Source organism: Drosophila ficusphila, unplaced genomic scaffold (assembly GCF_018152265.1).
Source record: "Drosophila ficusphila isolate 14025-0441.05 unplaced genomic scaffold, ASM1815226v1 contig_198, whole genome shotgun sequence".
Classification (NCBI taxonomy): domain Eukaryota; kingdom Metazoa; phylum Arthropoda; class Insecta; order Diptera; family Drosophilidae; genus Drosophila; species Drosophila ficusphila.
Window position 1 is genome coordinate 14,459,396 of NW_025064092.1, and position 284,673 is coordinate 14,744,068.

The following is a 284,673-nucleotide window of genomic DNA, read 5'->3' on the forward strand; positions in this document are numbered from 1 at the left end:
TTCGAGGGGAAAGTCACGAGATCGCAGGGAAAACAGTGAGTACATTTGCACGTCTTAAAAGGAACAAATTTGTCCAAAAGAATATTAGATCCAAAAAGGAGTATACATCGTTAACTTGGTTAGTAAAACATAATTTTCATAATTTCTTAACGGAATTTAACCTTGTAATTAATTTGATATTTTCCACCGATGTCTCACTGTACCTTCTAAGCATATGGGTGATCCATTCTCTGGTTAAAACGGAGGTGGGACTTTTTTTAGTTAGTGTTTCCTATCAGTGTCAGGGAAAAGAAGTTATTTAGAAAAAATGGGACCGGTAATTAACGTTATTTGTGTGTAATATTATTTACGTTTTGAACCCAAATTGGGAAATAGGTATGAGGGCATATAATCTGCTGGCTTAATGAGGCTGTGATAGTTTTTACATCTTCCCAATTCTCGTCTCGAGTCTTGTGAGTATTTATGTATGCAAATGTGCGTGTATTTCGATGTGGAGCACGCTGTTGACGCCGTCACTTCTCCGCGGCACTTCCGTTTGTTTTCCCTGGGAGCTGAAGCTGCATCTGCCGGCCACCAATCAAGATTTTAATGCGTCGGACCGATGGCTAATTTATGCCGGGCTATAATATCACTTAAGCCCCCCGATCCCCCGATCCCTCGATGCCCCGATCCGGCGATATGTTCGGATAGCATAGCAGAGGCCCGAAACGGCAGGAATGTTACCGAAGGCAGCGCTGTTATATCCTTCACAGGGAGCCAAGGCGACTGCCAACGAGCAACGACCTGGTTTAAATCACGAGGCTCGGCACCTCGTGCCCTCTCGTTCGAATTTAGTACAGAATGCGAGCCGTGCGCGGAGAGAGACGGCTGGAGCGGCGCGACAGAGAGGGAGCATCGCTCGGGCGCCTTATTTTTAGCAGCATGCGGCACGCGAACTCCCCACTCGGGAACACTTTTCCGGGGGGCAGGAACAGTTCCCCATTGTTTTTGCATGCGCGTGCCTCAGCGGCGTCGGCAGCGCTGCCTGCGTCGGCGCCAGCAGCGCAGTGGCGATGCAACGACGGCCGAACGAACGGCAGCGTTCCGTTCCTATAACAAGTTTTTAGTACGTGTTCCGCCGTGTCAGCAGACAGTCGTGTGCCTCGGCTGCGTGTCGCCCGCAACAACACAAGCCACAGAGCAACAAAAGCATAACAACAAAAGATTACAAAAAACAGCAACAAACGACTCCAGAACTCGGTTGGGGCAGCTCTGAATTTCACCCTCGTCGCAATAACCCATTAAAAGCGTAATTTTTTGAGAGTGCAATACGTGTTCGTTCGGTTCCAGAATTCCAGAAATCCAGAATTCCAGAATTATCGAAATGTGAGCTAAAGACCCCGCGGAAAAATGTAGGAAAAGCCCGACGACTCTGGATGAAATCAAAAGAAAGCCCAAAATAAAAATATCCCAATAACAGAAAAATACGTTACGTTGTTTGTTATTGTGTGTGCCCCATAGTTAACGAGTGTGCTGGCCAGCTTCCTGTGCAACCGGTCTGCGTCTGCGAAAGAGGGGCTGCCGCTCCGTCCAGCATCCGACGCAAGTTGCACCTGCAACAGAAAAAAATTCGAAACAACTAAAAAATAAAAGCAATTTAAAGAAGTTGAAGTTGGCCACCCAAACCCGTTTCCGTGGGGAGAGAAAAGCCAGCGACTCCAAGGCCAAACACGATATCCACTTGGCCACAACCAACAGCCAAACACCTCACAGGACAACATAGCAAAAAACAGGAAAATACTTTCGTAAACAACTTTCCACATTTTTCTGGGCATTTTTCTTTATGGTAAGTCGCGTTCAAAGCCACTCAGGCACTCAAGAGGTATGCAGCCGCACGAGGTTATATGGCTTGCGAATTAGTTATTACCCAAAACTATCCCCAAAACTCAGTTTTAGTGACTAATAGAATCAACGGGGTATTTGAGTATTCACCTTTGGGGTGGGGTATTTTTAAAGGGCAGACTAATTTAATTTTGAAGTGTATTTGAGTCCGACACGCTTCTATAAACTATTGTATTGCAATTATTTGTCGTGCTGTAGCGTACGAGTAGTACCCAATTTGCCACTCTCTTCGTTTTCAAAGGAGCTCGCGGAAAAGTTTCCTTTATGTCGAAAAGGTAAACTGAAGAAGAAGCCCGGAGGGTTCGGTGGGGTTAAGACGTCTGAGCCTGGCTGGAAGGCTCGCTTAAGACCGAAACTGTTTCTCCTTCATATTTGATGCAGCTAAGTATGCTATGCTTTGCTTTCCCATTTGCCATTTTCCATTCCGGCTTTTCCCTGCCTTGTTTGCCTTGCATTTAAGGGGCTGTTGCTCGAGTGCAAGTGAAATCCAAGCCCGCCAATCAGCCAATCCATCAATCAATCAATGCAAAATGACTTGTATCTTTTTGCTGGGTGCGGGTGTTCATGGTGAAAATGTTTCGAGTCAATTAGGATAGGCGCCCACGTCATAAGTGAGGCAGAAGGCAGGCAGGTGGGCGGTGTCCAGCGGTCAGAGGTCAGAGGTCGTATTCCGCTTCCGGACTTCGCTAATGGAATGAAAGACCGAATGCCCGAACTCCGCAGCTGAGCGAATTCACTTTGGCGTTCTCACTTATGAGGCCTCTATGAAGTGTAGGTTCTCGTGAATTTAATATCAAACACCTAAGCGTCAGAATCAAATAGTTTAGTTTTTAGTGCAGTCGTTTGCCTTTAAGTCTTGGCTTCCTTTGTTTACTATTCGCACATTTTTGACTGATATTTAACTATCTTTGCTTCCAATTGAAACTAATTGGAAAACGACACTCGGCATTCGTTTGCCTTTCAGGTAGATTATGGATTGTAATTTAAATAGTTGCCAAATCAAAGAACTTAAATCGTTCAATTCATACCCATCTAAGAGATTTCCGCAGTACGCAAAGATATTTTTTTACTAAATTCAAATGGGATTCAAAGCCAAGGTGAAAAAGTGGAAGACACAACAATCTTCGCATTTGCGGGGACAAGCACTTTGTGGGTTCACTTCTGGCAGATTGGGATTTGATTTGGTTGGGATTCTCTCGCAATTTAATTGTAGTTTCCGAGCGATTCACTAAAAAGTCTGTGGAAAACGCCCTCTTGCTTCCCACTCCATTAACTTTAAGCCAATTGCCGAAATGACAAAAACCAACAGCAACAAAAATCTTGTTTGTCAATCAAATTTTTCAAGTGGAGACCACAACAAAGCGAACGGGTGATGGCGAGCAGCGAAAGGAGGGAAGGGGGAGGGGGAGGGGAGGGGGTGGTTGGGGAATTTGGATAACGTGAGCGACGAAAACCTCAACCAACCAAGCAGACCAAAAGTATTTCCCTCCTTCTCGCTTTTTCTCCTGGTGTACAACATTTTTCCCTGCATTCTTCGAGTCATAAAATTTCTGATTTTTTCAAGTCAAAACTTTTCTAATCAAATTAAGAATTTCAGAAATGAGTGGGTGGGTGGGTGGTTGTGGCGGTGCGATGCTGTGAAAGTGAAAATTATCCAAGTCAATTTAAAGTCTTATACTGTGCAGTTCATATCGCGATACTTCTTTGAATTTGTATTGTTTGAAATCAGCTAAAAACTAAGCAATATTTTAATCTATTTAATTAAATCCCGAAAATGATGGAGTAAAGTACACAAAGTAACGTAGGAAAGTGTCAAAGCTATTGGAAAATTTGCGTAGATCAGAAGCGTGGAAAGCGGGCTTCAATATTCAAAATTAGAAACGTATGAACAAGCTCAAAAGTAAAACAATAAATCCAGCCAATACTCGGCAAATGAAATCCGCTTAAGCGCACACAACTCCACAGACTTCTCAACTCTGATCCCTTGCCAGTGATTTAACGACGTGAAACGCACTGTGCTGCCCCATAAAAATGTTCATCATCATTTGTTGCTTCGCCCAACTGCAAATGGGCAAAAGTTTACACATCTCAATGACCTTGGGCACCAGAAACACCCACCAGAAAAACCACCGCCCCACGCCAAAAAAAAATATTTTTTTATAAATACGATGCGAAAAGCGGAGCGGAAAAAAATAGAAAAGTTTGCTGCATAAAACTGAATTACCGGAAATTGGCCAACAAAATAAAAGGGAAATAAACGGCAATGCGAAAAAATGCTGGAAGCTCTTGGCCTGGCCAAAGTAGGTGGCCAAATGGAGGAGAGGAACGGAACGGAAAACTTTTTTACCTACTTTGGAAAGCGAGAAGAAGCTGAAGCTGAAGCTCGGGAAAAAGTGAAAAATACCCACGTATATAGGAACTTGTACATAAACAAGCGTAGAACCAGCGCAGAAACTTTACTCGGCGGCGAGATTGGAAAAATAAGGCAGCGGCCACTTGAGAACGAAAATTAAAGCGATGCTAGGAAATAAAACAGAAATCTATTTACTCGTTTATCGCAGAATGAATTAACCTATTGACAAACGAAACATTGCTTGAGAACAGATACAGAACTACATATAGGTAGAGGGAAAAACTGGGCCCCAGAAAGTATGCTAACATTTCTGCACTTTCTTGGGCTCACATTAAAATTTTGCGTGCCTTTTTGCGGCTCCCGCTGTTTTTGTTGTAATTGCAAGTACGCCACTTGCTTTTGACACCTGCTTTTCATTCTGCGGCAGGGGCATGGAAATTCGTGGCGAGGGGTGTCATTTATTATGACCAGCTTCTTGGCCTTTCCGCCCACAAGCCCACCAGCCCACCAGCCCACAATGCCGCTTTCCCGGGTTCCCGCTCCACCGTTTTCCCTTCTGCTCTCACTTTTTCCTTCGCTGTTGTTGGCTGTCGACGTTTGTAATTGACATGAAAATTTAATACCATAATTTTATTTTGCACTTGGCCTACGCTACCACCCACCACCCACCACGCCCACCGCCCGCCGCCCACCAACTTTGTGCTTTTTAGATTAGAAAAGTTTTGTCCTTGTTTGTAATTTTTATTTTTTATTTTATGTATACATTTGGGTTGCTTTGTTCTTGTTTTTCTACGCCTATGCAGCTTGGCCGAGAAAAGGGCAAAGTTTTCGGTGAACTCGAAAGTGTTTGAAGTGGACAGAACTGCAGTTTTTTTGTCGCTTTTCCCCCGCCTTTTTCGATTTTTCGTTATCGATCGGTATTTGTCGGAAAAAAAAACCTTCTTAGGCCCCAATGTTATTGTAATGGGAAATGGCATAACATTCTGTGAAAACTTGCCAATATTAACACTTTATTCTTGTGCGGTTTTCCTTTTCTTAGCACTTAGTTATTTTTAAAGCCCGGAGTAAAGTAAGAGGCTCCAATTTGGCAGCGATTGAGTTGAGTCCGTCTCATTTGGTTACTTTTCATTTGTTTGCCAGAGAGGATTTTTATTTCACTCCGCTGCAGTGAAAATATTTGATGTTTTTCCCGGCAGGGTTTCCCTCCGATACTCCTCGTTTTTTTTTCTTCGTCCGTATTTTTTTTGTTTTGTCTGAAGTTTGGGCCTTCATTTGAGCAGAAAATCGCGTCGCTCGCTGCCGGCGCTTTCTGCATTTGAATGACCTGGCAGCGAAAGAGCATGCTTAATAATTCAATTCATAGGCCCGGTCACGAGAAGGAGTCACGGAATACGAAACAAGGCAAAAAAAAAAAAAAATATATATATATATGTATATATATACGAAACACGGGTGGAAGCCCAGCGCAAAAGGAACGTTATCCCCGAAGAGTCCTGGCATCCTTGAACAGAGTGACATCGTCCAGGAAGAGGGTCCAGCCCTCCACTTCCTCCACCTCCACATTAGGAGCCAACAAAACGGCCAGCAGGATATTTTGTTTTGTTTTTCCTGCCGCTGTCTGTTTGCTCTGTTTGCCTTCATTTGCATACACAATTTTGTACAACCTGCGAGCGTTTATTCGCCGACATCCTGGCCGTGTTTTTGTCCATCTTATTTCGCTTCGCAACGCACTCTGTTTTGTTGGCTGCCACAAAAACTATTAATAAAGAGGCTCTTCGGAGAGCAATTTACAACTGACTCTAAGTTATTGGACACTGTGCATTCCTCATACTCGGGTCTTTCCTTGAAAGCCAGGCAACCAACAAGAGCTGCAAAACACATCCTGCTCAGCAAAAATTCCGCTCATTTTGCTGGGAAATTTAATTTGCTTTAATTTGCCAAATGAAGCCTAACTTTAGGCGCACACGAACAGACACACAGACAACACACATACACATACACACACACACTAGCTTGGTTGAGCTAATGCTTTGTTAATTTAGTCGGGCCCAAATACCAAAAAGAGATTTTTGAGCTCATTGAGTTTTACGCAGAGCGACGAACTTATCTCCCTTCACTTCCTTTTTTTAATTTCGCTTGATTCGGAAAGATTTGCAGGCAAAGTTCTGCACTCGTACAAATAAAAACGAACTACAAATTAGAATGGGCGAATTTCAACTACATATTTAACTTAATAAGGAAGCCATTGAGTTAATGCTTCGTACACTGGGCAAAATCAGCGGGCACTGCCTTGATTTAAGTCCGTCGAAGGGGCGAACAAGAAAACTGCCTCGAGGCAAGTGAAAAGCTGGGAAACAGTTGGCAAAACGGATAGTGCACTGGGAAGGGGGAGGGGGAGTGAGGGGGCGGGGTCATCCCGTTACTATCCAATCACTTACTTCACTCACTCATTCATTCATTCGCACATTCATTCATTTTGGGCTCGCACTCGGACTCTCGGGTCGACTTTGCATTTAAATCAATTTAAGCGTTTTACAGTCAGTTGAACCTTTTGTGCTTCATGTCATGTGCACACAGACACACTCACAGACACTCACACACACACACACACACACGTCCAGTGGAAAACCCACAGGCATAGAAACGGAAAAATGAACGTGGGAGCAAGAAGGGGGGACGGATGAATGGGGGGCGGGGAAGGGGAGGGGCTTTAAACTGCACAGCAAAGCCAGCCGCAAAAATAGAGATGGTCAATGGGTATTGAAATTCCTTTAAACTCATTAGAAAAATTGCACCAAAACTCTAGTTTATTTAGTTTACTTTCTACTGTGTGTTGTAAATTCTTTATATTTTCCGTTTTGACAAGCAAACATTAAAAAAAAAAAAAAAAATTGTGCCTTTTTAACATTACTACATTTTTACTTTGTGAAGTATTCAAAAGAATTTGAAAGGCTTTCGGAGTATTGAAAGCGCAACTAAAAAAAATTACAATAATTAACTAATTTTTTTGTCCATTGAAAAAATCAAAAGAGCTATTTGTATTCGAGCTAAAAAATATTCCACGATTCTCCCGAGCAGAATGGACCACTTCCGATCGGAGCCTTCTGCCATAAAATATTTTTAAAAACGTACCGAGCAGCTTATTGTTATGCAATGTATAGAACCTGAAAGTTTTGGCCAAGCTCCTCGGATATTCATGGAAATTCGGTCGATTCACATGCGATTGGCATTTCGTAATCCCATCACGTGTTCATCTCTAGAAGGAGACGGCTAAGCCAGAGGGAAAGAGACGGAGAGAGGCATTTCGAGAGCAAATTATGCAGACACTTAAATATGCCATAAAATTATTCGAATTCTGCATCGATTCCTGCACCCGTATTCCTTTCCTTCGTTCGACGTTCGACGTCCTTTTTGCCTTTGTTTATAACTTGGATTTTATTTATTTTTGCCCAACTCGCAGGAAATTATGTAAAAGATGTGTGCACATTTGCAAAGGGTTTTCGCCAGGCAAAAATAAAAGTTCATGGGGTCATTGAGTGCGGGTGGCCAAAATCGAGGACTGCAAACATTTGGCGCCCGAATATGGACACTGCCCCCGGACTAAAGAGTGTTTAAATTAAATGGCAATGGCAACAACTTATCCATCCCCTCCCTGTGACTTCTTTAGCAACAAAGAATGAAAGTACGAGTAGTTGGCAAACATTTTCGGTCAGCTGTTGAGACAAATGACTTCACTCGCCATGTGCATATCAGCATACCAATTTAGTTTGTGAACAGCAGGCGTCAATTAAAATTCTTGTAAGTGGTGCTTAACAGATTTAACATGTTTTCCCGTGCTTTGCCTTCGCAGAGGTGATTATTATGGTTTTTTTTTTTGTGGCACCTCCGCTTTTGTTAAACCCAAACAAGCGTGTGAAAATTGCAGCTGTGTTGGGACGCGACACAGGATGCACAACACAATGGTGTGTGCGTTGTCGTTGTCCTGGCAACAACAATTGTCACAATTGTTAAAAATGTATAATGATACTACGAACTTTTTATGGCCGTCCGGGCACTCGTGTAAAATATTAAGGGAGCCCGCACTAACAAATTTGCGAAAACATTTATTTACTCCGAATTATAGTATGTGCAACAAAGAGAGAGAGGGCGAATCTCTTTTTACTCGTTTTTTGCAAAATTAAATACAAAACAAAATTAAATACAATTTCCATGGTCATTCCATGGTCCTCCCCTTAATTCGCTCTGCAGTTTCGTTTTAATGAATTTGTATATTTATATGCTTAACACATTTCAGAGCCACAAAATGGCAATAAAAAGTGGCGATCGCCAGCGACAAAAAAGTGACGGTTTAACGAAAACATAGCTACCTATTTAGGTAGAAATTCCTTTGAAAAGCGAAAGCCGAAATAGCAACATCACTCTCTCCGCGGTCGAAAATTATTGGACCGCGTTGCGATTTGATTTGACCACAATTGAATCGATTAACAATCCCTCAACACCTTTCCCTAATTGCACTCCCCGCAATATTCGGCAGTTTTTCGAGTGCTGAGTGCCGAGAAAAAATTGATTTTAATGGGCGGAAATTAATTGCAGCAATGAAATACCGAATGCCGGAGCGCGTTTGTTGCATGCTGATTATTTCCGTGTGCCCCCCGAAATATTCTAACTCTGGGTTGGCCCTGTTGCCCCGTTTGCAGCCAAAAAACGCGTCGCCACACAATCGACGATGATTAATACGGACAATGGGAAGCGGAGGAATTCGGTGCGGTGGGCTCCAAATTGGAAACCCAATAAAACACTCAATTTATTTAAATTGCATGCGATTGACAATCCGCACAATTGAGCACAGATGCACTGCCACCAGCCACACACACACACACACACACACACTGAAACGAACTTCAAAAGAATAGTTCTTTTTTCCGGATTCAACCCAACAGGGTTCATAATTTTGACTTCTCAGGGGGTAACGAGTGGCTCGTGGCATAAAAAAAGATGTATATTCAACTGTGGTGGCACCGCTCGGAGCTCGGAGCTCGGATCTCCACAAATTTCAATTCACCCTCCTTTTTCTCGGTTAGGAAAACCTTTTCGGGCGCCGTTTTCCCCAGTGCAAAGTAACTGAAATTCATTTCATTTCATTCCATTTCACGGGGCTCTTCCTTCTCTTCCTTCGCCCGACTCCTGTGGGCTCCTCCTGCTCTCGGGTATCCTGATTAGTTAAGCAGGACACGTACCGCTTGCCAAAGCAAAAGTGACAACAACAAGGCGGCTGCAAAGGAACACTCGAATATGAATGACAAGCGCAATTCGAAATCCACAAAAAAACGAAAAGACGAAATACGAATATGCCAAATAAAAACGCAAGCAAATCCAAGTCTAAGTCAATCTGGAGAGATAAAGAACAAATAATACCGATTGATCGGGGGAAGACAGGCACTTTAAGAAATCGAAAATGCTGATTGGCCCCTCACATTGCATAGGTTTGTATTGTATTTAACATGTTTTCCGCTCATTTGCGTACGTTTAAAGTGCCCGAGACTTGAACTCCAAGTCACAACTCCACGACATATGTGTGCCCTTTACTTCTAGTGTAATTTTCCCCTTATTTTCCGTTCGCTCAGCCATCTTCTCGTTCCCGGCACAGAATCTCTGAAGCTGCGGTAATTGGTGGGCGTGCCGGAGGGCCTCCCCCTCCGGACAACGCCCCACCATTCGAAGCACTCCCAGCACTCCCAGCATCCCATTTGTCATAAAACATAACTCAGCAATTGCCCATGCCCCACGTACGCCCATCAATTGTCATTTTTATCAGCGCACCATGTCGCGAAATGCTGATTTTTGTGGCCTCCATTGGATGGGAATGGGAATGGGACACGGGGAACGGGGACGGTTCTGTTTGTTCGCCCTCAAAAGAACACAGGAGACACCTTTTGGGCTACTACATTGAATCTAGTGCGCACACATCTCAAATGTGGCTTGAATGCTGCTTGAGCAACTCCATTGAAGCCTTACGGCTGTCTTTGCCATTTACAAACACTTGCCAATGGGCACTTCTCGTACGAAAGCTTGAATTCCTGCTCCAACTTTCGTTGGGCTCTTCCTAAAAGTAGGCTAGAAAGTGTATCGAATTTTTCTGAGTTCTGTGACGCAACGTGGCCCGAGTCGCAGGAAATAACCTGGAAAATATGCCGACAACTCGTTACAATGCCAATGCAGTGCGGTAGTGACTGGTGTTCTGATGTGTTTTGTTTTTGGATTAACACCATGCGAGAAATCGTTTGAAGTTTTCCACATTGATTTTCACCTCTGCAGCTGCAGCTTCCCAGTTCCAGTCGCCCTCGTTTTAACTTGGCTAATCAAAAGATTACCTCTGCTGTGTGTGGGCGTCTTTGTCTGCGGTTGATTCCACTTCAAAGCTGCCAAGCTGGAAAAGTATCGTCGGCCGATACTTCTGATTTTGATTTTGACATGTGTGGGAGCAGCCATTGCGGCATTTCGTAGATAATTCAGCTTAAAGCCGCTTCAAGGCAACTCAACTTTGAGTTGAGTAGAGTACGAGCAGCAAATTCTTGGCATCTTCAAAATTTCTGGGTGCGAAGAATGAAAGGCTTTCTAGGTGGGTAGGCTACCTTATGCTGTGCACACTCCTCTAATTTCTAATTTGATGTTCACTAGCAACAGCAAATTCGTTGTTTGTTATTGTAATTACGAGTTTTCCAGGCCATTTCCCGTTGATTTTCCTTGTGGGAAACGGACCGAATTCCTATGCCTCGCATATCTGAATGCTCATTAATAATTAGAGTTATGCGAATGCAGAGAGGACCGAAGCTATTAGTGGTGGACTCTGCCTCCTCCCGGAGGTCTCATCAAGCCCACACAATCTTCTTCTTCCCCCCTGCAAATAACCACGCCCCCCTGTTCCCGCCTTCCCAATAATGTTAGCTTTTTTCTGAGACTGGCTCGCCTTTCGCCTCGCTTTTCCAACGGCAGCTGATAAGAGTGTTTAAAGTCGTGGCTGGGGCGTCGTTAGTTTTGCGCCCGCTGCCCCTTCCCAAAGCTCTTTTCCACCCGCATGTGCATCCGGGCCCATTGAACACCACTGCGTATACGCAATATTTCAATGGCACCCCCAAAGTAATGCACAAAACAGCGCAGGGGGATGGGTGGGGTTGGTTAGTGAGGGGAGAGCACTGACAGAAAGCCACTTATTTCGTTTCTTTTGAAGATGAAACCATGTGGCAGTGGCTCGCATGAAAAGAGAACAACTATTTCAAGGCCCGATGCATTCGAGGTAGCCCACATTTTCTCTGCGTGTGGCGATGGCCTGGCCAAATAGCATGACAAATGCATGCAACTAAGCAGGACGAGGACTCAAAGGACGAGGGGCGGTGGCCTGTTGAAGGCAAACCGAAAAACATGGCAGCCAAGGGACAAAAGGGGGTTTCGGGGGGGGCAAATCCGAGGCTTTCGAGGGGTGTTATGATTGTTTCACGAGCTGACAAATAGAGCAACATGGCCGTATTCTCCCGGGAATATTTATGCCCCTCCCCATTGCTCCAATGAGCAATGCGTGTTGGGTGAAGTGGGTCGGACCGAGAGGTGATGGAAGCGATGCCCGGCAGAAAAAAGCCAAGGCAATGGCAAAAATCATTGGAAAAACCGGGATATATTTCACGGCGCCTCTAAATTCATTTACCTGACCAGCAGCATTTACCTGGCAACTGCCGCCGACGACGAGTTCCCATTTAATTTCCTGTGCAATATCCTCTAATCAGCCGAAAAGTGTGCTGCGAATTCCGGCTCCTCCCCTCGAACCCTCCATCGAGCATCGGGGATATATCTATCTATCAAAATTAGTTTTTGATTAGCGCAGAAGAAGGAGAAGAAGAAGAGGAGGAGGAGGAGGAGGAAAGGAACAGCCATTTACTTGGCACATTTATATTTATCAAAATCGCCTTCTCGCCTGCTTCGCCGTTCCTTCTGCGACTCCTCCTTCGAGAAATATTATTTTCTTCTTCGTTCGACGTCCTTCGTCCTTCGAAACGACGTGACATAATTAGCAAGGAGCGGAAGGTGCAGGGCGAGAATGTATGGCGCCGTGTCCTCGGCATAAGGGCGTAAAAATATTAATTTCCACTTAAATGAAAAATTATGCTCAATTTGAGTTCCGACGCAGCAAATAAATTTTGCCCATAAATTTCCAAGCGCTAATAACAATAACAATAATAATCAGCGACATCACCAAGGGGGCGGTGGGCGGTTTTTTTTTTTTTTGGGTGAGTCTCCAAGGGGGCGGCGGTCGGAGAGGGGGGCGTGGCAGCTAATGCCCGGCTATCGCTGGGCGATTAAAATTCTGTTATTAATTAGATGCGCCCGGTGTCGTGTAATAATTCACGGCTCATCTATACTCACACGCACACACATGTGCTGCACGAGTGTGTGTGTGTGTGTGTGTGTGTGTGGAGTTGTTAATGTGTCGGGCATTAATGAAAGCGAGTGTGTGTGTGTGCCCGAATCAAGGGACAATTAAAGCACACAGAAACGAACAGAATGTCCTTTAAATCGGAGCAATCGAAGGGGATTCGTAGTTATGGTAGTGTTGGAAAAGGTTTAAAGAAGCGGAAACGATTGAAGTGCAGTTTACCAAAACTGTCCAGGAAAGGTTTAGTTTGAAACATTTCAAGGGTTTCGAGAGCGAGCATTTTGAAAAGAGCAAATCTGCAAAGGTGGAATTTGAGTTCCAAACGATTTGCCCTGCATTTGGAGCAGAAAGTAAACAGCTCTGCCGCGTTTGGGCCACCACACCCCTCCGCCAGCCAAAGATGAAGTCCCCCCTCAAAACACCAACTACGCCCATGGCCGAGGGCCTCTATCAATTTCAATTGCGACTCTGCCGCTGGCAGGGTAATCAGTTTTTCGCTTATGGCCGCTAACTTTGCCCGCACACAACGAGGTCAAATCAGACACGACACGCCCTCAGCCGCCCCCCTTCGGCGCCCCCTTCGCCGCCCCTGGAAGTGCGCTCGTGGAGCGGGAATGCTGGATAACTGGGCTGTGCAAAAAATGAGCCCCAAACCGATCAACTTAACTCGAAGCCCACACAAATGTTCTGGCACTCTCGTCAACTTATTTGGCCACTACTATATTACTTATAATATTTTCCAATTTTGTCTAGGGTTTTATTTTCATATTGTCGGTGCTCAACACTTCTGTTTTTGGGCTGGGCGCTTTTCTGTTTCTGAAATGGGCGAGAAACGCAACTTAAATCAATTTTGCTGCTGCCACTGGAGCTTGTCGATTGCTTTGATGTTGTTGTTTGCCATTCTGTGTTTTCTTTTTCGACTGTTTTTGTTAAGCAAATAAATGGGCGGTATAAAATAACAGAAGAGCAGCAAAATAAGTACGATAAATAAAGTGCAAACAATGCCTAAGAAAAACATTGCCGGCAATCGGTTCGCTCATTGATTTTCAACTGTTTACCCTCTATTCCCTGCTCTCTATTTTCAGGTGAGTTGACACACACAGATTTCGAGTTCTTTTAATGGCCCGTGTAAACTGGATGAGCGATGTAAGTCGTAGAGTTGTACACACCGCAGAGCTAAGCTCTATTTGACTTCCATTCCCTTTTGTTCCGTCACACAAACGGAGGATATACTGTACGTTATATTCAATTTATTTAGTAATGCTAATGCAGGCAACATTTGCTCTGGCATCTTCCCCCGCACTTACAATACTCCTTGCAAACTACGCCAAAGTCTATTTTCGTTCTCCCCCATTAAATTTATTCATTTTTTCACCAAGCTTCCGTATATTTTCCAATTTATTTCCTCCTCTTGAATTACTTTTGTACCCGTTACCTGTGCAGTTCAGGGGTATGCTGCACTTGCTGAATGATTTGTGACAGGTGAAGGTGCAAGCTGTATACATTTCTCTGATTGGCCGACTCAATCGAGATATCAGACACTGAAACAACCGAAATATTGGGATGGTGATGAGTACACAGAGAAATACGTTTGTAATTTACCATTGCAATTGCTCATCTGAGTAAAGGGGATGTGGCAGTCGAGGCACTCGAGTGTTGCTGGCTTGTTTCGAAGACAGGTGCGGCAAGAGGTGAATTCTTTTTTAATTAAAAACAAGCCACACCCACCGCAGAAAAGGAGCACGCAAAAAATTTGGAAATATAACAGCTAGAAGTAGTGTGGTGTATAAAGTTATAAACCAAAAAAAAATTCCAGCTGCCCGAGCGTTTCTCCTGTTTTTCTATATTTCTATATTTTTCCGGCGACAGCTTTTCATTCGGCCGTGGCAAACCCCTTTCATTTCCATTCCCGGCGTCCCAATGAAGCACTTTCTAGCTTAATGCCTTCCTAATTGAAAGTTGCAAAAATTACAGGTGGGCGAAGGGACAGCCATAAGCTGTAAGCTGGGGGAGAGAGACGGCGGAAAGTTTTTGCCCAGCAAACCGCAAATAATAACAATAAGAAGCAGGAGAGGCGGCTGCGGAGAACAAAGGAGAAGAGGAAAACGGGAAAAGCGGATGGGCAAAGCGGGGAAAGCAGCAGGAGGTACTAGGAAAATTCTACAGCAGCCCAACAGCTGAAAAGCGGAGAAAGGAAACGAAAGAGCAGGAATTATAAAAGAGGAAAATGAAGGAAAAATCTCTCTGTAGAATACTTTATGGAATCATTTTCAGACTGTTTAGATTCCATTCGGAGTCTGGATTCTGGATTCTGGATTCCGGATTCTGGATTCTACGCCACTAGAACTTAAAATCTAATTGGAATCCCTGAAATATTTGTGATCAGTTTCTTGTGTGACGTGTTAAAATTGAACTAGCCAAGTAAGCTGAGGACTCTGGAAGCCAGAAAACGATGCACAGCCATTGCAATTTGACCGAGATTTCAACACAAATTATTTCCCGAGGCAGTCGAGTGGTACTAATGCGATGCCCTTGACTGCGCCGCCGAATGTTGAGGTAGGCTAAGCGGATTATCTTCTGGCAAATGCACTGGAATCGTGTTTGCAATCAGGTCACCGGCCCCAGACTTCCCCGAACCCTCGAACCCTTGAATGCCGAACAATCCGGACCTGTGGCAAGTGCCTATTAGGCGGGGGCCATCTAATTAAGTGGGCGTGGCAAGTGATTATAATCGCCAAATCGGCCCGAAAGCACACAACAAACAACAAGCAAGCCGAAAATCGGAGAATAGGAAATCCAGGTCCGATCGAAATTGATTGCCGAATCGCCGATTAAGGGCCGGAAAAACGGAGAAAGTGGAGAAAGTGGAGAAGGTGCGGGTTGGGTCGCAGCAACCCGGTAAACCGGGTGGTGGCCTTGTCATCCGCTTTGCACAGCAGCTTTTCGGGGCGATAAATTATTTATATTAAATTTCGCTCTAATTAATGACAAATAATCGGAGCCCCGCGGCTGCAAATAATTCCATTAGCCGGAAAATGGAATTCGAATAGGCAAACAAATCGCAGTGCTCGTAATTTATTATGTCAATCTGCGGGAGGGTCGAGCTTATCAAAAATTATAATGCGTTGACGGACTTAAAGCTCGCGGTTCTATTGGCTCCGAAAAATGCTAAGGTTGCCAAAAGTTTTTGTGTTCCTTTTCCGATTTACTCGATGTGATACAATATTCACATTTTGCAATCCGACTGATCCGACCGAATCTTGACTTCGCCGACCTCCTTTTCCGTCGCCTCGGGTTGAATAATTCACTTCAACACTTCTGTTTGGGTTTATTCAATTAATTTAGTGATTAATTGGGGCCTCCCACTTTCTCACTTTCCCACTTTCCCACGTCCGCCAAGTCAACAGGAGACGAAAACTTTTCAAATTGTCATAATTATTCAAAATTATTTTCGGCCAAATTAGAGTGAGCCTGTTGCCAGCCGCATTCCCGCTTTTCCGTTTTCCGTTTTCCCGCTTTCCCGATGGCGGTTCCAGGACATTTGCTCCTTTAATCACGCCTCCTTGATTAATGGCTCGACGGCAATTGGCAGGAATTTCTGTTTCCAGGAGGGCAGGAGGAGGAGGAGGGGCGCCAGGAAGACCAGAGAACCAAAGAACCAGTCCGAAGCGCTGCCAAGAATTTTTGTGGCCCAGCCAGAGAGACAGGCGACAATGAGGCGAAATTGTCGCAGATTTTTCTCCTGCCCCCTCCCCGCTCCCCCCTGTGCCCCCTGGTCTGCGGCATCCAACATCCCAGTATCCAAGTATCCAAGTATGCAACAGCAGATGGAAAGCGGAAAGCTGGGGAAAAGCCGGGACATGCCAAAGGTAGCTGCCAATTTATTTAGCATTTCTTGTGTGATTCCTTCCCTTTTGTCTGTCGTTCAGGCTACTTCGTACCCTTTCGAGGGGACTTTAAGAGATAGAGGAGTATTTGCTATGCATATAGTACAATATTTGGTATAGCCTATACTCCACCAGAATCGCCTTAACCCAGAAAGTACTCTGTAAGTATTACCCGTGCGGATTAAAACGTCAATTTAATAGGGTGTGCATGCATCAAACTCAATTCTCCTCGAGTCACTTTTTCCACCTATTTTTATTCTCGGTTTTTCGGTTCTCGCTCGTTTTTATCGCGACATTTTGCTGCAGCGACTTATGCATGTACGAGAGTTCCGTGGGGAAATGTCGGAGGTTTTAGAATTCCTGCATAAATCGCATCGATACGAAAAAGTGCAGAGCGGTGGGGGGAATTTCCCCCGCTATTCCTCGGCGGTCTTGGCCACGTTTTGCGACAACCCCGCCCCCTGGAAACCCCTGAAAGCCCCGCCCAGTCTGGTTAGCCTGCACGTGATGTGAAAGAATCGGTATCCCAGTTGAGCCCAGGACGTGTCCTTCGGCTCCTGGTGGCAGCTCCCATTCGGATCCCAGCTGGAGTCCTGAGGAGGGTCGGTGGGGAGAGCACTGAGAGCAAATCAGTGGAGCTTGGCGAAAAAGATTCGAGTGTTTCCATACCCCTTTCGATTTCACCTCTAGGTTTCACCTTTACTTCCCTTTTTCTTCACGGAAAATCAAGTGTGTGTGTGTGGGTGTGTTTTAAATGTGCCATAATTCCATTAATCGCACAGCAATTCTCCTCTGTGAACTCGCAGAAACCCAAAAACAGGTCTGGAGCTTTCTGCGGGAGGAAGTTGGCCAGGGCATGTGGTTCCGCACTCCAGGTGAGCCCACGTGACAAATGGACCAGTTGCGAGGACTCAAGAATGCGGAAAGGCGGGAAAGGTGCGGAAAGGAGTGCTCTCCTACGGAGGAGGAACGGAAAGGAGCCAATAAATTCAAGCTAAAGCTTGTACTTGTGGCATTTTTACTCGCATTCGATCAGAGAGCAGGCGTTTCGATTTCTGCACTCACTCCTTCTTGGGCTGCAACCCAGTCAAGTGGTCTTCAAGCCCGGCAAAGAGAAGCTCTACTCGACTTTAAGCCAAGGTTCGGTGGCCTCCCGGACTTCACCAGCGAACGAACTCCACTGATTGACTGCCGAAAGCGAATAACTCAAAGTTTCTGGCGAACTTTCCCTTTTGTTCCTGCCATTTCCTTTTTATGCTCCCTTGTTTATTTTTCGGTCTCGGCTTCTTTCCTTCTCGCTGCTGTGGAATTGGGTCTAGAATTTATTTTTATGACTCACGCACTTCTGCGGCTTCCGCTTAGCTGCTGCTCCATCAAAATGGAGCCATCAACACCTGCTTAGGGCGAGGGAAGCCGGGCAAATCGCGGGGATCAGGGGGGATCAGGGGGGATCAGGGAAATCAGGGAAATCAGAGAACATTCGGGGAAGTGAAAGTGAAAGTAAAAGGGCCAAAGCGGGAAATATTTATTTCGCCGGCAGAGAAACTTGGCTTTGAGTTATGGCCGGCAGTCGGCGAAACTCAATTTGAATAAATTGCTGAAACAAAACTCAAACTCGCACATATGCACTGAAAAAAAGGGGAGTGGGAAGGGGTGGCTGCGTCACACACGCCCACCGATAAATAAATAAGTCTACACTCAACGAAACTCAAACAGGGAGAGCGAGCCGTAAAAATCAAGGGTAAGATGAGGGAAATTCAAGGAGGGGGAAATCGGGAAAAGGCAGGAAAACGAAAAAAGAGGCAATGACTTTTCCCCGAGTCCATCGGGCCTGACAAACTTTTCGCGCAGCGACTTTAAAATAAAATTTACAACATGCAAAAAGTACTTTCCCCCTTCCTGCGTTTCCTTGGCTCTTTGTTTGATTTTTTGCTTGGATCTGCAATTGCCAACAGTTTGAAATGTAAAGTGTTCCGCCGGCGATGAGAGGGTTTTTTCTGCTCGTATGTGCGAAGAATCAAGGCGCAAAAATTTGGCAGACAGGCGGCATACTCGCTGTTGCGACCTCAATCCCCAGTAGCCGCTGCGGAGTCATGGAGTGCGCCATAGCGACTGCTTACTGTAGCCGAAGAGAGCAGAAGCAGAAGCAGTAGTCGCCCACACGGCTTTTAAGCTTATTTACTGCTTATATATTTTAACACCCCCGTCCTGCAGCCCCTGGAAACTGGCACAGCTTCCCGCGGATATCCCTCGCAGTGCCCCAACACCCGAGAAGCCCCCTAAAAAACCCCCTAGCCCCCCCTCCGAAAAAAAGCCCCTGGAAAGCCCCTCGCAGTTCGACAGCAGCGAGAAATGAAACCGAACAACAACAAACGATTTCCTCGGCCCTGTCGACTTCTCCTCCTCGCCTCGTCCCTCAATTTATTTTATTTTTCGGCAGCACTTCCGTGCCAGCCGACCCCTGACCCCCCTTCCTCCCCCTGCCTCCCCCTTTCCTCCGCCTCGATGGAGGCCCTCCACATGACAAATGGCTGCAAATCGTCTTCCTGTCGCGACCGCCGCGTTGACAGCAAATGGTTCTCTCTTTTTTGTGTGTGGGGCCCGGCAAAGTAAAGCTGGGAGTTCGGTATATTTTTATCGTTATTTTCATTATTTATTTATTTAGCATTTCTTGTGCATTTTTGTTACACTTATTCCACTGGAGGGCCTATATGGCTCGCCCATACGAAGCACTCTTATCTGCGGGTTTCCCGGCTCCCCAGCGCGGCAATTTCTCTTGTTTGCGGAAACTTGGAGTCGGAGAAGCGACCCCATGCGATGCGAATAGGGGCACAACATCCAGGGGCAGCCAGAGGAACTGGTCAACGCTGAAGATGTTGGAGCTCTTTAAACTCAGTTCTGTGTTCCCAAAGTAGCACTGCTAACCGGAAACCAACCCATTCACCTTCGGAGCAATGCGAATGGCAGCCAAACAATCGGCAGTGATTCAAACCGCAGGCCCACTGATTTTTCGACCCAAAGTGAACCCTAGGCAACCTTTTGCGACTTGGTGAAATTTCGGCATTGAAGCGTTTTGAGGTTTTGGGACCTTTGGAGCCCCCTCGAAACCCCCGACCCCGTGAAAATGTCCGGGAACCGCAGTCTTGTCAACTTATTTAGTGCCCGGCCGCAGGACCCAATCACCAATCACCGGCCCACGCGTGAGCGAAAGGGACGAAGGAGGCGGGTGGGGCAGTGGCCAGAAGGAGAGGCGGGATGCGAGCGGCGAGATGCGGGAAAACAATGCACTGGCAACACGCAACCAGCCACCAGCAACGCGCCACCCGCAACCCGCAACCCGCAGCGAACTGACTGAACTAAAGTTCAGCGGCGGAAATTCGCGGCGACCACAGCGACCGAAAACAGAACCGAAAACAGAACCAACAGCGAAAACGCGAACTAAAACCAAAACCAAAACCAAAACCCAAACCATAACCAAAACCGAGCCGAGACCGAGACCAGCGCGGGGTTAAGGGGTCGCTGGGGGGTTAAGAGCGGTCGCCGCACCAAATATTACGCATACGCCCCGTTGTCCCCTTGCCTCCAGAAATACGTATACGCTGAAGCTATTTTGAACGCAGCTAAAGCATAACGCTTAGCAGCGGCTGCTCAGCCAAATGGCGCACTTCGGCCACCGTTAATATAAATAGTATTGCCTTGACCGCGAGTGTGTGGACCTCCGACTCCTTTTGACTGTTCGGCGTCGACTGATTGGCGGGCCAGCGGCAGCTGGAAAAGCTTCCACCAGGGCGGCGAACAAAGAGCGGAAGGGAGGCGAAAGAAAAGTGGGCGACGACCTTTTCACGAAAATTCATTGTCAAGTCGTGTGTGTTGTGTGCCGAGGGGAGCGAGAGGAAGGGGAAGGGGGAGGGGGGAGGGTGGACCTGCACCTGACACGAAACTGTTGACGAAGTGGGGCCACTTCAAACAGTTTCCCCCGCACCTCAAGCGCCGCTCACCCGAGGCCGTTTATTAAAACTAATTAAAATGTTTAAAACATTTATAGAACAAACGGAATGGAATGGCACGCTGGAGCGGAGCGGTCAGAGGGAGGGGAGGGGAGAGGGGGGTGGCAGTGGCAGTGGCAGGAGAACAATGCACGGCGAGGACATTCAAGGGGAGCGGGTCCTTAATTGCCGCAATTAACGTTGGCAACAGCGCCCACACCCACTGTGTACTGTACAGTGTACGCCACCCGCTTTTGGAATTCGTGTGATGGCCAGAACACAAAGGAAAAGCTTCACGGAGTCATTTCTTCTTGGGCGAAGGCTCTGGATGCTTTAATTTTAATTTCGAGAGTCAGAAGAAAAGCATTGTATTTGATCCGCCAAGGGAACAGGTAAAAAGCCATCTTAGTGGGAACCTAAACAGTGTGTTTAGATTATTTCAAGGGGGAAATCCTATCAGTCTATCAGTAGTGATGGTGCTTCTGGCTCCCCACTTTCCTTGGGCCTCTTCCCTTTCCCGGGAAAGCGGGATAGCGGGATAACGGGAAAAGCTCCCGCAATTTCCATACACTGCCCTCATATGGCTTTCGTGTGCTGGATTTTCCCCACGGCATCCTTCACAGGACAAAGGTCCTAGTTCGCCAGGGACCTCAACCCAACCGCCCATTCGCCATATCCATTTCTGAGCCGTTCCCATTTCAGCTTCTGCGAGCCATTCAAAACTGCCAAGAAGCGCGAGGAGCTTTTCCTCCCGCTATTTTCGCCTTTATCCCGCAGATTTTCCGTTCATTTTTCTTTTCGCCTTTTTATTTGCATTTCTGCCGCTGACATCGATTTGGCCGCTTTTCAAGTGCACAATTCTCTTTCACTTCTTTTTCCACACGTCTCTTCTCTGTTCTCTGTTCTCGGCTCCTTTTGTTTTCTTCGCGATTTTTGTTGGGGGATATCGCTGCGCGACATTTGCATAAGCCCGCATAGAGCCACGCCCCGCAACCGCCCCGCCCCCGCCACTCATCCTCGCATTCAGTGTGCACTGGGAAATTAAACAGGGCATTCATTTGCGACCGAACGATGCGCTGAGCTTCGATAATCATCGCGGAGCGCAGAGGTTGGGAATTATAAGCCACAAAGGCGCCGTGGAAACGGGCACACTTGGCTTTTAGAAAATGGTGTGCTTCTCGCTTAACCTATACGAACGCCATAAGCACTAAGCACCCGTTTACGACAGTGCACACCCGTGTACGTATTACGCTATGTGTGTGTAACTCTATAGCCCGCCCAGCAGCGACTGTACTTCATTATTTTCTGCAATTCCAATATCGCTGTCACTGCAACTGCACCACCACCAACCACCCCTCGCCTTCCCCCAGCACCCCAGCACTGCCTCAAAATTCCCCTGCCCCGCAGCTCGGCGTCCACTCAAGCGAAGGACAGAATGCATTTCCAAATTGATTGAAGGCGCGCTTCGGCAAGATAACTAATCAATACATTATTAAAATATGTTGTGGCAAGCTGGATTTAGCAGAGCAGAAAGGCGAGTCAGCGAATTGGTGACTCGCCTAAAAAGGGCAGCCGCTTCGAAAATACGAAGCTAATAAGCACTGAAAACGAATTCAGATTATTTTTTGACTGGTCAATGGAAAATGGAAAATGTCGAGCCCAATCAAATTCATTTATTGATAAAGTCCAGTAATTCATTATATCGATGGCCTTTGAGGCATTTTTTATCACTGCTCCACATTTGATCGGAGCTTCTCTGTTTTTCGTTTAATTTTTTTAACCGCAGGGCGCTGAAATGCATGCAACATTTTCCCTTATTCAACTGCACAAAATCATTTCCAAAACGAAGGCAAAAAGAATAAACAAATCGTGCAGAAGGGGTGGGGGTGGGTGGGGCAGAGGGGGTGGTGTTGTGGTGGGAAAGTAGAAAAACCAAATGCATGTCCTAATTGATGACAGGGCAAACATGGGAAAAGGCGAAGAAGAAGCAGAAGCAGTAGTGGAGCCAATAACAACAACGGGGGGAAAATCGAAACTAAGCAAAACAAAGGCTAAAACCGAAACCGAAACAGTAGCAACAACAAAAGCAACAACAAAAGCAACAACAAAAGCAACAACAAAAGCAACAACAAAAGCAACAACAAAAGCAACAACAAAAGCAACAGCAACAGAAAACGCAACGAAGTTTTGCACAATTTAGTGCACATTGTTGCCATTTATTGTTGTTATTGCTGCTGTAAAATTGACTTAACTGTACTGCAACAGCAATAATAGCAGCCCCCGACCCCCAAGTCTGGCCAGGCCTACACGGAAAAAAAAGTGGATAATGTATCCGCTTTCGGACAGAACTAATCTGCAATAAAGTTGAATTGGGCAGCGTTGCATTCAAGGAATCAATCGCGTTCTTTTGTTTTCTCTTTGGGAATTTTTCAACATAAAGTTACATTGTTTTTTTTACTCTGCACGGAGGCATTAGAAAATCCTTCCCTGGTCTAACCCTTTTTTATTTGCTGCCGGGGGGGAACTGTGAGCCCATTATTGATCCATTGCATATAGGAGAGACTATTCCACCTTAACCGAGGGCGTAACCTCGCACAGCCCTCGACGACCCACCCCGCCCTCCGCCCTCCGCCCCCCGCCTTCTAGTCCTTCCTCATGGGCATGCCTAATACGGGTCTTTATTTAATTTAATGCCATTTTGCCGTTGTGCCGCCGCCACACACAAAAGGGACGAAGCCGAGGCAACAACAACCGCAGGAGCTGGGAACAACTTAATATTCATAATAATATCAGGGGCAAGTAGACTGTAGTGGAGTTAAAAACAAAACAAAAAAAACAAAATGCCATTGAGGATTAATATACTCGCCCCGAAAGGGAAAGATATTTATTGATTCAAAGAATAAAACTGGAGCTAGACTTGGCATTAATCCCCTTTTAAATGGAAAATGGAAATGCTCTTTTATCTTGTCCCCTTCCCCACTTTGTTTAATTTAATTGGTCCGTTATGGCACTTGCTATCCTCTGCTTAAAGTTTTCTTCCTGCCTCGAGAAGTCAGCCAGTTATCGTCCTTAAAATGCGCACTCAGCAGAACCTTGGCAATTTCTTTAAAATGTTTTCGTTTTGTTTGCCAGAGGTGCACACATTGACTCTCTCATTTCCACACGCTGGCACTGTGAAAAACCAACCCATTTAGTTTTTAAATACTCCCGTATTGACATGTAATACTTAAATGGCAATAGGTGGTTTAGGAAATTTGGTTTTGCCAGTGTGCCAGTTCTCATTTCTGCGCGAATGATTCATTCGATGGTCGCTGCAAGTGTTGCCATTCCCACATAAAAGTTGCCCATCCCTGCAAGCATTTGGACGTGATTTCTATTGCCTATCACCAGGAAGTCACTTTTTGATCACTTCAGAATGACGAAACTAGGATATTTTGGTCACTGTTCAGCAAGTTAATTTTTTGGAAACTTAGAAAAGGGTTGCATCATAAAAATTGAAAACAAAATCGGCCAAAAAGTGGCTTCTGCAAAGCACTTCTTGGTAAATTCTGGAAGTGCCGCCGAGGTTGCACCGTTTTCCCGAAGGAAAAACGTCTTCCGCGGTGGAAAATGTTTTCAGGGGTACCATGAGTGTTTACCTTCGTGAGTGTGTGTGTGTGTGTGTATGTATATGTGTCTGTGTGTATCTTTGCGTATGTGTTTAAAACAGAAATTGTTTATTATACAGCAAGGCTGCGCTGCATTCGCCTCCTTGCAACAATAAAACAAAAAACACGGAAAGGGGGAAAAAATACAAACAAATGAGAAACACATGTCCGCTTGGGCGCCTTTTCTTGCCGCCCCAACCCCCCTAAATTCCCACGACAGAAGGCGCCTTGTTGCACATGAATAGACACGCACACACATGCAATTACCCCGCTTTCCCGCTTTCCCGCTTCCCCGCCAAGCCGCGCCGTCATTTTTCAGTACTTTGCTTAAACGCTTTAAATTGTTTTCCATTTTGCCTGCTCCTTTTCTTTTGGTCGTTGTTTCGGGGAATGAAAATTTGTACCTAAGCGCATTTGGGGAATTTAAACTAATTTCGTGAGCCTTTCGGTAAATCGCCCAGGACCTCGTCCCGTCCCTTCCTCCTAATTTCCCTCTTGGGGAGTACACTGAAATAATGAGGATAACCCTGCCACTTATGTTTGAGGCAACAAAACAATAGTGATTCATAAGCTTCAAACCCAATGAGAACGGACTGAAATCAAACGTTTTTCCGACCAAGAATGCTTGATCAACGAGATGCATGTAGATACGGAAATTTGGAAAATCAGCCAGGAGCTTAATTGAAAATTCCGTAATTAATGAGCGTGCTTCACGTAACTATTTGAGCCAACAAGCAGCTGACGAGGCAGTAATGAAATACTTCCCCCGGAGTTAATTACACAGTTAACTCGTTTACTCGCAGGAATTTGCTGGATTCCAATTGAATCAATGTCCAATTAGAATTTCACAACGCTCAATCACTTCGCAGCGCCACCTAGTGTAAATATTGTGCAGCGTTTCGCGGGTCAAGAAAGGCCGGCAAATAAACTTTGCTTTCGAGGGGGGTTCAACCATAGACAGCACAGCACAGACAGCCAGAGGCGTAGGGGTCGAGTCTTCCTTCCGAGTTGGGTCCACTGGCGATTGGTGTTCTGAGTGCGACATTGGTGTTTCTGCAACAGAAAACAGAAGTTGCAAAAAACGAAACCCCCTCCCGATAAAACCCGGCCTGCGCCCCTGCTCCATTGTACGTTGGAGGGGGCAAAGGGAGGGTGGGAGGAGGGGCGGCGGCCCTGCGCTTTGCTTTATTGTTATAGCGCAAACAATTTCGTGTCATCCGCAATTAGGCAGGCTTCAGGCTCAGGCTCGCGTAATATCGATTTAATGCGCCCCGGTCGCCGAGGGGGTAGCAGGGGTCATAAGGGGTTCCGGGGACTGGTGGCACCCGGCACCCGGCACCCAGCACTCACACACATGCATGGCGCATTCGGAGCACTCGGACGTGGACAAAGTAGCCGCCGAATTGGAGGAGAAGCGAATGCGACTCGAAAGGATTCAAAAGAAGCTAGCGGATGATTCGCTAATTCGAACAGCAGTCGTTCAGCTGATGGGTGTGGGAACAGCTTCTAGGACATGAATAGGATCGGATATAGCCCTTATACAATGAATGGGTAAATTACTAAAACCATATCCTTCTCTTTTCCATGGAAAGGAAAGTATGTGTGTTCCCCAAGAAATTGGGTTAGTTTTGTCGGGTTTTGTCAGCCATTAAGCTGCAAAGGCGCCAAAAGAAGGACACGTTTTGGCCTGCTCTTAAGCGCTTGCGGATCCACAGAAATAAACCCACCCCCTTCCCAGCACTCCCCCTTCCCCCCTCCCCAGCAGGACATGCATAATTGAATTTAGTGTACCGCTCAGTCTCATTCTCGTTCTCACTCCCGTCGAACTGGATGAGGTTCCAATTTGATTGCATTAACATTTGACATCGTCGGCAGTCCGAGTTTTCGCTCGGGATGAAGGAGACGTGCCCCAACACAAAGGGCACAGCACATACGCCTGCACTGCGCGAAATCGGGCTGGGGTTCCTTGCCCAATAAGGGAGTTTTCTATGAAATAACCTGACAGCCTGAACAGCGCCTCGAAAGTGGGAGTATCCAGATCCAGTTTACCCCCCTCCGAAGGGCACCCCGAAATCAATTGTTTCTCCCAGTGATCCCTCACAGATGTGTGCATACATTAACAAAAGGTTTTCGTCCTTTCTGCGGCTGCCTGTGTTCCTGATGGAGAAGTTGCTTTGTTGCCGGCATCCGTTTAATATGCAGGATTTTGTTATTAATATTCAATTAAAAGGCTTCAGCTGGAGTGGTCTACTAAAAGGGACAGCGTGGGCGGTGAAGAGGTGAGGAGGTGAGGAGGGGAAAGTGGGTGTGTGGCAGGAGGAGGATTTGGGGGCGTGGCAGTTAGCAGTTGGCAATTGCGAAGGCGGCGCGAAAACTTTTGCTTAGCTCCTTTTCCTGATGCTTTTCCTCCCTCCGTTGCCCTATTTTTCTTTCGGGGCCCAAAAAATTGATGAATTTATTGGCCCGGCCACGCCCTCTCCTCACCACCGCCCCTGACTAATTTATGGCTGGCACTGATGAGCGAGAAGAGGAAGAACAAGTAGCAGCAGCTGAGCAACATAAATTTGATTAAGATTTGCGCTTTTTCCTTATATTCAGGGGGCTGGGAACAGCTATGCTGAGAACAGCTGGCTGTTCCCAATTGTTGCGTTGCGGGAAAGTCAGTTGCAAAGAACAGATTGCCTCTTGGTAAGCATTTCCCTTGTTGCTAAATAAATTGTGTAACCCCGAAAATGTTTATTTGCTTGCAAATATGGTATTTCGTTTGCTAGTTGTCCGATACTTCTTGGTTTTTCCACATGCTCCTCCTTTTTATGAGGAGTTGTAAAAAGTAAACTCAGCAAATAGGAACCAAGAAAGGATAATAAACACATGACAATCCAGAAACGCGCGTGTGTGTGTTAATTTTCTCTACAATGTGGGTGTGTGTGTGTAGCGTAGTTTTATAAAGAGAAGGAAAAACTTTTGTTTACCCAATGCTGGCAATGAAAGATATTTCCAGCGAAAATTCCTTCATGAGGGATCTAATTAACATAATGTTGGGAACAGCCCCCCTCCCCTCCCCCTCCTCTGCCCTTTTCTTTCAGCGTCGCCAGGCCACTGCACTTGTGTGGGTGTAGGTACCTACACACACACGCGTGTGTTTGCTTGTGAGTGTCATTAGCGTTTTCGTGGCATGTGTTTTTCCGCTTTTCCCGTCTCCGGTTTAAGTAGCTTGTACACAAAGCAAATCCCAATGCGAGTCTTGCCTTACTTGGAAGGAAGAAAATCTACGTTCCTGAAAAAATACAGTTTGTTAAAAAAAAACAAGTTACTTTTATTTTTTTGGCAGATAGCAGTAATAATAATTCGATTGTTTCCCCAAGGTTATACGAATTTTCTCTCTGCGTATCCTTTAATCTGTCCCTTTCGCGGCTTCCCTTTTCTTTTGCGCTGGCATTTCAGCACGTGCGTTTCCAACAATAACAACAATAACAACAATAGCAACACCAACAACAACAACTGCAACGGCAGTAGCAAAAACTAAACCCAACTTAAGCAACTACAGTTACAATAAGCACAAGGGTTCGCAACAAATGCTGGAAAGTGGGAGAGGAAGAGGAAGAGGAAGAGGGTGGGAGAAGAGACAGGGTTACTCAAAGTGAAAGGAGGACTTCCCAAAAATGTACCGTTTTCCAGCTACGGTCACACTTGAAAAAGTTTAGTCGGCAGTAATAAGTGTGCCGAAAATAAATCGATACCTCGATCGAACATAACCTTTTTCATAGCACACTTTTCAGCCTCTCCAACTTTCTTGCTTTTTTAATTCCGTTCAGTGCAAGCGTTAATTCAGGCGGGACTTGCCAACCCAAATATTTATCAGCAGACGCTGAAAGACCCCAATATTTTGCCTGCTCCAACTCACATAACTCTGGGCAATCGCAGTGATTATAGTAATTCACGATCTTGGGGACAATAAAACCAGGAGACAGAGCCAGGACAGGCCGAAAGTAATTCTAATGTCTCGCCTGGAAGTACATAAAAGTCGGACAAGGGAAGAAGAAAAGTCGAAACCTCCAGGTCCCAAGCACGAAAAAAATAAAGTGGGGAAGGTGGGGAGAGGGGGGAGCATCGAGGAAGTGGTTTTTACTATCCACCGAGAATCTACCGCAACTAAAAACAAAAGTTATGTGTGCACGAAAAATCATGTCCAGTCATTTCCTGTACAACTTTCGGCCGAAGGACCCATGGGGTCCTTCTCCGAGAGGGGTCCACTTTGCCCCCTCCAAGCCGAGCAACTTTCGCTCGCCGGCCTTTTATGGTCATAAAAATTTTATTATAATTTTTAATAATTTAGGCAAGCATATTGCTGCCGGCGCAGCTATCCGAGCCCGTAGCAATCCGAAGTTTTTCCACAGTTTTCCTTGTCCCTTTTCCTTCTCCCTTTTGCCAACCCCCTTTTGCTCCCCTTCCCCTCCACTGCGCCTGCTCCTCTTTATCACCTGGCATATACGCACGCCGGGCACTTCCGGCTCTATATATGCCCGGACTTTTCTGCGGACGGACAAAGCGAGCGGACACGGACACGGACACGGACAGTGGAGCCCAGTAGTCGCAGTCAAAGTGCAAATGCCGTAAATCATGGCGCTGGTAAACAAGCAACAGAAGCAGGACAGCAAACGTGGAGCGTGGAGTGTTGAGTGTGGAGTGTGGAGCGTGGGGAACGGCACCTGCAGTACCCTGCAGAAAGGGGATTCTCTTCTTGGTAACAATCGCCATCGTTTTAGTGATTCACCCCTAGGCTCACAAGTTATTTTTACCAGCACTCTGGAGTGTAGACTCTAGAGTATCCTTTGGGCCAATTACTTCGGTGCTCTGAAGAAACCCCCTAAAAAAAGTTATTAATCCGTAGGAAACCCCCTCGGAAACACTCGCACTTCCAGAGGGTATCAAAGGGAAACGAGGCCCCCAAAAAAGTGAAGGGTATAGCCGAAGCTAAAGCGATAGCGATACGGATTGGGTGGATATATGTATGTATATGCTGTCTTTCGGCGCGTTTCTGAGCTCCTTTTTTCCTTTTTTCGTGTTTCCGCGCTTTTTTGTTTTCCGTTCAGCCCGGCGAAGGTGGCGCCAATTTGATGAAATCGTTAGCATTACCTTTGGCTGGCTGACTGGCTGGCTGACTGGCTGCCTGGCGGGAAAGGGGATTGGAGGGTAGGGAAGTGCGGGGCTTTTGTGTGAGAGTCGAGGATAAGCCGAAGCCAAAACAAGCGCAAAAACTTCTAACGTGTGCTCTCGATAAGGACTTAAAAAACAAAAAACAAAGAGTGGGCCGTTCGAATACCCAAACCGCGACAAGTCCTCACAAGTCGCAGGAGCACTTTGCTCCACTGGAGGGCAGAACAATGTTTGGGATAGGGCTTCGGGCCAAGAAGTACCCATTCCGGGAGCACTTTATTAGACAGGGAGCGTTTCAAATACGGCATACGGCTCGAAATATTTGAGATACTTTCAGAATTGCGCCAAAGTTGTGTGACTGATTTCTCTCTGCTTCAAGGGCTCCTGGGTCAGCGACTCGACTGGCTTTCCTCCGAAAGAGGAAAAGCAGAATAAATGCGATAAACAAACAAAGGCCGCAAATGCCAAGGCCAAACACACCGACTGACAAGGGAATGAATGGGGAATTCGGGGGCTGGGTGATGAGTGGTGGTTGGTGGGTGGTTGTGGTCCTATCCCATGTGTCATACATATGTTTGGCGGCCTGTTTGTTTATGGGGTCTGCATTCAGACGGGGCAAAATGGGAAAGCGCACACAAACAGAACAGGAAATATAAAAAACGGCGGCAAAAAGTGCTGAAAGAGCGTTAAAAAATCGCTCGAAATGGTTGCAGAGATGCGGAGATGCGGAGTTTTCCCTCATTGCAACTTGTACACGGAATCGATCGCGAAAGTATGCGCCTTCTTTCAAATGTGTTGCTTTAAACCGCTCGAAATAGCTGCAAAAAAAAGTCGCCAGGCCAAAATCGTAGCTTTAAGTACGAGTTGAACTATCGCTAGTTCGTTGTAGATCTGATGGATAACCATCATTATTTTGTTATCTGTGCATGCCTTGCATACATTTGTGCGCATTTTGCCCGGTGCAGAGATTCAGTTGCAGTTGCATTTTCAGCAGTTGCTGTAGTTGCAAATCCAGACGACTGACAGTGCCCCCTCCTGCGACCTCTCAGCCCCACATCCCCACAGCCCCACAACCCCACAGCTCCGCAGCCCCGGAGTTTTCCTTTCCATCCACGCGCTGCCCTTTCATTTGGTTTAAACTTGACCCACAAAACGAGTTTCATCGCATTCGTTTGCCATGCGAGAAGCGAGAAGCGAAAGGTGAAAGGGGAAAGGCGGCGGGGGCGGGGGGCGGACGGCTTAAAGGTCGAATCTTCTTTGCGCGCCTGGCGTGTAATTATTTTTTATGGCATCTGTTTTCATCCCAATTTCATTCATTGCGTAAGGTGTAATTCAATTAAGGGAGAGTATGAATGGCGAAATACTTGTAGCTGCTGTGTGAAGTTAAGTTTTGAAAACAAAAACTAGACTGAACAAAGAACCTAGAAGGTTTGCATGTACATGCTTACTCAACTGCGCGCCACCTAGCGGTGGATGTTAGGTAGCAGCAGCGCCACCTTTGAGTGAACCTTCGCTGATCGCTCTTTCAACTGTCGAGATTTACTGAAGAAAGGATGTAAAAAGATTTATACGGATGAATTGAATTATTATGCATTTGATTATACATATTTAATACTATATGTACTATATATATTCCTTCTCTTTCTTGCAGCCGAGTTAACAACCGCGCGGCCAAAATGAAGGAAATGCGCAGCAGCCGAATCCTGGCGCTGCCTCTGGTCCTCCTACTGGTCCTGCTGGTGCTCCTCCAGCCGACCGCCGTCCACGCCAAGTCGAAGAAGAACAAGTCCGGCCAGAGCCCGCACCACGGCGACTCCGCCTCCTCCTCATCGAGCTCCTCCTCCTCTTCGTCCCCCTCTTCCTCTTCGGCGGGATCCGCGCAAGGTTCCCTTGAGGAGGCGAAGCCCAAGAGCGGCGACGGCGGGGGCCAGCACTTCGCCATGGAGCCGCAGGACCAGACCGCCGTGGTGGGCTCCCGGGTGACGTTGCCCTGCCGCGTGATGGAGAAGGTGGGCGCGCTCCAGTGGACGAAGGACGACTTCGGGCTGGGCCAGCACCGCAACCTGAGCGGCTTCGAGCGCTACTCGATGGTGGGCAGCGACGAGGAGGGCGACTTCTCGCTGGACATCTACCCGCTGATGCTGGACGACGACGCCAAGTACCAGTGCCAGGTGGGGCCGGGGCCGCAGGGCGAGCAGGGGATCAGGTCGCGGTTCGCCAAGCTGACGGTGCTGGTGCCGCCGGAGGCGCCGCGGATCACCCAGGGCGACTACCTGGTCACCACCGAGGACCGCGAGATCGAGCTGGAGTGCGTCTCCACGGGCGGTAAGCCCGCCGCGGAGATCACCTGGATCGACGGCCTCGGCAACGTCCTCTCCAAGGGCATCGAGTACGTGAAGGAGCCGCTGGCCGACTCGCGCCGGGTCACCGCCCGCTCGATCCTCAAGCTGGCGCCCAAGAAGGAGCACCACAACACGACGTTCACCTGCCAGGCGCAGAACACGGCCGACCGCACCTACCGCTCCGCCAAGCTGCTGCTCGAGGTCAAGTACGCGCCCAAGGTCGCCGTGTCCGTGGTGGGCGGGGCCCTGGCGGGCGGTAAGATCCCCGAGGGCGCCGAGGTGATCCTCAGCTGCCAGGCGGACGCCAACCCGCACGAGCTGAGCTACCGCTGGTTCGTCAACGACGAGCTGATGGCCGGCGACTTCACCACCAAAATGGTAAGCACAGCACAGCAGTCTCTCTCTTGACTTGGGATATCCGATTGTAACCTATGACCCCTTTTCCAATTCCGCGGTAGATCATCCACAACGTGACGAGGCAGTACCACGACGCCCTGGTCAAGTGCGAGGTGGCCAACGCGGTGGGCAAGAGCGAGGAGAGCGCCACCCTGGACATAAGCTGTGAGTACTTGCGAGATATCATCCACTCCCAGGCACTTAAGTCGCCTCTTCCTTTGCAGTCGGACCCGTCTTTCGCCAGCGACCCGTCAGCGTGGAGGCCGACCTGGGCGCCACAGTGAGCCTGCGCTGCGAAGTGGCCGGCAACCCAACGCCCGAGATCGAGTGGATCAGCGAGAACTCCGACATGGTGAGTATCAAACGGACAAGCGCACAAGCGGACGAACAGACGGATGGCAAATCAGCGGAGATTTTTGATTGGAAACCCGTCGCAAGCACAATCCTATTACAAACGAACAGACAGATAGTCTCACACCCCGACGAACGGACAGTCGGATTCACGGATAAATGGACTGACGGACAAGTGGACATACGGACGGACAAAACATTGTCGAAACGATTCAAGCGATCCCAATCTCATCTCGTTGCAGGTCGTCGGCAGGGAGCCCGAGCTGAAGCGCAAGGTGAGCAGCGAGACCGCCGGCCGCTACTTCTGCAAGGCGGTGGTCAACGGCTTCCCCGAGATCGGGGCCGAGGCGACGGTGTACGTGAAGCGGGCGCCGATCATCACCTCGCACAAGGTGCAGTTCGGCGGGGTGGGCGGGCGCGTGAAGATCGACTGCCTGGCGTTCAGCATCCCGAAGGCGGAGCACATCCTCTGGTCCTTCGAGGGCAAGATCATCAACATGAGCAGCGCCGACCCGGACATCTACATCTTCGAGGAGCACCACCTGCCGGAGGGCGTGCGCGCCGCCCTGATCATCCGCGACAGCCGGGCGACCCACTTCGGCCGCTACAACTGCACGGTGCTCAACTCGTACGGCGGCGACTCTTTGGTGATCACCCTGCTGCGCGAGCCGACCAGCATCCCCCTCTTCCTGGTCGTCATGGGCGCCGTCTTCTGCGTGGCCCTCGTCCTCATGGTCGTCATGGTGGTCGTCGTCTACCGCAAGCGGCGCAGCCGCAAGAAGCCCATGCCGGCGGACGTCATCCCGGAGGCGTCGCGCGGCGGCGACAAGCTCACCGAGCTCAAGGGCGAGCTGCGGGCCAAGGCCTTCGACGCGGACTACTCGGAGGCGGGCGACGGGCTGGCCATCAGCCTGGCCCCCGCCCCCCTGCCCGACGTCCAGATGAAGGGCGCCACGCTGGGCGTCCCGCTCGCCGGGCCCGTCAAGTTCGACGAGCGCTTCGCGGGCGACTTCGCCGGCGAGCGGTACAGCCGGCAGTGCCACCTGAAGAACCTGCGCAACCAGCAGGAGCCCGCCTTCAAGGGCGCCCCGCCCACCGCCAACGGCTACGCCCACTACTTCGAATACGCCCTGGACTACAGTCCGCCCGGCGGCGAGGGAGCATCTGCGGCATCCGTGGCGTCTGCCGCCTCTGCGGGGGCGTCGGCGGGGGGCGGGGCCAAGGCGAAGGGCGGCGCCATGAACTCGGCCACGCTGCCCCACTCCGCCGCCGCCGCCGCCGTGGGTGGCGGATCAAATGGAGGAGGAGGCGTGGCCAGCCTGCCGCGCAACCAGCGGCACGACCTGCAGCAGTCGCAGCAGGCCAACGGATTCCTCGGTAAGCACCTGCACTTGAAGAACCGAAAGGAAGTCTCCTTTCCCTGCTCAACTAGTACAACAACAACGCTTCTCCCGACTTTTGCAGGCCAACCGCTGCTCCAGAACGGCATCGACAGCCGGTTCAGCGCCATCTACGGCAACCCCTACCTACGGACGAGCTCCTCGCTGCTGCCACCCCTTCCGCCGCCCAGCACCGCCAACCCGGCGGCCACGCCCGCCCCGCCCCCCTACCACGCCACCCGGCACGCCCACAACCACGCCCATGGCCACAACCACGCCCACCTCGCCAACGGGGGCCTCAAGCACTTCGCCGGCGGAGCGGTGATCACGACGAGTCCGGTTGGGAATCCCAACGGAGCAGGAAGCGGAGGAGGAGGCGGCGGAGGGGTTGGGGGCTCGACGCCCAGCGGCCCAGGGGGCGTGGCAGCGGGAGGAAGCGTGAGCGGGAGCAGCTCGAACCTCACCGCTAGCAGCAACACCCTGGCGGCCACGCCCCTCACGGCATCTGGTGGGGGCGGAGTAGGAGGAGCAGGAGGAGGAGGAGGGGGTCAGGGAGGACAGTGTGCCCAGAGTCCGTCCGGGCAGTTCATCCTGTCGAACAACGGAAAAGGCCACACGCAAAAGGGACCTCTGGCCACACACGTCTAAAAGGGGAACCACACGCAGATGCACCCTGAATAAATGGATATCGAAATGGATATCGAATGGATATCGAAATGGATATCGAATGGATATGAAGCACTGGAGGAGCCACTAGCATAGCCCGTGAATGTGTTGGTAGAAAGCAGCTGCAGTTCTAGTGTGCAATCTGTTTTTTTTTTTTTTTCGAATAGCAGTAATTGTGACTCAGAGGTGGAGACTATTTTCGAGTTGATCTTCAGCGTGATTGGATTTTCCACATTTACCGAACTTTGGTGGGATCGGTTTTTATACAGCAAAGAGACCCCGAGGAATCAGTCGAAAACCCGCGAGCAAAAATACCCACAAAAAACAAGTAAAGCAAAAGCTTGCAAAAAAAAAAAGGAAACACGAAACAAAAACCGTATTGTGATTTATAGCGTTAATTATTTTATGGCAAGGCTCGATCATTTTGGAACCGCAAATTATATCAACTAGTGCAAATCTTAAGCTACTTATCGAGTAAAAAAATCGTATATCAATTAAACACGAAACGTATAAAAATCGAGAAGGTAAAACAACTACGAAACTTCAAAAGTTTATTTTAAACAGCGAGTTGCATACAATTTTAAAAAACTCAACATCAATTCAATTAAATAAATATAAAAAAATATATAAAAAACGCCTGTAGTTAGTTTCAAGTAACAAAAAGCGAAAAGGGAAAGGTAAGCTGCGCAAGCAGCGAACAAAAACAATTTTCTAAGCCAAAATGTATGACACTTTTAGAATAAATATATATGTAAAAATATATATAATATGTGAAAAGTATGCGAGAGTATGCAGCAAACTTATAGAGTAAGTGCTGAGTTTAACCTTTGACCCGGTCAAGAGAAGCCAAAAGCAAACGGATGGTAAATGACGGAGAACACCATTGCATTTTGTCTTTTTTGTATAGAACATGTACCATAATCTAGCAGAAAACTAATTTTTGAGTTTAAATGTTCAAATTGTAAAGGGATGACGCAGTATTACCACAGTTTTCAACAATCCAAAGTAACTTTAAAATAAATATTACACGTGTCCAAGTATTGATGATAGAAGATATAGTTCCCATATCCAGACTTGATCGGGTTTCGAGGAACTCAGCATCCAGCATCCAGCATCCATGTGAAAACTCAACATTTTTTTGTCTAGCCCCTAAGCGACTAAATTAAACTAACTTAAATTAAATCAATTATGTAAAAGAGCAAGTGGAATACTGTATATCGTATAGAGCCTAAATGTGTATGTCAACGCTTAAAATAAATGACTAGCTAAGATTAGAGAATATGTTTGTTTTTTTTCTGCATAGTGTTGTAAGCTTACTCATAAACATTTAAAGTACATGTAAACAATTTTTAACGGTAAACAACTTAAAAAGCTTAGCAACAATTTGTAAAACATTCAAGCGATCTACCAAAAAATAACAGTAGGTGTAAAGAGAAAATTTTTAACACGAAATGCTGCCTTATGATTCCATGTTGGGTTCTTAATTCATTAAGCCAATACTGTAATTAATTTTTTTAACATATACATACACAAATATACATGTTTACCTAGAGTAATACAACAATGCTTTAAATGTTCTTCATTTACCCTGATTTTGTCACTCGAATCTATTGCTATTTCCATGGGCTTTGCGCAAAGTATTTTAATCGGGATAAAGTTCTGATAATCGGAGATAAAGATGTCGTTACATTTTTTGGATAATTGTCAAACGATTCAATTAAGAGTTCAATTATATAGACGTTTATAACACAAAACGATACAGAAAAATCGAATTAAATTCCTATTAAGCCAAGTAAATCATAAACGAATTGCAGAATGCAGAAGGTATTGCGCGAAAAAGAAGTCGAAAACGAAAAATTAACTTTAAGTCAAGAACAAGTCAAATAAGTTGAAATAAACATACAAGAAAAAATAAAATAAAATATTAAATAATGCAAAGAAACTGACTAGTCCCTTGGCCTTTGGTAAGGGGAAAACAAATTATTAAAAAAAAATATTGTATATATATATTGTATAAAAATAAAAAAGGAAGCTACCTTCGGCTTGCCGAAGCTTATATACCCTTGCAGTCATCAAATATGTCGAACAAAATACATAAAAGCTTAACAACTTCGAAGCTATTACGATTTTTCTATAAATTTTCCATATTTTTGACTATTGCTCATATGACAGCTATATTTTTATACCCTTGCAGAGCAAAGGGTATTATAATTTTAGCCAGAAGTTTGCAACGCAGTGAAGGAGACACCTCAGACCCCATAAAGTAATTATATTCTTGATCAGCATCACGAGTAGAATCAGAATACGTCTGTACGTCTGTCCATCTGACCTCCTGTATGTTTCTACGCAAACTAGTCTCTCAATTTTGAAGCTATCTTGCTGAGACTTTTCCAAAAGTTATAGTTATATCGGATAGCTCCCATACGAGAGAATGAAAAAAAAAAAAAAAAATTCTCACACCGTTGTTTTTTATCAGATCGACTTAATTTCTTTCAGATGGCGTTTTCTAACGACTCTTGAACTTCGAATTAAATTTTATTAAAATCGGATAACTCTACTTTATACATAGCTGCCATAGGAAAGATCAAAAAATATATGTATAAATAATGGAAAAACAATTATAACTTCATTGATTTAATCCAACGAGCATGATTTTCAAAATATGAAGTTTTTTAATAACCCTTGAAACGAGAAAAAAATGTTGTTAAAATTTGACAACATTATCATATAGCTGCCATAGAAAGGACAGAACATGAAAGGAAAGGAAAATTTTTTTTAAAAATAAAGATGTAACGGCCCGCCGCCACGATAAGTAAAAAATAAAACAAAAACACACACTAAGTATTTCTTATTAGCGCTGACAATCGATAACTATTTACGCAACCCTGGTCAAGCGATAGCGATCGATAACTTATTACGCTGCCCTGGTCTAGCGATAACGATCTTATATCGTATAGTCGTGGATTAATCCCACCAGCTGATCTGGGTACACTAATTACCATCTGGGGCTATATAAGCAGTGCCACATCCCCATTCTCGGCTCTTCAGCCGCATCGGATCATCCCAGCTCCTCTGTAATGCATTTATATAATAAGTAATGCATGCGCGTTAAAATTTTAGAAAGAGAATAACTTAAACAAATAAAGGAATAGGAAAAAGAGCTCCCAGAAATAGAAAAAATTACCTTGCCAGCAGTATGCGTTCAAATAGTTTGGATAAGCCGAAGAGTAGACTTTTTGGTTTTTTTTTTTTAACTTTTGTCTCACAGTCTTAGAAGGGAACTAACCTTCCCTTACTAAGCCGTGGGGTTTTTATTGCCCTTTGTTTACATATTCAGCAAAATATAGGTACAATTAAGTAATTGGTCGGTATGATTTAACTGTACTTGGAGATTTTCCAGGTTGGAGTATCATGGAAATTATAGCATGTTTCCATTGTGTTGGAAAATGCTCTGTCCGTAGAATATTGTTGTAAATAAGTGTGAGGTACACCTAGAAGATTTTACTCAGTTCCTTTTTTTCGTCAAGCAGGGCGCTTGTCCTATCGTCAAGTTTAATGAGGTGAGAGTTTAAATGTCGGCGGACTCTGTTTCGGTTTCCCTGCGGGTTGGTGTCAGGAGTTGCTTCTTTGGCCGAGGTGTTTATATTTTTTAGAAAAATGTCTATGCAATCTTCAATGACTTTTCCCGATCTCATTTCCGTGTTTGGAAGAATTTTGTCATCAAGTAATTTTTTGAACTTGGTCAGGTTCGTTCTTCGAGTCAGGATGGTGTTTTTCTTGCTCTGATCTAGCCACGTGTTTTTCTTGTCACAGTTTAGCGATATTTGGATTGGCAAATTATCAGAGTTGAGGTCAGCAGAGGAAAAGGTGCGTAGGTGGTGTCTGCGTAGTCTCCTGTATATTGCGAAGTCAAGGGCTGAGGGGCGCTTTCTAAACTGAGCGACCCTAGAGAGTTGATGTTCAGCTCCATGTTCCCTCCTGAATCCAATTTGGTGGTTAGGGATAGCTTTACAAAACGCCTCACCTTCAAATAATCTAACCAGTAGAAGTCGTTCAAAAAGTTTTGAGAGTCCAGAAAGTAGGCTGATTGGTCGGTAGGATTTTATAGCAGATGGGGATTTGCCTGGCTTAAGGACCATGGTAATAGTAGCATGCTTCCATTGAGAAGGGAAATGTTCAGTACGGAGGATGTTATTATATATCAGCATTAGGTAGAGTCTGGCTTTTGTGGGAAGTGATTTTATAAGTTTGTTGTCAACGTTGTCATAGCCAGGTGCTTTGTGTGGCTCTAGGGAGTCAATAAGCTGGTTTAGCTCAGTCAGAGTAACAGGTCTGAGGGCTTTTGAATCTCTCGTAGAGGACATTAGGGTTTGGTATTGGTCAATTTTGTCGAGTATCTGCTTTCTGTCAGTAATATTGTTCTTCGAATTTGGGGTAAAGCGTGACTCGAGGTGTGTCGCGAAGGCTTCAGCCTTCTCTTCTAAAGTTCTCGTCCAGGGGTTCTCAGCATCAGGTGTCGTTGCATCAATTTTTAATGGGTAGCCGGATTGGGGTTGTCTTCTGATTTCCTTTGTCATTTTCCATAGTTTGTCCATTCTGTCCCTGTCGCTCGGGTCAATGTTTTTAATTTTGTTGTTCAGGTTTTCTTCTTTGAGTCTTTTTATTGCCTTCGTCAGTCTATTTTGGATTGTTTTTAATCGTGACTTTGCTTCAGTTGATCTGGTGATCTTAAAAAATTTGTAGAGTTCCCTTTTTTCGTCAAGTAGTGCATTTGTTTTTTCGTCAAGTTTGACTAGGTATGGATTTGTAAAATGTCGAGTTGCATTGTGGATCCAAGGGGTTGCTTCTATGGCCGAGGTGTTAATGTTTTTTAGGAGAGTGTCCACGCAGTCTTCAATGTCTTTCCCTATTTTAATCTCTGAGTTCAACAGTACTTTGTCCTCCAGCAGTTTTTTGAATTTTGTCAGGTTTGTCCTTCGAGTCAAAATAGCTTTGTTTTGTCGTTCCTCCAGCCATGGATTTGCACTATCGCAGTTTAGGGTGATCTGCATGGGCAAGTGGTCAGAATTTAGGTCATTTGTGGAGCGGGTTTGTAGGCAGTGTCTACGCAACCCCCTGCATATTGCGAAGTCTATAGCAGAAGGACGCTTTCTTCAAATGGGAAGTGCGTGGCTTGTCCTGTGGATAGAATTTCTAGGTCCTTTCTGTAATTTATGGCCTCCTCCAGGTTCCTTCCTCTCATGCAAGAACTGTAGTTGCCCCAGTTCCTGTGCTTTGCATTCCAATCTCCGCATAATATATAATTAGTACTTCCCCCCAGAACAGTATCAAATTTTTTGAATAAGGTTTCAAAGTGGTGGGTGTCCCATTTATACGTGGGAGGGCAGTAAACGGGAGCCACTACGATCATCTCTGCTCTGATACCATTCGCGGGGATCAGGACGATAGGGGAGCTTTGAATACATTCCGCTTCAATCGGTTCCAGAGCAGAATGCCTGATGTTTTGCTTGACTAAAATCGCGGTACCTCCCTTGCTTTTTTGTGTTGGGTTAAAAGCATAATAGGTATGGAAACCGGGGAATTGGAAAGCTTTTGATTGGCTCTTCAGTTTGGTTTCCATTATCATCATAATTTGTATTTTTTTGCTCCCTTGAATTTGCAAAAAAAAAAATTATTACACGATTATTCGATATACGTTCGTTATCGCTAGACCAGGGCAGCGTAATTATTTATGCGTGATCGATAACTATTATCGATTGTCCGCGCTAATAAGAATTACTTGTTGTGTGTTTTTGTTTTATTTTTTACTTATCGTGGCGGCGGGCCGTTACACCGATATTATTAAAAAGATTTTTCGGTCCTTTCTATGGCAGCTATATAATAATGTTGTCAAATTTTATGTAGTTTTGGACAAAACAAACATTTTTTAATGGTAATTTGTCTGTTTTTTGGGCAAAAAACAAATTACAGCAAAACAAAGTATAGTTTTGAAAATCAGAAAAGCCCAACAATATATTTTATTCAATGCAATTTAATTGTCATTTAACTGATCCTTTGTTAGTTGCTGAAAACCTATTTGGTAATGATTAGTTGACAATTTTGGTAAAAACACTGTATTTTCAGTGGTTTTTCGCTTGTAATAGGGCCAAATAGTGACCTACAGCGGTACCAAACTCTGTCTTGAGCACCTTATGACCACAGTTAACCAGCCCAATCACTTTTTGAACGATTAGAAAAAAAAATGATTTTAGGCCAATTTTTGGTAAGGGGTAACATTATCAATTTTTTTTCGAAAAATGGCCAAATTTCAACATTTTTAGGTGGGGATACCATCGGATTCAGAATTTTATTACGAATGCAACGCTGTATGCCATTCCATATTTGGAAGGGAACTTCCTGAGATAATGCAAAAAAACTGCGTTTTTTTTAAGGGAATCAGCCTACTATAATATATATGTATCTCCAGTAACCGCATTCTTACAACTTTTCTTACTATATATAATATTTGGTCCTTCCACTTGAGCTGCTTTTCTAACATCCTTTTCAACTATTAATTTAGAAAGTGGCGTTCCAGCTTATACTCATCAGGCAAAAGCGGCTCTTATGCAGGAGCTGTTTTTGGCATTCCAGTCACCACTTAAAATGTACTTCGAGTTTCCCCCTAGTATAGTGTCGAAATTCCAGAATAATTAATTGGAATGGTGGGTATCCCATTTAAATGCAGGTGGGCAGTAAATAGGAGCCACAACGCCCATATCTGCTCTGACCCCGTTTGCAGGGGTCATTTCACCCTTGGGTGAAAAAATGTTAAAGGTTTTTTGGCTATAACACACATTTTTAAGGTTTGTTATTTTGGTATAACCACAATTTTGTGCAAAAAAAGGTCAAAAAAAAAAAAAATAAGGTGAGTACATGAATCGACAGGAATTTACGAGTTCAACGATGTTTGCCACTCCGAAATCTGACATTTATTTTTGTTGCTAGAGTTAAAATACTGATATTTTTGGGTGAAAAAATGGTAAAGATTTTTGGCTAAAACACACATTTTCAAGATTTGTTTTTTTGGTATAACTTGGCCACAAAATGACGTACAGCTAAAAGGACCACCGTTTTACATAACTGGGAACCTCGTCTATCGATCTACACCACGTCACCATGTCACCATTTAACCTGGTGAAAAAAACCTAAAGGTTTTTTGGCTAAAACACACATTTTCAAGGTTTGTTATTTTGGTATAATCACAATTTTTTGCAAAAATAAAAAGAAAAATATTGAAATTAGGCCATTTCGCAAAAAATGGCGATTTATACACTTTACAAAAAATGCGAAAATTGGCAAAAAATGTTTTTTTACATAAAATTGCTTGAAAAAACCCAGTTTTTTTGCAATATCTCAGGAAATAATCTTTCAAATTTGGAGTGGCATATATCGTTGAATTCGAAATAAAATTCTGAATCGAATGATATTCTCACCTAAAAATATTGAAATTTGGCCATTTTTCGCAAAAAATAACGATTTATACACCTTACAAAAAATACGAAAATTGGCGAAAAATCAGTTTTTTTTTAATCGTTCAAAAAGTGATAAAAGTTAACTGTGGCCATAAGGTTCTCAAAAAAGTGTTTGGTTCCGCAGTAAGTCACTATTTGGCCCTATTACAACCAAAAAACCACTGAAAATACAGTGTTTTTTACCAAAATTGTCAACTAATCATTACCAAATAGGTTTTCATTCAAAGGATCAGTTAAATGACAATTAAATTGCATTGAATAAAACAGATTGTTGGGCTTCTCTGATTGTTTCTTGCCCAAATAACAGACATATTACCATTAACAAATGTTTGTTTTGTCCAAAACTACATAAAATGGCCAAAAAAAACCCAGTTTTTTGCATTATCTCAGGAAATACCCTTCCAAATGTGGAATGGCATACAGCGTTGAATTCGTAATTAAATTCTGAATCCAATGGTATCCCCATCTAAAAATGTTGAAATTTTGCCGTTTTTCGCAAAAAATGATGATGTTACCCCTTGCCAAAAATGCGAAAATTGGCCAAAAATCATTTTTTTTTAATCGTTCAAAAAGCGATAAAAGTTAACTGTGGCCATAAGGTGCTCAAAACAGAGTTTGGTTCCGCTGTAAGTCACTACATATTTGGTCTATTACAAGGGCCTTGCAAGAGCAAGGATTAATGGCGAGATCTTCTATTGAACTTCACTCCAGGATGCAGTGCATCAACTCATTGTGGTATGTATTTTTTGAAGTAATTGATTTGTATTAAATAATTTACCTAATATTTCGAAGTCCTTCCTTTCATTACAGGTGATGACTATATCTTTCCACTCGGAGTGAACTCCAAGATGCAGTGAATCAATAACCAAAAGAGGTAAATACCTTTTTACTTACAAATAAATGCTAACTATTACTATTTGTAACAAAATATTTATTTAATATTTTTGTTTTTTATTTAATTTTAGGATAAAATGGTTGCAGTGATTATCTTACTTCAAGAAGGCGAAAGGATTTTTTTCGCAGTGGGTAAATGAATTACACAGTAAATTAAGTTATTTATATTAAGATGAAAAATACGACTTAAGGTTGGCTAGCTTAAAAAAAAAAAAACCAAATCGCAGTGTCTTTGCAATATCTCAATATCCCATAACTTGGCCAATTTTAATGCGAATCCAAAGTGGCGTACTTCTAAATGTTTGTTAGGGAATTCTTGAGGGAACTGCATTCAAAATTTTCCATTCTGGGATGGTCGGGGTTCAAGCCCAACGCAAAAAACCGAACCTAACTCGGCCAATTTACCTTTTTGCATTTGCAGAGCGGTAAAATTGAATTGAAACTGTTCGTTTATAATTGAATAATTTTACAATAATTAGAAATATATATGAACTCATATAAAGTTAATTCCCGAGATTAACATATAAATTCCACAAACTAGATTAACACTGAAAATTTTTTTTTCAAAAGCTTTGGCTTGCCAAGCAGTTTGAAAAAATTTCCAGGATTTATTTTTTTATGCCAGGGCTGACAACACCGACTGTTACGATTAACATTGCAGCTTTAAGAGAGCTTCATCACATTAGCCGAGACTGCAACCCCACATTTCACGGCTCAAAAACCGGGTGGACGGGAAATTTAGAGAAAACTCACTGCGGTATTTCGGACAATCCGTGGGCAAGAACGACCGCATTTATTTAGAGCTGCTTAAAATTCAATTCAATTCAACAAATAAACAATACATTTGTTAAAAAAAAACGGTGCCCAGATCCAGTGCTGGAAAAACATAATAAGCGAGGGCACCCACCCTGGACTGTGAAAAAATATCGGCGGCCAAACATCGATATCGATCGGTACATCGATCGCATGGTTTCAAAACATCGCCACTTTCGACAGACCGATATTTTGGCAGATCTACGGTCACATTCGAAGAAGACGGTTTGAAATTGACGAACGAGGACGAGCGTCGAGCGGAAGAATTTGAAAAACAGCATTATTTTTTTTAAAAGTGGGTGCAACCGAAAAAAAGGACGGGAATTTGCAAAATGCAACGAAAAAGGCCGCTGCAAAGGGCGATATTGTGGAAAGGATAAAAACAAGGATATTCGGAAAGAGCGCCCTGCAAATCGAGTCGCGTGTGCGTGAGTGAGAGGGAGAGAGCGAAAAGAAAAAAGTGCGGCGTCGGTTTGAATTTGAATATTGGCTCAATCCTCTGAAATACGGGAAGTAGTTTTTTTTGGCTTTTTTTTATGTTTCAAAAATGAAAATGTCGCCGTCGTCGGGAAAGCGTCCTTTCCTAGTTTACCAAACAAAGCTCTAAAACTATAAAACATACCTGGAAGTGATTGAAACACTCAATTAAACAACGCAAGAAACATCCTCAAAAGAAACTTAACTAGAAGCGCAAAAGAGAAGTGAGGTGAAAAACTGGAAAAGTGGTTAACTGGAAAACTGGATTACGATGCAATCGCAGCGCAGCCGACGTCACAGTCGCGCACAAACCACTTGGATTTGTTGTTGGTTTAGCAAAATGCTCGCCGCGTCGCTGCCTATGCTGCTGCTGGCGCTGGCGTTTGCGAATTTACCGAGCACAGTCCACGGAACTGGTGAGTAAAGAGGAGAGACCGACTAGAACGAGTGGCAGGGCAGAGTTGGATGAAAAGGGGGCGGGCGCAAACAGGAATTCCAAGGCTTTATAACTCTGCTTGCGGGTTCTGTGCACCCAAAACATCAGCAACTCAGAAAACTGGATGGTACCGCCCTAACATGGGGCTCAGGATCTAATTCATTTAAAATAAAATAAACTACCTTCCTATCATCCCATATCATACTTCTGAGTTTAACATTGAGCAGGCATTTCAAGACAAACCTTTAACGCGCTCTAAAACTTATTCAAAATTCTCCGTTTTCCTTTTACTCTACTCCTACTTCTCCATCTTCCTTTTTGTGCCTTTGGTTTTTCGCGTCCCCTTTTTTTGCTGTCTTTCTTCGCTTCGCTTTGCTGTCAGTTTTCGGACAGGTGGTCGTTTTTTTTTTTTTGGTCACTCGTTTCTCTCTCTCTCTCTCTCTCTCTCTCTCTCTCTCTCTCTCTCTCTCTCTCGTTTTCCTCCTTTTATCTCTTGTTCGCTCTCCGCTGCGCATGCACTCTCGGATTTGAAAACCCACCTATTCGAAAAAAAACGATCGAATAAAAAAGATTGTTTTACCGTCGACAAAACGCAACCTTTTTTTGCCAGTGCTTTTTCCTTTGTGTTTTGCTGCGCTATTTGCTTTTTTGAGGGGACAACTTCCTTTTCAAGTTTGGAAATGTACTCCTCTTTATGCTTTATACACACATATACAAGGTTTATTTGACAACTGACAAAGCGAAGAGAAACACGGGATTTGGTGTTTAGTATTTGCATATGGAACGACCGTTGTCTAATCATTGAGTAAATATCGGCAGAGATCGGTTGTAGGTGTACCTAGGGTCGATTGCCATGGTAAATGTCAGCTTTCCCCGACACTCGAAATGTTTTAAGCGGAATTCTGTGCTCAAGAAAGAGATAAGGAGAAATGAAGCCTTGTTAAATGTTGAACCTATTAAACCATGCATAATAATATAGGTACATTAATATTCATTTTATAAAAAAGATTCCAGTTATCTTCATTTCATGAACCAATCTTTTGGTTTAAATCTGAGGATCCATCAAGCAATTCGGATCAATGTTGCCAGCATTTAAATAATCGTTACCAAAACTGCGGTTCCAAACATTAGAAAACCTAATGTTGCTATGTTTTTTGCAGCTGCAACTGAAGATCATTGAACTACTACTTTAAGAGCCTATACCTGGGCATTTCCTGAGCTCGGGTTTCCGCCTCCTAACCTCTTTCCTATGTTTATTAGCCGTGGGCCATCGAGCGATCTTTGCAAACGACAAAGCATTTGCATTTTTTAGCTGCAGAAGGAAGTTGAACCAAATGGGAAAGAACCATATGAACAAGCATGGATATTAGGTTATACACGTTTTTTAAATAGACAAAATGGTTCAATCTCATTTTTGCTTGTACCGAAGATACTGCTTTTAGATTGCATTTACAAGACAACCCGAGATTTTTTCAGCCTTTCTATGCGGATTAAGTTCTCACACGTTTACGCCCAATTTGATCCAATCCAAGTTTATTCAACTTTCTGCGATCCATCGCCTGCATTTAGCCACCAATTTTAGGTTATTTTTTGCAGGTTTAATGTGGCACGTAACGGTTCTGGGACCAACAACCAACCACCGCATTCGATTTCATTATATCGGGGCAGAAGGGCCTATGTGGCATATAGAATAAACGACAGCTGGGCTCCTGGAGCCAAAAGCGAAACAGCAGGAGCGACCAACCCCTGAATCCTGCGTCCTTTTTGCTGTTTGCTGTGTGCTCAAAGATCAAATTACGATATAGTGAGCGAGCGGGACGGAGAATCCGTCTGACAGAGTGCGAAAGAGAGAGCATCGTAGAGTATCGCTCAAAAACTTTTGTATCTTTCTGCCTGCTCCTGTGTCTGCTCCCTCAGCTATTTCCTGTATATCCTGTGTGCACCCCGAACCCGAAAACCAAAAATACATTTCTTGACTTTCGTAAGTCACGCACACGACGTTTCCTTAATTGGCCCTCGCCTAGACTGCGGTATATTCTATATAGACACTTTATAGACATCCGCTCAGGTCGGGATAAGGCGATGCATGACCAACATGCCTTCGGTTATGGATCGTAACATGAGCATTTTATGATCGCAATGGATTCGCCTCTAAAAGTCGCAACTAAATTATAGGAAATAAGATTGAAAGATCGGTCAGATGATCAGGGTACTCCTAAGAATTATATCATCATTTTTGAAGGAAGTGTGAAGGCGAGAATTACTGCAAATATAACTTTAAAAATATACAATTTCTCACGGCTGCCGGCGAAACCTTTTTCCAAAAATGTCGCACTTAAAAGCTGATATTATTGTGAAAGTCTTTTTCGGCGTCTCAATTTATTAAAGTCAAGCACTTATCGCACACATTTATTAATTAATCGACGCCGCCGTCGAAAAAAGTATCAATTAAAAGTATAACTTTCCCATCAGTAACTTAAGAAGACTTAATTAAAAAACGGTATATGAAATCTGCTAATTTCTCAAGTGTTAAATCTGCTGTTACGCCTTGCCTTTCGCCATGCTAAAGCCGACACAACACAACAAAAACCTGTAAATGATAAAAAAAAAACAAAATGTGGAGGGGAGGATCTTGTTGCCCGGTCACTTTATATGGCATTGGATATACGGCAGAGCAGTTCCGTTCCAGACGATCCCGATGCGATCCTGTTTTTGGGACACACCTTGAAACCAGAATTGGCAAGGTATTCAGGTAGAATTTCGTTTGGCAATGTCACTCCACTCTTCGCTTTTTCCGGAAATCTACAATGTTTTCGCCTTGGCTGGCTGTCAGCTTTTCTTCGTTTCTGATATTTGTTATTTGTTCCCATAGACATTGCATAAACATGAAATTCATTTTCCCAGCCCATCTCTCCTGAGTCGCGATGTTGACAACTACTTTCCAAGTTTTGTCTTGGGAAAATGCCTCAAATGGCCAGCGGATGAATTGAGGTTTTGCTCGCTCCGAGCATATATATGTTTTGTGCTGGCCAAACTAATTATGAAAACAGTCCTCACATGTGTCGGCTGCAATTAAATCCGCTAGAACAATCCATGGATTGTGTGGATTCTAAATCTCGACTCGACTTGACTCGACTCGGCTCGGCTCTTCTTGGCCTTTATTGACTTTTAATGATGGCCAGCCGAATTAGTGCGCCCTGACTTACTCTTTCTGCCATGGCCTGTTTAATGAGTTTTCTTTATGGCCAACACACACACACATACACTCAAACACTTGGAGCCAGCAGATACAGGTACCCATACAGACACATTTTAAGCCAAGACGGGATACAAGATACACACCAACAGACGGACGCACTGACCGAACAAGTTTTTAGTTTTTTCTTTCTTGGGTTTTCTTAGCTGGTCTTTTCGGTCTTCTCTCCTTTGTGTGTCTTGTTCTTGAACGCGAACGCGATCGCTGAGTAGAAGTATCTGAGAAATAAAAAAAAAGGCTGACAACCTCAGAAGAACCCCTCCTTTCGACCCAGCCCCGCCCCTTCCTTTCCCTTCACTTCACTTCAGTTCACTTTACTTCACTTCACTTCACTTCCCTTCCCTGTCTTCACCCAGCTAACAGCAATTTTTATAGATATTACCCAAAGTGTCTTGTTGGTTTGGTTCGGTTTGGTTTGGCTTGGTTTCTTTCCTTCACATTCGGCCCGGTCTCTTCTTGTCTTCCAGGCTTTTGGGCTGGGCCCCTGCCACGCCCCCTTCAGTGCCCGCTGTTGTGCCTTGGCATCTCTTCCGATTCTCTTATACAAACAGCTCTCTCTGTCTTCGAAAATGGGAAATCGGTGGAAAAACTACGACATTAATCGAACAAATTTGATGTATCGAAAGGAAATCTCATTTTGGTGGAGCAAAATAATGTTTTGTTTAAATAATTTTCACAAGGGACTTTTCCGAATTTGAGAGAGCAGAAAATATTGGTCAGATATCAATTTATCTTTAATAATTTCACATATGTTTTCTCGATGCACCGTTGTACAAAAATTAATTTGTTTTTTCGTTCATCTGCTTTTGCCATTAAAGAAATTTACGATTTCCTGAGCAAACGCAATCTGTTGGCATAGAAACTTCTTGGCCAAGCTGGCTCTACCAATTTACCCGTCTCCGTCTTTTCCGCCTTCTATCCTGTTTTGGAGGAGGCAATGAAAAATGACAATCATCATTATATACACTCGAGCGGATCGAAGACAGTCGTCATCTTCTCGAGTTGAAACTTTGTTTTCTTCGCTCCTCCTTGCCTCCTCTTTGGCTGTCTTTCTCTCCTCCTTCCCCTTCTTCGTGCGTGTTCGAGAATCATCTGAAGAGGGCGAAATGGAGATCGGCCCAAGCTCGAGTGGATGACTTCAAGAGATGCATAGATACCTTGGCTTGCATAATAATAATGGTCGGAATACTCGCTGCCAAAAGATACGGTGGATGTGACCAAAACAGAACTTCATGGTGGTCCCAGGATCCATGAACCTTAGAAAACTTAGAAAATAAGGCATTGCAAGCCCCCAGAAGCAATTTTGACTAGGTTAATAGATTGCAACCTGATGTTTTACCTCTGATGAGGCCCCATAAAAGTACGAAATAAATCGCAAAGTAACCAGATACCTCGGCAACTACTTCACAAGTAAACTGCAGGATACACAAACACTGGGATAAGCACATGCTTGAAAACGAGTCTCAAATTTCAAACATCTGACAGTTGTTGGCTCTTAGGTACTCAAGATGTTTGGGGAATCTCAGGGAAGTACCAGAGGATGTACCCTGTTATGGCTACGAATAAAGTTATGCAGTGATAACCAGACTATCGGAAAGTGACTCGAAAATTCGACCTTTTAGTTGGATTCTGAAGAGTATCTGCAACTCATTAGGGCGTCTGCAGTTGCATCTTTTATGCAGCGACTCTTTCTCTTTGACTTTCTGCTTAGCACTTGCAACCGGCAACCTGCGCGACATTTGCATAAGCCCATTCTCTGCGCAGCCAGAAAAACTAGCGTTTCTCTGGTAACAAATTAGCTGATGCAGAGGGCAATAATGAAATATGAATCTTAAAGTCCGCCTTCCCCCCGCTGCTCCAAGCTTTGAGCAAACATTCACACGCTGGTTTACTGTCTGCCGGAAGTGTTAAATGCTTCGGTTTATTTAAAGTACACAAGAGGAGTGGAGTGGATGAAGGGACGAACTCCACAATACAATATCACTCATATGCCATTATTTTTATGGATTTTCGGGCAACAACCCTTTTGAGTGAGCGCCTGCGCGGCCTTTTTTTCAGTTTGGCGCGCATTTCCCTTCCTCGAACTCTTCAACTTTGGCTACCTTTCTCGCTCGCTCTCTGTCTCTCTCCCTTTCTCTCTCTGTCGGTACATAAATATGTGTTGTTTTTTTCCTGCGAGGGCGGATTTTGTCAAAGTGTCGCATATGTTTTCAAGTGCACTTCAAATTCGAAAATGTATATATGGGTATGGGACATATAAATACGAGGGTATATAGATTACTTACAACTGCAGCTGTGTGTCCTTTCCTGAGCGCTGTGTAGCCCTCTTCCACCCCCTTATCATGCACTCAATTACATCGTCGGGTAGGTCAATTATTCTCATAATATTATCTTTCATTTGGCTAAGCATTATGCTAATCATCCGAGCTTCTCATGTGGGAAAATAAATGCGCGTCAGTGGAAAACAGGGGGAGAACGAGTATGATCATCAAGTGGAAACAGCGCTCAACTGTGAAAGGTTTGGCTTCCCACTTAAGAAGGCGGCTTACATACTTTGTTTGCCAAGTTGCATTTTGACAATATGTTGGTCAGAACACTTTCAGAATACATCCTCTCTCAATGCTTCCCTTAGTATTTGTATAGGCTTTGCTTGACTCTGTATTCTCTGTATTAAAAATTTGTTAAATTCAAAATCTATACCAACACATGTGTTGCAATAACAATTTTGTAGACCGCAAAACCACAAACTTCCTCCCCCATTGCTTAAAGTTGTATGATAGGGAAGAGCATTGTAGTCTTGACTTACATTTCGATATATTTTTCTCCATATTTCCCTTTTCTTTTTGCTATCGCCGACGACAGTTGACTGTGGCCTATTAATCTATCAAAAGCTGCAGACGCTTAGGACCAACAAAAGAGGTTAGCAGCAGATAGAGATGGCGATGGCGATGGCTAGAGGGAGGGGGAAGGGGGAGGCGGCTTGAGTGATGGTGTTAGAAAGAGAGAGGCGAGCGCTGCGGCAAACTGCCATGCCACATAACCCAAAAAGACCAAAAGAAAGAGCGAGAGCGTGTTTCGTGGACGACGGTTCCCACACTCGTTTATTCGTTTTACGACTTGCCCCCGCACCACGCCCCCCGCCCCTGTGCCACTCCCCCTCCCCGTCCGTCAGCCCCTTTTCGTTTTCGCTGCTTCGGCGATCTCGGCTACTTTTTCATTAACACTTTACAATCTTTCCGCATTTTGTTGTCTGCTGCTGTTGTTACAACGCCTCTGCATGCCGCTCATTTTCCAATATTTTCTAAGCATTTACAGCCATGGGCAAAATAATATGTTTTATTCGGAGTTGTGAGAAGGGCGGGAAAGTTCAGCGAACTCAATAGGTTACATACAACAAAATGGAGCTAGTAAAACGATAGCCGATAATTCTTTTAACCGTCCAGCCTTTTTTTTTTTTTTTTTTGCTAAAAATGTTCTCGAATTCATTTTGAATACATGACAAAAATCTAATATTTGTAATGAACTGGCGATAATATTTTCTCCGCAGCTGTGTACCCCTTTCTAGCCTTTATATTTGTCTCCACACATATTTCAAAATTCAAGGCATTTTTACATTACTGGCTCTCACCAATTGTGAATCACTGGATATACAATTCCCACAGAAATAATGATGGTTCGATCATCGCTTGGTTTTCCCAGTCACCTTATCACTGGTGCAGTTTTTTGCGACGCAAATTGCTTATGAGAACTTCTTTTATCATCGCTTGAGACATTAATCTGCACAATTGTGTGAGTGGGAAGAGATCAATGGAAATGGAAAACAAAAGATACATTTGCGGGGGCTAAGCGATAAGCGATCGTAAACGATCAATAAACAATTAAAAGAAATTTTTTCGGCTTTTATTGAACTGTTATATGCTTAGCCAAAGAGCGCGATATGTTAATCGGAACAGCACAAATGTTTAGGCCATTAAAAAAAATTTCAAGCATTCTGCGATCGTTTATATTTAGCAAATTTGAAAGGAAGAATAGAAGATATACAACATTTATATGTAATTGGTAAAACAATTAGACTTTCCGATATTTAAGTCCTTCAAACCGAAGAATGGTTATTAAGCCCAACTTAATTTTGATGATTTATGTAAAGGTATATCTTTCAATGTGTTCGGCTCTTCACTTAGTTGGTCGTTTTATCCATTCAACGAATCGTGTCAAAATAGTCGTCAACTAAAAATCATGAATAAACATGAAGAACGCCTGAGAACAAACCGAGTTTAGATAAGAACGTAGCTTGGCAGAATTTTTTACGGCGATAAGTTCTAAAGAGCTTCTGGTCCAGTTTCCGATATCGTATCCATTCTATATGTTTCCTATTCAGTAAAGCACGTGGTTGTTCCTGTTCAGCACTATATTTTTCCCTGAACTATCTTCTCCCGGCTTTAATTGGAATTCATAAAACCTCTTTCCATTTTGTTTTATATCTCCACTCGCTGACATTCTTGTTGATATGTTTTTTCATATTATTATTTATTTTTTTCGCTTAGAGAAAAGCGTGAGAAATTTTTGGCCCTGGTTTGGTTTTGTTGCTTTTGTTGGTGTTTTTCTTTTTTGAGTTTGGTGTGGTTGCTTTTTGTTTTACTTGTCGCAACTGTTGTTGTTGCTAATTATGCTGATAGCGTTTGCCACTTTTTCATTGTTGTTTTTTGAATGTGGTAATGCAAAAAAAACTTAATTCGATAAGCCCCATTTATAAGGAAAAAAAACCAACAGAGATATTTTATTATTGTCTTGGCTTCCTTTTTTGCCATGCTGTTAGTTTTTTTTTTTTACAATTACAAGTGGTTCAATGCACGCTTTATTAGGCGGTTATTAGCTCAAGAAATATGTTGAATGGTAGAGAGATCCTTAAATTATTTACGATTAGGACAGAGTTAGACAAATGTGAGTAACCATTGACTTTGCTCTTTAAAAAAGAGGGATAACTTGGATATTACTTGCAACATTTCCTTTCGTTTCCATGCCATTTTCATGGATCAATATCACGGATATTTGCAAGTCACAGTCACGCCTGCATTCATCGTTGATTGTGAAATGTCGTGACTCGAAGAGCTCCCCCGGATTTGCCTGTAAAGACGTACCGCCAATCTCTATTACACATATCGTTGAGCAAGTTTAATTAGGTCTTAACTCGGCTGGGCCAAGTCAAGCAATTAACAGCTCATTTGTCGGTGGAAAAGCGGAAAAGCAGAAAAGCATGTGCGCAGGCATCTGCTTAAACGGCGCATAAATGCCGGCCCGAACAATTCCACTCAGGTTTGCTTTGCCCCACTATACATATTCGGTAAATCACACGCAATAAAAAATGCCCAGAAAGGTAAAAAAAAACGAAATAAAAAAACTACCTGAAAATCTTTTTACGCTCTGTCGATGAAGCGTTGAGTGCTCTTCTGTCCCTTACTTCACCGCCTTTCGCCGCCAAATTAATTAAACGGAGTCATAAGCCCGGCCACACCTCTTGAAACCTTATTTAAGCTATGTCGCGATTTTCAACCGTAACTTGTTTAATTTAATTTGCTAATTTAATTAATTTACTAAGTAAATCATACAGCTGATTTGGCTAGCCAATGCAAGAACTTAGAACCACCTTGCGAGCCTTTTTGATCACTTTATGCCGGCTGCACCCACAACTGACACTGCGCTTCAGTTATACATATGTGTCTGCTTCTCCCTTGGATTTGCGGCATTTTTTCTGCATCTGCTTTCTGTATTAATTGAGGTCAATTAGTTTACAAACAAACCCAACGCACACACTCGCGGCCAAGCGAAGACAATCGAATGCAGAGCAACATCTGGGTATGCTGCAATCATTTTTTCCTTTTGCATAAATTTTGCAATATTGCGCACACATTGGATGTGACTCAATTTGAAGCTACATATCTCTTTTTCGCCATTCTCAGCTTTATTTATGTATCGCCATTAGTCAGATAATCGGGCATACGTACATACATACATGTATCTGGTGTATCTTTTGGATTTATGTTACGTCTTGTCTGTCCACCAGCCGTCGAACGTAAATGTTTAAAGGAGACAAAAGCCAGCGAGCTAAAAAGAGCACCGCAAAAACTCTTTCTACAGAAAAACCCGTATATTCAAATACGTTGGTCAGAAGTACGGCGAAAAATATTCATTTAGCCTTCCTTGATATTTCCCGGAATTGTCGATTTGTGCACTCAATTGGCGCTAAGCGCAAGCCTTTTGCATTCGAGCAGTGCGGTACAGTGGAGGCCATTGTGCAAGTGTGTGTGTGTGTGTGTGTGTGGGCACCCTCCAAGTACACCCACCCCTGCCACGCCCCGCCGCCCAGAGCGCCTTTCGGCATACAAAGCAATTTATTTAACTCCCCTGGCGGGGGGCAATCAAAACTTATTGTCGTCGCCTCGAACCGAAGTGAACCGCATGGAGCTGAGTTCAGTTGATTTAGAACCCCCTCCCTCCCTCCCTCGGCCGCCCTCCCCTCGATATTCAGCGCAGGAAACCGCCACACGCCCAATTAGTAAACAACATTCACTGCGCACAGCTGGGATCAAGAAACTAGTGAAGAAGGTGCGAAAGTTCCATTTGAAAATGAAGTAAATGTGAATAAGATCCACTCCATTTCCGAAAAATAACACTTCAAATGTTTGAAAGTAGGTGTTTGCGAATGTTTAGCCGAATCTGCTATTGTTCTGATCCCCACTGTACAAACCTATTGATATGATGGCAGAGCCTTGAGAGGTGGGGCGAAATGGGGGACTGCTTGTTTGCGGCTTCGTTTGTTTAATTTCGTGTGCCATACATATACTTTTGAGTGGAGCAAGCGTAATTTCGGCGTGCCCGCTTCTTTTTACTTTCTTCTGCGCTTTTGCATATTGCAATTCACAAATTCGATTTGATTGCGTCGGCTTTCCTGGCCTGGCCGGCCAACCACTTTTTGCAGTGCTAGGCAGTTCGAGTGCAGTGAACTCTTCACTCCTCATCTGTGATCGGCAAGAACGAGGAGGGCGACTTTGACATGCCGCCCGTTTGCCCTTAAAAGGAGGCTACATAATTGATTTCCAGACCGTCTGCGAACGGAGCCCCCGCCGCTCTTTCCCCTCCAATGTCCACTTCTTGTGGCACGTTGAGTAGACGTAAATGGGCGACAAGTTGGCATGATCGCACAGATACGGAAGGCAGCAGGCGGGGAGTTGGCAATGGTTAGGGAATAACCCCTTAGATCATAATTAATTAGATACTACCCTGTCTACACTTATCTCCAGTCACTTATCCTTTCTTTCAATTATCGTTGCAGATACCGCGTTGGCCCCCGTTTCCTGCACAAGTTCGGGCTGCCAGAACGGCGGCACCTGCGTCACACAAAACAATGGCAAATCCCACTGCGTGTAAGTACAGTGGCAGACATGCAAATAAATCAACTATTCTCGAAAGCGATCAGCCGAAGGGGGAGTGATCTGGGGAGCATCTGCACGTGTCAATCAAAAGCTCGACTCCAAGGACAAGGGATTTGTTCGGTGTGTGTGTGTGTGTGTGTGTGTACTTGTGTTAGTTTAACTCGAAGCTCGTCTAGACAAAGGGGGGAAATGGCTGCTCGCCTCGGCGAGACAAAAGCGCCCGCACAATCTTTGGTCCCAGTGAGCGGTGGTCGCCGGTCCACAGTCTGCGGTGCCCGCGGTCCGGGGTCCGCGGTCCTCCGTCGCCTGTCTTCTGTCTTCTGCTCTGCGGATCGAATCGAATCGGGCTCGTTGTCGAGCGACATTCCTGGCAAATCGGTTTGAACCTAAACGAGACTCTGGGAGTCTTTGGTTCGTGCCTTCAGCGCGGTTCGCATGATTTTCACTCGCCTCGGGTTCGAGGCGAATTTTGAATTTTGTAATTTGTATTCCGTATTTCGAACTTCGCGTATTTCGTGTTTCGGCTTTCGTATTTTGTTTCTTGGCTTTTATTTGTTTCTCATCTTGTTTTCGCCGTGCCTATTTCTCTGTTGTCTCCGCAATAAATCAAACGCGGCCCAAAACAAACGGCACGTACGCAACGCATAACTCCGTCTGAGTTATTATAAATAGAGAGTCCGGAGAAACGATCGCCACATCCATATATTTTGACAGACTGTCGTCAACGATTTTTACGAGTCTGTGCCGTCCGGCCAGCAAGCCATTCAGCCATTGAGCCATTCAGCCTACATGGCATAATTAAAAAAGCCATTGCAAGAACACACCAAAAGTTAGGATCGGGTTGCATTGCGGCTGGGCGGAGACGGAGACTCATGCTTCGAAAGCAAAGTTCTCAAAACATCATGTTAGATTCGGAGAGTGCCAACCGTTGACAAGTCAATAAAGAAGTTTATATCAGTGCGTTTAAAAAACTCCATTACTTTTTTTTGCGCTAAATATTCGTTGTTGGAGTCCCTGACTCATCAGAGCCAAAAGCAAGACATCAAAAGAAGAGTCCGCCAAAACGAGGGGCTGGGGGCGTGGCCCGTGCGAGGGATGCTGCTCATTAACATGTCATAAACCGCAAGCAAGAAACGCTTTCTGGCTTTGCGGCTCTTAACCGTTTGCCCACATCTTGCCAAATGAATCAAAGTCATTGTTCTGACGACGATGAGAGCCAAAATTGAGCAGACTACGTGACAATTGACAAGACTGAAGGCAAAAAAAAATCGAGTCAATTAAACAAACAAGCTGGCAGGCGGAAAAGCGATTGCAAGAGCCGAATAAAAGCCAAGCTTTTTGGTCAGATAGGAAAGCAAGAAACCAGAGCAATTCCAAATCAAGACAACGTGGTAAATGGTAAATGGATCAGCGTGGATCAACCGCAAACCATCCGAGGATCAGTTAGCCACAAGACCGAAAAATCAACTCTAATAGCTTAAGCTCAAGACAAAAGTTCAAAGCGATCTTATCGCCGAAGCCAAAAAAGTCGGTTGGGGGAAAGAGAGGCCAGCTGAAAGCACATATACACATGGCCATTGGCTCGATCGTGCCTCTGATGATCATCGCGCGGAGAGAGCCAGAGCCGAGAGCTTGGGCCAAAAGCAAAACAAACTAGTCCACGGGTCCCAAGATCCAAGAGTCTGCTGCAGAAGCACATAGGAGCCGAGCTGGCATCGCTGGCATCGCGGTTTAAGGCTCGGAGCCAGGCGCTTTTATGTAATTGCCCAAAGATAGCTAAAGACAGACCCAGGATCGGTTGACATGTGTAGTCTGCGGAGGAAAATCGGGGGAAACTGGGAGTTGTTTACTTGCAGATCGAAACGGCAGCTGATCAGTTGCGCTGCCTTAGAACACGAACAGGATCGGCGGGATTGATCGATTGACCGATTGATCGAATCGATCGAACTTAAGTTGAAGTTATAGCTTAAGGGCACCTAATGTACTTGCTGGGCAAACCCCATTTAAATCTGCAACCAATCGAATTATCTTAACATTCGTTTCTTCGAATCCAAACGTGTTTCATCTCCAGAAAGTGAATTAGCCGTCGAGCCAGAAAAGTTCGTTGTCTAAGTCTTTTGTTTTCGAGCTGCCCTGTGTGTGTGTGTGTGTGTGCGTGTTTCTAAATGCTCACACACACATGCCCGCCGCAGGGAAACGGTCTTCGTTTTTGTTTGAACTTTTGGCTCACACGCTTTGCATTTGAAAATGTTCTCCGCTTTCTACCTTTCCTCCTTTTCGTTCTTTCTCTCGATTTCTTCTTCTTCTTGCCCTTCCCCTTCCGAAAAGTGAAAAAGGGGAAAAGCATTTTCAGCCTACAATTACTTTAATTAACTGATCATTAAGCACATTGGCCATGGGGCTCGGTGCCCAGGGCCTTATGGCCTGCAATTGACAATAGAAAAGCCAGCTTTTCATCTGCTCTGGGATGACGCATTTAACTCGCAGCCGCCATATTTATTATCTGTCTCTCTCTCTCTCTCTCTCTCTCCCTACATCTCTCACTCTCTCTCTTTGGCTCTTTCTCTCTCTCTTTCACTGTCTTTATGTGCCTGTGTATGGATGTGGGCATCCTTCGGATGTTCGGGCTGAAAAAGCAAACTTGTTTGCAACCTGCTCTGATTGCTTTTCTGTGTTACACAAGCTCCAAGGAAACAAGGGTCCCGCGGGGCGCAATGCGGTAAAAGGGGCGGGGGAGCGAGGGGGGCAGGGGGGGATGGGGCATGGTGCCCATCCCATGAGATCTTGGCTGGCTACCCGAAAAGCGTAGCGAATATTTATTGTGCATTCCGCTTGCATTTTACATTCTTCTTCGAGAGAAGACCCTCTTCCGAACTCTTCTGAGCCCCACGGTGCGGAGCTTGTGTGTGTGTGAGTGTGAGTGCTCTGTTTTTGTCGAACTCTTCACTTTTTTTTGCTTTTGCAGCCGAGGCGTTGGCGTACAAAATTCCTTTGGCCAGGTCCCCGCGCCTCTCCCCCTTGGTCAAATTAAAACGTTTTATTGAAACTCAATTAAGTTGGGCATTCTCACGAAACGCTGAAGACGGTAGACCCAGTAGACCCGGTCGGAGACGCTGTTGATAATGATGATGGTTGGATGGATGGTTGGATGGTTTGATGCTTTGATGGCTTGATGGCTGACGGCAAGGAAAGGAAGAAGCGCAGAGAGCAAAACGTTAATTTATCGATTGTGGAATGATGCATTACATAAATCTGAGCTTTGTCTTCTCATAACTCAAACGAGAGATTTTCCCAGGCTTACATCTCTTAATTATGCACATATGGAAATGCCTTGGGTTTTTTCAACTGTCTGTGACAAGTCGTTTCAACACGCCAATCGAAGCTTCGTCGGCTCTTTAACTAGTGGGAGTAACAGTTGGAAGCTCAAAATTATATATAGTTAACAGCGATCGGTGAGAACCCCTTCTAAAAAACCCTTAAGACCCGAACGCCATTCTTTGTGAACAAAAGCCTTGGTCATATTTGTAATCCATAAGCCCAGATGGTAAAGCACGGCTCCAACAAAGCTCCTATAACTCCAGAACGAACATTACGATAGTTTTTACTGGGAAAGTTTTGATCACCATTTGCATAAGGCAAACACGCTGGAAAGTCCGTCATGAAATCGTCTTTATGACCCATGTTTATCGGAATGTTTTTCATTTTTATTAAACGAATAAAGGCGGCGAATGGAGGGTTTTGTATAACAGATTTCGGACAAGAAGTCTCCCCGTTGCGCAATGGTCAGGTATTTTCGTTACCTGGAAACTGGAACCTGTGAAAATCGTTTGACGGACCAGTGTCAGAAAATGCATTTCTTACCTGATCAGCGGACAATGGGAAATCAAACAAAACCGAACCGAACCGAACTGAACGAAGCGAAGAAGACCCTAAATCTCTTCGCAAACAACAGCTGGAATCGGATGGATGGATGGATGGATGGATAGATGTGTGGTGTTGGATGGAAACAGAACGGAAAGAAAATTTGTTGGGTGTAAAATTTCTGGGCGAGTCGACGAGCGGGGTCACGCATTTCACTTCACTTCGCATTGTTTTCCTTTCTTCGCTCCGTCCTCCCTTCTCGCATTGTTCTTGAACAGCTAAGCAAATACCTCCAAACGTCTGGGTGAAAGGAAGCGATAGATAAAGGCCCAGGCACAGGGAGGATCGGATCGGGCGAGGAGCATATGCATGGGTGTTTGGGCGTGTTGCACCTGCGCGGAGAGCCAGCACATTTCCCCGTAAAAACGCGCTCAGCAAAAGCCGAAAACCGAAAGCAGAAAACCGAAAACTGATAAACTGAAAGCCGAGTGCATGTAATGCGATAAGTGTGCTCGGCATCACGCTGTTCTCCCTTTACCTTCGAAACTCCTGGCTCTCAAAGAGAAGGTATCGCAAGCTGGAATGTAGCATTGGGTTCTCAATTTAAATATTTTAAGTAGGTTTATTAGCAAGGAGAGTGGGGCTTTTATGCGCTTTAATACAATTTCCGATAGGTTCGAAGATCACTCCAATCTGTTGCAATTCCCACTTTCTGTCGCAGATCAGAAACCATTAAAAAATTCCCAAACAGAGCGAGACCTTTCATCTCCGAGGGAGATTGCAAGCCAGATTTTAAAGGCTCAAAGGTTAACTGTGTAGTAAAACACTGATGTGATAAGAGGATACCAGGATCTGTATTAAGAAGTCTAGCTTTTCGGTGTCTTATCAGCTCCCAATAAACTGGGATCACGTCAAACGACTTGGGGATTTCCGCGGAGTGTCATTAGCTCGCTGGACTTTTGCGGCGATAAGCAGTTTGTTTGTTGTCAGGCGATCCCCGCACTCTCCCGATCGATCCGTCCAGCGATAAAGTGCAGGAGTCAGCGAAAAACTGCACATGTACTCGTACATATGTGGATATTTTTGCGTCTGCCTTTTGTTTATTTGCTAGAATGTTTTTTGCACAGTGCAGAAGGCGTGTGAATTGCTTTGGGGAAATCAAACACGCGAAAGACATGCTGCGGAAGCCATATATACTATATACTTATGCTTATAGTATATAGTATAGTAGAGCGAGTGGTCGAGAAGTATGAATGATTGCGGAGCGATGACATTTAATCATTCGCCTGCCCAAGCCTGTGACCGCCCCCCATCTGGCCCAGAAATCCGTAATTCATTCGATCCGAGCTGCTGTGGTCGCCTTGCCTATTTGAGTCGAACGATCGTGAGAAGCGAGCTCATATACTCTGCTCCAGTGCATATTTCACACTCACTCTATGCAGTCGGTTATGATTGTGAACAATTTCTGTTCCAATCGCCGACCGCAAATTGAGTTTCGAGCGGAGACGCGGATGCAGATACAGATACAGATGCAGATACAGATGCAGTTGCAGATGCAGATGCAGATGGAGAAACAGTGATCTGATCCGATCTGCGACGGCTTTTCTCACGAGCAGCTTTAATTTGGCGTTGCATATCTTATCACCACTAGGAATAGTAATTAATAGAAATAGTTGTAGTTATTATAAGTGAACCAGCGATTAGGTTGCAGCAGCGACTTCCTACTCATTTGCACCCGCTCAAACTTACTCCGACTCCGTGGAGCGAGAAGAGGTGACTCATTCTCCTGTCGGCCAGCTTTTGTTAAGGAGGCCCAAAGAGCCAGGAGGGAGGCAGGGGGAGTGGCACCGGGGGATAAAGCCAGTCTCTCTCACACACACACACACACACTCACTGACGGTGGCTACCTTGGTTTATTTGCCAATGCGAGTCACGTTTTCTGCCAGCCCTCTCTTTCTGGCCGACAACTGTCTCTGTCTCTCCCTCTTGCGCCGCGAAACAAGTTGGCCAACTCGAAACGAAAACTCGGCTTGGCCCGGCTATAATTTATATTACATTAATTTCCATCCAGCCAGCGTCCTCCCCTCTCCTTGAGCAGCGGCGCAGGCTGACACCCAGTTCGAACGCTCCTCCCTCCTCCTGGCCAGGCCTTATCAGAGCAGAGGGCCTGCAGCCTACACCGTGGAGGCACTGGGAGCAAATTAGTGCCGAATCGGTTTAATTGCCAGCCCAATCCTTCGTTGTTTTTGCTGGCCACTCTCCGGATTCGGACTCTCTGCTGAAATTTGCAAGCCAAGCCATCCCCGATTAGGATCGACAGACTTTGGGGCTAGGCAGGGCCGCCAGTGGGGATCGCTACAAATTAATGCTGAATCTGAGGCATTTTCACACACTTGTAACGGGAAGCAGCGGCAAAAAGGAGTGCTGTGAAAGAGAAAAGCGGTTTTCCTCGCCTGCTGTATCAGCCAACAACCAACAACCAAACAACCAACGTCATCTATCGGCTCCATCGCTTTTCTTTCTTTCTGGCTGGTCAGCAGCCGCCTTAATGATTATTCATTGCTTGTTGCTGCTTGTTCGGTATGTTGCTGCCGTGCTGCTGCTGCTGCTGCTGCTGCAGTTGCAGTTGCAGTTGCTGTTGCTGTTGCCACTACTGCATTGCATCGGCTATGCGTGTAATTTTCTCATTGCAGCAGCCGATGAAGAAGCGACGGCGGCAGTGGCAAAAAATTTAATATGCAATCAAGATCGCGCACAAATTACCGTACATAAAAATTGTTTTCTCAAGGGAAGAGCACAATGTCGTCGTTGTAGAACAGCAACAACATTCGATAATGGCTCATCGTTGTCATTACTCAGCTAATTTGTAGCTCTGCAGAATGTGGGATACTCATTGGATCGATTTGCTGTCGATCGGTCCAAGCCACTCACTTCACCTAAAGCCAAATAACTATTTGGGAGCTTCGAGAGATCGCGGGAGGTGCAATTAGTTTGTTGGCGGGTTAGCTGACTATAACTGATAACCGATCCAGCCAAGCGAAACTGGATTGTGGAGCAGAGCCGGAGAGGAAATGGGGCCACTTTGTCAGAATTAACACCTCGAAGGCTCGATTTCTCTGGAGCTGGACTTATCGGAGATCTGGCTCCTGGCTCCTGGCTGCAGTCAACTAAGCCGACAAGTTGATAAACTGGCCGGAGAAGATGTGTGCGAAAGCAGGAAAGCGGGAACGTGTGTGTGGCAGTGGGCAGTGGGCAGTGGGAAACTGGTGCGAACCCAGTTGATAGGGGGGAGGGGGAGGGGGTGGTGTTACCCATTTAGATGGCATGGCAAACCGCTTAACCGAGTCTCCGTTTCCCATCCTTGCATTGCAGCTGCGACCCGAACTTCGTTGGCTTCCACTGCGAGCACCGCAACCCGTGCAACTCGAGGCGCTGCCAGAACGGGGGCACCTGCCAGGTGACCTTCCGCAACGGCCGCCTGGGCATCTCCTGCCAGTGTCCGCTGGGCTTCGACGAGTCGCTCTGCGAGATCGCGGTGCCGAACGCCTGCGACCACGTGACCTGCCTCAACGGGGGCACCTGCCAGCTGAAGACCCTGCAGGAGTACACGTGCGCCTGCGCCACCGGCTACACAGGTGAGCTTTGCTCTACGCCTACCCCTACCCCACTGGCCCGACTGACCACCCAACCCTTCCCTGCTTTCCGTTTCCACCCACAGGAGAGCGCTGCGAGACGAAGAACCTGTGCGCCGGATCGCCGTGCCGCAATGGAGCCACCTGCACCGCGCTGGCCGGCAGCGGCGGCTTCACCTGCTCCTGTCCGCCGGGATTCACCGGGCCCACCTGCTCCGAGGACGTCGAGGAGTGCCAGTCGAGCCCCTGCAAGTACGGCGGCACCTGCGTCAACACCCATGGATCCTACCAGTGAGTGTGACTCAGATACAGAAAATGCACAGGGAGATTGAGATTCGAATACGCAGTTCCAATCAATAAATCGAGGGGCCGCCGATGTGATAACTCAACTTCCAGCTGACAAGTGCAAATTGTTTTCTCTGTTCGACAAAAGATCAGACACGTCTGATTCTGCAGCGTCTGCTTTTTTTGGCCCCCCAATCGATTAGCATATTCGACTGGAGCTGCTTCCTTTAATTAATGACAGTTTAGGAGCAATAACTTATAAAATCGCATTTCATTTCGGCGCGATTTGCATAGCTTATTGATTTTCGTTTAGGCCAACAACAAATTGCCGGCCAATTGGCCCGACAACGTTTCCACTCTAATTAAAACGCACAAAACGCGATCGACCTATAGAAAATGAGTCGGACAAAAGGTCTCAAATTTCCGGCGGTCTTTTGTCTAGACAACAAACACAGCGATTTACTCTTTTGGGAACTGGTTCAGTAACGTAAATTAAATTATTTTGTTGGGTATTCATTCGTTTTTCGAGCATTTGCATTTTTGATTTGAAACTGAAACACACAACTTATCCAAAGGAGGCAGCGGGTGTGTGGGTATCTATGTATCTATATGTCTTCACTAAAAACCACTCGAGCCGAAAAGTGCGATTCGAACATGTGTTTGCTGTTTGTTTTAGTTTAGTTTGACTGTGAATGCCTACAGAGCAATTAGTATACACTCGAAACAATTCCCGGCATAAGATTAAATTGATAGGGACCCGTGTTAGATGTAGAATGAGAGGAGTTTTCTAGAATTGCCACATATTCTATACTGCGCATCAGTAAAATGGATTTATTGCAATTAGTTGTTAACAATGGTAAGAGCCCCGCGATAAATTGTTGCGGTCGCGAAGTGAATGGGGCCTAAATGATCTTCTGCCACCGTTGAATCGCGGGCAGGGCGATTTGCATAAATTTCATATTCGATTTGTGGACTTTATGATGTTTCTATGCTAAAACCTGCGGCTAAGCTTACTCATGGCTTAGTTTATGGGGTTTCGGTGTTTCTGTTTCGTTTTAATTTGGCAATGACAGCGGTTTTATTTGTCAACTGTCAGTTGGTGGGAATTTATTAATGGAAACAAACGGTCGAGCTCAAACGAATAATTAAGTGAATAGGTGTTCGTTAAGTGAATCTGTAGTCATTCCAATCGGAATGAATATATCTGATCTGCACTCCTGCAATCGAGTGCAGCTTTTGAATGTTAAATATTCAAATAATAAACTTGAAATCAAGAAAAGGAATGAAATACTTTGCGAATCGTGTTGTAAACAATTAAAATCTTGCCAGATTTCACTTGCTCATTAAGGGCCCCACGCCCATAAAAAGAGCCCATAATTCAACGAACCCCAAATCCGAAATCCGAAATCCAATCTTCGTTTTAGAGATCCCAAAATAAGAGAGAGAGGCCCTCGGACCTGCTATATTTCACATGTCAATCAAAAATCAATTTTTTCGGAATGTTTCTCTGTTTTGTTTCGTCGGTGGACGTGGACACCGGCAATTTCCAATTCGACGTAATTTACTCGAACCTTCAGGGCGATGGGGAATACACACATACACATACACACACATATATACACACGGCAAAAGTGGGGAGAAAAAGCGCGGTGTCGGGGTCTCTCCGAAGAATTGGGATCCCCGAAGAGTTCTGTTTTGGCCATGCTGACTTTTTAAAGAGCTAGCTGCTGGCTCGCGGCCGGGGCCTTTTAATTGTTTAATTTAATTAAATGCTCTTTAATGGTCTTAATTAGCGAGGGGAGGGGCGTGGTCCGGTCCGTTGGCCTTTTAAGGTGCTCCCAAGGCGGCCAAACACAAAACCAAACCCGTTTTAATGGCTGGAAAACATTTCTCAAGAATCTCGGTGCAGTTTCAGTGGAGTTTCGGTTCGCTCGGCTTACAAGGCACAAGCAAATTAAGTTTAAATCACATTAAACAAAAAGTATAAGAATCAACAAAGAAGAAGAAGCAGCAGAAGCAGAAGAACAAAATCACAGTGAACAAAAAAGAGAGTCCCGGAGAGAGATACTCCACTGGAATGTTTCGTTTTTTATTATATATCTTTTGTATTTTGTTTTGTTTTTGTTTTTGTTTTCTTTTTTTTCTTTTTTGTGGCAACCGAAAAACCGGTCGAAACTCCTCTAAGCAATACACACACAACAAACACACTCGTTCGAATTAAGCCGCCGTGGATTGAGATCCACATCCACATCCACATCCAGATTCCAATCCAACTCCGAATTCGAACTGCAGAACGGAAGTTTGGGCCAGGGACAGATTTTATGGCTTCTCTGGTAGCCAGCCACCCGCCAGATCGACAGATCGCCAGCCCGCATTTAACCTCAATTTCTGTTGACCGCGCTTAATTGCTGTTCTCGCTTTTGTTCCAGGTGCATGTGTCCCACGGGCTACACGGGAAAGGATTGCGACACCAAGTACAAGCCCTGCTCGCCTTCGCCCTGCCAGAACGGCGGAGTTTGCCGGTCCAACGGACTCTCCTACGACTGCAAGTGCCCCAAAGGTAAGTCACACGAAACCAATTGCATTAGAAGCCCTGTTTCTGGAGTATTCAGTGATATATCGACCCAATTAGTGCTTCCCATACAATATCCTGGTGAACCACACCCAAGTACCGATCTTTACATCCCCACGGTGGCCCACAACCAAGTTACCACAGTCAGTTTTTTATGTCGCCCATTTCAGTGAACTTCAATTGCGTACTCCCTCTTCGGGAACGGTTATTGGAGGTCGGTTTCCGATCGAGGCCAAACCCAACCCGAGGCTCCTGGTTCTCAGCAGTCCGCAGTCGGGGAAAATCCTGCAGCGCTTTCGGATGAGAACGCTTCTCGGTTTTCGGTTTTCTCAGTCTATCGATAACCAGTTATCGGAAATGGGAGTCATGACTCATGACTGGCCACGAGCCAAATGGGGGAAGAGAGAGGTAGTCGCCCACGCCGGAGTATCTGAAGTAGCTGCCACAAGCGGCAAACTCGTTTGTAAGCTGCGACCCCTTGCCTCCCCTTTTGACCAGCCCAGCATCATTCATCAGTGTTGACTGCGGCTTTTGCATTACAGCCCATTCCATTCCACCATTCCGGGCGCATTACAAATTTAAAGATCGTGGCCCCTTCACCGCGTCTTTCTTCCTTTCTTCCTTCCCTGCTTCCCTGCTTCCTTCGCAGCCACTTCTTCTGGCGTTTTCCTCGGCTTTCTTGGCCTGGTCGCTTGCGTTACGTGACCTCCTTAGGGCGCAACTGTGCTTAAGCATCCAGTCCACCCCCACCCCGCAGATCATAAGAGTTTTCGATTCAGATGGAGTTGACGGGAAGATGGAGCCGGCCATTCGATCGATCTCACAAGCACTAGCGGTTTGATCGACTATATTGAATGTGATGTTTAAGGGTTAGCTGGTTGGGGTTACCAAACCAAAGAGAAGCGTCAATACAATCGGAGTTACGTTAGGAGGTGGCTTCCTCTTATTTGAATCCCTCATTACTCTACAATATTATTGTCATAACTATTATTGTGAGACCATTGTCTTCAGCTGGGTGGGTTCCCCAGTCAGTACCTCGGTTTTCTTGCTCTTTCTTTATTTGCATAATGAGTGCAACTCCGACCTGAGCCTCCCCCTCCCACTCCCCACCCCTCCCATTATCCACTCTTAGTGCAACGTGATGTCCACAGGGCGATTCGTGTCGTGTCGGTTTCGTTGTTGGTTGTTTGGTTTGGTTTTTCGCTGGCTGTTGTAATTCGGCTGGAATTGCTCAACATTAGCCAACAACTAGGTTTAAGAGACAGCAACAACAACCTAGTGCGAAATAGGCGTTATACCAATTCCCAGTGCAGTAAATATTGCAAATTCCCGCTTGGGACACACTTTCACACGACCTTTACAAGCGTTTGTGATATTGGTGCAACAGGCGATAAAAATCGCACAAAAAATTTATTCTGCACAATTCAACTTCAAATGGATTTGGGAGAAGGATGTGGCCATCTCGCCCAAGCCCCCCTCGCTTTTACTATCGTTTTCAAAGTACTCATTTTCCGATACTGGCGTTTGTTTTGTTGGTTCCTGTTTCACACGATCTTTCGCTGATCCGGTCTAGTTCGCAATTCCCATTTGCTACTGTGCACCTCATTAGAATTTTTGATTGGGCGCAATTAAAAGGCCAGACACACAGTGCATGGCTTATCAAATTGTTTTAGCTCCCCTCGCTGCAGCTTGTAAATTGTCGTGAGCAATTCGCATCAATTGAAATGAATTAATTGAAAATTGCACACAAAACACACTCACACTTGTGTGTGTGAATGCAGCGCGAGCAATTTACATGATGAATACGAAATTACAACAAGAAACCCACTGAATGGGCGACAATTGACGACAGAAGGTTAAAGAGCTGATGCAGAAAAGGGGGAGAAAAAGCAAACAACGAAATAGGATCAAACTTAGGAGCTTGTCAAAATAAAATGTAAGATTAGATTTTAAACGAAAAAAGTTGTGAGTGCTATGGGATACACTGCAAATGTCACTTTCGTCACTACTTTTTCCCCCAGTTTTTGTCTCCCTTTTTCTTTCTCTTTCCCCTGTTTTGTTGTACCTCTCCAGCAACAAGTTGCAGTTGCAAATTATAAAAATAATAATAAATGCCGCATACGCATGCAGTTTCTGGTGTGAGTACTTGTGGCCCTTCTTTTGTGGCACGAAAAAAACCGACCAAGCAAGAAAATCCATTAAAAAACAAATCTCGTGTGCGAGAGTGAGAGAGCGCGTTTTATAAAAAAAAAAATACCATTGCACATAAAATGCGATTTAATTCCTCCAACACACATACTACAAAAAATAAAGCGCAATGAACGAAGTCCGAAGAAAGAGAGCGAAAAAATGAAGCATAAACGGCATTTTTTCCATTGTTGTGCTATAGAGGGGGCAAAAAGTGGCTTGGCTGTGCGAGCGAGATAGTTGACCGCGGCAGCGACGTCGACAGCGACTGAGGATTGGGGCAAAGATATGAGACCGTGGGAAAGAACAACGAAAGACATGTTGTGGCTGTGTGTGTAAGTGTGAGTGCCACATGTATGCTACACCAGCGGATACAGAAATAGTAGTCAACATCCAACATATATACATACATAAACATATCACTTATATATTTGTATAATATTTAAATATTATTACTGGCTTTTACCAAGAAGTGCTGATACCACAAACTGGAAAGCATGAATATACAATAATCTCTGTTTCAAAACTTATTTTAAAGAATATTTTTCGTTTACGATTTCCTTTTTGTGTGGCCTCTGCTGTGCGTCTGTGTTTATTTCTTGCTTTCAGCTGTGTGTGTGTGCGTGTGCGCGCTTTTTACCTTGCCTTGCCTTGCTGTTACACGTTTGTTTTACCATAGGCTTCGCATGCGCAGTAGTGATGGTTGAAAATAGTTAAAAACTAGCTATCTTAGACTAAACTGACATAATGTTGTTTTCAACGTGGCTAGCTAGACTAGCGGAATAATAGCTAGAGGGGCACGCATGCGCAGACGCCTATAAACGAAGCGCAGCCCAAAAGGGAGAGACCAAGAAGAGAGCCGCAGAGCAAAGCCAGCCACGAAGCAAGCATGTGCAGCACAGCTGCAGAACAACAACTATTTTAAGCGGCAGTTTCACTTTGTTCGGCTCCTTCGCATACCCGCTCCTCCTTTTGTTGTTATTGTAAACGTTTATTAGTAAAGCATTTTTATGATGTTGCCATAAATCTGTTTATGCACTCCATGTCGCAGTGGGTGCGAAAGAGGCAGGAGAGTTTGAGTGTATGGGATTGGAGGGAAAATAGAACAGATGCACTTTGGCTTGTCAATTTATTAAGGGTCTCAGCAAAAAAAACTGTTTATACAAAATTTGTTTTGTATTAAGTTTGTTGTTATTAAATTACTATTGTGTATCACATGCTTATTTATGTGATTTACACGACAAGCAAAAGAGTAATTTGGTTCCTATAAATATGCAATCAAATTATTGAATCCAGTTATTCAAAAATAATATTACAAACTCAATAAAAATACACAAATAAAATATAGGGTTTTATTTCATAATATGGTTATTATGTTTTATAAGGGTCTGATGGTTAACGATTTCTTTATTCATATTTTAAAGTTTTCTGATATACAAAATGTATCAACCGTTTTTAATGAGGGTCCACTGAGGTAATTTTCACGTCGTCCCGCTACGGTCACACTGATTCAAAAGTTTTGCGGCAGAGCTATCGATAGCTAGAAATCGATGTCTCCTGTGATGCAATTGAGTTGTTGACCAACACTGCCAGCGATTGCTCTGCAACCAAAACAAACTTTCTGATACCAACCAACAAAAATGGGTCCCGGCGCTGTTAAACTAATTGCCCCCTCAGTAATACCTTTTAGTTGTTAAGTAAATTGGTAATCCATGTCCTTACAACGACGATTTCTTGACCATTGCAGGCTTCGAGGGCAAGAACTGCGAACAGAACCTGGACGACTGCCTGGGACACAAGTGCCAGAATGGCGGCACCTGCGTGGACGGGATCTCGGAATACAGCTGCCGCTGCCCACCGAACTTCACCGGCAAGTTCTGCCAGGAGGACGTGGACGAGTGCGCGCAGCGGGAGCACCCGGTGTGCCAGAACGGGGCGACCTGCACGAACACCCACGGCTCGTACAGCTGCATCTGCGTGAACGGTTGGGCGGGCCTGGACTGCAGCAACAACACGGACGACTGCAAGCAGGCGGCCTGCTTCTACGGAGCGACGTGCATCGACGGCGTCGGCAGCTTCTACTGCCAGTGCACCAAGGGCAAGACGGGGCTGCTGTGCCACCTGGACGACGCGTGCACCTCGAACCCGTGCCACGCGGACGCGATATGCGACACGAGCCCCATCAACGGCTCGTACGCCTGCTCGTGCGCGACCGGCTACAAGGGCGTCGACTGCTCCGAGGACATCGACGAGTGCGACCAGGGATCGCCGTGCGAGCACAACGGCGTCTGCGTGAACACGCCGGGCAGCTACCGCTGCAACTGCTCGCAGGGATTCACGGGGCCGCGCTGCGAGACGAACATCAACGAGTGCGAGTCGCACCCGTGCCAGAACGAGGGCAGCTGCCTGGACGACCCGGGCACCTTCCGGTGCGTCTGCATGCCGGGCTTCACCGGCACCCAGTGCGAGATCGACATCGACGAGTGCCAGTCGAACCCGTGCTTGAACGACGGCACCTGCCACGACAAGATCAACGGCTTTAAGTGCAGCTGTGCGCTGGGCTTCACCGGCGCCCGCTGCCAGATCAACATCGACGACTGCCAGTCGCAGCCGTGCCGCAACCGGGGCATCTGCCACGACTCGATCGCCGGCTACAGCTGCGAGTGCCCGCCGGGCTACACGGGCACCAGCTGCGAGATCAACATCAACGACTGCGACTCGAACCCGTGCCACCGGGGCAAGTGCATCGACGACGTGAACAGCTTCAAGTGCCTGTGCGACCCCGGCTACACGGGCTACATCTGCCAGAAGCAGATCAACGAGTGCGAGTCGAACCCGTGCCAGTTCGACGGCCACTGCCAGGACCGGGTGGGCAGCTACTACTGCCAGTGCCAGGCGGGGACCAGCGGCAAGAACTGCGAGGTGAACGTGAACGAGTGCCACAGCAACCCGTGCAACAACGGGGCCACCTGCATCGACGGCATCAACTCGTACAAGTGCCAGTGCGTGCCGGGCTTCACCGGCCAGCACTGCGAGAAGAACGTGGACGAGTGCGTGAGCAGCCCGTGCGCGAACAACGGCGTCTGCATCGACCAGGTGAACGGGTACAAGTGCGAGTGCCCGCGCGGCTTCTACGACGCCCACTGCCTCAGCGACGTGGACGAGTGCGCCTCGAACCCGTGCGTGAACGCCGGCCGCTGCGAGGACGGCATCAACGAGTTCATCTGCCACTGCCCGCCGGGCTACGCGGGCAAGCGCTGCGAGCTGGACATCGACGAGTGCAGCAGCAATCCCTGCCAGCACGGCGGCACCTGCTACGACAAGCTGAACGCCTTCAGCTGCCAGTGCATGCCCGGCTACACCGGCCACAAGTGCGAGACGAACATCGACGACTGCGTGGCCAATCCGTGCGGCAACGGGGGGCACCTGCATCGACAAGGTCAACGGCTACAAGTGCGTCTGCAAGGTGCCCTTCACCGGCCGCGACTGCGAGAGCAAGATGGACCCCTGCGCCAGCAGCCGCTGCAAGAACGAGGCCAAGTGCACGCCGAGCGCCAACTTCCTCGACTTCTCCTGCACCTGCAAGCTGGGCTACACGGGCCGCTACTGCGACGAGGACATCGACGAGTGCTCCCTGAGCGCTCCGTGCCGCAACGGGGCCAGCTGCCTGAACGTGCCCGGCTCGTACCGCTGCCTCTGCACCAAGGGCTACGAGGGGCGCGACTGCGCAGTGAACACGGACGACTGCGCCTCGTTCCCCTGCCAGAACGGGGGCACCTGCCTGGACGGGATCGGCGACTACAGCTGCCTCTGCGTGGACGGCTTCGACGGCAAGCACTGCGAGACGGACATCAACGAGTGCCTGAGCCAGCCCTGCCAGAACGGGGCCACGTGCAGCCAGTACGTGAACAGCTACACCTGCACCTGCCCGCTCGGCTTCTCGGGCATCAACTGCCAGACGAACGACGAGGACTGCACGGAGAGCTCCTGCCTGAACGGCGGCTCCTGCGTGGACGGGATCAACGGGTACAACTGCAGCTGCCCGGCGGGCTTCTCCGGCGCCAACTGCCAGTACAAGCTGAACAAGTGCGACTCGAGTCCCTGCCTCAACGGGGCGACGTGCCACGAGCAGCGCGACGAGTACACCTGCCACTGCCCCAGCGGGTTCACCGGCAAGCAGTGCGGCGAGTACGTCGACTGGTGCGGCCAGTCCCCCTGCGAGAACGGGGCGACCTGCAGCCAGGCGAAGCACCAGTTCAGCTGCAAGTGCTCCGCCGGGTGGACGGGCAAGCTGTGCGACGTGCAGACCATCTCCTGCCAGGACGCGGCCGACCGCAAGGGGCTCAGCCTGCGGCAGCTGTGCAACAACGGGACGTGCAAGGACTACGGCAACAGCCACGTCTGCTACTGCGCCCAGGGCTACGCGGGCAGCTACTGCCAGCAGGAGATCGACGAGTGCCAGTCGCAGCCGTGCCAGAACGGCGGCACCTGCCGTGACCTGGTCGGCGCCTACGAGTGCAGCTGCCCGCGCGGCTTCCAGGGCCAGAACTGCGAGCTGAACATCGACGACTGCGCCCCTAATCCGTGCCAGAACGGCGGCACCTGCCACGACCGCGTGATGAACTTCAGCTGCAGCTGCCCGCCCGGCACCGTCGGCATCATCTGCGAGATCAACAAGGACGACTGCAAGCCGGGCGCCTGCCACAACAACGGCAGCTGCATCGACCGCGTCGGCGGCTTCGAGTGCGTCTGCCAGCCCGGATTCGTGGGCGCCCGCTGCGAGGGCGACATCAACGAGTGCCTGAGCAACCCGTGCTCCAACGCGGGCACCCTGGACTGCGTCCAGCTGGTGAACAACTACCACTGCAACTGCCGGCCGGGCCACATGGGCCGCCACTGCGAGCACAAGGTGGACTTCTGCGCGCAGAGCCCCTGCCAGAACGGCGGCCACTGCAGCCTGCGCCAGAGCGGCCACCACTGCATCTGCAGCAGCGGCTTCTACGGCAAGAACTGCGAGCTGAGCGGCGAGGACTGCGACTCGAGCCCCTGCCGCGTCGGCAGCTGCCTCGTGGCCGACGAGGGCTTCGGCTACCGCTGCGAGTGTCCGCGCGGCACCGCCGGCGAGCACTGCGAGCTGGACACCCTGGACGAGTGCTCCCCGAATCCGTGCGGCCAGGGCGCCGCCTGCGACGACCTGCTCGGCGACTTCGAGTGCCTCTGCCCGAGCAAGTGGCGCGGCAAGCGCTGCGACATCTACGACGCCGCCTACCCGGGCTGGAACGGCGGAGGAGCCTCGTCCTCGTCGTCCTCCTCCTCGCTGGCCAACGGAAACGGAGGCGGCGCGGGAATCATCGGCGGGATGGGATCGAGCGGCAGCGAGCGGTACGCGGCCGACCTGGAGCAGCAGCGGGCGATGTGCGAGAAGAGGGGCTGCGGCGAGAAGCGGGGCAACGGAGTGTGCGACGCGGAGTGCAACACGTACGCGTGCAACTTCGACGGCAACGACTGCTCGCTGGGCATCAACCCGTGGGCGAACTGCTCGGCGAACGAGTGCTGGAACAAGTTCAAGAACGGCAAGTGCAACGAGGAGTGCAACAACGCCGCCTGCCACTTCGACGGGCACGACTGCGAGCGGAAGCTGAAGAGCTGCGACAGCCTCTTCGACGCCTACTGCCAGAAGCACTACGGCGACGGCTTCTGCGACTACGGATGCAACAACGCCGAGTGCAGCTGGGACGGGCTGGACTGCGAGAACAAGACCCAGTCGCCGGTGCTGGCGGAGGGCGCCATGTCCGTGGTGATGCTGATGAACGTGGAGGCCTTCCGGGAGATCCAGGCGCAGTTCCTGCGCAACATGAGCCACATGCTGCGCACCACGGTGCGGCTCAAGAAGGACGCCCTCGGCCATGACATCATCATCAACTGGAAGGACAACGTGCGCGTCCCGGTGCCCGAGATCGAGGACACGGACTTCGCGCGCAAGAACCGCATCCTGTACACCTCGCGGCCGCAGCTCCACCAGACGGGCATCCAGGTGTACCTGGAGATCGACAACCGCAAGTGCACCGAGTGCTTCTCGCACGCCGCCGAGGCGGCCGAGTTCCTCGCGGCGACCGCCGCCAAGCACCAGCTGCGCAACGACTTCCAGATCCACAGCGTCCGCGGCATCCAGAGCCCCGACTACGAGGACGGCGAGCCGGCGGCGAACTTCAAGTACGTGATCGCGGGCATCATCATGGTCATCCTGGCGATCGCCTGCCTGGGCATGGTGGTCAGCACGCAGCGCAAGCGGGCCCACGGCGTCACCTGGTTCCCCGAGGGCTTCCGCGCTCCCGCCGCGGTCATGTCCCGCCGCCGGCGCGACCCCCACGGCCAGGAGATGCGCAACCTGAACAAGCAGGCGGCCCTCCAGGCGCAGGGCGTCGGCCTCGGCCAGCCGGGCTCCCACTCCCACTCGCACTGGTCGGACGACGAGTCGGACATGCCGCTCCCGAAGCGGCAGCGCGGCGACCCCGCCTCCGGACTCGGAATGGGACTCGGACTGGGACTGGGCAGCAACGGCGGCTACGCCAGCGACCACACGATGGTCAGCGAGTACGAGGAGGCGGACCCGCGCGTCTGGTCGCAGGCCCACCTCGACGTGGCCGACGTGCGGGCCATCATGACGCCGCCGGCGCACCAGGACGGCGGCAAGCACGACGTGGACGCGCGCGGCCCCTGCGGACTCACCCCCTCATGATCGCCGCCGTGCGCGGCGGAGGACTGGACACCGGCGAGGACGTGGAGAGCAGCGAGGACAGCACCGCCCAGGTGATCTCGGACCTGCTGGCGCAGGGCGCCGAGCTGAACGCCACCATGGACAAGACGGGCGAGACGTCGCTCCACCTGGCGGCGAGGTTCGCGCGCGCCGACGCCGCCAAGCGCCTGCTGGACGCCGGGGCGGACGCCAACTGCCAGGACAACACGGGCAGGACGCCGCTGCACGCGGCCGTGGCCGCCGACGCGATGGGCGTGTTCCAGATCCTGCTGCGCAATCGGGCGACCAATCTGAACGCGCGCATGCACGACGGCACCACCCCGCTCATCCTGGCCGCCCGGCTGGCCATCGAGGGCATGGTGGAGGACCTGATCACCGCCGACGCGGACATCAATGCGGCGGACAACTCCGGCAAGACGGCGCTCCACTGGGCGGCGGCGGTGAACAACACGGAGGCGGTGAACATCCTGCTGATGCACCACGCCAACCGCGACGCCCAGGACGACAAGGACGAGACGCCGCTCTTCCTCGCCGCCCGCGAGGGCAGCTACGAGGCCTGCAAGGCGCTGCTCGACAACTTCGCCAACCGCGAGATCACCGACCACATGGACCGCCTGCCGCGCGACGTCGCCAGCGAGCGCCTCCACCACGACATCGTCCGGCTGCTGGACGAGCACGTGCCGCGCTCCCCGCAGATGCTCAGCCTGGCGCCGCAGGCCATGGTCGGTTCGCCGCCGGGCCAGCAGCCCCCGCAGCTGATCACCCAGCCGACGGTCATCTCCGCCGGCGGCGGCAACGGGAACGGCAGCAGCGGCAACGGAGGCGCTGCCGGGGGAAGCAGAGCAGCCAGGCGGCCAAGCAGAAGGCGGCCAAGAAGGCCAAGCTCATCGAGGGCTCTCCGGACAACGGCCTGGACGCGGCGGGCAGCCTGCGGCGCAAGGCGAGCTCCAAGAAGGCGAGCGCGGCCTCAAAAAAGGCCGCTGGCCTCAACGGACTGAACGGCGGCCCGGGGATGACTCCGGGGGGAGCGGTGGGCCCGCCGCCGCCCCCCAACTCGGCGGTGGCGGCCGTGGTGGCCATGGCCCACGAGCTGGACAGCTCCCCGGTGGGCGTGGGCGTGGGAGTGGGCCTGAACCCCTACGACACCAGCTCGATGTACTCGAACGCGATGGCCGCTCCGCTGGCGAACGGCAATCCGGGCGCGGGCACGGGCGCCAAGCAGCCGCCGAGCTATGAGGACTGCATCAAGGTAGGTGCTCCAGCCCAGTCATGGTGATATATACTGATGACCTCTTCCTCTTTCAGAACGCACAGTCGCTGCAGTCGCTGCAGAGCAACGGGCTGGACATGATCAAGCTGGACAACTACGGCTACTCGATGGGCTCGCCGTTTCAGCAGGAGCTGCTCGGCGGCCAGGGACAAGGACAGGGACAGGGACAGAACCAGGGTCAGGGACAGGGACTCGGCATGAACAGCAGCGGCGGCGGCGGACCGCGGAACGTGCTGCCCGGCGGACTGTGCGGCATGGGCGGACTGAACGGAGGCGGGAACGGGAGCGGCCACGAGCAGGGCCTCAGTCCGCCGTACTCGAACCAGTCGCCGCCGCACTCGGTGCAGAGCAGCCTGGCGCTCTCGCCGCACGCCTACTTGGGTAAGTCTCCTCCTTGCAGCTCTTGTGGTAACCAACTAACCCACCTCCATCTCAATCTCCCTTCCAGGCTCTCCGTCGCCGGCCAAGTCGCGACCCAGCCTGCCCACCTCCCCCACGCACATCCAGGCGATGCGGCACGCCACCCAGCAGAAGCAGTTCGGCGGCAGCAGCCTCAACAGCCTGAACAGCCTGCTGGGCGGCGCCGGCGGAGGCGGGGGCGTGGTCGGCGGAGGGGGCGCCCAGAACTCGCCGGTCAGCTTGGGCATCATCTCGCCGACGGGCAGCGACATGGGCATCATGCTCGCCCCGCCGCAGTCCACGAAAAGCAGTGCAATAATGCAGGCGATATCCCCCCAGCAGCAGCAGCAGCAACAACAGCAACAGCAGCAGCAACACCAGCAGCAGCAGCAGCAACATCAGCAGCAGCAGCAGCAACACCAGCAGCAACAGCAGCAGCAGCAACTCGGAGGCCTCGAGTTCGGTTCAGCGGGCTTGGACCTGAATGGATTTTGTGGATCTCCGGGTGAGTTGAGGAGCACTTCCAAGGGAAGACTAGGACTAACCCGCCTTCTCCCTCCTGCAGACTCATTTCACTCGGGTCAAATGAATCCGCCCTCGATACAAAGTTCGATGTCCGGCTCCTCGCCGTCGACCAACATGCTGTCGCCGTCGTCGCAGCACAACCAGCAGGCCTTCTACCAGTACCTAACGCCCCCCAGCCAGCACTCCGGCGGCCACACGCCGCAGCACCTGGTCCAGACGCTCGACAGCTACCCGACGCCGTCGCCGGAGTCGCCCGGCCACTGGTCCTCCTCCTCGCCGCGCAGCAACTCGGACTGGAGCGAGGGCGTCCAGTCGCCGGCGGCCAACAACCTCTACATCTCGGGGGGCCACCAGGCCAACAAGGGCTCCGAGGCCATCTACATTTGACCGCCCTCCGGCCGCCTTTATCTTGATCTGCACTTGCATCTGGATCCGTGGTCCGGGCTGCGGATTGCGGATCGCGTCGCTGGATTGCTTGCACCGCAAGACAGGGAGGAGGGACTCTTTAAGAGTCCGCGGATGGGCTCCGCCTGAGCGCTTTCCAGTGTAGTTCTTAATCTCCGAATTCGCGACTTCTTTTTTTTTTTTTGAGTGTCTGTAAGCCTAGGTTTTAGATCGAACACGCATCCTCCTCTGGCGGGGAGGCGTCGTAAATTGTAGTAACTTAAATTATTCTAACGCTTGTTGTACAGTGCGCCGATCGCATAATATACATAGATATACCCGTTAAGAGCTCGTTTGTGGCGCATTTTATTCTATTGTCGTAACGTCGTCGTAGCTTCCAAGTAAACAAAAACGCAAACAACTAAACTAAACGTAAAGCTAAAAGGATCACCGTAACCGTAACTGTAAACCGTAACTGTAAACGTAAACGTAATCGTAAACTTAGCGCAAATTCTGATGGACTGCTGGATCCACGTCGGCGCGTGCGACCATCGACCATTATTTCACTAGACCCTAAGTCTAGGCTAAGATTTTACCGAATTCTACATTTACCCCGGCCTGCGCTCTATTTAGATGTACGTTACGTAGTTGCGTAGGCCCGAAACTGAAGTGCTTATATAAACGAAATTGTTAGCCGTACTCTGCATCCAACATTTTTTTTACACCAAGTTTTTTTTTAACTATTATTATTATGACTATTTTGTATTATTACGTATTGACTAAGCTAATCTGTAAAAAGATTCTCATAACTGTTCGATTTAAGTTGTCGAAACAAAAGGAACGAACGCACGAACCCACGAAAATCACCGGCGAGAACCACGTAGCATTAAATGGCTAATGAAAAAGAAACCGAAACAAAAACAAAAACAAAAACAACAAGAAATTAAGACAGTAACACGCCAAGTTTTTAGATACATAAGACCCCTTCGATCTAAGTTGATGGATGGATAGATATTTTCAAAAAATATAAAGTAGAAAAAGACACTAAAAGTCAGCTAGTACGACTTTCTTGTTCGATTCGCTCTAATTTTAATTTCTTTCGTCTGTATTTCGCATAAGTTTTTAATGTGTAAATTGTAAAATTCTTGTTTTCCTAACCTAAACAGCGAAACAGTAAATGCGATTTTTCTGACATAAATAATAAATATTAATAGTTATTTTAAAAGCGTCGTGTTTTGCTTCCGCGTTTTGTGGGAATTCGAATTTGAGTTTTTAATTCGAAGGAACTGTTCTTGCTACTGTGTAGATCAGTATTTCTCTAAGTGTGGGTCGCGGGTAGATTTTGGGTGGGTTCTAATCGTCTTATAGATCTTGCAATTTCTCGTGTAGATGGGTTGCGGTCCGGACGAGTTTGGGAAACACTGGTGGGGATATTTTGAGGCAAAGGTTCCCTAAGATATTTTTTAAATGAGTTTGGGAAAAAACTGGACCGTTTATTTTCACAGCCAGTTTGCGAAGTTAACCTTTAACCCCCGCACCAGAACACAAAAAACAGAGGTGATTCGTATGGTCGGGGTGTACGTTTAATTTATGCTAAGTTGTCGAGTGTTCTAGGTGCTCCTCGGGGCCACGCCCCCATCCAACAACCGCCCACGCAGCACGACGACGTCGACCTGGTGGTGTCGTTGTGTGCGCTTTTCTCGCCGGCAAGCGGAGATGCGGATTCCGTGGGCAGGTTGGGCATAGTTCGTGGAGGGCTCCGACTAAATGTCCTTCTTGGCCTTCTGCGCTTCGTCCACTGGCGCCGTTGAGCCGGCTGCAGGTGCCAAGTGCGGGGTGTCCGGGTCCTTGGGTCCTCCTTCTGCAGTGCCTTCCCTCTTGGCGGCACCCGGCACAAAGGGACACACGCCGCCCTTGCACTCGAAGGGGAACTCGGGCCCCTTCTTGATCACGTTGCCCTCGGCGTCCTTCTTCTCCCAGGGGTTCCAGTAGCGCAGCAGGATCGGCTGGACGAACTTGTGCCAGATGTAAAGGAGCAGTGGAATGATGAAGCAGGGCACGCACACCATGGTTCCTCGAAAGCCTACAAGGGTCTCGCTGTGCTGTGTGTTTTTTCTGAAAAACATATATATATATATACATATATATATATAGGTAAACATCGATGATTTTCCAGCTCTACTACCTCAGGGAAGTTGACAGTCAAGGGTCGCTTTGTTTGTTTCCTGAACGATTTTTTCCCATTTAATGGGGCTGCCCATCGTGACCAAAGCGGTCACCGAGTTGTATCTAAATAAGCCTTGTTAGCAGAGACAGAAACCTGGAGCGAAGTGAGTCGATTTATCGTTAAGCTTTTTATGTCCCAGGCGGCAACCAACACTGGTCACACGGGCACAGGCCTGAACGAATTTCCCAATATAAACAAACAATAAATTGGTCTAATTTCTTTATTGAACCCCCGCAGGCAGATTCAGCCCAACAAGGGGCACCGGTACGGAACGCCCCCGCGACAGCAGTACTCCCTGCCGGCCTGCAGATTGGTGTTGACCCACTGGTTGTGGCAGTTCTTGATGAACAGGTAGGCGCGCTCCTTGTGGCAGTCGTGGCCCAGAGCGGCGCAGACGATGTTCGCGGAGTTGGGCAGGTGCTGGACGATCTGGAAGCGATGTGCGAGCGGTGAGTTTGTTTGTCGTGGTCATACTGTACAGTGTACTCACCGCCTCCAGGCATTTCGTCTGGCACTGCTTGCGACCGATGGCGTTGCAGGGGAACATCCGGTCCAGTTCCTGGTGAATCAGCGGCTTCGTGGGCAGGCCGTTCGGGATCTGCGAGGAGAGAAAGACGCCGCAGGTGCAGGGAACCGGCTGGTTGTCCGGCTGGGGCGCTGCCGAGGAGGACTCCGGCGTCGGCGGCGAGGGAAGTGTGCTGGCCAGGCTGCTCGCAGTTGTCGATGTCTCGGAAAACGAAGTTGAAACCGAAACCGGAACTGTGCTCAGCTCCCCGGACTTGGAGGAGCCTGCCGCCAAGATCGCAGCGGCATCCTCGACGGCTGGCTCCGCGGTGCTGGTGCCGTTGTTGGCCGCCTCTGAGCTGATCTCAACATCACCCCTGGGAGTCGTCACAATCACAAACTCCACGGCGGAGGGGCAATCCTCCCCGGCGGCGGTGGTGGTGGGCAGGCTTTCCGGCTTGGCGCTCTTCGTTCTCGTCCGCTTCTCCTTGAGCGAGTTGCTGTTCCCGTAGAGCGGCTTCTTGTACACTATCTTCGAGGCCTCCAAGTGGAGGGCAAGCAAGAGCGTCACCAGCAGTAGGGAGTTCCTAAAGGCAGCTGAAAAATAGCGATGGTTTCACATCGGGCCGCATTCCATGGAGTGTACACCTTTTTGCAATCGAGATCTTACCCATATTGGTTCTTCCGGCGGAATGAATGATTCTGCTTGGGCAGCATCTACTTTATAGGCCATTTTTCACTTGCGTTGCATTTTTGGAGAACCTTTGCATTTCTTCCACTTAAGCGACCTTCCCTGAAGTTCAAGTTGTGAGAACCGACAAACTGTGTCAGGGCAATCCCTGATTAAGCAGAATTTTTCCCAACAGTGGCAGTTGTACCAGAAATTTAAAATTAAAAATAACTTCCGACAGCGACCAATTGTGCGTTTGGGGCTATTTTGGAGTTTAAGAAAGAAATGCTACAATAATGAAGCATCTTTAATCAAGGCATATATTCAAATCTCACAGCTGACTTGAAAAATCGGACAGAGGTATGTATGTAACTTAAACTTAAATATGATTTGGAAGTGACCATCTTGAATTGTTTGTTAAGATTCCAAAGTATCTGCGGACTCGCATTCCTTTTTTCAAATGTCAGAATTGGTTGGGTCTTCCACATCAACTGAAATACCAATAAAATTTATAATAATAATGTTTGACGGGTAGATCGTTGGCTCTCTTAGCTTGTTTTGTTTTCCAAAAAGCCCCGACACCTAAAGTCAGGTTTCTTAAAGGATAAACCCAACAATCCATTGTTTTTTTGGCACAAAACGAGCCGAAATTTTCGTTGGAGACAAAATGTCCCAAGTTTGGTTGCCGAAAAATTAGAGTTTCGATAGACGGTCGGTGGTGGTAATTTCCAGGGCTCCAAAACGGCGCAAAAGAGGAAGAGTGAGAGTGAGAGGAAGAAAGAGAGAGAGAGATTGGGGAGACCGGAGCTTGAATTGCTCCGATTGCCGATAAGCCCAGAAATCCAAAGCGATAAGGTCGTGATAAAAGTCGCCGCGATCACGAATCTTCCGGAATCAACCTGGACTTGCGATCCGCAGCCGCAACAACCACGAGAACCCCAAGAACCACGATAACCGCAAGACCGCAAGAAAGATGCCCGAATACGTCCCGGCGCGCGGCTTCAAGGAGATGGAGAACCTGCTGAAGCTGCACGAGAACCATCGCAGCCCGATCTACATCTACTTCTATGGCGAGAAGGACAAACAGGGCCGCAGCTGGTGCCCCGACTGCGTCGCTGGTAGGTCCCCCATCCCTGCAGGCCCCGTGACGCACAGGCAGTAATGCACTAACCCGCTTCCTCCGCAGCCGAGGACACGATCATGAGCGCCTTCCGCCTGCACGCCCCCGCCGACTGCATCATCCTGGTGGTGGACGTGGGCAGCCGGGAGTACTGGGTGGGCAAGGACAACGAGTTCCGGAAGCCACCCTACTCGGTGGACGGCATCCCGGCCCTCCTCCGCTGGCGGGGGTGGAGCGCCTGGACCAGGACCAGCTGCTCAAAAAGAACCTGCTGGAGCTCTTCTTCGAGGAGACCGATCCGCACAAGAGCGCTGTTGCCCAATAAAGTGCCTCTGTGTCGCATCACAAGACGGAGCCGCTCTTTCTTTTTAGGGGAGGTGGGTCAGACGGAGAGATGGAGATGTTTCTCCCCGCCCTCCCGTTCGAAGTTGTGGAACACCAGAGGCGGATGCAGAAAAAAATTTTGGGGGGGTCCGGTCGAAAAATTTTTTCGTTTGGGGGGGGTCTGATCAAAAAATTTTTAGTTTATATGGTTGAAAGGCCGTGTGCTGTAAGGGAATTTGAAAAAGTCTGAGATTTTGGGGGGGGTCCGGACCCCCCGGACACCCCCCCTGCGTCCGCCCCTGTGGAACACTCATCGCTGCAACCGCAAAGATTGACATTTCTGGGGGGAAAACAAGGTAATTATTGGCATACTTTCTGATGGGTTAGGAGGATGTACCCGCTAAGTAAGGAGGGTGTATCGGATAGAAGTTTTGCTAAGAATCGATGGATCGATAAGTCAAACAATTTCAAACATCGATACCATCATTTGTGGAGGCAATGCTTTTGTGGCTGGTTGGTGAAAAAGCGTGGCGTCCAACAGTGTGGTGAAAACAGGCCGACCGGAGGCTTCAACCGTGTTTTTCTTGGTCGCGAGGTGGAAAGCAAGCTCGGTCGTGGTTTTCCATCGATGTTTTCCATCGAGTTTCCCTTCATTTCCTCTTAGTTTGCAGTGGACGCGTCGCTTGGCGGTCGGAAAACGCGCGACAACGGGAACCGGCACTCGGCCTAACGGTAAACACGCGCGGTGACTCGCCATCTCGCTCGCTCGCAAGTGCCGCGATTTGCCATTTAAGTTTTTTGCAAGTGCTCTGGCAAAGTCGAAACAGAACGAAGAAAACGAAAAAAACATTTAAAAGGAGGTAACGGTTATACAAGGACGATGGTTTGAAACACGTAGTTTGGAGTTTGTCGGGAAACACACGCTCGCACAGTTAAACTAAGTGTACTGATAAGTGTTGCTAAACTCATGGGCGAAGAAATTGCAGGTCTTAGCAAAGGACCCTGTTGCTTCGGTTCGTTTGGCTCTGATGGCATATTAACCGAAGAACAAAACAGAAAAACAACGCAGTTAAAGCCATCCAATTCGAGATTGGCTGGAAAACAAATATGTCTGAAAGTAATACAAACCAATTGTAAAAATGGTAGCTATAGCCATTAAGCCCTGGAAGTAAGGAAAACTTTTCTGTGTGGCAACACTGTTGCTCACGCTTTTTGTTTGGTTCTCAAATGTGGAAGAATTATTAAATAAAATTAGGATGAAATGGCAGGGGCGCTAGCGGTAGCATAAAGCGCAGTATTTTGCGATCCACTTGGCAGATTGGTGCTAATAAAAACGCGAAGACGACGAAATAATTTGAGCAAGTATCAGAGAATGGGTAAACAAAAACAAAAAATAATAATTCATGAATTTACCTCGGATCAAACGGGACGAAAGTGAAATATTATAGGCAAGACTGCAAATATAACATGTGATATTAGCTTTCCTAAAGCGATCGTATAAGAAATTTCTGGTTGAAGTTTGACTTTGAAACGGTCATTTATTATTGATTATTTGTATTTTTTTTTGGTTAATTTTTTGTATTAATTTTGTATACCGATTTATTCATGTTTTCTAAAGACGCAGCTCTTCAGAAAATGTATCTATACAAAACAGAAATATATACTTTTCCATTGCTAGACCCTGGCATATTTATTGTGGCGAAAAATTTAATTTAATAAGCAGTCAAAAACATTGGAAATTTTTAATAAACAGAAACTAATTCTGCGTGTCTCAGTCCTGTGCGGATTTTGTTTTTCTGTCAATTAAAAACCGAACATTCTTAATGAGGCACGTAACAAGCTAGACAGCCGATTCCCCGGCACCTTCTTTATAAAAAGCCCCTTTGCCCACCCGATTTCAGCAAAATGTCATTAAAAAATGTCATAAAAATCCGAAAAGCGAATTGCAAATAATTTAAACATTTGCAGAATAGGCAAGTAAATGCATATCGTATTTATGTATTTGTATAGACCTTGGAAAAATAGTTTTTAAAATACTACGGTTTTTTGGCCTCTAAATCTTTCAACGCAAAAATTTAAATATGTATTTTTTTGCCTTTTGTATGCACCTGCAACTCGTTCAATTCATAATGCCATTTTATTTATAATTCCAATGTGGAGGTGATAATCTTTCAATCTGTATCTTTCTCACACTTTTCCTTATTTTTTTTTTTAATAATACTTTTTATATTTAATTGACGCATTTAGTCGGTAGGAACAGCAACAACCAACGAGTAGCGCATATATCAATATGTGCAAATTATATCTATGATGATGATAGGTATAGCCGATACATGTGGCTGTGTGCACATATTTTATACGTGTTGCGCAGAGCATTGCATATAAATATATATATATACATATATATATCTGTCTATATATACTAAATTCTTATTAGCAAATCGAACCAAAAATAAGAAACAGATTTTTAAAATGAATTATATCCAAAAATCCAATCAAATGTCACACTCGGGTTGAAGTGTGTTTTGTGGGGGAACAGTGGAAGGCAGAGATAATTTATTGTGAAATTAAATTAGAAACAAGATATAAAACCCTTATGGATGGAGATGCCATAATCCATAATGTCAAATATTTTTGTACTCGCATTGTTTTTGTTTCAGTTAAACATAAACGACCTTCCTATTATATGTTCTAAATTTTGAACGTACAATTACTGGTGCCTTCGCCGCGGTGCTTGCTTCAATTTGGTAATGAGCCATGTGGTAAGCACCCAGCCGTTTACTGACCGATTTCCGATTCCGGTAAATCAACGTGCACTATCTGGAAAAAGGGTGGTGTGGGGTAGAGTACTTCTTATCAGAATTTGCAGAACTTCCAACTGATAGAGCGTTTGGGGGCAAACAAAAACCTAAACGAAACCCGTACAAAGCGAGGGTCAAACAAACAGAAATAACAATATTCTTTTGCTGGCAACGTTGCTACTGACGACATTAAGTAAGAAGCCTCAGAAGGCGGTATCAGCTGCCGCGCGGTATTTGAAAATCGTTAACAACGTCAATGGCTACAAAAGTGCACCGTATTTTCCCGACTGCGCTTTGGGAAAGTGGTCATAATTATTATTTTCGTATTTATTTTTATAAAATTATTAACAAAAACTTAAAACAATTTTTGGTATCAGTCTACTAAGTTTTTGAACATAAGAACAAAACAAACAAGAGCAAAATATTTACTTGAATTTGTTTATTTATCACTTTATAGCATTTCGGTTAATACCCCTTAATGACAGTCTGATAGCATGTTGATAATATGTTAAATCAATTGATTAGATAGAGGAAAAACTTTTTCTACAACCAAACAAAAGTAAATATATTGTTTTTTTATTTATTTATTTTTTTACGGTTTTTTAATGTAAACAGAAATAAATAATTAATAGGCGTTTTTTTGAATGGTATTTATTGTGGTGGTCTATTTTTTATCCTACGAGTATTTCCCTTTTTTTATTTCTCCTCCCACTTTTAGCCGAGCACCTTTCCCTCGGTTATTTCGATTTATAACAATAACAATAAGTAATGTCAATAGTAATGACAATAACCATTAATATAATAATAGTAATAACAATAATGACGGCGAGCCAAGTGGCAGCCATAAACAAATATTTTTTTATTCCGCAATAAAATCAAATAAGAAAAAGATCGTGATCGTGATCGTGATTGTCATCTTCATTAAACAACCAGAACAAAAACAACAACATTACGCACTATATTTGCGTCTGAATTGAATTTAGGAAAAAAAATCGAACCCGTATTGCAATTAAAAGATTCCTAGAGATCGTACTCGATCTGGGAGATATCTTATCATTTAGGCAGCTGTGATAAAGTTATCTAAACAAGTTTTATAATGTTCTATAATGATCATTAGATGAGCAGTTATCTGGTTGATTTTATCTGCTAATGGACCTGATAAGAATCTATTTGTGGCTTTGCAGACATTGGCAATGTTATAGTACATCATGGCTGATTTTAAAATTATTGCTTAAATATTTTACATTTAAAAAGATTTGCCCTCGTAAATCTGCAAAAACGAAAAGACATCTCTCTAACGCAGTATATTTTAGTAAATAATTATCTGATGAAGTGTGTTTGCGAACTAGTTAGAGCTTTTTGGTTGGCGGCCGATCAATAAACTTGGACTATCCCAATATCTATGTGTTATTTATTGACTTTTAAAATTTATTCACAAATTTATTGTCAGATTTCGTACAGCCAGCCCTTGATGCCAATGTTTTGCTTAAGTAATTAAATGTGTTTTTTTTTTGCTTATAAAATTTTCCAGTTAATAGAAAAAAATGCTTTAAAGGAAAAACATAAACTTATTGGGATCCAAAGTGCTATTAAAAAAATATGTGATCATTTTTGTTTAACCCAAATTCTGATTTGTTTTGTTTCGTGATTTCTTATTTCCTCCGCTTAATTTTCTCTCGCGTTTGATGATGTTTTTGCTTCCCATTTTCAGTTTCAATTTTATTATGACTTTTTTGCGTGTGCGATTAAAATCGACCGTCCCTCTCCGACGTTCAGTTTTCAGTTCTGTTTTCTATTTTTCCATTTTTTCTATTTTAAATTCAGAGGCTGCGGGCTTGATTCAATTTCAGTGAGATTTCAGTTCATTCCGGCGCGTTGTGCTTGAGCGATCATCTCCAGGGCTTCTATAACCGAAAACAACAAAAACGGAAACAGATTACAAACAAATAATATAAAAAAAAGAATATAGTTGTAGTAAAATTGCGGTCTAAGCAACCGATAAGATCACTTATCTGAGCGGGCGTGTATGTTTCAGCACATACGAATACACAATATATATTATATAAAAGTAATTAATTTCAATTGTTTACAGTCTGTGGTTGACAAAGTGCTTGATTGATGATTAACGCGTGCTGAAAAATATTATTTTGGTTAATTAAAATAACACCCAAAAGTCTTTGACTTCTTATTTTTTTTTTTTTTTTTCGGTTACTGTGCTTAAATACCAAAAGCCGTAATTTAAGCGATAAGCCAAAGGAAGCTGATTAACGGCAAAGAGTACTCGGCATCTGGAAAATAACAAAACTTTGGTTTGAGGTGAGTTTTTGAGTGTAAAAATCGAGTGAAAGAGAGGCGACTGCGCACTTTTTATAGCGGCCTTTTCGCAGAAAGAGGGTTTTTTCGTGCAAAACTGTCAAAAGAGCAAAAAGGCGGAAAAGGGACGAAACAACAACAATCGCAGTAGAACATAAAAAAAACGACAACAACAAAGAAGGACAAACAACAACAAATGTAACGCGGAAAAGGCAGTTTTCTTTGGCCGCAGCAGAAGTAGCAGCATGCGGGAATGTCATTCGCAAAACCACAAAATAAATATTATTCATTAAATAACTACCGCGAACTTATTGCTGCAATATCTATGGAATTTATATAAATATGCAATGAAACTTGTGTTGAAACAATTTTTTTTAGTGCTTATGTGTGTGCGAACGAAAAAAACCATATTTAAGATTTGAGTTAAAAGTTAAATGCATAAAGTGCCAAAACTTATATAAAATAAAGGCAAACAACCAAGCAAATAAAAAAAGTGTCTTTAAACTTAGTATAAAAACGAATAAAGCCAATAAATAAATAAAATATCGCGAATAAATGTAAATATAAATCAAGTTAAAATCATAAAGGCTAAAAAACATGCAAACAAAATAAACATCTAAAAATCATAGGCGGCATTTTGCAGAGAGGGAAAACCAGAGCAGAATTCGTGGAGACAAAGGTAAGTGACCTTCTCTGGCACCACCAACAAACCCCCACCCTCCACAACCCCCTGGCAAAACAACGAGTTTCAGAATCCCAAGCAATTAAAATATCGCACTTCGTTTCCGTTTGAATATTGAGTTAAAACAAAAAAAACAATATCGTCAAAAATATGTATTGCCGTTCTCTCGAAAACCGGAATAGGTTTGGGGCTGAAGTCTTCTTTTGAGGACTAGTTTGCGTTAAGTTTTCCTACTGTTAAATAAAGGCCAGAAGCTGACCGCTGACGGAAAACGTTTTCCTGCCTTATTTTTATTGAATTTTATCGTTCTGCCGCTTGAGAATGGCGCGTGCGTTGAAAATAGTAGTCCGGGCTGAAGAGATGTTTCCCTCTTTGTTCCTCAACATTGAGCAGGTTTTGTGATTTAAGAGAACATTTTTGGTAGCAAGTTTGCAATTGTATGAAAACCAGAGAAAAATTTACCAAAAAAAAGTACAGCATGACTCTCATAGTAAATTAATTTACAAAAAAAAAATTGTTACTCAAACTTCTAATGTAATTTTAGTCATATTTGTTGTGTTCTTATTTCAGTACTGTTCAGTTAACAACTTTTGATTTTTGATTCACACTCACCGAATTTTCTCTCATTTCGGTTAAGTTTCTCAAATACTCAGTGAGATAATTTTTAGAGACTACTGGGCCTTAACAGGATTGCAAGTTTGAGTCGCTTTTGTGCAGACTTTTGGTTCGTGGCCTACCACATTAACTAAGAGGCAGGACACATGGGTCTTTTTGGCCCATTTAAGCTGAAATGCTTTCGTATCACATTTTTGTGTTGTATCAGCCAGGTTCAGAAAAATAAGCACTTTTCAACCGCGTCGGCTCTCCTGGTTATCTAACCGCGACTCTAGCATCGTTTCCTTAGCAGTTTTCCCTTTACCCAGTATCATTTTCCGCTCACTTTCTTAAAGTTTTTAGGAACTGGCGTCTTTGGTTTTTGCTACATTATAGTTTTATTCTTCCTTGTCTTCCTTTCATGTCCTTTTACGTCCTTTAATGACTGCTTTCGCTTGGAAGTTCTTTGGCGCTTCTACGGTGGCAACAAATTTGGCCCATTAGCAAAATTGTTATCAAAGCATCGGCATTTAAAGAACGCAGTGAAATGTTGTATAGCCATATAGCCTTTATTAATAGCTTATATATAATTATAAATTATGATTAATTATAAATTATAATTATCTAAAAATGTATTAGAAACTTATCGTTAATCTGATAAATACAAATATTGTATTTAGTCTTCTTAGAAAAGCCAGAAAAAATTTAAGCAAAAAATATTAATCCGTTTAATCTCATCATACTTTTTTGTTGTCCTGCTGATATTGGGAAGTAAAAAATAGAGTGTTGCGAAAAGCGATCGCATTATCTTTGCAAAAGACGGAACATTTTATAAAAAAAAATGGAACCGAAACGGCTAAAAGTGCTTTTGGGGCTTTCGTGGATACAGAAATTTCGCTTTCGAAAAGACCTTCCCCATATATATCTCAAAAAACCGAACAGTTGAACGTTCAGTTCACATCAACTGCACACTAAATTAAAGTAATAATAACTTTCTGGAAAACTTTTCAATATCTTTTACTCAGCTTGGTTATTCGTCTTCAAGTATTTTCTGGCTGTTCGTGTGTGCAAAAGTTGATGGGAAATGATTTAGCGCCACTGGAATTCAATTTGATAGAGTAAGGCACTTAAAGAGTTTGCAACAATGTTTTTTATTACAAGAACTAGCTAGTTGTAAAACAAATGCAGCACTTTTAGTGTGCAAAACACTGTTTATGTTCTAATTATTTCATAATACTCAACGAAAACTTTTGATTTTGATTTGACCCCAACATATCACTAAATCTATTTTGTTATTCAAAAACCAAAAATGTTTCATGATTTACAAGGGAATCGCTACAACGACAGGACAAACACCTATTTATATATACGAGTATAACAAATAAAACAAAAGAGCGAGTGTACAAAATAACCACTTGGCAGTGTAAAAAAGATGGAAATAGTAGAGGAAAGGAGATGGAAATAACGAAAGGAGGGTTTGTGTGTGAAAAATTCCTGGAGATCTTAGCGCCAAGAAAACCCGCAAGACCTTGGGCAGCCACTTACTCTTTCCCTCCACTTTCGCCGACTTCTTTAAGCTTTCTCCCCCTTTTTCTCGGTGTATGTTTGCCCAGGGCTTAAGCTTTTTTTGCAGCAGATGAAGTTGAGGTAATGTAGGGGGCAACCGGAAATTTAACCACCCAGAGAAAGCCAGAGAAATTATGGATAATTTAAGGAAAAGAGGGTGGTAAAAGCGCTGTCGCTGTCCAAATTTTTCCAAGCTAATTTTACGCATACTCAGCATAAATCTGTCCGTATATAAACATAATTTTGCCAAGTCCTAAGTCGGCAATAATGAAATGGAAAGTAGTAGGGGGCTTTTACATATATGCCACAGGTGCAGACATTCTTATCTAGATTTATACTCTGCCACTCATCCAGTTTTGGAATTTACATTTTTCTGATTATATTATTTGATCTGATTACATTATATTAGCTAAATGTAACAGTTTCTATCTTCTTTGCAAAATGTTTTGAAGACCCGCTTCGTTTACTTCAATAGTTCAATTTCGCAGCAAAAAAATTTCTTACAAATCACAATAAAAAACTGTGATTCAGAAAGGATATTTTCTGGAAAGTTCTAATGAAATATGTGTTTTTTTTTTTTGGGTAACGTTTTTCTGCCCACCTATGTGAATTGTATTAACTCCCAGGAATCCCGACGAATTTTTCGTAGCGAATTTTGCCTATCTCCAGGCTTGTTTTCCTCCTTATTTGTGCTGGCATCCTATAATTTCTTATAGTCCTGGGAGCCTTTGAGTGGCAGGCTAATTTCTGCACCCCCAGAAGCAAGCAAGCTCCATGCGTTCTCTAAAGACAAAGGTGGCGACCTGAAACCAAAAATCAACAAGTCAAAATGCAAATTCTATTATTTTTAAGTGGAGTATCCAAACTTTGCTTTTATTCGCTTTTTCTCTACCGTTGTGAATAATTTTGGCTTCAAAATGTAAATTCAAAGAAATGTGAGGCAAATCTTTGCTTTTATTATACCCTTGCAGAGCAAAAGGGTATTATAATTTCAGTCAGAAGTTTGCAACGCAGTGAAGGAAGCACCTCAGACCCGATAAAGTATATATATTCTTGATCAGCATCACCATCTGAATCGAAATACGTCTGTCCGTCTGTCCTCCTGTCCGTTTCCGCGCAAACTAGTCTCTCAGTTTTAAAGCTATCTTGCTAAAACTTTCCCAAAAGGTGTGTAGTTATTGCACGCAGTATATATGTCGGAACTGTCCGGATCGGGCGACTATATAGGATAGCTCGCATACGAGAGAATGAAATAAAAAATTCTCACGCCGTTGTTATTGATCAGATCGATTTGATTTCTTCTAGAATTTCGGCTAAAATTTTATCAAAATCGGATAACTCTATCATATAGCTGCCATACAAAAGATCGAAAAATATATGTGTATATAAATAATGGGCATGATTTTCAAAACATGGAGTTTTTTAATAACCCTTAAATCGATTTTCATTAAAATCCGACAACGTTATCATATAGCTGCCATAGGAAAGATTAAAAAATCTATATAGAAATACGGGAAATAAAATTATAACATCGTTGTTTTTCATCAGACAAGCATAATTTTTGGAATATAGAGTTTTCTAAGTACTCTTGAATTACATATTAAATTTAATCAAAATCGGACCACTATATCATATAGCTGCCATACGAATATTCGAAAATATGGAAAATTAATAGAAAAATCGTCATAGCTTCGATGTTGTTTAGCCCTTATGCATTTTGATCGACATATTTGATGACTTCAAGGGTATATAAGCTTCGGCTTGCCGCTTCCTTTCTTTTTTTTATTTTAAGCTTGGGCTTATTTTTGTTGGGGGTGTAGATCGAACTCAGAGTTTTTTCACTTATATATGTGTATATAGGATTTAGAGTTGCTTTAAATGACATCAGACTTGAGGAAAATAGTGAACACTTTAATTTTTGACGCACAATAAACACATGCTTTATCGACTCTAATTAAATTAAAACTGTAAAGTGCGTAAAATAGAAGCGGCGATGGTTTTTCCCAAGGGGGATATCCTTAATGAGGCTTTTCATGCCGTTGCCTGTCCCGCAGCAGTTGCTGGGCTTCTGTTCTTCAGCAGACTAATTAACTGAAAATAATTTATTTCTCTGTTCCAAACACTGGAACACTTAAAACATTGCTCAAATATTGAATTGACGGAGCAGGAGGATTTGCATATTAACAATTTAAGAAATTATTGGCCTTTTGTTTATGTAACTTAATTTTCTAAAATTGTAAACTTCCAATTTTTTTTTGACTACATTTGTTCTAAATTAAAAATATATGTATTATTAAATAAAATTATTGTAATGCCAGGCACAAAATAAGCTTCGTTATGCGGTTGGCATAACGTCGTGGGCGTGGCTGAAGATGATTTTCGGTAAATTATTGTTCGTCCTGGCATTGGGTAAAAATGGGCGACAGCTGTAAGATGCCTTAAGGGCGTTCTTCATTTACACAGACTTAAGCTCAAGTTTCCAAAGTGAGGAGGAAAATCTGAAATAATGGGCAAATCCTTCAGAAAGGTGGCCCTTTCAAAAGAGCAAAAGCATGTCAAACAAAAAAAACGTCAAGGTGTTCGGAAAAGGCATTAACGAGTGGAGAATGTTGGCAGAAAAATGGAAAAACGGAAGCCTTCTTACTTGCAAAAGAATCTTTATTTTTTTTTTTTCAGTAATGCGAATTGGCTGTTTCTTTAGTTTAAATAAAATGAATCGCAAAATGAAGATGGATCGCATAACAACCTCGAACTCTAAGCGGGAGACTAAAGTATTAATAATCCGCAACAAATGGGTCGAACAGGAATTCCTTTTGGAATATATTTGTACTTGGCTGTAAATTAAATATTTCAATTGAAGTTTTGGATACCTACAACTTTTAAAAAACCTCAATCGCGAAACGAAACGAAATACCAAATTGGCATTGTTTTAATTACTAGTAAGCCAGGATCTAAGTGGCTTAGTGGTACAAATGAAAGAAAATCTTCATAGTAAAATTATAGCAAAGATTTAATTTGCATAGCCTTTAATATGGACTTAAGTCTCCCCAGAAGTGGCGTTTCCTCCGATTAGTCAATGACGATAGGTGGTTTGACATTCAGCTTTAACCTTGTTTATTTGGGTTTATTAAAGGAATAGAGAAACTGGTAAATGCCAGGCTTTAAACAATTTAAGCCGTTCCTAAGCCCTTCTCATTTGCTTTTTAGTAGAACCTTTAACGCGCTCAACATCTTTTGAGCACCTTGAGCTCCTGTTCCTTAGGCACACGATTGTGTGCGTTTGCTTGTGGTCTATGGGATCTCGACAAGTAAGGTACCCTTAGATGCAAGGAAATACAACAAAGAAAATGCACTCCATGCCACTTAATTCTTCGTAAGAACACTACACAAACTAGTTAACCCGAACATAAGAAATTTAATTGCAGGGAATGTTCTTGCATATTAGTAACTGTGTTTAAAGAGACTCATAACCTCTTGCAAATTTGGTGGGGGGAGTTGGTAATGATGCGCAGACGTGAGTTTCGGCATTCAATAAAGGCATGAAAAAAGAGTTTCGTGAATCCAATCTTAATAAAGACATCGAAGGGGGCATGGCTAGCCCATCAAAAAGCGCCCTCAAAACCGGCAAAAAGGAAGCGTCCTTAAGCCTTTGCCATGACAACGTGTTCCGTAGCACATTTTAAGCAACAAGTCTGCGTGGTGCAAATATAAAAACCTTGTTAAAATTCTTTAATCAAAAATAATTAATGTAACATTAATCTCCTATTACAAATAATAATTTCCTAAGTTGATATTAGATGACCCCCAATGAAGTAGGACTTATCTAAAATTTTTGTGCAAATAATTTTCGGGTTATTAACGTCAAATTATGAGAAACACCACAAATTTTTATTTCTCGAGTTGCTCTGCTAACTTTATGCACATGTTTTTCCATATATAAATATTTTTATATATTTTTATTTATAACTGAAGGTTGAAGTGAATCCAACAATGCAATGCCTTGAATATTTCCAATACATTTGGCTTTCAATGACAATAATAAATTATATTATTGTATATATAAAATAAAATCATTTTTAAATATTTAATAAAAGCATTTATGATTTCGAAGTTTTTATGTACTTTTATGATTTTTTTTATATATTGTTGGTGAGGCTATAATCACTTTAACAGTATAAAAGTTGATTTACAAATTTAGCAAAATTAATAAGATAAATATTATAAGATTATAAAGATTATTACAATTTAAATCATATTTTTGGAAAATTCTTAAATATATATGTTCAAAAAAACTTATAACACTTGTATTTGTATGTGTTTGCTGTTTATACATACAAATTGATCGTAAATATTGCCTGGTTCGCATTAATTTTGATTTTCCATTTCTTCTTCTTTGATCACTTTATTTCAACACGAATTAGCTTTTGGCAACTTAATTAAAATGTTTTTTTCATCTTTTGGGGACACATTCGCGCAACAAGTTGACGGCTGCTGGTGACGCACAACAGATATTTATGATTGCCCTAAAAACTGAAAAACCAAATTTCTGAATTTATGAATTTTATTTATGCTTTTTTTTCAAAAGATGTGTTAGCAAAGTGTATGCATACCAAGTCCTTAAAAAAATCAATTGGTTTATATACTGTCGATAGGGATTTTTTTATTTGTTGAAGCCTTATTTTAAGTTGTTGAAGCGTAAATCGACGAAAAATGTTGATTTACAGTCGTTTTTTCATTCCTAATGCAAACCCAACATATGCAAAATAGTTTTTCATACATTCTATTTTGCGGCAGACTGGCAAAATGGAAGCCAAGTTAAAAAGCAATTGAAAAGCCATTTAAGGCACTCACTCAAAGGGAAAAGTGCGCCTTTGGGTGAGTTTAAGGGCACATAACATAAAGACCAGATAAAAAGAAGCTATTAGGATTAGGGCAAGGAAATGGCTGACGTACTGGGATGAAGGGTTTTTAATTCCACTTTAAGGATTTTAACAGATCTGCAACCGCTTTACTTTCTTTAATTTGAGTGGATACGATTCTTAAAATACATAAGTGAAAAATCCGCAGATCACCCAGACCTTTTTCGCAAAATGTTTCTTTATTTGTAATGGTTGTATTGACGTTTTAATTAAGTGTTAAGCACTACATAATAATTGCCTTAACGTTGATACAAACGGTTTCCTTTAATTTAGTTAACCTTAATGTACATTATTTTTTTTTTTTTTATTGTAACCATTGTCAATTTTGGCCGATATTCCCATCGATACCCTGCAGACTTTTTTTAATTCGCATCCAATTTCGATTTCCGACAGTAAGCTCTTCGGCTTGGAAAGTGCCCATCTAGATTATCCTTTCAGCTGTTTAATTTACCAATTGCAACTGAATAATGACATATTCTGTCCATATGTTGAGCCTTTCCACTCCATCATCGTGACTGCGTCCTTGTGACTTGTGAAATTCCACTGGGAGTCGGCTTTAATGCATTTAAGTATCATGCAATGGGGCCCCCAATGCAATTAGACAAATGCCAGGTTACAATTGCAGCAACAACAGCTAGGTAAACCACTAAAACTATTGAATAAGAATAACAAGTTGCAACGTATATACATGTTAACCTATACAGATATGCAACACGCGAGCACTTGAATTGGCTTTCATAAACTAAGTAGCCTGGTCATGTGACATCATGACTGTGGAAAGTCGTTCAACTGACTGCTGTGTGCAAATAACTAGTGGCGTCTTAAAGAATGATAAATAATAGATTGCTTCATGTTCTTCACAGCATTCATCTCTGACGTGGGTTTGGGTTTTAAAACTTCTTCTAATACAGGAATAATTTTTATGCAGTCCCTTTTAAGTCTGGTAATCGGTTTGAAAACAACAATTAAGTGAAGGATACAAAGCAGTGTATTGGTTGTGGTAAAAAAAACACAATTTTCCTCTTACTGAAAACCATTTTGTGGCAATTACAAAATTTACTTCGCAAGGGCGGGGATACGCGTATGATTAGATCGCATTGCGGATTTTATAAAGGTAAAAACTAAAAATCGAAAAAGCATGAGGACTGGGACCTCTGACATGAGAGGGTGTGACAATTTATGCTTAAATTAATAAATATTTCTACAAAATAATCCAGGTAAGCCACTTTTTATTTGTGTTGTGCAAACGAAATTTCGGTTGGTTTTCTGTATCTCACATCCAAATTTAGAGTAGGGCCTCTTGCGCAGTAGGGCTTTGTTTGCCTTCCTGTAATTTCGAAGGCGGAACTCGGACTCAATGCAGGACATGGGACCCAAAAAGCTAAAAATGTTGGGCTGCTGAGCAACCCAGCAACCCAGCATATGCGACTGTGTCCTAGACTGATACGAGTGCCGACCAATGTCAGTAGCTCCAGGTGCCCTAAACCACGGTAATATTTTGAGTAAAACAGAAGATGATCTATTAAAAACTTGTTGCATATAATTTACAAATTAAGAAAAAAGCGAAATGAAAAAGCAGACATAACAAATGTCAGACAAAATGAATGAATTCTCAAAATAATATAGGTTTCCAAATTTTCATGAAATTAAATTTGAAATTAATGAGTCCTAAAAAAACACAATCTGAAGAAGATATATACCTCATGGGGTCAGAGATGTCTCCTTCACTGCGTTTCCAACTTCTGTTTGCAAGTATAATACCCTCTGCAAGGGTATAAAAAAGGTTTTTGTCTTCTAAGCCATGTGTTTATTAAGAATGTTTGCTGCCCAACATTGACTTTTTTAAAGTTCTTTTATTGAAATCAGTGTGCCTCTGCTATAATCCTGCCGCTTGGATTGTCCCGTCATTGTCCTTCCTCTCTCTGCCGGTGCCGATGCCAACTGCGCAGGCGTTTTCCTTTCTTTCCCGGGTTGTTTGCCTCTGTATTTGAGTTTCACTCAAACGAACCCACTCACACTTTTGCAGCCCTCTTACTGTGGCTTGCGAGGTCCTGGCCCTTTACTGTTATTTACACCGTGCGATACTCTTTTCACAGCAGTTTCCTCTGCTCCAGTTGCTCTACACTGATAAACATTCTTCTAAAAGTGAAAATCCTTTCGCTCACAAAATATCCAACAAAATTCGTTGACATGCAACTGTTAATCAAAATATTATACATTTTATTCATTGTCCATTTTCTGTTGCCCCTATATATTTACACGTAGAAGTTAGTCACTCTCTATTAAAAAAAAAAAACAGTTTGACCCTTTTTGACTTGACGGTCGTCTAGTTTGAGTGTTTTGTTTTTGTTTCACCGGCAAACTTAAAGCATTTTTTTAACTACAGGTATCTTCTCTTTTCTCCCTTGGATAATTTAATTAAAAAGGCATAACAAAAACGCATATTTTATTAAAGTTAATTAAGGAGATTATTTCGTTTGTTTCCAATAGCTGTTAGATGACTTTGTAAGCCAAACAAAAGATTCAACAAAACATTGCGTAACCTTCGTGGATCCATAAATGAGTCAGTACGAAAGAAATTTGGTATGAACCCTCTCTCTTGTCCGTCTATTTCTCCATTTCCCCGTTGATGTTCCTTAGGGAAAAAGATATTGGAGAAGGTGTCGAGGGGGTTGAAAAATGCGGGATGTGGGTGGAACTGAGGAGCACATTATAGAGCGCTACGGCGAAAGTGGATGTCGTTTTTATTATTTCTTTTCATTCCGTTTGCCTCTTGGTGGGGAATCAACAGTTTGATTGCTACACTCGCATTCGGTCGGTCCCACAGATACTAGCAATCGCGGATAAAACTTCCTTTATGAGAAAATAGATATGAGATAATTTTAATGTACCATTTTATTTTGGTATTTGTGATTAAGTAAAAGTGGTAGCCAAAAGTATATCAAAATATCCAGGGGAAACTGTCTGCGGATAAGCAAAAAGCTCTGCAGAGCTCTTTAAAAATTGAACATGAAAACCTAGCGAGACCTTTTTTATATTGTATATTAGAATACATTTTCTTCGTTTCTTGTTCTACCTATAAAAACGCGAAGAACCAGACTGACAAACAGACGGCGAGGGACTGGCGTATTTATATTCGTTTGTCATGCAAGGCGGTGGGCGGGGCGGACAAAGGCCTTAGAGGGAAAGAAAAGAAAACTTGGAAAAATAAAAGATAAAAGTGGAGCAAAGGTAGAATGCCAAAAGGTAAAGTGCAATCGAACATGTTCTTAATATACTTTATGAGTTTTTCCCTCGATGAAGACGTGTTGCTGGATCGAGCAAAGGAAATCTGGGAAGAGGGAGGGCATCCACATTTTCTTAGAGCCCGGGGAGAATATAATTAAACAGTAGAGCAAGAATTTTGATTAGTATTATGGCAAAATTTCATCATCTTTAGGTGTGAATGCCACCGGATTCTGATTTTTAATGCGAATTCAACGATGTATGCCATTCCACATTTGGAATAGTACTTCTTCAGATATCGCAAAAAAACTAGGTTTTTTTATACCCTTGCAAAGCAAAGGATATTATAATTTCAGTCAGAAGTTGGCCACGCACTGAAGGAGACACCTCAGACCCCATAAAGTATATATACTGGTTTCTGGTTCTAAGGTGTCTCCTTCACTGCGTTGCAAACTTCTGGCTGAAATGAATATTCCCTCTGAATGGGTATAAAAATTAATGAGAAGCCGAAAACTCGTTTGCGTTTTTAAACAGTGGGATTATGACTTTTTAAGAAGAGCAAGTTCCACGCAGGTTTTTTGTGCCAATTGGTCATGCAATATGTTCCTTGTGGGAAAAATCCAATCTTGGTTAATGAAGCGAACCATAAATTCGTATAGAATAAGCTTAGTTTGATGTAATGCCTGATGTAGAGTCTTCGGGCTTCAAGCTTGCATTTTGTCAATGCATTTTCATCTTGTTAGCCCAATTTCATGCTGCGCAAACAAACGGATATTGTGCAGTGACAATTTCCGCCCTTTTTCTCTGAGCGGACTGTGAAAATTTCAAAACACGCCAGTCAAACTTTACATACAAAGTAAAAACACTTCCGATTTCGTCTCTTAATTTTTTGTGGCTAAAACGTAAAACTTAAAAAGACTTGTGTGTGTAATTATAGTTAATTTTTAATGAATGCGAAACTTGCTACTTTTCTTTGCTAAATTGTTTTTTTTTTTAAATAAATATTTTGTTTATAATATATGCTGTGTGGTTGGTTGGCAGGAACTATCCTCTCAGTGCATGCATACAGTCAAGAACACTCACAGAAGCCATTGGAAAAGAAGGCCGTGAATGTCAAGCGTGAGTTGTGGGCGTGGCTTCGACATGAGCATGTGTCTTTCCGGGTTGCAAGCTAAGTGGGCCGAAACAACTTGTAAAGAAGGAGCGAGGCTGGGAGTGAAGACTGGTGAGCTTCGCTAATTGCAATAAAAATACTGGTGTGCACCGGACAATTCTACAGTCGTATGTCTCAACACTTCCTTAATCATAAAGGCAAGTTCGTGTTTTATGAATCCTAACACCATTGTTAAGTCCATTGGCAATTTAATTGTAGTGCATTGTGAGCGTTTTTGAGCTTTCCAATATGAAATAACCACCCCGTCGACTGGGTCGCAAAACGTTTTTCTAGTTCAGGCCGACGGCGAAAATCCTAAGAGTATTATTAGCATCGTGGAGAGAACAAGATTCTTTATGGGACTGAATGGGAAAATTCCCTCTTCAGTTTGACTACCTAACAGCTCCCCGGTTGGTAATAAACGAAATTTTAATGCCGCCAAAGTAGGAAAAGTATCTAAGTGGCCAGCATTCTACGCTTCAAATTATACTTTCAGAAACAATATGATAAACCTTTCTTTGCGCTTTTTATACCCTTGCAGAGCAAAGGGCATTATAATTTAGGCCAGAAGTTTGCAACGCAGTGAAGGAGACACCTCAGACCCCATAAAGTATATACATATGTTCTTGATCAGCATCACGGTCTGAATCGAAATACGTCTGTCCTCCGTTGTTTTTTATCCCACGACCATGATTTTTAGAACATAGATTTTTTTAAATACCGTTGAATGGAGGAAAAAATTTCATATAAATCGGACAACTATATCATATAGCTCCAACGGAAAATCGAAAAATCTATGTAGAATTAACGGAAATAAACAGAAAAAATATTATAAAATTGTTATTTTTTATCAGAAAAGCATAATTTTTGAAATATAGAGTTTTCTAATGACTCTTGAATTTCGAATTATATTTCATAAAAATCGGACGACTATATCATATAGCTTTCATATGAACAATCGGCGAGAACACAGAAACTTTGCCTTTATGCATGTATTTGGTTTGACATATTCGATTACTGCAAGGGTATATTAGCTTCGGCTTGCTGAAGCTAGCTTCCTTTCTTGGTTTTTTTTGCTGTCGGTTGCCTTTGCAATCGATTCGCTTACAATAGCCTTTAAGCAAAGCATTCAAATGACACAAAAGCCATCAACAAGCTCAGGACTTTTGGCTGGGAGCAAAGAAAACTGGCCGACAAAAAGGGAGCGGGCTGGCCAAAGGAATTAGTTTAAGTCTTGTCTGCAAATATGTGGAGAATACTTGTTGTGTTTGTCCGGGCTAAAAAATTGGTAACAATCTATAATACGCACAATGTCTGCAACCATCTGCTGCCAAAACACATTATATTATATGTATATAAAGATAAACACCTTTTGAGAAATTTTCCATCAATTCCCGCTTTTACGTCTTTCAGATGTTTATAAATTTTTCTATATCTTTTTTAGACTCATAATAAACTAAATTTAGTTTTCTCTATGAAGTTTCTGAAAATTGATTGTAAAGCTTTTGAAATGGCTAGATAGATGCAACGAATGTGGCCAAGGTCAATGAGTACTCTCACTTTTTTCATTTGTTTATTATTCTCTTATTATTTTCTGTGAAATTTTTCAAGTTTCTTGGACTAGACCATCGCAAGGCATTTACATTTTTATATGTAATTGAGTTGCTTAAAAGGCATTAAAGCCTTTTGTATTCCAGAAAATAAATAAAATAAAATCAGCAAGAAAGCTTATTAGGATTATTCATTTATTTTACACCTTCAGCGTTAACTTCGTACGCACACCACTACCGATATTTCCAATGAATTTAAATTCATTCCGTTAATTCGCTTGTAAATATTTACCCTTACTTTTGGCCAGACTCTTGTGTACTTACCGATTTTCCATGCTTAACCATCTCACTTTTACGAAATGGGGCATTTTCTGGGTGAAAAATGTGCGGAGTGTGCGAAACATACCACTGTTTAAGTTAGGCGAACGCTCAATTTAGTTTATTTCGTTGTCACTCACTGCACAGTGGGATACCTTTACGAGGAAATCTGCATGAACATGAAGATTTCCATGGAGAAAACTATATAATTGCCTCAGCGGGAAAACAAAAGCATCACCCACTTTCCTCAATCAAAGAACGTGAGTAATTCTGCAGAAGACTTTGGAGATATGGTCCCTTACGAATGAAAAAATAAAAGATAATTTGAGGAAATAGAATTCGAACAAATAGATAGAATTGTAAAATAACAAAAATTAAATTTCTAAAATATAATAAATTGATTTCGCGATTAAATCAAACCATTTTTGGTATTCCTTTTTTTCCATTACGTTGCCAAGAGAAACGTAACATTGTTATAAGTTTACCGGAAGGAAATCGTTTCTTTTTTAATTAAATCAGTAAAACCCAAGAAAGGGCGGAAACTTATTAACAGGTTGATAAAATAATGTTTTGAAGGCTTAATAACATTAGATTACGCAACGTGGGACGAAGAAGAAAGTATTAATAAATTAATTGTTGGCAACTGAGCGAAAAATGGGAGCAGAGCACACACAAGAACATGGGAATGCTTCGGTATCCTGCTCCACAGGTCTTGTCGCCTTTGTTTCCAGCCAACCACAAACCTGCCCATCACACTAAAAATAACAATTTCCGCTCTAATAAACATTTCCGCTTCGTAAAATTTAACATTTTACAATAAATTAAGTGAAAAGGAATAAACATAATTATATATATACACAAGCCCCTTTAACATCATATATATCTGTGTGTTGTTTTGGGTAGCTTTCTTATCGTAAAATCACGCTTCCTTGCATTTTGCGGCACTTAAGGCTGACTTCGATTTCCGAAGGCTTTTAAAGTAAAGTCCAGCTCGTTGTTCTCCTTCATCAGAATTGAAGAAGGGGACAACTCTTCCCTATGAAAATTGAGCAATTTATTATAAAATACACCATAAACAAGTCGTGGAAGCCCGGACGCCATGCGTTTGGCTCAAAAAATCAATTTCAAACAATACACATTACCCTTTAAAAACACCGAATAAATAAGCGTTTAAGTTGGTTTCCCCTTTATTTCTTCAAAATTTCGGTAATGTGGCTTTTATGATTGAAAAGTATAATATGCAAAAACTTCAAATTATCACGTACTGCTTAATTAAAAGCGATAACTTGCTTTACAAAAGAAATAAAAAAATAACTTTGGCCCATCCGCGCCTAATTTAAGTCGTTATTTTTCCTCTTTAAAGTCGTTCCTTGCGCCGTCCGCCGCGGGCCTTTACAGCGATTTCAATTAAAAGGATATGCGCCCAGGATTTCTGTCGCAACCATAATAACGTGGGGGATCAACTTTCGTGCCACTGACAGAAAATTTAAAATAATACACAAAACGAAGTTCGAAAAAAACGAGAAAAATCTTTTCTTACGAGGCCGAAATAAAAAATGGATGTTTAAAAGTTAACAAGAAAAACAAAGTGATTTCGAGCGTAGTTGGGCAGAAAAGATAACTAAGCCATTTCAAACCTTAGAAAGGAAGTCAAAGTGAAGGGAAACAGTCGCGATTAAATAAACTGTTTTGTTCCCAAATTTCTATGTAGAGTTTTTTTGAGGCAATTTAAGCCAAGACTACAGACAATGCAGCCATAAATTGATGTAATCATAAATACCAAAAACTAGACGGTGTTTACAAACAAGCGATGAAAACTTTCGTTTTCATTTATCATGTTATTATTTGGTTCGGGGCTTTTTTCATTCATGTTTGTTTGTATTCTGATTTAGGGATTGAAAGGTTCTTTCGCTGTGACGTCACTGCACAGTTGATGAAAAGTTATTTTTGCGTGTTTAGTATAACGGTATTCGGCTTTCCCTGAAATAGAAATGGTGGTTTGTCATGCGATTTTGATCTTCGTATCAAATATGTCGACAAGGGTTCCAAGGCTTTTGAGAAACCACGCAAAAATACGCTGAATCCGTTCCCTCCTTTTCTTTCCCTAGTAATAGATCCCTAAATAACCAACTGAAAAGCTAATTACAATCCGAATCAAGACAAGTCATTAAGTCAGTATATTCTGTAACATTAACAACTGTAGTAATTTCGCCTACTTGGTTAACGAAAAGAAAAATGTTAATTTTTATGTGTTAAAGGAAAAGATTACTTTTCTTTTTTTTAAATATATTTTTTTTGCCATTTAATTAAAGATTAGGAAATATTGTCTAGGCAAGAGTTAAAATTTAATTGACGCTCTGCGTCAATAGTAAACTGTTAAAATGATATCACTCGAATCGGCACATAGTGTATGACTTTTATTTATTTATTTATCGGCGTTCATTGAGCGACAAAAGCTTGTGCCGCTCGAATGATTCCAATGACAATTTTGCGGTCAGAATTAATTTTCAATTTTCACTTGTTACGCGGTGACAATTAATGTTGACATTCAAGCGCATCGTTTGTCAAGGCTCGTTCTTCATGCTCCAGTCTCTTAGTCATAGGTTAAATGGTCGCCAACACGTTGGAATGTCATTTTGTCAATTCCATTCGATCCGAAGAACTTGTTTTATCCTACTTTAAAACGGAAAACATAAAACGTCAAGTTAATGGGAAACTAGCTAAGCTTGTAAAAATTACTTTAAATCTAAATAACTGGTCAAAATCGAAATCAAATAGGGTTTAAATTCGAAAATCAAATAGGATTTCTAGTATGTAGTTTGTCAAATTGTTGGTCTCTTTGTTAGTCTTTACATCTTTAACACTTTGTTGACTTCCGCCGAGAAAAATGGAAAATGATTAACAATTCATAGATTGAGTTTATAAGTTGAGTTGAGTAAACCCTCACATTGGATCGCCTTTTATTCTTGGACTAAAAGGCTTATATAACCATATTACGTATACGCAGCGGTTGCCTAAATAATTAATGCACACAAAGCAACAGGCATATGCCCAATTTGGCAAACTGAAGGCCAGATCGCAGGATATTACCCCTTCAGCCCCGCTCATGACCTCACCCCCTCCGATATTTTCCACCCCATTTTCCCCCTATCTTCCCATGTTGCCCAACAATTTTCCCTTGCCTGCTTGTGGCTTAGTTTTGACCGCAACCTTCGTTCAACCACCTTTCCATGCATGCTACTGACAGTTAATAGCCATCCCCCTCTTATATAAGCGCATCGAAAACAAGAGAGGAGCTAGCATCGGCAAGCCGAAGTTTGTATACCCTTGCAGCCTAAACTAAAACTTATAAAACGTACAGATTCTGTGACGTGTTCTATAGTGTTTTGTATAGACTGGCTAAATAAGCATGTATACCTTATCGAGTCGGAGAAGTTTTCTGCACCACGGTGCCAACTTTCGACTAAAATTATAACCCTCTCCCCTGCAAGGGTGTACAACGGCTGTATTTGACATACGAAAATGATCATAAAAAACCCAAAAATGATCTTAAGGGTGGTTCACGCATTATTAAAAATTGCTTAAGTGCCCATCATCACAGGCCTAATTATAAGATTGTTTCAAATTTCTTATTTTGCTATTTACAAATCTTTCCTCTTATCTTTTTAGGTAAATTTGAAGTGCAAAAGATGAAAATGCCCACAAGTTGTCTAAAGTAAGGTTACATTTAAAGAAGTTTTAAACTCCAATACAACCAACTTGTGACTAATAGATTTTCACATAGAATAAGCAACCATAAAAACGAGGAAACCAATGGAAATTTCCAAAAAGTTAAAGAAGTATTATAAAGTACACGTTGACTTCAAGGGTATATAAGCTTCGGCTCGGCGGAACTAGCTTTTTTTTTTTTTTGGTCTTCGGCGAGAGATGTATTAAAATTAACTGCATACAAATAGGCGTTAGTAGTTGGGTTCTAGGTTAATAAATTAGTTTAGGGTTTGTGGAGGTGTATTGAGGGGCGTTTCTGAGTATTTAAATTGTGGGTCGAAACCAAAGGCAAACAACAAGTCGCAACATTAGCGAAAGCGTCCTTAAAGGGGTTTTAAATCAAAGAGAAAATGATGGAAAAGGTAAAAGGGTGTTGAACGTAAATATAAACGTACATTAAAACATACTTTAAAAATTATATTGGGCGTCCTGGACAACACTAGACAAAGTAATCACAGAAAAGTTAAGACCTAAACATAAAAAGCCGGAATGCTTGCGTCTGTTTGTCCGTATTTGTCCCAGTTTCCTAATTCATTTTGTTCCAATCCGATTACGCGCTGATTTCATGCATATGATTTTAATTTTAGCTATGTGTGCAGAGAGATCTGCAGTTTTCCTTGGCTCTGACCATATTATTTGACCCAGTCCTTGCTTTACACACATTTTGCTTGGCTTGTAATTGAATTCGTACTCGTCCAGCAGTGGAAATAGAAATGTCAGCCCGGCAAATAATTTTATCTGCGTTTATCCATCAGTAGTAGGTATACTTCAATATTATTAAATAAATGCATAAGTCATAATAGATCCACAAGGCATCAAAAGGATACAAATCGTTGTAAGTCCGTGTTCTTAAAGGCTTATCCCCTTACTTACCAACTTTGTTGGTCAAACCTCCATATTTCTTGCTGTGTACTCGTATTTCCATTAAGCCGCTTCGTTGAACGCGGACGTATGGACTCCCAGTGACAGCTGTCAAGCGGCGGACCCGTAACTCAACTCAGGCCAAGTAACAAAGTTGGGAGCATCAAATCATAAATACTATAACAAGGAGAAACACAGACTGCGGGAAACTAGCGACCAAGGGAGCAGAAATAACAAAACGCTGCTGTAACAAACTGTTGCACCAAATTTCGTTGCATACTTTGGCGGGAAATTCCGGTGGGATGTGTCGGCACTCGGGAAATTTGCTAGCCTGAAACGGGATTGCCGTAATATGATGGGTACAAATGCAAATCGTGAAGGTAAAACGCGTCACAAATTTTAAGTGATTCAGAAAAAGTTTCTGCTTAAAAATGAACTGGAAAAAATATTTCTTTAAGAATAAGGTTTTTTGTAAAATATTAGCTTACAATTGTTTTTGCAAGTGCCTTTTTGCAAAGAGGTGAGGACACATCCTGAGAAGCAGTTCCGTTAGTTGAGCAGCCAGCAGATAATCAAGCTTAGTCGGAAGCGGGAAAAATTTACGACTGTTGACAATGTGTACAAAAGTTGCGTCACTTTTTAGTGCTGCCCAGAATGGAAACGACGTGTGAAAGTTTCACTAATATATATATCTATATATGATATTTATTCTATATATATATATATATATTATATATATTATACATATATTTTTATTTATACATATATATGGTACCTAGGTGGTGGAAACTGCAGATCCGTACCAAATTTATGCAGACTGCTTTGAAATTTACAACTATTTTTATGACGCCAAGCAGGCGTCCATTAGACAAGAACAACTTTACGACGCAAGACGACCAAATATCCTGTTAGGAAGCTAGGGAAGAAATATATATATATATATATATAAAGTATATAAGTATATAAAGTATTAAGGGAATGAAGGGTGGGCCAAGGAAATTGATAAAGCCATTGATCCTGCTTTCAAATGATAAGGAAATTGCTTTCGAAATCAATCAATGTGGATAAGAAGGAAATATTCGGTTGTTGTTTTTTGTTGGTTTTCGTAGGCAATTGGTCATAAACGCCAGGAATTACTCATACAAATTACAGAATTTGGCGATTGAAAATAAGTCAAAGCCTCCGTGGCTTTCTGGTATGAAATGTGATTTAGGTAACTCGAGCCACTTCCTAGGTAAATTCCCCCAACCCATTTGTTCACATTTGAATATGCATGGAAGTATTCGAAGTATTCAACTGGCGAATTCGCCAGTTCCCACAATTTGCAATTATTTCTGAGAATAATTTATCTTTCATAAATCTGAAGAATAAGGCCGTTATGTGTATATTCGCTATCTGTATTAGGTCCGCGATGTTTCTTTCACTTCCTTCGAAAACCTTCGAATCCCTTCATAAGACCCCTTTATTGTGGTTATTCCCAAGGGGTTGGTGAAAAGGCCATTAGTTTTGACCCGCAACTTGGCCATAGAAATATGGCCCGAACACAGCATTTCGCATCAACTGGTTCCTATTAATAGAGAGAAAAGGGGTGAGGCTTGGAATATTGATTTTCAGTCGTCCACAAACAAATGAGGTTTACCTAAGGTAAAAAAAAGACCAAAAGCAGAAAGCAGGGTGTGAGGGATTGCAAACCAAAATAGATCCACGACATGTGAAAATCTGTATTTTAAATTATTGACCAATATGACCTAAAAATATGAAATATCGGTTAACAATATGCGAAATTTATTATTCAATGAAAAAAATTAAACAAGTTAAAATAAAAAAAAGGGCAGTGAACTTGTTTATATACATCAATTATTAGTTTTCACAGATTATATCGATAAAGATGCATTCAGTAAATTAATTTTAGGGATCTATAGATTTAAAGCTTGGTAAAGCTTGTAACATTATCAAGTTAACAAGTCTTTATTACACGCGTAGTCCCACGGACACGGACCACCCACCCAACCGCAGCTGTGTATTGTGCAGCAGAATTCAAATAAAACGATACAAAAACCAATAGAGAAATTTTTTTTTAATTTTTAGGCGTGCAAAAAATTTAAATATTAATTTTATTAAGAGCGGCAGAGTCAATAGTGGGTACTAAAGATACAGTCTATTATAGTCGGAACAAAGTACTCTGAAAGGCGCATGGAGGTTATAATTAGATCTACAATAATTTTAAACTAAAGGAACATAATTTCTAGTTAATCTACTTGGCACCCAGACATTTAGACTTAGACTGCCCAACAAACAAGGAAATTATCCCTGGGCTTTTAAAAGTAAACAAGTCTTTTCTAAGACTTTGGAATCAGCTTTCCATGAATTTCGGCTGAGATAAGCTGTGGATAATTTTACTGAAAGTCAACAATTGTAAATGTCGTAATGGCTGCTGGGAAAGCCGAAAGATTGATGGTGTTAACTGAGATGGGATTAATTACGCCAACTAAAAGTTGTTCAATCTCTTTTTACCAATATTTGGGGCAGACCATATTAAATTAAAGCCAAGTCAGTGTGAATGGCCTGGAAAATTGATCCCTGTTTTATTAATACCGGCTCTTTGTGTCTGCATTTGATTGATGCAGAGACGAGGCGTGCAGCTAATTGATTGATTGATTGACATCGATTGCAATGCCAGGATAATTGAAGTCACCTATGATCACATAACGTTTCAGAGCCTCGACAATGTTTGGAGGAAACAAAAATCTCAGTGGTCGTCTGCCGAAAAAAGGTTTTCACGACACGCAAAATAAGTGGCACAATTAGATTGCACTTCAAAGTGCCAGCAGACATGCCGAAAATAGTTTCATTGGTTTAGGACATTTAGAAAATAGACAAAAAGCAAGGGCAATGCCATCACAACCATAAACAACAAACTAAGTCAATCTCAAGAAATTGCTATCTGAAATTATACCGACAAAATATTCAAAAAAAATAACATAATTTGATTGTGAAATGTACGCATGGCAAGAAATCAAACTAAAAATAACTGATATGTATTTTATAGAGTTGTCTGCCTCTTCAAACACTTGTTGAACCTTCCTTTTTGACTTTTTCCCCGGTAAGATACTTGTCACTCGTCAACCCTCAAATTGAAGTCTCACAGCTGGCAGCCATTGTGTAGCTGGAAAAAATAAAAAACACGCTGAACAAAAAATAAAAAAGACGGAATAATGTACAAATTACACAACAAGAAGCTTAGAGTTAGCATATGTCTCGTGGGTGCATTTATGGCCTCAAGTATGTATTTGCATATGATAAACAGTAAGCTGAACTTTCAAAGAATCGGGCGTCCTTACATTAACAATATTGAAAGCATCAAGCCACGAGAAAAACATTTAGAAATACCAAAAAAACAGAACAGAAAAACCGGCAGGAACAAACAAGGCCTAATTGTATGTGCTCCACACACAAATAAAGCCTGTTCTCTTGGATGGGATGTTTTAAACGAGGAACATTTTCGTACCAGTACATATAATGTAAGTCACGTCGAGCATATCAGCATCAATAGCCACAAAGCGCAGCATATCAATATACGGAGTACAGGGTGCCTTTTGGGAAAAGGCCTTGACGTGCCTAAAAAAAGGAGCGTGGCAAGGTGGAGCTCATACAATTTGGTTGACGATTCGATTAAAGTTCGATAAAACGAAGAAAGTCTGTATACATTCATACAAATTAAAACTTTGTTTTAAATTTAAGCTTTTATTTGCCTTGCCACCTAAATATTTGTGTTGGGTGTCCTCGAACGTTCACCCTGTGTTTTCTGCTTGCCCCCACCGTGTTTCGCAACCTCCCGCTCGCACACGCGTGCAAGACGTGGTCATTGTTATGCTGAGCCTTCTCTTTTCGTCTCATTCTAATGCTGCTTTCTTTGTGTGAGGACGAATGTCACTTTCACACATTCTGCCTTTCTCTCTCTGCCTTATTTGTTTGCGGTTTGGGAGAGGAAACATATGAGGCGGAAGAACGCGGGAGAACAAGAATAGCAACAGTTGTTTCCATTGTACTGCTCGGCATTGTTTTCCTCCGCATTCACACACTTTCCCGGGGAAATAGGCGAATTTATGGAGCATCAAGAGATTAAAAACTACGTCTTAGTTGTCTTAAAATAAATAAATAGATCCAGTACCTTAACAAGAGGACCCCTCATTTTTGGAATATTCGGGGACTTTCCTTAGTTCGTGTGCTCTTACGTTACTACGCAGCGATTCTTTAGTTATAGCCATTTTTATGCGCTTAAATTGAAGATAACTAACAGTGGGGGAGGTTTTCGATTTGGCTCGGGAAACAGACTTGCGAATGGGGATGGGCTCACAATTTTTTTTACTTGTTGCTTGCGTCGCTTTTCAACATGTTGCTGCTTGCTACAGTGTGGGTACGTGAACACTTCTGGGTGAGACTTCAACCTTGCACCATTGCAGGACGAATTGAGTTATCAAGCTAACCGACTAGTTGAAAATACTATTTATATGTTTTCCGCTCTTGAGTTTTCCACAAAATGATTGATGTCAATGCTCTGGTGTCTCCCTCCCCAAAATCACATGGAATTATTTTGCAATTTTATACCATAGCCGGGAATATATTTATTTGTCTGATCGGAAGATCAAAATGGAGAGTTCCGAAAAAAAAGTCCTGTCCTGTTTGGGCTGGATTCAAGGGTGTGGTCCGTGCGGCATCCAGTTTACCCCCTATTGCGCCTGCGGTTGGCCCTCCTCCGGGCGGCAGCCCTCCTCCTCCTCCTGGCAGCGGCCCTCCTTCTCCTGCGCGCGGCAGCCTTCCTGCGGGCGGCCTTGCTTTTCTTGGAGCTCGAGGAGGTCTTGGTGCTGGAGGACGAGGACGAGGAGGTGGCCGAGTCGCTGCTGGCGCTGCTGGCTTCGGTGGTGTCCGAGGAGGAGGATGAGGTCGCGGCGGTGGTGGTGGTGGTCGAGCTAGAGTCGTCCGCAGTCGCGCTGGTGGAGGACTCGGTGGAGGTGGAGGACTCCGTCGAGGAGCTAGTGCCAGTAGCAGTAGCACTGCTGCAGTAGCTCAGGGTGCAGATCAGGACGACTGCCAAAAGCAGCCAGTGAAGCTTCATTTCGACTCAAAGTTCTGCAAAAGACTGGATGGCGTTTTGCAGCCCGTGCTACCCTATTTATACCAGGGTCTCCCTGCGTCATTGAGGCCTAACAATGGACACAAAACATACGTTTGAAGAAATCCATTTTTTGGAGACACCACGCTTCAAGAGGTGTTTGCACAAATGCCAGATATTTACCTAGCCAAAACTTTAATTTTATAAGGCAAACACGCGCCAACGTAGTTCAAAATTCTCTTTATTTACTACTTCTGATATCTGAGGAATCTTCATTCATCAACATTTTAGAAGAAATTCATTGATCGAATTACTCCAATTGTAGTCTAAGGCAAAGTAAATTTATTTCAGATTGCCTGGCATTGAACGTGATCAATAATAAAAGAAAACACATTTAAGAATACTCACATATGTTCTACGGTTGTGTATGAACTCTTTGAATTGTGTATGCTCTCAAATTATTTATCTTGGGATTGTAAGCGCTTAATTTGGACGACGTTTGTAAATCACTTTCGGGTAAATATTTGCCGGAAGCTCTCAAAATTTCCACGCACAATTGTGGAGCTAATTAAGTACCCTGTCCCCAATTTGTTAGCTCATAAGAGGTGCAAAATTGTGCACGTAAACATTCCCCACTGCTCGAAACCGTGAACGGTCTTTGGTTTCTGGATTTCCTTTAATAACGACCAATCAATCAATGCGCATAATCAATTACTCATTAGGCGCAGATTGGCAGAGATCTTCTGGGACAGGCGGTCCTGGATTCCTCTGCCGACTGGAGTCGCGAGAAAAATACGGATAAATCGAGATATCGGCCACTCTGTTCCAATCCATTTGGTGTCAACTGGTTTTCATCCCTGTATTCGCGCATTGAGTTGTTCCAAACCAACAGAAACAGAAACAAACTGGATATAAGTCCCCATACTTCGTCGTTACTGACTGTGAACTCAAGCTAAAAAACAGCTTTCGAATCTGTTAATTTTTTGGTTGAATAAGTAACCACGGGTTGAAGCATTATTTTGGTACAGCTTACTTAATTAATTGTCCGGGAGCTTTGTGCGGTGTGGAATGCGGTAGAAATATACAAAGGATCTTAGCCCTCGATTTTCCAATTCGAATGAATGTGTTCCCATCTATACGCTGTTGATGTATTTTTCCGCTTATCATGTATATAAAGGGAGTTTTTCGGGGCGTTTGCAAATTTCCCGATATAAATCAAGAGCAAATACATTTTTAAGGTCGTTGGAATTTTTTAGGAAAAATTAATATTTAATTAAAACCCAAAATATTTGATTATTTTTTTGTAGACGTTCAGCCTCCAATTAAACTTTTTGGCAAACATTAAGTCACCGTTTTTATTGCATATCTAAAGGCACATTTAACTGTCGCACCGCAAACTATGCTCTAATGCTTGCTCAATAATGATTAACCTTAATTTTGTTCAAGTGCTGAAAGCTTTCGTAGTCGCGACCACGAGAAGTATTTTTACTTTAAACATCGTGGAAGTATTTTCGGTTTTTCTCGCCCCTTTCTTTCTCAACATTTTGTGTAAGGTTAATATGGCACCGGACTTGTATATTTTTCCCAGCCCTTTTTGCTTAAAAGTTTTGGGCAATAACTTTTCCTACTGGGGCTTCTGTGCGTTTCACTGAGGTTGATTTTTCGGTAATGGTACTTAATGAAAGCACTAGCATGGAGTTTTAAGGCCATGTCGAAAACATATTTAATGCATCGTTGCATTTTAGATCACTTATGAATAATTATTTCCGTTTTCGCATTTAAAATATGTTTTTATACCCTTGCCGAGGGTATTATAATTTCAGTCAGAGGTTGCAAAGCATTGTAGGAGACACCGCAGACCCCACAAAGTAAATATATTCTTGATCAGCATCACGATCTGTACGTCTGTTCGTCTGTCCTCCTGTCCTCCTGTCTGTTTCTGCGCAAACTTGTCTCAGTTTTAAAGCTATCTTGGTAAAATTTTCCCAAAAGGTGTGTAGTTATTGCACGCAGTATATAAGTCGGAACGGGCCGGATCGGGGGAATATATCGGATAGCTCCCATACGAGAGATTGAAAACAAGAAATATGTTTTAAATTTAATTTTTTAAATTTAAATTATTAGAGCTTTTGTATGACATCTCTTAAAGGTATGCCATAAATTATCGAATATAGTTTCAGTTCCCAGTGTTTAACGATTTAAACGGTTGTATAAACAATTTTGCGAAAATTTGCAAATTTTTGTTTAACCAAGAACGGTTGCTTTGTTTTGGGTGACACAATTTTGCAGTGGGGTACGGCGTCTGGTTTAAGATCAGTTCCAAAACGTGGTATAAAAGCAGGTGCCGGATCTTGAAGATAGCATCAGTTGCAAGACACCCACTACTAGCCCACCATGAAGATCACCCTAGTACTCGTAGCCCTCAGCTGTGTGGTGATCCACCAGTCGGAGGCGCAGTCCACCACCACCACAACTTCCGCCGCGGCCACCACGACCACCACTTCCGCTGCGGCAACCACCACCACCACTTCGGCCTCGGCCACCACCACCACCACTGCCTCCTCCTCCGATACCACCACAACCACTACCGCCTCCTCTTCCTCAGGTGGGACGAAGAGAAGGACAACGTACGAAAGAAGGAGATGCAAACCCAAAGTGGTCATCCAGCGGAAGAAGAAGTGCGGCTGCGGTAAAAGCAGTTGCGGTAAAAGCAGCTGCGGTAAAAGCAGTTGCGGTAAAAGCAGCTGCGGTAAAAGCAGTTGCGGTAAAAGCAGTTGCGGTAAAAGCAGCTGCGGTAAAAGCAGTTCCGGTAAAAGCAAGTGCAAAACCTGCCAGTCCTGAGCCCTGAGTCCTGAAGAATCCATGATTAACCCTCGACAATCCCGTTGCTAACCCCCAAAAAGTCAATTTTTTGTTATAGTCTTTAAGCATAGCACTATTGTTACCGTTAGTTTTCTAAGGCAAATATTAAATAAAATTCAAGAGAAATCTATTTAAAATATGCAGGAAAAACTTGGAGATCAAAGTACTGATAATCGAGAAAGTACTGATAATCCTTATAATCCTTATATCCGCTCCTTAAAGTTAATTTGAAGTTAAGTTTTATAATTTCGTAAACTTGTCATACAAATGCTTTTATGAATGGCAAGGAGTTTGTTTTAGAGTAATTCTCATTTGTGAGGCCAGCTAGTTAACAGTGTTCCCCAAATGCATAATTTTCTTACCAGTTTTCACCAACTCTAAACAAGGAGAGTATTCAGAGTAGACCGCCAGCACCTTACACCTTACAGGAGCTCGAAATTAATACATCTTTTAATTAAACCTTTTAGTGTGTTTAATTATTTGCCAAGGGTGGCGTATTCCCCCCATAAACAGAGAGAAAGCCCTCTTTCCTTTGCAATGAAATAAATAAATAATTTTATTTATTTTTTAAATAATTTTAAAATAATTTTTAAAGTAAATAATTTAAAATAATAATTTACTATCTGCCAATTATCAACGACGGAGTAGGAGAGAATGGAAAAAAATATCACCCCGTTCTTTTTGATCATATTGACTCTATTTCTTCCAGATGGTGTTTTCTAACTACTATTGAATTTCAAATTGAATTTGATCTAAATCAGATCATTTCGGTGCCAGCCTATGTCCGATTTCTTAAAATTTTGTTCGTATGATATTTGTATATTAAAATTTATTTTTACATGTCTTTTTGTTATAAAAATAAATATTATATTAAAATATAACAGAACCTAAATATTTACTTTTAATTTATTTTACGAATCGTCTATAATATTCGTCCGGTTTTAGTACAATAAAGTTTGTATGTCAACTGTTGTAAAAATTACTTTATTGTCGGTTCTTCGATTGCATTTAAAAACAAGCACGTTGATAATACGTTTCGACGGGTTCTAGAAAATCTATATGATAAAGTCCTTCGAGTTTAGCCCTTGATTTTTTAAATGAAAACTGGTTTGCGTAGAAACAGGTTGAGGAACCGACTATTCTGTCTATATCGACCCGAAAACCCGAAAATGAAAACATTATTTATTTTAAAGCACTATCTATTCTGTTTAAACAATTGTGCAAAAATAAAATTTGCAAATTTTTGTTTGGCTAGAACGGTTTCTTTATTTAGGTAACATAATTTTGCAGTGGGGGCACGGCGTCTGGTTTAAGACCATTTCTAAAACGTGGTATAAAAGCAGGTGCCGGATCTTGAAAATAGCATCAGTTGCAAGACACCCACTACTAGCCCACCATGAAGATCACCCTAGTACTCGTAGCCCTCAGCTGTGTGGTGATCCACCAGTCGGAGGCGCAGTCCACCACCACCACTACTTCCGCCGCGGCCACCACGACCACCACTTCCGCTGCGGCAACCACTACCACCACTTCGGCCTCGGCCACCACCACCACCACTGCCTCCTCCTCCGATACCACCACAACCACTACCGCCTCCTCTGCTGCCAAGAAGACAAGGAGAAAGACCACGCAGGTGGTAAGCAAACCCAACCTGGTCGTCACGCGGACGAGCACCAACAAGTGCGGCTGCGGTAAATGCAGTTGCGGTAAAAGCAGCTGCGGTAAAAGCAGTTGCGGTAAAAGCAGCTGCGGTAAAAGCAGTTGCGGTAGCAGTAGCTGCGGTAAAAGCAGTTGCAAAACCTGCCAGTCCTGAGCCCTGAGTCCTGAAGAATCCATGATTAACCCTCGACAATCCCGTTGCTAACCCCCAAAATGTCAATTTTTGTTATAGTCTATAAGCATAGCACTATTGTTACCGTTAGTTTTTTAAGGCAAATATTAAATAAAATTCAAGAGAAACCTATTTAAAATATGCAGGAAAAACTTGGAGATCAAAGTACTGATAATCGAGAAAGTACTGATAATCCTTATATCCGCTCCTTAAAGTTAATTTGAAGTTGAGTTTTATAATTTCGTAAACTTGTCATTCAAATGTTTTTATGAATTGCAAGGAGTTCGTTTTAGAATAGTTCTCATTTGTGAGGCAACCCAGCTAACATAGTTTCCTCAAATGAAAAACTTTCTAACTTGGCAGCACACCAACTCTAAACAAGGAGAGAAAGCCGCCTTTTCCTTGCAATGAAAGCCAAAATCAAACGATCGCCTCATCGTTATTAAAATTCTCTTAAATCAGTTGTTTACTATCTGCCAAATTTTAACGACAGAGTTTTGCGATATTCAGATTCGCTTTCAGAATATTTCGTTGCCACCCTTATATTCGATTTCTTAAAATATTTTTCGTATGATACTTTTGTGTTAAAATAATTTTTACATTTGTAAACTTTTCTTTCTGTTGTAAAAATAAATATAATATTTAAATATAAAATAATTTTTACATTTGTAAACTTTTCTTTCTGTTGTAAAAATAAATATAATATTTAAATATAACATAACCTAAATATTTAATTTTAATTTATTTTACGAATTGCTTATTATTATATTTGTCCGGTTTTAGTACAATTAAGTTTGTATGTCAACTGTTGTAAAAATTTTTTTATCGACGGATCTTCGATTGCATTTAAAAACAACCACGTTGATAATACGTTGCGACGGGTTCGGGAATATATTTGATAAAGTCCTCCGATTTTAGCCGTTAATTTTTTGATGAAAAAAGGTTTGCGTAGAAAGGGGCCGTCCATAAACCTCGTGACGCTCCTAGGGGGGTGGGGGGTTCATCAGAGAGGTTTGTTGTAAGGAGGTTGTAATTTGTATATGTGATGCGTCACATAGGGGGGGGGAGGGGGTCCAAAAAGCCAAAAATTAGCGTCACGAGGTTTATGGACGGCCCCAAACAAAATGAGGGACCGACTAACATGTCTATATCGACTCGAAAACCCGAAAATGAAAATATTATTTATCTTAAATAATTAACCATAACTGGTAAAGCACTATATATGCTGTTTAAACAATTGTGCAAAAATAAAATTTGCGAATTTTTGTTTAGCCAAGAACGGTTGCTTTGTTTTGGGTGACACAATTTTGCAGTGGGGCACGGCGTCTGGTTTAAGATCAGTTCCAAAACGTGGTATAAAAGCAGGTGCCGGATCTTGAAGATAGCATCAGTTGCAAGACACCCACTACTAGCCCACCATGAAGATCACCCTAGTACTCGTAGCCCTCAGCTGTGTGGTGATCCACCAGTCGGAGGCGCAGTCCACCACCACCACTACTTCCGCCGCGGCCACCACGACCACCACTTCCGCCTCGGCAACCACCACCACCACTTCGGCCTCGGCCACCACCACCACCACTGCATCCTCCGATACCACCACAACCACTACCGCCTCCTCTTCCGCAGTTGCGAAGAAGAGAAGGACAAGGTACAAGACTACGAGATGCAAACCCAAAGTGGTCGTCCAGCGGAAGAAGAAGTGCGGCTGCGGTAAAAGCAGTTGCGGTAAAAGCAGCTGCGGTAAAAGCAGTTGCGGTAAAAGCAGTTGCGGTAAAAGCAGCTGCGGTAAAAGCAGCGGCAGTAAAAGCAGCTGCGGTAAAAGCAGTTGCGGTAAAAGCAGTTGCGGTAAAAGCGGCGGCAAAAGCAGCTCTAAAAAAAGCCGCAGCGGTAAAAGCCGTAAGTCCTAAGACTTAAAACACCAGGACGACCAATTCACCCTTGACGAAGCCGATGCTCACCTCCAATGAGACCTCTAGATCCATTTTTTTGTAGCTTAGCATTGTTGTTATCCTTAGTTAGTAAAGCAAATATAAAAACAATTTCAAGATGCGCGTGTTTTAATCCATTCAGAGAGTACTATAATTTTTGCCAGAAGATTGCATCCCAGTGGGGGAACCACTTTTGACCCTTATTGACCTTGTGAAGCCGAAAATAGGCACTTTAAAAAAAAAACATTTGAGAAAACAGTTAAAGATAAAGCGGAAATTTGTTTCTGTATTTGAAACTTGAAAATTTATTTTGCGAAAAAAAATTATGAAATTGAAAAATTAAAAAAAAAGCGGGAGGGGGGAGTTATTCAGCCAAAACGGGTAATCGGAAACACAAAAACCGAAAATATTCTTAAAGTGTACAGTATTGTGCATAAAAAGAACTAGGATCAGAAAAAAAATAAATAAAAATTGCAAAAGTTATTAGCTTTTGAAAAAAAAATACGATATTTTTCACTAATTATTTTCTCAAATCAACAGATTTCAATATTTTTGGATAATCCTAGTTAATTTGTTAAACGAAACAATTAAAAACATTTAAAAAAAAAATTTGATGACGATTGGTCAATGCCAACGCCTTCAATCACTTCCGTAAGGTCCGAAAACGTGGTTTTGAGAAAAACGTTTTTAAAGTTTTGGCTTCAGATGACCGGTGCTCGACATGTGCTCTATGTAGAGGTCTGTAAATCTTGTAATTTTTCATATTCTGATCTGAAATTTTTTTTTTTTGAAACATATATGTATCTATACGATAAGCCAAAAAAAAATTGATTTTTTTTCCCCTCAAGGTGAGAACCTGCCTAAAGCGTCTATAGAACTAAGGCTGTCAAAGAAAAAATACGAAAACAAATCTGAATATTGAAAATCTCTGTCGTTAATAATTGGCAGATAGTAAATTGTTAATTTTAAAAAATGCATTAACGATGAAGCGATCATTTGATTTTGGCTTTCATTGAGGGCTTTCTGTCCTTGTCAAGAGTTGGTGTGCTGCCAAGTTAGAAAGTTTTTCATTTGAGGAAACTATGTTATCTAGCTTGCCTCACAAATGAGAACTATTCTAAAACGAACTCCTTGCAATTCATAAAAGCATTTATATGACAAGTTTACGAAATTATAAAACTCAACTTCAAATTAACTTTAAGGAGCGGATATAAGGATTATCAGTACTTTCTCGATTATCAGTACTTTGATCTCCAAGTTTTTCCTGCATATTTTAAATAGGTTTCTCTTGAATTTTATTTAATATTTGCCTTAGAAAACTAACGGTAACAATAGTGCTATGCTTATAGACTATAACAAAAATTGACATTTTGGGGGTTAGCAACGGGATTGTCGAGGGTTAATCATGGATTCTTCAGGACTCAGGGCTCAGGACTGGCAGGTTTTGCAACTGCTTTTACCGCAGCTACTGCTACCGCAACTGCTTTTACCGCAGCTGCTGCTACCGCAACTGCTTTTACCGCAGCTGCTTTTACCGCAACTGCTTTTACCGCAGCTGCTTTTACCGCAACTGCATTTACCGCAGCCGCACTTGTTGGTGCTCGTCCGCGTGACGACCAGGTTGGGTTTGCTTACCACCTGCGTGGTCTTTCTCCTTGTCTTCTTGGCAGCAGAGGAGGCGGTAGTGGTTGTGGTGGTATCGGAGGAGGAGGCAGTGGTGGTGGTGGTGGCCGAGGCCGAAGTGGTGGTAGTGGTTGCCGCAGCGGAAGTGGTGGTCGTGGTGGCCGCGGCGGAAGTAGTGGTGGTGGTGGACTGCGCCTCCGACTGGTGGATCACCACACAGCTGAGGGCTACGAGTACTAGGGTGATCTTCATGGTGGGCTAGTAGTGGGTGTCTTGCAACTGATGCTTTCTCCAAGATCCGGTACCTGCTTTTATACCACGTTTTGGAACTGATCTTGAACCAAACGCCATACCCCACTGCGAAATTATGTTACCCAAATAAAGAAACCGTTTAAACCAAACAAAAATTCGCAAATTTAAGTTTTTGCACAATTGTTTAAACAGCAAAGATAGTACTTCTAACATTTTAATACATTATGTTTGCATATTGAAATTACACATTCTTAAATTTTAATGGTTATTTCATTTATTTTTTTAATATATCATATCATATATATGCTCCGATTTAAAATAATAAATATATTAATAATAAATAATAAAGTCCTGTCGCACGTGGCTTGCAAATCGAGTTGGCTAGAAAGCATATATCCCAAAAAAGTCATAGGATGCCTAGAAAAATTGTAATATAGTATGAAATAAAATTAGAAAGTTATGGTTCTTAGACATAGTATTACGAAAGTGAAATAAAAGCTTAATATATAAGTAAATATTTGACTAAACTTACTTGGATAAACTAATCCAAGAGCCAATAAAATATGTTCTCTTAAAAGTATGCAACATTATTTGACCCTTCATGCCAACTAACATGATTTTCTCTTCAAAAAACATAAGAAGTAAACACCATATAAACAGCTATTACCATATTCAAAATATTTGCTTACTTTCTGGTTAACTCAAGTCTGGTTAACTCTCAAGTCCAAACTCATTCGATATCACGTAGGTTTTTGTGGTTGTAGGGGTCAAATCAGAATAGATTATGTTGCGTAGTTGGCGGTAGGTTTGTTATGCGGAGTTCTGACGGATGAGATTGGTTCTGCTGCTGCTACAGCGGGTCCTGCGGCGGCGGGTTCCGTCTTCCTCTCCGCTGACGTCCTCGCTCTCCACGCTTCCTCTGTGCCGCCTGTGAGTTATCCGCATACCTGCTCCACCTCCTTGACAGATTGATACTCGTAACTCAATTGATTAATTTCAATGGGTATGTCAACTTTTGAAAGACTTATTTTGCATGTTTAATTTTTTAATACTTGACATCGACGTTCATGCTTATCATAATACAAATCACCAATTCAAAAGTAGTGTCATCCAAAATTTTTTCTTTTTCGGTTTTTCTCTCTCGTATAGGAGCTATTCGATATTCGTTCCGACTTATATACTGCGTGCAATAACTACGCAGCTTTTGGTAAAGTTTCAGCAAGATAGCTTTAAAACTGAGAGATTAGTTTACATAGACGTATTTCAATGCATATCGTGATGCTTATCTAAATATGTCGAACAAAATACATAAAGGCTAAACCACATCGAAGCTATAACGATTTTTCTATTAATTTTACATATTTTCGACTATTGTTCATATGGCAGCTATATATGTATGTATATACAGTGGGGAGCAAAAGTGATTCCAATGAACCAAATGAAACAAACTATTTTTTTCTCGATTACTTATTCAATTTGTAAGAAATAGACTTAAATACTACAATAACACAAGAAAAAATGTAAGAGATAGAAAAAAAAAAACAAAAACAAAAGGCATGTACTCATATTCACTCTGCTTTATTGAACGAAACGAAAACTTAAAAAAATTGATGGATAATGTGTGGTCTCTCAATACTGAAAGTAATCGTGCTTTTGGAAGTCGGTGAAGGAATCGATGTAGTCCTCGGGGTGATAGTCTAGGCTGTTCTCGACGAGATCCGACTCCGTGAAGTCCTCGACCTTGTAGAAGAGCTTGTAGAACAGCAGCCAGGGCAGGAGAGTCAGCAGCCGTTTCCAAGCCATTGTCTTTCGCTTGGAGCCGCAGCGGTTTCTCCGACGTCCCACTCAGAACTAATTAGGGGGAGTGAGCGCCAAGTTGAGGTGGCTCCACCAGCCATCAGCCAGCAGCGCAGCCAGGATGTGGGTCAGTTTGCGCAGCTGGCGCCTGTCCCTGTAGAAATGGCAAATACGGGCAAATATGTGGCTAGCCCACTTCCCACATCCACAAAGCCAGCTAGGTGGAATACTTTCAGGCGGCGGAACCAGCTGGAGTGGCAAAAAAACAGGGGCCTTCTCGGGGGAACAGAAGCTGTTGGCCAAGTGAAGCTGGAGTGTTCGGTGAAAACTGTGCACTGTTGAATTTTAGTAGTTTTTTTCGCAATCATTTGGGTTCCTCAAAGGGGTTAGGATCAATATACTCGCCTATTGCACTTACAAGTTGCTAAACTCCGCTTTCCCTTTCTCTCGTTGCAGATCTCCGCATGAAAGATAGCTCCCAGTCCAAAGGAGAATGATGCGTTTGGCGCGGCTTGCGCTAGATTTCTCGTTTAAAAAGAACGCGGCCAAGGTGGAAGGGATAGGATTTATTCTTCATAAAAGCTTTTAGAAAATCGTTGAAAATATTACGATCAATCAGTTCAATAGAACAAGCCCTCAAAATGGCACTCGAATCGAAATTGAATGAATACCTTTTTATGTTGCTCCCGGTCCCAGTTCTATTTATGTTTATCTCATCTTATTCGTACACTGGCCAAGCAGAGTACTTGCCCAATTCCTAAGGGTTACGCCCCACTGATTGCTCCGAACTTGTTTGTGTGCACTTCCAGCATCGCGGCAGAGGCAGAGGCAACGAAAACGGAAGCGGCAGCGGCGGCGGAAGCGGAAACGGGACCGGAACCGGAAACGGCCAGGGGTTAAGTGGCAGCTGCAGTGCCAACGGCCTGGCAGCCACTGGCGGCGTTGGAGGGGGCGGCGGAGGCGGAGGCGGTGCGAGTAGGAGTGGCAAAGGCAGAGCCAAGGGCAGCGGCGGTGGGGGGAGTGGCAAGCGGAAGTCGAAGACAAGGACAAAGTGCTTCGGTGGCACAGTGTTTCGGTGTTGCCTCCCTTGTCGCGGGGGCGGCTCCGCAGCCCCCGCCACAAGTCCGCCCCACACACCCGCCCAGTCGCCGGACGAGCTCAAGGTCAGCCCGAAGGACAGTAGGCCGGAGGGGCCGCAGGGGCTCCTGGAGCGGGCCACCCAGGAACGGGAACGGGACAACAAGGAGGTTCTGCTGCTAAACCGCGCCGGATCTGCGCTGGACCTGTACGGCGGAGCCAAGAAGCACTCGCTGGCGGACACGATCGACACCTCGGCGACCACCCCGATCTCCCTGAAGACCCTCATAAACGACGTGGACGAGGAGCTGGACCAGCAGCTGAGCGCGGCGGACATAGCAGCGGCCAGCTTGGCCAGCGGTCTGGTGGCCCGCCGAGCGGAGCCGGAGACGCTCAGCGACGCCAGTGTCTCGCCCACCGCGGTGGTGCAGCAGCAGCAGCAGCATTTGCAGCACCCCCAATCGCAGTCGCTGGCACAAACACAAGCACAAGCACAGCCACAAGCGCACTCAGTGCCCAGCAGCGGCAGCATCCTTAGTCAGGTCACACTGTACAGCGGCAGCAACCCCGCCTCGAACCAGCCAGTCCAGAGTTCGAGTGTTGCTCCTAACCAGAGCCAAAATCAGAATCCGAATCAGAATCAGAATCAGCAGAGGTGCAGCTGCCAACCGCAGACTTCACCGCTGCCCCACATCAAGGAGGAGGAGGAGTCCGAGCAGGCCAACTCGAAGCAGCAGGCGTCTGGCAAGGACCAGCAGCCGCCGCCTCCGCCGATCACCATAGCCAGTGGCTACTGCGGCAGCTGCGAGAGCGTCCACCACTCGTCGGCCACCTCGTCGTCGGGCGGCACAGTGCCCACTGGCAGTCAGCCGCCGCAGGAGTACATTGCAGGTAATGTGTCCCAATCAATGCTAGTTAGTGTGTCAATATGTACTGGTGCACCCACTGACGAACGTTTCCATTTCCGTTTCCGGTTGCAGGTACCTCCTCGACGCCCTCGCCGCGCATCAAGCTCAAGTTCCGCAAGCCGCACAAGTCCTGCTGGTCACGCATCGTCCTCGCGCCGATCGGGTCGGCGGGCGGATCCTCGTCGGCCACCACCGTGATTGGCAGCAACTCGAACGAGACCTTGGCCTCCAGCAGCACCACCGGCGGCACTGCCACCACCACCCAGAACAGCAGCAGCGCCAGCGTCGCGGCGCACCACCGGCTGACCTCCTCGTCGGCCTCCGCGCTCGCCTCCTCGCACCCCAGCAACTCGCAGCTGCTGCCCACCAGCAAGATGCAGGCGGAGCAGGGCTCGATCGGCGACCTGCAGAAGTACCACAGCCGGTACCTCAAGAACCGTCGCCACACGCTGGCCAACGTTCGGTGAGTCACACACACTTTGTCCTTTGTGAAATAAGTGCGGGATTCCCCTGGTTGTGGGTGTGGGTGTGGGTAGGGTCACAGTCTGAGCCTCCAATGCGGAAAGGGGGTAAAGATCGTTTATGGAGAATTAATGACAACGTCCTCCTTCATGGCATATGAGCCACCCCTGCTGGTTCCCCCTGCGAAGCCCCTAATCAGCTGCCATTGAAACACAATGGAAACTTCAAATGGGTCGAGAACAAAGCCAAACTTGGGCGAAAGCTGCAAAAATATTCGTTCGCCTGGTTTGCAGAACGAAGCCCAACTAATTATTTCGCTTTTTGGCAATGTTTGCACAACTGTTGGTAAAGCGAAATCCCCGTCGCGCTGACCCATGCGTCATGAAAGCCGGGCTGCAAAGCCGAGGGCGACGGGAGCCACCAATCAGCGCCCTTAGTGGAAATCAAATTGCAGTCACTCGACGTAATCGAATTAGAGAAGTTAAGGCGACAGAAACTTTGAGCCACCGCAGGAAGTGTTCCTGCGAAGGAGAACCGAACTGTTGGGCCCAAGTAACTAATACGGCCTGGATATTGGACAGGATTGGGGTGGTGGGCGAAGTGGGGGCTCTGTTTCGGAAGCGAGTCATCGACACTCGTGGTGATTGTAGCGATTATACCTTGTGCTGCATCGTTTGGCAGGTGCTTTCCTCTTGCCATAGTCCTACTGTCACATCGCTGGCTAGTTTGCAGCATATTCCATGGCATTTTGTATTATAGGACGGCTTTCGGAGCTGCTTCATAAAGCAACACAATGTTCTGTAGTACCTAGTGCAGCTGCCCCGTTGCAACGAGTTTCATCAAGTAAATACGAAAGCTTGAACACCAGTTAGTTATTGAATCTTGAAAAAAAAAAGTTATTTATTAGGCATTCGGTCCGGATTTGAGGTGTTGAGTGGGTTGTCTAGGGGAGCTGCTGGTCTATCCTCGTCGCCTGGCGTTGTTCTTGCGCCGGTTGTTGCTGCGGTTCGTGCGACGGTTGTTGTTCTTCTTCCTGCGGTTGTTGGCGGCCCTCTTTTTGCTGTTGCTAGCCTTCTTCTTGTTGTTTTTGTTGGCCCTCTTCCTGTTGCCACTGGCCCTGTTCCTTCTGTTGCTGGCCTTCTTCTTTTTTACCACGGGAGCTGAAGTGGTTTCGGTTTCGTCCGTCTCCGAATCCGAATCCGAGTCTGAATCCGCGTCTGAGTCTGAGGAATCCAAATCACCGGAGTCGGCAGCGTCATCGGACGACCCGGCATCCACGTCGGAGCTGCTGGCGGTGTCATCGTCGGACGAGCTGGAGCTGTCCGCCGAAGAGGCTTCCGTCGTTGAGGCCACCGTGGACCCTGCTGCAGTGGAGGACTCGGAGTCGGTAGCTGCACCAGCTCCCGAGAGCAGGACAACAAAGAGCCCCAGGCACAAGAAAGCCAGCGTTTGCCTTGTCAACTTCATCGCGGCACTATCATCCGTATATCTCTGGCAGATCGTGATAATCTATCGAGCCATTTATAGTCGCAGCTCCAGGCCCGCTTTATTTGCGCAAGCGAAGGCCAAATCTGCCGGGTAAAACGCCAAATAACAATGGAGCGGTGATTGGTCTTCGTTGTTGGCGGCATTAGGATCGAAAAATGTGCAAATACACGAGTGTTGTATATCTGGTGGGGTTGGCCAAGCAAATAGGTTTACCCACGTACAAGAAGGACAATTGGGAATGTGGGTTGGAGAACAGGTCATCCTAAATTGGTCTGTTATACAAATTTCACTTGAACCCCCTTACTTGGTATTCAAAAGTGAAGCAGAAAATACGCTGTTGAAACAACTAGCACGCAATTTTTCTACAACTCCAACAACAATGAAAATTAAAATAACGATCAAAATGGCAATTAAGACGTGGAAGACTCTAACAGCTGCTGTTAAGTAAACTTCAGTTGGTGTTTTTGTTAAGTTCGTTTAAGTCAAACCGGCGGGCCAAAATTGGAAAACAGACCTTTCCACTTTGCAAATATTTGTGGAAGTACACCGCGCAAAATTTGTTTATCCCATATCAAAGCAAAAATTAGGTTCCCGATTTCTTTTGGTATTTCTTAAGAAATATGCAGAGAATCAACGTTTTTATAATTGAATCAAATGTGTTACACAAGGCCTTTTTCGGTGTCATTGACTTTAAGGGTTTACTTTTAAGTCCCATAAAATTTTTTTGTAAACATTTTTTTAAAGTGAGACCCAAACCTCAAGTGCAGTGGATATATAAAGGCCATGCCCCGGTGTTCAGTGCAACAGTGAACATGCATTCCTTTGTGTTTATTGGTCTTCTTGTGATGGTTTGGCTATCCCTAGCCTGCTCAACTCGGACAACATCCGAGCGGACTACCACTGCGCGGACTACCACTGCGCGGACTACCACTGCGCGGACTACCACTCCGCGGACTACCACTCCGCAGCAAACCACGAGGGCAACCACCACGCGAACGGAATCTACGGATTCCTGTGGTCCCACTTGTAGTACTTTGCCGCCACCCACTGAACAAACGACATGCAGCACTGAACCACCCACTTGCAGCACTGAACCACCCACATGCAGCACTGAACCACCCACTTGCAGCACGACAACACCTACATGCAGTACTGAACCACCCACTTGCAGCACAACAACACCTACTTGCACCACTGAACCACCCACTTGCAGGACAACAACACCTACTTGCATCACTGAACCACCCACTTGCAGCACGACAACACCTACATGCAGTACTGAACCACCCACTTGCAGGACAACAACACCTACTTGCACCACTGAACCACCCACTTGCAGGACAACAACACCTACTTGCACCACTGAACCACCCACTTGCAGCACGACAACACCTACATGCAGTACTGAACCACCCACTTGCAGCACAACAACACCTACTTGCACCACTGAACCACCCACTTGCAGGACAACAACACCTACATGCACCACTGAACCACCCACTTGCAGCACAACAACACCTACTTGCACCACTGAACCACCCACTTGCAGCACAACAACACCTACATGCACCACTGAACCACCCACTTGCAGGACAACAACACCTACATGCACCACTGAACCGCCCACTTGCAGCACAACAACACCTACTTGCACCACTGAACCACCCACTTGCAGCACAACAACACCTACATGCAGTACTGAACCACCCACTTGCAGCACGACAACACCTACATGCCGTACTGAACCACCCACTTGCAGCACAACAACACCTACTTGCACCACTGAACCACCCACTTGTAGCACAACAACACCTACATGCAGTACTGAACCACCCACTTGCAGCACAACAACACCTACTTGCACCACTGAACCACCCACTTGTAGCACAACAACACCTACATGCAGTACTGAACCACCCACTTGCAGGACAACAACACCTACTTGCACCACTCAACCACCCACTTGCAGCACAACAACACCGACTTGCACCACTGAACCACCGACCTGCTCTCCATCTACTGAACGTCCCACAGTGCCCTGCGGACCTACCTGCTCCACTTGGCGGCCTCCTAGCGAGGAGACCACGGCTGAAACCACTCAAGACACCACCGAGGAAACCACGGAAGAAAGCACCACACGAGACCGGTGCTCCCATGCAACACAGCGACCCCCTTGCCGAACAACCACCAGGCGACCACCGTGCGGAAAAACCACTAGGCGACCACCCTGCGGAAAAACCACCCGGCGATCGCCCTGCCCGAAAACCACCAGAAAGGCGGTGAACCACCACCCAGGGTCGGGATGCGGATGCAAGAGTCAGCAGCCGGCCAGGGGCTCCGGCTGCCACTCGAACTGCAAGCCGCAACCCCAATGCAAGCCGCAACCCAAGCCGCAGCCGAAGTCGTGTGGAGGCGCGAAGAAAGGCCAGAAGCCTCAGCCGAAGAAATGTGGTTGCTAGAGGGAGATGTGGTCAGCAGGTTGATGCCCCAAGTAGCAATCTGTAACGTTTGCAATCTTTTTTTTTTTATTAATATAATCATTCAAAGTACTTCCAAGCGTGTTCCTTTGACACTTTAAATCACCCAAAATAGGCAGCGAAAAATAATTTCTACGGTTTCGTCGGTCCTCTTCAGCTTTGCGTTTCCAAGGGGAATCCCATGTGCAGGCCACCTCCTTTCAACTTATTGGACACAAGTGGCCGAATACCGCCGACTTGCCGCATATCCTCAGATACCTGCCTCAGATCGCCTCGTTTTTGCTATTTGCACGCCACTTTGATGGCCGCAGCGAAGAAGAACTGGCTGACTGGCTGGCTGACTGACTGACGGGCTCTCAGCCTCTCGGGTTGGCGTGCCATTGGCAGGGGGAAGGGCAGGAGTTCGCGTCCAACCGGGGAAGGGCTCCCCGCAACGCCTCACGGCTCACTGCAGCTCCGTGAGTGCTAGTCATTGAACTTCAGCCTAATCTGCCCGGTTGGCTATCGGATATTTTTAGTGACAACTGGGAGGAGGGGGTTCCTCAAGCCAGAAATAACTGGCAAACGAATCGATGGAAAAACAGTGCTCAATAAGGGTATTTTTTGGTCAAGCCATGTGCACATGAAACCCAGGGAGAGTGCACATGGAACTTGCTTAGTGTGTTTACAAATAAATAGTGAATTTTGGTCAATTTTCAGCAAACCCATTTTTTGGATATTTCGAAAGAGCTTGTATCATACAAATTGAAAAAAATCGGCCAAAAAATAAAAAAATTTCTAATGTTGCAGCTTGATAGAGAAATAAAATATAAACTTTTAGGTTTGCCACTTTAAGATCTGATCAAAATTAGAAAAGTTGTGAACTTAGAATTTGTGAATTTTGGTCAATTTTCAGCGAACCCATTTTTTAAAAATTTCGAAAATCGAAAAAATTGGCCAAAAATAAAGTTTCTAATGATGCAATTTGATAGAGAATTAAAATGTAAACTTTTAGAGGTATGCAACTTCGATATCTGATTACAATTAGAAAAGTTATGGGCTTAGAATTAGTGAATTTTGTTATTTTTTCGATCTCTCCTATGGGAGCTATCCGAAATAGTCGGTCTGTTCCGACTTATATACGTCGTGCAATCAACACATAACTTTTGATAAAGTTTTCATAGAAACAGATCGATTCAGATCGTGATGCTTATCAAGAATATATATACTTCATGGGGTCGGAGGTGTCTCCTTCACTGCGTTACAAACTTCTGATTGAAGTTATGAACGAAATTCAAACAAAGCGTTAAGTATACGCCTCCGAACAGCTTTAAAATGTTAAAGAGAGCTTTGATGATTTGACCAAGAGCTTTTTACAACGTTGAATACGAATATATTCAGAACTTTCACCACGATAGGAGCAAAGCTTTGACAACCAAAGCTTTGCAATAACTAAATGTTTGTTCGCAAAACACTTCTTTAGCTGGTAAAGCAACCCTAAGGCAACGGCTGTGCTTTAAAGCTCATAGTAGAAAAAGGAAAAAGGTCCTGTGATCCCGCGGCGATTCTGAGAATTAAAAGGAAGTTGCCCTTGACATTTACTGTGGTCTCAAGGTCACTTTAAACCCTGCACTTGACATCCGTGGTTGCAACAGGACATATCAAAGGCTCGAGGTTCCTTTCTTGACCGCGAACAGCCCCTCAAGAGGACACAGCTCTGCCCAAAACAATAGCAGTGCTGGTGTGCTGGCAATTCAAAGCCACACTCTATAGAGCATTCAATTGCATTCTGATTAAATGACTGCTTAAATAACTTCAAATTGAAGACTATGCGAGTGCACTGAGTGCATTAGGAGTGGAATAAGGTTTCACTGTTTGGCCTGGCATGCCGTACATTTGCAACGCCAAATTAAGGCCCTGGCAGACCCTCTAAAAATAGCACCAATTGTCAACTGCACCAAAGGGGGATTGCGTCGGTTAGCCATTTGTTAACGCTGCCCCGGCATTAAACTTCATTTGGTGCTTGTGTTCTAAGCGCTGCTGTGCTTGTTTGCTCCTCGGTCTCGACCAAAGGTTACCCACAGGATGTGCGGGATGTACTGCACTCTGCTCCGCTCGTGCTCACTTTTTGAGTGGACTGTGAGCGCTGTGGTTGTCAGCTGTCAGGGGACTTGGCTAGCACAGGATATTGTGGTTGCAGGAGCAGAATAAGTCAAAGGTCTCCCTCCACAAATAATTTAACAAAAATGAAGTTCAAGTTAACCTCCAGCAGATCTGGCTTACCCAACTTGCGAACTTTTTAAATCACTTTGCGCTAATATAAATCCGTGCTTGAACCAGCCAAATTTAGGCCAAAAACCTTACAGGTTCCGAAGCTGCTGCTTTGTATGTTTCATTCGCATTCTTAACTGAATTATCTGAAAACGTTATTTGCTGGTCATCACTTTACATAAGTAATGATCCGAGCAAACATTTGTCTTCATAAAAAATTCTTGAAAAATACTGACTGCGTCTTGTTCCTGCCAATTTAATTAATAACCATTTTCTGCTTCTCTTTTTTCTCGTTTTAGGTGAGTTTTCCATATTTTTACAGTACTTTAATATCTGTAATGCGGCCTTTAATTCGTAAGTAGAACAGACAAATTAGTTCCTCTCGGGGAAGTCAAGGAAATATATTATTGTTTGTTCAAGTTATTATACAATTTTAAACTTGATATGCTTTTAGTGTTTAAGGTATTCTTAGCATCCATACTTATCCTATTTGGTTGCCTTTAAGGATCCTGAGGACCGATATGAATAATATATATATGCGAAATAAAAGGGGGTTCTTACTGTGACCAGTGTTAATTAGAAACAGGGAAATCGCTGTTCAGCTTTTCTTCTTTTTTCCTGCGTGTTCCCCACATGCTCTGCACCTCATACTCCTCATCTCATTCCGTCAATAATTGAGTGCTGCAGGGATAGTGCCGTCAATAGGCAGGGTTGGGCCAAAGGTCCCTCTCCGACATGTTCAATCAGTTTAATTGGCACTTTCAATTACCATCCGCGGGTTTCGGATAAAGGGGATGATGCTACAACATTATCTATGTATAAATAAGCAACTCAAGGGTTGAACTATTTCTGAAAAAATTTGCATTGAGGAGAAGGATACACTTAGTATTCGTTTGATACTCAAGAAAGCCACGTCACTCTCGAACTGGGTGCTACTTTATCTATTTAACTTAACTATTATAATAGACCTAATAAACTTCAGTTAATTATCAATCAAGGTGAGTTAATTGCCTTTGAACAAAGCGAAACACTTGCTCAAACCCAATTGAAATGGCAAAATATGAAATGAAAAGAGCGAGAGTCATCAAGAAGGGCAAACAGTTTCTAATACCAAAACGGAATTGACTCCAAAACTTCGCCTGCATAGGGGAGCTCAAAAGTAAGATGGCCGGTATTGTCACGGCTTTCTACTCTAGCTCCACCTCGTGGGTTTTAAATTCCCTGCAGCGGCCGATAAATGTTTGCTAATTTCGTTAATCATACGCCGCGTTGCCCAGCTCTCCAACCCGAAACAACCCGAAGTCGGGCCCATTGTTGTCTGGCGATGCCCGCAGGGCTTTCCCCACATCAGAAAGCATTCCCCATCATCGCGAGAATCACTTGCAGTCCAACTGCACTTTCGGCCGCACTTCTGGCCCACCTTCCGAGCTCCCCATTCCCAGTTTTCCGAGCCCAGCTGCCTGCCAACATGTTAGGCCAGCAACCAACAACCAGCGAGCAACAAGCAACATGTTGGCTCGGTCCCGGGCACGCACTATGGCCAACGGCCACTGAAAAGAGGCTAAATAAAAACATTGTTTGGCTTTTTCATTCATATTCATTTATTACAAATTCAGGGCGTATTTTAGCCAAAGCTTTCGCTCCGCATGAGTCCCTTAGTCTTAAGAGGCGCCTTCAATTTGAACAGTCCATTGAAAGAACTCTTTCGTTTGAGGCTCAATCGATTTTGTTCGTTTGAACCAAGAACCAAGAACGTTTGGGAAACGCTCTGGGAAGCACTGCCTGGCTTTTTGGGCCACCATTCCGGTCGTGTTTGAATCGAACCCCCAGCACCAGCACCAGCACAGCACACGGTGGTGCGATGGCCGGGCGACGTGGTTCGTGTCAACGCCGAATCAACCACCGACTGCCAGTCGGAAGCAGCTTATCGCGCCGCCCTGCCAGTTGCAAATCAGACCTCTGAGCACCAGCAACACCTCAGCGCAACAGCCGTCTCCCAGCGAGCCAAGCACGTGTGCCCCAGTGCGTTTCCGCCTCCGACAGCTTTTTTTCCAGTGTAACGTTTTCTTTGAGTGTGCCAGTGTGCTTGAGAAATAGAAATATAAAGAAACAACACAACAACCAGCCAAAGTGCACAACAGTTAATTGGAGTGGAGTGTAGTGAAGTGAAGTGACCGCCACAGAAACACTTGATCCCCGACTAAAACGGCTAAAACGTTGAAACGCCTAAAAGGCAGAAAACTTGTTGCAGGGCCCACAGCCTCTAAAAGGTAGCTCCGCATCGGAATCGGAATCGGAATCGGAATGGGAATCGAAGTCGGATATCGGATCGGGGGCGTTCGTCAGCCAAATAAGAATAGTCAAATGACAAAATGCCGTAAAAGAACACAGCGTATATAAAAATACAAAATAAATCGCGTCCATAGATTGTTATCAACGGTTTCCTAAGGCGATTCGCTGATTAATCGCGGGCCACAAGTATTTACTGTTTAAGGCAAAGCGAAATAAAAAAGAAACAGGTTGCCGGGGAGGGGGGAGCTGTCGAACATATTTTCCACACAAGATTTCAAGAGCAAGGAGTAGCTCGATGGTAAACCGTGAATAAGATTGAACCGCTTTTTTTGAAAACAACTGACGCCTTCGCAAAACTGAAAACTTCAGAGTATTTACAAACAAAAGTTCGAATGTTCCAGGCGAAAGGTTTTTGTTTTGTTTTAAAGTCTGGGGATCTTAAGACTTAACGATAAAATTTTGGAAATAACTGTCAATCACTTTAATGGTTATTATCTAGTTTAGACTCTGATTCAAGACCAAAACTTTGGATGAGTCAAAGAAACCACAATCACAATAGCTAGAAAATTTTTCATATCAGTTGCTATGGTCCGCGAAAGCGAGCAAATTTTGCGTAATAAACGCATAAAATTAATTAAAAAAGTGCCAATTCTGGATAGCAAGTGAAGGTAAAATCTGTTGAACCATGTAGACGCTGGGTATTCCGCTTTGGGGGACTTCTGAGACTTGTGTCGATCCGTTACGTATAAATTGTTTTGCCATTTATTTACATACTTTGTCCCCACTTAGTTAGACAGCGAAATGCGGTCGTCTGTCTAAGAATTTTTGGCAGCAATCAAAACCGCGCATATTGATGGCGAACAAAAGCAAACTGCCAGAATTAGTCTAAAGAAATTAACACATTTCGACGGGCTCTTGTGCGGCTGGCAAAACAGTTTAAGATCTGTGTTCGTGTATTTTGAGTACGTGAAAATAGCACACATGTAAGCGCCAGGTTGTTTTCAGCGGTTCTAATTTGCGGAGCAGTTGCTCCGACTTTAGGAAGTGTGATTTGAAGAGTAGAGTACATACATGTGGGAATTTATACAAATGTAAAATAAGGACGCTCCGCCAAATATCAGCTAAGTCAGACAGTTCTGGCATGTAGTCCATCTAGTGGCTGGTCTGAAATCCCAGATCTGGCCGATAATCCCCCAAGTATGGCAGGGCCACATAATCATCGTGCTATCTTGGCTTAAAATTAATTTTGCTGGCAACAATACGGCGACGAGCACAAAACCAAAAACACAAAACTTATTTATAAAACTGAGCAGTCGAGCGGATGAATATGCCGCTCCACTGCCCGCTCCCGTATTGTACTCATTTTTTCGGGCCCTGAAACGAACGGAACGGTAAAAATAAACCAAAAACCGAGCGCTGACGAGACGAAAACTTTTTTCACGAAAACAAAATCATGAAAAGTCACAAAGGTGTAAAACATATAAAATTACTTTCCCCTTGTTTCCATTGCTCGTTAACTCCTCCTGCAGCAGAGATAACTACATAGAACCGGGAGAAACTCCAGAGAAACGGAATAAACAAAACTAAGGCTAAAAAAGTAATTAAAACTAATTGTGCCGTAAGTCAAGTCGGTGGGCTTACAGCCCAGACTCCCGAAAAGACTCGGAAAAAACCACACAAAATAAGGAAAACAACGAACCACCGCACAATACAAGGCGAACAGGACAGGACCCACTGAACTCGAAAGGTAAACCGGAGTTATCCGATTAATAATTTACACGACACACAATCTTTCCTCATTGCTGCATACTTTAGGCATCCTTCAGAGCCCCAATAGGGTATTCATATGGCCACCCCTTGATCGCACATTTCTCGATAGTCAATTGCACTTGATTCGATTTGCGGTCGAATTGCGCGCAGCCACTCTACTTGGTTTAAAATATTTGACGTACTTTCAATGTTAAAAAGGCGAAAAGGAGGGGAATACTAGTGGGATGTTCGCCTCAATACTCCAGGAACTAAATGCGTTTATTGATTGTGATTCGGCTTTGAGGGCAGCCCGTTCCACACAGACTCCCTGCTCGGCCTCCTGTTGCACAAAGCCAAAACTTGTTGATCGTTATTTTGTCTGCTTGTTGTCCCGAGAGCCGAGTGGATAATGGAGTGCTATGCGTTACAAATGCATTTCCCCGGGATTATTTCTACTGCAGTTGGTTCGAATGCTGCACGCTTTGCCAGCTAAGCATATGGGAGTCGTATAACTAACTGACATTGTTCACTATGGAGTTCATAGTAACTTAGGTTTGAGACGAAAACTTAGTCCTCAGTTCTATGTTTCGTCAGATTCATTCCACAAGGACCTCGGCCCAACGAAGTCCAATCAATCAATAGTAACTCTCAATCGCCGCGGGCGATTATTATACATCACTTGCTGAATGTACACAACTTATTAACTTATTCGAGCTATCCACTTGACAGAAGGGCTTTCGATGCAGAAGGGCCATTTGTGGGCTGGGAGGAGCGATTCTCCAACATCAGGAGCAACAAGCCTTGTTTCGTTTCGCGCCAACCGAAGACAGTCGAAAGTGCGGAGGGAAAAGAAGTGAATGATCGAGCGGCGGACCCATTTCTTCGCAACTGCTACCTTATTCAAAATTAATCAAGGAACAGAAATGCGAAACGTTTTAGTACAAATCGGTGGATCAGTGAGTGGGTGGGGTGGTCGCTGGACAGTCGATAAGATAAGCGACAAGTGCGATAGAGCCCCGACAACTTGAGGCCTAATGTAGGTATTTGGGGACACAAGCTGCGCTACAAGCCCCAAAAAATGTACAATTCACACGGTAGATAACACCCAGGAATCGACTGGAGTGTGCGAGATTAGTCGGCCGTGTGACATAAGCGGGTGTCCACTGTAGTTCGATTACACTCCAATTGCCGCATAACTATTTCCTGGCGACGTTGGGACTGGAGAGTCCGTCATCACTGGAGGGTCTGCCGGGATTTTCTTTACCCCATTCAAGTGAGAAAGAACGCACAAAAACCGCGACGATTAGGTCAATTAAACCGGATTTCACATAGGTATACATATTCCTTCTGAGCATCAGGCGTCACTCCTCTCCTGGCCCTTGGGTTCCGATTAAAGTCAGCAGTAGAAAGTAAATTTAAACAGATGGCCGAAACAAGGCAAATACGCAAGCCACAGAAAAGAAAGGCGAAGCCTCGAATGACAAGAGCCCATGTGTTCATGATTTACATTTAAATGCAGAAATAGAACACAAGGAAGTCTTCTGACTCTGTGCATGTATTCCTTGGCTGTTGTTAGCAACATTTCACTTATTCGCAACTGAATTAAGTTACTCTCCAAGTGAGTTTTTCACAACGGGTCATTTTCAGCCAATTACGAGGTATCGGGATTGCTGCACGAGTAGGTTTGGCTTTCGAATGCTTAGAACTGAATGGCAAACTACTCACCCACCATCACTGAACTCTGAGGAGACACTCGCCATTTCGATGACTCGTTTACCGCCATTCCCGAGCGACTTGTCCTCCAAATGATTGAATTGTAATTGACAGTCCCCCAAGAAGCCTCCTCCTGTTGTCTCACCCGCCTTCGCTCGCTTCTGGCTGCTTTCCCCCAACTCCACCCACTTTCTCCCCCGTCTGGCATTGGGGATCACACAGATATTGACAACACAAGTCGCAGCTGTTAATGCAAGGCTAGTCATGTGCTTCGATTTATCGACAGCATTTCTATTTGTACTTTTGCCACAAAATATTTACACAATTGACAGCTGTTTCTGTTCAGCGCCCCCTCCCTTCCCCCGAAGATTTCTCCCCAGCCTTTCCACCCCCGAGTGTGTGGTGTTTGTCAGGCTGCTCATGTGGTCCTCGAACCAATGAATTATCTAAGCTTATTTTCACATCATCTTTGTCACGTGACGGGGCGACTTAGATTCCTTTCCTAGATACCGGAGGGCGCTCTTCCTGCGCTCCTGAGCCCCGGGAACCCGTTTTGGGGCGACATCCTAATCTCGTATTCGTTTGAAACGTTGGAGGTCGGAAATGGCATAAGTAAAATGTAAAAATGAAGCGGTTCTCTGGCCTTTGGATTGATTGTTCTGCTTTAAATGTGTGGCAATTAGAAGCCATCTTTTCCCTATCGCTTTCCAAATACTGAAATACCTGCCAATGCATTTGGGTAAACTTTAAAAAACTTTGCGAATACGTAATATGCGTATGGGGAATGTGCGTATACTTAATGCACGCATACTTGATTACGTATACGTAATGTACGCACACCTAATGTACGTATACGTAATTTGCAACTCATTAACACAGTAAAACGCAGTTAAAGCGGATGTGGAATTGTACTCTTAAATCAGAACAAAGCGCTTGCGCTTGCAAAGGTCACCAATTTTCAATATTTCAATTTTCACACCTTCAGTTGCCCGATCTTATTAAGCTTGTTGGGGGAAATTCATTGCAGCTCTCGCTGCTGTATACACACCTTCCGACCACAGAATTCGCTCAGTCTTGTCTAACCTCAGCAGCTGAAAAGTTTTCTAATTAAATGGCAATATGAATGCGGTGGTAAGAACCACTTGGCGACAACCTTAATCAATCAGTGGCATTCAATTTCTGTTTATTTATTGGGCGAGACAACAGCCTGTGCAACAGCAGTGCATTGATTATTGCCGCTATCGACGGGTGGAATTTGCATAGAAAATCAAGGACAAATCGATGTTGACAGAATGTCAGCCGTCGTTTCCGTTCGTTCCGTTCCCTGGATAATGGCGAAAATTGCCGCCTGCAATTTCTGTCAACTGGCCCACGGCAGGGTAACCTTCCGAGATAAGTTCCGCCATAACCGATAAACTGGGTAATTGGCCTGCAAATGTCACACACCAAATTCTGTTGGCAAATGCCGGAGTCAAGGATTAGAGAAAATTTGTGTATGACCGACCATCCCAGCAAATCTACTTGAATTAACGAAATAATTGAATTCGATTGTTTGATTTTCCTGGCTTTTTCAATGCGCTGGGTTACATTTTCTGATGTTTCCTCCCATGCCCGCCTTTTTGCCATTCGCTTTCCACTTGAGCCATCGATTTTCCGATTTTTCCAGCAGCTGTTCCCGACTTTTCCTCGTCTCTTCACAAAACAAATAGAAGAAGTAAAAGGCGGGCTTTGGAGGAGGGCTATGGCTAGATTTTTATTAATAGCAGTGTTCAACTTCGCGAAATTCAAAGGAACTGTACAACGAGGAGGGCAAATTTACCTTTTCCTATTACAAGCACTGGGAAACTGAAATTTAGCGCTTCGTTATTAAGGGGTCCTCGATTGGTTCGGTTCACCTTGGATAGCTGCTCGATATGATTATCGTTGGGGAGAAATTTTGCCGAGAACATGTGCAGTTGTCACTCAAATTGAATAACCGCACCTGGGAGAGTGTACATGGCCTCCACCTGTTGGTCCAATATATAGTACGCAATGTGCCCCAACTAATTGAATTGCTGAAACGCAATCCGCAACTGGATTCGACCGCACCATCGACTGATGCCAAAAACTTTGGTAATGATGGAGATGCGTCCGCAAATAGGTTGTAGTTCAAGTGGCTCGCCCAGGCAAATTGTTAGGTAGTTGCAATTTTCAAGGCAAGGGTTTATACAAAATTTCATTGAAGTGTGGTATTTCGCATGCTTTTCATCAGCCTTCTTCTGATTGTTTTTGTTAGCAGTATGCTGTGCATGAAATTTAAATAAGTTTTTGACAAACTTTCGACATTCATGAGCTCGAGATTGTAATAGACTGGAAAAGTTGCCCCACCTCAGAGTGCCAGCCAACTTGGCTTACGGTCAAACAAGTGCAGTTCCTCTCGCAAAGTTCACCAAAGTTGTGATATTAATTAATTAGTTGTAAGTTAAATATATTCTGTGGAAAAAAGAGCAATAGGCATGTGCAGATAGAAACAATTCCAGTTTGTTGTGTAGTCTGTGGCTACTTTATTTGCATATGTACATATAATATATGGCAAACTGAAAAGAAGTATTGGAAAAACAGGGTTTTCGCCCAGCGTAATGGCCAAGTTAAGTCCGGAGCCACACTGAAAATGAGTTATTGGGATAGGATATAGGGTTGTATAGCAGATAGCGCAGCTAATCCAGCAGGAGTTATCGTCTCTCTTCTTGGCCCAAATGCGATAGCGAGTTGGCTTGCATGTTATTATTATTATTTTCCGCGTTGTTGCTTTTTTTGCTTCGGCCGCTCTCCAAATAAACTGATAAACAGATAAGGGCTGTAAAAAACACCAAAAGCGGCGACTGCGAAGGAGGCAACGAGTACAAATATCTTGTTAACATGACTTTGATTGTGATTTATAGGACACACACCACAGCCTTATCGCCGCCAGACCGAATAAGAATAAGAGGAAAAACGAAGTACTAAACAAAACGTATAAGTATTGACGATCATGGACTTATGGACTTCATGTGCTCATTGAGGGATTAACACTTCAACTATCTTCGAAGCGAAAGATTTAAATTGAGAAATGCAGTTCCACTCCCTTCCGATCTGTATAATCCCTGGTCACTTGTGGGCCAATAATCCCCTGATTGTGCATTTCGATAATAAGGATTACTTCGACGCCCTGACCACAAAAGACGTGGCAGGTGGTGGTCGAAGGTGCCAACTTCTGTGTGGCTGTGGCTGTGGCTAGCAAACTGAGTTCTGAGTTCTGAGTGCAACTTGGTCGAGTGCAGTTTTGCTGGTCTAATTGAATTAGGCGAAAGTTTTGTGTCGTCGGGAGAAGGGGGGAAAACGAAGACATGGCAATGCAAATGCAAATGCAAAGTGTAAAACTTAAACTTGGCTCTGTGTTGTGTGTTGCCGGTGGCAACTAAACTACAGGCTGTTTGTGTAATTAGAGCAGTCAATGGCCAGCTCTCCCCAACTTATCACTGCTGGATTCCGAATGGAAAGCAAACAGCAGGTGCCTACTTAGTGTTCTCAGATTGTGGCTCTGCTCATGATCGACAGTCGCACACGTTGCTTAGCCCACTTTCAGGCGGCACCTCCGATCGGAATTTCGAACCCTTCTGAGAACCAAAAATGATGATTGCATTCATAACCTGCCTCCGAGGCGCGGTAATCTTTATCTAGAAAAAACTCCTGGAATACGGAGATCGGAAAACTCCCAGGATTCGGTGGGTTAATTGCAAGTGGTAAAGTGTAAGTTGTGGCACTTCATTCTGGCGCACACTTTGCTCCCACACATGCACGTGCTGGGGGGAAAGCCAATTATGAGCAGGAGCCATGGTGCCAACCAATTTCCCGGCGTTCAGTTTCAGACTGCTGGTGGTGCGGGGGCGGTGCAGCAGGAGGCGTTGCAACCACACGTCGAAAGCCCCACTCTGCTCGAGTGGCTTCGCTTAGCCTGGCTTTTGGCCCTGTTTATGTGCCAGTCGAGGGGTCCAAGGGGTTCTGAGCTCCTTGTTGTCTCGCTGGCCCTTTGCACCCAACGCTATGATTGCTTTGCATCACACTCCACTCCACTCCACTGCCACTGCCACTGCCACGCCCCACTAACCCAAATATGTTTCCAGCGGGAATCCTTTTTATGGGACAAATTAACTTGACGTGCCACTTCTCGAAAACCAAACTCTTGGAAAAACGGACGTGTGCCAATGTGATAATCATAAGTAAATGCCTCAGCATCGTATTTCGAATATCTAAAATTGTAAAAACCCGAACTTCGGTACTATGGAGTGTTATCATTTCTAAAGTTGGCCGTAAAATTTACTTTCCATTCATTTCCCTATTCAAACTGTAAGTGCTGAAGGGCAGAAGGCACTTACATCAATATAAGCCGCTCCCGGTGAACACACTGCGTATGAGTAATATTTTATGGGAGCATAAATTAATTAGGGGGAATCTCTTCAATTCAAATAGGAGGTTAAGAAACGGTTTGCATACCAGTCTAAGCGTCGTAAGGCAAAGAGAAAAGGTTTTCTGACCTAATTATATTCGATCATCGTGCTCTCCGCATTGGGGCTCCAAACTCTAAGCATGCGAACCATCAAAAATGCCCATCAAGTCGAGCTTGCGTATCAATTGGGATAGTGATTTGCAGGGCCAAATGCTCTACTGAAGTCATCGCAAGTGACATCGGTTTGAAGATGGATTTAATTTGCTCAGAGGACATTAAGAATACTCAAACACCGACTGCTGGCTTCGCCCTAGATGTTGTTTCCCGGGGTCTTCCGTAATCCGGCGGGCTCCGCCGGGGGCACTTTAGGTGTCCAATTCCTAGCTGGATCGCTAAGCTCCTCGAGTGCCACGTCCTGGCTGACTCGCTGACTGTTGCCCGAAGTTTCCTCGGGAGCCATTAACGTTGATGCGCTTAATGCCAGCGCACAGATACTCACCCACACCCACACTCACACTCACACTCCGGCACACGGCAATCCTTTGCCCGTATTATATTTATGTGTGTGCTTATTATCCTCGCAAGGAGCCTGTGAGTGTGAGTTCGCAGGGCAAGGAGCAGCGGGGCAAGTGCCAAATGGCAGCCAAAGATATCGAAGGGTATATTGTACAAGTATTTTCTTACAGAATTTCTTTGCACAGGCTTCAACAAATCTATCGTATCATTGGAGTTCGATTTTGTTTAAATAATTTGTCTGGCTTTAAATTTGTTTTGAATGTGCATTGTTATTTAATGATCTTAACACACGAGTTCACTGTAGTTAATGCGAAACATTCGCCCTCCGCTCTCACTGTGTACACTGTTGACAACTTAATGCCGAGGCAGAAAGTGAATCAAAAAGCAGGCAAATGCTGCTGCGCTGTCAGTCAGGACGAAATGATTGCCACTGCAACTATCAAACTTCAAAAAACAGGTTCTTTGGCACCCACAACGAAATTAAAAGTGCATTGATCCTTTTACTGCTGCTACTTTGGAGCACCTAACTTAATTCCGATGGCATTATGTTCAGGAGGAGCCAACTTTGAAGCTCTGGGCCCTGTTGCTGCCCTCGCATACCGCCTGCTAATCAGGTTTTACTCGCTTTTCCCGGGCTCATAGGTTGGCGGAAATGGCTGGGAAAGCGGGCGGACAATTGCCTTTCGCGCAACTCAAAGTTGTTGACAACAACTCTTTAATGGCGCCAGGCAACGCGCAGAGCAAAACAACCCGAAATCAATCTGATGATTTAATGATGACCATTAAAAATACTTACGCTTGATATTCTACAATGCCATATATAGTATGTATAAGTGTTTTAAGTGGAACAAAGCCTTTTTATTTAAATCTAACCCACTCGCCTCTGAATAATTTTTTTTCGCAAAAGCAAAGAATTGAAGATTAAAGACAGTATCCGCTGCCTTTCGGATACATTTATTGTTTTAATTCCCCCAAGGACATTTTCGCTACTTCTTTTTGCTTTCTGCTTTTGATTTTGATTTTGAGCTTTCCTGTTGCTGTATTTCCTTTGCTTTATTATTGATTTTGAGGGGATATTGCTCGCAACAAACCGAAATGACGGTATTACGTGTACGATGAACAAGAAGCTCCTGCAAATCTTGTCAACAGGTTGTCTGCCCTCTGGCGCATTTGGTTTACAGAAAGTCCTTGTAGCAGGCCAAATATTGCTGAATGTGGACTGGTGGATTTTCCCGAAAGGGGGACTAACATTTGCTCTAAAATAACAACTTGTTTTGGGGTTATTTTTGTTACTCTGTGAATACCAAAACGGATGTGAAGTTTTTTAAAATCAAGCACTAGGTATACCCTTTAAGACATTCATACAGTGTTTCCTTACTATATATTGCTTTAAAGAAATTTGTTGTTATTAGCAACCCATTAGCCTGACGCCTTCGCCTAAATTTTCCTGCGTCGCAATGCCCGTTGTAAACCCCGGATATTTCCTCATAACATCGCCAAAGCCGGGGGAATGGTTTATGGGTTTATGTGTGCTCTTTTTGCGTTCGCCCGGCACAATAACTTTTTAATGAACATCGTTAACCATAACAAGCACAAATCAGTTTTCATATTGTCTGTCCAATGGCCTCTGGGCCTTCCACCTGTTTTCCTTGGGCCCCGTTTGCATTTCCATTTTGCACACACCCTCTAATGGCTCCACTAGTTGACCCTCGAGCGTGCATGTGTGTGTGAATTTAATTTTCCTCCTAATTTGTGTGGATATTCTGTTTGTGTATTTTGGGGATGCTTGTTTGCGTTCGAGTCGGCTTTTCCTTCAACCCCCAACCCTTACACTTCCACTGCCACTTCCCCCAACAGCTTCCGCTTCCGCATTTCCCGGTATTCCTTTTTTGCCTTCGTGTGGCGGGAATGTCTGGGTTACAAGAGTTGCCAGCTCGCTGAGCACTTGAGTAGCATAGCCCCACCAACGAGTGCCAGGGCGAGTGCCCTGAAGAGCCTTTAACATATCCCGCATTTACTACGATTCCCCTTGGAGTTACTAAAAATTAACATTTAAAATTTAGTATATTCAATAGGTTGTTCGTAGTACCTCAGAAATTGTTCTTTTTACTGGAAAACTGCATTATTTGCTACATGAAAAATTGCCCTTTTCTCTTTTCCGACATTGACACGATGCAGAGGAGGTGGCTCACACAAAAACAGTAGTTAAATGTAGCAGAAAACACTTCATAACTTAATTAGTGCTGGCAGCCTCGCTCTAGTTTATTAACCTGGGCTGCAGATTGAGAGGCAGGTTAAAAAAGACGAAAGATAGTAAAGCAAAGCCGAACAATTTTACGTTTATAAAGCCAAAGTTACAATATTTGTACAGAATTGCATTATAAGGCTGATGACTTTGCTTATAAGATTAGCTTTTTTAAAGTTGAGAATAGAAAAAAAGTCAATAACTACAAAAAATACCATAATTGCTAAGGCAGAGCACGCTCAGGAATTAAAGAACCAACTGAGCTGAGGAAAACCAAAAAGAAAACAAAGAGCAGTTCAAGTTTTGTTTTGCTTACTGACATTAACACACAAACAGAAGACGGAAGAGGCAATATAAGACCACACATCACAGAAATATGAAAGGTTTGTAGAAAAAGAAGTGGAGAAAAAGAAAATTGCAGGCGTGGAAATTGAAGAGGGACTTAAAGTCGAGCAAAATCAAAGGAAATAGCAGGGGAAAGTGAAGAAAAATATGAAACTTATTACACAACGCGAAAAGCACACTGAAATAAACGAAATAAAGAATTGACGAAGTAAACTAGAAATTTGTAATGGAAAACAAAGTCATGATATATTGGGTTGGCAAGAAAGTCGTGTCGTTTTTTTAGTAATCGTTTTTAATCTAATTTATTTACGACTAATCGAGCACCAGGGTCACACTTTTTAGTATCGTTTTAAAGCTTATTGTCTTAGGTACTATCGACGAAAATTTGGTAATTATTCGAAAACATTTGTGGAAGCTATAGCAAATTAAACATGGAGGACCAAAGTGATCATTTTCGGCATATTTTGCTTTTTTACTTCTGAAAAGGAAAAAAAGCGGTCAAAGCTCGCGAAAAATTGTGCAAAGTGTATGGTAAAGATGCCATGAGTGATCGCCAATGTCAGCGCTGGTTTAACAATTCAGGCTTGGAGATTTTGGAGTTAAAGACGCCCCACGTTCTGATCGACCATCGGCCGTTTTTGACGAACAAATTCAGGCTTTGCTGGATGAAAACCGGCATTATTCAACGCGGGAGATGTCAGAGAGCTCAGTGTGTCGCATACAACGGTTGAAAACCATTTGAAGAAACTTGGCTACGTAAGCAAGCTCGATGTTTGGGTTCCGCATAACTTAAAGAAAATTCACCTTAGTAAGCGTATCAACATCTGCTATTCTCTGCTGCAACGGATTAAAAACGATCCTTTTTTGAAGCGGATCATTACTGGCGACGAAAAGTGGGTTGTTTACAATAATGTCCAACGAAAAAGATCATGGAGCAAGAAAGATGAGCCAGCCCAAGCCACATCAAAGGCCGATATCCATCAGAGGAAAGTTATGCTGTCTGTTTGGTGGAATTGGAAGGGTGTAGTGCACTTTGAGCTGCTGGGATGGAATGGAACCCTCAATTCAGATGTGTACTGTCGCCAGCTATTCAATTTGGCGGAAAAAATTAAAGAAAAGGAGCCGGCACTAGCTAATCGCAAGGGTATAGTCTTTCACCATGACAACGCTAGGCCCCACACATCTTTGGTCACTCGGCAAAAATTAACGGAGCTGAATTGGGAAGTGCTACCACATCCACCTTATAGTCCGGACTTAGCACCTTCAGATTACCATTTGTTTCGCTCTCTTCAAAACTCTTTGAATGGTAAAAACTTTGATTCAGATGAGGCTGTCGCAAACCACTTGTCTCGATTCTTTGCTGGAAAAGACCAAAAGTTCTTCGAGCGCAGAATTATGCAGCTGCCCGAGAGATGGTCATTAGTGGTCGAACAAAACGGCCAACACATAATTGATTAATTATAAGTCCTGATATAAATAAATCATCTTTGAAAATATTGAAAAAAACGACATGACTTTCTTGCCAACCCAATATTTTAAACGGAAAAACTTTTAATTAATTCAAACTCAGATTTCACGGCGATCTTGAAGAAAAAACGAAATCGAATAGGAAAACCTTTAACAGCCACCAGAGCAGGGAAATTAAAATAAATAAATATCCGATTATAATAGTTATTGGGGGAGAAGTAAAAATCACAGCTATATTTGCTTAATTTTTCATCAACGTATATCAGGAGAAGCGTTTTCCGGTATTTCCCTCTTCAGAAGTAATAAGCTTCTACCTTTGCTAAATACGAGTTTGAAGCCAAAGCAGGAATGGAAGAACGCTTTCTCTCTCCGTATGCCGTCTTAGGCAGTTGGCAAAGCTAGGAATCTACGAACCGACCGGATTTCCCTTTCTCCTTTTTTCGCATGCTCCACTCCGCCAGTTGCCAACGGCTGCCAACTCTCTGAGTGAAAAGTAAGGGGTCGCATAAGCGAGCCAAGAGCCAAGAGCCAGTCTCAAGTCCACAAGTTGCACTTGGGTCATAAGCCAAGCGCTTCGAGTGGAGCAAAGGCAAACAACTGCTGCGGAGCAGAAAGCAAGGAGCAGCAAGAGGAAGAGCAAACATTCCCTCACCTTTGACCTTTCCCGCGCGAGCGTTCTTCCGTCCTGTTCATTGTTTTCGCTTTCGTGTTGCTGTTGCTTTCGTTTCGCTTTCGTTTCATCTCGCCCGCCCGCCCGGCCGCTTGTCATTCGCTTTTTGACTAGTGGAGCATACGGAAAAGTGGGGAAACTCCTCCCATCACCTGCCTGAGCGACTTTCCAGCAGCGCTGCTCGCCTCTGGGACAGAAAATTGGGGGTCGGGGTTCCTTCATTTCGTACTTGTGCCCGCTTCACTCCTTGTTTTTCATTGAATTATTATGTAATTGCCTACAAAGAGCGGCGGGAAGACCCCGGGGAGTCCTCCGACTCGGAGGAAATGTTAAATCGCCCTGTAAAAAATGAGGCGAATGCCAAATAATTTATCGGTCTGTGTGTGAGGGCTGAAGTGCCTATAAATATTTTGACAGCAGAACCTGGAAAAATGAGCAAAGCCAAGGGCAGATACCACCACCACCACCACCATCACCATCAGCACTCACCTGTCCAGGCTCCCAGTCAACCAGACGCTCTCCGAAAAGTCGCCACAGGCGGCACCCGCTAAGAGCACTGGCCTGCCTGCTATGGGCCATGGGCTGCTATAAATCGGCACAGTGGGAATGCTGGCAGCTGTCAGCTGTCCGCTGTGAGATAGTGCAAACAGCCAGCCAGCCAGAAAAAAGCTCAGTAAATATGCTCTTGAAAAAACTTCTGGGAAAAGGTTCAATAATTAGTGTGTATCCAGGTGCGTATTTAAATGCAGATACGGATCTCTTGACGAGACCTTTTCTCCTCCGCATGGCTCGGTGCTCACTGTACCTCCTGGGCCAACGTTAAATTTGCCACAGTAGCCTGGCCCGGCTGGAGTGACCCCTTTACATTCTGGGCTGCCTTAGGGCATTTTAAAGGAGGAGTTAATACGAATACGGGTCGCCCGAAAATGTTTGCACGGCAGAAGGGCTTAGTGTTTCTGGGGAGTGTGTGTCATAGATATCGGGCTCCCTTGGGACTCCTGTGCTGGAAGATTAACAATGGAGGCTCCAGACTGCTCTTTAAAGTACCGCCAATCGATTTAGCATTTTCCCCGGCAGGTTGCGCCTCCCGTTTTCCGGGGCTTTCTCTACTCGCCCGCGCTCCCAATTGTTAACCTCCTTGCCAAAAACGTTGCATGCCGCGTTGCTGATGGAACCCCAAAAGGACTCAATGGGGAGGAACGTTGGCGGGGAGTAAGCGAGTGGCTGGATGACTGGCTGAATGACTGATTGACTGATTGATAAGAGGCAGGCAGGCCTGGTGTTGCGTGCGAAGAAGTTGTTCGCGAGTGTTTTTATTGTTTCCTCAAATGATTACATTATGAAAATTGGTGGCAACTATCATTAGTGGAAAGTGGGTTGGCGGTTGATTGGCAGCTTGTCAATAAAACATTTACCCCAGAATAACAGGTTTTACATTTTTCTCAAGAACTCTCAAGTATTGCGAAACCTCCGAACTAAACCCCTTGTCCATTTGGTTTCCCCTTTGCTTTCTCGTAAGCCATGCAACCCTAAAGCAACCCTTGAGCCACTGATCGATCCACCACCACCACCCGTTGCCATCACTGTGGTCTGTGGTTCGGTGGCGCATCGCTCAATTTCGCTGTCTTCGGCTTTCCAATTTACCGATTTAAAGCAGGCACGCACAAATAAATTATTTGATAATTTCTGAACAGCTCAATAATTTAAAAATGTTTCCTTACATTAAAAATGTATACTATAATGCACAATATGAACGCCCTGTAAGTAGCTTAAAAATATATATGATCGAAGTATATTTAAATAGGGAAGGAAGGGGAAACGGTTCGAAAACGGATCTGACATATTCTAAAGTATGTAGATTGTCAAATAGTGAGTGAGTTTACTCCTTTTAATCGGATTCTTTGTAATAAAGTACCCTTGGTAATATGTCATGGGAAAAGTTTTGTGAGACTGCCTTTTGCCGGGCACTATACTAATTTTTTTTTTTTTTTTTTTTGGTAACTGCATTCTGGCCACCCCGTTGGGTTGCTGCTGCCCGCAATTTCGATTCTGGATTTGGACTGGGCCTTCGACTTGTGCCTTTGACTCCGCCCTCCGGCTGAAATAGGCTTAAGCAATGTAGCCGGAATTGGTTGTAGGGAAAATTGAAACCCTCTAAGCTCCGACATTTCAGTGCTCCTGCTCGCATTCTATTATTAATGGAAGTTTGATTGAGTTGCCGGCACAAAGTAGCCTCTTCGAAGTTTTTCACTGCCACTTCCGTTATCCGTTTTTCATCCGTCTGTTTTTCTGCTCATTTGCGTTGGCCGGTTTCCAGTTGCTGGCTCTAAAAAATGCTTATGCCAACAAATTATTAGTTTCAATTCGCAGTCCGTATTTAATACCTGCGCCTCCCCCCAAAATTTCGATTTCCCGCCGGGATAAAGATGTAAACTCAATGCCCACCACTCATCGAAGCGGGAACCGAACTGAAATTCCTCACAAATACCCTTTCTCCAATGTCCCCCCCGCTAACTTTTTTATTTATGTAAGGTTGGGCCATGACAGTAAGTGGATGCGACTTGATTCCAATTGGATCCAATTGGATCGTAATAACCGCTTATTTCAATTACGCCGATGGCAAATTCTTGCAATTAGAGTGCATTATCGACGAAGTTAATTGAGTTCGTGGATGAAGGATTTTCACCCATTTCCCGCTGGCCTAAAAGTGGGCAGCGCATCAAGAAAGGTCAGCGGTTGTGTTTCGAGCGGTTTTAAGCACTTTTAATACACTTTTCTCCGCTGACGTCGCCGCCATCAAAGTTAATTTAAATTGGATTAATTTTAATGCATGTCGGCTCCGATGGCCTTGGTCGCGAATGGCTTTTGGCCACCCGTGTGTGCTGAAATCCATTTTGTGGATATCAGCGGTGCAGCCTCTAAGCCACGCCCCCACCCCACCACGCTTTTCCACCCTGCCCTCTAATGGAGGCGAAAGGTGGGGGAATTTTCTTTCCTCCATGCAGTAGCTCTTTAATAAGCCTGCCGGCTTATTTACTTTGTACTCGGTGAAAGGAGAGGCACAGAATAAATGGATTTGCTTTAATGTTCCGCATTACCTTGAGTCCGATTTTTGGAGGGGAGCAGGGAACGTTTATGCAAATCGAAGTTACTGCCAAAAGCCTCTGCTCCTACTCTACATCGTGTGAGATGGGACCAAAAGCCACATCCTTTAACTAACTTTATTGGGCGGCCACTGAAGGCGGAGTTGATACAATGATAGAATACCTCTAATGACGCTGACACGTGCATGGGGAAAATGGGAAAGCGGGGGAAATTGATCCGATGCGAGGCGATTGCATATTGCCTAGTTGTTCAATTGCACGGTTATTTATTACGCCTTGTAAAGTGCATATTTGATTTTATTTGCCCCTTCCCCCGCTTTTCCCCTCCCACTTGCCCGCTTTTCCTCTGCGAACAATTGCGGGGGAACCACAGCAACAGCAACAGCGACAAGGCCAATTTGCATTTACAGCAAACAAGGCGAAAGCAATAAGCTTTATGTGTTGATTGCCCCGCCCCCTCTCCCCACTCCCCCTTTTTTTTGGTGCTTGTGTGTGTGCGTGTATGTGCGTGTGTGCGTGTGTGCGTATCTGGTTCACAAGATGCGGCTTGTTGTCTCTTTGCTTGTTATGCGACGGCCATTGCAGCGAGCGAGTGATGACCTTCAAATGTCCGGCAATTGGGGAGTTCGTGTGACTTGCTGAAAAAGCGAAATCCGTTACGTAAATGGGCAACTTAAAGGGGTTAAGGCTGCAGTTCGACAGCAAAAGCCATCATTTATATCAACATGAACGCACTGAAAACGATGTACGATTTCCCTATTAGATACTTGACTGTGTTTGTTTCTAAATAATCAAACAGGTTCAATCACTTTTGACCCTATGCTGACTGCATTTACCTTATAAAATCAACGTGATTTGAGGGCTATACTCGATGTGATTTAAATCCGTTTACGTAAAGTAGCAGCTTTAATATTTTTAAACGACTTTTGGGGAAAACAGCGAGCGCGTGCATGGAATTCAATGGGTTGAGCATCAAAGACAGGGGCGGCGAAAAGAAGGGGGCGGCGCGAAAGCCACGGCCCCTGTTCACAGGTAAATTATGCAGCTTGTTAAGGCACACCGGCAAAAAAGCAACGCTCCAAAAAATGAAAAATGAAAAGCGAAAATTGTGCGGCGCAAAAAGAAAGATGGGAGCAGCAATATTTCGCCAAGGGCACAAAAGGGGTGGAAAATGTGGGGTGCTACATGTTGGGTTCGAGTTCGAAGCAAACTTTTGCCATTTGCCATTCGCAGTTTGCCATTTGCGATTTGAGAAACTCTCCAGAAACTTTGTTAATGAGGTTTGCCAAAATGATTTGATGCTGGAATGTGTGAAAATCCGGGAAGTTGATGCGAATTGTAGTGTTTATGCACTGCGCAATGTGGGAAGTAGTGCCCTATTGGTGTGGAATACTGGGTATACAGTGTCTCCCTCAGAGAATTGATGCTTTCGAAAATGAAATTAGGCCAGGACTACACACTCCACGCTCTGCCCTTTTCCTTTCCCTTTCCCTTGCCCTTTGACTCTGCTGAAAGCGGTGACCCCAAAAAGTATGCAATGCAATGAGGCAAGACGATAACTTGTCGCTCGCGCGGGCCAATTACAAGCATAAATTCCGTTCCCCAGGAACCGGCGAGGAGGCAGGGAAACCGGAGACCATGTCCCACGAGAGCACCGCTGGTGCAGCAGGCGTAGCTGGAGGAGCTGGAGGAGCCGGTGGAGCAGCGCCACCGCCGCAGTACATCGTGACCACGCCGAGCGAAGTGGATCCGGACGAGGTGCGCTCGATGGGCGACTTGGACGGACTGGGTTCCCGGAGCGGCACGTGGTGCAGAGCCAGCAGTTCTCCAGCTCCAGCAGCTCCAGCACCACCAAGGTGTCCACCCGCTCCTTCTCGGTGAGCAGCAGCACCACTGGCCTGCAGCAACAGACGCAGCAAACGCAACAGATGCAGCAGATGCAACAGAACCAACTGAGTCAGCAGAACCAGCAGATCCAGCAGTCGCAGAAGATCCAGATTTCCAGCTCGACCAGGAGCCAGAGCCTGCAGTCGAGCACGGTGGTGGGAGAGGCCACCTCGGTGACGAGCGGCCCCACCCAGGTGCTGACCGCGGCGGCGGCGGCCTCGCTGGCGCAGCAGCTGAAGGCGCAGAGCTCCACCTCGATCATCACCAGCAGCGAGCAGCGGACGAGCACGAGCACCAGCAGCAGCAGCAGCACGCGGTTCGTGGCGAGCGGACCGGGCAACTCCAACTCCAACTCCAATGCCAGCTCCTCCGTCAACTCGGCGGCGAGCAGCAAGAGCCGCTTCCAGAGCTTCCTGCAGCAGCCCGAGGGGGGCGGGCACGGCTTCCTCACCGCCCACCAGAAGCACGTGCGCCAGTTCGTGCGCTCCACGTCGGCGCACTCGGAGGCGGCGGCCGGCGTGGCGGGAGCGAGGCCGGAGAAGTGCATCCGGAGCGCCTCCACCCAGATCGACGACGCCGGCGCGGCCGTGGCCGTCGAGATGGCGGCCAGCAGCCTGGTCGAGGGCTCCGCCACCGGCGGCGGCTCGATGCAGCTCTCGATGAGCAAGCTGGGCCTGCAGCAGTCCTCCTCCATCCTGATCTCCAAGTCGGCGGAGACCATCGAGATGAAGAGCAGCTCCTCCTCGGCGGGCATGCGCACCCAGCTGACCCTCAGCGGGGGCTTCCTGGCGCCCCCCGGCAGCCGCAAGATCACTATCCTGAGCCCCATCCACGCGCCCCCCGGCCTCCACGACATGCTCAAGCGGGCCCAAGGACGCTCGCCGCTCTCGCCCCGGATCAGCTTTCCCGGCAGCGACTCGGACCTCTTCGGGTGAGTGGCTAGCCTAAGTCGACGGGGGATTTGCCCCTATGTACCCTTGTATGTGTGTAGGGATGCGAGGGTTTCCTACGGTTCAAGGGATTCTTTTGGGAACGCTTGGAGATGCTTCTGGGAAGCCCACTTGCTAAGTGCTGTGCAACTTGTTTACATCCTTGGATGGCATTCTGCACTCAGGGCTAGTTGCCTTCAGCCTTCTGCCTTCTGCTCGTCTGTTTGTCTGTTTGTCTCCGAGAGTCCGCGAATGTCAGAAGAAAAACATCCACCCGGGAACGCCGTCAGAATGCCAAATTTGTTTGTCATAGTCGTATAATTAAATTTAAATGTTTTAATTTTCGGTACCCCGAACTCGCCCCGTCTCTTTCTCGCCTCATCATCCGCTTCATTCGTTCTGGCAGCGACAGCCAATGTGTGTATGGGTATGGTATACATACATATATTAATAACAGCAGGCACCGAACAAAAAATTATGTGAAAATAAAGAGAATAATTTGAATGAACCCCGAAAGGAACGGGGGACGTGGCGGGGGATAATTGAAGCTGCCAGCTGGGCCGTGAAAATTAAAGGCGGAAAGAAATTGGGAGAGAGTAAGTTAAACAATTATTGGAATTACGTCCAATACATGTATTTAAATTTAATTGCTGGCGAAGGAAGTGAAATGCAAAACAGGGCCAAGGAAGCGTTCATATTCGGAAAGTAAATCCATATGAAATATTATACGCTCAAATGGTTAAATTCAAAACAACCGAAGCCTTCAAATAATTTCGGGGGCACTGGGGAACCGACCCGTTGACAGTTGCTGCTCGACATTAGTTATTTTATTTTTAAATTCAGAGCGGGCGAGTGGCTTACCTGCTAGTGGAACAATAGGGTGAGGTGCCGCCAAGTCACCATCTCCATCTATATGTCTCTACTATCACCCTATACGAATTATTCCTAAAAAAATTTGCCTTCAATTGCAAAGCCGGTAAAACTCTAATCGCTTTTAATAGTTGGTATTCTTCATTCCATTAAAGGGCGATTGAATTGATGTCTTTTTGGTCCCGTTTTGAATTGTTTTTAATTCTGATCTCTGAATCGGTACCCAATGTTCTAAATAAAACTCTTCTTCGTTATACCTAACCGAGCAGTTAACCCATTTAAAATGGCTTAAATGTCTAGACCGAAATAATTATTTTCTGTGTTCGCCTTTTCTTCCTAAAGTTTAACTTTTTGTAAAGTATAAAGTATACATTTTTGAACCGATTTCGAACAGCACATGTACATAGGTGAAATTACTATATGTGATTCGAATTGAAGCTGCAACCAGGGGTTGGTTTTCCGTAAACAATTCACAAAAATACATTCCAGCTCCATGCACTTTTCTTTTGCTTAGCCTCTTTCCGCTTTTGATGGCGCTGCGAATGTTACGCATACGACACGTGGAACTCTGAGAAGCTCGTTTTATTAGGGTTAAACAGAAGCCAACGCCATCTCGGATGGCCATTTGAAGTACACACCCAAGATAAGGGCAATCCGAGATGGGAAAATAAAAATGCCGAGAAAAGCAGAACGCGGAACTAAGCAGCAGCGCAATAGGTGAGCCCTGGATGAAAGGAATGATAATAAACACAAAACCATTAAAACGGAAAAGACGAACACAAAAGAGTTGAGGAATTTGATATAATTCGCTGCAAGGGAAACGAAAAGTAAAACACAGAAGAACGAAAGTGAGGAAGCCTGCTTCAGAAAGTAATCCCAGATATCAGAAGGTTTCTCCAAACTCTTATTTAAAATGTATAACCAAGCAGGACTTATTTCTTTAGGCCTCTAACAGACCTTATAAATAAAATGTTCTGGAAAAAGCTTTTTAGCAGGACAGCAAACCCAAAGCTTTGCAAGCGAGTCACAATTTCCGCTAAGCTTTTAACCTTATTGAACTTGTATGGGAAATTTGTGCTTTTCACCGAGCTTTAAAAGCTTACAAGTGAAAAACATACTTAACTTAATTTTGGTTGCTAAGGTCAGGATTTAAATCTTATATTGAAATTTTATCGTTGCATAAGCATTTTTAAACTTCTGCTTCTTGGAGTTTTCAAATATTTACAATATAAATATTGAGATAAAAACAATGATTTCAAGAAAAGCCTATGCATTGTTTACATTTTATAAATTTAAGGCCACCTATTAAATTAACCATCTGAAAAGTGATCGCTTTTCTTATGTAACTCCGGAGGGCGTGACGTTGCATCCGCCCACCAAGCGCCGTTCCAAGTGCATCGTGCAACTGCAGGAGGCAACTCAAATGTGAAATGAGATATGAAAGGCGCGTGCAATTTGTTTGTCGGCCAGGCACGCCCACCGCCCACCGCCCAAAAGCCGTTCTGCGGCAGAACCGTGGGCGTGGCAATTGTTTTTGTATTCACACGCTCAGCAGGCGGTTTGAAAATCTCATACGAAACCGGAGCTCAAATGGCAAGGGATTAAAAAACATAGAGCAAAGCAAAATTGCAGAAAAAAATTAAAAAAAAAGTTATAAATGAAATATTTATTTATTTGTGATTGAAATTTAAATTAAATCAGTGTTTCAAAAAATGGCTGTAAGATATTTGAAATGCCCGCCACTGACACTGTTTAATATACGCTTTTATTTTGGCTAATAAAAATGTATATTAAAATAAAAATAAGAATGTCTAATATCAGGTTGTCAAAAAAGTCTTGCGGTATTTTTATTGAATAGCAAAAAATACATTAAAATATACGTTTTTCCGACAATTATTCGACTTACCCGTAAAATCTATTTAGCAAAGATATACAAATGTATGTACAGATATGCGTATATATTCCCAGATCCCTAGAACAATGTCCACGCCCCCACCCCGCCTATCTCCAAAGGCGACCCCCTGAGGCTCTTGCCTGTTTATTAATTTCTCTTATTTGCTCTGCCCCATTTTTTTATATTTATCTTGTCTTGAATTAGTTTTTAATTATTTTTTTAATTCCCGGCTCCACCTGCTTCCTAAGTACAACTCGATAACGATAGAAAATTATCAATAAAACAAGTGACGGGCGGCGTCTTCGACGGATTACTCTCGCAGGATAATTGCAATCCGAGCCGTGGCCAATCCTTCTAGAGGGGACTTTCGCCCGCCTCCTTTGTGTACTTTTATTGGGCCGAAAGAAATTTTAAACATTCAGGTTGTCCCCACTTACGCTGAACCACAGAGAAGACACTAGAGATATTGCTGTCAAAAGTCTCTCTAGCTGTAATTTATTTCTCTTTTCCAAGATATATCAACACAGACTAAATTTATATTTGCTTACCAACCGTTATATTTAAAACAAAACAAGTTAAAATTGTTTTAAAAAACCCAAGCCTAGTTGTCCAGTGCTTAGTGAAGACTTCAACCACCTGAGTTCGCCGTTGTCGCTGCATTTGCTCTTCTGTCGACGTCGCTTCCAACGTCACTGCCGCCCCGCCCATCACTTGACCTCATATTGTTTGTTTTTGTTATCAGGGCTAGCCAATATCCGAAATCCCAATTTTAAGTGAATATGCAAAACAGAAAACATGCGTAAATGAGTTTTAGTTTTCAAGTGCAATGCGCAACAACAAAAAAAGAATCAAAATGCCGCGACGTCGGCGACGCGGTTGTGATAAGAATTCACGCCGAAAGAGGGTTGATTTAAATCAAAAGAGCGCGCAGCCTTCTGCGCAAAATAAAAATTCGAAATTTCCGCTCTCTCGACCAACGGTAATCGTTAATAGTTATTAGTGTACAAAATAGAACATTTAAATCTAGCCATAAACTCATTCTTGGCTGATAAAATTTTTAATGCTTGCCAACTTTTTTCTGGGCATATTTGTTTCTCTTATATATCGCGCACTGCATGTAGTACTATAGTCGTTTTACGATCGCACCGAATTTAAATTAGTCTAGAAATTCTGTAGCAGTTTATAGTTTACAAAAATTGGGTTTTTTTAAATTTTGCTCTAGTATTCTAAAAAAAAAGTAAAGTTATAAATTCTACAAATTTTGTTTTGCCCTGCGGACTTATTATGACACAGCTTCTTTTATCCTATATTATTCTATTAAAAGGCACTATTTTGAGTGTATGTTTAATTTAGGCACTGAGCAAAATAAACGTAATAATTTTCTGCGCGCACGCGTCCACCATGTTCTTCTTCGTTTTCTCGCTCACTCATTCTCTCGCTCTCTCTTTTGCTCTCCACTCTGTCGCGGTCGGCGTCGCTGCCCCCCATTTCGCCGCTGCTTTTTCTCTGCCTTTTGGGGCAGTGTTGTGCGGTCGCTGCAGCAGAGACATCACATCGCATATCGCATTCGCAATTTCGTGTGTGTGTGTGTGTGTGTGTGGATGCGTGTGTGTGTGTGCGCGCGCCGCCTTAAAAATAATAAAACAACAAAGCAGCCATAATCATAATAATAATAAACCGTAAATATGCGTACGAATCGTAAATGCTAATTATTCGGTGAACAAAAAAGGTGCCCGTGTTTTTTGTTTTTGTGCTTAAACTTTTTTCAAGTGCTTTTCGCACGTGTGTGCAAAACAACAACAAAACGCAAGGAGAGCGAAGGAGAAGCTGTAAATTACATAAAAGAAGCAGCAGAAATAAAGATAACAGATAAGAGAGTGAAAGATAAGCTACAAAAAATGCATCAAAATTCTAAAAGGTATTATGAAAGCTTGTGCAATATAAAACACAAAAACCGAACAAAGGGCGGCATTAAATATTATATATGCACAAAAAAAGCTTAAAAAGAAGTTGGGAAAACTCCATTAAATAACAACACAAAGAAAACTATTAATTTAAAAAAAGTCTTCTAACAAAAATTTTAAGACCAAAATAATTGCCAAAGTTGCTAATACAACAAACAATACAAAGTTTTAATAATAATGCAATACATCAAAATACTTTAATAAAAACAATACAGAAAATGTTATAAACAAGGACAATAAAAGAGCCATAGATTTAGGTGTAGGACAATATTAAAAAATAAATAAATGAAATGCAAAAAAGCAGATCAATCATCAAGGTTAATGTTTAAAATAAATTTTTAAATAATAACGAAATGTATTTTTAAACGCAAAAAACGAAACAAAAAAAGACATGATAAAAATGTGTTATTTTCGCAAAACGATTTTACAAAGTAAAAAGTAATAAAAATTAACATCGCCACAAAACAACTTGACTTAAAGATAAGAAAAACCAATACATAGCCAAAAACCAAACAACAAAAATTAAAGTATTTCAAATATTTAAAATAAAGTTAATATTAAAAAAAAACAAAACAAATCTCCAAAGCCTGATATCTCTTTTGGACAACTCTACAAACACGGAAAACCTTAAAGAGTGATTTAAAACCGAACATTTTTTTTTAAATTGAACAAATTCTAGAATGCCGTCGCCGCAAGTTCGTCGCAGCGCCGTGACTGCGTGATTGTGTGCGTGCGCACAAGTACCTATGCGTATGTACGTGTGAGCTTCTGAACTGGCGGCCAAAAGTGACGACGACGCCGACGTCGCCGTTGCAGCGCGACCAACGCCACCGGCAGCAGCAACCACAGCAAACGAAAATTCTACAACAGCCACTGCAACATACAAATCCCGAAATCTCATAAAACCCACTGGCAAAGTGAAAAAAAAGAAAAAGTGGAAGCAAATCTCCTTCGTCGATGATCAGCAGCGTTTGAAGCAAGCAGCGACGTCGGCGGAGCGCAAGCGCTCCACCAGCAGCGCACCGCCCGCCCTCGAGAGTCCCGGCCCCTGTCTGTGGCGCATTCTGCTGCAGAAGAACACCAACACCGACAACACAACAAGTGGCGCTGCAACTTCAGCAGGTGCAGCAGCAGCAGCATCGGCAGCGACAGGACGTCGGAAGTCGTCGGCGACATCGATAATCACAGCGGCAGCAGGAGCCGCAGGCTGGAGCTCCAGCAGCTGTGCAGCGACCGCCAGTGGGGAGCAGAGCTCGAGCGGTACGCTTACGGGCAGCGGCGGCAGCAGCGGCTGTAGCGGTAATACCTCGACGTCGACGTGGTGCGGCAGCATCAACTTCCTAGTGTATATGGTGTGCTCGTTTTGTTGCTGCTGCTACAATTTCCGCAATTCGCCATCTAGGTGAGAGGGCCGGGCTTATCAATAAGTAATCGAGAATCAAGCGATTTTGCTCAAAAAGCAGGATCGATGCTAATTTCTAGGAAGAGTTTGCTTACATGTGTAGTTATCAAAATAGTCCCAATATTCCGACGCTGGGTATCGACTCCATTGTAGGTCGATTGACCATTACCTTTGCAGCTATATCATTGGGTGTGCTTATTGCTCCATCCCCATTCACCGTTTTTCTCCAACAAATTTAATAATCAGGTTGTTAGAATTCTAATCAGAAAAACTCTTCCAACGAATTGTTTCATTTGTTGAGTAAGGCATGACCTCTCATGCAAAGCGAAGCATATCTAACCGCAACAAAAAAGTAAAAACTCCCATCAAAATCTCAGGCAATTTCCACAGATCGCGATCATATACATATATATTTACGATAAATAAGAATTATCAGATTTTTATGAGTACAGAAGCCTTGTATAAAAATTAAAAAAAGGATAATCATTTAAAAAAGAATTAATCAATAATAATCATCATTAGATTTTTTTTTAATTTAAAGATATATCTTAAGTGTTTTTCGTATTAATGTTACGTAGAAGTGGATATATTTAAACACTTACGAGGAAATATAGAAAATCACACCATTTACCTCAATGCTGCCACTCCTTTTCTTTTCTATTTCCCGCCCATTTTCGGTTTACTCACTAAATTAATTATTACTTTGCTATCCTGATGTGCAGTGCAACTGTCGTCGCACATGAAGAAAATTACGAAAAAGTTGAGCTGTGCGCTCAGGTGTCTCTGCTGCGACGAAAGCAGCGACGACGCCAGCTGAAAGAAAAGCGTCGTTATTTTGTACTTCTTCTTTTTGTATGTGAGGCAATTTTTAGGCGCATAATAGAATGCTACAAGGTCAAATTTCAAGGTTGCATACCCCACTTAAAACAAAAGCTAATTTTGTTCAGTTTGCCACTACTTTACTGTGTCGTCATATGTTTGATTAGTACTTAACGATTGAGGAAAACAAGTTTTCTTTTTCGATTTAAGAATGATTCAAAAAAATTTGGGAACCACATACCTGAGTTTTCAAACATCATCAATTATTTGAAATTAATTATGATTAATTTTTAACTGCTTATTTACTATTGTATCTTTTTTCTCTTTACAGGTAAGTCTTTTCTGAGTATCATCTACATCGGACAACATCAATAAACTTATTTGCATTAGCAACTAAAAACAGAGCAACGTAAGCTAAACAACACTTTTTCAAACGACGATTGCGCATACGCCGAGTGGTACGCGAAATTTTAAGCGCTGCGCATAATTAATTATGGGAAATAGTGTTAGCTATAGTAATATGGGCTTTTTTTCCAAAGATTCGACATTTTGTATGTCCTTGGGCATTTTTTAGTTTTCGGCTTCTTCCATTATTTGAACTCTATATATTTGGATTAAACCTATTTGTATTTGTTGGGGGCCGGTCTTTCTTATTCTTGTGTTTTTCTCTGATAAGAGCGTGGCTGATAGGGCTTCACAAAGTCGGCACGCTTTGTAGAATTCAACAATAGCCCCTTAGAAAAGAAAATAAATTCGAAGCTATTGTCGTTTCATTTTTTTATCACAGGTTATAAATGACTAAGGAGAAGCAGCCGATTAGGAAAAATACAGTAAAACTTATTGTGATACGATTTAGATGTTAAACAATGTACATATATGCGTGTTTTTTTTAAACTTTTGAGAGGTTTTTTTTAACACCGCCAAAAATGTCCCCGTAAAAACTACTGGTCAGTTAATGAATTTAAAAATGTTCATTGTTTTTCGATATAGCATTATGCCATTTAACGTTTTGTAAGATAACCAAACTACATGTGTGACAGTAAAAGTATGTATAGAAATTACTATTAAATTCTAGACACCAGAAAAAGGTTCATTTATTAAGCTAGAAAGTATGGCACCAAATTTATGGGTACATAAATCATAACTGAGTACTTACACGTGTATGCAGATTGAACATGTGTTTGACCTTTATGTGTTCTATCGCCAGACTTTTTTCACATTCTAATTGTTTCTGGACTTTCTTTTTTAATCCTTTTACTTGTGCAAGAAGTTAAAAAAAAGAAAAACATAATTTTAAAAAAAGGAGCGTCGACGCTTTGTCTGCTCGCTTTTCTTGTAATTGGATTTCCGCCGTTGGCAGAAGAGAGAGGGCGATATATAAAGATGGAGGGAGAGGTTGGTACTGTGGGAGTGAGATGCAAGAAAACGGCAGCTGTTTGATGATGAATCTCAAGTCGCTGTCCCATTACAACTTTCAATTTCAATTGCTTCTATTCGCCCTCTCTTTCCCGCATTAGGCCGAGAACCTCCGCTCTCACGAATGGCGCTTATGTTAGTCTACACCGCAAAAAATACCTTCCAAATGAAATAAAAAAAAATTAATCAATATTTTTGTTTTTGGTAAAGCTAATCTGAGCCTATAAGGATATATAATTTATTTCCTTCAAAGCCTTTTCCAAGCATTTCTCTCAGTGCAATCGGACCTTCTCGCTCGCTCTCGTCGCTTGTTACGCTTGCTCGCCTTCGCCTCAATTCGAATTCGTTTTTCGCCTCGCTTCTCTTCGTTTTCACCGACTGCGACACCGACGCAGACTGTCGGATTTCGATTTCGTTTTCGTTTTCGCTTCCATCGTTTTCGTCGTTTTCATCGTCTCCGTCATATAACAACGTTCGCTGCTCCGCACACACACAATTTGCGTTTAAAAATTCCGAAATCTAATAATGGAAATCGCGAGTATCAGACACAACTTGGGAAAGTCTTAAAATCGCGCAAAGGCCTCGAATTAATCGTGAAAGAAACCAAAATAAAACAAAACGGCGAAATCAAAGTGTGTGCATAACATTAAGGCGAACAAGAAAAAGCCTGGTGAGAAAGGAAGAGGAGGTGCAAGGGGTTGGGAAAAGAGAGGAAAAGCAAAATTGCAAAAGGCGAAAACAAGTGGAACAGACAAATAAACAAAACAGAGAAGAAGGAGGGACAAAGCGTAACAAAGAGAGAGGGAGAGAGAGGTAGAGAAAAACTAAAATAGAGATGCAGAATGCAGTGCACAAGAATCAAAAACAAAACTAAATTAATTACAAAAAGTACACATTTTGACAAATGAAAACCAATAATAATAAAACAAAAATAAATGTTAAATTAAAATGAGGAACGGCAATTTTTAACTTAACGCAACGCTAATTTTATAATGAAGTAGTCCAAAAATAAAAATGGGTTAAGTATTTACAATAAAAGGAAACTGATAGAGGGAAAATTAAAAGTAAATAAAAATAATTTGCTTGCAAATTTTATTGTTTTCTTTAACTTACAAGCACTCAGCTTAAAAGTTAAAACAACCAAATGCATAATCAAAAAAAAAAAACCTTTTACGCCAGAGGTTTGAGCTGAAGCTAACGTCGACGTCGACTTCGGCAGAGCAGCGACTGAAATCAGCGCAACAACCATAAACTGAAAGAAATATTTCACTTTTCTCTTTGAGACCACCCAAACATGATGTAATGTTCAGAATTTATTTTTTAATTTGCGTTCTTTGTATGTGTACTTGATAATCAGTTTTTAAAATGATTGTAAATTTAAAATAATTTATAATTTTTTCCGCAAACCGAAAAATAATTTTTTTCAACATCATAGTTCTTTTTTTAAAATTTTTTTTCTTGGTGCTTGTCTTCCTTTATTTTTATGCTTATTGTTTTTCAAATTTTAGCAAATTTCAAAGCCTAGGGGTGGCGGTTAAAATAGTAGTCCAATATAGTTAAAAAAAATTACGTTCCGTTTTGCTCAGGCTTTCTATAAAATTTAGCTTAAAACTTGAACTTATCTGTGCTTGCTTTTCCCTCTTGATTTTTTTTTATTTCAACTAATTTGATATAATCTTCTTCCTGCGTTTCTACTCTCCTGCGCACTCAGACGAAAACGAGAACGAAAATCAAATTGAATCAAATTAAATTTTCAGCTCTCGTTTTCAACTGAATGGGATCCTTCAGACTGCCTACCCATCTTTCCCATGGCCCTATTCCCATATATTTTGCCGGGGACGTTGCCGCTTTTCACTGCGGAAAGTTGAACTTCATCGCGTTAATTCCTGAAATGTTATTTACCACGGGTCCAGCTTTTGGGTCCTTACCGGTTCCTAGCTTTAAAAGCCCCCGCCCCCAACATTAATTTTATTTATTTGTGAGGCAAAATTCTATTTGCTGCTTGGCCGGCGCAAATCAAAATCAAAGCGCAAATTGTAAGCAAACGGAGGGCGGATCCGTAGTTGAAATTGTTCCTTGCATCAAGTTCAACAAGCTTTCGTCAAATCAAAACTTTCTATCTTCATAAAATAAATTTGATTAAATGGGAAATTTCTATTAAGGTGCAGACACGTTTAAAACCCCGCATTGAACGTCATTTGGTTGAAACGTTGAACAATATTTTGCCCCGTCACACACAGAGTGAGCAAAATTTGCAGATGAACTTCCAGTCACGTATCGGCTATTAATAAACAGCCCGAATAACAGTCGGAATTCCTTCTCGCAGCTTCGATGATCGTGATTATTATTATGGATATTTTAATGACCACGACCATGCTCTCCCTTGCCACTCTTATGCATTTTCCATTGTTCAATAGAACCGATGCACCTATCCACAGGTATAATGGTACCATGCACCTATCGATGTCTACAAATAGCAGCAATATTAGCTGAGTGCATTTTTATAACACCGATTGTAGGTGGCCGACTGCACTGTAAAAACCTTCAATCTGATTGGTTCCAGTTTACCTTCTCGTATTTGCCATATATTCGTGTCCGCTACTGTGGCAGGCACCACAACACAGCATGGCTGCTCCACCGAAAGGGCCAAGTTCAAGTGATCGGCTTGGATCAGATCCGATCCGTTTTATTCTTGGCTTTTATGGCTGACTGTGCCGGCTTGTTGTTCCTTTAGCTGTAGCTGTAGCTGTGACTTACCATTAACATTTTAATAATGATTTACAGCCGCGAGTACTCTTCAGATTTATGGCTAATATGTGGCGCTGCGATTGTTTTGGTAGCTCCGAGTTTTTGGCTGCTCGAGAGGTTAAATAACGCTATCTCGCTCTAGCCATAAATCATTCTGAAGAGTGCTCAGTGGGTTAAGAAAAAACTGAAAGAAAACGAAGGGAAGGGTGTGAGTTTCTTTCGTCACTAGCTGATAAGGCATTATCTAATTGATAGCAAATTGCTGACTGATGTTAACGATTGAGTGTCGCTCGTTGTTGAATATTTATTTGATTGATTAATTGATTGATTGCTGGATGCACTCAGCTGTGATTGACAAATCCCCACATACTTTTTTTGTCTTGCCAGTTTTGCACGGAGAGAAAATATATTTTATAAAATTTTCTCTAATATGTGTGATTTCTATGCCGTATATTATTAGATTCTCTTTTCAACGTGAATCTTAATTTATTTAAGAGTTTGAAAAAAAAACCCTGGTCGCCTTCGTTTCTCTTTTGTTTTTGTTTTGTGTTTGCTAAGAACTAAAAATGTATATTTAACTTATTTATTACCATAAAATCCCTTCAAATGTTTATTAATAAATACAATCGTTTCATGGTTTTACTGACCCACCCAGAACTCGACTCAATAAAAAGCTTCCAATTAGCCGCGCTGATCGGCTGCCGTTTTATAATCCTATCCGAGTTAATTGCCTGATCTTTACGGCTGGATGACCGATCATTTTTGCCATATATCGATGGCGCAATATATAATAACTCGTATAGCCGTATAGCGTGACGCGATGTAATTTCGCGGACGCCAAGGTGAGTTTTAACTTTTTGACGCAACTGTACCATCCTGGGGGACCATTAATCTGTTTAAGAGCATCAACTGTCACTGTGGCCTGCTGTATTTGGTCTTTTCGACTGGGTGGGAAAGGAAAACACATTTCCATTTGCTGTTCCCTTCGTTTTCTTGTTTTCTTTGGCCCTTCTGCTCTTGTGTTTGAGCCAAAGTTGTTTGGCAAAACTTTGACACAGCTGCCAAAGAAAAGAAGTTCCCCGTTCGCTCTCCGCCACTCGCTTCTCTCTTCCTGGGTCAGGAAGTATTTTAAAATTGCATAAAGTCGCTTTTAGAGCAAAGATTTCAATTAAAGATGTTTCCCCTCTCTTTTGGGGAATCGAAGTAGCGCTTGAAATTCTATTCACATGTGGTCTGTGGATATTGTGGTACTGGGATAAATCTAAAACTGCAAAATATTTCCCATAAATGTTTAAACCCAACAAAGATAACCCATAACTATGTCGTGTGAACTTATTGAAAATCGGAAATTGTTGACTTTGTCCTGGTTCAGCCATCCCCCATCGAGTGGGGACGTAGGCGGACTGAGGACAGAAAAATAGAAAAGGCAAGAGATCTAAGTAAATATAAACGTGAACTGCCTTGCAATAAAGTTGATTTAATGACCGAATACGTGAGCTGACTTACCAAATGGTTATATGGTTAAGGGCGGGGGCGGGGCCATTAATGGCGGCAAAGCGAATTAGTCGAAATAAAAAGTAAACTATTATATGAAGTGGTTAAATGTTGCATTCTTTGATAAAAAAGAAAAAAAAGAAGACAGCAAACAACGGTTGTCCACACACAACCGAATTATTTAATAGAATCCACGTCCTAAAAGGAGGCAAACTTCAGCCGTGGCGCACTTAAAAGTTTTTATTGCATCCATTTGCTTGCGGCAGAATGGCTAAATATGAATATGAAGACATCAAAAACTGATTAAATCGAAGTAGAAAAGCTTAAAACTTGAGAGATACTTGAAGTTTGGAAAAAAATTAAAACTGGAGCAGAGCAAGGTTTTGGATAAATAAAAGTAAATTTAACCTTGTAATCTGTGTTGTTTTTTAAATCAACTAGAGCTTAGTTAAAAATGTATTTAAAAAAAACAACTGTTTTGTCAATGTAATAATGTAATAATGTTAAAATATAGCAATTTTATAGAAAAATCGTCAGCTTCAATATTGTTTAGCCCTTATGCATTTTGCTCGACATTTGTGATGACTGCAAAGGTAAATAAGCTTTGGTTCGCCACGGAAGATTGTTTTTTTGTTAACGCTAGTTTTTGTAATGTTTAGAAGCGGTTTAGAACGAGTTCTGTGTACTGGAAGAAAAGATTTCAGCTTGAGCAAATACAAAACACATACAGTTCAAGTAGAGGTGTGAGTATTAAAGGGACTTTTGAGGGCTAGAAGCCCTAAATTGTGCGGTTGTCCTTCCGGTTTTGGGCTCTTGATTAGGCGATGCTTCAGAAAACAAACTTCCCCGAAAAGCCATCCCCTCGCTAATTTCCACTGATCTACCCTTCATATGGAAATGAAACCCTAGCTTCTTTGTATGTCGAAAACTTTTTTTGGCCTAAATTGTTCTTAGCGTTTATTTATTCAAGTGAGGGCCTACACAAGATACATATATTGTGTTTGACGTTTCATAATTTAACTTTATCTTATCGGGAAGCGGAGGGATATTCAAAAAACAACACTTGACATTCAGTTCATTTTAAAGTTTTTTAGTGAGAAAATATTTTGCGTTGGCCTCTTCTTTTTAGGGGTTCCCTTGCTTTGTTCCGTCCTAACCGGCTTTTCTTTTTATTCTGCTCGAGACATTCTTCGTTTATTCTCAAGAGAGTTTTTTGAGATGAGAGACTCGAGCGCTTTTGTTGCTGTTTTTTTCTCCTTCAACTGAATGTTTTTTTGTTTTTGCGCATTTTTGTTAATGAGTTGTTGGAGGGCTGAGAGAAAAGGTAGAGGAAGTGGATGAGGACTGACTTTTTGTAAATCACTTTGGAATGCTCTTCCAGCTTTAGTGTTAGAAACATCATTTTCCAGTATCACTTAGTCCAAAATTCAATTTATTTAAAAATGTTTTATTAGTTTCTTGTAAATCTGTCTGTACTTTGTCTGTCCTTTTTAAATTATTATTATTTATCTTTGCTGAATTTTACTTTGGTAGAGCTATGCCTCAACTTTCCACAGTACATTGACAGCTAGAAAACTTATGTAAGAAAGGGCACATAAGAACCAGTTCTTCAGATGGTGCTTTTGCAAGGGGCTAAAGGAGAATAAAAGGAAACAGGACAAAAAAGCAACGCCAACACTTAATGTTGCATACTTTTCGAGGTCCTTGCTCTAGTAACGTTTCCGTTCATTCTACTTTTACACTTGCTTTCATTTTGTGCGCTTACACGGATACACACCGACAGCCACAAGCACGCACAAAGAAAACACGTCTTTAGCGCTTTGAAGCCTACCTTAACTTTTGCTATCCCCATAGGAAGAACGAATTTATCAGATACCAACTAATTGTAAAACTGGACTTGCTTATTTGTGTGTAAAATTTTCAACTTTATTGCATTTTGTACTAAATTTACATCCTCTTTGGATACGCACAAAACAATATGTGTGTAATTAGCACTTCACCTTTCTGCGTTTTCTTTCTTTTCGCTTTCTTTCTTCGCTTTCCCCTTTAAGAACTTTTGACACCTGCTACACTTGACTTCTTTGTTGTATTGTTTTAATTCCACTTGACTCTGGGGGTTTTCTGTGCTTTCCGCACTTGCAACGTTTTTCTTTGCCTCTCCCGTTTGTGGACGCCAAAAACTATGCTACGGTCTTAGTTCTATGCATTTGTTGTTTCTTCGCTTGTATTTTATTTTGTATATAGCTGAAAGAATCGCGACTAGCTCTTGAGTTGAACCTTCGGGGCCTCAACCTCTCCCCTTGTTCAGGGGTCTTGGCAGCTTTTTTGTCTGTTGTAAAGGCACTAAGCTAAATCCAAACATTCCCCTTTCTCTGTCATCTTTCATGCCCACATCGTAGGAAGGAATTCCCCTTTATGACAGTCCGGCTTCAACAAGAAGTATATATCAAAATACCTTAATGTCACCACAGTTGTCTGCGGTTTCTTTCGCTTATTCCTTTTATTATCGCTTTCTTTTACAGTTCATACGCCTGTCAAACTGTCTCCTTTGCTTTCTTTGCGTATTCGAACAATATTATTTGTATTATAATATAAACTCTTAAAACTCTCTCCCGTGGGAGCTGTTCAATAGCGTCCTCCGGCCGGTTCCGACTTGTATACTTTTCCTTCATTTTTCTTCATTTTCCCTTTAAGAACCTGCGCTTGCGTGAGCTACATGAACTACTACTACAAGAACTCACAACTAGTAAAAATAACTAAGAGACTAGCTTACACAGAAAGAGACAGATCGAATCAGATGGCGATGCTGATCAAGAATACATATTTTTTGGGGATAAAATATCCTTTTGGGATTTTACCTACTTATCTGAGAGAATGCCTCATCCCCTCGACTTACAGTCATCATATCATTCTGCCGTGCTGCTCGCCGGGCATTTTCGATTTGCATTCATTGCGGCATTATCATTTTCGTTGCAATCAACATGCTATAAAAAGCCTTAGGCAGAAAGGGCAGGGAAATGTTGTGTAATGGCCTTTATTGTGTCTGTCCCACTTTGATGCCTTCCTTGTTGTCTTCAATTTTAATAAATGCTCGTCGCTTGCACAAATCATAACAAGCTCGCTTTTAAACATATTGCAGCACTTTTGCCACACAGTGTTTTCGGCATAACGATCAATTAAGAGGTTTAAGCCGCATTTTGTCATGCGTGTGCTTTGAGTGTGTGAATACCTGGCGGGTTAATTATGCCTGAAGGCAAAAGGCAATTGGCTCGGCTTAAATTTCTTCTCCCACCCTAAGCCGACTGCTTTGCTCGCATTTTCCAACAAGCTCGTCGGCTTCGTCGCTTTTTTAACATTTAATTTTATTTAATTTATGCACACTGACAATCACTTCCATCTTGTGGCTGGTCGACCCATCGCAGTTTACCGCACACCAAATACGTACACCACCCATCCACTTGGGTATGTGATCCACCCAAAAGCAACTCAACCACACAACACCACCCACTCGGGCCCAGTGGGTAAGTGTATTAAATGATTATCAACTAATTAAGTTGCCTGGAACAGCGGGATAATAAAAAGCCAAAACGTTCTTAATTTTGTTGCATAATACCGTAGTACGGAAATTGCTTTTCGGGGAAATCAAATCAGAATGGAGAGCAAAATATGGAGTGAAGTATTAAAAAAACCTTTGCCATACTCTCTGCTAAGTTTCCCAAGTAAAGTACTACACATACGAGGTGATACTTGCCAATTCAAAGGAAACAAATACAAAGGAATTCTCCGCTCTCGATTCTCTCAGATTACTTTGATTACTTTGTGTAATTCCTGTTGATGTACAAAGGAAAATATGTGTTGTATTGCATGCGATTACTCAGAAGACACAAATTTCCGTATTATTTCGCAAGATAAAGGATACTTTTTTTTTTTTTTTGTATCAGAAAGCTGAGTTTTGTTTGTCGACACCAAGTCTTACTCTCAGCCCTTTCAGCCAACGGCTGTAACTGCTTGCAGTTTATAACGCCTCACAAGTGCTACCAATGTGCTCGCACCCACACCGGCACACAGACACACAGACCCGCTCACACAGACACATTGACGCACACAGGAAAGAGCTTTGAGGCTTCGAGGATGCCTTGAGTGCTCATGCATTTTTGTTGGCCTGGGATTAGTGCAAACACACATTCAGACGCCAGACAGACAACGCATCCAAATTCACGGATACACACACGGCACAAGTACACAGTTCAAAAGTTGGCACTCGGATACACACACGGCCAGTCGGCTGTGGCCGTAGCTACAGGCATAATCGCTGCTTATTGGCAGCTGCTGCCTGCCATCGCCAAGCGATAAAGATGAAAACGCTGATGGCGCAACTGTGCGAAAGAGACGGTCAGTGAGCGGGAGAGCGAGGGCTCCTTCCGAACACAGCCATGTGAGAAAGTTCCATCTCATAAAGGAGTTGTTTAAGTTAAAGGTTGTCCTTGGGCTTATTGGCAAACCGCCTTTTCAGCTGTCTAGGATTAATAAAACTCGCTAATTTCCCAAAAAGGCTTCATTATTCTGATGGATAGTGCTTTTTTAAGTGTTCTACTTTTGTTCTGCATAGTATTTGACGGCCCCCGTTAATATCCTTTTTGTATTTTCAAAGTGTTCTTCATTACGATAAAAAGCAAGCAACTCTTTTGCCGCTTGATAAAATTAAAGCGAACTTCGCACACAAAAGCGCACACTCACACACTCACACACACACACACCCACACACCTTTCTGTTCAAGACTCCTTCCGTTCTGTGTGTACCCTTCAGAACCCCGGCTTTCTACCCGAAGCATACTTTTAGGCAGCGTTTTCACTGTCACATTTAATTGAGTTTCCCTCGGCTGACGCTAAAAGCAATGTCATTGCGGCACCCCTGCGCCAGATGGACATTTTTAAGATGCTTTAGCTGTGGCGCTTCTGTTCCAGCTTCCAGCTCCCTCTTCTCCAATCTACTTCCCTCACTGTTCTCGTTGGCACCGTTTAATTGTCAAAAGGCTTTGCTTTTACCAGAGGTGTGACCAAAAGTGGGGGACATTTTCTGGGAATAAATCAATTTTTATGATTTCTCCTCTGTATTGCAAAGTGGGGAACTTAGATGAATCATATGAAAATAATTCTAATCACCTTTACCCCGACAATTCATTTTAAGAATTTTCAGTCACACCAGTCAGAACAGAAATCCTTGCTGGTGTTTCTGCTTGAAATCTTAGTGTTTGGCAGCAAATCCGAAATTAAATCTTTGAGGCTGGGAGGTTTCCCATGCACATTAAGTGCACGCCGTGGTGCCAAACTGTTTTTCCCAAACCGATTCAAACGAACGAAGATTTTTCTAACAATTTTTTTATGTTTTGTATGATATATTCGACCTTTTTTTTGCAATTAAATTTGAAATTCAAGACACGTTAACTCTATATCCAAAAGATCATGCTTGTATGACAAAAAAATACGATGTTATTTTCGATCGTTCCCATGGCAGCTATATGGTAGCCTGGAATGGGATGTCTCCTTTACCGCGTTGCAAACTTCTGACTGAAATTGTGATACCCTCTGCAAGGGTATAAAACTGTTTTGCATTAAGCGGAGGTTGAGAGTTTTATTATTCGGAGGGGCGGCATTATTTATGACCTCACTGGCAGCGAATATTGGGGCTGATGATAATGACGGTTGCGATGGTGATTATGGTTACGCAGCGCTAATGATGTTGTTAATAAAAAGCACTCCACACACTTCAAGTAGTTTGAGCTAAAATTTAAGTGATGGATGTCGGTTTATGCGGGTCAAGTGCGGGCTGAGGGTCTGTTTAGCTTTTAAGCTATATTATTATAATACAGTTCAGGGGCCATTATTATAAGTGGGTTTTTTTTGTTCTGGGACCTTTATCGTAGACTTTATTTAAAATCGAGTTGTTTGACCTTTTGATATTGAAAATCCAACAATCAACTAATTCACTACAATTAAATAAAAATTGTATCTAGTATTTAAGAGCCAGTTATTGGCTTCTGATTCTGAGCTGCAGCTTTGGTTGGTTTTATGCTCCCTTTTACCAAATCCTTCGGATTCGTTTCTGTTTTGTCTGTCGGCGCCGGGCAGTCTGAAAGTTTTTCTCGTTGTCTGACGGGGTTCGTGTTCCGATTTCGTTTTTGGGCAGAAGTTTCATTAATGAAACACTGTGTCAACACTCCTAGTAGAAGCCTGGTGCAAGGTGCCAAGGGGGCGGTTCACACAAGTACATTGTATGAATGTTGTGCAAACAATGAAGTGATTTGTTGCTACTAAAATTTACACCTGAAAGGTGAGACAACCACGATAGCTTGAGGGTGGATGAATAATAAGCAAAAGAGAAATGCTTCTTACCCACACCAAAAAACACGCACTCTCTTTCACAGCTGCGATCAGGATATTAGAAATTCTGAGGAGTGAAGTGAGAGTTTAAAGTTGATTCAATACATTTCAACGTGTTTATCGCGATATTTCTCCAATTTAAGGACTAAGAAACTAACAATTTATTTCACTGGTTTTATGGTTATGTAGAACTTTTAGGCTTTATTTTTGTATTCGAGATAGGCAGAGTTTTTTACCTATTAGTAGTATTCGTTTCTGTTGACAACAGCTGTGTAAGTGCGTCCCAGCGGAAGTGGATTCGGCTGGAAAACAAGTTAGGAAAAGCAATATAGAGCCGCAGAAAATATTAAAAGGAAATACTTGTGTGTGCGGGGGCCCAGCACTGTGTGTGTGCGTCCGTGTGTGAGCAGGCGCAGTCGCTGTGAAGGTAGCAAAGAGGGACCCAGGCGTTTCTCCACAGAGTGTCTGATGCTCGCTTAAAGAGAGTCGGAGACCGAGATACAAAGAGAGAGGGAGAAAGTGACTCAGAGGGTGGGAGGGATAGAGAAAGCGAGGGAGAGAAACAGAAAGATAAAGAGAGAGAGAGGACGGAGATGGCGCTCCATGTTTCCAACTTCTTAAGCAGCACTTGGAGCCATAGGCAGCGACACAGTACAGTGGGCGATGGGGGAAGAGAACTCAAAGACATCGCAGCCACCCAGGGTGACGCAAGGCTTTACAATAGCAATAGCACCTGTACCTACAAGCAAAAGCGATTTTTTTTAAACTTGGCGTTAAAGTTCTTAGCTCATTATCTTGTTTTGCTCCAACATATTTCTCAAGTAAAGCATACTGGGCCTAATTCACTTTAGACTCCACTATTCTTTTCCTCTTCCTTCGTCCACTAATGGATTGTTCTCCTTGTCTCGCTTTTTTAGTTTTAACCTTTCGCCATTTCCTTTGCCATGCATTTTAACAGTTAAGGAGCAGCTGAAAAAGTAGAAGCAGCTTCATCATGTTCTGGCCCTATTAAAATTTTTACGCTTCCTGTCCTCGTTGCCTTATGTTAACTTTAATAAAACGCAGTCCAGTTGTTCAAATTTCACTTTTAACTATCTATTGGGTTGGCAAGAAAGTCATGTCGTTTTTTTTCAATATTTTCAAAGATGATTTATTTATATCAGGACTTATAATTAATCAATTATGTATTGGCCGTTTTGTTCGACCACTAATGACCATCTCTCGGGCAGCTGCATAATTCCGCGCTCGAAGAACTTTTGGTCTTTTCCAGCAAAGAATCGAGACAAGTGGTTTTCGACAGCCTCATCTGAATCAAAGTTTTTACCATTCAAAGAGTTTTGAAGAGAGCGAAACAAATGGTAATCTGAAGGTGCTACAGCCATGGACAGATAAATAGCACAAATGTAAAATCAAATGTTTTCTTCAATTTATTTTGTTATTAAGCGAGCTTTCTCTGGATTATTTGAGGTCTTATATATTCCGTACTTTTGCTTATCAAATTGTGCCAAACAAAATTTTATTACATTTTGTCATTGCTTTTTTATTATGGTTTGAACACATCAGCTTCCATTTGATGTGGTCACTTAAATAGCACACATTGGTCTTACACGTATTTTTCAAAGGGTAAAAATTTAATACTAATTTTTTTTTGTTATATTTATTAAAGATGAGCCTTAATTGAACTATTTTCGTGAAAAAATTAGCCGCGTTATACATTGTACTCTCAAAAAAGGACATTTAGTAATGAACTTAGTGAATCCGGCAAAACCGTTGCTGAAATTGCAGAAATTTAAAAATTATCTGCAAAAATTGTTATTATTGTCAACAAAATAGAAAGGCAGAGTAACTATTATACGATTAAAAACCAAATTCGGAAAAATTTTCTTGAGAAACGATCGAACACACCGAATGACTCACAGTGCGGGAGACAAAACTTGATCCTATTTTAAATTTTTGTCAAATTGGACATGATTCTACCACAGAATATAACCTCAATGTGTCCAGAGAACTGGTTTCAAGAAGAATAAACGAAGTTTCACTTTTTTAACGCATTGGAAAAAAAACGCCATACTTGACAAAGCCCCACATCGAAAAAATCTAAACTTTTGCTATGGCGCACAGGAACGAGTCAATGAGTTTATGGAGGAATGAACTTGGAACCGATGAAATTAGTATAAATAGGGTAGAACTTGATGGAAAAACCATTATTAGTCGCCCTAAAGTCCAATTCCTGAACCACAGATGTACTACCAAAACCATCAAACATGCAGAAGGAAAAATGATGGTTTGGGTTGCGTTTTCCTGACCTGGCTTTGACCCAATAGTCTCATCCAATGGCTTAATGGGTCGATTACAGAACTTGGATATCCTGCCGAAGGAAATTGAGCTATTGGTTATTTAAAATATGCCGGTATAAGGGACTTTTATGCAATTTAACGACTCAAAGGACACTGCTGGAGTCGTTAAAAAATGGCTGTAGGACGAAAAAATTGATATTTTGGATTGGCCGAACCAAAAATTGAATCAGAATACCATATTAAGCGTCTGCATCACAGAAAAATTTTGAATTAGTAATGAGAAATTTTAAAATTTGGATGCATTTTGTGCAGGAATCCAAGAAGTTTCAAAATCTATCTGCAAGGACTCTTGTCGAAAGCTGGTGGGAAGGATAAGCCAAAGGTGTGAAGCGGTAGAGCTTTACGAAGGATTCAACACCAACTAAAGACGAAAAGGACATCCGGTTTAAAAAAAGAAAATTTTTCAAAATGTTGTGCTATTTATGTGTCCATGCGATTTGGAGGCTCTTCGACAAAAAAAGCTATAAACTTTGTTCTATCGTCAAATAATTTACTATTTTTTAGTTATTACAGAGTTTACTTAATAAACTATGGAATCACTATATCCTTTATCCCGATAGGCTGCGTTTTCGATAACATATTGGACATTACTCCTCTTTGACTGATTTGTGCTATTTATCTGTCCATGGCTGTAAGTCCGGACTATAAGGTGGATGTGGTAGCACTTCCCAATTCAGCTCCGTTAATTTTTGCCGAGTGACCAAAGATGTGTGGGGCCTAGCGTTGTCATGGTGAAAGACTATACCTTTGCGATTAGCTAGTGCCGGCTCCTTTTCTTTAATTTTTTCCGCCAAATTGAATAGCTGGCGACAGTACACATCTGAATTGATGGTTTCATTCCGTCCCAGCAGCTCAAAGTGCACTACACCCTTCCAATTCCACCAAACAGACAGCATAACTTTCCTCTGATGGATATCGGCCTTTGGTGTGGCTTGGGCTGGCTCATCTTTCTTGCTCCATGATCTTTTTCGTTGGACATTATTGTAAACAACCCACTTTTCGTCGCCAGTAATGATCCGCTTCAAAAAAGGATCGTTTTTAATCCGTTGCAGCAGAGAATAGCAGATGTTGATACGCTTACTAAGGTGAATTTTCTTTAAGTTATGCGGAACCCAAACATCGAGCTTGCTTACGTAGCCAAGTTTCTTCAAATGGTTTTCAACCGTTGTATGCGACACACTGAGCTTCTCTGACATCTCCCGCGTTGAATAACGCCGGTTTTCATCCAGCAAAGCCTGAATTTGTTCGTCAAAAACGGCCGATGGTCGATCAGAACGTGGGGCGTCTTTAACTCCAAAATCTCCAAGCCTGAATTTGGCAAACCAGCGCTGACATTGGTGATCACTCATGGCATCTTTACCATACACTTTGCACAATTTTTCGCGAGCTTTGACAGCTTTTTTTCCTTTTTGGAAGTAAAAAAGCAAAATATGCCGAAAATGCTCACTTTGGTCCTCCATGTTTAATTTGCTATAGCTTCCACAAATGTTATCGAATAATTACCAAATTTTCGTCGATAGTATGTATCTAAGACAATAAGCTTTAAAACGATACTAAAAAGTGTGACCCTGGTGCTCGATTAGTCGTAAATAAATTAGATTAAAAACGATTACTAAAAAAACGACATTACTTTCTTGCCAACCCAATAGAAGTTATCAGTTATTCGCACCAAAGATTTTTTAGTTGTATATTTTAGAAATTGACAGCACAAATCGTGGTTTTTCTTTTCGGAAAACCTGCGTATTCTTTCTCACGTCATCTCGGTCCTGGGGTTCGCCTCTCGGTATCGCCGATTCATTGTTAAATCATATCAATTATGACTGAACTAAAAATTAGCTTGTTTAGGTCAACAGCTGGGGCGTGCAAGATGATGGAGGAAAGTGTGGGGAGAATCATCAGTTGGGTAAGCCGCACAGGCAAAAACAAAAGCTCCTCTGAGGGTCCTTAATGCCCTTGTTGTTGCTCTTATCCTGTGCTCTCTGCACAGCTCCCATACAGAACAGGCATCTTTGTTGTCTTTCCAAATAGGGGAAAAAGAACGCCATCAGCAATAAGCCACTCAAGTAACCAAAGGAAAAGTTGCATGTGGATGTGCTATAATTGTGCAATGATTATAATATTATTATTGAGCTGCCATCAAAATTGTGCAAAAAAAATGTATTCACAAAACTTGATATCAAAATCCTTGTATGCTGAAGGTGCGTTAAACAAAAACGAACAAGTGTTTGCAGTGATTTTTTCAGCTAGTAACGAATTCTGTTAAATCAGGTCCCTTCAAATTAAATTTGTGTTTAACTACGAATCTTTTAAAAAGTTCATAAAATATCCATTTACAACAGTATTAGCTAAAGCAGCAGTAAAGTTATCCAGCTGATTTTCCCATTTTCCTCTGCCACGTGTCCGGTAACTGCAGTCCATCTTTAAACCCGACCTCCTCCTGTCAACTTCTCCCTTTCTCTCTCTCTTATTGCAAAATAGAAAACTTTAACGAAACCGCCATCAAAACTAAAATTACGAACCAGTGAAGACAATTAATCGATAAAAAGTGAACCGAAATACCAAAACGACTAATCAAAATGCCGAAGGATGTGCTCGAGATTTTCTAGAGAAAGTGCGATTTTCTAGAGAACGCGGGCAGGGTTGTGCTCCAAAATGATAGCCACGCTGTTCATCATATTCGCATTCATACGGGCCTTTCCCTGGAGTCGAAAGCGCGGCCGGCCTGCTTTGGCCCTGACTTTGATGCCGGAGGGCAAGAGCCACCGCAGTGACCCGGAAGAGAAGAGGGAGAACAACAACCAGACGAGGCCCTCGATCTCCTTGGGAAATGACGAAGGCCTGGCGCCCAGGTCTCGCCGAAAGTCCTCCAAGTTCCACGAGGTCACCTTCAGCGGCAGTGTAGGCGGGGGTGAGAGCGACGGCGGCGAGGTCACCAACGGCAGCGGAGTCCAGGAGCTGAGTCCCAACAAGCGCCACTCGCTCAGCACCACCAGCAACTCCAGCTCGGCCCCCTACAGACACCTGAGTGGGAGCAGCCGGTCCAGGGGCTCTCGGGGAGACGCCCACGACTACTTTCAACTGCAGCAGCAGTCGTCGTCGCAGTCGAACGGCTTCCGGGGAGGCCGCGGACTGGGCCAAAGGAGCGACACCATGGCCACCGAGGCGGAGGTCGAGGACTTCGAGGTGGACCCCACGGACGAGGACGACGAGGACGACAGACACGACCGGGAGACCGAGGAGTTCTACAGCAACATCCAGGATGCAGCGGGCACAGGGTCTTCGAGTCGGAGGAAGAGATCCTCGCTGTTCTCCAGATCAGACAGCTCCGCCACCACTACTTCCTCGAGCGGCGGAGGAACCTTCACCGGCGGCAAAAGGAGATCAGCCGCCTCCATTCTCTCCTCGTCGGTGTGCTCGGATCTAGTGACCAGCGACCGGAGGAGCTCCACAGCCACAGAGTACAGCGTCAAGTCGATAGGTGCAACGCAGCGCAGATCGAGCGGACGGATCCGCAGATATGTATCCCGGATGACGATCGCTGGGGTCAGGAGACGCACCACGGGCAGGTAAAGGGAACCTGGGAGCCAAGAGGTTAGGGGGGTACCTTAGTCAATTTTAATCCGATTTGAGAGTGGCATGCCTTGAAATAGTTTTCTTTGAGCAATAGGCCACTTTATTTATTATTTGCTTTAATACCTTTTAAAATATACATTGGACTACAAGGTTACTTAGTTACAAATCCGATTAAGAGCCATTTTCGTGCTGCCACTGCTCGTGTTTGGCCAACAGCTTCTGGCCCAAGGGGCGCACTTGCCTGAAGGCCTCCTCCACGTTGGCTTCGATGGAGGCCTGAGACTCCTTAGGGGAAGCCATGGACCGATCGACTTTGGTCGCACAACGCACTCGATGCATGCTGATCTCCTTGCAGGCCAGCCGTATTTCGTCGCCGGTAAACTGGTCGGAGATCTCAACCAGCTTATCCAGGAGTCTCGGGTTCAGCGAGACACTGCTGCCCAAAAGCCGACTGATCAGGCAGCTCCTCTCCGCCGGATTGGGCAGTTGTACCAGCAGCTTCTTTTCGAAGCGTCGCAGAAAGGCCTCGTCGATGTCCCAAGGCAAGTTAGTGCTGGCCAGGACGAAGACCCCGTTTAGGGTGTGCTCCATGCCGTCCAAGAGTTGCAAAAGCTCGTTCTTGAAGCGCTTGGAGCTCTCGTGATCCGTGGCCCGGTCTCTTTTGGAGGTCAGGCTCTCGATTTCGTCAAGGAAGATCACCGAGGGAGCTCTTTTCGCTGCCATGTGAAAGAGGACGCGCAGGATCTTTTCCGACTCGCCCCGCCACTTGCTCACCATTATACTGGCCGTTATGTTGAAGAAGGTCACCCGTCCCTGGGTCTCCGAGTACAAGGCCTTCGCCAGAAAGGTCTTCCCACTGCCCGGTGGTCCGTGGAGTAGGAGGGATCTCCAGGGCTTCAAGCCGTGCACGAACAACTGGGGGAATTCGATGGGGGTGAGCACAGCTTCCTTTATCAACTCGATCGCCCGCTGATTGCCACAGACATCCGACCAGCGGATCTTTATATTCTCCTGGAGGATAGAGCTCTTCACCAGTTGCGCCAGCGATTGCCAATCCAAGGAGGAAAAGAGGCCATCATCCGAGCCCAGGTGGCCGTGCTCTATTTCACAGGCGTTTTCCTGACCGGAAACCTCTGCTGAAGTTTCCATTTTCACGATCTGCAAGGGCTCATTACTCAATGCTGCCGTGGCTGCACCCACGCCCAAGTGCCAGTTGGCCAGAGAAGCCTCTGAAACTGGGGGCCTTTTTGGTGGCTCCTTGGTCTCCTTGGTCTCCTTCGTCTCCTTCTTTTCCTGCACTTTTCCGACCATTTCCACCTTGACTTTCGGGCCCACCTTCTTGAGAATCTTGGGGTATTTCCCGAACTTCATGTTGAAAAAGCTGGCGTACTCCAAGTACATGCCATCCAGATCGATGTTGTCGCACAGTTCGTATTCATTGGAGAGTCGTCCCTCGGTCTTCAGGGACTCGGCGCTCGTGTAGTAGCCGTTCTCCACCAGATATCTGTGCATTAGGTAGAGGATGTTGCGACGACGCGTGCTGAAGTTCCTCACGTCCTCGCAGAGAACTTGGGCGGCCGCAGTCGCCGTCACTCCGTACTTTCCTTGGGTCTTCATTTAAGCCTTGTGCTGCTTTATATTTCAATTCCAGGAAGACTAGCTGTTACCTGACGCAGTCTTCGCAGTTTTCTCCAATCAATTGTGTTGGTTGTCATAACGAATGGCACGGGTTGCTTAGTTACAGGTGGGAGGTTCTCTCCTTTCAACAATTTTCCAGGCAACGGCAGTAAATAAAGAAAAGGGATTTTAATTGTTCTTGTTTTAAAAACATTTTTTCTACTGGAACCTAAATGAAATGTTTGTATTTATAATAGGTACCTTAAATTTTGATTAAGAAGAGTAATATTAAATTGCTAAAAATCAAAACAAAATATAATTATACATTTATTTAATGTCCTTTATTTTAAAATTAAATGGAATAGAGAGTGGCTTGTAGGTTGTTGTCCCTATTTCATTTCGTCTAGCAATTTTAATTTCTGTTTTCCCGCTCACATCTTCCATCATCATCCAACCTCCGAGGCAGTCAGTCAGGTATTTGCTAATGTCCTTGTGACAGTTTTTCTCCTTCTATCCGCCCCCTTTTGCACCCAGTTGCAATTGGTTGCTCTGCCGCTTTTGCAAGCGATTTCCTTTTGGTTCTGTACTCTGCTTTGGGGTGAATTTATCCAATTTTTCCATCCTTTTCGGGTTTTGATTTGCTCTCAAGGTTTCCCGACTTGCGGCACTTGTGTGCATGTGTTGTGGCTGCTAATTGTGAGTGTGATTGTGAGTGTGGTCAAGTGAAATCTTTTGCAAATCCTTCTCAGATCTTTGAATAGTAGCAAGCACACGAATTTGTATACCTAAGCTGTAAGCTATTAGGTATTTTGAACAGGGCGACTGTGGCACAAATTCAGTATGCTAAAAAAATAATTACGAGTCGTAGGAAATGGATATGTTTTTACTAATATGCACGTATATTTAAGAACAAGAAAATTTATGCATGCCGAGTCTTAAGTCTGAAATCATTCGCCTGTTCTGCTGCAGGTAACCATAATTTTGCTAGTTGAAATGGCTCATGGCGATTTCGCAGGCTAAACTCTTTGGGCACGCACACCCACAAAGAAACACACACAAAGCACACCCAAACATACACAAACTTACACAAGCACACACACACACTCGAAACTCACACCCACACAATCATATAATTAGGCGCATGAAGAGATGCCGGCGGGCACGTTTCCGTTTCCCCCGACTGCTTCATCCTGTCCCTCTGTGCACCTGTGCACCTCTGCCCCTCTCCACCTTCCTTCGCTTTCTCCTGGCACCACAAAGCAAATCGTCCGCCAGCCAGCTACTTTCGCCTTTATCCTGCTTAAGTGCGCCTGTGCGGCTTAAAGCTTAAAGCACCTCATGGCTTAAATGAAGAGAGACTCACTCAACCACCCACAAACAGAAATTCCATGCGTAAACAGACAGCCTGTCAGTGTGTGTGTTGCGCCTGCAAATATGCAACATAAAAAATAATTAGTTAACATTCCAATGATTGGACCCACGCGGAAACCAGTTTAGACCTCTTGGTTCTTAAAGGAGCAAAAAATGAAGGAGGAAAACGATTTTGGAAGGCGAGGAATAGAAGCCCCTGCGAAGGAAAGGCACCGCTTACCTTGGGCACGGATCACGGGGATCCAATCCTGCGGGGTGGATAATGTCCTCCTTTTTGGGGTTCCTTCCAATTCGGCGCTCCTCCGCTGCGGCACTGTGCTCGACTCAAATCGTCTACCAAGTGCTTTCTGCATTTTCGGCGCTAGACAGCGGCTATTTATTTACTGTTGCCGTCCCTCTCGCTCAATGCCCCACGCCCTGCGGCCTCCGCGGCGGCACCTCCATTGTTTCAGCCTTCCTTTCTTCCCGTCCCTCGTGCCTTTGTTCGGCTTGTATGCGTTTTTTGTGCACTGTCCGTGACAGGACACTTTATGAGCCAGAGTGTTTTGGTTTTTGTTCCCTTGTTCTGAAAATGTTCTGAGTGCTAGAGTGCTACGACAGGTCCTTGGAATCACAGGATAAGCAGGCGCCAAGTACTCCGCTACTTTGAGGAGAATAAGGATAATGAGTGCGTAGTTGCATTAAAATAAAATATATGAGCTATAACAATATCAGTGTAGTAACGAATAATGGCTAAAACTCAACTATGAGCTCTACTGATATATATATTGTTAAATTTGGTCAATTTTCAGGAAACCCACTTTTTGGAAATTTGGAATGGGTTTCATCAAATCGGGTAGCTCTCATTGGAGAAATCGAGCAAAGAACGGAAAAAAAATTATTATGCCGTTGTTTTTAATATTATATGTATATTGGCATGATTTCTTGCAGATGGTGTTTTTTGGGACTCTTCAATTGCGAATTAAATTTGATGAACATTTTTTTAAGTGTAACCTTTTTTTTTTTAGTTAAAAATACATTGCTGTTTGATAAGCACTACAATTGTATTTTTTATTACTCTCTTTGCAGTTTCGATGTAGAAAATGGCCAGGGCGCTCGATCACCGCTCGAGGGCGGCTCTCCCAGCGCCGGTTTGGTTCTACAGAACTTGCCACAGCGTCGCGAATCGTTTTTGTACCGCTCCGATTCCGACTTCGAGATGTCTCCCAAGTCCATGTCCCGGAACTCAAGCATCGCTAGTGAAAGGTAAGTTTAAGAAGCCTGCAGTACTCAACTCTCATTTCCCCGACTACAAGGAAATTACTTCTGGACCAGTTTAAGTTTCCTAGTTTTTTTTCTTAGTTTGGCTATTTTGCCTAGATTCCCTTTACTTTCGACATCGTGAACCAGGGCATTACCCGTCCGTTTAGAATTCGGAAAATGTTTTCACTGACCACGTCTAATACCTTTTTTTATGTTTGTGAAACCCATCCCAAAACGCCTTTGATTATGGTTTTGCTTACGGTACCTCTCTTTTTATTTGACATATTCCCGACTTGATTTTTAAAGTACGTTTAAAGGTGTTTCCGGTGGTGCCTACAACAATACAATCGGTTTCCCTTCGCTTTTCCCTTCCGAATTTTTCTCACTTCCCCGCTTTTCTTCTGAATTTCTTTTTCACTATGTGGGATTTCGGTGACTTTGCTAGGGACTTTATGTTCCAATGCACCTTTTCAACCCGTTTTTCTAACCTCCCAAAATTCAAAAGGCTAATAATTTCTTCCGAATTTTTGTAATAAAGAACGAATTGCCAAAAATAATATACATACCTACATAATTCCGGATTTGCCACATTGTACACTGTCTAAAGCTGAGCATACTTCCTCGATAGAGCCTAAGGCCGCAAGCTAAATTAGTTAGTCACAGCCGGAAATGCAATATTTTTGTTGTTGCTTTTATTTAGCTGTGTGTTTGAAATTTTTTTTGCAACCCTTTGGACTGCTGTGTTTTTGGGCGCTTTTCCCTGCACAACCACAACTATTTGTTTCTGTTTGGTTTGCCAGAGGCAATGGGACCACACTCGGAAAAAACAATACGCACCCACGAGCAGTCTAGCACACACATACAGTTGTGTTGTGATCCAAAACAATAACACCTAATTACACATGCAGCTGCAACAGCAACAACAACAACAACAACAACCAGGAGGGGCAAAGGATGTCAAAATATTTGGAGGGAGCTTTCCATTGCCCCTTTAGTTTTTACATTTTCATTGAAGTACAGGGCAGCAAAAAATCCAAATATTTCCACCCAAAAAGACTGAGAGCTTGGGAGAACCTCGCGCAATCCAACAAAACTCAAAATTACAATCACCATCCAAATCAATATAGGTAGGAAATATACTCGGGTGTATTATACAAATTTATTAGCTCACCGACTATTCAAAACATTTGGAAAAACTGCCACTGAAAATTGTAGGTTCTTATTTATCCATAGTGGATTGTGAAATTAACTCGATTTAAATTCGAGCACGTATGTTTTAGCTCCCAGACGTTTGACCTTCTTGGCCATTGTTGTTGTTGTGGTTTTCCGCAGGTTTTTTGTAGTTTTCTCTTTACGGTCAAATGTTTTTGGCAGGCGACAGCAACGCAATTTGCATTTCTTTCGAATGGGAAGCCGACAACCTTTGTCTGCTTTCAAAGTTTTCGGCCTGCCAAACTGTCCCTCTTTTCCATTTTAACCCAGCGGGGAAATCGTGAAAATCTCCACCTTTCAGCGCACGCTGTGTTTGCTTTCAATCAGATGGAATTTTTCTAGGGGCCGCCACTTTCAAACAATGTTCCTGATAAGCTGTCAATTACACACTCGCTCGCACTGGCTCTTGAGCGGAACCAGACCTCAGACCGACGACGAGTTTCATAAAGACTTCAACACTAATAACAAATAATTAGCCAAATATCCGAGGCTGACATGCCTACCCACCACCCACCACCCACCTTTTTCGATGCTCTTGTTTTCCGCGTAAATGTCAAGGTCCCATTGGGCAAAACAACTCACAATTAGTCATAATATTCTGTTGGCGGCATCCGTTTGGTATGTTCCTTCTCACGTTTTCGGACAACCACCCAAAGGCCCGCACATATTCATGGCCACAATAATAGATGAGATTAAGTACAATTGCTTGTGCGAGTCCACAGAGCAATGATGAATAAACAGTCGCCGTCTGCCGAGTGGGGACACTTCCTCGCCGGGTATTAAATCAATCCTAATCCCCACAAAACTCCTTTAAAGTCCTGTCAGAGGTGCTAAGACCTTTTAAATAGCTGTATGAGTAAAAATGTGCAGACAATAATTGAACCGGAATTTCCTTAAGTTTCTTTCATTTTATGGTACTTGCTCCTATCAAGTGCTAGATTATTTACCAATTGTCTTTCTGAATTGGCACTGGATTTGGATAGGCGATTACATTTGTGGGCTCTCTGCATCGCTTAACGACAAGAAGCTTGCCACATAGTGCCAAAGGTCAATAAGTCTGATTAGCAGGCCGCCGCTTATATAAGGGCCCTCGCGTCCCCCTTCTCATTAACCACCACCTCCCTCCTGTGGGCCTTTATTTGCGCCCAATGACATTTGCACACGGAGTTGTGAACCGAGGAGACAAATGGGCGACGCAAATGGTCCGCTGTCAAAGGGGCTTGCAGCCGTGGGTGGCGACTAGAACGTTCCCAAGTCGTAAGCTTAAATGTCAACGCTTTAACTTCAACTTGTGTGCAGCCAGCTCTTCTTTTTCTCGGTTCGTTCTCTCTGTTTGTTTGTTTGATTGTTGCCACGAGGTGGAATGACGTCATGAAGCTGGATTTGCGCTGATATATGCGGCGGGGGTCATTGTCTGCGTCAGCGAAAATCGTCAGGGGAGTCCACCCCTTCCGCCCACTCTCGACCCATCACCCCATCGCCCCATCGTTCCATCGCCCCAGTTGTGGCACACGCCCTCACCCACTAAGCATTTGGTTGCACGTGACGCATAAATTGGGGTTTCGGGAAGACACACACAGAGCAACACACAAAGTTAAAAGTTAGTTGAAAGTGGATTTTAACTTGAATTTATAATGAAATGTTTACAAAACAGGATGCTCTAATGTGCTCTATTAAATGTACGGGTCACAAGCTATAGGTCCACTAAGAATCTTGAGGAAAAAGCAAGCATCGCCTTACAATATTATAATAAGCAGAATAAAGTGGCGTTAAAACAAAGAATTTAAAAATGATTGTTACGTGTCCCTTCTCATTTGATGTCGAAAAACTGATATTGTTAGTTCAATTGCAATTCCATGCAACCAAATTTATATTTAGTTGTGATCGATTTAATTAATATTTATTAATTAATTATTAATATTAAAAAACACACTTAAAGCGTTTAAACTCGATACGCTTATGTATTATCTTTGTTATATCTTTGTTCCGCCTTGATTCCATGTTTTTTATGTTTGATTTGACTTTCTGTTTTGGCGTTTCTCAGCCTCTTTCCCCTCCACCGTTCATTGCTACAATATCAATAATTTTCCCAATATGTTTCCCAACATTTTCCCGTACTCCCCCTCTTTTCGCCTCTTTATTTGTGAACCTTGATGATTGTTGTCTGTACTATCGTTGTTTATTAAGATTGTAACCCTTTTTCCAGGTTTAAAGAACAGGAGGCCTCTATACTCGTTGACCGATCGTACGTATTCCGTGAGATCTGATCTACCTATATCGCTCTCTCTATCTCTCTCTGTCTTTCTCAACCTATCTATATATCTATTTATCTATCTATCTATCTATCTTTGTCGTTATGTCTTGCCTGCCTTTGCATTTGATGTTTGTATATTTGTCGTTGTTTTTTTGTCCTTATCGCCACGCACCTCGTGATTTGCATGCTATTTTCTCATCTTATATTTATAGAATATAAAACTACAATTTTTGAAAATTAACATGTTGCCTTTAAGCGCGTTTTCCGAGTCTTGCAGTTATGCTTCATTTGTTATGCATGCCAATTACTAGGAAATATTTATTTATTTAAAAGAGGAAACTAACTAATCATGAATTTTATATGTTACATTTTTGCAAAAGAACACTTCTTTAAAAAGTCTCTTATACATGCATTCAAAATAAGCAAATGTGAAATATTTTGCTTAAATCAATTGTCTCCCAGAAATCCCAAAGAAATATAACCCAATGAACGGTTAACGCTAATAGAAATTACGATTTTTGTCCTGACGCTTAGATGTTTTTCACGATTTCCGTTGAGTCACTTTAATTGATTCGACAGTCACGAGGCCAAAAAAAAAAAAAAAAAATTGCGCACACCGAATGACGCTGACATCTGGGGCATTATTGAGCACAGGCCGAGCTAATTTAAATACAAAAACATTTTCTATTTCCTGTCCCACTGCCCAAGTGCTAGAGAACGGAAAGTGTGCACGAAGGAAATAAATAAAACGGAATAATTGCTCCCAGAAGTCAATCGAGGGGAACTATCCCCCGAAAATCCCCGGAAACTCATACGCAGCGTGGCACAAGCTCGAAAGCTGGAAAGCTGGAAAACTGGCAAGCTGGAAAGCTGGCACAGAAATGGAACAAGACCAAAAACAACTCTTGAAACGTGGCTCGAGATGGGGCAGCAGAAAGAAGTGCTTCAACTGAATAAACACATTTCCTGCAATCAATTCGCTTGCCAGCCAGCACCTCGAATGTCTTGAAATCTGCGAGACTGTGAATCTGTGAGTGCCCGAGTGCGACTCGTGAGAGCTCGTGATTGCGGGCACATAATTATAGCTTTAATATGCATATAGCCCTGCAAATGTGCATTTACCTACTTGTGTGACTCGCACAGATATGTACATACATCTAGATCTATACTCGAAAGTGCAGTGCACATTGCAGATTTGTCATTCGCAGCCGGTGGTGAAAAAAGATATTTCTTTTTATAGCACACTGTGTGTGGTATGGAAATGCAGGCAGGCTGGGGAAGAAGTGAAACCGAAAACGGAAAATGGAAAATGGAAAATGAATGTGCTGAACTGAACCGGTGTAATATGCAAATTGAGTGCTATAATATCGTGGGCAGATGCACCCAAATCTAGTCGGATTAATAATATTTAATAATATTTCCTGCTTAAATGCAGAGTTATTAGGATTCAAAAGGCTGAAACGCACTTAATTTATTAGGACCAGCGAGAGCTCTTCAGGTGTCCCAGTTGCAAAGGCAGCTTATTCGAACTGCGAACTGCGAAATGCGAAAGTTGTGGTTGCTCAGCAACTGCATGATTGCGAAAATGCCTTAAATCTGCAACTGCATTTAGATTGTGACTAATTTCCCCCCAGAGCGCTTATTCGAAATTCTTGGGCTGCTAACTACAGTGAGTGCACTGAAAAAAGTTGGGATCCCCTTCGAGTGAACAAAATGTACACAGCTGTTATAGTTGCACTTGTTAAAATAATGAACTTTGTTCGCTCAATTGTCTGCAATCACTCCAAGCACGCCGGGTGTAAATATAATATAATGGCCCATTTTGCCCGGTTACCGGCTCAAGCGCAATGTGGGCCGAATTGGAAAACTGGCTCGGCCAAAATTAAATTTAGCATTTTTTGAACGATTTTCTCTGTTTGTTAGGTCCTCTGCGCTCGTTTTATTCGAACATACTCTTCCCCTATCATTCAAAAGATATTAAAATATGTGTATAGCCTATTTGAGCACGGATATATAATATATGTTGTTTTGGTTCGCACTAATTTGCGCTAATCAAATGCCAACAGCTGCAGCAGCGGCAACAGCAACAAACACACTTATACTATTAATACTAACCAGCAAGCAAAGCAAACGCAAATATAGTGGGGGAATTTATTAAACATTAGCGTAGGTAAGTGCGATGGAAGAGCGGCGGAAGCGCAAGAGGATGCTCTGCAAATGAAAATTAAATTATTTGAGCGTAAGCTATCTCTCCCCATTCCGCATATTTATTGCAATGCCTATGATTGTAGTTTGAACGATAATGATGATGATGACGAAGTGCCGGGATCGGGATGTACTCCCCACAGCAGGGTGCCTCGGACCGAATACGGAATACAGAATACAGAACATATAAGGTGTCAAAGTAGAGTTTTCCCAAATTTTGTTCACTCTCAATCTCATTTAAAGTTCTTTTAAGTTTGTTTAGTATGCACTCGAATTTCAACAAAAACTAAAGAATCTTTAAAAAGACTTTAATTTATCCTCAAGGCACCCTGTTTTTCAATAACTGAGCAGATGCTGTTGCCTGATGAAGATGAAAAGCAAGCAGAAATCTTACGCGAAATGAAAACAAGAAAAATAAAAGCTCTCACGAGCGACGAGTAGGAATATTTTTTAAGTTGAATATAAATTGTGCGCTCTGCTCTCACGGGAATCTATTATAACTTTTCTTTTTCGTGTGTTTGGCCTCCGTGTTTCTGTATTTTTCTGCCGCGGGACGCGCTTCATTCGCGGTCAGCGGTCGCTCGTAGAAATTTCGAAAAACCAAAACTCAAACCACCAGTGGCGGAGGGAAATCAGCTAATCGATTGCTCCAAACGCATAAACTAAACAAACAGTCGAGTAACAGGCTTCCTTCGAACGCGAGAAAGGGAACATTCAACAAGTGGGCCCATGTGGGCGAATAGTATTACCTGAATAAAGGAGATAGTTTCATTTTTAATCCTGTAAATAAGCCCACCAAGATGCTTAACAAAAACTCAGCATCGTCGCAGTCGCTGCCGCGAGTGCACAGCTTTTTCAATATGATACCATCGATAATGCAGGACGATCTAGCTTTGACCATTCTGAACGATCGGGACAACATGTTCTCCATCAAGTCACAGCGCAGGTATTATGCCCATGTATCCCCATACTATATGTCGGGTCCATGTATGGTCAGCTCTGAAAATAGTTCGCCTTCACTCTTAAAATACTTATAAATATGATAAACTCAAGAAATCACTAACAACACACTCGTATTCGATTTTAATGACACCCAGCCAGCCGCGTGTTCCAAATGCCTCCATTAATTATGATCTATGACTCGCGTTTCCTTCTGAGTATTTTTTATGCTTGCTTTCCGTGCTTTCTTGTCACTGTTTTTACCCACTCAGTTTATTTTACTGGCACTTCCTAACGTTTATTTATTTTAGTTTTTAATTTCCCGAATTATCGAAAATTATTTATTACTCTGAAATGAGATTTGAGATTTTCTTTTGCGTTTGGGAATTTTTTTTTTTTATAATATTAAGAAAGAATCCGAAATTCCAATTTGTGTAACTCTTAATTTTTATTTAATGTTATACGTATTCAGTGAGTCACTTTGTGTTTTCAACTTAAGAGACGTTTTCTAGGCAATTCTGGGCGTGTTGGAAATGCGTCGCATTATTAATAAACCAAAGCAGCAGGGGAGAAGCAAAAACAATAATAAATATTCTGGGGTGGACGTACCGTAGAAATTTTTAAACACAAATTAAAGGAAATTGGCAATAAAAAAGTTTAGAGTGACAAATCGCACCGCCATTTCTTTTAAGTCTAGTCCCTTTTTAAGTTAATATATTTTTAAGCAGTACTACATATATTAAAAGATTGGTCAACATCAATTATGCAATTCAAGTGATCGATCCTGCTTCTGCTTCAAATTAATACTTTGGCGCCAATCCGAGTCTTCTGCTTTTAATTTGTGTACTTATTTGTGACGTCACCAACGAATACGCCCCCTCATCTTTATAGTCGTATTCGTCCGATTTTATGTGCTAAGCGTTTTAGTTTTTATCATTATTTATATTATAATTTATGCCATTTCTTGTTTGTCAACGTTTTTTGTTCTCCTCGTTTTGCTCATTTCGATTTTTGTTTTCTCCGTTAATTTTCGGGTTAATTTTGTTTTATTTTTGGCACACAGCTGAAATTCCGAGCCAAGTGGCGAAGGAGAAAATTACGACGAATCACGCCCCGCCCACAGTCGATTTCCCTACGCCCTCCCATTCTGCTCTATTTTTATGTTTTAAACAATTTCTCTGGAATTTTCAACTGGCAAAAAACAGAAACCGAAACTTGGGCGTCGTCGCCATGGCGTCCTTTTATTTCCTTTCTTTTATTTTTTTATTTGCGTTGGGTACATTAATCGACCTTTTTCGAGATACGTTTCCAATTTCCACAACATTTTGCCATTTAAATTCTACTCAAAATGAATGCCACATAAATTAAATAGTTCCGACACAATATAAAAAAAGAAGAAAAAAAATTAAATAAATTAGAAATATTTTCGTTTAAAATTCTTGGTGTTATTTATGGTCTTGTTTTCGTTGTTTTTGGCAATGCATCAAAGAGCCTCCGAAACTTGCTTGATGTAAGAAGATTTGGTTGGCCGACGTTTACAGATTTCCCAACACATTTTAAGAAGAACAGTTTGTGAAACATTAAAAGTTAATTGAGAGGCGTGGCAAATGTTTTAATACGCCGCTTTCTCTCGTATCGATTCATATGTTTATAATTTGTGATAGAATGCAAAACTATATCAAACTTAATTTTGTTTTTGACCGAAACTGATTTGTTTGTCCTTTGTACATCATATAATCAACTACGAAATATTTTAAGTATGGAGAAGGGTTAACAGGCGTGACATGTTTGTAATATTTGCATGTTTCACACACGCTTCTCTTTTTTGGTTTAGCTAATCACAGCGAATATTTTTTGAAGGGACACAAGCCGAAATTTAACTAATAACACCCTACGGGGTAACCTGTTTCTGTCTTCTTCCCATTTTTTTTTACAGCCACGGCGAGGATCTTATTGTGACGCCCTTCGCCCAAATTTTAGCCAGCTTACGTTCAGTGCGCAACAATTTATTAAGTCTGACAAATGTTCCAGCATCAAACAAGTAAGTGTGCTGTGACCTTGGCAATGCCTCCGACCACCGACCACCGACCCCCACTCCCCTGGCCCCCAAACCACCCCAAAACCACCCCTGTCAACCCCGAAGACATTTAATTTGTTGTGTACTATATATGCGATGTACTTGACCCCGAAAACAGAATTTCACCGTGTTTTAACCTAACCCCTAACCCCTGTGTGTGCTACTTGCTCTCTGCTCGCCTTTTTTGTCGTCTCACACTTTAATTAATCAAAGCAGCGACCACAATGACAACAAACAAACAACAAAATCACACCCTCTTTCAACAATAACTTTAATGGTCGTTTTATGCAATTTGACTGAAAATAGTTGGAACCCAAACTAAATTCCGACTTAAAGCTTTAGGCAGTTACTTTGTAAACGTTTAATTTGTGTTGTATTGCTGAAAGCGCTCTGAGAAAAGTGGGTTTAAGCACAGAAGATGGGGGTCGACCCCGAAGACCTTAACCCCAGAGGAGCAGCACGACCCTGACTTGCAGTGATTGGTGAAAACACAAAGTTGACCCCCGCCCCAACCTTCCCCCGAATAATAACAAAAACTCACAAATATAAATATTTTTTCTCTCTCTTCCGCTATTTCTCGCTTTCTAACTCTACTCTCTCTTTTTGCATACGTGTCTACTTGTGTCACCGATCCTCTGCAAATTCGCGAATCTAAATGTTGTGCTTTCCTCACCACCACACCCACATCGTGCCACACGTTGCATACGTTATATATTCCGGTGTTCAAAACCCACATCTTTTTGTGTACATATACATATGCATATACATATACATATACATATACATATACATATACATAATATATAATTTAATTGCAACCCTGGCTTTCTACGCTCCCCGAAACGTTTGTTCGGTTGTTTGCTAATTCGTTTGTTCGAATGTTTGTTCGGTTTATGACTTTGTGTGTCTGTTGTACCTGCACCCCAACCCGCCACCCATCTCCCGTCTCCCATCCTCCCAACCCTCCCCCTCTGTGTATGTGTGTGTGCGTGTGTGTGTGTGCGGCAAAACTGTGTATTAATCCATCAAGATCCAGGCGGCCCAACCAATCCTCGTCGGCCTCCCGGTCGGGAAACCCCCCGGGAGCCCCCCTCTCGCAGGGCGAGGAGGCCTACACCCGCCTGGCCACCGACACCATCGAGGAGCTGGACTGGTGCCTCGACCAGCTGGAAACCATCCAGACCCATCGCAGCGTCTCCGACATGGCCTCGCTCAAGGTTGGTTTTTCGCCTGATCCCACTAACCGCCCTCGATCCATCTAACCCTTCTTAACCCTCTTCGTTTCAGTTCAAGCGCATGCTGAACAAGGAGCTGTCCCACTTCAGCGAGTCCAGCAGATCGGGCAACCAGATTTCGGAGTACATCTGTTCCACATTTTTGGGTGAGTCGCTTTCACTGCGATTTCAGGGAATTAAAGAGCAACCAAAAATCAACAAGGTGTCGCAATTGCACGCATGTGGACGCAAGTAGTTTAAAAGCGTGCTGAGATTGCGGGCTCCCCCAACACAGTGATCCAAAACTAGGGGGCAACCTATGCCACTTTCGTCCTGACCTTCTGTTCTCCTCTCCCTTCGCAGACAAGCAGCAGGAGTTCGACTTGCCCTCGCTGCGCGTGGAGGACAACCCGGAGCTGGTGGCCGCCAATGCCGCCGCCGCCGGCCAGCAGTCCGCCGGGCAGTACGCCCGCTCCCGCTCGCCGCGCGGGCCGCCCATGTCGCAGATCAGCGGCGTGAAGCGGCCGCTCTCGCACACCAACAGCTTCACCGGCGAGCGGCTGCCCACGTTCGGCGTGGAGACGCCCAGGGAGAACGAGCTGGGCACCCTGCTCGGTGAGCTGGACACCTGGGGCATCCAGATCTTCAGCATCGGCGAATTCAGCGTCAACCGCCCGCTCACCTGTGTGGCATACACCATTTTTCAGGTGGGTGAGCCTTTCTTAAAAGTGTTCCTGGTGGGTGCACTGCACCTCCACTCAACCCAACTCATATGCAATGGACTAATTGTTTATTCCTGTTTCTGTTTCTGCTTCTGATTCTCCTTCTGATCTGTTCTGATCTGTTCCGTTTCGCCCCACAGAGTAGAGAATTACTGACCAGTCTTATGATACCACCGAAAACTTTTCTTAACTTTATGACTACTCTGGAGGACCACTACGTCAAAGACAATCCGTTTCACAACTCGCTCCACGCCGCCGACGTGACCCAGAGCACCAACGTTCTGCTCAATACGCCGGCTCTGGAGGGCGTGTTTACTCCACTAGAGGTGGGCGGGGCCCTGTTCGCCGCCTGCATCCATGACGTCGATCACCCAGGGCTCACCAACCAGTTCTTGGTCAACTCAAGTGGGTATCCCTGTCGCAGGTCTCTGGTGGCGTTGTGGCATTGTTCTGATCGGGGGAGTTTCGCCCGCAGGTTCCGAACTGGCGCTGATGTACAATGACGAGTCTGTTCTGGAGAACCACCACCTAGCCGTTGCCTTCAAGCTGTTGCAAAACCAGGGATGTGATATATTCTGCAATATGCAAAAGTGAGTACCGCTGCACCTGTCCACCTGTGCACCTGTGGGACGCCAAGTAACACTGTGACTCTCGCCAGGAAGCAACGCCAGACGCTGCGGAAGATGGTCATCGACATCGTGCTCTCCACGGACATGTCCAAGCACATGAGTCTGCTGGCCGACCTCAAGACCATGGTGGAGACCAAGAAGGTGGCCGGGTCCGGGGTGCTGCTGCTGGACAACTACACCGACCGCATACAGGTTGGAACCGCATATACTACTCCACTGATATACCACTAAACCACTCTATGCCCACAGGTGCTCGAGAACCTGGTGCACTGCGCCGATCTGAGCAATCCCACCAAGCCGCTGCCGCTCTACAAGCGCTGGGTGGCGCTGCTCATGGAGGAGTTCTTCCTGCAGGGCGACAAGGAGCGCGAGTCGGGCATGGACATCAGCCCGATGTGCGACCGCCACAACGCCACCATCGAGAAGTCGCAGGTGGGCTTCATCGACTACATCGTCCACCCGCTCTGGGAGACCTGGGCGGACCTGGTGCACCCGGACGCCCAGGACATACTCGACACGCTTGAAGAGAACAGAGACTACTACCAGAGCATGATACCGCCCTCGCCGCCGCCGTCGGGGGTCGACGAGAACCCGCAGGAGGACAGGATCCGCTTTCAAGTGAGCTCCGCCCGCGGCCGAGGATCCGCCACTGACACGCGGCACTGAGCAGCAGCCGGTGTCAGCCGGTGGAGGCCTTGAGCAACCAACCCCATACCCCAAGACCCCCGTCTTGACCCGTCTTGTTCCCGTACTAATCCCGAGCCCACACCCAACAGGTTACCCTGGAGGAGTCCGACCAGGAGAACATCGCCGAGCTGGAGGAGGGCGAGGAGAGCGGGGGCGAGAGCAGCACCACCGGCACCACCGGAACCCCCGCCGCCACTGGCTTGGGCGGAGGCGGAGGTGGAGGCGGGGGCGTGGCACCCGGGACGGGTGGCTGCCAAAACCAACCGCAACACGGTGCAATGTGACGGAGAGTCGTGGGAGTTTATCGCAAATTACAGGAAAAGGCTCACAACTTTTTCCTATTACGTTAGTGACTACTATTAACACAAAACAAAGAAAAAAAACAAATCCAAAACCAAAAAAACCAAAAAAAAAACAAAGAAAAACTCTTGGGAAAAAAGGAAAAAAAAAACGACACTAAAACCAAAAAGGCAAACTAAGGAAATATTTAAGAAATGTTTAAAAGCATACAAAATCCAAACAGCAATAGCAAAAGTACCATTAAACCTATAAAGCCTAGAGAAACATGAAACATGAAGCAAGAAGGTAACAATTTACTAATTACAAAAGCGAGATCAATGTTGAACACACTGAAAGCAGCAGAATTCGAGAAAAACCCCTATATTGTTAAACACACACACACTAAACACTAAAACCAAGACAAGAAAACAAAAGTGAGAAAAACAATTAATAAGTAATACTAGGAAATACCAAAACTCCCGCCCCAAAAACTTACTCTATTATATAGACGATTTTTATGTAGGCAAATAATTTCTGTTTAATTCATCTGAACTCGGACTTCAATTGAAGTAAACCCTAACTGTCCAAGTCTCCTCTTTTAAACCATTGACTAAAATGAACTACTAAAAAAAGAATAACTAACTGGAAGAAATAATACATAGGTTTTTAGCTTAAGCAAAGTTTCTAAGTTTTACATGTTTGCATGCCCGAAATTTTTCATTTTACTCAATTGATACCGTTTGTTCCAAGTAACATATGAAGTTTTGTATGATTTGGACCATGTGCAACACCAACACCCCTAGTGAATTAAACAAAAATTGAAAAGCAATTTCAGTTAAAACCATTTAAACCTAAACCTAAAGCCCCAAACAAAAAAGAGAACGAAAACAGTCTACAGCCAGACTGTGTTGTATAGCTATATATATGGTATACCATTTTTTTTTTAATATTATTTGTAAATATTTTAAATGTTGGACTCGAATTTAAATCAAGTGGCTAGTAAGTATTGCAGCCAAGGACTTAAACTCTAAAACTATATGAAAACAAAGCCAAAAACGCATAAATAGGGAAATAATTGGTAAAGACGATGGAAAGGAAACAGTGTTGTACTATTATCGAAAGGATTTCCAATTGAATTTTCAAATAACATTGTAATATGATTTGCTTCCAGTGAAAGAGAGAGAAGATGGAATAGAGAAAGAGAGAGAGAGAGAGAGGGAAAACCCAAAGTAATGTCAAATGCTGTCTTCGCAAATAGTTTTCGCTATGAATTACTTATATCATTATTTACTAGTTACTAAGCTACTACTGATCCACACAACTCAAAAACGAAAGAGACAGAAACACTAAGTCGAAATAGAGAAGGAGGGAAATTAATGAATTTAGTGAACAACTCTTACCGGCGAAACACACACAATTTACAATCAAAACCACTAGAAAAGACTCTTTAAGCACAAACAACTTTTAGTTCCCCAATGAAAAACAATGCAAAACCAAAGCAAAACAAACACACACAGAAACAAAGAAAAACAAGTCAAAACCGAAAATGTCATTGGCTATAGTACACTTATTTTTAACTTACCTGTACGGATATATATAGATGTAACTGTATGCATATGCATATGCATATGCAAAGTCACGATTCAGGCGCTGGTGCGCATATCGAATAATGTGGCAGGCCAAATTCTAAAGCGCATAGTTGAACTATTGTTTAATATTATATTTTTTATTGTTATTAATTTATTATCCAAAATATTTTTTTTTCAGACATAGTGCTACACATTTCTTTTGTGTTTAAGCGGGCAGGATCCGCGCTAAAAATATTGTTTTTTTTAATTATAATATATATCTATGATACGATATGTGAATGAAATGTAATGAAATGAAATGGAACCTTGATGGTCTAAAAATATCATTAAAAAAGTTGAATAACAAGATACTTTATAGCAACTTGAGCAGCATTGTAAATGCGAGCTTCAGATTTACTTTTTTCGAAACCCAATCCGACTTTCAGCAAATACAGCAAAGTATATAATCTACATACATATAATATTAATTAAACCATAGTTGCGACGAAAACAAATAAACTAAAATGACGTCGAGTCCATGGCAAGCATAAGCAAAACAAAAAACAAAGATCTACTTTAACAAGTTGAGTGAAATAAATAAAGAGAAAACCTAATGATTGTTTCTCCTGTCTTAAAAAAAGCGGAAGAAAATCAACTACTTTTCTTGTATTTGCAACACGGAGAAACAACTTTTTATAGAGCCACAAAGCCAGATAAATCTAGAGAGATTCCCCAACCGAAACACTTACATATACTGGTACGTGCGTAGCTATACAATTATGTAATTTACCAAGGTATTAACCGAACATTTACATTTATGCATATGCATACCAACTTATATAGATATATACTAGGCATATGTGCAGTAATGGACATTTGATGTATACTCGAGTTGAAACTTAACCTAACCAACATCTGTACGTGTATGTGTAATTCGATAAAGTTTAGGTCCTGACCTGCCCCCAGTAAAAACCACCCGGAGAATGAGCCCCATAAGCAATTTATAGTTAAACGGCGAAAAGTATCTAAATGTAATTGTTAGGCATGCGAAAGTGAAATCGAGCTACCAGGAAGTTATATAGAAATCTATGTTAGCCAACCTTTCCTCTTCATTTTTGACTGAATTTAATCGTGCAGTTGAGGCTCCCTGTAAGTTATCTGATTTTCCCCATTGACGTACCGCCAATTATATCAGTGTATATAAATTAATTAACGCATATATGCACAGATAAAGTTATGTAGCGCCATGTGTCATTAATGATACCCACATACATATATAAAATAATATTATACATATACATACAAGTAAATATTTATATGGGTATCGGAAGATCAGCATTTGTAGCACAGGTTGGACACATTTTTTGGATCTACGAGTAAAGTTACCAAAGAAATCCGAAATGATAACTGTTTGTTGTGCTGTTAGCCGTAAATGAGAACATTTTTTTGAGATAATTTAATATCTTTACATAAAAATATATAAAATATATGTATCTATACCTTTATAATGCAAGCGCCGAAGAAAAATCTGTTACCAAACTTGGTAAAATACCAAAACCACAGGAAAAACAAAAAAAAATAAGAAAGAGATGCTAGCTTCGGCAAGCCGAAGCTATTATACCCTTGCAGCTTAATTTGAAAACTAAATTTGCACCGTATAGCAATTTCCAAATTCAATATGTTAAAAAAAAAAAATTTACAATATTTTCCACAATTTTCTATTTTTTCGATGGCAAAAAAATTAAAGTCGAATACCTAAAAATTGCTATATACCATGCTATATGCATTGCATGTACGTTAAACAACAACGAAGGTATATTTTTAAATAATAATCTTTTAAGTTTTCAATAATCACCAATGGTAGCTATGTGATATAGTCGTCCGATTTTTGAAATTTTTCTTTAGAAAGTATTTTATCCCGAAAACTTTGCTTGTATGCTAAAAAAAACAACGGCAATATAGTTTACCCTTCATTTTATATAGATTTTTTTAAAATCTTTCTTTCTTTAATTCAGTACACACTTATATATATACTTTATGGGGTCGAAGGTATCTCCTTCCCTGTGTTTGCAAACTTTTGACTGAAATCGTAATACCGTCTGCAAGGGTATAAAGGATCTTAAAACACAAAAATTATACCATTAAATGTGCGCTGGCGACGACGGTTGTTAGAAAAATGAAAAGGACATGTCGCTTGAAATACCGACGGCAAACGGGTTCTTTCGTTCGCTAGTCGGTTTCTCAATCGGCTGGAAAATTGAGATAGTATATACATATAGATCACGTAACGCTGGCGTTACTGGGAAAACAGCTAGGCATTTTTTTTTTTTTGGAAATTTATACAATTATATTTAAAAAAAGGCTCAACCACAAGTAAAACTATATGTACAGAGGAACCTACATTTACAAACACACAAGGAAGCGATTGGCATGAATAAAATTTCAAAGTTTTCAAACCAAAAATACTTCAAACTCTGCGATGGAAAATCGGCAAATTTCACACCACTGAACTTAATTAACGTAAGGGGCTTGCCCAGGCGAAATCACGCCAAATTAATTTACGAGCTGGCTTTAGTTGTTTTGTTATTGTTTCAGATATGTTTCTTCAGTCTCAGAATACCATATGCATACATATATATATACATATATATATATATATATATATGTATAGTCTATGTATATATGTGTAGTTAAGTATGTGAAAACCGTAATAAATGAAAATCTACCCTGAAAAGCAAGAGAAAAGAAATTCAAATAAATATTTGCATGCAAGAGTAAGTTTAATAAATAAATTCCAAAAACAAAAGTCAATCTGTTGGGATTAAAACAAAACCGAATGACAAAAGAAATAAAACAATTTGAAAGATTACTGAACACTGACAAGAAATGAAAAATTAATGAACCTAAATAAAAGAAAAGATAATAATTAAAAATACCTGTGTTGGCTTTTTATTTATTTATACAGATCTGCATCGCAAACAAATTTGTTTCACAGCTGTCCCACAAATCCGTATTAGCCATATTGAGACAATACAGTCGGCATGCAACCCTTTTGAGAGCGAAATGGATGAATTCCTAATAGCAGCACACACATTGGAGTGGTAATTTATTAATATAATATAATATAATATAATATGTATAATATAGCATATAATCTTCTTAATATATATAAATCTCCTGTCACGATGTTTGTCCGCGATGGACTCCTAAACTACTTAACGGATTTTAAATTAAATTGGCACACCGTGAGCAGTCTGATCCAACTTGAGAGATAGGACAGCTTAGATCTTTAATTATAGTCGCAATTTTATGTTATTGCAAATTATTTGTCTAATTTGTAATTTCATAACCAATTTCACACCAATTGGCCGCAGACATTCAAGCCAGCAACAAGTATATTCAGCACCTTATGACCACAGTTAACGAGCCCAATCACTTTTTGGACGATTAAAAAAAAAATGATTTTTGGCCATTTTTCAGAATTTTCTTAAGGGGTAACATCGTCATTTTTTGCGAAAAATGGCAAAATTTCAACTTTTTTGGGTGTTTATAGCATCGGAATCAGAATTTTGGAAGAATAAAATGAAATACCAGGCAGCCCCCTAATTGTAGCAGACAGCTTCTGTCAGTAAGCAATTATTTGGTATTGATTTTGGCTGAAAATGCAGCCCCCTAATTGTAGCAGACAGCTTCTGTCAGTAAGCAATTATTTGGTATTGATTTTGGCTGAAAATGCAGCCCCCTAATTGTAGCAGACAGCTTTTGTCAGTAAGCAATTATTTGGTATTGATTTTGGCTAAAAATGCAGCCCCCTAATTAAAGCAGACAGCTTCTGTCAGTAAGCAATACCAAATAATTGCAATACCAAATAATTGCTTACTGACAGAAGCTGTCTGCTACAAATAATAATTGCAATACCAAATAATTGCTTACTGACAGAAGCTGTCTGCTACAATTAGGGGGCTGCCTGGTATTTCATTTTCAGCCAAAATCAATACCAAATAATTGCTTACTGACAGAAGCTGTCTGCTACAAATAGGGGGCTGCATTTTCAGCCATAATCAATACCAAATAATTGCTTACTGACAGAAGCTGTCTGCTACAATTAGGGGGCTGCATTTTCAGCCAAAATCAATACCAAATAATTGCTTACTGACAGAAGCTGTTTGCTACAATTAGGGGGCTGCATTTTTTGCCAAAATCAATACCAAATAATTGCTTACTGACAGAAGCTGTCTGCTACAATTAGGGGGCTGCATTTTCAGCCAAAATCAATACCAAATAATTGCTTACTGACAGAAGCTGTCTGCTACAATTAGGGGGCTGCATTTTTAGCCAAAATCAATACCAAATAATTGCTTACTGACAGAAGCTGTCTGCTACAATTAGGGGGCTGCATTTTCAGCCAAAATCAATACCAAATAATTGCTTACTGACAGAAGCTGTCTGCTACAATTAGGGGGCTGCATTTTCAGCCAAAATCAATACCAAATAATTGCTTACTTACAGAAGCTGTCTGCTACAATTAGGAAGCTGCACTTTCAGCCAAAATCAATACCAAATAATTGCTTACTGACAGAAGCTGTCTGCTACAATTAGGGGGCTGCATTTTCAGCCAAAATCAATACCAAATAATTGCTTACTGACAGAAGCTTTCTGCTACAATTAGGGGGCTGCCTGGTATTTCAAATTCCCCACCCGCCTACCACATTAAAACAGACAATAATTTCATTAGTTAGTTTTTATTATATTCAATAATTCAGACATAATATAATAATAGCTAAGTTTCCTACTATATGTTTATCTTAACTTATAGTATAGTTTTTATTATAAGTAATATAATAAAACATATAATATAATATATAATGTACTATAATATAATATAATATAAAATAATAATATGTAGGTTATAATGATAATCCTAGTTATTAAGGAGCTGAATTATTGGCGATAATAAAATTAAAATGAAATAAAATGATTATGGATGGTTTACTTGGTTTTTATTAAAAATTGAGAAATCTGGGCGATTTCTTAATTTTAGACACTAGGCGAGCAGAAATTCATAGCAGGTGGGTATCCAAATCTTAAAGTTTGGTCGAAAACAACCAATTCCGTAGGAGAAAAAGATAGATTTTCAATGTTAGATACCAGGCGAACAGGAACGCCTAGTAGGTGGCTACACTTACTGACGAACCAGCAGTAGTCGAGACTCGAACCATTTCCTTTTTGGTGAGTAACTTGTTAATTCAACATTTTCCCATAAAAAGTGGTTTGAAACTTCGCTAATTCTTGCCACCGCGAGGGCGTGGTTCCCGACTTGGCTAATGTTATTCACCAAAAAAGAAATAGTTCGAGTCTCGACTACTGCTGGTTTCGTTTTCAGAAAATTTTAATTTGGTTGTCCGAATGGAAAGAATTTCTCTGGCCTTGGTTGTTTTAAATCGAATGATAAAAAATCGTTTTGTTTCATTTTATTTATTTTATTTTAATTCCCAAATACAAAATAAATAAGATCACTAGGTAAACTTTATATTTTATTATTTATTTATTTATTGTAAACTATAGGTAAAAAGGGCAAACTTAATCTACGGGGGATTCGATGGTCTTGGCCGGTGACGAAGTAGAATCCTGACCAACTCAAGTAGGTCACCGGCTCCCTGCCGACTTCGCTGAACTACTCCTCGAATATTCCTTGCTGACATCGTCGCTCTCGTCCATCAGAACCGCCAACGGGATGGTCTCCATAATCACAGTAGTAGTATCGGTGGCTTTTTGGACGTTTTTATCGGAATCAGCAATCTGTATCGCAGATAGGGATTTTTGGCCGGGTACGTCGTTGGCTGAGTCGAGCGGCAAAACAAATAATATGGTTGTAAGAAGGCCACGCCGGCCACGATCCAGGTGCTCTCGTTGATTTCTGAAAAAACAGGAAGCTGGCTTCAACATTACAAATTTTTGGAATAAAGCTCTCTAGTTTTGTCGAACTTTCAATTCATTTTCTCATTTTTATGGTGGCTATATGTAGTAGTCATGACTTAATAGAAATAAGTTTTTAATGTCAATTATCGTATCGAATGAAGATTCTGAAGACTTTTCTGTTAATTTTACTTTGTTTGGCTGTAAGTTGTTTTTTGCCCAAATAACAGACAAATTACCAATGGAAAAAGTTTTTTTTTTTTGTCCAAAACTACAAAAAAAGGTTTAAAAAAAAAAACCGTTTTTTTGGAATATCTGAGAAAGTACTCTCCCAAATGTGGAGTGGCATACATCGTTGAATTCGTAATAAAATTCTGATTCCGATGGTATAAGCACCCAAAAAAGTTGAAATTTTACCACTTTTCGCAAAAAATGACGATGTTATCCCTTACCAAAATTGCGAAAATTGGCCAAAAATAAATATTTTTTAATCGTCCAAAAAGTGACAGGGCTCGCTTACTTTGGTCATAAGGTGCTCAAAACAGTGTTTATAGCAAACTTTTTAGAAAACTCTTTGTTCAAAAAATCGTCAACATCTTTCCTATGTCGGCTATAGTTGTCAGATTTTTATAAAATTTTTCTGCTGACTGAATTTTTTGGTTGTTGTTAGCCATTCTGTGTGCCAGCCCCTCCATCGCTTGAGTAGCCACTGTACCGAGTCGTTCACGCGCAGACAGGCGAGGCTCAACTGTACTGGCCCCTGGAGCTATAAATTAAAACGATGTTGTAAGTACACAGCCGCTCAAATCGAAAAGTAAGTCCGGTTTTCAGCAAAAATAAGAGTAAGGCGAGACGGAAAAAAAACGCTCACACAACAGAGCGCAAAACCAATAAAACTGCCAGCTCGCAGATAGAAGTCTCAAACACTCTGGACGCCAAACACAGAATTGCCTTGTGGTAACCATATGATTGTGCTACGATTATCCGTAGCTCAACTTAACCACAGCCTTGACGAACGTCATATTAAATTAATTAATTATGCAGGTGAGGTGACAGAGAACTGCTATTGGGAAAAGAAAACGGCAAGCAGAAGCTGAAGTAGTGGTTTTAGTAGTGCTTAAGTTTGTTTTTCTCCGTTCTTTGGAGTCTTGAACTTAAGTTGAATTGTCATTGTTTACACCATTTGGGAGTGCTCTGGATTTGGAAGTTGCGCCTTTACTACGCCCCAGAGAAAACAAAGGGAACGCATCGAAAAGGACTTGCTTGGGGGGAGTGCTAATCCTCTGGTTATTGGTCCCCATTTGTAAGACAAACTCTAACTTGATTTGGACAATAATAAATAAACAAGAGCTTTCATGTAAAAAAGAAAAGAAACATAATGATACTTTTCAACATTTTTGTAATATGGTACATCCTCTTGTTGTGCACTTGAAGGCATGGCCAGCGACAAACATCTTACATTGCTTAATTTTCAAAACGTGCCTGGCACATGGAGATCGAATTGGCGTCGGGGACTGTGTAGGTACGATCCCTTTTTCTTTATTTATTGCAAACAAATGACAGAACGAGTGGCTGTCAAGTATCCACTTACACGGCACGGAGTCCCGAGAGTAATGCTAGAAACTCATTGAGAAGTCACAGATGATTTGATCTTCACGTTGGTGTTGCACGGAGTGAAGTCCTGAAGTCCTGAAGGGTAGTTATTGCAACATCGACAACAGAGTGGGAATTTCCAGTAAAAGGCAGGGTGAAACGCTATTGAACGTGGTCAGCGTTAATTGACGGGCTATTGTTGTCACTTTGTAAGACTAGCGTTGACTAGTCAATATTTTGAAACTTTTTTTGTGTTCAAGTTGCATTCAAATATCAATAAAGGTTTCAGTACGAAAACGATGTGAGATATAGAATATGGGAGGGTAGGAATATACTCTTTTTTCGAACCCATATGTAGCCTCTTTAAGGCAGTGGTCTGCTTTACAGACTTCAAAAAATCGATTTTTTTTTTGTCTTAAATCTATTCCAAAACTATCCAAGAATATGTGTTCAAAATTTTAGAGGCCAATTCGACATATTTTCGAAGCTAGATCAGTTTTAGTGGCCGAGCGTCGAGCAGGTTCGTATACTCGGGCAGACTTTACAGCCCGTTTTCTCGAGTTTTTATTTTCACAAGTCTTGGAAAACGGTGCCGGCCATAGTAAAAAAAATATATGTCCGATCGAAAAAAACCAAAGTGATCTAGCTTCGGTATTGAATTATCTTCTATTTGAACTAAAAAAAAATGGATAAAAGTACTATTTAAATTAACTGTTTTGCAACTTAAAGTGAACTTTTTTTTCCAAAAAATTGAATTTTTTTTCAAACTTAGAAAAAATTTGGAATTTCGTCATTTCTTCGGAATTTTTTTAGTTCATATAGAAAAGGAACTTATAAAAAGTAAAAAAAAATTTGGTTCCACTGTTTCAGATGCATCGCACGAACTCCATCACCGGCACCGATTAACAAGTGCACACTCTAGGCGTCCCAGAAAAATCGTTACAACTTCCGCTAATTTCAATTATTTGCAATAATAAAAATTGTTTTTTAAAGTTTAAATATAATATTATATCGTCTCAAAATTTCGTTTACCGCAATCATTTCCTTCCCTTTCAAAAAAATTGTTGAAAAAACGCTCTTTTTTCGGCTCCTAAAGCAGACCACTGCCTTAAGCATATGTTTTGAAGCTGTCTAAAACTGTCTACGCTAGACCCAGCACTTGACTCCTCAACACTTACTACGGCCCAATTCGATGGTCAATAAATTACAATTTCTTCCCCCACGCAGAGGTATTGCAGTGTTTCCCATAACCGTCAGGACGAAAACGATGTGTGTACGATGTGGCATAGCCTGTACACATGTAAATCCAGGCCCTCGGACCTTGTGATCCCAGCTGGGAAAGGAAAAGAAAAACATGCCCAGCCACGAACACAAACGCACAAATTTGTATGTAAACGATGGAAAATCAACATATATAATTACCAGAAATTTCCATGGGTAACGTATGAACCGGGAACAAAAACGTGATTTGATGTTACGGCGAAAAAATGGATGAGTACGTGGAGTAGGGGAGACAACAGCGAGATTACCAAACCCTTCGGTCCCCTGGTTAAGTGGAGGGTGGGGACGCAAACGAGAGCTCTGGGGCTAGTCTCGTATTAACATAATCAATAGAGTACAGTGGACGATCGGTTTATGCATTCCTGAGAAGAATTCCACGCTTGGGCGTCTTGGTAAAACTTAGGACTTTGCTTTCATTTATTTTGCAATATTATTAATAATTTGGATTCCTTCATCTCCATTTAATATATGTATTTGAATTGTTAGCTTCTAATTTTGGCCAATTAATAACCAATGAAAAAGGTTGGTAGTTTACTCAGGGTTTTTAACTGCCAGATGTTTGGAACACTCCCAGGCCTTCCCTCACTCCGATCGTCCACTTGGTTTTCGTTTTCTGAGGGGCAACTTCGTATCTTTTTGGATGCACTTACGGAAAATCTCCAATCAGCAGCCACGACCCCCTACGGCTGAGGGTTCTCCGATTTGTTACGCCTTGTGAGCAGTGAAAGGAGAAAGATACTAAAAGACAAACGGACGGTGGTATTCGAGAGTTTTGTGTCGGAGATACTATTCAATAGAAGGGCAGAAGCGACGTGAAACGTTTTCCAAAAAAGGATAATAAAAAACGATTCGACGGGCGAGCATTAGAGCACTAACGCATATCGATTGATCGCTATCGAGGAGGTAGAAGGAGTCGTTTAATGCTTAAAACTTCAAAAGACATCCCAAAAGTGAGGAAATCGGAAAACGGGGATATGCACATACTTTAGGAGGCATTTCTTATATGGTGGTACATAAACTGCGGCGACGTGAAATTTTTTTATAACCCGAATCGCGTGCAAGCGTAAAAATAATGCTATGGGTAAATTTTAAACCAATTAAAAAAATTATTTGTTCTGAATTTAAATTAAAAATTTAATTTTTCCCCCAGGCACATTAGAGATATCTTATTTGAAGCTGACAGGTGAAAAGAAATGCCTAGCAGGTAGCCATTCAATGGATTTAGACAACAACATACGTCTGTTTTTATGTAAACTAGTCTCTTACTTTTAATGGTATCTCGCAAAAATTCTACCAAGTGCACGCAATGTATCTTGATTTTCGCATGGAGTTTAAAAAAATTTATTTTTGGCCAATTTTCGCAATTTTGGTAAGGGGTAACATCGTCAATTTTTGCGAAAAATGGCAAAATTTCAACTTTTTTGGGTGTTTATACCATCGGAATCAGAATTTTATTACGAATTCAACGATGTATGCCACTCCACATTTGGGAGAGTACTTTCTCAGATATTGCAAAAAAACTGGGTTTTTTTAGCCATTTTTTGTAGTTTTGGGCAAAAAAAGAAAATTTTTCCATTGGTCATTTGTCTGTTATTTGGGCAAGAATCAACTTACAGCCAAAGAAAAAATAGTTTTGGGAACTAGAAAAGCCCAATTATGTATGCCACCAAATGCAATTTAATTGTCATTTAACGTATCCTTTGGTATGTTAATAAAACTGATTTGGGAAAGATTAGTTGACAATTTTTGTATACCCTTGCAGAGCAAAGGGTATTACAATTTCAGTCAGAAGTTTGCAACGCAGTGAAGGAGATACCTCAGACCCCATAAAATATATATATTCTTGATCAGCATCACGATCTGAATCGAAATACATACGTCTGTCCTACTGTCCGTTTCTACGCAAACTAGTCTCTCAGTTTTAAAGCTTTTTTGCTGAAACTTTACCAAAATTTGTGTAGTTATTGCACGCAGTATATAGGTCCGAACCGACCGGATCGACCGACTATATCGGATAGCTCCCATACGAGAGAATGAAATAAACAATTTTTACGCTGTTGTTTTTAATCAGATCGACTTGATTTCTTCCAGATGGCGTTTTCTATCCACTATTGGTTAATTTCGGATATAATTTTATCGAAATCGCATAACTGTATCATAAAGCTGCCATAGGAATGATCGAAAAATATATATATAGAATTAACGGAACAAAAAATTATAACGTCGTTATTTTTAGTACGTCGAGCATGATTTTCAAAATATGGAGTTTTTTATAACCCTTGAGAAAAAAATTTCATTAAAATCGGACAACGTTAACATATGGCTGCCATAGGAAAGATATAAAAATCTATATAGAATTAACGGAAATAAAATGATAACATCGTTATGTTTTATCAGACAAGCATGATTTTTGGAATATAGAGTTTTCTTCCGACTTTTGAAAACCGATTTAAATGTTGTCGATGTTGTATAGCCTTTATGTATTTTGTACGGCATATTTGATGACTACAAGGGTATATAAGCCTCGGCTTGCCGAAGCTAGCTTCTTTTCTTGTTTTGTCTTAAAGTTGATACCTTAATTATTTACTGTCTAATTGATGTACTCACTGCGAAAAAGTGGTGCACTGCATCTTGATGACCAGCTCAAAGTTACAAGTATGACGATGCCACTTATTATTATTATATATCCATTAACCATTTTTGTCCATTTGGACAGCCAAATTATTGTGTCGATTACCAATAACAATATGATAATATAAGAAGCGCACATAAAAAGGCCGTTCACACTTCAGTGTATCTGACAACTAAATTCAATCGGTGCACCTCGGATTTAACGTAGCCTTATCTTTCAGGCATACACTGGTGCCAACAGCAACAACAGTTACAGCCATCCTGCAATACCAGTAAACACTTATAAAACAGCAACAAGAACTGCAGAGGACATCCAGAGCAGTTGGCGTTGCAACGTTTTATGTTTTTATGTTTTATGTTAAGAATTATGAAAACGTCCCTCTTTATAATTCCGACAATTACCGAGTATCTGGGAAGGCAACAGCTGTCGCCCGCAGATGAAAACGAGTTGATGAACGCCCCGAGGTCCAGATATCGGATCGTTTCGTGCACCCAATTTATGCACTGCGAATTGCACCCTGCACCACGCGCGTATCTTTTTCCGGGTCAAAGGATCCACATCAAAGGATCCCCAGTCACAGGAAATCTTGTTGCAGAAGAGCTAGCTTGCCGAAATAGTTGAGCAGCAAGTGCCACTGATTGTTGTACGTGGCAGTGTGTCACGCAACTCGGCTGATTGGGGAACTCCGCACTCGCATTCGGATCACCTCAAGGGTATCCCACCAAATGGCTGAACCAGCCACAAATCCGTCATCCGTTGTTTTGAGGAGGGAACTTCTATACTTCGCAATCCCGAGGATTACGAACCGCAAGCTGTGATCGGTTTTGCCCTGGTACTTAGGGTTCTCTCCCCTCTGGGGATACTGAGTGCCGGGAGTTCCTTAGCCCTCAGACACCTTTCTTCGCCTCTAATCCTGATTATCTTCCACTTCTATACACAGCTGTGGCATGCGGGCAAGCAAACAGACGTTTTGTTTGCCGGACACGAGTCAAGAATACTGGTAGGAACGCCATAGGGAGTTACCAAACCATAATGGCAGTGGCAGCTTCCCAGAGACGTCCAAGCAACAGTCTATGCAGAGTTAAAATTTAACATGAGTTGAATATATAGCATGTATATACATTTCTAGATTCCTGAACATAGGTATTTGTTGTTAACAGATCCGAGTACTTCAGTCGAAATTCCTTTAAACTTACACGTTTTCACTGTAGGTAAAACAACCCGGATTTCCCTTTCCCTTGAGCAAATGGACAAGTCCTAGGGGTTGGACAACTCACTCCGAACCAGTTCCTAGCCACCTACCTACGGGTCGCCTGGCAAAGTTGTCAACAGAGGTGTTGCAACATCGTAATTAGCAACCGCAAATGTGGAAGTCTCAGGACTGCCAGATCCTCGCTGCGGGACATCGCCTGCTTATTATCATGGATCCAACCCAAAAAAATTCTGCCCACTGTTACTTATTCCTTATGTTGGGCCAAATACAGGGTAGCATTACAACATTGCCTGCTGAAGGTTCAAAAACTAAGAAATCAATTTGAGCTGATTTCTCGAGTAGCCTTAACTGCATCTTTTCGTTCTGTTGCTAAGTACTTGGAGTGCTTGATCTACTAATTCTGCTCCCGGCAGAGCTCTGCTCTCTCCTCTGTTGCAACTACTGGTCATTGGCACGCTAATCTCCGGGCGACCTGCGACTTGACCTCCCCTCCGAGTTCGGATACATCCTCCTGCCCACCCAGAGTTTTTACGGGGGGCAAAGATCAGACTTTCTTCAGACCCCCTCTTTTCGTTGCGTTGGTAAATCGTCTTCCTTTTTATTAGTTCAGCTTCGCGTTTTGCCTCCATCTCATCGAGGGAAGAACGGGCAGCTGTGGAGCTGGGGATCCGGGGATCTGTGCAACGCTGCGACACACCATTCTCGGCTGTCTTGTTAATTGAGTGATGCGCAGTACGAAGCCAGTGGGGCAGTGTGATGGGGCAGAGTCCCCCACCTTCCGCGATAGCGATAATGATGATTAAATTCCCCGTGGGCTGCCAAGAAGAGCGGCTACCACAGAAAGTAAAAAGTAAGTGTCGCAGCTGCGTGGGTCATTGAACCCCAAGCAATTATTAAAATAGTGAAAAGTTCGAATGGAGGAGGGGAGTGGGGAGCACGGGGTTAGGCGGGCCAAAAGAAGCACACACAAAATGTCTTTTATCACTTGCCCGACATGTTGCTCTTATGATTTTTCGACGTTTTTTTCTTAACACACTCAACTGATTGTCAGCCAGCCAACTAAAACAAAAAGCCAAAAAGCGGGAAAAGCAAATGGAACGAGAAAAATCATAAGATAAGTTATACAAATCAGAGCGAAATTGTCCAAGACAATAGAAAACCATAAGTGAAAAGGAACTCTACGCAAAAATATCAAGCCGTCGCATGGAAGGTTTCGAGTAACAAATTACATTTTTTGTAACTACCAATATGGTTTGTCTTAGGCCTAAATTTGTTACAATATTACGCACATGAAGGAGTTTACATAAATCACATTTTATTGTGAATTCCAAATGATTAAGTTCACATTTATTGTTTGAACTATTAACGACCAAGTTTACACAGCGCTGGGCTTTTTTTGTCGCAGGCGGAAAATCAAATGTTCGATCGTGGGTGATTTGGGTACCCTTCCTCTTCGAATACGTCAGAGAAGTCGGTGGCCAATTGATGTTTGCCTTCTTTCGCAGGCGCCGATCGAAGAACTTGTTCCCACTCGGCGGCAGAAATGAGTGGGTTAGTTAGCCGGGCGTACACATTTTGTAAATACTATATTATTCAGTTTCCATTTTCGCTTCTGCCGCCGTCTGGCAATTCGGTGGCTTTTTCCGCGCGACATGTCACTAATTTCCCGGGGTCAAAGACCTCTCGTGCGCGCCAATATTAATCAAAAGCGTGCATAGCCAAAAATAATGAAATTTTCCTCACAGACGACAGTTTCGCGTTGCCCAAGTGCACTATTCCCTTTGGGTGTTTAAATTAAGAACTCGTTAGGCAGCCTATTGGTAACAAACGTAAATGGCGGCATAACAAGCGTTTTACGATTCATAAAACCAATTTCAAATGCTGCCGAAATTCCGATGGATCAGACTGCAGTTGGGCTTCTTTTGGGGTAATTACAATACGGGGAGTACAGTGCGCGTCGCAAATTAAAAAAAAGAACAAACACCATATCCCTAAAAGATCAATAATCAAGAGAAAATTATGCTTCAAGCATAAATGAATGGTAAACCAAGTTTATTAAAAGAGCTGAAACATCCTTTTTACGCACAAGAGAAATGTCAACAATGGTTTAAGGAAAATAACAGGAGATGCGTCTACCCAATTTAGTTTGCATAAGTAAAACTGATTTTGGAGTTGTCTCTTACGCACAAACTACTCAGCATTTGCACTTCCCTGTTTACCGAATGGCATGTTAGCTACGTTCTGCACTGTAGGTGAAGCCTCCCCAGACTTTCTGGTTGTGTGATGTCGGTCCATTCATCGCATGCCCAGCGTATTTAGGGACTATTTCAAAAAATGCGGGACTGTTCGTGTTAGGGGGATTTCGGTACACCGGGGGTTTTGGTTAAAAAGAGGATCGACACGACTGTCGAAAACCTACGAGCGTACAGAGAAAACCCCTATGGCGATCCTCCCTAACCGAACGTAGGGCTGTTCGACTTTTTATTTTCTCATTTCCAAATGTTTTTGTATCTGCTTGACTTTCGGGCCAAGCATTTCGTGACCTGCTTTTTTGATGTTCAAAATAAATGGTCGCCGAACTTGGCTCCTTGGCATATGGCAAGCATGTGGCGCACGTGCAGGCCACTTTACTCCTTTTAATTATGTGCAAACGCATCGGCAGCATCGGCAACATCGGCAACGCAGCACCTACCTCACCAAGTTGCAGAAGCAACATTTACCGAAAGGAATGACCCACAACAGGGAAGTGTGTAATGCTCTTCCCACTTCACCATAAATCTGTTACTTTTCATTTTGGTTCTTTGGGCAAGGTATTTTCCTGCAAAATACCAGATTTTTCAAATTAAAATAAAAGCAGACTAGTGCCTCGACGATCAGGTGCCCGTTGCACGGCTATAAACATTACAAGAAACGAAGATTGCTTCCGTAAAATTGTAAAGTTACGAGAATCATAACCAATCTACGAGGCGTGCTCAAAAGGTAAGGTTTTTTTGTGGTTTTAGGGATCAGTATTCATTTTACAGTCAGCACTTATGTTGACCCCCTCAAAGCAATCCCCCTCAGATGCAATATACTGATGCCATATATACAAAATCTCCCATAAGCTGGGATGAGTGAGCAGGGTGCTGTATAGTAATAGTACAGCTATATGACTTTTTAAATTTCGATAAGTCGAGCTTAAATCTCCACACCTTTCGACTACGATTTCAGTGACTGTGACGTCACTCGATCAAACTCCACTGCCATACTTTCCCAAGATCCGCATTGGAGAATTGCTTGGGGTCTCCGCAGAGTTCGCGATTAGTTTACGCCGTCTCGGCTTTGTTTTTGTCTTCAGCTCTGTGATTGATGAATAATCCAGACATTGGCTTTTGGGATTGACGGCCCCAAACAAGACCACTGAGAACACGAACAAAGCCTCTGTGTGGGCTGCCAGTGGTGTTTTTTGTTTTATATATAGTTGCCATGCCCATGCGAACCTCTACCAAGTTGGAACTCAAAGAAGTCGGCTCAATTAGTTACCCTTCAATAGTATAAGTCAATAACATAAGCCTCAGTTTCAGAGGGATAGCTTCCAACCTAGTTGAGAAACTACATTCTTGACGAAAAACAGACTATATCGACCGGATGGAGAATCTAATCAACATATATACGAGTTGATAGGATCAAAGGTGTCTCCCTTACTGGGTTGCAAACTTGCTATTGAGACTGTAACACATCCTGGAGGGCTTTGCAAATATAAATGTTGTATATCGGACCATCGAAAGTCGGGGTTGCACGCTAGAACCCGATGTTTATTCCCAGTTTCGTTATCATAAATCCCGTGGGGCCAAAGTCGGGATACATATTCGGTAAATGAGGTTTTTTCGGGCCGCGATTAAAGCTTCGCTGAATCAGATGCCCTTGGGAATATCCCAAAAGTATCAGAAAAACAAGGAATCATCAGCACATCCGTCGCATAATCAACCTATCCGTCCAGACCTGCTCCGGATTTTGCCAAAAGCCCCCTGGGAGCGATACAGATTCTATAGTTCGCATTTTCAATGGAATTAAATTGGGTTTTTAAAATAAAATACTGCAGGAAGTCTCTCCCTCCCTGAATTGGAGTTAGAGTTATAGGTAACTGTATATCTACCATACTGTCTTTATAGAACAATTTACTCATCCAAGCCCAATCAAGTTCAACTCGACGAAAAACTGGTCGATCCACTGCCCTCAGATCGTTAGGTCTCGAAACAACCAAACAAAGACAACCTCAACGAAAACTTGAAACTGTTATGCGAACTATTTCCCAATTTCGGCACCTGTTGCTCGTAAGGAGGAAGATGAAAAGGAGGCACTTGCGAACCCATGAGCAAGATAACTATTATTTTATATTATAAAAATATAACATCCTGAGTGTTGCGAATCAACACGTAGGCGTAGAAAGTCGCCGACAAATAATAATAATAATATTGGGATTGATCATGCAGATTCTGGCGATCGACTAGGCAATTCCTTCGTGCCTTTTCAACTCTTCGCATACAGCTTTATTGGTTTTATTGGGGAGCAAACGCAGACTTAAAAAAGGTAGAAGAAAACGAAGATCCCCAAGATTGCCATGGAATTGCTTCATAATTAGTTGCTGTTAAACGATCGAAGATCTCGGCAATGACTTAGCTTAAATTCGTAGACCAATGCACACACACTCACGATTTTTGGAGGTGTGAGGCCAATGACATCTGGATTTTTCATGCTATTAATATTAATAGATAGGATAGACGTACATTTTGTTGTTGTGAAATGTATTCTATCGTCACTAAAAAGTGACTTCTAGGTGATAGAATTACCGTACAAATGCTTGCAGCGAAGAAGTATGTGATTCCGGCGATCGAACCAGAAACAAATTCAATTCGGGCCATCTATTTGGGACTTGTTTGCGGATATAAGCGATTTGGTCACAATCCGCGTGACACTTGTGGCCGAATCTGTGAATCGAGACTAATTTTCTGGCAAATACATTTTTCAACACTTTGCACTTAAGTATGTTTGGTAAAAAACTCAACAGGTGAATGCGCCCTGTCTAGAAAATAGTCTCACTGGCAGCTCTTCGGGACGGGGAATTAACTCATTCATTAAATGTATACATCGGCCACTAAAACAAGATATTTTATGCGACGAGTTCGGGCCCTGTGCTCATATGTATAGCGTTCATAACACACCTGTGCAGCCGAACAAAACGAAACGAAACCGAATTAATATAACCAAGAGAAGACTACAAATAAACAAATACCTAGCCCAGGCCTCTCTCGTATTAATTGTCGGCTAAATTTTGTTTGAACACCAGATTTTGAATCAGAGAACAGGTACCACAGCAACAGCAACAACGGGAACGAGATATAGAAAAGAAATAGAATCGGAAAAAGGGGCCGCTGTAGGTTGAAACATTCTAATAGATGCAAAGACTCCGAGGGAGAGTCATCGACTTGGCTGGAATATTCGGATACACTGTCGAAAACCAAGTCGACAAATATCGATTCCGGTTGCGAAATTGTGTGAAACTTGTTGTATCTTAGTTGGCCGTATGTCCATTCTTTTTTCTTCATACTATACATATAGTACAGTACACTCTAAGGAATTCCTTTAAAGTATTTGAGATGGTCTCAACCATTTTCCTGGACTATTTCTCCCAGTGCAAGTCTTCCTGGATAGGCCGACTTCTTGGCAACAGGTTCACAGGGCCTCCATCATCTCGCCGGCCAACACGACCCCGTTCCCCGTATCGAATCGTAATTTAAATAAAACTAAGATTAGTGTCGTTTAGCAATTTGGACGTTTCTCGGCATTTCTGTGGCTCTTGGCGAGGGGTTTTCGGTTCAGCTCGGGTTGAGGTTTCATACATAATTTCCAGCGCTTTGCGCGTGCTAAACTGGACTGAGCCGAAGCTAAATTATTCAAATGAACCATCGGGCCATATGCGTTTGACCACTGAATCACGGCCTTATCGCAAGTGGAACGTTCCGTGGAAATCCATTTCGTCAAATATGGGGAACCATTTCACTCTGTTTTCTGTGAGCATCACTGCGTGTTTCACGTTTCTAAAATCCGGCAAAAGATCGTTTTCAATTGAGCGTCACTGGGCTTAGCCTGTTATACCGTAGTATGCCTTGACATCTGACCGGCGAAATCGTAAACCTAATCAAGAAACGCACACTACTTCTGTGGTTATCAGCGATCGCCCAAGAAAATTACGGGCAGTTCACTGAGTTCGTTCCTACCGAAACAGAATATTTGACTACACTCACGCATCTAGCCACTCGACTCGACTGCCTTTGTGTGGGTACCTATAGTTTTATGATTACTATTACAATCTGAACGTTGGTTCAAGCCAAGACGAGGTCATCGAATCGGACTGATTAGATTGGGGAGTGTGGCTGAACCCTTCGCCCGTTCCCGATTCGGATCGGATCGGATCGGTGGGGTGTACTCCGGAGGGGATAAGGAGCCAGCCACTCACGCACCGAACACATCACATGGAGGCTCAATAAAGAAGGCACATATTAATAGTGGGCAATATTCATTTGCGGGTAAAGACCTAAAAGAGGTCTCTGAGTGTAAATCGTTAAATTTAATTTGTTACGGGTAAATGGGTATTTTAATTTGTGAAAAAAGCGATGTTAAGTTTGTTTATACTTAAACTTACTTAAAAAACTTGAAATCATTCAACATTTCCGCTACGCGACTTTCATCTTTGCCTGCCTTTTTTTAAGTTATTATTTACCATATTGTTTTACACATGTCCGGCAAACTAACAAACTAACAGGTATTCTGTGAACCGGGAGGGATTAAAACCTAATTTATCATGACCATAGGCAAGCTATCTAGCCCAACGAAAACGAGTACGACTGAAGTGAACTGAAAGTGTTTCTTTTTTGTTTTTCGTAGGCCTAGCAACCCAGCACGCACCTGTATGACTAGAAGCCCCTTCCAGCGACTTTGGGTTTATGGCGGAGGGCTTTCGACTTTTAAGACCTGCGTCGCCGTTGATATCGATATGGAATCTTAATAGCGCACACAAATCAATCAAAAAAATTTAAATCTAGTACAACTACCTGCAAAGAAGGAGTATTCCATTTGTTGAGACCGAAATGCAAACCCCCAATTCCCACAGAGACCACTATATAATATTATCAAAAACTATTTGGGCTCCAAGCCATGTGTAATTTCTTCTTAAAATATTTTGAACGTATTTTTTAAACATAAGTTTGTAGTTTTCAAAAAAATCTTTTTTTTCTTCGGAATTTGTTTATTTTTAATTTGCTATCGCAGCTGTGAAGTTTTTGGAGCTAATATTGAACGAATTCCATACTTTCCACTCACTTGCTGCACTTCCTGTAATATCATTTTTACACCCTTGCAGAGGGTATTACACTTTCAGCCAGAAGTTTGCTACGCAGTGAAGGAGACACCTCATCCAAAAGTACATTATAGAAAATTAATGGTAAAAATCGTTATGGATGCGATGTTGTTAAGCCCAAATGCATTTGCTCGACATTTGTGAAGACTGCAAGGGTATGTATGTAAGTCTCCTTTCTTGTTTTTTCTTTTTAACCTTCTGTTTGCATAGTTCAGTGTTTGCATTTTCTTTGATAGTCGTGTGTTTGGCTGGCATCGCACTTGTGTAATCATCATCACGAACGTCACCAGCATTAGCCGACAGACCGGTTTAAAAAAGGGACTGCAGAATGCCTACACAAAACGAAAAATATATCACCGCTAAGTGCAGTGGAAAATAATACAGGCCGTGGTATAATTTAGTCCGAAGTTTGCCACGCAATGAAGGAGACACCTGAAAACCAAAAGTATCTTTATTTTCGATCCGCATCCCCATTTCAATGCTTTATATCTACAACATCGTTGTTTTATTATCATACAAGCAGGATTTTGGGAATAAAATATTTTTCTACGACTCTTGAGTTTCGAATTTAACTTAATAAAAATCGGACGACTTTATCATATAGCTGTCATAGGAACAAGATTGGAATTATAGAAAATTTAAAAGAAAATCGTCATACCTTCGATGCTTTCAGGCATTCAAGTCGAGTGCAGTCGACAACAAGTAACTCGATTCGGCGGTAGAGATAAAGAACTTATTTCCACAGAGATCGGACTACTTTATCAGCATACATATACATATATGAGAACATGAATGGCAATTTTACAGAACTAGAGAAGTAGCATATGGCGCACTTTATCACTGAAGGTTTAGGAAACGTTTTAAGGATTGAACTTACTATACAACTTAATGAGAAAAAATGTTGTTTCTACTCATGGAAATGAGTACATTCATTATCCACCTTTAAGTTCTAACTGCACGGCTATGTAAACTTCGGATCGCCAAAGCTGGGCCCTTTCTTGTTTTTGTTTGTAACAGCAAACATTTGAAACACATGTGAATATACATACATGTATATTAAGAAGAAAGATAAAAATGCTTAGACTGAAATACTGAACCAAAGACCGGTCCTATGCAGTTTTTTCCAGTGTGTTGTTGCACTACATTTGTTTGTTATCCATTTGGAATGCTAATCCCTTAAACAAACACCGGTTTTGGCCCAGTGCAGCCACTGCCTCTGGTCGAGTGTAATCAAGAAATTAGAGCACAGAGCCGGTGTTTGTGAACTACATTTGATATGTGTGAGATACTCGGGTGTATCTGAAGATAACAGCGTTTTTCGCCTTTAATGCAGGTCGGAGTTCCCATCGGAGCGCTTGAACTATCAGCTGTTTGCGGAGTGGCAGGCCAAACCTTCGATTCCAGTTCAGCAGGCCGAAGTTTTGTGGTGATATATCATGTTTTTATAGTAATATTTATTCACTATTATATCAGAGATATCACATATGTACATATGTACATGTCACACTCCATTTTCCAAAAAAAAAATCAAACTGCCCAATTAAAACACACAGTTCGAAGAATTTCACCAAAATTGTTGGTTTTGAGCAACTGTCACATTGTGATATTTGTGCAAACACACAGCCATACGTTTGTATCTCGTCGATACTGAAGCATTTTCCACTACCTAAGTGCACACAAGTATCTATGTATATATGTAGCCATGTGTTTCCTCAATTGGTAAGTGTACTCAGATATGCTCTCTTATCTGTGTTTGCCCGGTTTCTTTGCTCACAAAATTCTCACGTCTGTCAAACAAAATAAAAAACGAAGACGAAAACGACAGACGACAAACTACATCATGGAAATGATAATGCCCACGGGAAGAAGCAGAGCAGCAAAAACCAAGTGTCGGAAAAAAGAGCTGATCCACCCAAGACTTTCCACTTACCCGATAAATGGGTAAATATATTTGGGATCACAAATGGGTGGGGAGTGTATTCACCCGAATTAAAATAGGTTGGTTTTCAGAAGTTTTGTAATTTAAAAACTCCTTATCAAGACTAATTCGGAGTCTTTTTAATCGATGCAAGTTTATTGGAATAGCCGAGTCTTATAGAACATGTAAAGATACGATCGATTACTGCCCCAAACTATAGCCCAGAGTCTCACATTTCCCCGCCAACAATGTTTGCCTGTTACAAATGACCAAAAACCGAAAAGTGATGAACAAACCGAAAGTGATATGCAAATATTGACACTGGCATCAAATCGGCGATCGGCATCTTCAGGCTCTGTATACCTGGTAAATAGCTATGGTAATAATAATGGTAAATTCCGAGAAGATGCTGTTTGACTTTGGGAATTTGGTATATGTATATGTAGGTTACAGAATCCGTTTTTTTGGGGAACCAAATTAGGTGGTCAGTTCCATTGCGTCTCGCCTCGTCAAGTTGTATATTTAGAATAGACAAATTAGAGACACATATCCAAAGCAAACCAAAACCAGCTGCATGGCATTTATCTATTGTTCGTACGATTTTAGCCCGTGCTGCGTATTTAACATGGAACAACTCTTGTGTTTGCCTATTTATTTTAGTAATCAAAGTGTGCTCGGTTTTTAAATTGATGTTGGTACCACCCATTGCGTTTATACATGGGACTTTAAAAATTATCTAATTACTTGTGCACGACATGTTTTAAGTACAAGTCAAGCAAGGGTTTCCTCTTAGGGCACACACTCGATTATATGAATACATTTTTTTTAGCAATTTCCAGGTAATCTCTCTAGTCCATCAGCCTGACCAGAGTCGCGTTCGATTTAGCTTTTCTCTGCTTCCTGGTAACACTTATTTTTGGACGCTGTCGCCGTGCTCTGCAAGTGATTCCATCAAAATCGCATAAATCCAAAACTAAACGTTTTGGTCGCCGCACGCCGACTCAACCCGCCCCTCCCTGCCTCTCCCTGCCCCGCCCCTTTTGTGGCTCGTCAACCCAAAAATAGTTCATGTACGAATTTTTGATTTTAAGCCAAAACGCCGCCGAATAAATACATTTTAAAACAGAAAGAATCTCTTTGGCTGCCGAGTTCGAAACCCCTTCTGCCCACCGCAAATGTACGTATGAAGATATGTATACTCACATCTCTTAATCAGCCTTGTCTTAAATTCCATTGAACTTCATGGGACCGCAAACAGTTATTAGTAATTAACATTTGACCGCGAATTTCTTGCCTTCCTCAAAGAATTAATTGTTTTCCATTCGGCACCCTTGCGGAGGGTCAGTCGGAAAGTTGCCACGTTGAAGAGAAGATATGAACCTCCGGACTCCTATAAGGCAAATACATATAATCTTGATCAGCAATAGGTAACCATTTGAATATCCCTGAAACCTAACCAAATGACTTATTGCTAATTCTGTTACTACAAAGTGTGTAAGCCGCAACGAGATCGAAAGATAAGCTCGTAGCATAGTCATTTTTACAACTTCGATTTACAATATTTATGAATATCGGAAGACTACATGCATATAGCTGTCGTTAAAAAAATTATTCAACTAATTGAAGAAATCTACGAATCTAATCTTTTGGTCGCACATACATATCTAATTCGAAAAGTACTATGAAATCTAAAATATGTACTATGTTAAGTACTATAGGTACGTTTTATTTCTCTCTTGTTTTGTTGAGCTTTTTCGGAAATTGGAAATTGAGTTAGTTTTCAGGGGTTTTCAGTCTCATTAAGTTTTACCCTGATTTATTTTGGTTTCAAAACAAATACATTTTTGAAGTGCTAGCAAATGAAGTATAATTTTCGAAAATATTACTGAAAATTACTTTGATGAAACATTTTATTTGACTTTTTATTTGATTGATCCTTATTCCGGGGAAGCTGCGTAAATATATAGGTGGAACTCAAATCCATTGGAGAAATGTTGAACTTCTTATGCACTGTCAGCGTATTATTTTTCTTGTGTCGTGTAAGATGACATTTCCTGCAGAAACGGCCTTCGAAGCATTTTCTTTGTATTTTCGGGGGGTTATTGTGTCTGCTGCGCAGTTTAGTACATACAAATCGGTTCCTCGGATTTCGGGTGATTTTAGCTGACCACATTTTCCGTTCATTAAACCGCAAAAAATGGATACAAACTCAACGAACTCAAGCGAAATTCAATTTCCCACATAATAATATTATTTATTGAAAAAAAGTGTACATGAACACCAGTTAAGCTCTCTGAAACTCAATAATAATAATATTATTGCTTTGCAGATATTAATTGAATGCCTAAACAATAATTTGCGATCCCGCAATTCTATATTGTGAAAGCTGAGAACGAAAAACATTTAAACAACTAAAATTGAACACAAATCAATTATGCAAAGAGAAAAATGTATTAATGCAAATTCCTTATAAATATAAAATATTAGTTTATTTCTTTTGGTTATACATATTTGTCCCTGATTTAATTATTTTTACAATTTATTTTGAAAGCAGCAAGTCTAGCAAAACCAAAAAAGATTTTCAAATCTATTATGTACGTGTGTGCGTGTGTTTGTGAGTAGAAAATATATTTAGATTTAATAATGGGATGCCAGTTAAACGACCTTACAACCTAGTGAATTAAAACCTAATGGTGTAAATTTTTGATTAAAATGCATAACAACTTTGAATACCTTTGATCTAAATTGCGCTGTTTGGTATTTCGTTTCTTTTCAATATTTTTTTAGGTGGCACGTGAAAACTCCCCTACCTCTTCTTTCGATATGATCTATATCAGCATAATTTTTTGTATGTATTTATAAAACTTTGCACTTGAAACCAACGCAGAAAAAATGTTGAGTTTGGAGTTTCCATCAGAAACGATATTTTAAAGTAGGAACTTCGTTCTGAAGAAGTGAATTTGAGAAGCCCGGAATGTCTGAATGGATAACCTACAACAATTTTTGTTCAAAACGGAAGACCCATAAACACAAATGTGATAAAAGCCAGTAAACGCTTAATCGTCTATCGCCTGTTTCTGTTTCTGCTTCTCTTTTCCCCTTTTCCTTTCGCGTGGGAAAATAAAATCTAAACCGCACACTTTTGTTACGCTTTATTCTTTCTCGCGATTTGTTATGTTTCTCGTTGCTACAGCAAGTTAGATTAAATGCGAACCCAAGGGCAAAGAATCAAACTAAGCTTTTGGTTACTCTACTCGGCATTATAAATTTGTCTGTATCCAAAAACAGCTTGGAAAAGTGGTCATTGTAATAGGAAACAGTTCTAATTCTAGTGCCCATATCACAGTGAATAACCTATAAAAAAAACCAAATACAGACCATTCAAATTTGACTAAGGGTTCTTTTTTTGGAGGGGTGCTACCGATCCGCACAGATTAAGATGTTTTCTCCACTATTCTTTTCTGCACTCACTCACTATGCATTGGGTACAAAAAATTATTAAGATATCTATCTACATAAGTGATTAATATATGTTGTGAAAACTTGGGGAATTTTTTTGCATATCAAGTCAAAAATTGGCAAAAAAAATATACATCTATGATTCCGCTAGTACAGGAAGCTCTTCGCATTATCTGCGTAGTAACATTCCAAAATGTCTTAAGTTTTCGAGATAAAGCAATAAAACAAAAAGACTGAATGTAGTTAATATTGTAATTTATTCCTATATATGTACATACAGTAAATATATATAAGATATTTATTTTTGTTTTTGAATATATATATACATATATGTATGTATAGTAAATACGATAATACATATGTATATAAATATAACAATATCTCACTGTGGTTAATTGTTCTGCGTTTTCTCGATTTTCCATTGGGTCTTGTTCATTCTGTATGTTATATGGCCATTTTTCGGATTTCGCGGATCTAAGTTCGGTCTATCTATTAATCTTTCGCATTATGCTGACTAATTTTTTCGTTTTTGGCCTTCTTTTTTCAATATTCTACCCAATTTGTTCTTTCTTTCGTCATTTTGTGGTACGCAAAATGTTCTTCGATTACAAAGAAGTTTTGTTTTGGTCTGTTTTCATTTTTACCACATTAAGTATAAATATATAATATAAAATAAAATCTCTTAGATGTTTATGATTTTAGTATCACACATTGTGACACATTTCACTATCGTAATCTACTACCTAACTTCATCGTCTAGTAAATTTCGGGGCTTATCTTTATTGACTAAAGATCGGTGATGTTGGGATCTAACCGCTGATAACGCCTCCACTTGACTGTGACTGAGTTAAGACCCAATGCATAGTATCATATGTGGTTACAATTGCCCAACAACCTGCACTGTCTTTCAAATCTTAGATTTCGCTGGCCAAATACATATGTGTTATTTATTTATGTTTTGGGTTTCCTTACGTCTTGACATTTATTACAATCAAAATGCTGAGCGTACATTTATTTAGTCGACTTGGAAGTCTTCCCTAACTTTTTAATATATGTACCTATGCACATATGTACCTTAAGGAATTTAGTAAGCATAGATATACATGGATATATAAGAGCGACCCAGGTGGGCTAAAATTAACGTAGGCGCAAAGTTTTGCTGTGGCAAGAAACCTCCGCCTTTTAATCTGTTAGGACTTCAGAGTCCCGTCTGAGGCTGTCCAAAAATAGTGTATCTATCATTGCATTTTTGTCTGTAGCTTGCATCGTTAAACACCGAAAATAATTCCGAATTTGTATAATAAAATCATTGCGTCATATGTTTATTTGTAAGTATGTTCCAACTTTATATATATATTTTTTTTTTTTATTTCTTATTAATTTTGTATACCCAAAGTGAAGTTCTTGTAAATAAAGGGATATGTTTGTTGTAGACGTTCTGTGATAAATTGCACTTCAACTGAATCATAAATTTGCATTATATTGTAACGTTTCCAATGTCAAATCGACTTTTCAAACTAAAATTTTTTTTATTTTTATTTTACAAAAGTACAAAAGTACGGACTTTTTTAAAGGGTTTTCTCAAAAATTCATCTCAGTGTTTTGGTGCAGCGTTTTAGGGAGTTTGCTGATACATATATGTGTGTAGGTACATGTCTGTATATATTTTTGTTGTCTACCAGTGGCAAAAGGTCACGCTCTTGGCGGCCAAAAAGAGATGGCAGCACACCGCACGACTGAGAAGACACGATGCAGGGTGACAGACGTGAGTGACAGAGAGCAAACGGAAAACATAGAAATTGAAAGCAAAAAAATGCTGTTATCCGAAAATAAACAAGAAAATGATCTCGGCACCCAGACGAGGAAATATTAGTTTTGGTAGAACACCGAAGAGCTAGAATTTTCCGCTTATCGTGTGTGTGCTTAACGATTTTCCCCAGCGATAACCTCAAGTGCAACATTGACGAGGCGTCTTGGGTCTGAAGTGCCTACTACATACATATGTATATGTATATGTATATGTACATATTTAAGTATCGGAGTAGCAGGTACACCCGACCATCCCCCATTCAATTCACTTCTCTGTTGGGGCCTCCGTTTTTTTTGGGTCCCCTTGGCGATTAATTCTTAAGAATGTCAAATTCAATTAGTGCTTAATAAATTAATGAATTTAAATAGTGAATACAAGGCAATTCAATCTCACTGTATGTACGTATGTAAAGTATCATAAAGCCAAGCTTTAGCTTATCGTTTTAGATTTGCAATATCAATCCGATTTCAAATGGCATATAAACCATTTTAATCCAGTTCCTAATCGAACTGCATTCAAATTGTTCAATTCATTGTAGTCGATTTTTCGATACTCTTTTATGTTGAAAATATCCAAATTATTTATATTTGGCAGAAAGGAGAACCAAACCTGCACCTTCAGAGCCCATACATTTTCCAATTTAAACCCGATTTTATGCATTTGTGATAGGATTATAAGAACTGTATTCAAAATGTTTCGGTTCATGTTGGTACAAAAAAATGCATAAGTCTGCACTTTCAAAGTCGAACCAACTTTACCTACTTTTACGTTCTTCAAAAAAATGTACACTCTCAATTTTCATTCACTGAAAGCTTGTTCAATAATGCCAAATAAGGAAACCCTTACATAAGCCATAGCAAAAAAAAAAAATAATAATTATAACACGCAACAAAACTAAAAAAATAACAGTTTCAATAGTTTGCTTTTCTTACCTTTTTCAGTCTTGTTCTTGTTTCCAATTGCGATGCAGACATCCCGTTAACCTGGCTTTCAATACGACCTTGAACCTAGCGTGTCCTTGCAACCTAAAAGGATAAATGTGTACAGAAAAAAATGAAAAAAAGAAGATAGGATCCGAGACGACGAAATTAACCGCTGATTCCTTCGCAGGTTTTCTTCTTAAACAGAACATGTTTGAGGAGAAGAGGATGTGGAAATGTCTGCCCCTTTTTCCTGACCCACCCACATCCGACTTTGCGGTTGAACGTCCTTTCGTCCGTCTGGCAAGTTTGTTTTGCTTTTCGCCTGGGTTCCATTTGCTTTTTGAAGGTCGCAGACACCACTCCACGCCACACCCCCTATGCGCCCCCTTTGTATATATGACAGGCATGTAACCATATGTATATACACATATGCACATTTGTATATACATACATACGTAATTGTACATGCATATATACATTCATACGTACATACCTCCATGCTAAAATAGCCTTATGGAAATTTGCGCCAGTATGCAGATAACCGCAAATGGCGCGGATCCTGAATATTATAATGTGATTCGAAGTCGAGCCCGAACGTACAGCCTTATATTATATAAGCTTAACATTTGCTCACAAAATGTTAAAATATATGTATATATACATATGTAAGTTTATATTGTTTCTAGATCTTTTCTTAAACATTTACAATTCAAACGTTGAATTTCTGTCTTTGCAACAATGTTGCTGCAATAAAATTTGGCTTTGCAACAATGTTGCTGCAACAAAACACAAAAACTCAAAGCAAACGCAAACCCACAATTCCGCTCTTTCTCTGTCTTCTTTTTCGCTCTTTCTCTCTGCTAATCTTTCTATCTCTTTTCACCCTTTAAAATTGGAATTTTTGGCTTGCGTTCTCACTCACTCCTCTTTTTTTGTTTTGAGTGCAGCGTCTGTTTTGCTTTTTATTTATTTTTTTTCTGTTCCGTTATAAAAACGCCACGCTGCATTTTTTTGTACGCTCTTTGCCATTTTTTTTTATGTTTACATAAGTGTGTGTGTGAGCGTAACTGTACCGGCGTCTTCCAACTCGGACTCTCTTTCTCTTCTGCTTATCGTGTATGAGCTTTTTTTGTTTTTGCAGCTGCCGTTTTTCTCTTCTTCATCTTCTCGCATTCTACATCTCGATTCATTTATTTTTTTGTTGTCTGCTGACACCTTTTTGCAAATATCCTTTGTAAATCGTTAAGTCACATGTTAAATGTTTAAAAACCAAAATGCAAAGAAAAAAACGGAACAAAAAAATGTAAAATTAAGGCTATATACATATGTATGTAAATATGTAATAAGATTTAATCGCAAAACTTTATACTACTATTAATTTCCATTAAAGACATCACCCTAACCCATTCCACTTTGGAATTTAAAAAAATCTTTTGCAAATACATACATACATATGTATGTATATACATATACATGTTTGTACGCATACAGAGAGTCTGAACTTTTGGCTCTCTTCAATTTTAACAAATGCAACTATGTATGTACATACATGCATACGTTCATATTCTTTCCTTGAACATTTAAATTTTTGTATGCCCATGTATTGTAAACCCATACATATGAATATATGTACATACATATGTACATATGTCAAAATATTCTAGAATTTAGCTTCTCAAATATTTTATTATTAAAGGTTTTAATACGCGTTATCTCCTGATACGAATGCGTCTATAATTAAAGTGGCGCCAAAACGACGTTATGTACATACATATGTACATATGTACAGTCTTTAAAAACAAAGCATATTGTAATTAACCGTTAATAATGCCGTTAAATTCCGTTTTTGCCATACTATTTGAAAAATGAAACTTAACTTAAATATTTCGATAGAGAAATATTAAATATTTTACTCTAAAAGCGATAGCGACATTGTTGTTAAGGGAAAGCTAATGCGCAGCGCAATTTACGATTGCTGACGTTATCAATGGGAGACGGTAGTTTCTGGCCCACCGGGAGCAAACTTCGGTGTCCGAAGCTATCGCAGATTGCTATTACAATTACGCCAGAAACACCTTGCAAAAACGGCGTTAAAGTTACATTGTGGCTGCACGTGTAGACCGTTCAATATCAAGTTTAACGACAAAAGACATTGAATAGTATTCGTTATAAACTAAAAAAGAATAATAAAAAACAAAAAAGGAAGCTAGCTTCGGAAAGCCGAAGCTTATATACCCTTGCAGACATCAGATATGTCAAACAAAATACATAAAGGCTAAACAACATCGAAGCTATGACGATTTTTCTATTAATTTTTCCATATTTTCGAGTATTGTTCATATGAAATTATATTATAAAAATTTAATTCAAAATTTAAGAGTCTTTATAAAAGTCTAAATTCCAAAAATTGTCTGATGAAAACCAATGATGTTATCATTTTATTTTCGTTAATTTTATATATGTATATTTTTCGATCTTTCCTTGATTTTTCCGATTTTGATAAAATATAATTCAAAATTCCAAAGTACTTAGAAAACACCATCTGGAAGAAATCAAGTCGATATGATAAAAATCAACGGCATGAGAATTTTTTTCATTCTCTCCTTTAGGAGCAATATAGTCGACCAATCCGGCCCGTTCCAACTTATTTGAAATTTCGGCAAGATAGCTTTAAGAAGTTTCAAAATAAATTTCAAGGAAAGCGGATGACTATATATGTACATCATATAGCTGTCATAGAAACAATCGGTGGACATCGGTAACATTTTTCAACTTATCAATTGCTCATCTCGAGAAATTTTTTATGGGTATTATGAAAGCGAGAAGAATGTTACGTTACTTTAAAGCTCGGCCAGTTCTTGACAAACTTGGTATGAAAACTCGGCACCAACTTGGTGCCATTATTTACGCAGTTGTTTTGTCTTCTCTTGAGCACTTGCCATTTTGTCTCCAACGAAAAAGAAGTAAAAAAAAATAAATCCACAAAAAAAAAAACATCACGCCAAAAATCAATTGCGCTAAAATCGAACCACCAAAATGTTTCAAAATTTGTTGAAATAGAACTTTGTCAGAAGGCAAATGCAAGTATGTATATATGTATATACTTACAGTCATACTAAAAGCTCACAAAATATTCGCCGATTTCTGTCTATGCATTTGGAATTAACAAGAATACCCTACTCCTATGCATATGTACATATCTTGTTCATCAAAATTAAACACGATTGTTCCTTAACACCATTATGCAATTTTTTTAACTTTCTTCCGCTTAATTTATATAACCCATTTTCTTCAGTTTTAAAACAATTTCAATTGGAAACAGTTAAAGCAAATGTTGAAATTTCTATTTTGCAGAGTATTTATTGGCCAGGTTACACTTTAACAAAATAACTTTATTGCTGTGTCGCCGTGTTGCGAAACCAAAACAAAATCTAAAGCGTGAAAGGGTGCGAATGAGAGAGGGAATGCACGCGCCAAAAAGTGCAGTGAAAATGGGGGGAAGCAGAATATGGGGAAGAGTTGTGGAAATGGAAATCAAATCAAAACGTAACGAAATCAGAGGGGTGACGAAAAAGGTAAGAACTTTGCGTTGCAACCACCTGATGATTTAATCGGCGGAAAATGGCGCCAAATTCTGCTTTTGGAAAAATTTTGTTGACGTTGGACATATGGAATATGTACATATTTATGTATATCCATGGTTGCTCAGATTAAAATATAATTGAATCTTAATCTAGACATTATTTAATTAATCAATGTCACTATTTTGTTTTACCTATTTATTTAAAGTATTAATCCTTTTTAAAATTTGTTTGACATAATTTAATTACACTTGAGGTAGGTTCAACACACACTTCCATACATACAACACTAACTCGAAAAAAAGCTTACATACATACATACGTTGTTGTTTTGTTTCTGTTAAGCGGATTTTCCTTAGTTTTATTGGTACTTTCGCTTTAATTTCTGTTTGCCGCAAAGTTCACAGGTTCAATCAACTTGACAGAAAAGTAACTAAATTGGAGCTGCCACCTGAAGAACGAAGGAGACAGCGCAGTATAGGTGGAGATACAACGAGAGACGTACATATGTATGTATGCACATACATATGTACGAAGACAATGAGTGACAAAAAGCTTAAATTACAACCACGCACACTAAGAACATGGGCAGATAAAGTAAATAAAAAAGCGGACTGTTGCGAAAAGAATAATCAGTACAAAAAAGTTAAAAGTCGGAAAAATTATGAGTATAAGTTAAAGAAATAATAATAGTGCATAGTAAACCATCGAATTGAGAATAAATTGAAAATAACCTTACAAAAAACATATATTAGGTGAACAGCCAAACTTCTGTAAAAGTAGCTGACGAAAGTACTTGACGATGCTTACAGTTTTCAAATGCTATATGAAAACTGTCAAAACTGTTTTTCTGCCCCTTTACTTAATAAAAGTCCTATAAAACCGTTTTAAATTGGTTTGAATTTGTTTAAAGATAACTTGGAAAATCGGACCAAAATCCTGCTACCAAAGGAATTTTAAATTTAGGCGACTTTGAGTAAGTGTAAATAGTCTACACAGACTTTTACTAGGTTAATTGAAACATTTTTTGGCTAAGCTTTCCTACTTTTGTTTGCTTTCTGCTCAGTTTGAATATTGATCCATACTTTGTGCTTATTATTTGCTAAGTAATGAAAATTGTACAAATGTACAATTTTGGATGTCGCCAGGTTTCCGCGCATTCAATTGTTTTTTCTCCCTCTAACCTGTGGATGTTTTGTAAACACTCAAGTATTATCTTTTTGGGCTCTCTTCTACTCACCGGCAAAGCCGGCATGTGAAGTGAAGCACTCAAAAAAGAGCGTGAGAGAGCTATCGAGCGGTCGAAAGATGCCGGCATGAGAGAGTGGCGGGGTGGGGGAGTGGGGGAGAGAGAGGGAGCCAGTTAACTACACTTTCCCTCCTTTATACCCCAAAGAGTGTAAGCAGTCGTGATGAAATAGTCAAATGCCGCGAAGAACCTTGTGGAACTGCTGAATTACGTTGCAAAATGCAATGATTTGGGCTCCAAAAGCTTTAAAAACCACTCCGCTGGCGCGAGAGAACGAGTGGACGAGAGCGAGAGAGTGCGCGGCGCGCAACGCAACGCGGGAGAGCCTCAGTCTGAGCGGCCGGGAACGGATTTAAGCAGTGGTCGTCTCAGGAAAACCAACTATTTGTGTTGCGGAACGCGGATCGCGTGCTCTTCCCTCGCTCTTCGCTTTGTGGATTGAATTTTTGGCTGTTTTCCGCCCGACGACAATAAAAGTTATACCATAGGCTAATCCGCAAAAACCAAACCAAACCCAAAACCAATTTACTAAAATACACCATACACAAAAAAGAAAATGTCACATACAAGTTATAATAGTGATTCAGTCGCAGAAATACCCGAAGACCCATAAAAAAAACCGCGCAAATATATATAGTCTTCGAAAAGGAAAAAACTTGTGAAAACTACTAATACAAAAACAGCCAGTGCAAAATAAACGGGAAGAATTTTTTTTTGTGTCCCTTTTTTTGGTGTTTTTTCCCCGTATTTCCCATTTGACGGAGAAAGTGCGCAACAACACTTGTGAGACGGCGGAAACGGGATAGAAATAGATATAGTCGATCGGAAACCTAACCAAATTGGATTACAATTGAATAGACGAATACACAGCAATCGAAGAAAACGGCTGTTCGCAGAGGTGAGTGGCAAAGATGAATAGAATAGAAGAAGAAATCGCCGCAATTCCAAAAAGATAGAACTTTTATAGAATTTCTGCGGCACAATAGAAATATATGTATAAAAAAGGAAAAAACTTTAACAACCGTACCAAAAAAAATGAATTACAAAACTGCCCAAAGCAAAAAACAAATAACAATTAAAAAAAAAATAGTAAAAACAATAATAGAAATAAATATAATAAAAATCTGGAAATTGATAAGCAATTCACTAATATCCTTACTTGTAATAAAAACCGCAAAGCTATTGAAAAAAGAAAACAAAATTATTGGTAATAGGAATAAAGTACTTTTTATGCTCGACAAAATTAACTTTTTGTGTAGAAAAATCTTATGGTAAACATCAACATTTCGAAAATATTTTCCAGTTTGATTAAATTAAAGAGAGAACAGAACGAAGGCAAACATAAAACTGTTAACTTTTTCACTGATGTGCAAGGGTTTAACCGTTTTTTTTTTGTCATTCGCCCGTATTATATTTGTTTCGTTCAAATTGCAACGGATTTCAAAGAAAACAAAAAGAAAAAAATAAAAAACAACGGTAACTTACTATTTGTTCCGTTTTCTACCGCCGTTTTTGCTTAGTGATCAGCGTTTATCAGTTGAAGGCCAGGCATATTACATACGTGGAATATGAGTATTATTTTTTGCTAAGCTGTTGTTAGGAGCACGGAGTATCGCGATTTTGGGGGTCAAATGGGCACCGTTAATAGTGTCTAAATGATAACATTTGCCGCACCCTCGACGGCGGCTGACGTTGGTGGGAAATAAAACGAAACAAAATAAATGATTTTAAACCTGACACTTAAATGTGGGTTAGACAATTTGCTATGATTTTATTACTTATTAGTTTTTTTTGTACATACATATGTAGTTTTGACTTAGTTCTGGAATTAAATAAAAGTAATTTCAACTAAAAGAGCATCTCAATTATTTCATTTAATTCTGGTTAAATATATATATAAAAGTTTTGATGAATGAAACTACAACGAAGTTTTCCGCCTTCCTTGTTTTTCAGACAGCCCCATAACTCAGGAACTAGGATCTACATATAAGCTAAAGAAACCAGACACAGACAAAATGTCACTGCAGTTTGACTACCACGCAGAGATGGAAATGTTTGACTTTCCCTTCGATTTGGGGAATGATCTGTACGACATCGACGTTACTCATCCGCCGGCCACCATCAAAAGCGACCTTGAAAGGATCAGGGACGTGGACAGGGACCTTCAGGTCTTCGGCATCGAGGGGGACATGAAGTCGGAGCTGCGCCACAGCGACTGCATGTGGCCGGCGATGGCGAACTGCCTGAGCGGCCTCGGCAATGTGGCGGGCAGTGGGGGCAACAGTGCGGCCTCCTCATACAGCGAGACCAGCGCCATTCCCCTGGCCGTGGTGTCGGGCGCCGCGAACCCCTACTCGCCGTACCAGCGGTCCCAGGTCGCCGACGGCCACAACATCCAGCAGGCGCAGCTGGGGAGCTCTGAGGACATGCCGGTGATTATCAAGAAAGAGCTGCTCGACCAGGACTACACGGTCGGCCAGAAGCGCAGGCGCCTGAGCGGAGGCGACAAAAAGGCGCCGCCGCAGGACGAGGACCAGCTGATCCCGCCCGGAGGCAGCCTGCTGCGCAAGCGCAACCTCGGGGTGATGCCCAACCGCAAGTACCTCAGGCCCGACACACCCCTCAGTCTCGCCGACGAGGTGGTAGCCTCCGAGTTCCGGCACAACGTGGACCTTCGCGCCTGCGTGATGGGCAGCAACAACATTTCGCTAAGCAGCGACGACGGCGATGTCAGCTGCATCAACCAGATCAGCAGGGACCTGCAGAGCGCTGGCAAGGACCAGTTCACCGTGCGCTTCCCCATTCCGCCGATCAACGACGTGCTCGACGTGCTCAACCAGCAGGCCAACGCGGGCCAGCAGCCGCAGGGCGGCCAGGCCATCGATGAGCAGCACCAGGCCATCCACATGGCCACCGGCAGCAGCACGGTGGGCTCTCCGCCGACGACCGGCTCAGACAGCGACTCCGACGAGGGCGAGGTGCCCAGCTACGGATTGCGGCTCCACCGCAGCAGCAAAGGCACCCACAGCAGCGGCGCCGGCAGCAGCACCAGCATGCTGCACATGCTGCACATCAGCGACCATAGCTACACACGGTGCAACGACGACGGACCCAATCTCGAGACCCCCTCCGATTCCGGTAAGTCTTTTGAAATGCCATATGTGATTGGGTGTTGTTGCGTTGTCCATCAGAAACTAGCAGATTTCTGGTATAAGACAAGACAGCACCGCCAGCAGTAGGATACCTCGTGGGCGGCGGTTAGTTCCCACCACCTACCCTTTCGTTGCACATTCAACTAGTGTTCGCACTTCCGATTCGTGTGGGTGCAGATACGTCTGAACACGAGTACAACGTACACTAGATGCTACCGGAAAATCGATCTGCGGAAAACGCCTACGTCAACAGCAAACGTAGTAAACGTATTACGTTTGCTAGCACACACACACCCAAACACTCACGCCCACGCGACCTGGCCGTCTGTCCGCGGTGCTTTTTCCATCGATTTTTGTGCTTTTCGGTGGGGCTTTTCTTGATGATTTTTTCCATCCACAACAGGGAAAATGTTGGCGCGTGGCTTTCATGGCTCATTGTGTTCATTGGCCCTGCCCCATGGCGTCATCCTCTCTCTTTTCCGAAGCCGGGGGATGATGATGACTTTCTTGCGCAGAACTACGCCCATAACAAATCGCACCGCATCTACGTATTTATACAAAATTATTCCTATATATGCACATACATTTCGAAATCTCTCTCTTTTGGCCAACACCCCGATTTTCTTTGCTTCTTCTTGCCGGTCCGGTCCGGTTTGTTGTTGTTGTGCGTACTTTTCCTCAAGGATGTCTGGTCTCTGGTCTCTGGTCTCTGGCCACGTGGCAGACGTCCCCTAAATTTTCTTCCTCCTTGCCGGCATTTTTCACACCCTTATGTGCCAGCAATATTCTGTGTCTGGTGTTTTTGGCTGTTCAGGCCACCACTTTTGGTAATATTTAATAGGTATTTATGTATTGGAATTTGAACAATTTGTCTATGGTATTTATTTAGTCGATTTCCGCCCTTTCTCGCTCCCCTGGCTTGCGGCCGAGGTCTTTTTGGCGCGCAAATCGTTATTCATTGAGTAACCCTCGCAAAGGCAAAGGCTTACGTCACGCCAATCATCTCAATTTCAACGTCTACGCTACGCTACAACTTCCATTCCACTACCAGTGCAAAACTACGAGTGCATTCTATTTAGCTGTTACTACTACTTTATGGGGCTCGTGTGAGAGAAGCTTTTGCCACTCATTAAAATACAGAAACCATAAACCGGGTTCAAAACTAAGGTGAAACACAAAGTAATAATAACTAAAAAAAATATGTTTGGAGTATTGGAAAATTGTTAATCATTTAAAACACACAAAAACTGCTTGCAAAGCCAGCCAGACCCCAAAGAAAGGCAATAACTTGTTGTGACGGCGCCTCTCGCTCTTTTTCTCTCTTGCAATTTGCCGAGTGCAGTTAAACCAAGAAATTGCAGCAACAACGATTTTTCACGTTTGTTTTGGTTATTGGTTTGGTTTTGGGGTGTTGGCTCTTTTCGCTTTTGCGTCTTTGGGTGCTTTGTTTTATTTCGTGCTATGTCTTGTTGCCAAGCGTTCCACATGCTTATTTATTTATGTTCGCTCGATGCGAAAAACACTCTAACAAAAACTGGATAAAAATGTAGGAGAAATGGGTAAAAAGTTTCGAAAATGTGGAGAAGAACATGCCCCCTTCTGACGATTGACGATTGATTAGAAAGAAGATAAATTTAAAGTAGCTACATGTTTATTTGAAGCAACTGATGCTCACGAGTGCATAATTTTAGCAACAAGTCATCAAAAGTTGTACAGCCAAATCAATTGTTAACTTCCAAGTTAAGCCCTAAATCAAGTCAAAAAACTTATGGCATGTCATCGTCTCCGTTTGCGAGCAAAGTCATCCACCCCCAAATCACATCACAATTTTTCCACTGCTAATTTAGCAACTTAAAACTTGACACAAGTGGTTCGAGATTATTTATTTTTTTCATATTTCTCCTTGAAAAAAAGATAGAAATAGAAATGCCAGAAGAAACGGAAAAGAAATCAGGTGCGTGCCGCAGATTAGCAAATAAGTAGCCCCATCACGCTCCCACTCACACCTTGTGACGCCTGCAAGAGGGAGATGGCTCCAACAACGACACGCACTTGTATCAATATATTTTTTTTGTTGCTTTATCGCTATGCTGCAGTCTTCTAATAAGTATAAAAGCTTCCGCGGGGGAGCAAGCGAGACGGGGCGTGTCACGTGTGAGCGAGAGGGTTGGTTGGCAACAACGCACAAATTTCGGCAAATAGATAAGGTCTAGGGGGGTGTGAGCGAGACACTAGACGCCACATGCCTATGTTGGCGCCTTTGGTATGTACAAGCGTGTGTGTATATTTACTTTTTGGTAGTGCGTGTTGGTTTTTGGCATTTCGCACCTTGCGATTGTGTGTGCAGGCTTGGAAAATGTTAATGAACTGAACCAAGGTCAGCCAGCCGCTGGAAAAAGTGCGTAGAAACCGAAATGGTTGGGGGCAAACTAGGGGAACTGCCAGCAACCGAATTTGTCTTCCACGGACGGACAAACTTCCAAATTGTTGAAAAAAAAGTTCTTTCAAGCTTCTTTTCGCTTTCGATTTCTGCGGCCTTTATTTATGGGATTAGAAAAAGAGAAAAATCAACCAGTGAATACAGTCGAAAGTGACGATACAAACAAGTGATCTCCGCCAACATAATGAATTAGAGCCTATATGTCTTAAATGTAAATATTAAGCAACCGTTGATAAAACATGTGTAGCAAACCAAAGAGTTATTATTTATTTGATTGGTCCATATGACGATTATGCCAAATCATTAGCAGATATAATTGAATTTTCAGAATTTAAAATAAGAACAAAAAACCAAAAAGATTCCGCTTGTAAAAAGATTAAAACTCGCTCCCAACAATGGGCCGCAACATTTTTTTGGTCTAGGCCAGAGTTTTTGGCACTTTTTCATTCTGTATTTTGCCGGTTTCTTCGCACTGTTGCTAGGCGTCTCTCTCCCCATGCTTATCTGTTCGGGTAGTGCCGTCTCTGTTCGATGTGAGAATTGCGTCGTAGTTGGCTTGTTGTTGTTTTATTCGCACACGTGTAGCAATAAATTGTTATGCCCAAGGTCGCATAAGCGGCGTCGTCGCTATAATAAAAAATAAAAAACCAAAAGCTTACAAGAGCGGAGCTTTTTCCCCTCTCGCACTCACGCACTGGGGACAGCTTTATTTATTTATCTTTGTTCTTTCTTAAGCGAGCCTCCCTTTCTGCGTTTATGAGAGACTTACTCTACATACATATGTAAAAGCGTACATACATATGAATGTCTATACATCGAAAAGATGTATCCACGCCCAAGAATATTTCTAAAGCTCGAGCAAAATTTTGCCAGACGCATTTTAGTAATTTATGTGCCATTAGAACATTATCGACGCTCGCTCGCCAATATTATGCATCTGTGTATGTATGCACACGGCCATGTGTGGGGTGGGGTGTCGCATTGCGGCAGCAGTGCAACGTTAGTCATTATTGGCGCACACTCGGAGGGGGGCTTGGGGTTTCCATCGGAAAAGGCTTAACTTGATGACTCACATCCTGCTTTTCCTCTGATGATGAAATTCCCATTGCGTCAGAGTAAAGAAAAAATCGAGAAAACTGAATAGGCGGTGGCTAAAAAGGAGGGAAGTGAGCAGGAAATATGCGTGGGAAAATGTTAGCGTTTCGGAACCACTGTTTTCTTTTTAATTTTTTGTTTTTGCTAATATAAGGAAAACAGTGGTGGTTAAATGGCGTGTCTTACTTTAATCGGTAATGTAGTAGTTTTAAAAGGATGGAAATCTGTACATATTCGTTTACTCAGCGCGCTGTTCATGTGACCTATATCGCTGGCCGTTGGTGTAGCAGTTGCGGTTGAGCGACATGTTGCCAACAGATGTTTCTGTTGTGGCTGCAATTTCTGCTGCAGTTGTTGCTGCATAACCTTTGGCAAAAGTGAAACATGTGTTGCCGTTGCAACCTTTTTGATTTTCATGCGAAATGCTAACGCTAAAATGGACTGGTGGGGCGTGGGAATCTGCTTGAATCCATGCCCACGGGCATTCTTTGTTTTCTTTATTGCACTGCACGATGATTGGGGGGAAAAACCCACCCCCCGTTAGCTTTTTCCCTAGAATTATAAATTTGAATTAGCGCGAAAATGTATGAAATCACTTCGATGATAAACACATGCATTCCAATCCCTCCCCGTAAACTTTCTTCTAAATATTAATTTACTTGTCCGCGGATGCGGAGAAAAATAAACAACAGCGTTTGTTATTAAACAAATTTAGAAGGGCAGCGGCAGTCGTCTCCGGCTGTTCTTTTAATTTTTTTCATTTTACGACTTGGCACAGTGGTCGAAAGTAGTCGCACTCATTGTCGCACAAGTTTGTGTAGCTGAAACTATCAAGCGTGTTAATGACTGAGAAAAAAATAACGACAGTTATTAGGTTTAAATAATATCTAATACCCATGCCCCAAGTCCGAAGTCCAAATTGGGTGTAATGTGTCACTTTGTCGTATGAGTAATTCTCGGAACGTTCTATCGCCAAGTGGTCTTAAATTATCCCACTGTATATAATTGGCCAGTTATCACTGGCGTTGCCTTCTTATATTTTTATAGGCTCTTTAAAATTCTTCTCTGTATTACATCATTTCCCTTTTCCATTTCAGTATTGGATTGGGCTTCGGTTTTATTTCAAGTTCCAGTTGTCCAGCGACCCAGCCCAAACCTATGGGGATTTTAACCCTCGCTTCTTCAGATATATTGTCATCTGAGGCATCTCTTTCGCTGCATTTCTGTACTGGGCGCCTTTATACGTATTGACGATGCACTTGTCCCCTTTAAAGCCCTCTGTTTTTGGGTCTACTCTTTGGGCTGTCTGTCCGCATCTCGCCGAAACCCCGTCCCTATGCTAATTTTATAGGGCAAAAGCCGTCTATATGTGTTCAGATCCATCCAGGCCCAGAGTGTGGGCATGTATGTGTGTATGTGTGCTAGGCAGAAAAACCCAACCCACGGCCTCTCCCTTTTTCATGCGCAAAAGTTGCGCAACATTCGGCGACTTGTGTGCATTTATTTGCAATTTAAGCGACTGCAGCTTCCTCTCTGGCCGCTTTGACACCCTGGAGAGAAGCCAAGGTATGGGTTCTATGAAAACTAACCCCCGGTTAGGGCCCCGCTAGCTTGTGGTATCGCGGTTCCAAGGCTGCAGCTTCCAAAGCCGTCAATAAGATGTCATAAAATCAACCTGAAAGCGAAACTGTTTTCGTTGAATCCTTTTAGCCAACTTGGTGGATTCCAGGGTATTCCCTTTTGCCAGCCTTATGGACTCGGTGTTCTCGGCATTTTTGCTTTATTGTGACGATTTGATCTTGGCTTCGTTCGTTCGCTTAGCAACAAAAGTTGCTATTGCCGTCTCGAATAAATAAAAAATAAAAGTTGCTTTGTTTGGCTTGTCTGCTTCTTCCACCCGGTTTCTTGTATTTTAATGCAGCAAACGAGTTTGTCTGGTTTTTGGGTTCAGCGCGAGAGAGAGATACAATACATCGGAGATATATATGTATATGTATGAGGACAGCATCCGATTTGTGCGGAATAACCGTTAGTACAACCGAGCAAAAGCTCCCGGCACAACCCAAGTCTTTATTTTGTTAGTGTATCTTAACATCTGAATTGAATGAATGCAGTTTTGCCGGTGCCGCAGATGCAGTTGAATGGAAGTGGAAAAGGAAAACGAGCGAGGGGCGAACGGGGAGTTTGCAATTTCGTTACGTTGCTATTCTAATTACCATCCATTCCATTCCATTCCATTCATTGTCTATCCGTCGTGGCGGGGTGAGTCCCCAGTTGTGAAAAATTCCTTCCCTTATTTAAATAAATAAATAAATAAGCTATTCGCTGGAAATCTGGCTCGACAGTTGTTTTCTGACATTGTGCATTTATTGATGTCCGGTCGATGTCGTGAGCTGGTTTTTGGAAGTTTGGGCTCTTGGTTCGTGTTTCAGATGTCTCAAACACACACAGTAGTTTTATTCTTATTGAGTTGCTGAAATTGGCCTTAATTCGTTCTTACAGCAGTTGAAACACAAAATTCGTTAGCTCCTAACAAGTTCTAACAGTAGTTCTTTAAGATTTCCATTCGGATGCCAAGCCATCTTTGCCATCTTTGGAAATTCCTAGTGTTCGTGTGAGCTCCGCTGACAGATCTTGTTGCATTCCAATGAGTTTGGCGTCTAGCCAGGAACTTCTTTTTTATTGCGAAGAATGGGCGTCACAGAGACTGCATTCCAAGCCAACATTTAGTGGAGAGAAAATCTTGGTGGTCTACTGGTTGTCTAGCCAAAGAGGAATGATGACGTTGGAAAAAACACAGAAAAAGCTACACGAATACGAACCCGCTCGGCTCCTTTTCTCTTCTCGTTTTATCTCGCGGTTCTCTGAAAGAATCTGACTCATGCCCACTCAGGCGTATCTGCAGGTTTCGATTTCGTTGCGGTTTCCAGTTGGGGATTTATCGAATGTTTATTTTCTGCCGGTTTTCCATGCACTTGATCTTGCGACTGCAACTTGTTGCACTTGCCAGCAGCCTGCCTTTCCTCCGATTCCTTACTATTCACCTCATTGCCGAGCGCATAGTTAGCTTTTCCCTGGATTTTCTCCTGCTCAATTGCTAGCACAGTGGCTTGACTTAATAATACCTAAACAGCTTTAAGCCGAAGTGGACAAATGTATTTCAGTGGTTCAATTCGGTTCGATTTGTAATAAAATAAGGTATGGGGGAAATATAGCACCCTTTGGCATTTAATTATAGAGCTAGGAACATTCATTTTGTCTGTGCAATTGCTGCGCTCTTTGAAAGCAAAAGCCCCGCAAATGTTTTTGTTCTTGCGCAAGTTTAATGACCCTGGCTCCAAAGAATTATGACTTGGGTAAGCGTAGAAGCGCGGGGGAAGACAAACAGCTAAAGCGGATTAGTGTGTCAACGCCTGGGATATATTTTCGTTCCCGACCATAGTCGTACGGCTCGAATCCCGCGTATCAGACTTCAGGAAGCAATAGATTTGCACGGATTCCAGTTTCAAGTGACTTGCGACAGACAGACGACGCTCTTTGGGTTGACGTCACCGGTCTGTGGCGTGGCCGCTGTTCTGTGCTGCCTGCCGCCTGCCGCCTGCCGCCTGCCGCCTCCCTCTATTTGCGAGCTTATTTTTCTCTTTGGCCCACATCCCCGTAATTCCGCCTGGCAACAGCGAAAGCTGGAGACTCAGAGCGACTGGGGACAGGCAGCAGACAGCAGACAGCAGGCAGAAGGCAGAAGGCAGAAGGCAGCAGGCCGGCCTTAGCTCTTCGGAGCTCTCTTCGGATTCGCTAATTTAGCGCTTCCGCCGCGGCCGTTGAACCGCCCAGAGGAAGAAGCTGCGGCTGCAGCGGCAGCGGCTGCGGCAGCGGAAACAGCGAAGTCGCACATACTACACAACACCACACTACCTCCAAGTGCCCGAAAGGGCCATGAATTGAATACATTTTGCTCACCGGAGTGTCCTCTTCTTGCTCTCCTTGCAGACGAGGAAATCGACGTGGTCACCTACACGGACAAGAAGCTGCCCACGAACCCCTCGTGCCACGTGATGGGCGCCCTGCAGACCAAGATGGCCCACAAGATATCGGTCGACCACATGAAGCAGAAGTCGCGCTACGCCAACTTCAACCTGCCGTACACGCCGGCCAGCAGCAGTCCGGTGAAGTCGGTGGCCAACTCGCGCTACCCCTCGCCCTCGAGCACGCCGCACCAGCACTGCGCCTCCGCATCGCCGTCCTACTCGCCGCAGTCGGTGGAGTCCTCCAACGTGAGTTCCGTCTCCAGCTCCAGTTCCAGCTCCCAGTCGAGCTTCGGCTCCTCGGGCGTGAAGGGTCGCAAGCGGTCCTGCTTGAAGGGTCCGGGCGCCGCCGGAGTGGCAGCCACCGGCACCGCCACCGCCTCCATGGCTCTGCCGATCAACAGCCACCTTGGCAACGCGCCGGTCGGCAAGAAGTGCCGCGGCAAGAAGGCGGCGGCGGGCTGCTCCTCCGCGTCCTCCGCATCCGGCAGCATGTCGCCGGGCAGTGCGTCGGCTGGCCAGGAGGTGGAGCCCTTCGAGCACAGCTGGCAGCGGCGCAGCGGAGTGATGAATGCCGGACCAGGAGGCAGCAGCGGCGTTATGCGCAAGGAGTTCGGTCTGGGGCTGGATGAGGCCGACACGATCGAGAAGCGCAACCAGCACAACGACATGGAGCGGCAGCGCCGTATCGGGCTGAAGAACCTCTTCGAGGCCCTGAAGAAGCAGATCCCCACGATCCGCGACAAGGAGCGGGCTCCCAAGGTCAACATCCTGCGGGAGGCGGCCAAGCTGTGCACCCAGCTCACCCAGGAGGAGCACGAGCTGAGCCTGCAGCGCCAGCTCCTGGCCGCGAAGCTCAAGAAGCTCAAGGAGACCCTGGTCTGGAGGTCCAGGATGGTCAAAAGCGAGCCGCACCCGGTCAGTGGATAGTGTCGTCTAGTAGTGCTAGTGCTATCTACCTAAAGCGGCGGCGTACTCCCAGACTCCACCCCCGGCTCTTTTTATTTAACACTTACTTATGTTTATGCCTCAACACTTTTTTTCACACCCTCGATTCTCTCTTGACCGTAGGCCTTGCATGCATACTTATACCTGTTTTTTTTCTGTGGAGAGCTTCAGTATCAGTTAGTAGATTACGTTTCGGCATTCGCCGTCATGATTTCGTACCGTTCAAGGGGGTAGTGTACAAGTGATTTAACCATTTTGATTTCTTTGATGTGATATATATATGATTTTCTTTTCCCGCGAATTCACTTTTTAAAGGAGTTAGGGGAAGCGGTTATTGGAATCAAGTTGAAGTGTTTTATTTTTTGCTGCGCATATTACAATACAAACGTAGGACCTTAGGCATAACATAGCTAACGCTTAGTGTTTGTATATAACATATGATTTAGCGTATACAATAGATATTATTTGAATAAGCTTAAGCTACTTAACCATGAAGTAAACGACGAGGAAAACACGGAACCTTAACACAAACCAGGAGAAAGAACTAAGAAATGAAGAGTAGAAGAGAAACTAAAGGAAGGAAGGAAGGATGAATGGTCTTCCATTCCCATGGAAGATGAAAATAAGAAAGGAAGAAAGTTATAATGGAAGAAAGAAAGGAGAGAAAGTTATAATGGAAGGAAGAAAGGAGAGAAAGAAGAAAGAAAAAAATGGAAAAGAAGATGAAAAAAGGAAAAGAAAAAAGGGAAAAAGAAGAAAGGAAGGAAGGAAGGAAGGAAGAAAGAAAAAAGTGAAAACAAAAACGGATACGGAAAACAGACAAAAGTTACAACGAATGAGCCACAAAGAGGAGATAGAGCACACAAAATCGGAAGTCAACACGAAGATAAGATATGTTAGTATAGCTATATGATATAGAGTTTAGAACTTTTGGTTGGCACAAGACCCCCAAAAAGAGACGGATTCAAATAGTTCCAAACTTCTTGACGAAGCACAATGGATCTAACTAACTTAAAAACTAAGCGTATGTTCATTGACATGCGAAATGTCATTGGAACGAAATGAAACCCAACTATACCTGCATGCATACTTCAATGCTTTTGCTTAGAGCCCCACTTGTTCCCCTTTATAACCCATATATGTATATATATATATATAAATACATATACATCTGTTAGACGACGTGAAGATAAAAGTGAAAACGCTTTTTATATACACCCAAAAAAAAGAACATTGAACTTTACTGCCTATACTGAGAAATACATTTTATTTGCTATGAAGATTATGAATATAGTTATATACGTGTGCATATATAGGAACCTTTTTACAATCATATTATATATTTTTTTTTTTTTTTTGTTACACCTAGATATACATACATATATTTTTAACTGATAACTATGCGTATGAAGAGCGCAAAACTTAACGACAACAAAACGGAATCAAGAAAACTTTAAACTATTTAATAGTGCTAAACTTAACCTAAATGAAAACCTTTCGAGAATAGCTAATGTGTAGTTAGTTAGGTGGAGAGAGGGAGAAAGAGTGGAGAAATTGGCTGCAAAGTTTGTGATTGGAGTTACGATAGACCCAGAAAGATATACACACCCAAGAACCAAGAGAACTCAAACTTTTGTGAGCTGTTTAACTGTCGATTTTTTGCTAATAAGTTATTGCTACTCGGCAATATGTTATGTATGATTAACGATTATACCAATTGTTTACACGCATCTAAATATCAACTAAATAACTACTATTAAAATAAAGGACATGAAATGAAGTCAAAAGCAGCGCATAAGAGAATATACAGAAAACACGAACGCGATTCAAAGGAAATTTCAACTGTTATTTAGGTTTAAACATTCAAAACAGATATGATGATATATGATCAGATATCGTATAAAAACGGGGGAGTTTATAGACATATATAAAGCGTATATTTTTATAGTGTAGAACGACGTTTAAACGACATTTTTTATGTGAGTTCTAGGCTAATACATATACCCAAATATATATAATTCTTATATTTTTTGTTTATTACTAGCCTTATGTTTGATGATCCCTTGAAATATTTTTATATGATTCTTTTTTTATTACGCCGCCGCAAAACATTTTTGAAAGCAAACCCCTGAACTTTTTTTCTTTATAAAATAATTAAAATACACATTAAACTGTTAAATTGAAAAAAAAATTCATTTAAGTGGACAAACAATTTAGAAGTATATTTTTGTACTGTTTCAACCAAAAATGTGTACACACTGTAAATAGCAATCTCGTTAAATAATAGTTACACGCGCCTGCAAAATAGAAAACTCAAAATTAAAATTTTTGTTATAAAAAAACAAATAAAAACCGGGAGAGAATACACAAAGCAATAGACTTAAGCGAATTGTACAACGCGAAAAGAAAAGAAAACTTCAATAAACCAACAAACAAACACACAATACACACACCCATATATATATATACATATATATATATATATATGTATATATACAAAATACCCACACCTATGAATATACAAATTAAAGAAACACAAATGCACCTATTTTCCTATAGTACATACAACAAGAAAAGGTTTAACAAAAAACCATCTAGTTTTTTTTCTATAGTTTCATCAAATAAAAACAACAACCGTACAAATTTACGATACAATTAACTAAAAACAAATTACAAAAACAAAAATACGAAAAGCAAACCTTTTCCTTGTTTAGTCCTTTTAATAATTTATTAACAAAACAAGAAATTCAAGTAATAGCATTTTTAAACATAATTTTTTTATTACAAACAAAACTATATATTACAACTATGACCAAAACCAAAATCCTCGCAAACAAAACAAAAAAAAATGAAACTTTTTTCTTATAGATTACAGTTATAACAAAAAAGAAATTTTTAAGTTATATATAATATTTTATGATTATGAAATTTTTATATTATACACACAAAAACTACTATTTGAATTAGTTGCTAAACACTAATTATTAAAAAAAAACGCAAATTTAAAAAAAAAAACAACCGAAAAAATTTGTAAAAAAATGTGAAAAATTCATCAAAATGGAAGAAAAAAAATTGTTAACACACTGAATGAAAATGAAACTACAGACGAACATGATTTTAATATCATATGTATATTTAAACCTTTTTTTTGGCGTACGTTTATTATTATATTTGAGACACTATTTTTGAATTATTGACAAAAAAGTTCAATTTGGTTATTGCTTATTAAATATTTGTAAAAATCGCAAAAAATATCGATAAATCTTGCGATTCAAGCTAAACACAAACACATATTAAAATATTTTATCTAATAATTTTTAATTCGTTATGTAGTTTCTTATAAATGAAAAACAAACTAAAAGCGAAAAAAATAAGAAAAGTAAACACAAAAATTACATTTTATGTACCTTTTACATATATAAACAATATATATTACACAACACACACACACACTTATATAAATAATATATATCATAATATATATTATATATTTATATATTAAATATATATATATAGTATATATATGTATATATATGAAAACAACCCGTTTTAATATATTTTTTTTTTTTCAAAATTTATGATAATGGAATTATACAATAAAAATATTTCAACATACCAAGAAAAAATTCACTTTTGTTTTTATTTTATCCATACCTTATGGTTTTAGTAAGTTTATGATTTATATTTCGAGTTTGGGAGTTTTTTTGAGTCGGACTTTTAGGTGCTTGGTTTTCGCGTTTATGTTTAGGAAACGAATGTAATGGAAATTGAAGTGAAATATAGTTTTATTTTATATTATCATTTCCATTTTGCAGTTGTCGTGGTTCCCTATATAGTTTGTGGGAAAATTGCCTTTGTCGTCATTTTTATCAAAGAGCTGAATGTTTTTTCTTTTGTTTTTGTCTGTCACCGCCTCGCCCACCAGCAAATTAAGTTAATTCAATCAATGTTGTTTTGTTGTTTAACCGGCAAAAATTTTTAATGAAATCAAAGCTGCTAAAGGGGGCCGGGGAGCAAGAAGCAAAAAAGCCGGCCGGGAAGCAGTTACTGCAATAACAGTAACAGCGATCACGATAGCAATAAAATATCATTTTATTTGTACGCTCATTTTTTGTTTTGGTTTTTGGCTTTATAATATTTTACACAATCTTTTGGTTTCTCTTTTTTTGTTGAGCCTTTTATAGTTTTAACTTGGTAACTGAATAAGGCTGTAAAACGAAGCAACAGATAAAAGGAATACACTTTGTGAATTGACTTCTTCGTTCGAATTGACTGATGATATTGTCTTTCCACATTCAAGATACTAATCATTTTTGATCGGCGCTAGGAACATAAATACTAAATGTTTTCTCTCACTTTTTACTAACCACTATTTACGTTTGTCTCCTGATTATATGGTGCATATATGTGTTAATAATATAGTTACTGTTTGCATCAAGAGTTGGTTTCGGGCAGAGTTACTCGGCAAGTGGACATACTCCCAAAAGCAAAGGGTAGACAGATAAGTTGCCGGCGAACTCGCACACAGGCAATGAGGGCGACGGGCCAAGCAAAACAGAGACAACAAAATTGGCGTGCACAATTGTTTAACAGCAAAAATAAAGTAAAAAATTTGACGTAATTTTTTTTTACATTCTGACCGCGCTACGTTGCTTTATTGGGTGAAGGTCACGCCGGCTGCGCTGCGACTGCGTCTGCCTTATGTTTTCATTTTTGTTGCTGCGGTTCTGTTAATCGTTTTTTTTTCTTGACGTACGTACATACATACAAATGTAGGTTTTGGCAGCTAGTTCTGACTTTTGCTTCTACAAAAAATTCTAGGGACTTCATTCGACGAGGTTTATTCCAGTCGCAAATTATTGGAGAGGTCCTAAAAACTCTGGCTTGTTTATCTACTAACTGTAAATTCGCTGGAATGGTGGTCGTTCCACACCCCCTTCACATTCATATACACATATGTACATGTACTCACCTCAATTGGTACACATAAGCAAAGGCAACGCAGAATCAAAAGTACAAAATAGTCATAGATACAAAAATGTAAATAACGACAAAAGGCAATTCCAAATAATGTGTACATATGTACATTGTATGTTAAGTTAAAAATCCGCAAACATCCCAAAACACTAAAATCTGCTTGTATAGACAGCTTTAAACTTAAGCCAAAAACTCATTAAACAGGCTTCAATAGTTCAACTAAAGAAAAACACGAGAGAATATGAAACTTTTATGAATTTTGTATTTTTTCGAAGATATTTAATATATGTGTTTTACATACATATACTTGAAAACATTGTAAACAAATACCAATTATTTGATAAAATTTATTATGTAATACCTATACATTATACGTATATATATAGATATATATATATAACAAGAAACGCCAAATACGTACATAACAAATTAATAGAACAGTGAACATTGGTGGGAAAGTGAGTCGTTCAAGTAATGAAAGAATACAAATTGATGGAAGAGCTTAAAAAAGACAAATGTTTTGAGTAATTAAACGGCCTTGAGAAGGTTTGCAGGATGTTGAATAAAGAGCAGTGCAGCGCAGAGCGACACACAAAACCAGTGTTTCAGTTCGACTTGCAACCCAATTGGGCAGGACCCCAGCAGATTTCCTCCTTCGGCGGACAGATGCAATCGAAGGGGCAGCTGTAACTTTTTCCTTGCCTCTCCTTGCCTCTCCTTTCAGCTCCTTTTGGCTCCTCTTGGCTCCTTTTGGCTCCTTTTGGCACCTTTTGGCTCCTTGGTTGGAGAGTTTGAATGTCACATAACTGGTCCGGACGGACGGGACTCAAGCCATCCCATCTCGTTAAACTTTTAATGCCCCTTCCCACCTCCCCTCCTTCCCCTTGCCGCTAATTATGCGACTGGGGTCGCAACAGGTGCAACTCGCCGACTGGCGGAGCCAACAGAGCCGCAACGAAGGCGAATGAATACTGTACCCTGACTTCGGGAGGAGTCGAAAAGGCGGGGATCGGAAACGGTCAAGTAAACGTAAAGTAACACTGTATTGATTTTCAATATGATGGACACCAGAGTAGACATCCGGAGAGGGTATTCCGCAGGCCAAGGAACAGAAGGGCTTCGTTAACACTGATTGGGGTGATCTGGAGTGCGTGCCGCCACCAACTTAATTGGGCTCAATGCAGGCCGCGAAGCAATTATGGCGGTCCTGCACCTTTACTTAATGACGACGTTCGCCGTTCAGCGGCCAGCGGAAAGCGGACAGCAGACGGCAGACAGCAGACAGCGGTCCGTCTCAAATGATTCGCAGCGAGTGCTCGACGTGCTCGGCCAGCGCCGCCTCGAAGACGCTCTGCACACAGCAAACGGATCCCAGGAAGAAGGCGTGCAGCAGCAGCGCCAGGAGCGTCTGCGGGTGGACCGGCAGGCGGCCGGTGATCACCTCGAAGGACCACAGAAGCCCCTCCGCGGACAGGACGAGGCTGGTCACCAGGATCCAGGGCGCCATGGCGCTGGGCGAGATCTGTGGGCGAGAAAGAATCAGGTTTGTCCTCTCAGTGAAGTACCCACCGTTGCGATGCCGTAGACAAGCATCAGCCAGGCGACCGCGTTGAGGCTCGAGCCCACCAGCCGAGCCCTCCTGAGCAGCCAGTAGTCGAGGACGAAGAAGTGACGGCGGCGCCACGTGGTCAGCTTGGCGCTGGGGCAGGCCCACAGCCGGCTGAGCTCGTGGCAGGTGAACAGCGCCCCGGCGAGACTGAGGGGCGCCACCAGCCAGAAAACGAGTGGGAACCACTCGCGGCGGCACAGGCCGCAGGAGTGCAGGGCGCTCTTGGCCTGGCCCCAGAGGCTCATCGGGCAGAGGTTCCAGATCGAGAACTGGGCGTAGTCGTGGTCCACGCGGAAGATCCTGCCCACCGCCCGGCGGAACTGGGAGCTGATGGCGTGCACCTCGAACATTTCCGTGTTGAGTTGAACTGAGTTGATTGGGTCGCCCGAAGTGGGTCTGTGTTTTGTGTTTTGTGTTTTGTGTAACCCGCTCGGATATTGTCAGATCAAATTGACACTTGTACCTTGGCTGGGGATGTGAAGGAACGCCAGAAAGTACTTTCGTCTTATTGAAAAACCAATGTAAGAGCCATGATCGCATGGCTGTCGCAGGGTGTGATCCCACCGACTGAAAACCAAACTCAGGAGTTGCCCGAACACCCACCTTGCCTACCTTGCCTACCTGGTGCCATGCGATGGTCCATCCGATAGCAGTGCTTCTCACGGCGATTCAGGAACCACGTTTAATGGCTCCTCCCACTCCCTTCTAACGCTCGGCGGGAATCTGCAGAGGGTCGAATGGGAAAGGACCATAAAATGCGACGTCCTGAGCATCGCGATAAAAGGGTGTGCCCGGTCATAAAAAGACTTCAGGGGTGCTTGGAGTACCCTACCCTGAAGTACCTGTCCGAAGTTCCCTGGGTGCGGATCTGCAGGTGTTTTCCCGGCGAATGTGAAACCGCTAACTGAGTAAGTACAGAGCGACAATTATCGTATTTAAACGCGCACGACCGCAACCTACAAAAAAATCAAGATGGGCAACTTTTTAGTTCTAAACTCTAATATTTTGTTCATCTACATCTCTTTCCAACATACATAGGAAACCTACCAGATGGCTTCATTAAAATCACAGTTCGAGCTGTGTGAACAAATACAAAACATTTGGCAACTTAGCCCTAAAAGAACACCAACTAAAACTAAAACCAAAACTAACAAAATAAAATAGATAAAATAAGGAAAGTTATTGATCCCATTCCAACGCTCGCTTAGTGCGGTCGTCTCAGAGACTTGGGTTTTAAATAATTTTTAAGTGAATTCTAAAAAAATGTTTTCGCCTGTACTGGCGTAGAGAGTCTGACTAATTGAACACCTTTCCCGTACTTGTTCCCCGCCCACCCCCACCCACCAAACATCTACACCAGTGGCATTTTTTTGCTTATTAAGCGTGGGCAGTCGCACCGCTATCGGTTTTAATGACCCTTTGCGGTTGTTTGGGTTTGAATTACTTTTTCTGAAGGCCCTAATTGCCGCTATTCTACTATTGCACTGGGCTGATTCATGCGGGCTGGCGGATCGATGTAAAAACTACTATGGTACTATATTATTCTCTCTACATCCAACGAGTTTTGTAGTTCATTGATGGTCCGATGATGCGGACGGTTTCCATTGTCAACTCAAGCGAGACACTTTTTAGGTCTTTTTAGGTTTCGGATCGGGGTCCCTTGGATTTTCCATTTGTCACGACTTCTGGCCGATTGTAGGGATCGGACTTGAACATTTCTTGGCAGCATGACAAGTGCAATTCGACCAAGAAAGCGTTTCCTGTCGTTGGCGTTAATAAATGTCGACGGTCATAAAGGCCGAAAATCCATCACGGCGGTGAAGGATTCCCAGAAACGAGATCAAAGGCTCTGCAAGATTCGTCCTGGATTTAAACTGACTTTTGTATTGCATTTTTCCTTTGAAACGCTTGTCTAGTTGGCCAAGGTAAATTATTGAGAGCCAAAAAACGGCAAATTAAATCGATAATCAGAAAACTTTACATTCAAAAAATCATGCTTGTTTGATAAAAACAACGTAATCATTTTTTTTTACATTAATTCTATACAGATTTTTCGACTTTTCCCGCCGAAATCTCGGATGGCTAAAACATTTTTGTTTCCATCACCTAGCAACACGACTGAAAATTTTCCGCCAACAGAGGTGTTGGCGGCGAAATGGAAATCGCTTGCTGCTACCCAATTTTTTTATCGCCTTTTTTCGCTCACCCAAAATAGATTTGACCTATTTTCTGCACGTTCCGTCAATTCCCGTCTTCTTTTTTCCTCACCGTATTCTAGATTTTGATTGTTCATATTAAAATTTTACCGTGCCCAATAAACAAACAGACTCCCCCTCTAGACCGATCAAATCGGGGAAACCGATTGGGACTGAAATATGGAGATCGCGGTACAGGACTTCTGCATACATATGATTTACATACATTTATAAAATCACTTTTTTTAGAAAGTCCGTTAGCATTTGGGCATCAAATATCATATACCTCAACATTTATTGGAGATACTGAATACAAATTTTGGCAGTATTGTTATTAAAAATAGCAGTCTTGATTGTTTTAAACGTTTGGTCGAATAAAATGCGATGTTTTCTTTAATGGGTATTCGTTTTCATTTCATTTCGACGCTCATTTATCGCTTAAAGCGGCACAAAAATAGAGCTTTCGTGCCGGGGGAAAAATAAGAAATGCGAAATTAAATAGATATAGAATGGATACCTCGGCGCTTTGCGCCAGATCGCACAATATTCAAACATTAAAATATACGTATAAAAATAAATAGAAGCCGTCTTGAATAAACACATGGATGCCCGTCACACACGCTAAAATAGCGCGAGAAAGGTATTTATAGCAAAAGATACATGGCCGACGCAGATATAGATGTTCAGATACATATACATATACATGTATATATATATATATATATATATATATATAGATATATATATAAACATATACACATGCATATGCATATACATATAGATATACCTATACATATACATAAACATAGGCAGATACTGATGACCAAAAGTTTCGGACCAAAAATGTAGTGAAAGTCACACTTTTCATTTTATTTAGAGAAATCGATCGTTGTGTTGGTGGTCCTATCTATTTCCTGGCAATTTCCCAGCCGACTTCCGTGTCGACGGCCTAAAAATTGGGCCGGATTCCTTACCAAGGCTTTGGATCAGGCCAGATCAGGCCAGATCCGAGCAGAACCGTTCCTGAACTACCTGTTCTCATCGCTAACGTTGATTGTTAATTGGGTACGGGATTGGCGTGGATCACTGATCTGGGATCTTCGCTGCTGCTATTATTACTCAGCTCACGATTGGTTGGCAACAGAGATCCCAAAACGGAAATCTCCGAGATACGCAGTTCGACAAAAGCAACGCGTCACGTTGAGTAAGAAAGGTTGCTGGGGATTTATGGCTAGTTGAAGTCGGAATGCCCTTGAACGGAGATCTTTTCGTTTTTGGTATTTTCTTTGGTTGTTTGAAGTGTGTTTTCTGGAAAGGCAAACTAAGTTACGTGTGTGTGTGTGGCTACTTCAGCCTGTACACAAGAATCTGTATCTGAAGTACTCGTACCTCTGAGTTCTGCGCTTAAGACCCATAAAAGCTGGTGAATTATGGTTTCGTTCTATTTATTTTAAGACTCATTCATTTAAGAGCATTTTAAAGCAAGCTTACGACTTTGAGTAGTTTAAACGCAAGCATCTTAGATTATAACTAAAATATAAGTTGTTTACTTTGCAATGTCAGCTCATTTGATAAGCCATTCATATTTTCAAACGCACCCTCAGATCGCATTCAAAGCTCTCAGTGATTTTGCCTGTATAAAATTCAAGGCGTTGACTGATATTCACTGCGATTCCCGAAAAAGTCGGCTAATCGCTTTCAGGAAGTACATTTCAAACCAAGTTTGACCGAATTCAAAGGTTGATTGGCCACGCAAAGGTGAAGTTCTTTGTTCCACTTTTCGATTTATTGTATTCTACGCTTTTCAAGCGTCTCCCTTTGATTTTATTTACGGTCCTCTTTGAGGTCCGAGTAGGTTTCGTCCAATTCATCCAATTTCCCCGCACCCCCGCCCCGTCCACTGGTCTACCTTTCTATTCGTTCTGTGCTCTGCATAATTTGGAAATTTTGTATTTGCTTTTCTAATTTGATTGCGGGGCAGTGCGCATAAAAAACGCTCAAGCGAAATGAAAAAAGCAGAAACAAACTTTTGGCAAGGTCAGTGATAGCGTTGCTTCTATCAGACAGTGGGAACTGCCTGAGGCAGAAAATGTTATTATGCCAAGCTCGAAGTATAAACAATTAGCCCGCAACTTATAAAGTAAGTCAAAGCATTGAATCACTAAATTTAGCATTTAATATTTAATTTACTATTTTAAGCAATAACGATTTTGCTTGTGGGAATGTGCTGCTTAACAACTTTAAGGCGGAATTAGTTTGCCGTGTGTTTACTGTATCTGTCGGCAAGAAATGACCGCTGCTGCCGTCTTAATAAATTTAATTTAATTGGTTTTTTTATGGATTCTTCTCTTGCTCAGCGATTATTAAACCCGCACATATGTATGTATATAAACAGAACAAGAATTAAGATAGTTCCTTCGGTTTTTTCCCAAGTCTGTACGATTTTGCACATATTTATCCGTTCTGTCTTCTGACTTCTGTCAGTTTTGTAATATATATTATATATATGTGTATTTAATTTCCTTTTCATGGTCGCATGATGCGCACGCTTACGCCCACTGATAATGATGCCTCCACCGGGGGGTGGGCGTGGTTCTCAGGGGGGGCTGTCAAACGCTGATAGTGGAATTTGTTTCGCCGCTGTTCGCCATCAGAGGTGCTTTCCCTGATAACCGCATACAGGGAATCCAGGTCCGAGCAACCACAGTGGCAGGTGGAGAACCGACAAAGCAGGAGCAGGGCTTCTAAAAATGTCTTTGGAGTACCTATCAAAATATCGCCCTAGGTTGCCAATTCTTTAAAAGGCAGGTCAGCCCTGGTGTCAGAAAGAAGGATTTATTTAGATTGTTAACGCAAGCCACCCAATCTAAGCCGATCCGCGAAGCCTTTCGTAGAATCCGACACGAACCTTGTAAACAAAAAGTATACCCCTAGAAGGCGTATGAAAAATCAAGCCACCATTGCACCCAACTGTCCAATCGAATAGTCCGGACAACAAAGATACTTCGAACTGCAATTAGGAACCAATAGGTTTATACACAATACATTTTAGCAACTCAATTAATGGCAGCAAACTTTATTTTGTGGATTGAGTGGATTAAGTGCTAATTTAGCAGTTATACTTGTTCGATGCGAATAATTTTATAAATACAACCGCTTAAATTTGTATACCCTTGCAGAGGGTATTCTGATTTCAGTCGGAGGTTTGACACGCAATGGAATTTTTAGTGTAGTTTCTTGAAAATCGCACGACTATATCATACAACGCATTTTGCTTGTCGTTTGCGATGACTGCAAGGGTATATAGGCTTCGGCTCGTCGAAGCTGGCTCTCTTTCTTGCCTATATGAATGATGATATGTATAAACGATCACTGATTGCTCACCGTGCCTCTCGATAAATCAACGCGTTGGCCTCTGGCCAGGAGCAAACTTTTGGCTGTGGGCAATTAGCCAAAGTGTCACACACGCAGTAGGTTAACGGGCAACTGGGCGGACGCCCATAGGACGTATATACACAACCACCTCCAACCGGATCCAAACTGAAGGCAGTTATCAAGCGGAAGTCGTTCAGTATGCGTGGCCCGTGGTTCTGACTTTTAGTCAACGGCGCGTGTCCAGTGCGTAGGTATTAACGCGTAAAATTGACGACCTTTGATGGACGAAGCCCAAACAGCCGAACCACCGAACAATGCCTTCGTAAATTAAAACTCTTTCCAAACTACTCAAATGGGCGCAGGTGAATTGCCCCCCCGCTTCCCTCTGACTGCAATAATTTATTAAGTTGTACAGATAATGTTAAAATAATTATGGCTCTTGCAATGGGACAAGGGTTGGGTTCGAGTTTGGTGACTCCTTACACTGCTATTACTTTGGTCTCCCAAACGCAGAAATAGGTTTAAGCTATTAAATCAGAACGTTATAAAACGTTAGCCCAACGTTAGAACGCAAATTGTTAATGCCACCATATCAAAAATCGATTCCCCAACTGCGTTGTTTCGGTTGCAAATTTTCCACTATGAATACTCTAGTTTGGATGTGGATTTCGCATTACTTTTGCTCCACCTGTGTGGAGGTAAACAAAATGCGACGCGCTTTTGTGGCGAAAAATAATAATACATAATAAAGAACGCTAAAAAACTATAGCCACAGCCTTGAGTTGGCCGACTGTGAGTTGGCGATAAGTAGTAGGCAGCAGATACGCAATCAATGGCGCAGCAGTTTAGTTTCGCGCCGCTTTTCACTTTCTATTTTGGAAATGGGAGTCTTGAGAGAGACCCAACCAGATCCCGCAGAGATAACTAAGCCCACCCTACCTTTCTAGCAAGAACACTTTAGATTTAACATTTTGAAATTTTTGGCAGTGTTCTGTTTTCTTTCGTAAATGCTGTTGCTAGGTAAGAACAAATTGCTTCGATGCAACTATTTCAGATACTTCAGGCGTTCAGGCGTTCAGGCGTTATCGATACAATTTAGTTTCCCGCCTGCAACGAGCTCCATTTTCTGAGTCTGGAAATTCGTAATACATGTGGAACAGGTTGCTTCGGGCATACACGTACTCTTCCTTGGGGAAGCCTTCACATGTGTAGAATGCCTCTTTCTTCTCGGCTGTGTGTTTTTGTGCTACTGTATACTCTTCTGGCAATGGTCGCTCATAAAAGCGTTTGCTCAATGGGCCACAACAAGCACCAATCCCAACGCAATTCAAGTGTACCCCACCGAGATGTCGAAGCCAAAACTCTAGCTTCTCCGAGCCGCCCACAGCCACTCTTAGGGGTGGGGGTGCGTCTGCCTGCGGTGGAGTCGTTGTAGGTGCTGTCATTCATATTTGTGGGGGCAAGCGATTTGGCACCAACTGCGTACTACACATGGTGGTTCGCGCAGCGGAAAGGCCAAAAAGACGCGGAGTCGTTGCCAAGAGTGGCTTGAGTTGAAGCCATTTCAGGTGGCGCGCACACAAGCCACATCTTGAGGCCAATGTACGTACATACGTACGGCTTGGCCACACATTTCGAATTTAGCCATGTCTGCGAGTTCGTCACGTGCCCCGCATTTTAATACTTCTCTAGCGATGGATACACAGTCACAAAGTCGCAGACAAAGGGCCAGAGGAAAGTGCTGACTATCGTGTTTAGAACTGGATTACAAAGGATATTTCCAGAGGAGGACAGTGCGACTTTCGCAAACGTCAAAGCTTAGAAAAATAGTAGCCACACCAACATACCTATAACCAAAAAACTATTACTCAAACATTTTTTTTTAACAGTAAACACTCGTAAATCTTGCTTCTTGAGTTCTTGAGTTGAGCTTGATATTATTCAGATATCCAAGATGTTAGGGGACAAAATATACAATGCGGGTAGGTATCCTTTGAGAGGAACAACAACTTGGTTTTGGTTTAGGAATGGTGTTTGTTGCACCCTTTTGTCTTGTGGAAATGATCTCATTTTTTGTTTTAACCGTCTAAACTCCATCTGTGTGGGATCTATCATAGCTCGGGAAACCAAGTCCCAAAAAAGGAGCTTCAGCAACAAAATGATCCGCTTGAGCAGGGGTCGAAACAGAGGCACGAAAAGCGTAGGTGTTAACTTTGGGCCTCCTCTTCGGTCGCTTTTGCTGCTGCTGTTAAAATTAATCGAGAGCACCCACAACAATGGCTAGAAACAGTTATGTTTGGCAGTGCACTAGAAAAAATCTAATTTATCGAACAAACTACTACTATAGAAGGTGTAAAACTGGTAACTGGTAAAAAATGTTGGGAACCAATGCCTTCTATAATTTGTTATTTCTAAATATTCACAGTGTGAATAAGTTGTAAGTGGCTTACTCGCACTTGCAACTTAATGGTATTTTTTTCTGTGCACAGACCCATCGAGTGGAGACTGAGTACGACAACGACATGGTGGACCGAGATCCAGCTGGTTGGAATTGAGTGATTCGAGCTCGACCCGAGATCTTGTCGCACGAAAATCACGAACATGAAGGAACGGATCAATGAATGAGTGTATGAATGAAGCCCATATGCATCGGAGACCGAAAAAAGTCTATGACCGTAAGCTCAGTCCCATTCAATGTTCGTGAAATTTTGTATTTTGTTTAATTGACCCAACTGCCAAAGTAAAAAACATTGAAAAAAAATTAGAAAAAATAATATGACGATCAAGTCAGGATACAAATTTGAGTGCATGCCGAGTAAAATATGTAAGACGCACATTCCTGAGAATAGCAAATTAAGATAGCAGCAAGTAAATTATACAAAATCTGGAAAGGAAGCTTGGTTTCGCGTGCCGAAGCTTGTATACCCTTGCAGTCATCACGAATGTCGAGCATCACAATGTTAAACATTACCGAAGCTATTCTATTCTATTCATTTTCAATATTTTCACCGATTCGTATGACAGCTGTTGGAAACTTAACCAAATGTAAGGCATATTACTCGGACAACTATATCGGATAGCTCCCATAGAAGAGATCGAAAAAATAAAGGGAAAAAATGATCACGTCGTGGCTTTTGATCTGATTGACTTGATTTCTTCCAAACGGTGTTTAAATAATGTTTAATATAAATATAATATGAAAAGGTTAGAACTCAAATAGCTCTTTTGAACAAAATGAGCTAAGAAGGTCTTGTTTTCACAATGGTCACAAATATAATAATACCGCGTTTCGAGGGTATCTAAAGAAACAAGTTTTCGGCGCATGTTTTGGGTTACCAAGAGAACTTGAAATAGAAATCAAAATAAACGAATCTGATGTGAGGGTGAATGGAGGTTCGGGGCGGGGGCGATAGGGGGTCCCCTCCCCCTAATCCCCTTATCCCCTTAGCCCCATTGTCCGACTTGATAAGCTTCGGATCCGTTGCGATCAATTTATGTAATTTAAAGCTTCGTTGCGACCTCTGTCGATGGGAAGGGGCCTCCGGGGGAAAAAGTGGACCCATCGAAAGCTAAGGGGACCCGAAGTGGTGCCTGTGTGCGTTGGTGTGCGGCGATTATGGTGATGGGATCATGTGGCATCATGATTGCGTGTGCTTCTACGCATTGTTACAAGTTTGTACCCCGAGTTTATGAATGAATTGCCTAATGAAATTCTTAAATGGGCGGGCCCCAGATGCGTGTGTTTTGCCATAAACACTGATACAATCCGATGGATAAACGCCTCGCTGATTGTTGGCTTGACTATTCAATTTTAATGGAATGCCTGCGAAAATATTTTAGCAATTATTCATAAGCACAAATCGAGCACCAATTAGTTGCCCGATCAATAGCAATTTGCACACTTTGCTAATGAGGTGTTGAAGGAAGTCAGAACATTTTTTTCTCGCTGGTTTACTCTCACTATTGCGTGAAAATGATGGAAAACTGTTCTCAGATTCAGCCATAGAATATATGTGTATTTTTTGCGTTTCCGGACTGAAATTACTGCACTTAAAATTACCTTTAAACGCTACATTAGTAATACAAATTTGAGCAACATTTTGCCGAGCAGAAACTACATAATTGGTTTTTATTTAAAGCGTAGGTACTATAGAAGCTTTTTCTTTTTGTTCATAGTAAGTAAGTTAAAAGTTAACAAGAAAGCTTCCTTTACATAGAAACAGGCAAACGGACAGACGTATTTCGATATAGATCGTGATGCTGATCAAGAATATATATCCTTTATGGTGTCTGAGGTGTCTCCTCCACTGGGTTGCAAACTTCTGACTGAAATTTTAATACCCTCTGCAAGGGTATAAAAAGAGCCCTTTATGAGTTCAGCTCGGATCAACTCGAATATTGAAATCTCTATGCTGGCAAAGTGAAAGCAGAAAGAACCCAGACACTGGGATGAGATCACTTGTGGTTGATCATTACTAACCGCTCAGAGCAAAAGATATGTTATACATCTGTGTAGGTAAGGAAGTATGGGTGGGCTGGAAGACCCCCAAGAAGCCCCAATCAACCCCTTGAGTGAAATCAGAATGGGAATACCAAAACCAAATGATTCCCATTCCGATCTCTAGTCCGATGGCGATGGCAATGGCGTAATAGATCGACGGGTGGTTAACTTATGTATATCGCGTATTGCGTAAGCGTTTTCTGCGTGTGTGTAATAAGAGTAATTTATATGAACACCCGTGTGTAGGTATTACCATATAATTAGATACTCGAGAGTTTCTTGACACTGTGGAGCGTGTTACTTCGATGGCGAATACAAATTTCGAGCACCAAAAATTTATGGAACGGTTTATCAGCTCTATTAACAGAACGCATAGCTACTCGAGCTTGTTTCCAGCGAACAACGCGAGTTCTGGCGAGGCAGAAATAAAAGCGAGTCTCGGTTTCTCAGAGCTTTGTACAAGTGGTTGGTGCCAAAAAGAGTGGTCCCCCCGCGAAAACAATCCCCTCCTGCCGCTCCACACTTAAGCCCAAAATTCTTCATCACCGGAGGGGGTTGGTTTCTTGGAAACCCCAAAAAAAGACAACAAGAAAATTAAGAGAAAAGGTTCATAAATAATGGCATGAACAGCAGGCAAATCTAATTAAATTTAGGAAGTCTCTAGCACACTATGCAAACATAGGTTTAATTTTTAAAAACAAATTACTTCATTAGGATGTACATACTTCATTTCGTTTTGCCCATCTAGACTATGTTTCAAACTCAATAGCATATAGGGTACGTTACATTCAGATTAAGGGAAATAAATGAAGCTTGAATTTAATTGAAAATTCATTCGCCAATAAAGCGACGTAAATTGCATAGTAAAAGAGGCAGTCTTTTGAACGACGAAAAGAGCAGTCAAGTACATACATATGTAAAACATTTTGTGTTTGGTTTTGGCCGTTCTTTATTTATTCATTTTTTGTTTTGATGGGGGCAAATTTTGCCGGAATGGAAAACCTGAAATGAATGAAGTTAGAGAATATATGTATAAAAGGGAAAAAGAAGAAGTAACAGCCGAAAGCAGAGAAACAAAAACGCGAAGCAAGCAAAAAAATCCATATTATTTTGGCCTTCAAAAATTTTCGGCGGGCAATGAACCAACAACAACAGAAAGAGGCAGGCACACACTTTTAGAAACAAAAGAAAAAAGCCCAGACGGGCCGATGTTTACATACATATAAATGAAAGAGATAAAAGGGCGCGGTGTGGGTGGCGGTTGGTGGGTGGTACTTCCCAGTGTGTTACTGCCTACACACAAAAAACGGTTAGCTAGCTACTAGGTACAGACCGGCTTCGTAAGTACGAATGGCTTTTACTTTCATGTTTTTCGTTTATCGAGATTGCTATGTACGTATCCTAATATTTTATACATGTTTTAAATAATTAATGGGTAACTAAACTTTGAATAATTGGTTTTTTAGTTAAAAAATGTCTGCGTTTCCCAAATGTTCGGTAGTATTGTGACGATATCACGTCGTGGAAGTGGCTAAGTCGGCTAGCATCCCTTTTTTTTGCATTAATAATTAGTAAATTCTTTCCTGGACATTTTTGAAAATGAAATCTACATAGGATTTTTAAACACCTTCCACAACTGTGCTCCATCGTTGTGAGAGACAAAGACACAGAGGAGTTCTGGGGTTTGGTGGTGTTGCTCCAAGAAGCTTATGGAATGTCATTAAAGTACAATGGCTGCGTTGCGGCCGGGCGGCTACGATTTTGTTATTTTTTTCTTTTTATGTGTGGGTGAGTGGGTTAGCGGTCAGTCAGGGGGCAGGGGGCAGTGCCACGGGAACAACAGGGACAGAAGATGGTAAGTAAAATGAAGTGATTTTTTGCAATGAAAAAGAACCATTAGAACACTGAAGAACTTTGCAAAGTTGAAAAAATATATTTATTTCCCAAGAATATTCCAATTCCAATTAATTGGTTTTGTTTTCATTAATTGGGGTACTCTTTAAAACGTAAATTATTCCAATTCCAAATCATCAGTATTTTAAAATCATGTTTTTTCAGTGTAGCGGTTTGTGTAGCCGGCGAAAACAACATCATCATCGACATCAAAAGAAGAGAGAAGACTTCGAACACATCGCTCACCGTCGACTCCACTGCACAAACCGTAAAAATGCTTAACTTGTGTCTAATTTGTGAATCAAAAGTGAAGAAACTCTTCCTCCCCTGCCTTTCAAACTCCGTCGAGTCCTGAAATTCAAGAAGGCTGCAGGGGGGCGTGGTGGCTGCAACAACCTGTTGCCTACCCTTGGTGCCAATTCTGCCTTTAAAAGAGTTATTGAAGCCGCTGTTCTTGGGCATTCAATTTGGGTGTTTGACTGCAAATGCTAACTTCATTAAAAATACATACTTAAATAAATATATATGTATTTGTTGGTTTCTTGAAAACCCAGGTGATTTTTAAATACAACAAAAAGAGCGGCGATAAATTGCACATAAAACTAAGGTGCCCAACAAGTATAAAGGAATCATCATATAAAAGTCGAGGCACGCTCTGCTGGGCAAATGAACTTAAAATTCCACTTACGTTTTGGCTTCTTAATAGGATTGGATTCCCTTTACTTCCAATTTTTTTGGACATTCAGCGCCGTTCTTGAAACTTAAACTGTGGAGGAGGCGGAGTGATCACTTTGAACTCAAACAGTGAACCCAACTCAGAGTTTTTTGTGGGGACTTACCTTACCTAAGAAATCATTTTGAATTTCTATGTAGATATAGCATTGCCATCAACCCGCTTAGAATCATTTTGAATTTTGAAATTTTCTTGGAAATTTATTTTTTTAATATTTATTTATTTATATTTATAAATGTATAAAGTTGCAAAGTTGCTAGTCATCTAATATAAAATTCTTGAACTATCAACTAATAAGAATTTCTTTTAGGCCTAAACTTTGCCTGTAATAGGGTGTTTATATAAACTTAAATGAAAGTTGTTGTGTTTCTTCTCTGTTTTTAAATGTTTTGCGTCGCTAAAAGTCTTCATCGGAGAATTGTCAAAGGCGGCGAAAAGAAATCAATCAATGCGTGAAACTACAACTGCGAACTTTGGGACAATTGTCACTTGATTCAGAGCCGGCCTAAGAGCCAAATAGAGAGATATGGCCCAAAGCAATTAGCGGCGGCCCAAACGGAGTAAGGCCAAACAATTAGTTGGCAATTGTGGACCGCTGCTTACCCCCACCACACCCCACAGAAAAAATGCCAAAGAAGAACACATAACTTCCCTGATTGCCAACCGTGTCTAAAGCGATAAGCGATTGTTGGTATAGACGAGAGCCCAGCTCTCAATCTTAATCTCGATCGCGGGCCGGTATCAAACGGATTCAGTACGATCTGATCTCAGCTGTTGCCAGCCAAAAAAAAGCGGGCAGATTATTAAGCAAATTTAGGAATGTCAATGCATAGACTTAGCATATTCATAGCAACAGGTTCGGGGTTTTGCTTTTCTGTCGGCACAACTCTATTGAACTCGATTTTTTAGGTGTTCGATATCCACATCTAAATACAAAGCATTCGTATTTTGTGACTTTCTGGGATACGATCAAAGTAAAGCCATAAAAAGCTACAACTCGATTATTTCGGTGCCCAATTTCTTTGGCAAACATTTCATTTGCAAAGAGATTTTTTCTTCACTTAGATTGGTTTGTGACGTTTTGTGCAGAGACACAAAGATTTATTGGAGAGGTCGTCATCGATCGCTGAAACCAGATTGAGATTGAGATCATTAATTAGTCGATGTGGTGGTATTTCTATCGCTGCGATGTCGCCTAATATGCTCACCCAGTTGTTGTTGTCGAGGGGTCTCAGATCTTCATTCATTTGGGGAGCTCGATCCACCTGAATGGTCGTGACTGACGGATTTGAAATCCAATGCCATTTAAAAGATTTCGTATGCAAATGAATTGCATAAATTATGATCATAAAATGCCAACTACGAGCTAAGCGGAAAGAAATTTCAAGTATTATTAATTGGCCGCATAGTGGCAGCACGTGCGGCTAAAAACGGGTTATTTCGAGGGCTAAAAAGGGGGGCTAAATGGCATTTTACGTAAAATATAACTTTAAAGATATATGTGCGAAATGAAGCCTCAATTCTTACAAAATCCGGCCCAAACACATACAAAAAAACAAGTCTTGATAAAAGCAGGAAAGCGTTAGCGATGCTTTAAAACGAGGGCTTAAACACTCTTTAATTTTATTTCAAAATTAAAGAGTTCGTTTCTTAAAATATTGGGCAAGATCTGTAAAATGTTTTCGATTAAGTGGCGTATATTCATCTCATAGTTTTGAACATTTACGAAATCCTTTTCGGAGAGTATACAAAAGAGTCGAAGATGTCAGGCTTAAAAGCCTCCATTTGCGGAGGTTCAAAAGGAAACGCCTTAAAGATACGCGAGGAGCCTCGCGATTTGCCTTCTTTTATTGGACCTTTTGCTTTTTACGGCAATAATATTTTATTTAATTTTAACTGGAATCAAATTACGAAACCGACGACAATCATGAAGACGATGATGAGGGCTCGCAGCAAGTCTTAAAAAAATTATGAATGAAGGGAATCCAAATTGGGACTGTGGGAAAGGAGTAACTGACTTTAAAGAGCGGTTTAAGGGAATACTGCAAAAATACGTTGAAAACGTTTTTATAATATTGTTTTTTTTTTTCTTTCTCAGTCTTTGAGATTGTGTTATTAAAAAAGATTGTCAAACAATTATTAGGAAGCACTTGTTTATAGTTCTTATTTCTTATAATTTTTTTTTGTTATCTTGAAGCAATAAATCCCAGCCACTTTTTTTATTTTTATTTTTTTTTTAATTTCTGTCAAAGTTACCTATTTAATGGTTTGCCAAAGAAAGGGTCTTTCTTGGTAGTTCCATAATAGGATCTACCTAACCATTATTTCGCCGATCATGTGAGAAGCAAAAAAGGTTGCGAGATCGGGAATCTTTACCTTTTTACTTTTATTTTGGGACAGGAAGCGAACTAAGATGGAGTTGGGGGACTTGGCGACCGTCACACATTTTGGCAACGGTGGCATCCCAGCCATTAGTCCACTCAACAAAAAAGGGCTACGAATCGCTATGAGAAGGGGCAAACGGGGGCTAAGGGAAGCCGAACGCCATGGGCATAAAGTTCACACTCGTAAGTAAATAAATTTAAATGGCGGCACTTCTGTTAATCTTCTTCTTTAGCTTGTATTTTTTTTTGAATGGTCTTTTTTCTTTAAGACCTTTTCAGTTATATTTCTTCTTTCTTTTTGTATTGTCTTCTTATATTTTTTTCTGGCTTTTTTGTTAATTTTTTTTTTTTTTTTTTTTTTTTTGTTTTTTCCGTGAGTTTTGCGAAACGTTTTTCATAAGAAATTCAACAGGCAAGCTTAAGATTTCTTTGGCAAGCTGGGCATTAAGAGTTTTATGGTTATTAATTTGCTAAGTAATACGAAGACGTTAAGCAGCGAGTGTGGCTTAAGAAATAATAGCCGAGGCTCTAAAAACAGGTTGAGACAGAAAAGATTTTCGAAAAAAATATAATAAAGAAAATTTGGGAGCTCTCTGATTAAGAGCACTTTGCATTTAAGACCAAGGAACTGTGCCTCAACGATATTTTCAAGTTAAAATACTTAAATGGGTTTAAGAATTAAAGTTATTGTAACGCAATATTGGATTTTGGGCGTTTGTCGAATTTTGATTCAACCTATCATAACTCAACGCTAATCTCTCAATTTTCCTGCAGCCAAAATAATCATAGACAAGAAGAGAAGCTAGCTTCGGCGAACCGAAGCTTATTCCCTTGCAGTCATCAAATAGGTCGAACAAATTACATAAATATATTTTTTGGGTGGTTTTTCGGTTGTAATAAGTCCAAATAGTGACTTACAGCGGAACCAAACACTGTTTTGAGCACCTTATGACCAAAGTTGACGAGCCCAATTCAACGGTGTATGCAATTCAACATTTGAAAGAGAACTTCTTCAGATATTGCAAAAAAAAACTGCCTTTTCTGATCAATTTTATGTAGTTTTGGGAAAGACAAACATTTTTCATTGGTAATTGGTCTGTTGTTGAGGCAAAAAACGACTTACAGCCAAACAAAGTATAGTCTTAAAAAACGAAGAAGGCCAACAATCTATTCGATTGAATGCCTTTCCTGACTGAAATTATAATACCCTCTGGAAGGGTATAACAATTTGGAAATGTGTACAACAAAGAACGAAGTCGCGACTTCTGTTCCTGAAATAAAGTGTTAGGGCCCGCTTGTCGCCGATATTAAATACATGAATAATTAGGTAAAAGAGGGGGGAAACACAGCCCGAGCCCCAAAGTCGAGCTTGAAATTCAAGCCCTTTATTGACAACCCACAGTCGTGCGATAACCCCCCTCCCATAAAAACAGGTGTATGTGTGTATGTGTGAACCTAAAAAATCAAGTTGGCTCACATTCCATTAGAAACTGAAACTCGCATAAAACAAAATTAAATTCAAAAGCAATAAAAAGTCTTTTATACGCATGTGCTTTTGCGACTTCCCCTTTCGATTTTAGCCATGTTCGACGCAACTTGACGATCCCGACCCCCAGCGATCCACAGGTCCAAACGAGGCACCAAGCCGATTCAAGCACAACACTCGTGGATCCCCGGGTCGATCTACGTGTGTATGTGTGGTCGAGTATGTAAATGGGTGTTTTAAATATTTATAAAATTTAATTGCGTTTGTTATGCGTATTTGCCGAGTGTCGTGCTACCTCAAACACGCAAATTCACTCCATATTTAAATAGGCGACAAAACTGGCGAAACTCAGATCGAACTTGAAAACCTTCATAAACATTTCAGAATCGAGATCTATGCCGTCCAGTGCCATTCAAAAATATTTAATAGACCCTTCATCGTTTCTAAAGACATTCACTTTAACAGGGTTTCCATTTTAATAAATTCAAATAGAAATCGAATATACATAAGTATATTATAAAATGACGGGACATCTTTGTCGCCTACATCGATGCGTTAGACTTCAGATCGTTTTCCCCAGAACTACATAATATAGTTCTCAGTCACCTCGATGCTCATTTCGATCCATAGGAACCATTCACTGAGCCAATCTACTCAACAGAATGTATGTAACTGCGCAAATAGATCGTATTTTTTGAAGGTTTTGGTCTCGGCTTTCGGTTTTTTCTTCGGTATTGCCCGATTTTAACAGCTGAGCACACGAGGGTTTGAACCAGTAACCATGACGCAGTTCAAATTCCTTTGTCAATTTTAAGTGGTATTTTCAATAGAGGTTTGTTGTCATTGCCCTCTTTTAATTTAATTAAGATTCTTATAACGGCGATTATGAAGCATTGTTTTTAGTTTTTGAAAATAGTGTATTTGTAGGAAAGGTATGCTGCATGTCGGCACTTTTCATTTTATTATTAACTAGCAAGAGCGCCCACCAGTCTTAAGAGAAAGGATGTGTTAGGGAACACCTCGTGGACTGCATCGTCAACTTCAGGACCAGAATGACTTATATGAAACTTCATTACCGTCTAATGATTTTATTGACACAGCTCTGCTATTTCTAGCATTAATATTGTTCCCTTCAAAGACTTTGCTGAGATTTTAAAAATTTTCTCCTCGACAGAAGTTACAACCGTTCCTTAACTTGAAGTGTGTACAAATAGATTTATGGTATGATTCTATAACCTTTTTCTCTTGGCCGAGTTTTCGGGGGTTTTTGGAGAAGGCCTCTCCTCTTAATGATGAATAATCGGGTTTGGGCTTTGACAACTCGAACTTTTCAGATGAACGCGTGTCGCGAAGAGGGGAGATTACAAAGTGTTGTCCGGACGATTTGAAATTCAAATCACTGTCTTTTTCACAAACGGTATGTTATGTATTGTAGACGATTGTTCCTCTAGTGCCACCGACTCTTTGGGACCGCAGCTGAAACTGTGTGGACAGATGAACTGATGACGCCACCCGTTTGGCTTTAAGGTCTGGGCTTGGGATTGGATTTGGGTTTGGGCTTGGGGGCGTGTACGCTAGACACTCCGGGTAACGTATCGATATTCACACGCCGCTTAATTGACTGCCATATCTGCTCTGCAGAAATCGTTTTTCAATCATTAGTTGTGCGTTCCTTAGCCTATTCAGGCAGCTCCGCCCTCTCGAACTCCTTACACCCAAAAAAATGCTATGCAATAATTCTGGAAAAATAATTTATTCATCTTAAAAATACTTCTAGGTGGTTCAAGCTTTAGTCCTTTATCGATTGTAATTTTCAACTCTTGAACCCAAAAATGAAACAAAATTGTTGTTTGTATAACGGGAAAGCCATCGGGTTTTCTTTCAGTGCCCACATGAAGTAAATGTACATATCTACTGGAAAATATAGTGCCAGGTTGCTAATTGTAGCCGGGGAATTTAGAGCGGCTCGTCTTTAGAATTTGTGTTAATTTTACCTCGCTGCCCGGCTCAGTTTTATTTTACCTTATTTTATTGCAGGTCCCGATGATACCTGAAGGTTTTGAACTTTTGCGTTTTTCAGCCTGCCTTTGGTCATTAGGACGCTGTATTTGTAGCTACATATATACGAGTATTTGCCTATATCTGTATCGGTTTCGACATCGCTATGTTTGCTCAAGCAATTCATTAATCATTGATAATTACATTAAATGTAGGCCTACCTGCGCATGCGTCGCCTAATGAACATCGGTCTCAAGACTTTCGGATAGTTCCTCAACGGAGGCGAGCGTTTAGTTTATTATTTTTCACCTTGTTGCTAGGCCCGCGGCCTAGGTTTTGTTGTTTTTTTAATTGCCCGTGAAATGTAGAAACACGGGTTACTCGGGCAGGCCGGTTTTTGGAAGAGGTTGCGTGTTTTTCGCTACGTGCAGGAGCATTATCAAGTCTGAATCTATTTCGGCCCTTTTCTGCGAAAAGACCTACCTAAGCCAAAAGCTCCAAAAAGTACAACTAATTCTGCGAATGGAGCGTGGAGACATTGGCCGTTAAATGAAAGCATTCAGTATTAAAGTGCTAAATTATTTTTGAATTAAATAAGTTATGAAACGTTTGTATTGTTACTAAAAGTGAGTTTGCCCAAACTTTGTGTTTTCTTCAGAATCGAATTTTTTTTTCCGACTGAGGCGGTCAGTCCCAATATTAGATATTCTGGAGATAATCCACTTGAACTTCGGCCAGCAATGAAGAACTCGAGAAAGCTATAAATGGACCCTAATGCACTGGTAATGGAAAACCCATATGCAGGGGCTCTTTACTTGGCAGTTTGTAAGCTTTTTACGCCATACATATGAATCATATGCAGCGGTCATTGCGTTTTCACGGGGCCAATGGAAAACCCCTGCACGACCAAGCAAATGTTTTTAAGTAGTATTAGGTTTGTGAGGACCAGACTTCCTTGAAACAGACTTTCTGCAGACTTACTGGTGATGGTTATGATTTTGCAAACTACCGGTATCTTGAACCTAAAATTGAAGGATGAGATAGGTTCCTTTGACTTATTTTTAATTTGTCGTTTTAATTTACCCACTGAGTACTTTTGATTCCACTCATTGTGGGGCGCACTTGTTCAATGAATCTGCGCTAACTCACCAACTGTGTGGGTTGCCTGCAGTATAACCGAACTGCCGAGTCATTGTCAGAGCAAATTGACTATAGTTGTACATACATAAAAGTGTGTATATTTTATGGCCTAATTGGCCGCTTTCAATCAACGCTTTTGGACCTCCAAAAATCTAAAAACATCAATCAAAAAGAACATTTGGTACATTGCGAATAATATGACACCAATGCCCAAAGGCGAGACCATCGGGTGGACCATTGGCGCCGTCGCCACTGCGGTCAGCCACCGAAAATCAGAAACTATTCACAGGTGGGGCCATTTGACGTTCGGTTTTGGAAACTAACGTTGCAGCCACTTTATGAATAATGCATTTGTTTATTTGCCTGGGTCTTTTGGTCAAAGAACTGAAAGACCGCAGAAGAAGTGTCAAAGTTTCCGCAGTATCCCATTAAAAAAATTCTCCAAGACCCAGGATGTAGTTCTTTTCTTTTGTATACCTTTGCCGAGAGTGTTAGTCAGATGCAAACATTGCATCTATTATTAATTGGCATCGCCATTTGAATCGATATCTTTCTGAAACTGAAACTAAAAGTTTTAGTTTTTTTTAATAAATATTAAGTTGTGATCAAAAACGAATATTAAATATTGTATTCACTTTAATAAACAACAAAGGAGACCTATTTCCCAAAATGTTGGCAGGAAGTGGGGTCGTTAATTAAAGCGGCTAACAATATCTGTTCTGGTATCAATTTGGCCAACTTGTTCCCAACTTTAACATCCATAAATAGCTATCTTGGACGTCTATCTTCGCGTTTTGATCATCTTTGTTATTTGGGTCATTTAGTGGGCCGTGTAGGCCTTTCTCAGAATATCTCCAGCTTGTTGCGATCAATATCTTTTTATTTTTAAACAGTTGTCGGAGGGTTTTGTATCTCGATGAGCTGACAATTTAGTTCCCGATGCCTTCATTCATGTCGTTCTGTTATTTATGCCTGGTTTCCATTAGAGTTTTAGTGTTTCCACTATTTTTTGTGTTGTCGAACTTTTTCGAATTTTGTCTAAAATTTTGTGGTTGCGGGCAATTAACAAAAACAAGAACACTAATTAAGTTACGAACAAATGTCTTATGGACTATAATATACCCGGCACTGACAGGCAGCCAGACGAAATGACTATAAGTTTACATATAGACACAGCTGCGGACGTATAACTTAATCACTTATAAGATAAAAAATTAATTGTAAGCTAGTGTTAACTGTTTACTTTGGTTGAACTCAATCGATTACTGTTTTATTGTTATTATTATCTGGAAATATATAAAATCAAATCATTGTTTACATAATTAAGACCTTATTAACTAGCGAAATTTGAAGCGCCTTGTTTACAAAATCATGCCACTGTTGACTACTCAAATTATTTTGAGCTGTGGTGTTTGCATAAAAGTTGAGTAACTCTCAGTCGAATGAATGATTTTTTTCGGGCCTGGCTGACAGTTCCTTCTGGCTTTTAAAACAAATCTATCCATTGGATTGTTGAAATTCGTTATAAATGAATGGACGTGGTAGAGGGCAGACGCCTATGGCTACCAAAGGGGCGGAATGGAAAAACGGAGTACACAAGCGCTATAATTGTCTCAATTTTGGAAGGCCAAAACGGGGTGGCCCCCAACTGACTGCCTGGGGATGCTGCTCAGTTGTGGGGTTCTCAGCTCCAGTCTTCCAGACATTGGATTGAAGACAAAGTATGCGAGTAGGTATGGAGAATTCTAAGTCCAGGTTTTCACATTCCACATTTTAAGGGAAAAATCATTGATTGGTTTCCTTTTCTGCCATCAAGGAACGAGATACCGGCCGGCTTTCCCCTACTATTGGACGTGTGCCATGGATTTTTCGCCGTCATGGGCTTTTTAAGAGGCACAGCCACAAAAACGACCATGCTCATGTTCATCGGCTCTACCAAAACAGCTCACAGGTTTTGCGCTAATTGAGCTGCGAGTCCCACTTCCGTTTGGCAGTTACATCCATCCATTCATCCATCGCTTGTGAAAATTTGTGTTAACATTTCCGGCTCAACTATCCGGGCAACTTTTGCTTTCCACTATCAGGTTTTGTTTTTCGTATTTTGTTTCTTCAATTTTTGTTTCCAAGACTTTTTTGGCAAAGCATTTTATGGACCTCTGTTGCCAACCGCGGTGTTGCGACCATTAAAGGGCCGCTAAAACGCCAGCAACGCGCAAAAAAATTAATAGAAAAAGCCCAAGTAAGGGCCAATTGTAACTGTTCCCAGACATGTGCGCGTGCAGTCAAAAGAAAAGAAACGCAGAAACAAATTGAATTACGAAACCATGGTTTTTAAATTTAGTCAAAAACTTAACGCAACATTTTTTTTCGATGAAAAGGGGAATTTCCTTAAATGGTATAAATACAAAAAGGCATTAGTCCTTCAATAAAAAGGGATTCGAAGAACAGTTTATTCGGTGATTGCTGGAAATTTCACCCTTCCCAGTATTTTCTTCGATATGGCTGGGTTAATGCCCTGGACCGGAGACACACTCCCACGCTGGCTATTCACAAATATTTCATATCTCAGAGCCCGTCATATCACGTGACACAAATCAAATTCACGTCGAAGCCACAGAGAATAAATAAAACGTCGGTTTGAAATCATTTCTATAGGTTTTCCTACATTATTGTGCAAATCAACATACAAGTTTGTCGACTTGATTAACGAGATAATGGCCAATGAAGTGCCGACCATTGACCAATACTACGGTGTTTCATAGCTATATTTTCAAGTATGGTCATCGCATAAGAGCAGGAGGTCCGGTCCGTAACGCTGTCAATCAGACAAAGACCGATAAACAACCTCAAAGAAAAGATAGAAAATTCATCCAAAAAAATATTAGTTCAAAGGTTCTACCGAGATTTGAACTCGGATCGCTGGATTCAAAGTCCAGAGTGCTAACCATTACACCATAGAACCAGGTGAATGCGGTGCTGCAATAATCCACCCGAGCCAAAACTGCGCATCGGAACGAGAGACGGAGCGCAGCTCAGTCCTCCGGTTTATAAATAGCCCGCTTCTTCGGTCGCTCTCATTAAGCCTCCTCCAATGGGAGTTGGCACACGAAGCGAAAGGCGGCTTGGAAATGTCAAACAAAACAATAAATAATATTTAAAAGTGGTTGAAAAAAACTCTAAATATATTTTTAACGGCAAGGGTTTAACAAGTTAAAAGGCTAAGAAGTTACATAAACATGTTGACGTAAAATCTAAATACACATTGAACTAAAAATTCTAAAAAATATTTGCAAAAATAAAAAATAATACAAAAATAATAAAAAAATGTTTAAAACAAAAAAAAAACAATATAAGGTATTTCCTTTATGTGCAGAGACTAAGAGAATCGGCGAGAGAGAGAGAGGATTGTATGCACGAGCTAAGGACATCATCCCAGTAGATGTTCGAGGTCCTTTGCGAACGAATGTGAGTGTGTCCTCATCATTTGCGTTTCGTCTTAAAACATTTAGAGTTGCATATTATGTTTTCAATCAGTAAATAAGTAACTTGATTTTACTACAAAACTATTGAGACTATTGTGACTAATTTTAAAAAACCTGCAAGTCCAATTTCAAAGATCTCGACATCCAAACGGACTGTAGGGTGGAAAAGTAGTCGTGAAAAATTGAATTTCATGGTTGTGAAACTAGACCAATATTCTAGCTTCTAAAATTTAAGAAAATTTAGAGGCCTCCAGAAATTTCCACGCAAGAAAATTTGTTTTCAAAACTTAGTATATATACCTACATATATATATAAATACACAGTTTTTTAATGAAATGGTTTTTTTGTAAAAAGTGTTTGAGCGGTTTTCATGAGGGCATGCAATTATGTACCACTTTTATTTTAAGCCCAGATTTATATTCAGTGGTGGTTTGGCTCTACTTTTGATGAGAACCCTTTTGTAAAGCAGCAACAAACTGCGACGTCTCTGTCCTTGACAAGGGTCAATTATGCGCATCAATTAAGCGGTATTCAAACTGAAATTAACAATTATGTTTGTCTGACTGCCGCAGTTGAGTACCAAATTCAAGTAGTATTCAAATGGGGTGGAGAGAAAATCTTTTACTGGCAAGACATTTAAAGCGCAATAAATTTGGTCTCTCTCTTTCTACCCAAAATCGTAGACGTTGTATTTTCCAATGGTTGAGATTATAGGATCTTTGCCGATCTGGTTTCATAATGAAAACAAGAAAGGAAGCTAGCTTCGAAGCTTATATACCCTTGCAGTCATCAAATATGTCGAACAAAACAAGTAAAGGCTAAATAACATCGAAGCTATGACGATTTTTCTATACATATTCCATATTTTCGACTATTCTTTATATGACAGCTATATGATATAGTTGTCCGATTTTGATCAAATTTAATTCTTAATTCAAGAGTCGTTAGAAAACTCTTTATTCCTAAAATGGTGCTTGTCTAATGAAAAACAACGATGTTATAATTTTATATCCGATATTTCCAAATGATTTTTCGATCTTTCCGATGGCAGCTATCCAATTTTGAAAATATTTGATCCGAAATTCAATAGTAGTTAGAAAACGCTATCTGGAAGAAATCAAGTCGATCTGATCAAAAGCAACGGCGTTAGAATTTTGTATTTCAATCTCTTGTATGGGAGCTATCCTATATAGTCGGCCGATCCGGCCCGTTCTGACTTATAAACTGCGTGCAATAACTACAACTGAGAGACTAGTTTGAAGAGAAACGGACAGACGTACAGACGTATTTCGATTCAGATCGTGATGCTGATCAATAATATATATACTCTATGGGGTCTGAGGTGTCTCCTTCACTGCGTTGCAAACTTCTGGCCAAAATTATAATACCCTTTTGCTCTGCAAGGGTATAAAAAGTTCTGATACGAATCGAAAACACGTAGCTGTGAAACATAAAAATTGACAGTTCGAAATCGAGTTTCCCGCACGCACCCCAATATATTTACACCAGACCATAGGCTTCTTAGCGACGCTTTATAGGTTTTGCGATCACTTCTTGGGGCCCCTCAGGTGTCCATTGAATTCCTGATTCAGCACGTTCTGCTCCACCCATCCAGAGTAATAAAAATTCCCTTCGACTCTGCGCCCCATACCAAAGACGCTCATTAGCATTGCGAATGAAATTGCGAATAAAATTGCGTCATGTAGTTCAAACAAAAAAAATTTATCTTTAGTTAGTTGACAGTTGCTCCTTATTTAAGTCTTGCTATTTGTTACCTAATCTAGGAAATACATATACATACATACATTACATACCTAAACCAACAAAGTTCGTAACACCGAAATGCAACGAAACGAGCAGGGTAAATTGAGTTTCTCCTCGGACGGTGTTATCTGCTCCGAATTCATTCAACGATCCGGGCTGTAAACAAGAAATATTTATATTTCGGGGGAGCTCACTGATAAACGACGGCAACTATTTTAAATTTAAGTTCATATATATATTTTACGACCATAACCATAAACATAGGGTGACACCCTCCGATTTCGGCTGGGTATATTTACACTTTTGATCGCCCGTCGCGATAACTCCTTCTGAGGTTCTCTGAAAGAAGCGGTCAGTCGATACTTGTACTGCAACTACAGTGGGGATTCCATTGACAGACCTCACCGTATGAAAGTGATTGCGAAATAACATTAGGAAACATATAACAGATAATACGAAAGCTATAAAAATAGGATTTACATCCCAAATGACTTTTTTCACTTTATGGGAATTCCACTCTGGAATCGAGAAATCGCGGCTAGTTCTTCATTTGGAATTCTTGATAGGCACTTGACACTCGTCTAATCTTTTGATACGTTTCGCTCCGTACAGAAATAAAATTAATGGCTCCCGGTCAAATAGCTGCTACGTCACTCCGTTAAGTGGGACCAAATTATTGCCTTTGGCGGCACTGTACTGGCGAAAAGGCCTTTTTGTTATCATTTCGTATTTTCCATATTGAGTTTAGCTTCTCGAAACACAAGGACAAGCTTCGGTAAAGAAGAAAGGGAACCAGCGTCGTCGAGCCGAAGCTGATATACTCTCACAGTTAGACCTTAAATGTGGAAACCGACTCGATATTTTCAGAAATAACTTTGTATATGTATTGTCGAAACAAATTGCTTAGTGTCCAGCAAAATGCATGAATGCCTAACAGCATCGAAACTATGACGATTTTCTATTACGCTTTAGTCGTCCGATTTTCATAAATTTTTATTCGAAGTTTTAGAGTTGTTGGAAAATTCTATATTCCAAAGAGCAAGCTTGTATGATAAGGACAATAAAGTTATAATATTGACCCATCAGCTTAATATAGATTTTTTATCTTTCTAATGGCATTTACATATGTACATGATATAGCAATCCGATTTCTATAATAATTTTTTTTTTTTTTTTTTAATCACGATTGTGTGATAGAACAACAACAACTTCGTCATTTTTATCCATTAATTTTATATAGATTTTTCGACCTTTTCTATGGCAGCTATATAATATAGTCACCCTATTTTCATTAAATTTACTTCGAAATCCCAGAGATTGGAAATACAAATATATTTTATAAGGGTATGGTGTCTTCTTAGCTGCGTTGCAAGCTTCTGACTGAGACTAAAAATAAAATAGGGTATGAAAAGGAGGTTCAACCAATTTCTATTGGTGACTACTTTTGTTTCCCGCGTCATTCATTACGATTTTATTATTGTTTGCCTCCTGAATGAAAGTTTGTCCTTTTGAATAGCGCTTTAACTAGCTCTACAAGTAAAAAAACGCGCCTTTGTAATGGCTTTCGGTTTTTGGTTTGGGTTTTAAATTTCAGGCACAATATTTTATTAGGATCGTGAAGTGGAGCTGTTCACAGACATCGCATTATTGCGCATGTATTATTCTATAATATGTTATGCTCGAGACCCACAAAACTGACAGCTGAAAATGTTTTTTAAAATTTCCCCCGGAACTTAAAACCTTAGTGTCGGTGGGTGAATATGTGCCAGACGGCGTTTGTGTAACGCCAAGCGCTAGAAAATTGGTCGTAAGCCTCGTCATTTTCCATACAAAGTCTAGAGCTGAAAAACGATTGCGAACATTAGGCGAAAACAAGAAATAGAGGAGAGCCAACAAAGCAACTTGCCAAACTTAAAACAGGGAACTTTTTTTTAAATTTAAATGCGCGCTTGGTTTATTGGTAGAACCTAATTTAAAATCATAAATGCAGCACATACGCTGTTTAAAACGTTTACCCTCTGCTGAAAATATTGTGTCCTAGCAAAACACACCATTCTTAATGTGGCAATCGTGGCTGTTAAGATAACTAATTTAATTAATGCACAACCATAACTATTATTATTATAAATATGTACACACACGGACGGTAAATATGCACACACATACATTTGGTAAAAAACTGGAAACTAAAAAACAATAAAAACACGTTTGCTAACTGCGGGCAACTAATGACGAACCGACTTTCACGCATACACTTAACTTAAAGCCAAATTGACGACAGGCCCGTCCCAAAGTTAAAAATTAAAATTAAATCTTGATTATTAAGCCATAAAAATTATATCTTACATGTAAAATTGTGGATGAAAAAAAAACTCACTAGCTTTCAATACATTTTTGAATTTTGTTGGCTGTGGTTTTGTTGGTTGTTTTGTAGTCGCCAAACCAAATGGAAATTTTGATTTGAATAAAGTTTAATCAATGCTAATGGTTTGCACTAATTTAGCAACAAGTTTTTTTCGGGCGTCAGTTTGCTTAACTTCCTAGTAGGCGACAGTCCACTCTAGTTAAGAGGACCCTCATGAGAAGTTACGGAAATGTTTGCTAACCGTTCAAGTTGTGTTTTAGCTACTTAGTTCTTTGTTTGTCTGCTATCCAGATTTAATTCTTTTCGCTTAGCCTCTTAGTCCTGTGATCGAAGTTACTTGCTTAAAAGTAGCAAATGACTCGAGTGTCTGGTTTCTGCGTGCCAGTGATTTGGAAATTGTGATTCACCGGAGCTCATTAAGTTGATTTGAATTTCTTAGAACCATTTTGGGTGGATGTTTTTGCTCAGACAGCGATCTGTTCAAGCAAAATTTACAGATTCATGATCCAATGCCAAAAAATTGTATCAGCTGTTTTTTTCTTTGATGAATACCAGCTTAGGCTCAAATTTAAAAGTTGTACATGTACGATTACATATTACTTTATGCAGCATAAATGTTATTTTTAAGAAGTTGTACTTGTAAAAATTATGGATCAAACTATTAATCTTTGGTGACAGTTACAATGACTATTAAGACAAGAAGGACGCACATATGTACATACATATGTACATACGCACATCGTCGAATCAAGCAACGCAGTTGACCCGCAGTTGCACCCTTCAGTGCATTTTTATTCCATTCACAACTACATACCTAGCGATTCCCTAAAAACCACTTCACACACTCCCGAGCCGCCCATTCACTTGAAGTTGCCAGTTGCCGGCATCGTGATCGGACAATAAATTTAACTTTTTGTAGTTCTGCGAATCGGTGATTCACCCACATATACAGTACTACATATTGTATATGGTACAAATCATTCATACAAATGCAGCTCTAAATTGTGGTAGCTCCCACGCCGCCGAGAATATGTGTGTGAATAAGTCACTGCGGCAGTAACGGGTTCTTAGTACTGTGAGAAATACAGCGCGAAGTTCAAGTTAGCCAAATTTTAACTAGAAATCCCTTCAGGCTTCTCTAGTAGATAATTTTGGGATGTAATTTTATATGGGAACTCGGGTTTCCGCCTACAACGTAACGACCTTCCAACCCAGCCCTAATTTGTCAGGGCCATTTTTACTGTTCCAGTCTATATGACTGATAGTTAGGTTATATTATAAGATTTGATACACTTATTGTTAGTCTCGTAAGAAGAAGATTCAATAAACAAATCAAAGCATTAAAAAAAAAGTTGTTAAGTTGTTTATCATAAAATATCTTAACCCAAATATTTCTTTGAAACAAATTTAAGCTCCCTGCAATTTTGTTCAGTGCTCCCGCAATCATTTCGCCATTATTGATTTTGCCAGTGCAAATATGCACATATGTATGTATGTTTGTATATATGGAGATGGGGAGCTGTGCTTTCTGAGCCGCGTTTTGTGTGTGCTCACAATATTTGAACGGACGACGCCTTTCGTGGTTGTTCAAACATGAACACGCATATATACAAATGTATATTTAGGTAGCGGAATTGTAGCCGCACCAAATGCATCACATGTGTGCATACCTAAAACAACGAGATAAAAAGGTTGTAAAATGACCCCCTGCGAGTGGTCACCACATGTTTAGGGATAAGTGCGATCGGAGTAATTGCTATCTCCTCTATCGCCCTTAAAGATAAGAATAGTTGTAAATCTCATGTTAGCTATTTAAGTAGAACATATTCTTAAATAAAATCAGTTTGAAATATCAACTCAACAAAGAAAGACGTGTTTATTCGGACGTTCTTTCATTTTGGTCAATCGAGCCGATCATTTTGATCCTTCGAAACTCTGCAACTTTCCCCCCTGTGGTAAGAGGTTCAGAGTGATCAACCAGCACCTGAAAGTCTGTATGTAGTGCTAGACACACGCAGCTTAAGGTAGCGAAAATAAAAAAAAAATCTCTTGTTACCCCCCACCCGAGGTAAGGAACAGAGATACATATAACAAAAAAGCACCTTCTGGTAGAAATAAACTAAAGGTAGCTTAAAAAATTAACAGTGTCGTGTAAGGCGTGCTTGAGGCCCTTAAACATCAGCGACATTGTGCGGGAAATAAATGCAATTAAGCATTTAAACGAAAAGTGAAAAAAAAAAAAAAAAAAAAACCAGCGACGCAGCACCTTCAGCTGCAACGACAGAGCGGTAACAGGACAAGCAGCGGCGACTTCAGCAGCAACAACAGCAAATAAAGATACCACTGCAAGGACAGAGCGGCGACAGGACAAGCGGCGGCGACTTCAGCAGCAACAACAGCAACAAAAAATATCGCTGCAACGAAGAGCGGCGACTGGACAAGCGGCGGCGACCTTAGCAGCAACAGCAAAAAACGACTACTCTGGCGACGGCAACGGAAGCAGCTAAGTCACAATAAAATTTTTTTTTTTTTTTACATATACATATATCCCTAAGAAAATAATAATAATGATTTCGGAAAAAACTATAGATTTGCTAAAGAAGCAGTCCGGGATTATTTTGGAAATAAGACGTTTAGAGGCAAAAATAGGGCTAACAGAGCTAGACGTAGGACGATTAGAAGAGCTTCAAAAACTCTTTATTACTAACCATACTGCCCTTTTAAAGATCGGCGTTGTCGATCATGAGTATTTTAATACCAAGCAGTATGATATCATTATGATGGTGTTGGCTCAGATAAAATTAAGGGTTGAAAAAGAGTCTCAGACTAATAAGCCAGAGGGACAGGTTATTCCCACGGCAAACGTTTCAAAGACCAAAAATATGGAAATAGAGATCGAGTTGCCAGGCACTTCAAACGCGTCCAGGATAGAGCAGACATTTCGAAGTCAGGTAGGCATTTTGAAAGCATACTTAGATGAGACGTCTACTCTCATAGACAATAGTCCAGATTTCCTTACGATAAGGAAAAACAAAATTGAGTTTCTATGGAGTAAGATACAGAACCTAATTGAACAGGGTAATACCTATTTCGAGAGTTCTGTGTTTGACGACATAATAAGCGATATCGAGTTTGATACGCAAAATATACTAACGGCCATTAAAAATCGATCCAGCGTAGTCAATAGGCATGCTGACGTGTCGATGGTGGTGAAGGCAGAGGAATTACCAACCCTGCCTAAAATACAGATTCCCACATTTTTTGGTGATTCCAAAGAGTGGGATCTGTTTTACGAACTTTTCACAGAGCTAATCCACTCAAGAGAGGATTTAAGTCCATCTCTTAAATTTAATTATTTAAAGTCAGCCTTAAAAGGTGAAGCCAGGAGTGTTGTCACTCATTTATTGTTAGGCGGGGGCGAAAATTATGAAGCCACTTGGCAATTTTTAACCAAGCGTTTCGAGAATAAAAGAAAGATATTCTCGGAACATATGAATAGGCTTTTGGATATGCCCAATTTAAATTTAGAATCGGATAGGCAGATTAAAAAGTTCATTGACTCAATTAATGAGTCAATATATATTATGAAATTGAAGGCACAATTGTCCGAAGAGGTGGATGCCATTTTCGCCCACATAATCCTTCGGAAATTTAATAAAGAATCATTAAATTTATATGAAAGTCATGTCAAAAAGACAAAAGAAATCCAAGCGCTTTCGGATGTGATGGAATTTTTAGAGCAAAGGCTCAATTCCATATCATCATTGTCACAGGGAGAGAAACCTGTAAAGAAAGTGGTAAATACAACGCAGAATAATAACAGCGAAAATTGTGCGTGTTGTAAATTACCGGGACATTATTTAGTCCAGTGCTTCAAATTTAAAAGAATGAACCCAGCAGAGAGAACTGACTGGGCAAGAAAAAATCAAATTTGTACAAAATGTTTAAAACATAAGAGTTTTAAGAGATGCACAAGCGAGCAGCTTTGCTTGACTTGCAACAAACCTCACCATACTTTACTTCATGTTAAAGTTCCAGAAAAAGTGAACACATGCAGGACAACGGAGAACGTATTATTAGCCACAGCCATAATTGAGGTCAAATCAAAAAATGGAGGCTATGAAAAATTAAGGGCTTTGATTGACAGTGGGTCTCAAAGTACTATAATTTCAGAGGAAGCTTCACAAATTCTCCAATTACCAAAAATTAAAAATTATACGGAGATTAGTGGAGTTTCCTCAGTAAAAACATGCAGTTCAAGGCACAAAGTTAGCTTGCAAATAAAAACAAATCAAGAGAATAAAAATAATTTGAAAGTAGATGCAATTATTCTTCCAAAATTAATGAAGGCACTACCAGTACAAGCGGTTAAGATTGACACGACAAAGTGGGACAAATACCGACTTGCTGATCCCGAATTTCATAAGCCAAGTAGAGTAGACCTAATAATAGGTGCAGATCTAAACGCGCACATTTTTAAAAGAGGAGTTAAGAAAATAGACGGACTCCTAGGTCAAAATACTGAGTTCGGGTGGATAGTGTCAGGCTGCACAAAATCAAAAGGCAGTAACACAATAGTGGCAACTGTGATCGAGTGTACAGATTTGGAAAGGTTTTGGGAATTAGAAGAAGAAAGTAAAGAGGATTTAGAATTTCAGATATGCGAAGAAAATTTTATAAAAACAACAAAAAATGATTCATCAGGTCGATATGTAGTCTCAATGCCCTTTAAAGACGATAAGGTTTTAGGGGACTCAAAAAACCAAGCAATGGCACGATTTTTAAATTTAGAGAAGAAATTAAGCAAAAATGAAAATCTAAAACAACAATATTCTAACTTTATTACTGAATATATAGACTTAGGTCATATGATCGAATCTAAGTCTGAAGGAAAGTATTACTTGCCGCATCAAGCCGTAATTAGGGATGAGAGCTTAACAACAAAGTTAAGAGTGGTTTTTGATGCGTCTGCAAAAACAACAAATAATAAAAGCCTTAACGACATTATGTGGATTGGACCTCGAGTTCAAAAAGATATTTTCGATATCATTTTAAAATGGCGTAAATGGCAGTATGTTGTTTCAGCAGACATTGAAAAAATGTACAGACAAATTAATATTTCAGAAAAAGATCAAGAATATTTGCATATACTTTGGAGAAATTCCCCCAAAAACAAAATAAAAGATTTTAAGCTAACCACAGTTACATATGGTACGGCATCAGCTCCGTATTTAGCAACCAGGGTGTTAGCTGAGATAGGAAATCGATGTCAGGATCAGTCAATTAAAGATGTGATTATAAACGATTTCTATATGGATGATTTAATGACTGGATCAGACAGCATTGAAGAGTCCAAGAAAATAGTATGCCTGATTTCAATGGAGCTGGAGAAAGTAGGAATGAATTTAAGAAAATGGATCTCCAATGAGAAAGAAATTATTGATACAGTTGAAAATGCGGGTGAAAATAAAGTACTGAGCATAGAGGAAACGGAATCAGTTAAAACTTTGGGTCTTCAATGGGAACCTTTTAAAGATGAGTTTAAATTTGCAGTTAAGTTGAAAAACAATAAAAAAATAAATAAGAGGTTAGTGTTATCAAACCTCGCAAGAATATATGATCCATTAGGATGGTTGTCGCCAGTGACTATAGTGGGAAAATTATTTATGCAAAGGCTTTGGCTAGAAGAAAACGATTGGGATAAAGAATTATCTACTAACGATTTAGCTGAGTGGAATCTGTACGAGAAAAATTTAAAATCATTAGAAGACATTAGGGTTCCCAGGTGGTTAAAAACGCAGACTAGCATAACGGTTCAGCTACACGGATTCGCTGATGCTTCCGAAAAGGCGTATGCAGCAGTCGTATATGCAAAAGTAGGAGAATCCGTTACATTAATAGCAAGCAAAAGTAAAGTAAATCCTAAGAAAAATAGGAAGACAATCCCTAAGTTAGAACTTTGCGCAGCCCATCTTTTGAGCCTATTGATGAGTAGAACGAAAGAAGCTATTCCTGGCATAACAACGAGTTTTGCATGGAGTGATTCTACCATTACATTAGGATGGATACGAAATAAGAACTGCAAGGATAAATTTATTAGACGTAGAACTGACGAAATTTTAAAAGTAAAAGATACAGCATGGAATCATGTAAGATCTGAGGATAACCCAGCAGATATTGCCTCAAGAGGCATCTGTGCTACAAAATTAAAAGATTGTTCGCTGTGGTGGAATGGGCCCAAATGGCTCTCAACACCGGAGGACAACTGGCCCAAGTTACAAATAGATGATAAAGTAAGAGTAAATACGGTGATAGTAAAATCCGAAGACACCATTTCTAAGTTGCTGGATAAATATTCAAGTTTTCAAAAGTTGGAACGGGTCGTAGCTTGGATATTACGATTTATCGCCATGAAAGTCAAGAAGATGTCATACCCACATTGTCTGACTGTAAATGAATTAAAAAAGGCCCGATTATTAATTATTAAAAAACAGCAGGAACGACATTTTATTGCAGAGATATTATGCTTACGAGCCGATAAGGAAATAGAGCAGAAAAGTAAGGTTATAGGGCTGAATCCGTTCTTAGACAAAGATGGTATTCTAAGGGTAGGTGGTAGGTTGCAAAATAGCAAGTTACGATTTGATGTGAAGCACCCGATAATATTAGATAAATGCCACGTGTCACGACTTTTAATTGAAAAGGCTCATAAGGAGACAATGCATGGTGGAATCAATTTAATGAGAAACCAAATCCAAAGGAAGTATTGGATATTTAGGTTAAGGGATTCTCTGAAGAAAGTATTGAGAGAGTGTGTCACTTGTGCGCGATATAGGCAATGTACAGGTAAACAAATAATGGGTAACCTGCCGAAGTGCAGAGTGAATGTAGCATACCCATTTTTAAATACAGGTATAGACTATGCAGGGCCGTATCACCTAAAATGTTCGAAAAATCGAGGTCAAAAAACTTTTAAAGGTTATATTTCAGTGTTTGTATGCATGGCAACTAAGGCAATTCATTTAGAAGTTGTGAGTGATTTAACTTCTGATGCATTTCTAGCAGCATTACAAAGATTTATAGCTAGAAGAGGAAAATGTGCCAATATATATTCGGATAATGGTACTAATTTTGTAGGAGCTGCACGAAAATTAGATGAAGAATTACTAAAAGCCATACAATATAATTCCAGAGTAGCTGCAGAAAAGGAAACCGAAAAAATTCAGTGGCATTTTATCCCGCCGGCAGGACCTCACTTTGGAGGTATTTGGGAAGCAGGTGTTAAGTCGGTTAAATATCATTTAAAAAGAGTCATTGGAGATAGTATATTGACATACGAAGAAATGTCAACCTTATTATGCCAAATCGAAGCAGTACTAAACTCTAGACCGCTATATACGACGGGAGAAGATGTCGATGATAATGAGGTGCTAACGCCCGGACATTTCTTAATAGGTCGACCTACGTTGGATATAGTGGAGTCAATAGATGATGATGAAAAGGTTCCTAGCCTGGATAGGTGGAGGTTAATTCGCAAAATGAGAAGAGATTTTTGGGTCAAATGGAAGGAGGATTATTTATATACGTTGCAGCAGAGGTATAAATGGAAAAAAGGTAGTCAAAATATAGAAAAGGGGCAGGTAGTGCTCTTAAAAGATGAAAATTGTCACCCAGCTAGATGGCCAATGGCAAAAGTAGAGGAAGTTCATAAAGGTAGAGACGACAAAGTTAGGGTTGTCAAAGTAAAAACCTCAGAAGCATCATTTACAAGACCGATTACCAAGATTTGTCCTTTAATTGGTGTACAGCAAGCAGAGGATGCAACTGCAACTCCGACCATAAAAAGAGTTTCCCCTAGGTTATCTAAGCTTAGTAGCATGGTAATATTGGTTTTGCTTGCTTTGTTGTGCCAGATGTCAAGTGCCGCAGCGATAAAAACAAAAAAGGATGGGTTTGAGGTACAAGGAATTAATAGCACTGCGGCAATATATTTAGATCCCCTAGGAGATGTAGAAATTGTAAGTACGTCTTGGAATTTGGTGATTTATTATAACATGGAGGCATATTTTAAAATGATTTATAAAGGTAAAGCATTGATAAAGGAAATGAGAAGAGTTTGTGAAAAACTTCATGGCTTCGAAGATCAATGCAATCTAGTTTTGGATAATATGCAAAGCCAATTAATGGAACTAGAAGAGAATAATAAATTATTTATGATGGAACCAAGATCCAGAACCAAACGTGCTCCCTTAGAGTTTATAGGTTCGTTGTATCATATTTTATTTGGTATAATGGATGAAGATGACAGGGAACAGTTAGAGGAAGATATGAAAAACTTATTAGATAATCAGAGGAACATGGATAAATTGGTTCAAAAGCAAACGTCAGTTGTTGACTCAACTACTAATTTATTAAAAAGAACAACCGAGGATGTTAACGCTAATTTTAAAAGTATGCAAGTAAGAATTGAAAACATGACAGAAGTTCTTAAAGAGAGTTACTATGTTTACAAAGAATCGATAAAATTCTTTATGATAACTAAACAGCTTCACTCCTTGATTGAAGAAGGTGAAAAAGTTCAATCAGGGATTATAAGCCTTTTAATTGATATTAATCACGGCAGACTAAACACAAACATACTTAGGCCAAATCAGCTAAAAATTGAGATTGCCAAGATTCAGGAAAATTTGTCGGAAAATCTAATAATGCCAGGGAAAAGATCAGGAACGGAACTCAAGGAGGTATATACCTTATTAACAGCGAGAGGATTGTTTATAGAGAATAAATTAATCATCACTGCAAAAGTGCCTTTGTTCAGTAGGCATCCGTCTAAATTGTTTAGACTAATTCCGTTGCCTATTAGGAATGTAGATAAAATAATAATGGTACACATAACTTCCGAATTTTTAATTTATAATTTTGAAATCGATTCTTATCACATAATGAGCGAAGCAACTTTAAATCAATGCCAAAAATGGCAACAAAATAAAAGGATATGCCAAGGAAGTTGGCCCTGGAACTCCGCGAATGACAACGCATGTGAAGTTCAGCCGTTAAAACCAAATAGAGCTTCGAATTGTGTATACAAAACAGTAGTGGATGCCACAAGTTACTGGGTAGAGTTGGAAAAGAAAAGTAGTTGGTTGTTTAAGGTTCCGATAGGTACTAAAATAAGAGTAAAATGTTCTGGGTCTCAAATGGAGTTGTCTGAACTGCCTGAGCAAGGGATTTTAAGTATTGCACCGTATTGTACAGCAAGAACGGATGAAAAAATGTTTATAGCCCATCATAATATTCAATCGGAAAGTGAAGAGACACTGTCAACACCATACATAGGAGAGGTTAGTGAAGTTCCGAAAATAATGTGGGATCCGTTAAAGTTAACGCCATTAAATCACACAATTGAAATTGATAAATTAAAGAAAGAAATTAAAGAGCTTAAAGAAAACCATCCACAATTAAAGGATTTACATTTCCATCATATTTCCGGACATGCTGGTCTTATATTGTCATTAATAGTTTTGGGAATTTTTATAATATACCTTGTGAAAAAATGTTTTGTTAGGCAAAGATTACAAGCCATAACTTTCGCAGGCCCGTTGCAAGGAATTTAAAGTAAAATAGTTAAGTTAAAAAAAAAAAAATGTATTGAAAAATAATAAATTTACAGTCCACTAAACCGTTGTTTGCACAATTGTCAAAAATAATTGTAAAGCTTGCCGGGCCTTTGGCAGAATGTTCATCAGAACACGAAGTATTTTATTATTTAAGAAAGAATAAATCAAACCAATGTTAGAGTTAAGCTATAAGAGAATTACATGTCTAAGCTGAAAAATATATATGCACAAAAAGAGCAAGATTTGAGTTAAAAAAATAAAATTGAATAAATAATTACAGTCCACTAAATCGTTAAATCATAACTATTCATATATTAAAAATATATCATTCTTGCCGGCCTTTGGCAGTATGTTCAAACATGAACACGCATATATACAAATGTATATTTAGGTAGCGGAATTGTAGCCGCACCAAATGCATCACATGTGTGCATACCTAAAACAACGAGATAAAAAGGTTGTAAAATGACCCCCTGCGAGTGGTCACCACATGTTTAGGGATAAGTGCGATCGGAGTAATTGCTATCTCCTCTATCGCCCTTAAAGATAAGAATAGTTGTAAATCTCATGTTAGCTATTTAAGTAGAACATATTCTTAAATAAAATCAGTTTGAAATATCAACTCAACAAAGAAAGACGTGTTTATTCGGACGTTCTTTCAGTGGTTATTTAAAACATTTCGTTTACACAATTTGTTAGGTTTCGTAAACAAATCACGTACAACAACAATGCGCAGGCGCACCAGCGTCAGCGCAGCTTTTTTAAATTTCGCGCCGCGTCATACGTATGTACATATGTACATGTGTATATACATATGTACACACATATGCACTCAGAACAGACCGTGTATATACATACATATGTACATATGCTACATACATATGTACATATAAGGCTGCATTAAAAGCCCAAAGATGCCCGTTGCGTTCAGACGCCCCACTTTCTGACCGTTTATTTTAAAAAACACTGGTGGACACTTCGTAATAAAAAATATAGCGCAAAGTATTGAAAATCGCGCAATGACTTTCCCGATTTTCGCTTCACTGTGTCGGAAAGATTTTGGTTTTGAATATGATTATTATTATAATTACATAGAGTGTAACGTGGGTTGACCTGCATACTTATAAGTTTATAAACATACATATTTATCCATTTACTTCATTCTATGTATGTACATATGCTGTGTGGAGATACTCTTTTTATATGCAAGATGTAAGGGTATTTGAAGTGCGATACTGGTGTGGACTTTGAATTTGTGGTCTCTGTGTTCAATTTCGCATTCATTAGCACTCTCTTCGTCTCTCCGATGTCCGCATTCATTTTGCATGCATCGTTTTTTTGTTGTTTTTTTTTTTTTTTTGTTTGCCTGTCGACGATAATGTCTGCCGTTGGGTTTTATTTTTTTTTAATAAACACGCCAATGCAACAACAGAAAAGAGCAGCGCCGGCCCACAAGGGGAAAATGTCAAAATAAACTGAGAAAACAAGAGGAATAAAAATCGGAAGCTTTGCCAATGCCGGCCGGCTTTTTTAACCGACTGAGTCACTGCAGGTTTTTGAACTTGCTAAATCGATGCGCAGGCGCATTCGCAGTTCAATTTTTACCGCGCGCTTTTTCTTCGTTGTTGTTCGTTGTTGCCTTTTTAACTCCGCTTCCTTTTGCGCAATTTTCGCTTTGCTCGGTCTTGCTTCTTTTCGCCATTGTTGGCTCTACGATATTTTTTTACATTTTTGAAATATTTTATTCCCGTGGGGACGGAAAAAATATCGTGCGAGTATTTCAGTTTCTGTGATTTTATTATTTATTAAGAGAACATTTTTTTTGTGCAGATTGTTAAAAAAAACCAATTTTTTATAATAGACGCCTTTATTTTGGTATTTAAGATACAATTCTTTTGAGTATACTCGTATGTACATACATACATACATACATATGTACATATGTAACGACATTCAAAGAAACTCAATTATCATTGAAGTTGAAACTGTGATTGAACTACATATTTAACAAGTTAATAACGTTATCTGCGTTTTATCTTTTCAACATTTCGTAGCTTCGAGGTTCCCCGTGGGATGGAAATGACGACATGATTGTCCCCCTCACAATGTGGCTTTCCTTAAGTCCCAGCGCCGTAATCCGTATCTGGCAATTCTTTAAAATGCATAAGTTAATGCGCATCCACTGTGCTTGAGACTCTGTTCCGCGTATTTTTTTAGCAGTTTAACGGCGCCGTTTCATCTGCCATCGGGGGGCATGAGCTTCTCAGCGCCCCAAAGTAGACTAGGGTGCCCCGCGTCGGCGTGCAACCGCCCTTGAAGCGACTTCAGACCCTGCGAGGTTTCCAGTGCACAAAATATAGTCGATTACGACTGGTTCAAAGCAC

At 42.2% G+C, this 284,673-nt stretch overlaps 13 protein-coding genes, 1 long non-coding RNA gene and 1 other non-coding gene across 24 annotated transcripts; 7 read left to right on the forward strand and 8 right to left on the reverse strand.

Annotated features, from left to right (window-relative positions):
* The first annotated feature begins 1,120 nt into the window (after positions 1-1,120).
* LOC108097282 (irregular chiasm C-roughest protein) lies at positions 1,121-36,401 on the forward strand. Of its 3 annotated transcripts, XM_043207436.1 has the most exons (7): positions 1,121-1,825; positions 13,745-13,805; positions 30,988-32,056; positions 32,137-32,239; positions 32,299-32,426; positions 32,668-33,802; positions 33,890-36,401. In XM_043207436.1, the coding sequence occupies exons 3-7, from the start codon at positions 31,013-31,015 to the stop codon at positions 34,450-34,452; spliced, it is 2,973 nt and encodes a 990-aa protein (XP_043063371.1). In that variant the 5' UTR covers positions 1,121-1,825; positions 13,745-13,805; positions 30,988-31,012; the 3' UTR covers positions 34,453-36,401. The 3 variants fall into 3 exon arrangements, with proteins under 3 accessions (XP_043063371.1, XP_017054972.1, XP_043063372.1); XM_017199483.2 differs by lacking the exon at positions 13,745-13,805; XM_043207437.1 differs by lacking the exons at positions 1,121-1,825; positions 13,745-13,805 and adding an exon at positions 13,856-13,893.
* A 7,494-nt stretch (positions 36,402-43,895) lies between these two features.
* On the forward strand, positions 43,896-78,384 carry LOC108097152 (neurogenic locus Notch protein). Its single transcript, XM_017199272.2, is given in 12 exon segments — positions 43,896-44,581; positions 55,188-55,278; positions 62,521-62,783; positions 62,867-63,071; positions 65,495-65,625; positions 69,572-71,241; positions 71,243-74,555; positions 74,558-75,411; positions 75,414-75,830; positions 75,887-76,232; positions 76,300-76,755; positions 76,816-78,384. Coding segments are annotated over 12 exon segments (8,238 nt in total). The 5' UTR covers positions 43,896-44,436; the 3' UTR covers positions 77,163-78,384.
* A 336-nt stretch (positions 78,385-78,720) lies between these two features.
* Positions 78,721-79,433, reverse strand: LOC108097155 (UPF0729 protein GD16342). The gene is made up of 2 exons (XM_017199277.1): positions 79,345-79,433; positions 78,721-79,274 (listed from the first exon to the last, which is right to left on the reverse strand). The coding sequence occupies exon 2, from the start codon at positions 79,226-79,228 to the stop codon at positions 78,923-78,925; it is 306 nt and encodes a 101-aa protein (XP_017054766.1). The 5' UTR covers positions 79,229-79,274; positions 79,345-79,433; the 3' UTR covers positions 78,721-78,922.
* A 159-nt stretch (positions 79,434-79,592) lies between these two features.
* Positions 79,593-80,950, reverse strand: LOC108097153 (follicle cell protein 3C-1). Its single transcript, XM_017199274.1, has 3 exons — positions 80,561-80,950; positions 79,877-80,487; positions 79,593-79,815 (listed from the first exon to the last, which is right to left on the reverse strand). The coding sequence occupies exons 1-3, from the start codon at positions 80,562-80,564 to the stop codon at positions 79,630-79,632; spliced, it is 801 nt and encodes a 266-aa protein (XP_017054763.1). The 5' UTR covers positions 80,565-80,950; the 3' UTR covers positions 79,593-79,629.
* Positions 80,951-81,108: 158 nt separating this feature from the next.
* Positions 81,109-82,030, forward strand: LOC108097154 (thioredoxin domain-containing protein 17). The gene is given in 3 exon segments (XM_017199276.2): positions 81,109-81,678; positions 81,747-81,902; positions 81,905-82,030. Coding segments are annotated over 3 exon segments (402 nt in total). The 5' UTR covers positions 81,109-81,533; the 3' UTR covers positions 82,006-82,030.
* Positions 82,031-87,678: 5,648 nt separating this feature from the next.
* On the forward strand, positions 87,679-194,793 carry LOC108097108 (cAMP-specific 3',5'-cyclic phosphodiesterase). Of its 7 annotated transcripts, XM_043207413.1 has the most exons (15): positions 87,679-87,797; positions 121,617-121,710; positions 121,970-123,128; positions 123,218-123,608; positions 180,179-180,355; positions 183,771-183,809; positions 188,899-189,003; positions 190,070-190,256; positions 190,327-190,420; positions 190,617-190,960; positions 191,116-191,380; positions 191,451-191,565; positions 191,634-191,796; positions 191,854-192,222; positions 192,381-194,793. In XM_043207413.1, exons 2-15 carry the CDS (start codon positions 121,654-121,656, stop codon positions 192,573-192,575), a joined length of 3,660 nt encoding a protein of 1,219 aa, XP_043063348.1. In that variant the 5' UTR covers positions 87,679-87,797; positions 121,617-121,653; the 3' UTR covers positions 192,576-194,793. The 7 variants fall into 7 exon arrangements, with proteins under 7 accessions (XP_043063348.1, XP_043063349.1, XP_043063350.1 ...); XM_043207414.1 differs by lacking the exons at positions 87,679-87,797; positions 121,617-121,710 and having other exon boundaries at positions 122,277-123,128; positions 190,076-190,256; XM_017199182.2 differs by lacking the exons at positions 87,679-87,797; positions 121,617-121,710; positions 121,970-123,128; positions 123,218-123,608 and adding exons at positions 159,748-160,239; positions 175,028-176,115.
* On the reverse strand, positions 110,312-111,026 carry LOC108097112 (osteocalcin 2). Its single transcript, XM_017199188.2, has one exon. It carries the CDS (start codon positions 110,868-110,870, stop codon positions 110,478-110,480), a length of 393 nt encoding a protein of 130 aa, XP_017054677.1. The 5' UTR covers positions 110,871-111,026; the 3' UTR covers positions 110,312-110,477.
* On the reverse strand, positions 120,906-121,166 carry LOC108097113 (protein new-glue 4). Its single transcript, XM_017199189.2, has one exon. It carries the CDS (start codon positions 121,164-121,166, stop codon positions 120,993-120,995), a length of 174 nt encoding a protein of 57 aa, XP_017054678.1. The 3' UTR covers positions 120,906-120,992.
* LOC108097110 (pre-intermoult gene 1 protein) lies at positions 124,480-125,087 on the reverse strand. The gene has a single exon (XM_017199187.2). It carries the CDS (start codon positions 125,072-125,074, stop codon positions 124,568-124,570), a length of 507 nt encoding a protein of 168 aa, XP_017054676.1. The 5' UTR covers positions 125,075-125,087; the 3' UTR covers positions 124,480-124,567.
* Positions 130,947-150,370, forward strand: LOC122319748 (cAMP-specific 3',5'-cyclic phosphodiesterase-like). Its single transcript, XM_043207416.1, has 3 exons — positions 130,947-131,878; positions 133,644-133,861; positions 149,995-150,370. The coding sequence occupies exon 3, from the start codon at positions 150,027-150,029 to the stop codon at positions 150,267-150,269; it is 243 nt and encodes an 80-aa protein (XP_043063351.1). The 5' UTR covers positions 130,947-131,878; positions 133,644-133,861; positions 149,995-150,026; the 3' UTR covers positions 150,270-150,370.
* On the reverse strand, positions 176,197-177,817 carry LOC108097109 (katanin p60 ATPase-containing subunit A-like 2). Its single transcript, XM_017199186.1, has one exon. The coding sequence runs from the start codon at positions 177,737-177,739 to the stop codon at positions 176,294-176,296; it is 1,446 nt and encodes a 481-aa protein (XP_017054675.1). The 5' UTR covers positions 177,740-177,817; the 3' UTR covers positions 176,197-176,293.
* Positions 194,794-215,664: 20,871 nt separating the features above from the next.
* Positions 215,665-216,476, forward strand: LOC108097198. 2 transcript variants are annotated; one of them, XR_001771766.2, is made up of 3 exons: positions 215,665-215,888; positions 215,982-216,110; positions 216,180-216,476. It is a non-coding gene; the product is annotated as an uncharacterized LOC108097198 (long non-coding RNA). The 2 variants fall into 2 exon arrangements; XR_001771765.2 differs by having other exon boundaries at positions 216,168-216,473.
* A 10,987-nt stretch (positions 216,477-227,463) lies between these two features.
* On the forward strand, positions 227,464-241,784 carry LOC108097197 (myc protein). The gene is made up of 3 exons (XM_017199342.2): positions 227,464-228,007; positions 229,063-230,247; positions 237,787-241,784. Exons 2-3 carry the CDS (start codon positions 229,125-229,127, stop codon positions 238,749-238,751), a joined length of 2,088 nt encoding a protein of 695 aa, XP_017054831.1. The 5' UTR covers positions 227,464-228,007; positions 229,063-229,124; the 3' UTR covers positions 238,752-241,784.
* Positions 241,785-244,770: 2,986 nt separating this feature from the next.
* LOC108097368 lies at positions 244,771-246,019 on the reverse strand. The gene is made up of 2 exons (XM_017199612.2): positions 245,316-246,019; positions 244,771-245,268 (listed from the first exon to the last, which is right to left on the reverse strand). The coding sequence occupies exons 1-2, from the start codon at positions 245,703-245,705 to the stop codon at positions 245,041-245,043; spliced, it is 618 nt and encodes a 205-aa protein (XP_017055101.1). The 5' UTR covers positions 245,706-246,019; the 3' UTR covers positions 244,771-245,040.
* Positions 246,020-267,950: 21,931 nt separating this feature from the next.
* On the reverse strand, positions 267,951-268,022 carry Trnaq-uug. Its single transcript has one exon. It is a non-coding gene; the product is annotated as a tRNA-Gln (tRNA).
* Positions 268,023-284,673: the final 16,651 nt, after the last annotated feature.

Excerpts from the sequence above, each read along its gene's own strand:
- LOC108097197 (XM_017199342.2), top strand. The coding sequence starts at position 229,125 with ATGTCACTGCAGTTTGACTACCACGCAGAGATGGAAATGTTTGACTTT. Across the intron at positions 230,248-237,786 it reads CGAGACCCCCTCCGATTCCG|ACGAGGAAATCGACGTGGTC; the intron begins GTAAGTCTTTTG and ends CTCTCCTTGCAG.
- LOC108097112 (XM_017199188.2), bottom strand. The coding sequence starts at position 110,870 with ATGAAGCTTCACTGGCTGCTTTTGGCAGTCGTCCTGATCTGCACCCTG.
- LOC108097113 (XM_017199189.2), bottom strand. The coding sequence starts at position 121,166 with ATGGCTTGGAAACGGCTGCTGACTCTCCTGCCCTGGCTGCTGTTCTAC.
- LOC108097109 (XM_017199186.1), bottom strand. The coding sequence starts at position 177,739 with ATGAAGACCCAAGGAAAGTACGGAGTGACGGCGACTGCGGCCGCCCAA.
- LOC108097155 (XM_017199277.1), bottom strand. The coding sequence starts at position 79,228 with ATGGTGTGCGTGCCCTGCTTCATCATTCCACTGCTCCTTTACATCTGG.
- LOC122319748 (XM_043207416.1), top strand. The coding sequence starts at position 150,027 with ATGTCCCACGAGAGCACCGCTGGTGCAGCAGGCGTAGCTGGAGGAGCT.
- LOC108097108 (XM_043207413.1), top strand. The coding sequence starts at position 121,654 with ATGATGCGTTTGGCGCGGCTTGCGCTAGATTTCTCGTTTAAAAAGAAC. Across the intron at positions 183,810-188,898 it reads TCTATACTCGTTGACCGATC|CCACGGCGAGGATCTTATTG; the intron begins GTACGTATTCCG and ends TTTTTTTTACAG. Across the intron at positions 192,223-192,380 it reads AGGACAGGATCCGCTTTCAA|GTTACCCTGGAGGAGTCCGA; the intron begins GTGAGCTCCGCC and ends CACACCCAACAG.
- LOC108097110 (XM_017199187.2), bottom strand. The coding sequence starts at position 125,074 with ATGAAGTTGACAAGGCAAACGCTGGCTTTCTTGTGCCTGGGGCTCTTT.
- LOC108097282 (XM_043207436.1), top strand. The coding sequence starts at position 31,013 with ATGAAGGAAATGCGCAGCAGCCGAATCCTGGCGCTGCCTCTGGTCCTC. Across the intron at positions 32,057-32,136 it reads GCGACTTCACCACCAAAATG|ATCATCCACAACGTGACGAG; the intron begins GTAAGCACAGCA and ends ATTCCGCGGTAG. Across the intron at positions 33,803-33,889 it reads GCAGGCCAACGGATTCCTCG|GCCAACCGCTGCTCCAGAAC; the intron begins GTAAGCACCTGC and ends CGACTTTTGCAG.
- LOC108097368 (XM_017199612.2), bottom strand. The coding sequence starts at position 245,705 with ATGTTCGAGGTGCACGCCATCAGCTCCCAGTTCCGCCGGGCGGTGGGC. Across the intron at positions 245,269-245,315 it reads TTGTCTACGGCATCGCAACG|ATCTCGCCCAGCGCCATGGC; the intron begins GTGGGTACTTCA and ends TCTCGCCCACAG.
- LOC108097153 (XM_017199274.1), bottom strand. Across the intron at positions 79,816-79,876 it reads AGACGAAATGCCTGGAGGCG|ATCGTCCAGCACCTGCCCAA; the intron begins GTGAGTACACTG and ends CATCGCTTCCAG.